This window comes from Lactuca virosa, chromosome 5, assembly GCF_052849685.1.
Source record: "Lactuca virosa cultivar CGN04683 chromosome 5, Lactuca_virosa_CGN04683_v6, whole genome shotgun sequence".
NCBI lineage: Eukaryota > Viridiplantae > Streptophyta > Magnoliopsida > Asterales > Asteraceae > Lactuca > Lactuca virosa.
The window spans coordinates 87,109,685-87,398,042 of record NC_136430.1 but is presented as its reverse complement, the minus strand read 5'-3'; positions in this window follow the sequence as shown (position 1 = coordinate 87,398,042).

The following is a 288,358-nucleotide window of genomic DNA, read 5'->3' as shown; positions in this document are numbered from 1 at the left end:
CAGAAAAATGGCGACTGGAACGCGCAGCAGGCCAAGAATCAAACCCACAAGGCCAAGAATCTGGATCCCAAGGGCAAGAAGGGAATGTCGGCCCAGAAGCCAATTTCAAGAGATGCTACAGCAAAACCAAGACCGGCTAGGTCAAAGTCATCTCAACGACCGACATCAAGATCAAAAGCAAGTACTGAGCCACCCATCAGATCGAACAAGAAATGGGTTAAACCCAACTACAAATGGGTTCCAAAGGCTCACTCTCCCAAATCTTCTAACGACTCTAATATTTCTACATCTTCTGTTTGTGATAAACAAGATATGTCATGGGAGAGAGTACCGTGCAAGGATGAAAAAGGCCAACCCAGTTTCAAAATGGACTGGGTTCCAAAGACCAACTAATCCCACTCTGTGTCGGAGCAGCTATGGAGGCATATCATCAGACTTCGGTTTGTTGGTAGTGGCTGTTCCAGGCACATGATAGGGGACATCTCTCAACTGTACAACATTCATAACTTTGTTTGGGAGTATGTGTTCTTTGCGGGAAGGGAAGAAAGGAAGAGATCACTCATGGGGTTAGTGCTTAATGACATGAAGAATTTTCGGATCTGTTCTGAGATTACGCGTGCTGTTCTCAGACCTTCTGGATGCGAATTCAATCGGTGACTTACGGTTTGAGTTTTCTTCTCTATACTCCTGAGTTTTTCTTAAGCTGATTCGCTTTAAAGAGTAATTTTTGTTTTAGGGTAGTTTAAATTTGCGCATTTACTTTTGTTTCTCTCCTATGCACAAATTTAGGGGGAGAAATAAAAACAAAACAAAAATTTTAAAATTTTAAAAAAAATCCAAAAAACATTAGAAAATCAGAAAATCCAAAAATATGTTGGTTATGGAATGTGCTTGAGGGAGATGTTTTGGGAAGTGATATAATCATGTGATAACAGACAATCTGAATCTGTGTAAGGGACTGAATCTGAATTGTCTAGGCTCTGTGTTCGATGCGCTGGTAGGCACGAAAGATTAAAATGGACTTGACTAGGCATTAATGAACTTAAGGAATCTAGAGACTTGAAAAATCTTGACCTAGATAGATCCATTTAGCCTGACAATACGACGCTCAGATAGGTTGAGCAGGGAGATATACATGATAATCCACCGGTCACATTAAAGTTATCTGTATCTAGAATTGTGGTTTAACTCTTCCTCGATGTACGGACTTTGTCCTTAATTCCGGTATTGATGGGGCGATTGGGGAATTCCGATAAAGTAGGTCTGTAGAAAACTATTTTCTTGCTTTCCTTCTGTTAGTCATATGTTGCCTCCTCTGCGTGATTGAAATACATCCGACCTGGACTGTAACATATGCAATTCTATTTCTATGCATCTTCTATCTATGCAATTCTTCCTGTCTGTTAGTCATATGCTGTCTCCTTTGCGTGATTGGAAGACATCCGACCTGGTACACAACATATGCACCATTCTACTTCTCAATCCCTCTAAATCTGGTTAGTCATATGTTTCACCCTCTGCGAGATTGGAAGAGATCCGACCTAGGTGTACAGCATATGCATTCTAAATCTGACTTCTCTCATAATAATTGTCTGCTCACCTAAAGTAAGGAGTACTTTGGAAGTTCCTGATTATTGGGGTATGTCAGGAAGCGGGAAACATGTTCTAGTACATTTAAAATTGAACAATCACTAGGTTGTCTGTAGATATCGCTGCTTAATTTAGGTGGACAACAATATCTTTGGTCGTCGTCAACTGAATGGTCCTTAAGGAATATTATATAGAAACATAGGATCACATTGTCTTGTCACTAATAGTATGTCCTAATTTTGTCACAATCTTTCGTGTTTAAGTCGACCACAATACCGGCGATTGACCAGATCTATTCATGAAGGGAGAAGTACTGATAAACGGATAAAGGCTGTTTAAAAACTTTGATCCCAAATCACTCTTAAAGTTAGATATCATATTTTATTTTTGTTAAATTTGTTCATAGTTTTCTTCTAATTTAAATATTATGGGAGAATTAAAAATTTTGAAAACTAAACAAAAATCAAAAAAATTAAAAAAAAAATTAAAAATATTTCTGTTTTATTTCTTTTAAAAAAAATGAAAAATCCAAAAATATTGTGTGCTAAATTTTCTTTTAGTTTTGTTTTGTCTTGAAAAGTGAATTCAGGTGAAGATGGAACTCATGGAGTTTGTGTCGAAGATTTCTGAGCCAAGGCTTCATCCGTGAGCATCGAAGAATTCTCATTCGAAGGATCAAGAAATGAAGATTATTCTTTCGACATTCAATCCTTCAACCCCAGAAGCAAGGTGAAGCTGCAATTGAAGATTATGTGACGGATTGCATTGAAGACTCCTCAATCAGTCTACTGCTATCTTGAACCTGCTGAAGTGATCCAGAAGATTTGTTCTCTCTGATGTTCTCTCTGAAGATTCTCAAACTGAAAGCGCTATCTTTCAAGAATCAGTACAAGAAGCCTCCTCACCCAATGTGCGTTCAATGTCAAATTATGAAGAAAAGCCCAACTGCTCAAGATGAAGCCATTCATTGAAGATTCATCAAGTTCATCTTGAAGTCGTGAAGAGTTTGAAGATTAATGTTGAAGCCAAGCTCTTGATGAAGATTGACAAGAAAGCCAGCTACTTTTTAGGGGGAGCTTGTTGGGTCATTTAAGAATATGGTTTATACTTTGCTTTTCTAGGCAATTGTATTTTTCTGTAATATTTTATGAGTTTACGGTCAGGTTTACGGCCAGGTAGGTGTTTACGGCCGTAAACAGGTTTACGGCCGTAAACCCTGTTTACGGCCCAATGGGTGTTTACGACCGTAAACCCATTTACGGCCGTAAACCCATTTACGGCCCATGTTTCTCATGTATATATATAGGGGTGAGGGGTGTGAGGAATAGATTGATGAACAGAGAAAAGGAGAGCTTAAGTGTGTGAAACCCAAGGTGTTCTAGAGAGAGAAAGAGAGAGAAAAGAGAGTGTGTGTGAATCTTGTATCCGGATCTTCATTCATATCAATATATACAAGATTCATCATATTCTTCTTCTCCTTCTCTTCTATTAGATCTGACATCATCCGTTTGATTGGGATTCCACACCATCAAACGGATCTGATTGATACACAAACAGATTGGGGACTTACAACCGCCAAGTTCAGGGAGAGGGCCTTACTGGTGCCTCAGTACGCGGGTGACGAGGAGATGAGGAAGATCCCGTACTACGATATGCTGAGAGATGACATCTGGAAACATGTCAGCTACTCAGCATGCCCGAATTTTGAGGACATGATAGCCATGGAGAGAGAGAGGCAGATTGATATAGAGCACATTCGGAAGAGGAAGGTGGAAGCGGGGCAGGTGACTGGGGTTTCGGGGAAGAAACCCAAGGGATCCGACACTAGGTTGAAGGGACAGCAGGGCTGGAGCCGCTATGGGAAGTGCGGCAAGACATGAGGTGGGTTTGTAGACTAGGGTCATCGGGCTGCTATAAGTGCGGCAAGCTTGGGCACGTTGGTACGGATTGTACTGCCCCTCCCCCACCCAACATACATTAGACCTGATTTGCTTTCATTGCAAGCAGAAGTACCATAAAAAGGCCAACTGCCCGAGATTAGTACCAGCAGCGCCGGTGGTGGTTCCAGCTCCAACAACCATGCAGATCACGAATGTCCTACAGGGCAAGACAAATGCTCCGGTAGTGAGGAGCCGAGCCTTCCAGCTGACTACCGATGAGGCGTGTGCCGCACCGGATGTGGTGACGAGTATATTTTCTTCTGCCAAACTCTTATTACATGTCGTTTATGATAATTTTGTGCCATCTATATGTGTTTTGTTTAGGATCATTCCATGTGAACGAGATCCTAGTTCAGGTGTTGTTTGACTTGGGGTTACCCGATCATTTGTCTCATTTGATCTTAGCAAGAGGTTTTCTGAGTCTTCAGGCATGTTAGATTGTCCTTTAGAGGTCGAGATTACTGTCGACAAATCTGTACGGGCATCAGATGTTTTCAGATATTGCGTTTTGAGGTTGTATGACGAGCGATACCTCATGGATTTGGTTCCCATTCTGTTGCGTGGGAACAAGGTCATCATCGACATGGACAGGCTGAGCCCTAATGGGGCGGTGATCGATTGTACGCAACAGTTGGTATGTATTAGGACCCCAAGTGGGGGAGAGTTGGTGGTTCAGGGAGAGAGACCATAGCGCGGACCAACTATGTGTTCGGCAGGGAGGGCTAGGCACTACCTTCAGCAGGGTTGCGTAGGGTATGTCGCCTACGTTATGGATACCCGGGAGGCTGGTAAGGAGACTGTGAGAGATGTGCCAGTGGTGCGAGAGTACTCGGACTTATTTCCAGAGGAGTTGCCTGGGATACCTCCAGAGAGACAAGTGGAGTTCAGGATCGACCTACTCCCCGGTGCGGCTCCGATAGCCAAGGCACCATATCGGTTGGCTCCTCCTGAGATGCAGGAGTTGTATACACATCTGCGGGAGCTGTTAGACAAGGGATTCATTAGGCCGAGCAGTTCGACTTGGGGAGCCTCGATCCTATTTGTGAAAAAGAAGGACGGGTCGCATCAGATGTGTATAGACTACCGAGAGCTGAACAAGGTAACGGTAAAGAACCGTTACCCACTCCCGAGGATTGATGATCTCTTCAACCAGCTACAGGGGGCATTTTGGTTTTCCAAGATAGATTTGCATTCAGGCTACCACCAGATGCATGTCAGAGATGAGGATATATAGAAGACTGCTTTTTGGACTCGCAATGGCCACTACGAGTTCGTGGTGATGCCTTTTGGGCTTACCAATGCCCCTGCAACGTTCATGGATCTCATGAACCACGTATGCAGACTGATGCTGGATCGGTCTATGATAGTCTTTATAGAGGACATCTTGGTTTACTCCAAGACACAACAACAACACGAGGAGCACTTGCGGGAGGTGTTGGATACCCTAAGGAAGGAGAGCTTGTATGCAAGGTTCTCGAAGTGCGAGTTCTGGTTACGCGAGGTGCAATTTCTGAGGCACCTTCTTAACCAGAACGAGATTTTGGTTGTCCCGGCCAAAGTGGAGGCCGTGATGAGATGGGAGGTTCTGAAGTCTCCAGCTGAGATTCGGAGTATCCTCGGGTTAGCAGGCTATTACAGGAGATTCATACAAAACTTCTCTAAAATAGCAGTACCTTTGACCTGGCTGCCGAAGAAGGTCGTTGTATTTCGTTGGGGGACTAAGCAGCAGGAAACGTTCGAGACGTTGAGACATAGGTTGTGCAAGGCGTTGATCTTAGCCCTGCCAGAGGGCATGGAGGATTTTGTAGTGTACTGTGATGCATCGATTTTGGGTTCGGGCATATTATTGATGCAGAGGGGGCACGTCGTCGTCTACGCCTCTAGGCAGCTGAAACCTCACGAGGCGAACTACCCGACACACGATCTAAAGTTAGGGGCGGTGGTTTTCAACCTCAAGATTTGGCGACATTACCTCTATGGGGTCCGTTGTACCATTTACAAGGACCACAAGAGCTTGAGGTACCTCATGGATCAACCTAATCTGAACATGAGGCATCGGCGGTGGCTAGATGTGGTGAAGGATTACGACTGTGAGATCCTCTACCACCCGGGGAAAGCCAATATTATGGCCGATACGGTTAGCCGCAAGGTATCCCCGATCAGCGACATTTGCTTTAGGATGACGGTGGTGACTCGACTTCTGGAGAAGATCCGGGAGGCCTAGCAGGAGGCTACGAAGGAGGAACACCAGAAGAGTGAGCGCATCGTGGGACAGATTTCCTACTTTGACTATGATAGCCGCAGACTGTTGACAGTACACCGTTGAATGTAGGTTCTGTACACAGGTGGTGTGCGTTACATCCTGATGGAGGAGGCACACAAGTCCATATTTTCCATCCATCCCCGGGCGACAAAGATGTATAAAGATCTTCGTCCAGACTATTGGTGGCCTTGCATGAAGGGGGATGTTGCCTGGTACGTTGAGAGATGCCTGAGCTGCAGGAAGGTCAAGACAGAGCACCAGAGGCCTCAAGGCAAGACGCAGTCATTGGATATCCCTGTGTGAAAGTGGGAGGATATTACTATGGATTTCATCACAAAACTTCCCAGGACCGCACGGGGAGTAGATTTGATTTTGGTCATTATGGATCGGTTGACCAAGGTGCTCATTTTATTTCGATCCAGGGGAGCATTTCGGCCGAGAAGCTGCCCGACATCTACATCAGGGAGGTAGTAGCTCAACACGGAGTGCCGGTCTCCGTGATTTCTGACAGAGATGTGCGGTTCACTTCCAGATTCTGGAAGAAGTTTCACGACGAGTTAGGTACTCGTCTGCACTTTTGCAATGCTTTTCACCTGCAGACGGATGGTCAGAGTGAGCAGACCATCCAGACTCTGGAGGATATGTTGCGGGCGTGCGTCCTGTACTTTGGTGGTAGCAAGGATACCTACCTTCCCTTGGCAGAATTTTCTTATAATAATAGCTACCACGCGAGTATCGACCGTACTTCCTTTGAGATGTTATATGGGAGGAAGTACAGAACCCCGATATGCTGGTGTGAGGTGGCGAAGAGGGTCATGGGGAGTACCTAAGTGGTACTCAAGATAACAGAGAGGATCCAGCAGGTCTGGAGCAGGCTTCAGACTGCTTAGAGTCGGCAGAAGAGCTACGCCGACAGACGCCGATTGGACCTGGAGTTCCAGGTCGGGGATATGGTTCTCCTGAAGGTGTCACCTAGGAAAGGTGTCATCCAGTTCAGGAAGCGGGGTAAGTTTGGCCCTACGTACATTGGTCCTTTCAGGGTTGTAGCCCGGGTGGTCAAGGTGGTGTATCGGCTGGATCTGCCAGCCGAGCTTAGTCAGATTCATAGTACCTTTCATGTCTCCCAGCTGCGGAAGTGCCTCGTAGATCACTCTGCGGTGGTACATCTAGAGGATATTCAGGTGGATGACAACCTGAACTACATCGAGCGGCCAGTAGCCGTCCTCTGCAGGAAGACGGAGGACTTGGGAGCCGGAATATGAGATGAGGGAGCACTACCCAGAGCTATTCCCAGATGCAGCAACCTTTAAGGACGAAGTCTAAAATAAGCGGGGGATATTTGTAACGCCCAGTTCCTGATATGTATTTTAATAAAAAAACTATTCATTTTGCAAAGGGACACGACGTATTGGAGGCCCCAAACTCTTCGAGTAGGAATGTGATTTTTTTTGGGACGCGGGACTTGAAGTCAACTCGACGAGTTGAGAAGCCTCAACTCGACGAGTAGAGCTGCCAGAGTGAAACTCTAATTTTAAGGGTTTGCACCCTATTTAAGCACCTTAACACTTCATTGTGGCCTCCCTCATCGACTCCTTAGTCCAACAAAACCCTAATTCGTGCTCTTGAGCCTTTTAAGTGTTTGTGAATGAAAAGAGAGTGATTCTTTGGTATTTCCTTGAAGGAGTGGAAGCTTGAAGTGCTTGGTTGAAGAAAGAAGCCTTGGATCCAGAGATTTCATTGTCAAAGCAACCTTATTGAGGTATAAAGTCTATGCCTTGTCCATTCATTTACTAGATCTCTTCATGGAGTAGTTTAGGGCTTTAAGGAGCCAATTTTGGGGCCATTCATGGATACAAGCACGTTTTGGAATCATGACTTCAGATCCAGAGCCTATGTGGGACTCCATGGCAAAAAGGTGCCAAGTTTATGGCAATGGGAGTCCCATGCAACTTGTGAACCAGATTTTATGGATTTTTTTAGCTAAATAACCCATGCATGGATGTAAAGATAGAAACTTTATGTGCTATATCGACCCTAGGGAATCAGATCTATGTTTTGGATGCATTAAGCCCAATTAGAAGCGACTGTATGGATTTAGACTATGGCGGACTCGACGAGTTGTTCATACAACTCGACGAGTTGGGTCGTGGTCCCCCAACCTTTTCTGTTACTGAGTAAACGCATTGAGTCTAGAAGATGACTCAGCGAGTTGGACATGTTTTGGGCATGAAGATTGAAGAACTCGACGAGTTCAAAGAGGAACTTGGCGAGTTATGAGCAAAATATCCAGACTCAGTATGAAGGAGAACTTGACGAGGCCAAGGAGGAACTCGGCGAGTTATGAGCGAAAGCTCCCGACTACGTTATGGAGATTGAGGAACTCGACGAGTTCAAGGAGGAACTCACCGAGTTGTGAGCGAAATGTCCCGATTCTGTATGAAGGGTAACTCGACGAGTTCATGAATAAACTCGACGAGTATGATCGAGATTTCAGGGTTTTATGGATCATGGGACTCGACGAGTTGATAGACCAACTCGGCGAGTTGAGTCAACTAGGATGTTGACTTTGACATCGACCTTTGACCAGAGTTGACCATTAAAGGAGTTATGAATATGAAAGGGTAACTAAAGGAGATTGTTATGTGTAGGAGTTTGAGGTGAGTTACCTTCCGGTAGAAGTGGGTCGAAGGCACCGATGCCGGCCCACTAGTAAGAGTTATAGTATAGATGATTGTCTTTGTGATAATTATCTGGTATGTCACTATCTGTTATCCATTATGTACAAGTATGCTATGATGTTATGTGATAGTGGTAGGAGGGGAACGATAGAACCTAGTACCGGTTGATAGGACAGAAGGGGTATGCCAGCACGCGTATAAGCTAGGAATTATATGACTTATATGTTTATGCACTAGGATGCTATGTGGTAGAAGTAGGGGGTGAAATAGTCCCCGGTACTGGTCGAAAGGACCGAAGTGGTAGGCCAGCACCCTGATATGCTAGGCAAGGTACCGGTCGTCAGGACCGAAGGGGTAGACCAACACGCTGATATGCTAGACAAGTTACCAGTCGACAGGGCCGAAGGGGTAGGCCAACACCTTGATATGCTAGGCAAGTTACTGGTTGAAAGAGACCGAAGGGGTAGCTAGTACCGGGATATGTTAGGCAGTATGTGATATGTATGGTATGTGGTATGATGGAGGAACTCACTAAGCTTTGTGCTTACGGTTTTTAGTTTTTGTTTCAGGTCCTTCTTCTTCGAAGGGAAAGGAGCCGACACGGTAGCAGTGCATCACGCACATGATTTTTTGCATATGAGATTCTTGGGATTAGTACTCTGACATTATTATTATCTCATGACATGCTTTTGAGACACATGGTTTATGTTTTTTATGATATGAGATAACTCGATGAAGTTTTCTATAATTTGTTTTATGAATTGTTAAATCAAAAATGAAATTTTTGGCCTCGAAATTTAGGAGGTTACAAGTTGGTATCAGAGCCTTGGTTTGAGGGATTCGGACACACCTTCGGGGGTGTCTGGACTCAAATCGAGGGTTTGAAGGATTTTTACAAGAGAATAGTTTTTCTAAAATTTAAAATAAAGAGTTTTTAGGAAGAACAAGGTGTGTGATGCGTGCAATCGGCCGAACACAAGTAAGTTTTCCCCAAGATACCCATACAAGTTTATTATGATATATGATATGATTATAAGGATTGCATGGTAGATTAGGGTTGAGGATCTAGAAAGGATGCCTTATATACCTATTGTATGAGTATGAGAACTGCATGTTAGATTAGGGATAAGGAACTAGGAAGATGACTTATATGCCTGGTACATGTGCTTATTGAATTACTTTCTAGAACTGATTAGTCAATAATATGATAGCTTGAATAGGATGTGCTTGCTTTGGGTTACTCAATGCTCGAATGCTTCTTGCTTTGTGCTTTTAGGATTTCTAGTTATCTTTAACTAACTAGTAAACGAATATGTTAAGTTACATATTGCGAGGACTAAATAATTTCAGAAGGTTAGGTCAAGCCCTATTTCGCAACTCTTGTTTGAGTCCAACCGTTGTAGGGCAGGACCTCTCATTCGAAGAATTATCTGGTCTTATTGATATGTAATGGTAGTCACGAGCTAGTTAAGTGAAGGTAGTAGGGATTTCTTATGCAGCTGATGGCGGAGAGTAGGCCGGAGGGTTACCCTAGGGTAAGCCTAGGATGAGATTAGTGCATCGAGCAGTAGTAGTAGAAGGGACTTGGTAAATTCAAGGCAATCCTTGAGGAATGTATGGGTAAATGTGGAAGGTAGTATGGGCCTATACTATTGAAAGCAGAGGATCCGTACTCGAGTCAAGGAGGGCTGTGATAGAAGTAGGGAACTTGTAGAGTGTGTGAGACCTCTCAAGGATATGTATGACCCTGACAATTATGTGTTTTGTTTCAGAATGGTGGTGACACATTACGGAGCAGGAGTTTCAAGGTCTGGGTCAGGATCAGATTCTGGTTCGGGTTCGGGTTGATGATTGGTTACGCAAGTTCCTCACATCATAGATTACGAGAGGCATCCTTGAGGCGACCCCGATGATTTTCGAGTCGATCAAGGAAGGGATCATCAAGCTGATGGAGGAGCGCCTCAGGGCGTTCAAGAGCGACATGGAATCTAGCCAGTCAGGGACACACACATACACTCATTCAAGGATTTTAGGGGATGTGGTGCGCCAGACTTCCATGGGGTGAAGGACCCCATTGTAGCCAGGAAGTGGATTGTAGACATCGAGTCTGCACAGTTGACGAGCTTCTGCCCTGAGGGGTCGAAGGGCCGGTATATTGCAGGTTGTTTGAGGGATAGAGCCAGAGACTGGTGGGAAGCAGTCAGTGATTCATTGGGAGCCCCAACCATTGAGTCTCTGACCTCGTTGGACTTTGTGACCAGGTTTAGGGCTGATTTTGCGCTAGCGGTGGAGATCCAGCAGCTGGCCATGGAGTTTCTTGATATGCGACAGACGACTGAGTCGGTGGCGGAGATTACCACCAAGTTCAGGGAGAGGGCCTTACTGGTGCCTTAGTACGCGGGTGACGAGGAGATTAGGAAGACCCCGTACTATGATATGTTGAGAGCTGACATCTGGAAACATGTCAGCTACTCAGTGTGCCCGACTTTGGAGGACATGATAGCCATGGCAAGAGAGAGGCAGATTGATATTGAGCACATTCGGAAGAGGAAGGTGGATGACGGGCAGGTGACTCGGGTTTCGGGGAAGATACCCAATGGATACAACACTAGGTCGAAGGGCCAGCAGGGCCGGAGCCGTTGTGAGAAGTGCGACAAGAGACATGAGGGGGTTTGTAGACTAAGGTCATCGGGCTGCTATAAGTGCGGCAAGCTTGGGCACTTTGGTAGGGAATGTACTGTCCCTACCCCCACCCTTCAGACATCAGACTTGATTTGCTTTCATTGCAATCAGAAGGGACATAAAAAGGCCAAATGCCCGAGATTAGTACCAGCAGTGTCAGTGGTGGTGCTAGTTCCAGCGACCCTGCGGATCACGGATGGCCGACAGGGCAAGACAGATGCTCCAGTAGTGAGGAGCCGAGCCTTCCAGCTGACTGCCGAGGAGGCGTGTGCCGCACCGAATGTGGTGACAGGTATGTTTTCTTCTCCCAAACTCTTATTACTTGTCGGTTATGATATTTATGTGCTATGTTTATGTGTTTTGTTTAGGATCGTTCCATGTGAACGGCATCACAGTTCAGGTGTTGTTTGACTCGGGGGCTACCCGATGATTTGTCTCTCTTTCTCTTAGCAAGAGGTTTTCTGAGTTTTCAGGCATGTGAGATTGTCCTTTAGAGGTCGAGATTGCTGACGATTGATCTGTACGGGCATCCGATGTTTTCAGAGATTGCGTTTTGAGGTTGTATGACGAGCGATACCTTGTGGATTTGGCTCCCATTCTGTTGCGTGGGAACAAGGTCATCATCTGCATGGACTGGCTGAGCCCTAATGGGGCAGTGATCGACTGTGCGCAACAATTGGTATATATCAGGACCCCAAGTGGGGGAGAGTTGGTTAGTTCAAGGCGAGAGACCATAGAGCGGACTAGCTATGTGTTCGGCAGCGAGGGCTAGGCGCTACCTTCAGCAGGGTTGCGTAGGGTATGTCGCCTAAGTTATGGATACCCGGGAGACGGGTAAGGAGACTGTTAGTGATGTTCCAGTGGTGCGAGTGTACTTTGACGTATTTCCAGAGGAGTTTCCTGGGATACCTCCGGAGAGACAAGTGGAGTTCAGGATCGACCTACTCCCCGGTGCGGCTCCGATAGCCAAGGCACCATATCGGTTGGCTCCTCCTGAGATGCAGGAGATGTATACACATCTGCAGGAGCTGTTAGACAAGGGATTCATTAGGCCGAGCAGTTCGACTTGGGGAGCTCCGATCCTATTTATGAAAAAGAAGGACGGGTCACATCGGATGTGTATAGACTACCGAGAGCTGAACAAGGTAACGGTAAAGAACCGTTACCCACTCCCGAGGATTGATGATCTCTTCGACCAACTATAGGGGGCATCTTGGGTTTCCAAGATAGATTTGCGTTCAGGCTACCACCAGATGCGAGTCAGAGATGAGGATATATAGAAGACTGATGTCCGGACTCGCAATGGCCAGTACGAGTTCGTGGTAATGCCCTTTGGTCTCACCAATTCCTCTGCCGCGTTCATGGATCTCAATAACCGCGTATGCAGACTGATGCTGGATTGGTCTGTGATAGTCTTTATAGAGGACATCTTGGTTTACTCCAAGACACAGGAGCAGCACGAGGAGTACTTGTGGGAGGTGTTGGATACCCTGAGGTGGGAGAGCTTGTACGTCAGGTTCTCCAAGTGCGAGTTCTGGTTGCGCGAGGTGCAATTTCTGAGGCACCTTGTCAACCAGAACGAGATTTTGGTCGACCCGGCCAAAGTAGAGGCCGTGTTGAGACGGGAGGTTCCGAAGTCTCCATTTGAGATTCGGAGTATCTGCGGGTTAGCAGGCTATTATCGGAGATTCATACAGAACTTCTCCAAGATAACAATACCCTTAACCTGGCTGACGAAGAAGGTCATTGTATTTCGTTGGGGGATTGAGCAGCAGGCAACGTTTGAGACCTTGAGACAGAGGTTGTGCGAGTCGCTGATCTTAGACCTGCCAGAGGGCGTGGAGGATTTTCTAGTGTACTGTGATGCGTCAATTTCGGGTTTGGGCACAATATTGATGCAGAGGAGGCACGTCGTCGCCTACGCCTCGAGGCAGCTGAAGCCTCACGAGGCGAACTACCCGACGCACGATCTGGAGTTGGGGGCGCTTGTTTGCGCCCTCAATATTTGGCGATATTACCCCTATGGGGTCTGTTGTACCATTCACACGAACCACAAGAGCTTGAGGTGCCTCATGGATCAACCAAATCTGAACATGAGGCAGCGGCGGTGGCTAGATGTGGTGAAGGATTTTTACAAGAGAATAGTTTTTCTAAAATTTAAAATAAAGAGTTTTTAGAAAGAACAAGGTGTGTGATGTGTGCAATCGGCCGAGCTCAAGTAAGTTTTCCCCAAGATACCCATACAAGTTTATTATGATATATGATAGGATTATAAGGATTGCATGGTAGATTAGGGTTGAGGATCTAGAAAGGATGCCTTATATGCCTATTGTATGAGTATGAGAACTGCATGTTAGATTAGGGATAAGGAACTATGAAGATGACTTATGTGCCTGGTACATGTGCTTATTGAATTACATTCTAGAACTGATTAGTTAATAATATGATAACTTGGATAGGATGTGCTTGCTTTGGGTTACTCAATGCTCGAATGCTTCTTGCTTTGTACTTTTAGGATTTCTAGTTATCTTTAACTAACTAGTAAACGAATATGTTAAGTTACATCTAAATAATTTCAGAAGGTTAGGTCAAGCCCTATTTCGCAACTCTTGTTTGAGTCTAACCGTTGTAGGGCAGGACCTCTCATTCGAAGAATTATCTGGTCTTATTGATATGTAATGGTAGTCATGAGCTAGTTAAGTGAAGGTAGTAGGGATTTCTTATGCAGCTGATGGCGGAGAGTAGGCCGGAGGGTTACCCCAGGGTAAGCCTAGGATGAGATTAGTGCATCAAGCAGTAGTAGTAGAAGGGACTTGGTAAAGTCAAGGCAATCCTTGAGGAATGTACGGGTAAATGTGGAAGGTAGTATGGGCCTGTACTATTGAAAGCATAGGATCCGTACTCGATTCAAGGAGGGCTGAGATAGAAGCAGGGAACTTGTAGAGTGTGTGAGACCTCTCAAGGATATGTATGACCCTGACAATTATGTGTTTTGTTTCAGAATGGTTGTGACACATCACGGAGCAGCAGTTTCAAGGTCTGGGTCAGGATCAGATTCTGGTTCGGGTGCGGGTTCCAAGCCGGTTGATGATAGGTTACGCAAGTTCCTCACATCATAGATTACGAGAGGCATCCTTGAGGCGACCCCGATGATTTTCGAGTCGATCAAGGAAGGGATCATCGAGCTGATGGAGGAGCGCCTCAGGGCGTTCAAGAGCGACATGGAATCTAGCCAGTCAGGGACACACGCACTCTCATTCAAGGATTTTAGGGGATGTGGTGCGCCAGACTTCCATGGGGCGAAGGACCCCATTGTAGCCAGGAGGTGGATTGTAGACAGCGAGTCTGCACAGTTGACGAGCTTCTGCTCTGAGGGGTCGAAGGGCCGGTATGTTGCAGGTTGTTTGAGGGATAGAGCCAGAGACTGGTGGGAAGCAGTCAGTGATTCGTTAGGAGCCCCAACCATTGAGTCTCTGACCTCGTTGAACTTTGTGACCAGGTTTAGGGCTGAGTTTGCGCCAGCAGTGGAGATCCAGCAGCTGGCCATGGAGTTTCTTGATATGCGACAGACGACTGAGTCGGTGGCAGAGATTACCGCCGAGTTCAGGGAGAGGGCCTTACTGGTGCCTTAGTACGCGGGTGACGAGGAGATTAGGAAGACCCCGTACTATGATATGTTGAGAGCTGACATCTGGAAACATGTCACCTACTCAGTGTGCCCGACTTTGGAGGACATGATAGCCATGGCGAGAGAGAGGCAGATTGATATAGAGCACATTCGGAAGAGGAAGGTGGAGGACGGGTAGGTGACTCGGGTTTCGGGGAAGATACCCAATGGATACAACACTAGGTCGAAGGGCCAGCAGGGCCGGAGCCGTTGTGGGAAGTGCGACAAGAGACATGAGGGGGTTTGTAGACTAAGGTCATCGGGCTGCTATAAGTGCTGCAAGCTTGGGCACTTTGGTAGGGACTATACTGTCCCTACCCCCACCCTTCAGACATCAGACCTGATTTGCTTTCATTGCAATCAGAAGGGACATAAAAAGGCCAACTGCCCGAGATTAGTACCAGCAGTGTCAGTGGTGGTGCTAGCTCCAGCGACCCTGCGGATCACGGATGGCCGACAGGGCAAGACAGATGCTCCAGTAGTGAGGAGTCGAGCCTTCCAGCTGACTACCGAGGAGGCGCGTGTCGTACCGAATGTGGTGACAGATATGTTTTCTTCTCCCAAACTCTTATTACTTGTCGGTTATGATATTTATGTGCTATGTTTATGTGTTTTATTTAGGATAGTTCCATGTGAACGGCATCACAGTTCAGGTGTTGTTTGACTCGGGGGCTACCCGATGATTTGTCTCTCTTTCTCTTAGCAAGAGGTTTTCTGAGTTTTTAGGCATGTGAGATTGTCCTTTAGAGGTCGAGATTGCTGACGACTGATCTGTACGGGCATCAGATGTTTTCAGATATTGTGTTTTGAGGTTGTATGACGAGCGATACCTTGTGGATTTGGTTCCCATTCTGTTGCGTGGGAACAAGGTCATCATCGGCATGGACTGGCTGAGCCCTAATGGGGCAGTGATCGACTGTGCGCAACAATTGGTATATATCAGGACCCCAAGTGGGGGAGAGTTGGTTAGTTCAAGGCGAGAGACCATAGCGCGGACTAGCTATGTGTTCGGCAGCGAGGGCTAGGCGCTACCTTCAGCAGGGTTGCGTAGGGTATGCCGCCTAAGTTATGGATACCCGGGAGAGGGGTAAGGAGACTGTGAGTGATGTTCCAGTGGTGCGAGTGTACTTTGACGTATTTCCAGAGGAGTTTCCTGGGATACCTCCGGAGAGACAAGTGGAGTTCAGGATCGACCTACTCCCCAATGCGGCTCCGATAGCCAAGGCACCATATCGGTTGGCTCCTCCCGAGATGCAGTAGTTGTCTACACAGCTGCAGGAGCTGTTAGACAAGGGGTTCATTCGGCCCGAGCAGTTCACCTTGGGGAGCCCTGATCCTGTTTATGAAGAAAAAGGATGGGTCGCATCGGATGTGTATAGACTAACGGGAGCTGAACAAGGTAACGGTAAAGAAGCATTACCCACTCCCGAGGATTGATGATCTCTTCGACCAACTACAGGGGGCATCTTGGGTTTCCAAGATAGATTTGCGTTCAGGCTACCACCAGATGCGAGTCAGAGATGAGGATATATAGAAGACTGTTGTCCGGACTCGCAATGGCCACTACGAGTTCGTGGTAATGCCCTTTGGTCTCACCAATTCCTCTGCCGCGTTCATGGATCTCATCAACCGCGTTCAGGGTATCCAATTCCTCTGTGATAGTCTTTATAGAGGACATCTTAGTTTACTCCAAGACATAGGAGCAGCACGAGGAGCACTTGTGGGAGGTGTTGGATACCCTGAGGTAGGAGAGCTTGTACGCAGGTTCTCCAAGTGCGAGTTCTGGTTGTGCAAGGTGCAATTTCTGAGGCACCTTGTCAACCAGAACGAGATTTTGGTCGACCCGGCCAAAGTGGAGGCCGTGTTGAGACGGGAGGTTCCAAAGTCTCCATTTGAGATTCTGAGTATCCTCGGGTTAGCAGGCTATTACCGGAGATTCATACAGAACTTCTCCAAGATAGCAGTACCCTTAACCTGGCTGACGAAGAAGGTCATTGTATTTCGTTGGGGTACTGAGCAGCATGCAACGTTTGAGACGTTGAGACAGAGGTTGTGCGAGTCGCTGATCTTAGACCTGCCAGAGGGCGTGGAGGATTTTGTAGTGTACTGTGATGCATCAATTTCGGGTTTGGGCACAATATTGATGCAGAGGAGGCATGTCGTCGCCTACGCCTCGAGGCAGCTGAAGCCTCACGAGGCGAACTACCCGACGTACGATCTGGAGTTCGGGGCGCTTGTTTGCGCCCTCAATATTTGGCGATATTACCCCTATGGGGTCCGTTGTACCATTTACACGAAACACAAGAGCTTGAGGTGCCTCATGGATCAACCAAATCTGAACATGAGGCAGCGGGGATGGCTTGATGTGGTGAAGTATTACGACTGTGAGATCCTCTACCACCCGGGGAAAGCCAATGTTGTGGCCGATGCGCTTAGCCGCAAGGTAGCCCGGATCAGCGACATTTGCTTGAGGATGACGGTGGTGACTCCACTTCTGGAGAAGATCTGGGAGGCCCAGCAGGAGGCTACGGAGGAGGAACACCAGAAGAGTGAGCGCATTGTGGGCCATATTTCCTCCTTCGACTATGATAGCCGCGGGCTGTTAACACTACACCGTTGAGTGTGGGTTACGTACGCAGGTGGCGTGTGCCAGATCCTGATGGAGGAGGTGCACAAGTCCAGATTTTCCATCCATCCCGGGGCGACGAAGATGTATAAAGATCTTCGTCCAGACTATTGGTGGCCTTGCATGAAGCGGGATGTAGCCTGGATCGGTTAACCAAGAGTGCTCATTTCATTCCGATCCAGGAGAGCATTTCGGCCGAGAAGCTAGCCGGCATCTACATTAGGGAGGTAGTAGCTCGAGACGTAGTGCCGGTCTCCATGATTTCTGATAGAGATGTGCGGTTCACTTCCAGATTCTAGAAGAAGTTTCACGACGAGTTGGGTACTCATATGCACTTATCAATGCTTTTCACCCGCAGACGGATGGTCAGAATGAGCGGACCATTCGGACTCTGGAGGATATGATGTGGGCATGCGTCCTGGACTTTGGTGGTAGCTAGGATTCCTACCTTCCCTTGGCAAAATTTTCCTACAGCTACCACGCGAGTATCGACCGTCCGCCCTTCAAGATGTTATATGGGAGGAAGTGCAGAACCCCGATATGCTGGTGTGAGGTGGTGAAGAGGGTCATGAGGAGTACCGAAGTGGTACTCAAGACGACAAAGAGGATCCATCAGGTCCGGAGCAGGCTTCAGATTGCTCAGAGTCGGCAGAAGAGCTACGCCGAAAGACGCCGATCGGACTAGGAGTTCCAGGTTTGGGATATAGTTCTCCTGAAGGTGTCACCTTGGAAAGGTGTCATACAGTTCAGGAAGCGGGGTAAGTTGGGCCCCAGGTACATTGGTCCTTTCAGGGTTGTAGCTCGGGTGGGCAAGGTGGCGTATCGGCTGGATCTGCCAGCCGAGCTTAGTCAGATTCACAATACTTTTCATGTCTCCCAGCTGCGGAAATGCCTGGTAGATGACTCTACGGTGTTACCTTGAGAGGATATTCAGGTGGATGACAGCCTGAACTACATCAAACGGCCAGTAGCCATCCTCGACAGGAAGACTAAGGATCTAAGGAACAAAAAGGTCGAGTTAATGATGGTGCAATGGCAGCGCCGCAAGGATTCAGAATGGACTTGGGAGCCGGAGGACGAGATGAGGGAGCACTACCCAGAGCTATTCCCAGATGCAGAAAACTTCGAGGACGAAGTCTAAAATAAGTGGGGGGGATTTGTAACGCCCGGTTCCTGGTATGTATTTTAATAAAAAATATTCATTTGGCAAAGGGAATCAACGAGCTGGAGGCCCCAAACTCGTTGAGTAGGAATGTGATTTTTTTTGGGATGCGGGACTTGATGTCTACTCAACGAGTTGAGAAGCCTCAACTCGACGAGTAGAGCTGACAGAGTGAAACCCTAATTTTAAGGGTTTACACCCTATTTAAGCACCTTAACACTTCATTGTGGCCTCCCTCATCGCCTCCCTCAGTCCAGCAAAACCCTAATCCATGATCTTGAGCCTTTTAAGTGTTTGTGAGTGAAAAGAGAGTGATTCTTTGGTATTTCCTTGAAAGAGTGGAAGCTTGAAGTGCTTGGTTGAAGGAAGAAGCCTTGGATCCAGAGATTTCGTTGTCAAAGCAGCCTTATTGAGGTATAAGTCTATACCATGTCCATTCATTTACTAGATCTCTTCATAGAGTAGTTAAGGGCTTTAAGGAGCCAATTTTGGGACCATTCATGGATTCAAGCACGTTTTGGAGTCATGACTTCAGATCCAGAGCCTATGAGGGACTCCATAGCATAAAGGTGCCAACTTTATGGCCATGGGAGTCTCATGCAAGTTGTGAACCACTTTTTAGGGCTTTTTTAGCTAAATAACCCATGCATGGATGTAAAGTTAGAAAGTTTACGTGCTATATCGACCCTAGGGAACCATATCTATGTTTTAGATGCATTAAGCCCGACTAGAAACGACTGTATGGATTTAAACTATAGGGGACTCAACGAGTTGGGTCGTGGTCCCCGAACCTTTTCTGTTACTGAGTAAACGCGTTGATTCTAGAAGATGACTCAGCGACTTGGACATGTTTTGGGCTTGAAGATTGAAGAACTCGACAAGTTCAAGGAGGAACTCGGCGAGTTATGGGAAAAATGTCTTGACTCGGTACGAAGGAGAACTTGACTAGTCCAAGGAGGAACTCGGCGAGTTGTGAGCGAAAGGTCCTGACTACTATACGGTGATTGAGGAACTCGACGAGTTCAAGGAGGAACTCGCCAGGTCCTGACTACTATACGGTGATTGAGGAACTCGACGAGTTCAAGGAGGAACTCGCCGAGTTGTGAACGAAATGCCCCGATTCTGTATGAAGGGGAACTCGACGAGTATGATCGAGATTTCGGGGTTTTATGGATCATGGGACTCGACGAGTTGATGGACCAACTCTGCGAGTTGAATCAACTAGGATGTTGACTTTGACCAGGATGTTGACTTTGACATTGACCTTTGACCAAAGTTGACCGTTAAACGGGTTATGAGTATGAAAGGGTAACTAAAGGAGATTGTTATGTGTAGGATTTTGAGAGGAGTTGATCCCAGAGTCGAGGACGGTTCAGCTACTATGCGGCATTCAGGTGAGTTACCTTCCGATACAAGTAGGTCGAAGGCACCAATGTCGGCCCACTATTAAGAGTTATAGTATAGATGATTGTCTTTGTGATAATTGTCTGGTATGTCACTATCTGTTATCCATTATGTGCAAGTATGCTATGATGTTATGTGATAGTGGTAGGAGGGGTACGATAGACCCAATACCGGTCGATAGGGCCGAAGGGATATGCCAGAACCCGGATAAGCTAGGCATTATATGACTTATATGTTTATGCACTAGGATGCTATGTGGTAGAAGTAGGGGGTGAAATAGTCACTGGTACAGGTCGAAAGAACCGAAGTGGTAGGCCATCACCCTGATATGCTAGGCGAGGTACTGGTCGACAGGACCGAAGGGGTAGGCTAGCACCCTTGTATGCTAGACAAGTTACCGGTCGACAGGGCTGAAGGTGTAGGCCAACACCCTGATATGCTAGGCAAGTTACCAGTTGAAAGAGACCGATGGGGTAGCTAGTACCGGGATATGTTAGGTAGTATGTGATATGTATGGTATGTGGTATGATGGGGGAACTCACTAAGCTTTGTTCTTACGTTTTTCAGTTTTTGTTTCAGGTCCTTCTTCTTCGAAGGGAAAGGAGCCGACACGGTAGCATCGCATCACGCACACGATTTTTCGCATATAAGATTCTTGGGATTTGTACTCTGACATTATTATTATCTGATGACATGCTTTTGAGACACATGGTTTATGGTTTTTATGAAATGATATAACTTGATGACGTTTTCTATAATTTGTTTTATGAATTGTTAAATCAAAAATGAAATTTTTGACCTCGAAATTTGGGATGTTACACTATGAGTTGCATCAAATGCAACATCCTATTATTGAAACCTTCTACAACTTATAACAAATTTCCCCTCATAATTTCTTCGAGTTTTTGTAACACATGGTCATACATCTTGCTCAAAAAGATATTCAGTACCGTGCAATACATATGAATGTATTTCTTCAAAAGATAATTGTGTTGTTTGTAATTTTATAATCAAACCTTTTTTAATAAATGTTTCTATATTCTTAACGAGAACAAGATGATAAGTTTGTAGTTACCTAAAACAACAAGAATTAAGTAGGTCTGACAATGGAAATGGTTTTGACCATGATCCGATCCAAACCCTTAAGAATTATATGGGTTTCAAACATAGTTTTTTATTCGTTTAGCCGTTAACGACCCGTACTTGCTAACCCTTTTAATAAAAGGGGTGGGCATGAAACATCATCGATCTGCTCTGTTTATAACTCACCCCGTATAAATTTTAAAATTATTCGTTTATATTTTATCCTGTCTAAAGTTTAATTTAATTTCAGTCAAAAGTCCAAAGGCAAAGGCCAAAGACAAAATTGTTTTACGTAAGAATCGAGGAGTCAACTTCCAGACTTACAATCTTCTGTCAAGAATCATGATGTCATTTTATTTATATTTCATGAAGAAATTACCAATTTCATTTATAAATCGATCAAGTCATTTATCAACCAGAAGAAAGTTTGCAATTGGTATTCTCTACAAAAAATCAATCGAAAGTTACTACAATGGTGATTTTATTTCCAATAAAAAGTCATTGAGTACGTAATGCGTTTTGTAAATCAATATTTGTTATATTTAAGAAATTGTATTTTAAAAATTAAGTAAAATGTGTTTGATTATTCAAAAAACATATGGGTTACGGGGCGGGTTTGGAAATGTGTTTGATTCGGTGGATAAGGATATGAGTTTCATTATGCAAAACAATGTAGGTTACCAAGCGTATTTGGATATGATTTTGAAATTTGTTAAAAGGATTTGGATCAAGTTCGATTCATTCCAAACTCACCCCATTGTGAGGTCTAGAATGAAGAGAAAACAACATAAGAGTAAATAAGTAAAATATTAAAGAGGACAACATCTCCATTCCACCCGACTTACATCACTCCTTCCTCTGTATTTATAGCATTTGAATGTTTGTGTAATTATGACATCTACAATTCTAGTTGGAGGGATTGCCATTTTTTTTTTGAAAAGTTTATCATTTTTTTGAAACCACAAATCTAAGATACTCCTTAAATCCATCTATGTCCATAATGAGACTTGAACAATCAATTTCAAGGAGGGAAGACAATATCAGATACTGCTGAACTAGAAACCTTTGATAGTTTATCTTTTCTCAATAGTAAAATATTCCACATTGATTAATTACATAAATAAAAGACTTACTTAATCAAATCTAATAATTTTATGTAGGAATAAATCAATGAGTTTATGGTTGTTAAGTTAGCAGTGGCGGAGCCAAGGTCAAAGTAAAAGGGTGTCCCAAACCGATGGGTTTGGTTTCTCGGTTTTCCAAACTCGGTTTCGGTTTTAAAACCAAACCCATTCGAGAGTTTAACTTTTCAAGTGTTGCTTATATAACAGATGTATAGGACCTATGTTTCATGTTATGGTGGATATGGGACAATTTTTGAAATTTAAAATCCAACTTGAAAAACTGATAAACAAAATATAGTACACCCATGTAAGGGCCAATATTCGAAATAAGGACTCAAAGTTAAAAGTTCAGCGCTTTACCACTTGGACAACTCAATATTTGTGTTTAATTTTCACAACATCATAATATAATAGGTATAATCTGTATAAAATTATAAAAAAGGAGTTGCGAAAATAAATGTTTGGAAGAAGATTTGAACTTGCAACCTACAAAAACACCCCTAACGACTTAACCATCTGAACCAAGTACAACTTGTTTTATTGTAACGCTCATTTCAGGTATCTTTTTCTTTTCAGAATTTTAGGGTTTTAGACTGGAACTCTACGAGTTGGGGAACTCCAACTTGTCGATTAGAGATCATTGTGGGACGTGGGATTTAGGACCTACTCGATGAGTTGGAAGGACCAAATCGACGAGGAGACGCTGTAAAGGAAAACCCTAAATTCTAGGGTTTGCACCCTATATAATCTCCTTAAAACCTTGAGGCTGACCTTTCATCAGCCTCCGAACCCTAAGAACGTCAATGATAAACCCTAATCTCCATTTCCTCTCATATTGTGAGCTAAAGTGACTTTTGGAGCTAAAGAAGAAGAAGATAGTGAGAAGGAGGTGGAGATCCAGCAAACAAAGCCTTCACTCTTAAGCTTGACCATCTTGTAAACTATTGTAGGCATTCAAGATTCTATTATTATCTTAGAATATGACTAGATCTTGAGTTTACTCTTCACTCCCCATCATTCTTGTTGATTACATGCATGGGGTTCATAAAGTTTGCAACTTTATGAATCTCCAGGGCAAAATGGTCCCATGGTGGGCTAAATCTAGGATTTGGTCAAGCATGGATGCCATGCATGGATTTTAGAGTATATTTTCCCTTTTTGGCCATTTTAACTTCAAGACATGCATTGGACATGCATGTCCATAAAGCCTCCATCTTTGGAACGTTTTAAGGATTAGAATCTCTTCTGGAAGGGAGGGATTCCTGATCCCTAGAGTCTTGAACCACATGGCTACGCTTTTGAGCTTTCCAACCTTTGTTAAGGGATTTAGAGGATTCGGAGTGGTTCTAGAGGATAAAGTTGGAAACTTTATCCCTCTAGACACCTTTAGGTTTCAGATCTAAGCCCTAGAGTCCCTACAATCGATGTATCATCAGAATAAGCAAACAGGTGGGGACTCGAAGAGTTGCCCTGACAACTCGAAGAGTTGGATTGGTTTCCCCCGTCTACTGGATTACGAGTGAACTCGTCGAGTTGAGGAGACAACTCGGCGAGTTGGCTGGGGTTTGTCCTGGTTTTCTGGACTCTGAAGGAACTCGACGAGTTGCTAGATGAACTCGACTAGTTGGGGTCAACATGGACTGTTGACCTTGACTGCTGACTTGGACTTTGACCATGGTTGACCAAGATTGAATTTGAGGGTATGTATGGTATTTTAGGATTTTGATAAGTTAATCACATCATGATTATAGGCAGTTGATTTGGAGCTGCGCGTTGGGAATTATCTGATCTTGTCTTATCAATTCAGCATTATTGAGAGGTGAGTCTCCTCATCATACGAATGGGTCGAAGGTACCAAGGCCGACCCATTTTATGATATGTGGTACACTAGTTGAAGTAGTGTTATGTGGCATGTTAGGTGGTTATGTGCTCGGAGGTGTGCTAGTTGTATATGTGTTATGCTTGTATGTAAGACCATGAGAGGGCCCATGGCACTTGGATGTAAGACCATGTGGAGAGACCATGGCTTTCCTATTAAAGACCATGGTAGAGCCCATGGCACTTGTATGTAAGACATTGTGGAGAGCCCATGGCTTTCCTATTAAATACCATGGGGGAGCCCATGACACTTAGGTGTAAGACCATGTGGGGAGCCCATGGCATCCTGGAGTAAGACCCTGGGGGGAGTCCACGACATCCCTATATGTTGTATGCATGGATTATGTGGTTTATGTAGCTTTTATAGTTAATATGGATTATGTGATTACGTAGATTGTGTGGGGTATGCTCTGGGAAACTCACTAAGGATTAGCTTACAGTTTGTTGATTTGTTTCCGATATTTCTGAGCCTAAGGGAAGGGCAAGGCTTGATGGTGCGGCATGCACTCTCCGGTATTTGATTTGATGGAACACTATGATATTTGAAATAAAATTGTTGATGTTATGAATTTGAAAACAATTGTTATTGCGATTTGTGGTTTATAGGAAATGCTTTGACTATCTAAAAATGAAAATTTTCTTTTCAAAATTTGGGTCGTTACAAGTTGGTATCAGAGCCTTGGTTTGAGGGATTCGGGCACACTCTCGGGTATGTCAGGACTCAAACTAAGGAGATGGTAAAATTGTTTTCAAAACATAAAAGTTAAAATTTTCTTAAACTGGAAAAGAGGAGAGTGTAATGCGCGTGATCGGCCGAGCCAAGTAAGTAGTTCTCCAATAGGTTAGCCATGTTATACTGATATTTGAGTTATGATAGTCGGATGGATTTTGCTATGTGTATGCTTCTAAAATTGTATCAGTTAGGAGCTTATAGCCTTAGAATGATTATTTTTCCTTATTTCCTGTTCCTTGTTTGGTTGTGGTCCTAGGGTAGAATCTATTATTTGAAAGTCTAGTTGATCCTTTTCCGTGTATAATTTTCATGCATAAAGAAAACATGTTATGATTGAGTTCTGGTTTGTTATGGATGAGGCAAATCTTAGGATAGCCTAGGATTTGAGCTATGGGGTAGCCTGCAAGATATGTTTTATTCTGGGACGAATTGGGGTTATCAGGTAGAGCCTTGGGGAAGGTACAGGTAGGTGTGGAAGGTAGTATTGGGCCCATACTACTGAAAGCAAAGGACCTATACCCGAACTAGTGCTAGACCTGGAAGCTCTAAAGAGGACCGGTATGGGAGGATTCCCTTTTTAGACATCCTGATCATTATGGTTTATGGTATTGCAGTTCATTTTGGCGGTGACATGATTTGGAGTAGAGGGATCAGGATCAGGATCCGGATCTGGGTCAGGCGACGGTACCGAGCCCATTGATGAGAGGCTGTGCGAGCTCATTGCAGCCGAGGTTATGATGGGCTTCCTTGACGCTACCCCAGTGATTTTTGGGACACTCAAGGAGGGGATGATAGATATTATGGAGGAGAGGCTCAGGGAATTCAAAGCCCAGATTGCTGCTGGTCAGGTCGGGGCCCGAACTCCCTCGTTCCGGGAGTTCAAGGCATGCAGGGCGCCAGAGTTCTTTGGGGTCAGGGACCCCATAGTTAGCCAACGCTGGGTGGCAGACATACAAAATGCCTAGTGCATGAGTTGTTGCCCTGATATGGCGAAGGTGGGTTTTGCTTCGTGTATGCTGAGAGATCAAGCCCGAGATTGGTGGGGAGAGTTGACTAGCCAGGTGGGAGCAGCCGGTGTGGCTGAGATGACGTGGGTAGAGTTTGTCAGGCGATTCGATTTGGAGTTTGCACCATGTAACGCTCGTGTTTCTAGGCTAGGCATTAATGGTGATGTAATAGTCTAGGTTAACCTTTGTAAACCGTTGTGAAATAATAAAAATGTATTATATTGAGTGTTATGTGTTTTATGCTTAATTTTGTAACTTAAATGAATTAAGAACAAGAATAAGAGTAATAATAAAATACTAGATAAACCATATATTTATGAAAGAATTCGTAGTGGTCGTGAGGAGGATTCCGGAAATATAAAGAATGCCGAAATCCGAGTTATAACGAAGAAGTTATGACCTGTCGAAGTTTTGCGACAGAACCGGTACGGCACAGTGTGACGTAAATTGTGAATTTACGATAGAGCAATATTTAGCCTTAGTGATCTAAACGAAAGTCATAGAATACGTTAAACCGAGAGCGTGCATAAAAAGAATGTCTAAATCTGACTTCGTATGAGGAAGTTATGATTTTTTGAAGTTTCGACTTAGCGGTATGCAGCCCAAAGTTCGAATATGAGATCGAGTGGTTTCTAGCCGAAAAAATCTAAACGAGAATCGAAGATCTCGTCGATAGTAGTCGAAAGTTAAAACGACGGACGAAAACGGGCGTCAGATGAAGGAGTTATGAATTTCTAACGGAGTTTTCCTGTCGCGGCCTACTAAAAATAATATAATAAAAAATAAAATCAAAATTAGCCGACGGAGTCTAAATAAAAGTTGTAGAGCATAATCTCACCTACGCGTGCATATAAAGAACGTCGAAAACGGAGCTCGTATGCGAAAGATATGAATTTCTGAACTTCAGGGCACAAACCCCGACACTGTGTCAGAGCTCACGACGTGAACACAGTGTTCACGACGTGAACAGGTGCTGGACGCCTTCCAGAGCAAGTGGACTAATGACGAACGTAATGACCTATGCCTGACCAAACTCACGACACTGTGTCAGAGCTCTTAGAGCCCTATAAATAGAAATCGAAGGGCAGCCGATTTTGGTTGCTACTTTCTTACTCTCTCACTCCCGATACCCTCTCTAGCTGTGTTGAAGTACACCCGAAGCCCCGGTATCATCCCAACACCCGAAGCGAGTCCCGAAGCACTAAAGATCCCGAGAAGAAAAGAGTTTTCGAGCCGAAGCTCTGCCCGCGAGAAGCCCGGTGTGTGAAGATATCCCGGTTTCACCGAAGAATACTGCTCTAAGAGCCGTAGTGCTGTCCGATAATCTTCTTATCAAGTGAGTGTGTAGTTTCTTTCTTCTAACACATAGATATGAATTAATCTCTACAAAATACGTGTTGTGTGTTTATATATTATTTGTTATCTGGAATGAGTATTGAAGGGATATATTATACAGGTTTTAAAGTTGTATATATATATATATATATATATATATATATATATATATATATATATATATATATATATATGTTATCTACAAAACTGTTGGGTATAACATGGGTAGATAGTTGATGTGTGATGAAAGAAAATGATGAGTGGCCTCGATGTTGTTGTTGATCTAGTCATCTAGCGGAGTATGGATGACGACCACGGACTCTTTCTAGACTGTCCAGTGCAACGCTGGCAGGTTCATAACATGTAGGTGTTGTGAATGATATGTTCACCGGTGTACTCTATCCCCCTCATGGTTGCCTTTAGGACATCTATTGTTGAGGAAACTCTTTTCAGTAATGTCCATCCCAATGAAAAATCCTAGACTAGGTCCCTTGTGATAGTTGTTGTTTTAGGGACGTAAAGTGAGGAAAACGGGAATTGGTAATCGAGTTATTGTTGGTTGGTGAAATTAAATAAAATTATTTATTGTGGGTTGAAAAACCCTATATGCTCACCAGGCTCCCAAGCCTGACCCACTCAGTTTTATTTGTATTACAGGTAGTGGCGCGAGAGCACAAGTTGGATGAATCATCAAGTTATTTTGTTTATAGGCCTGTAGTTGTATATAACTGTTGTAAGGCTTATAATGTGTCGTTTATGCTTTTGGTCTGTATCGGAACATGGCATCTCGAGTTTTGTTATATATGAAAATAACAAAAAATACATTTCTTTAAGAAATGATTTGATAAATTTTATTTTATCATATTTTTCTTTGGTAATAAATTTCGCAACTCTTTTAATCAAAGGATTACTCTAAAATTATTTTAAAAAGCATAAATTAAATCCGTCTTTTCTGGCCGTGATTTTTGGGATGTCACAGTTGGTATCAGAGCATTAGTTTAAGCGAACTAGGAATTTGTAGGATTCTAGACTTAAACTTAGAATGCTAAGTGAAGATTGTGGGGTGAGTATATGTTGTACTTTAGACACGAGCACTAGTTTATTTTAGGAAAGTTGCCTAAAATTCTTTTATGTGCTAAATGTTATATGTTTGCCATATATTATATTATTTGTTCGGATCTACGGTTTGTTGCAAACCGGATTTGAAAACGTTATGTGTTTAGGATTCTAAGCGTAGGATTACGGTATTAGAACTAGCATGTAAACGTTTCAGAGTGATTTGGATAATTTAATTATCTATTGTGAATAAGGATCTAAATTCACCTTATTCGGTGTATAGATCAACAATGGCAAGAACAAGAAGCGGAGTTGGAAACGTGAACGAAAACAGGAATCAACGACCTGTAATCAAGGAAATACCTGTTATAGCAGCAGCACCTGAGCCAATGACAATGGCTGGTGCACAATTGATGATTCAGACGATGTTGGATCGTCAGATGGAAGAAACTAGACGTCTGCTTCAGCAGAATCGTGAAGAACCTTCGATGCCGATTGTACATCCCGAATTAAGTGAAGGGCAGTCGGAAGGAGGAAACTTCAGTGGGATTATTAGTCAAGCCAACCCACCGTTGGTAAGACATACAACCAGGATGGAGGAAATGATGGACGATGATGCAAGTACAAAGATTTCATGGCATCCAAACCACCATGTCTATCCGGAAGCCCGACGCCGGTAGAAGTTGTAAACTGGATCTCCGAAATGGAGACAATGTTTGAAAGTTGCGAATGCAGCAACAGACAGAAGACTGCTCTTGCGATCCCTTTGTTGAAGTCTGGAGTATTGAGTTGGTGGAAGCTATTAGCCGACTCGATGCCCAAGGGAGAAGCTAGCAAGATGTCTTGGGAGGGCTTTGTGGAACAACTGAAACTGCAATACTGCTCAGAGCACGACCTTCTAGAAATCAGTAATGAGTTTTAGAATTTGAAGAAGGGAAAGATGAGCGTTACTGAATACGCTACAAGTTTCATAGAAAAGATGAAGCTTATCCCATACCTAGTTCCAACTGAACTCTCAAAGGTCAACAAGTTTGCCAGTGGATTACCAGCGCACTTTGGTCCAATGGTTAAGCAAGCAACTACATTGAAAGCTGCCATCTAGGCTGCTAAGAATGTTGAGACTCAGATCATGGAGAAGGGTCAGGAGAGGTCAGAGGTTGGTGAGAAGAGGAAGTTCGATGGACCTTCAGGGTCCAACAAGAAAAATAAGTTCTCAAAATCCGGTTCGAGAGGAGGTGGAGGAGGCGAAGCGAAATGGTGCGACAAATGCAAGAAGAATCATCATGGGAAATGTGACGGGGAAGCTACATGCTTCAAATGTGGAAATCCAGGGCACTATGCCAAAGAATGCACCCTTACCAAGAAAGTCTGCTATGGGTGTGGTGAGGAGGGGCACATCTCGAGGGATTGTCCGAAAAAGGAGGCAGCAAAACCCAACATGTCACACCCCGCTAAAGCGGAAACGCAAGGTATGACAGCGATAACGGTTTCATTGCAAAAGATAATGATACATCACCATAGCAGTATTTAAAAGTTTACAACCCATAGCTTCAAAAGAAACAAAATACAAGTTTTTCCAAAATAACATTGTTCAAAGAAAACTCCACAATTAACTTCAACACGATGCAGCATGCTCTATGATGATGAATCTTTATATCCACTTACTAATTATTTCCTGAAAAAGCATGTAAAACGAGCGTCAACTATGAAAATAGTTGGTGAGTTCACAAGTTTATAAAATCGAGCTTGGAATAAGGCTTTTCGTAAATACAAGTACATTGCTTTGATGATAAACAAAGTTGATTGCTATTAATGAATACAAGATTATTGCTATAACGAGAAACGAGTTTGTATGTGTATGAGCAAACAATGAGTCTCAACCAAACCTATGACTGAAGCCCTATCGAGATCTATGCTTATCGTTCCATAGATGAATATGGTATCATGCACTCCAGCGATTCGGGCGAGTGAGGAGTTGTCAATTCCTAATAGCGCTATCCATAATGACCATTGGCTCAAAGAGTTAATGGTTAGAGATAAGGGAAGGGCCTTAATACGATAAGTTCTCATGTTCCGTGTTGCATAGACATACATAGAGAGATATAGCAATAAAATAGCAATCATGTTTGATACAAATCAATTTAAATACAACGAACAAATAATAGTTTTTCGGGACATGCTTTTCCACCCCAAAACATAAAAACTGAAAATAGGGGAGTGCGTGAATACTCACAACGTTTCGAGTAGGTACAAGGGGTACTTCGGAATGCACCAACGTCTTACTACCGGGATCCTACGACATCAAACACACACTAGTGAGTTTCCATGTCGAAATCTAATGCTAATATACTAAATTCTACATATAGTGAAATGCCAATTTATGTTTTAGTATTTGATTTTATATTAATTGGTTACACTTTTTCTGAAATAATGAAATTCTACAAATCGTGCGATTAATTACAACATTGGAATATAAATTTTCCAAATTTTTAAGTCCTTATTACAACATAAATTCACGAAAATAGTATTCAAAGGATAAAAATTCTCAAACTTTTTATTTAACTGTTATTACACAATACTAAGCTGGGAAAATTATAAAAATGGATTTCCAAGCTGTTTAATTATATTTTATGATTTTTGAGCATTTATTCCAAATAAAATTGAAATAAATAGAAAACAGTTTCCAAAATTACTCAAACTTTTTAATTAACTGTTATTGTACATAAATAGGCTGGGAAAAATATAAAAGATATTTTTCAGTGGGTATTTCTATTTTTCCTTGTTTTATTCCTTTAAATAATCATTAATTGAAGAAATAATATTAAACAGTTAAAATAATTTACCAAAAATTTTTGTAACATCATTTACAGTATAAATAACCTGAGAAAAATGCCAAAAATGGTTTTTATATTGTATAATCCGGTTTTGGGTATTTATGTGAATTTAAGTGTAATTATCTTTAGAAATTAAGAGAAAAATAGTTTACAGTGGAGAAAAATCCTCAAAATTTTTATGTAACCTCCTACTGTACAACATGATGTTCTGGTAAATTTTCATGAATTTTGGATAATCATAACTATTTTTCCTATTTTTAAACCATTATAATTACCAAAAATTGGGAAAAATAGCAAGGCATGATGAAAAATGTTGAAATTATTTTTCTGAGTCAACCATCACAGGTAAGGTATGCGAAAATTGTTAGATAAAATTTTCACACTCTCTAAAGTGGTTTTGTGATTTATTATATCCTAACAAAAGAAAATCGGAAATCATACCAAACAGCAACAAAAATTAATGAAATTTAGTGAGGGGTCATTATCCATCATAAGGGTCATCCATGAATTTGTTCCGGATTTATTGACCTCTGGAAGTATTTTATGTGATTTATGCCCTTGGTTTCTAGCAATAATTTAAATAAATCAAAGAAATAATAAAAGCTTTTGGTATTTTACAGATTATCACATGCATGTGAGGACTTTCAAAAGGAAAAATGTTCAAAATTTAATCAGAAGGGAAATAGGGGTATTGAACCCAAACAAGATAAGAAATGTTGTATGCAATGGTGCATGAGATGTAAATGTGGCTGAAGTTCGTGAATTTATGAAGCACATTCTGTGGGGTTTTAAGCCACGAAATTTCAACCATCATTCACTGGATATGTTAAGTTTCTAAAGTATTTTCCCCAGATTTATGGTTGGGTTTAAGGCCATTGATCATGCAAGGCAAAAATGGTGATCATAGAAAAAGAGCTGTTTGCGCAACCATTTTGTAAAAATTGCCAAAAATCGGATATTTAATATTTTACAGTGAGACCAGTTGGGTTTGAAAGTTAACTCATGGAACTATCCAATACAAAAAGAATATCATGATTTGGTTAAGTAATGACCGAGATATGGTCGTTCAAAGCTGAATAAAGTAATCTGGCAGATTGCATGTTTGCTTTGAGTGCATCCTTTGGACATTTTCACAAGAACATCATGCATGCCTTTGATAAGGTCCGATTTCTAGCACATGCATGGAGTGAATGAGCATCCAAGATGTACTAGAAATGGTTTAAATGCTTTTGATCATGCAAGAACACAAAAGAAATGGAGAAGAAGATGTAATACTTGTTTTTGAAGTCACATGAACATATGTGCATCATTTTCACTCCTTGCATGGGTTTGATCCCGGATTTTCACCATTTCAAACACATGCATTGTGTTATGGTGAGAATCTACAAACCACAAGGGAAAAAATAAAGATTTCTAGCCATGGAAAGGCATAGAATCCGAAAAGAAGAGAAAACTAAGAAGAAAAGGAAGTAGAATCATGAAACTATGGAAGAAGATGTTGTTGTTTACCTTGGTTTTGATCTTGAGGGAAGTAAGAACACTTCAAGGTCTTCTAAATCTCGAAATTTGGCAGAGGAATGGGGAGAATTTCGTGAGTTAGAGAGGGAGAGGAAGAGAGTTTGTGTGTGTTAGGAGGGTGGAGTGTGAGAGAGTGAAGAGAGAATAGGTAGTGTGAAGGTTTAAGCTTAATGATTGAGTTTTGGGAAGAGAGAGGGCATGGGGAGGGGAGAATGGCCAGATTTTTGAGTGGATTAGGGCCTTCTCTCTCCTCAATTCAAATTTTATAAAAATCCCTCCTTAATTTTTATAAAAACCCTAATTTTTATAAAAGTGATTTTTTAAGCAATTTGATTTATTTAAAAATCTTGTTTTTAACTAATTAATTATGATTAATGCATGATAATTTATATTTCTATTTCATTGGTATAATCCATAATTTGATTAATAAAATTTGATATTTGGAAGTTTATAGCCAAATTTTATAAAGTTTTTAAGCTTTAAGATTTATAAATTTGGATTTTGGGCTCTTTAGGGTTTTTGGAATATTGTTTGATGTTCATCATCATAATGAAGTATAATTAGAATATTTTAATTTATTTTTAGGGTTTTATACCCTTTTTCAATTATAACAAAGCTTGAAAGTTTCATTCAAATTATAGCATTGGCATTTCCTATTGTAGTTAAGCAACTTACTAGAATCGTAAGTGTCAAGTATATTAGCCCTAGGTCTTAGATGGATCCTAGTTTATGCAAGATTTTGACCTAATTTATACTACTAGGCCATGGCATGATGTGCATGAATGGTTATTATAAAGATGCATGAGTCCGAGAATGACCTGAATTGACAGTTGTCACAGTATCCCCCACTTAAAAAGAATTTCGTCCCGAAATTCATTCTATGTCATTGCTTGTCATCGCATGGGAAAAGTTGTGGATACTTTTCCTTCATGAAGTCCTCACGCTCCCAGGTGTACTCCGGCCCGCGTTTTGAGTTCCATCGAACTTTCATAATCGGAATCTTACTCCGCTTGAGTCGTTTTACCTCCCTGTCAAGGATTTCTATCGGTTCCTCAACGAAGTTTAGCTTATCATTGATCTTAATTTCCTCCAGGGGTACTATCAATGTTTCGTCGGCTAGACATTTCTTAAGATTGGAGACGTGGAATGTGTCGTGAATGGCGCTTAACTCTTGGGGCAACTGGAGTTTATAAGCTACCGGACCAATCCTTTCAATGACTTCAAAAGGTCCAACATATCTCGGGCTTAGTTTTCCTTTCTTACCAAAACGCACAAGCCCTTTCCAAGGCGACACTTTTAAAAGTACCTTGTCTCCTACTTGGAATTCTAATGGTTTACGACGATTATCTGCATAACTTTTCTAACGATCTCTAGCAGCTTTAAGCCTATCCTTGATGATAGCAATCTTGTCAGATGTTTCCTGGATAAGTTCGAGTCTAGCCAACTGTCTGTCTCCGATTTCTGTCCAGCATAAGGGCGAACGACACTTACGTCCATACAATGCTTCATATGGAGCACATTGGATACTCGTGTGGTAACTGTTATTGTAGGAAAACTCAATTAGAGGCAAATGAGTATCCCAATTTCCTTTGAACTCAATGACACACGCTCGTAGCATGTCTTCCAATGTTTGTATTGTTCTCTCTGTTTGCCCATCTGTCTGAGGGTGGTAAGCTGTGCTCAAATCTATCTTGGTTCCTAGTGCCTTCTGTAACATCCACCAAAATCGAGATGTAAAGCGACTATCTCTATCAGAAATGATAGACAGGGGTACACCATGCAGAGAAACAATTTTGTCGATGTAGATTTGGGCCAATTTTTTTCCATCTTGAAATCTTCCCGAATGGGGAGAAAGTGAGCAGATTTCGTCAGTCGATCCACTATGACCCAAATTGAGTCGTGACCTTTAGAAGTTCTAGGAAGTTTGGTAACGAAATCCATAGATATTTGCTCCCATTTCCATTGGGGAATTTAAGGTACTTGTGAACCTTCACGCTTGATACTATGTTTAAACTTCTTCCTGGCTTCTCACCGTGTATGATAAGGGTTTTTCCATTAGGGAGAGGCACTCTAATGACTTTCTTGAAACAACCAATATCTGTTTTATTTTTGGATAACCAATCCATCCCTACTATCACATCAAAACTACCTAGCTCTATAGGAATTAGGTCAATGCTAAAGAGTTTATCAGCTAAATTCAGAGTACAACCAGGAATTATATCATCAGCCCTAATTTCATACCCATCAGCAAGTTCAATAGCATAAGCATTCCTCATCTTTCTCGATTTCAAGCCAATTAACAGTCTAAATGCTAAAGAAACAAAACTCCTATCTGCTCCCGCATCGAATATTACTGATGCAAAATGGTTGTTCAGGAGAAACGTACCTGTTATCACTTCAGGGTTCTGACGAGCTTGTTCTGCACCAATCACAAAGGCTACACCTCTTGGCCGTCCAACTTGATTTCCTTGGAAGTTTTGCCTGGCTTGGCCTTGTCCATTGTTACCAGGTCCATTGTTCAGTTTGGGACATGCTCTACGGAGATGATCAGTACTCCCGCACTCGTAACATGCCCTTTTTCCATCCTTATTCAGCTTACAATACTTCGGGTAATGGCCTGTCTGTTTACAGTTTTGGCACACTGGGCAAGCTCCCTTGTGATGGAAGTTACACTTATTGCACTTCGGGAGCGGTCCTGAGTACTGCTTTCTCTCCTGCACTTCCTGTTCTTGAGTTTTCACTGGTTCTTGCTCCTGGGCTCTTACCATAAAGTTTCTTGAGACTTTCTGCTTCCTCCCTGACTTGCCTCCATACTTCTTCTCTCCCTGATCTGTTGGCTTCCTCTTGCTACTAGAGTTTTCCTTTGTCGATGCTCCCATCCTTATCACATCATTGGTTAGTCGATTTGCTAGACTTACTGCACCCTGAATAGTAGTTGGATTTGCTGAAGTAACCATTCCCTGAATCTCTGGTGCCAGACCCCAGATGTAACGATCTACCCGTTTCTCCTCAGGAGTAACCATGTGAGGTACCAATTTTGCTAGTTCATGAAATCGGACTAAGTACTTCTCTATTTGTGTTCCAACCATTGAATGGTTCCAGAACTCAGATTCAAGCTTCTGAATTTCATCCTTGGGACAATACTCCTCTATCAGCAGCTTCTTTAGGTCTTCCCAAGTTAGTTGATATGCCGCTGCACGACCTCGGGTTTGCACTAAAGTATTCCACCAGGTCAATGCCCTATCCTGAAGTAGACAAGTTGCATACTCCACTTTGTTGCGTTCGAGACATTTGCTAATGTGAAGGACCGACTCCATACTGTCAATCCATTTCAGCAACCCGACCGCACCTTCCTTTCCGTGGAATTCCTTAGGTTTACAGGCCATAAAGGACTTGTAGTTGCATTCTCTTTCATTGTTTCCCCGGTTTCCTCCACTACTTCCTTGGTTAGCATTAAGTCCTGCAGTTACTTGAGTAACAATGTTTGGGATTGCTTCCATGAGTTGTTGTGCTACAATTTGAGCAACATCGGGTGTTTCGTTCTGTGGGCGCCCGCGATTAGGCCTTCCTGACATGGTTCTATTACACAGGAGAAGAAATACGTATAAATACATAAAATAATGTATAATATTTAGTTCACTACTATTTTGAAAACCGTAAGTGTTGTCAAATCATTGGTTTGCATTAATACTAGGCATATATATTTTTGAAAGAAAAGAAAAGAAAAATCTCTTTATTCGACCATTTACCAAATAAATTCTAGGGTTTGACCTCATAGTAAAAGTTTTCAAACATAAAATAAAATTCTTCATTACCATTTGACATCGTCTTTAAAAACCAAACCAATACATCAAATCCAAAATAAAGTTTCAAATGTTTTTCCCAAAAGACACCCAACATGGGTTTTCATTTCATGACAAAATAAATTAAAATACTGAAATCAGAACCAAACACTAATCGCTATCCCAACAAGAAACATCAACACCACAATCAGTAATAGCCCAACAAGCACATAATATGCGGTCATCGCACGACATGCCACTCGTCTAGCAGTACTAGCAGTGTCAGCAGTCTCCATCGAATGCTGAAACAAGATTTCCATTCCTGTCACGACTTCATCCAAAACTTCCCGATGTCCAGCTATCACAGCGAGACTATGACGTAGGCCCGCTGCTATCGACTGCAATCTCCGGGACTCCTCCGGGGTCATATCTGGCTGTCTGACAGGTATCCCTATGACTTGCTGTGGTGAGGGTGCTCTCGGTCCTACATCGCTGGGTCCTACCCCGCTAGGTCCTGTCGTGCCATGTCCTGCTGTGCTGGTGGGTATCCTTCCTGGAATGGGAACACTCTTCCTCGCCGTCCTCTGAATGCGAAGTCCATAAAGTGGTGGCTGTGGCAACACTGATGTAGGTGATGCCTCGCGTCGTTGACTCGGGGCGTTGTCATTGCTGATCTCCACCGAGTTTCCTGTATCTTCCGTATCCTACGATGGGTCTTCTTCTACCGAGGCGGGGGGGCGGGGGGGGGGGGGGGGGTTACGTCGAGGGATAATAGTGACGTAGTCGGACTCATCAGCTGAGGCGGTAGCGTGAGAAGATGACGATGTCGACATAGTGGACTGAGACATAGATTCAATGAGATATGAAATAAATGACAATGCATGCCTATAATATGCAATGCTTACACACACCAAAATTAACCTTTTTGAATTTTTGAAATAAAGTTTTCTCAAAAGGTTTGTTGAACATATTCCCATTATAATTAGCTCAAGCTTTGTATAAATCTTTCCTTAATTAAACATAGGTGATCAGGCTATGTTTAATCGAGGTCCAATAATACAACTCCCGACCTAATTATACTAGTAATATGTTTGATGTAAAAAGAATTTCTTTGTAAGTTTTAGTTATAGGTTGTGTTTTCTTAAAGAAAAACCGATGTTCTCTATAACTTTAGCTCTGATACCACTTCTGTCACACCCCGCTAAAGCGGAAACGCAAGGTATGACAGCGATAACGGTTTCATTACAAAAGATAATGATACATCACCATAGCAGTATTTAAAAGTTTACAACCCATAGCTTCAAAAGAAACAAAATACAAGTTTTTCCAAAATAACATTGTTCAAAGAAAACTCCACAATTAACTTCAACACGATGCAGCATGCTCTATGATGATGAATCTTTATATCCACTTACTAATTATTTCCTGAAAAAGCATGTAAAACGAGCGTCAACTATGAAAATAGTTGGTGAGTTCACAAGTTTATAAAATCGAGCTTGGAATAAGGCTTTTCGTAAATACAAGTACATTGCTTTGATGATAAACAAAGTTGATTGCTATTAATGAATACAAGATTATTGCTATAACGAGAAACGAGTTTGTATGTGTATGAGCAAACAATGAGTCTCAACCAAACCTATGACTGAAGCCCTATCGAGATGTATGCTTACCGTTCCATAGATGAATATGGTATCATGCACTCCAGCGATTCGGGCGAGTGAGGAGTTGTCAATTCCTAATAGCGCTATCCATAATGACCATTGGCTCAAAGAGTTAATGGTTAGAGATAAGGGAAGGGCCTTAATACGATAAGTTCTCATGTTCCGTGTTGCATAGACATACATAGAGAGATATAGCAATAAAATAGCAATCATGTTTGATACAAATCAATTTAAATACAACGAACAAATAATAGTTTTTCGGGACATGCTTTTCCACCCCAAAACATAAAAACTGAAAATAGGGGAGTGCGTGAATACTCACAACGTTTCGAGTAGGTACAAGGGGTACTTCGGAATGCACCAACGTCTTACTACCGGGATCCTACGACATCAAACACACACTAGTGAGTTTCCATGTCGAAATCTAATGCTAATATACTAAATTCTACATATAGTGAAATGCCAATTTATGTTTTAGTATTTGATTTTATATTAATTGGTTACACTTTTTCTGAAATAATGAAATTCTACAAATCGTGCGATTAATTACAACATTGGAATATAAATTTTCCAAATTTTTAAGTCCTTATTACAACATAAATTCACGAAAATAGTATTCAAAGGATAAAAATTCTCAAACTTTTTATTTAACTGTTATTACACAATACTAAGCTGGGAAAATTATAAAAATGGATTTCCAAGCTGTTTAATTATATTTTATGATTTTTGAGCATTTATTCCAATAAAATTGAAATAAATAGAAAACAGTTTCCAAAATTACCCAAACTTTTTAATTAACTGTTATTGTACATAAATAGGCTGGGAAAAATATAAAAGATATTTTGCAGTGGGTATTTCTATTTTTCCTTGTTTTATTCCTTTAAATAATCATTAATTGAAGAAATAATATTAAACAGTTAAAATAATTTACCAAAAATTTTTGTAACATCATTTACAGTATAAATAACCTGAGAAAAATGCCAAAAATGGTTTTTATATTGTATAATCCGGTTTTGGGTATTTATGTGAATTTAAGTGTAATTATCTTTAGAAATTAAGAGAAAAATAGTTTACAGTGGAGAAAAATCCTCAAAATTTTTATGTAACCTCCTACTGTACAACATGATGTTCTGGTAAAGTTTCATGAATTTTGGATAATCATAACTATTTTTCCTATTTTTAAACCATTATAATTACCAAAAATTGGGAAAAATAGCAAGGCATGATGAAAAATGTTGAAATTATTTTTCTGAGTCATCCATCACAGTTAAGGTATGCGAAAATTGTTAGATAAAATTTTCACACTCTCTAAAGTGGTTTTGTGATTTATTATATCCTAACAAAAGAAAATCGGAAATCATACCAAACAGCAACAAAAATTAATGAAATTTAGTGAGGGGTCATTATCCATCATAAGGGTCATCCATGAATTTGTTCCGGATTTATTGACCTCTGGAAGTATTTTATGTGATTTATGCCCTTGGTTTCTAGCAATAATTTAAATAAATCAAAGAAATAATAAAAGCTTTTGGTATTTTACAGATTATCACATGCATGTGAGGACTTTCAAAAGAAAAAATGTTCAAAATTTAATCAGAAGGGAAATAGGGGTATTGAACCCAAACAAGATAAGAAATGTTGCATGCAATGGTGCATGAGATGTAAATGCGGCTGAAGTTCATGAATTTATGAAGCACATTCTGTGGGGTTTTAAGCCACGAAATTTCAACCATCATTCACTGGATATGTTAAGTTTCTAAAGTATTTTTCCCCAGATTTATGGTTGGGTTTAAGGCCATTGATCATGCAAGGCAAAAATGGTGATCATAGAAAAAGAGCTGTTTGCGCAACCATTTTGTAAAAATTGCCAAAAATCGGATATTTAATATTTTACAGTGAGACCAGTTGGGTTTGAAAGTTAACTCATGGAACTATCCAATACAAAAAGAATATCATTATTTGGTTAAGTAATGACCGAGATATGGTCGTTCAAAGCTGAATAAAGTAATCTGGCAGATTGCATGTTTGCTTTGATTGCATCCTTAGGACATTTTGGCAAGAACATCATGCATGCCTTTGATAAGGTCCGATTTCTAGCACATGCATGGAGTGAATGAGCATCCAAGATGTACTAGAAATGGTTTAAATGCTTTTGATCATGCAAGAACACAAAAGAAATGGAGAAGAAGATGTAATACTTGTTTTTGAAGTCACATGAACATATGTGCATCATTTTCACTCCTTGCATGGGTTTGATCCCGGATTTTCACCATTTCAAACACATGCATTGTGTTATGGTGAGAATCTACAAACCACAAGGGAAAAAATAAAGATTTCTAGCCATGGAAAGGCATAGAATCCGAAAAGAAGAGAAAACTAAGAAGAAAAGGAAGTAGAATCATGAAACTATGGAAGAAGATGTTGTTGTTTACCTTGGTTTTGATCTTGAGGGAAGTAAGAACACTTCAAGGTCTTCTAAATCTCGAAATTTGGCAGAGGAATGGGGAGAATTTCGTGAGTTAGAGAGAGAGAGGAAGAGAGTTTGTGTGTGTTAGGAGGGTGGAGTGTGAGAGAGTGAAGAGAGAAGAGGTAGTGTGAAGGTTTAAGCTTAATGATTGAGTTTTGGGAAGAGAGAGGGCATGGGGAGGGGAGAATGGCCAGATTTTTGAGTGGATTAGGGCCTTCTCTCTCCTCAATTCAAATTTTATAAAAATCCCTCCTTAATTTTTATAAAAACCCTAATTTTTATAAAAGTGATTTTTTAAGCAATTTGATTTATTTAAAAATCTTGTTTTTAACTAATTAATTATGATTAATGCATGATAATTTATATTTCTATTTCATTGGTATAATCCATAATTTGATTAATAAAATTTGATATTTGGAAGTTTATAGCCAAATTTTATAAAGTTTTTAAGCTTTAAGATTTATAAATTTGGATTTTGGGCTCTTTAGGGTTTTTGGAATATTGTTTGATGTTCATCATCATAATGAAGTATAATTAGAATATTTTAATTTATTTTTAGGGTTTTATACCCTTTTTCAATTATAACAAAGCTTGAAAGTTTCATTCAAATTATAGCATTGGCATTTCCTATTGTAGTTAAGCAACTTACTAGAATCGTAAGTGTCAAGTATATTAGCCCTAGGTCTTAGATGGATCCTAGTTTATGCAAGATTTTGACCTAATTTATACTACTAGGCCATGGCATGATGTGCATGAATGGTTATTATAAAGATGCATGAGTCCGAGAATGACCTGAATTGACAGTTGTCACACAACATTCCACCAAAGCCGAAGGCGAGAGCCTTTCAGATAACACTGGAAGCTGCTAAAGAAGAAGCTGATGTCGCTTCCGGTACCTTTCTCGTAAACGAATTGCCTGACCAAATTTTTTTTGACTCTGGAGCCAACTACTCCTTTATTTCGCATGAATTTGGTAGAAAACTAGCTTTGCCTATTGATAAACTAGATAATGCTTTATTAGTCGAAGTTGCTAGTGGCAAGTTTATACCTGTTAGCCATCGTATGAAAAACATCTTAATTGATTTGAATGGGCATAAGTTCCACGAGGAATTATTGCCTATTGAGTTAAATGGTTTCGACATCGTGCTGGGAATGGATTGGCTTAGCGCCAATGCTGTCGAAATACTATGCAAGAAGAAGATTGTAAAAATAAACCCGCCAGGGAAAGAGTCATTTATGATGTATGGGGACAAACGCAGAGTGAATTCTAGGATTATTTCTCTAGTGAAAGCCAGAAAGTGTTTGGCCAAAGGATGTACATCATTTTTAGCATTTGTGATTGATGCAAAGAAGGAGAGAAAGGAAATGCAGAGCATTCATGTCGTGTGTGATTATCCGGAAGTATTTCCCAAGGAGCTTCCTGGATTACCGCCTGATCGACAAGTAGAATTTCGTATTGACTTGTTACCAGGAATGACGCCAATAGCAAAAGCACCTTACCGACTAGCGCCAACGGAGATGAAGGAGCTGATGATGCAACTTTAGGAGTTATTGGACAAAGGTTTCATTAGACCTTGTTCATCACCCTGGGGAGCTCCGGTGTTATTCGTAAAGAAAAAGGAGGAGAGTATGAGGATGTGCATTAATTACAGAGAGCTGAATAAGGCAACGATAAAGAATAGATATCCATTGCCAAGGATTGATGACCTGTTCGATCAGCTACAAGGTTCAAGCTATTTCTCAAAGATCGATCTTAGGTCAAGATATCATTAGCTGAAGGTGAGAGAGCAGGATATCGAGAAGACTGCATTCAGAACACGATATGAACACTACGAGTTCTTGGTTATGTCTTTTGGACTAACCAATGCTCCAGCAGCATTCATGGATTTAATGAACATGGTTTGTAGTCCGTTCATTGATAAATCTGTGATAGTGTTCATAGATGACATTCTGATTTACTCAAAAAGCCAAGAGGAGCATGGCAGACACTTGCGAGAAGTGTTAGAAGTCTTGAAGAAGGAGAAGGTGTATGCAAAGTTCTGCAAATGTGATTTTTGGATTCGAGAAGTCCAATTCTTGGGTCACGTGGTCAACCAAGAAGGGATAATGGTTGATCCAGCAAAGATTGAAGTTTTGAAGAAGTGGGAACAACCGAAAAGTCCCACGGAGATCCGAAGCTTTTTGGGATTAGCTAGATATTACCGAAGGTTTATCCATGGCTTTTCTTCGATCGCTACTCCATTACAACTTTGACTCACAAATGAGCTACTTATGCTTGGAGTGATAAGCACAAAGAAGCATTCAAGTTGCTAAAGAAGAAGCTATGTGAAGCACCGATTCTTTCTCTACCCGATGGAGTTGAAGACTTTGCTGTCTATAGCGATGCATCTGGTGTTGGATTGGGTTGTGTCTTGACCTAAAGAGAAAAGGTGATAGCATATGCATCTCGACAGCTGAAAGAGCATGAAAATAACTACCCCACTCATGATTTGAGTTGGCAGCGGTAGTTGTTTCTCTAAAGATATGGAGGCATTACCTCTATGGCACGAGGTGCAAACTTTTCACTAATCATAAGAGTCTTCAATATCTCTTTAATTAGAAAGAATTGAATATGAGGCAAAGACGCTGGCTAGAGTTACTTAAGGACTACGACTGTGAGATACTTTACCACCCCGGTAAAGCAAATGTTGTTGCTGATTCTCTTAGTCGGAAATTCAATCTTGAAAGAAAAAGGCCAAGAGTGTTGAGAATAGAAGTTGTCTCGACAATTGTGGAGAGTATAAAGAAAGCTCAAGAAGAAGCTTCAGAGAGGAATGGCCGAAAGGAGGAACGTTTGGGCAAAACACTAATGTTCGGTATAAACAGTCACGGACTGAAGGTATTCCAAGATCGGATTTGGATACCTAAGTCAGGAGGAGTAAGTGATCTCCTGATGGAAGAAGCTCACAAAACCATGAACTTAATTCATCCTAGCAGCACTAAAATGTATAGGGACCTCAAACCCTATTACTGATGGCCGATGATGAAGCTCGATATTGCAAAGTATGTAGCCGAGTGTGTGACATGTGCGAGAGTTAAGGCACAACATCAGAAACCATATGGGAGTTTAGAACCTCTACCCGTACCGATGGGTAAGAGGGAAGACATTGCCATGAATTTTGTCACTAAACTGCCCAGAACAAAGAATGGTCACGACATGATTTGGGTGGTCGTTGATCACTTCACTAAGAGTGTGCACTTCATAGCAGCCAATGAGAAGTGGTCTATGGATAAGCTTGCGAATTCTTACGTGAAAGAAATTATGAGGCTTCACGGTGTTCCGTTAACGATTGTATCGGATCGTGACAGCCGTTTCACCTCATGGTTTTGGAAAAGTCTACAATAGGAATTGGGTACCAAGTTGTGTTTGAGTACAGCTTCCCATCCACAGACTGATGGGCAGAGTAATCGAACGATACAAACTATTGAAGATATGCTGAGAGCATGTACCCTGGAATTCCAAGGCAACTGGGATGAACATTTACTTTTGGTAGAATTTTCCTACAATAATAGTCTCCACTCGAGCATAAAGATGGCACCTTATCAAGCTTTGTACGGAAAAAAATGTCGTACGCCCTCTTGTTGGCTTAAGGCTGGGGAAAAGCAGTTTATGGGACCTGAGATAGTCCATCAAACTGCTGAAAAGTTGAAAATAATTAGGGAGGGAATGTTAGCAGCTCAGGATCGTCAAAAGAGCTATGCTGACAACAAGCAAAGACCGATGACTTTTGAAGTTGAAGACCGATGACTTTTGAAGGGACTTATAAGGTTTGGAAAAAGGGGAAAGTTAAGTCTAAGGTTTATCGGACCGTTTAAAGTTCTTTAGAAGATTGGGAACCACGCTTACAAGCTCGAATTACACGAAGAACTGAATGGATATCATAACACTTTCCATGTGTCTTATTTGAGAAAGTTCACAGGAGAAGTTCCCGATATAATTCCAATTTCTGAGTTAAGAATTGATGAGAACAAAATGTTAATTGAAGAACCAGAGGCAATCGTTGACCGAAAGACTAAGAAGTTACGATGTAAGATGGTCGAATTAGTTCTTGTCCTTTGGAAACATACGAATGGGCCAAATCTCACCTGGGAGACGGAGAGTGACATGATGAGTCGCTATCCGCATTTGTTTGTTGATGTGTGATTCCGGGGACGGAATCATCCTAAGGGGGAGAGAATTGTAACGCCCGTGATCTAAACGAAAGTCATCGAATACGTTAAACGGAGTTCGTTTGCGAAAGATATTAATTTCTGAATGCTGGGCACGAACCCCGACACTGTGTCCTAGCTCACGACGTGAACACAGTGTTCACAACGTGAACAGGTGCTGAACGCCTTCCAGAGCAAGTGGACTAATGACGAACGCAATGACCAATGCCTGACCAAACTCACGACGTGAATTTTTGAGATTCACGACGTGAATCCAGAAAATCAGCCCTATAAATAGAAATCGAAGGGCAGCCGATTTTCGTTGCTACTTTCTTACTCTCTCACTCCCGATACCCTCTCTAGCTGTCTTGAAGTTCCCCCGAAGCCCCGGTATCATCCCGGTGTGTGAAGATATCCCGGTTTCACCGAAGAATACTGCTCTAAGAGCCGTAGTGTTGTCCGATAATCTTCTTATCAAGTGAGTGTGTAGTTGCTTTCTTCTAACACATAGATATGAATTAATCTCTACAAAATACGTGCTATGTGTTTATATATGAATATATTATCTGTTATCTGGAATGAGTATTGAAGGGATATATTATACAGGTTTTAAAGTTGTATAAGTATATATATATATATATATATATATATATATATATATATATATATATATATATATATATGTTATCTACAAAACTGTTGGGTATAACATGGGTAGATAGTTGATGTGTGATGAAATAAAATGATGAGAGGCCTCAATGTTGTTGTTGATCTAGTCATCTAGCGGAGTATGGATGACGACCACAGACTCTTTCTAGACTGTCTAGTGGAACGCTGGCAGGTTCATAACCTGTAGGTGTTGTGAACGATGTGTTCACCGGTGTACTCTATCCTCCTCATGGTTGCCTTTAGGACATCTACTGTTGAGGAAACCCCTTTGCAGTAATGTCCATCCCGATGAAAAATCCTAGACCAGGTCCCTTGTGATAGTTGTTGTTTTAGGGATGTAAAGTGAGGATATCAGGAATGGGTAATCGGGTTATTGTTGGTTGGTGAAATTAAATAAAATTATTTATTGTGGGTTGAAAAACCCTATATGCTCACCAGGCTCCCAAGCCTGACCCACTCCATTTTATTTGTATTACAGATAGTGGCGCGAGAGCATAAGTTGGATGAATCATCAAGTTATTTTGTTTATAGGCATGTAGTTGTATATAACTGTTGTAAGGCTTATAATGTGCCGTTTATGCTTTTGGTATGTATCGGAACATGACATCCCGAGTTTTGTTATATATGAAAATACATTTCTTTAAGAAATGCTTTGATAAATTTTATTTTATCATATTTTGTTTTGGGAACAAATTCCGCAACTCTTTTAATCAAAGGATTACTCTGAAATTATTTTAAAAAGCATAAATTAAATAGGTCTTTTCTGTCCGTGATTTTTGGGGATGTCACACACCACCTATTGAGGTGCAACTACTAGTGAGGGATTTTCATGACCTCCGGCAGACCAGCGAGACTGTGGCGGGGATCACCGCCAAGTTTTGGGAAGTAACACTGTTAATCCCATAGTAAGCTATAGGCGAGGATATGTGGAGGACGAGGTATCATTCCATGCTGAGGGATGATATCCGAGAGTTTGTGAGCTTTACATGGTGCAAAACACTGAATGAGATGGTGGAGAAGGCCAGTGAGCGGGAGATGGAGTTGTACTTTCGCACAACGGAAGCCTTAGCAAGCACAGACAGCAGTAGGTTACACTAAAAAGCCTAAGACCTCGAATTCTTCCAGTTGGGCCATGGCCGGTGTGCCAAGTGCGGTAAACCGCATAGTGGAGCTTGTTGGACGACAGGCTCGGGATGCTACGCATGTGGCCAGTCGGGCCACGTGATCAGGGATTGCCCTAAGAAGGGCTTGATTTGTTTTGACTGCAACCAAACCGGCCAAAAATGGGCCGATTGTCTGAGGTTGCAGGGAGGGGGAGGAGAAGTGGCGGTGCTTGCGCCCGCCACAATGAGGATCACAGATGGCCGCCCTGCTAAGGCGGATGCTCCAGCGGTGAAGGGTCGCGCATATCAGTTGACTACCGAGGAAGCTCGGACAGCGCCAGACGTCGTGGCTGGTACGTGTTATATCCTTTCTGCTTGATATTGATTTGTATTTCTTATGTGTATATATGTGCTCATGTATAGGGTTCTTGTTGGTCAATGGTATGTCGGCCGACATTTTATTTGATTCGGGTGCTACCCGATCGTTTGTATATCTTGCTCTTAGCAAGAAGTTTCGGGATGCGCCGGGGACTTTATAGTCCCCGCATGAGGTTGAGATTGCGGATGACCGCACTGTGAGTGTTGCGAGAGTGTATCGGGACTGTGTCTTGAATGTGCGTGGGGAGAGGTTTCGTGTTGATCTAGTCCGGATACCGTTGCGAGGGTTGAAGGTGATCGTCGGGATGGACTGGTTGGGGTGCCAATGGGGCCATGATCGATTCCGAGCACCAGCTGGTGAGGGTTCGAACCCCAAGTGGGGGAGAACTAGTTATCCATGGAGAGAGGGCCTCACATGGGCCAACCCTCTGTTCAGCTGCGAGGGCTAGGAGACTTCTTCAGCAGGGTTTTTCGGGATTTCTGGCATATATCTCGGATACGAGAGTTGAGACCATGACAGATTTGGGCAGTGTAACGGTTGTACATGAGTTCCTAGATGTCTTTCTAGAGGAGTTACTTAGAGTGCCTTCGGTGAGGCAGGTGGAGTTTCACATTGATTTAGTGTCGGGTGCCGCTCCGATACCCTAGGCACCGTACCAGCTAGCTCCGCCCGAGATGTAGGAGCTATCTGTGCAGCTTCAGAAGCTGCTAAACCGAGGGTTTATCCGTCCGAGCAGTTCCCCGTAGGGAGCACCGATCATGTTCGTGAAAAAGAAGGATGGGTCACACAGGATGTGTATTGATTATCGAGAGCTGAAAATACTAACAATGAAAAACCGTTATCCGCTACCGAGGATCGATGATTTGCCCGATCAGCTGTAGGGTGCATCTTGGTTTTCCAAGATTGATCTTCAGTCGGGGTACCGTCAGATGAGGATTCGGGATGAGGATATACCGAAGACAACTTTCAGTACTCGGTATGGGCACTATGAGTTTGTGGTGATGCCATTTGTGCTCACCAATACTCCAGCAGCGTTCATGGATCTCATGAACAGGGTGTGTAGACTGATGCTGGATCGGTCGGTGATCATTTTTATTGATGATATCCTGGTCTATTCGAAGACCAAGAAGCAGCATGAGCAGCATCTGAGGGAGGTATTGGAGACACTGAGAACGGAAAGGATTTATGCCAAGTTCTCAAAGTGTGATTTCTGGGTGCAAAAGGTACAATTTTTGGGGCACATCATCAACCAGGAGGGTAATTCGGTGGATCCAGCCAAGGTTGAGGCAGTGATGAGGTGGGAAGTACGGAACAACGCATCTGAGATTCATAGCTTCTTGGGTTTCGCGGCTATTATCGGAGATTCATCTAGGATTTCTCCAAGATAGTCGTGCCTTTGACCCGCTTGACCAAGAAGAATGTGACATTTCGATGGGGCTCGGATCAACAGTTGGCTTTCGAGACTTTGAGACAAAAGCTATGTGAGTCCCTGATTCTAGTGCTACCGGAGGGGCTGGATGAGCTGGTAGTATATTGTGATGCATCGATCTCAGTGTTAGGGGCGGTACTGATGCAGAGGGGGCATGTGATTGCTTACACCTCAAGGCAGTTGGAGCCTCATGAGATGAATTACCCTACTCACAACCTAGAATTAGGGGCAGTGGTTTTTACCCACAAGATTTGGAGACACTACTTGTATGGAGTACGCTGCACTATTTATACTGATCATAAGAGTTTGAAGTATTTGACGGATCATCAGAACCTCAACATGTAGCAGAGGAGGTGGTTGGATGTGCTGAAAGACTATGACTGTGAGATCTTATACCATCCAGGGAAGGCCAACGTGGTGGCTAATGCTTTGAGCCGCAAGAAGGCAGGCTCTCCGATCAGGAACGTTTGTCTGAGGATGACGGTGGTCTCTCCACTACTAGATATGATCAAGAAGGCTCAAGTGGAGGGTTTAAAGAAAGAGAACTTGAAGATAAAGCGGATTCGGGGGAAGTTTCCCTTATTTGTACGGGGTGGTTGGGGGCTCTTGACATAGTGTGGCCGGGTGTGGGTACTGGTGACTGGGGGAGTGAGACAGAAGATATTGGAGGAGGCACACAAGTCCAAGTTCTCTATACATCTGGGGGCTACAAAAATGTATAGAGATCTGAGACTGAGCTATTGGTGGCCCTTCATGAAGCGGGAGATCGCTTGGTTCGTGGAGCGGTGCTTGACCTGCAGGAAGGTCAAGGCCGAGCATCAGCGACCTCATGGCAAGGTTCCGCCGCTACCCATTCCCATGTGGAAATGGGAAGAGATCACCATGGACTTCATCACGAAGTTACCGAGGACAGTGATGGGTGTGGATGCCATATGGGTTATTATGGATAGGCTGACGAAGAGTGCCCACCTTATTCCGATCTCTGAGAGCATCTCCGCTGAGAAATTAGCGGATGAGCATCTCCTCTGAGAAATTGGCGGATATTGACATGCGAGAGGTGGTGGCTAGGCATGGGGTGCCGGTGTCAGTGGTCTCTGACCGGGATGTCCGATTTACATCTAGATTCTGGAAGAAGTTCCATGGGGAACTGGGCACTCAGTTATATTTCAGCACATCGTACCACCCCCAGACAGACAGCCAGAGTGAGAGGACGATCCAAACACTTGAGGATATGCTTCGGGCATACGTGTTGGACTTTGGAGGGAGTTGGGATACATACCTCCCACTAGCATAGTTTTCATACAACAATAGTTATCATGCCAGTATCGACCGTATTAGGTCATAAATTGTGGTTTATACTTTGCTTTTCATAAGCTATTAGAGTTCTCGGTTTAGGACCGAAAACACCATGTTTTGGTGTTGTTTGGACCGAAAATACATGTGATTTTGGTTAGGCTTTATATTGTGTTGTTTGGGTTTTGGGCTTGGGCTTGGTTATTAGGTCTAGGTATAAATAGTGTCATTTGAGCCTTGTAAAGTGTGAGGGACATTTTTGGGGGTTGCGATAAGCAAGGAACGTGTCTTGGAGAGAAACAAGAGAGAACCACATGTAATCAAGAATCTTATGTACCCGAATATTCAATAATAGTGTGCAATGAAGATTAATCGTCTTGTTCTTATTCTATATTTCGTCTTGTCTAATTCACTTTATTGGGATTCCACACCATCAAGTGAATCCGATTGATGCATAATAGCATTTTAGGTTTCACAATTGGTATCAGAGTAAGAACAAGTATCAATCGTATTCAAGGACTTTGGAATCGTTTTTGACTGTTTTTGGGAGCATTGCTTTAGTCGAAAAAAAACAAAAAAAAAAGATCTTCAGTGATTATTCTTCCTGTTATCTTCGTAAAACCATTCTTAGTGTTCTTCGTGTTCATCGGAATTTTTGGGCATATTCTTCAGATTTATCGGAATTGAATTTGGATTATTATCAACTAATTCACGAAATTTAAGGGATTGTGGTATTCTATTTAAATAAAAATTCAAGGTTTTCGGTTGCATCATTCTAAAGGGTTTACGGTGTGTAATTGGTCAAAGCCTGAGTTTTCGGTCAACGCTTACACCGAAATCTGTTCGAGAAATTTAATCTTTTCGGTGTTGATTCTTGACCGAAATCATCCGTTTTCGGTCAATAATTCTTTGAGTTTTCGGTCAACTCATTTGTTGATTTTTCTAGTTTTCGGTTAAACCTTGAATTTCTTTTGACATTTTCGGTTCCTCTTTAATTAAAATGAAATACACCAGTTCAATGCATCAAGAGTTGAACTCTATTATGGGTACTACCACTCGTATTCCTCAACTTTTGTCAGCTGATGGATTTCCAGAATGGAAATTCAGAATTGAGAAATACATTAAAATGAAGGATACCAGAATATGGAGGAGCATTCTTAATGGTCCAGTCAGAATTACCACTGCCTTGAGTGATGAAGATCCGACTGTTATTGATAAGAAGATAGAAATCTACACGGATGAGGATTTTGAAAAGGTTGAAGAACATGATAGAGCTCTTGCCACTCTTACAATGGACCTATCTCCTGAAATTGCCCAAGGCTATAGGCAATATGAGTCTGCAAAGGATCTATGGGAAGCCTTAATTGAGGTTTATGAAGGGAATGAGGACATGATCCAAAGTAGACAGGTGCTGCTCCGATAGAAGTTCAACATGTTTAATCATGTTTTAGGGAGTCTCTTGAAGCTCAACTGCAAATATTTGTTACTCTCACCACAGAGATGAGCACGACTGGGATAAGTCTACCATGCACTGAGATCAACAAGAAGTTGCTGAACTCTCTTCCACGCAACTAGGACATGAATGTGGCCGCAATCAAGAAGACTATGGATCTGAGCAAGCTTAGCCTGGCTGAAGTAATGCCCATAATCAAGGCATGTGACATGGATGATAAGCAGCGTGAAATCAACCATGTGACTTCTTACACTATTTCCAATCTAGGAATCTCATCAAACAATGCCTTCTATGCTCAACAAACATATTCTGCTCATCCCGTTGTGCCTCATCAACATCTGGTACCCTCAAGTTTTTCTGGCTCAACCTCTAAAACATAACAACAACTCAGCCTTCATCAATTCCAAAAGAAGCTGAAGAAAACATGGCCCTGATGGCTGGGTTTATGAACTGTTATAACACACTACTGGCAGGAGACTTGGCCCCTCCAATCATGGTTGGAGAACTAGATCAGATTCAACCTGAGGACGTCGAAGAGATGGACATCACGTGGCAAATTGCCATGGCTGTATTCAGAGCAAAGAAGTTTACCCATCACACAGGGAAGAGCAATTAAGGAATGAACATGGAAAAGAATGTAGGGTTCAACAAGAGCAAGCTACGGTGCTTCAACTGTCACGAGCCAGGTTATTTTTCTCGTGAATTTACCAAGACAGACATTAGGAACAATCCGGATAGGACGCTGGTGACTGCAGGAAACAACAGAGGAGTTGCAGCCAACAATGAAACAACTAACTTTGCAATGGTGGCACAAAGCTTCAGCTGGGAGGATCAAATGCAGGCATTGAATATGACAGGACATGAAGCAACAAACTTAGCACAGATCAGTGAGAATTCTAAGGTGGAAGAAGTTGAAGAAGAGAGGATGGAACTGCAATTCACTTTCATGGTCTCTACTACACCTGCCACAAAATAGGTTAGTGAAATTCCATGTTCTCAAGCCTATAGTGATAGAATTAAACATTATCGTGATCAAAATGAACTATTAATTAGGGAAATTGAGGACCTTAAATATGAAGGGTATACTCTCAGAAAGGCCCAAAAACCTTTAAAAGAAAAATTAGAGGCCAAAATGAAGGATTTTAGATAACTTCAAGAAGAATATAGCACTAAATGTGAACACTACGATTATGCTCAAGAAAAGATTGCTAGTCTAACTGCCGAGCTCGACACATTGAAATATAAGTTTGAAAATGCAAATTTTAATTTTAAAAAATTTGATGTGTCAAGTAAGAAAGTTTAAATGGCAAGGTAAAAAGAATGTAGGTCTTGGCTATGATAGTGTTCCTCCACCATTCAATGACAACTACACTTTTAGTCCTCTGACTGAGGAAGAAATAGCAAGAGAAGCACATCTGTAGTATGGGAAATCTACTGTAGTTGTGCCAGTAAATAATGATAGGGAGAACGATACTAACGTTTCTACCTCACATGCATATTAACCCCTAGTGCAAGAGAGGAAAGGGGATGGAGAAAGTGTTTTTATTTTGAAAAATGACACTACTTTTTAAAATAATGCTTTGAAAGTTGATACTACTATTTTAGTTAATTCGGTTGATTGTTCAAACAATATTGCTTTAAAAATCGATACTTCTTTTGTTTCAAATGTTTGTGATGATGTTGTTATGAATTCTAATAATAATGGACCTGCTGTTAGTAAATATAGTCCGCCAAAACAAATCAAACAGACTGCAACTGCTCGTGTACTTGAGGACACAATCTGGACATGAAACCAGGAACAAACAGCAACAACTTATTCATGAAGAAAATTCATATGTTCATCTTGAAGTTGTGAAGAAATCGAAGATTAGAGCTGAAAGCCAAAGATCAAGGAAGACTGAAAAGAAGAGAAAGCAATAAATCAAGGAGGAGATTGTTAGGACTAAATTATGGTTTATTCTAAGTGAAAAGAAAGCTGTAAACCAGGGGGAGATTGTTAGGTCATAAATTGTGGTTTATACTTTGCTTTTCATAAGCTATTAGAGTTCTCGGTTTAGGATCGAAAACAACATGTTTTGTTGTTGTTTGGACCAAAATCACATGTGATTTCGGTTAGGCTTTATATTTTTTTGTTTGGGTTTTGGACTTGGGCTTGGTTATTAGGTCTATGTATAAATAGTTTCATTTGAGCCTTGTAAAGTGTGAGGGGCGTTTTTGTTGGGATACTATAACACTCCTATGGTTCACATACAACGCTAATTCTTTGGATCTATGTTTTCTCTAGTTATACATGCAATAAAAATTATCCAAAGCATGAAGCCTATAACTAGCATACAATTGATATTTGAATCATAAAAAATAGTTAGAATATTACCTCTTCTTGTATCTTGTTGAATTTGGCCTTTCAAGAGCTTAGTACCTCAAGTGTGATGCCTCAAACGGTTCACAATACACCATGAACAATTGGATGAATATGAGAGAGAAGTTTTGAGACACAAAATCGGTTAGCTCTTCCTTTTAACACATAAGGTCTGATTTTAGGCTTAGGGAAATACATATATAGTGTAGAATTTCAAGAGTCATATGAAAACCCTAATTCTTACACTTAGGCTTATGATCCAATAACTCATATGGACTAACTCTTCAAGGAAACTTACATAAACTTAGTCCATCATGGATCAATTGCCCAAACCATATGTATTACTGATTTACATAATCAGTCCCCATTAATTTAATTAGTGTCTTTTGATCACTAAATTAATTCCAAACTAATTCTTGATCAATACTAATTAAATAACATGATTTCTCAATTAATATATTATACTTATAATATATTAATAAATCACAAATAACCTCTTTCTCAAATATCCATTCTATCAAATTGCCATGGTGAATGCAACCCAAAATGGACCATTCTACTCTCGGGTCAATCTCCCACTTTGATAAGTCTAATAACTATAACTGTAGGTACGACTTAAAACCGACTAGCAATCGTAGCTCTTAAAAGCCGTTGTCGAACTCTGACACGTCTATTAGATAAAGGATCACATATTCCTCCATTGTAGATATCGTATGGACTGAGACATGGATTATAATCATTCACTTTTTCCGTATGCTGTTTCCCGATTTCCGATTTATGACGATCGACTAATTAAAGAAATCAAATCAGTCCAGGCTTGGCCAAGCGCTTACGGTTGTCATCACTAAATCATCTAAGGGCCCACAGATATCGCTTTTATCCTCTTAGGATAAAAGGAACGGATAAACTTCGAATCATATGCTTGCTCTATCTACTCATCAAATCACACACAATCATATGTTTTATAACACCAAGTTACTAGTGTGTTTACACATCATCAATGTGCAACCGACTTGTAAACTACTAATATATGTCTCCGTTTCAAGAATATAAGATATTATCGTCTCACCAATCACTCGTGAAAAAATCCATGAAGTGATTCACGTGAGCGTGGGTTTAATCTAATACTCAAATCTTATTACAGGACTACTCATGAACACTGAAGCAAACTTGTGCTATGTCTAAAACACTTAGACAATCTACAGTCGGATTCATGACAGTCTTGCCTCAATACCTACTTCAAAAGTATGATCGACTGTGGATAGTTTAAATAATCTTATTATTCGGGAAGTCAAAACATGCAAAGTGAAACAGAAGAATAATCAAATGCTATATGGTATCAAAACTTTTTAATATAAATAAAACACCTTTTATTTAATCACCATATTGATTACACATTATTCATTGTATAATGTTTCGATTAATCAACTTAATACTTGAATTAAAACAATAGTTATCCCATGCTCCAAGCATGCACACTATATTTACCTATGGTCCTTTCTTTGTGAAATATATCAATTGAATAAGATTTCCAATGAAGCTCATTTCACAATTCCAAATCTTTATCACAAGTGTAAGAATTCCAAAGTCTTGCCACTATAAGAATGTGTTAGATTCTAAACTATCATGCAATGTACCTTTTGTAATGTCATGGTACCAAAGTCACAGAGACTTTGCCAACGATATTACAAAACTTTCAACTAGAGATTGATAACAAAAAAATTCCAAGGAGGCGAAGTCTCAAATTAAAGTACATTCCTTTGAACATCCTTCTTGCATAAAAGTTTCTAAATTTCACATAGATTATTAATAACCATCTCCCACTATGGAAACATTTTGATATTTGCCATATGATAAGATACTCTTAATAGAGTCCTATCTATTCATAATTATTTCAATATGGTCCATCTAATACTATACTTCCAACTGTCCATAAGCGACCAATCTTTGGCGAACCTTAGATTGTCCTTGACAGTTGTTTAACTACTTTAGTCATATCCGGTTCTAGTCCTTTTTCCCTCTTAATGCCCTAGGCATTTGTAAAATTAGAACACGTGAATATTATAACATATGCAATCGATCCTATACCCAAAGCATATGGGATACAATTCATAATGTCTTACATAAAGACATGATACTTGACCAGTCCCTTGCTATAATATTTCCATATATATAATTTCCAATATTGAAATATTTCAACATGGTATTCATATATATCCATGACTAAGTTTAATTAATATCTCAATCTAAGCTTTTACATTCGAAATAAAGTATAAGTATCCTCTCCCTTACTATAGCGAAACAACTTTTCAAACTTTGGAACTTTGCAAATTTGTAACATTTGTTTCCTATAACTTGTATTGCCAACGTGCAACACTTACCATTATGATTATGTTCCAACTATCATAATAATTATTACCTTACTAGCATAACACTTATGCTCCCACTAGATTTGACATGTACCCAAAAATCAGCTGGACTTCTAGAAAACAATACTTATTGACTTTCTTTCCAAAGTTTAGATTTCTGATACGAGATACTTTGATAAGCCTTTATCCATGTTCATACACCATTTATTAGAAAGCTCATATGTGTGTCTAAACTATTTCAGAACTTACAACAATAAGTTCCGAATGTTCAAACTTAAATGCCATTTCTCATAATTCGAACTATGAAGAGGGATGTCGTACTCATAATCGAATTTGAGAACGAAATTAACACAACTGCTATCTTCTCAAAATCTACTTAGTGGAAACGTTTCCTCACAATCATTTCCATGAATTGGAGAGAAACCTTATGTCACTTAGTTTTATGGTGTATGTGTTCCTATCCATGTGAATTTGTCATTTCCAACCATTACCTTAAGATAAGGTCTCCGACAAACTCAAACTCATATGGACTGAACTTGTTCAATCTTAATTTCTTGTCACTTGGCAGCACAAGGGCCTACCATGTCTTCTAAGTTGTTGAGCAGATCACTCTTACCGATCAATGAACTTTCACTGATCAAGGTGCTTTGCCTTATACAAACAATTGAGAACACATAGAACTCACATCCATATTTAACTTTAATTGGAATGGGTACAGAAACAAGCATATGTCAACACGATAAGTTACAAGCCTCAAGTCGTGTGCTAGTGTTAAACAATAGATTTTTCTTGATTAGTTCTTGACACTTTTCTAGGTCTTTAAGACTCCCACTGACCTCTTGACATATATGATTCTCTGTCAAGAAACATTCCTTGACAAACATCACAAATTACCAATTCCAAATGTGCAAGAGTAAGAGATAATTCTATTCCACATCTCATGAGGTGTTATAAACCTACTTAGGATATATCACTCAAGGCACAATCTTGACTCTAACAGTCGATTTTGGAACGAAGTATGACTTATCTTCTCGATTTAACCATTTCAATAATTCCCGATTCCTCTTCTTAGCCATTCAAGTGAACTAAGGTGTCCTTAGAGGATCAATTGTGATATGGTTTTCATAATCATTAACATAATCATAAAACATGATACTAAAGTACTCTCCTTTCCTTTCTGATTGGAGAAACTTTTATCTTTCTGCCTAATTTGATTCTACTTATTCGTTCTGCTATACACTGAAGCTTTTCAATGATTCAGAATTACACTTAATCTTGTAAGCATAATCATATTCACTATTCTTTTAGTAAATCATGACGAATAGTCTTATCGATATTTGTGGTGGACCTGACCAATGCACAACAATGTGTACTAGAGCCCCTAGTCCTTCACTTGACTCACATATACATGTGAACAAGGAATTAGTCTTAATTTCCCAAAGACGAAAGTTCTCATTCATAATACAATACAAGTTGCATAATTCTCAGTTTTTATCCAATTGAAACTTGGGTAATGAGAATCTTTCCTTATTTGGTAAATTTTCGACACTACCATAAACGAAAGAATCAAATCCATTTTTCAATATTGCTAATAGTAGAAACATACAAACATCAATTTTCAATAATGCCATTGTAAGGAAATATAAAATAAGATAAAATCAAAATTTTCTTTATTTATAACAATTACGGAAAACCTTGTCCTTAGAATGCAAATATATATGAAAACTATGTTACTAAATATTTCTAAAAAATCTATCATAATTCTTAAGTAGCAGTTCAAAATCTGATCATCGAACCATCCGATCAAAATCCATCTCTTCGCGATCAGACTCAGCTCACTCTTCCATTAAGCTTCCTTCGATTCTACAAAACAATTAAATGTAATCTTATCACATCATGTATTAAGAATCTACAAATAGGAACTTAATAGAGTTAGATAGTGGACTTACCTGAAGTAGAATCATACAATTTGATTTTATCCTCTCTTAGATCTTTTAGGTAGTCAGGGCAGCTTCGCTTCCAATGTCCTTTCAAATGGCAATAGAAACAAGTGGACTCTTTGGCATTTTTACATGGAACTATCTCAGAATTGGCTTTTCTCTTATGGTCAAATCTTTTGACCATAGCCAATTCCCTTTCCATAGGAGAAGGGATCATTCTGAAGTATCTATATCATTGTCTATGTCCATGGCAGCTTGGGAAGTAGATCTTCTAATCAAATTTGCTTGACCAGTGCGCCAAATCATCGTTGATTCAGCAGCAATTAGCAAATAGGTAAGATCGATAAGGGTCACGTCGTTATCTGTCATATAGTAGTCTTTAACAAACTGACTATACGAATCGGGAAGTGACTGAAGAACCTAGTCAATAGCCAACTTCTTGGAAAAAACGACACCCAACATTCCCAGCCTATCAATGTGTGACTTCATATCCTAGACTGTTGGCTTTTGAGCATTATAACACTCCTATGGTGTGCATGCAACCCTATAAACCTTGGATCTATGTTTCCTCTATTATACATGCAAACTTTCTTTTTTCCAAGGTTTCATCCTAACTAGCATATCATGGGGTATATGTAATACAAAATTCTAGTAGAATGACATAACTTTCTTGTAGCTTTGATTCCTTAATACTTTGTGAGCCTAGCACCCCAAATGTGATTCCTCAAATGCTTCACACAACACCACCAACAATTGGAATAACTTGAGAGAAGATTATATTGCACCAAAATCGGCTAGCCCTCACTTGTGTATCCTTAATTGCCGATTTTGCTAGTATGATGCTTCTTTATATAGTGTGCACAGTAGGGTTACACCATGTAACTCATGCCTTTCCACATTCCTCATGATCCATGGGTTTTAACCTCCATGGAGTATCCATGGGTCACCACATGGGTTTAGCCCATCATGAAGAACTATGGATCATAAGCCCACTATATAAGAATGAATGATTTACCAAATCAATCCCCATTTATTTAATTAGTCTCTTTTGATCACAAAATTAATTCCAAACTAATTCTTGATCAATACTAATTAAATAATATGATTTCATATTAATATATCAGAACTTATAATATATTAATAAATCATAAATATCCTCTTCACAAAAGTCTATCCAAATTGCTCCGATGCCATGCAACCCAAATGGGCCATGCTAAATCGGGTCAAGTACCTTATCCAACAAAGACATGTGCACACACAAACCTTCCATCTTGATGTTGGCTAGCCAATAGGGCTAGAGTGACTTTGAACTTTTCAAGTCGACGAACATGTGAGTCAGGGAGAATTGTTGGAGGAGGTGGAGGAAGTGAAGTATGATATTGTGGAATATCATCTTCATGTGGAAAGCTTTTTCCAAAAGATTCGGGAAGAACATAGTTGTCAGAACTAGACATCTACAAGGGAGAAATTCAATTTAGTTGATTTAAGTCCTTAATATAACACCCAAATGAAATATTAAAGCTAGGGCCCAACACAATATTCTACAATTCGGAAGAGGGATGCCGTAATCCAATTGCAAAATATTTGAAGGTAGGTAAATGACGATTTACCAATTTCCACCATGAAAAATGAAAATGAATATTAGGTTTTAAATGAATTGAAATTCCTAGATTCTTTTGAGATTCGTTGAACTTTTCAATGACATGTTTAATCTCGATTATGCCCTTCAAGTTTATGACTGGGATACGGAGCATCACAAACAAGGTGTGAATAACCATGCAAATTAGCTTGGTACTCTCGATGTCATTAATCACCTAATCAATGTGTCGGTTAACCACACACACTCCATTGATCAATGATAATTTACGAGAAACCCATTGCCATCCTTCATTAGTCCATATTAGTGTGTCAGTTAACCACACACGCTCCATTAACTGACGAATAAGGTGCAATGTGCAATTTCATGGGTTAGCATCAAATTCACATTTTTTCTAAAGTAACTAAGATTGGGAATTTATAAACTGTTTAGTTACATTGTATTTCATTATACTTTTAATGAGGATTTAAGTGTCTTATCAAACCCGTTCGACTAACGACCCTCCACTGGTCAAGGGTGCGATGGGTAAGAGTGGATACCCAATGACGGTCATTTTACAGGCCGCTTCCTTAAACACCCCTTATAGACCAGCTTCGTGAATGAGGCCTACTAACGGTATGACTAAACTTTTACTTATACACATCTAATATATTAAAGTTTTAATTTTATATAGTATAAGGATGTATTTTAAACTATTAAAATACTTTGTGGTTGAATCTATCAATTAAACTATACTTGTAATTTAATTAAACTTGAACCATGTGATTATGGATTTATTAATCTCTTTTAATTAAACGCTTTAATTAATTAAATGAAATCGATAAAGGTGTAATTTGAACTATTCAAAGCATCAAGGTTCTAAATATAAAAATTCAAAATTAAAACTATTTAATTAATTTTTAAGTTATGAACCTAAGAGTTGCATCTTTTAAAACCTTTCAATTACAATAGTTAATGTTTTCATGAATGAGACTTCTCATATTCCATAACTTGAGGGCAAGTTATGAAACTCTTGAAAAATTTGGGTTCCATAACTTATGGACTTAATTATGTAACTCCTTAAAAACTTTTGAGTTCCAAAACTTGATGACAAGTTCTGTAACTCTTCAAAACATTTAGATCAAATTTAAAACAAATAAAAATAATCATATATTCTTTATTTTTTTACCAATTTGACCTAATGCAACTCTTATAGCAAGAGACTTTCAAACTAATAATTATCTTAAAAATTTGACAACTATCTTTTAATCGGATGAGGATAGCCATTACCATATCGGAAAAAACAGATTTTATGATAAAAAACAGTTTAAGGTAATGATCCAAATCCAACTCTGGCCAAAAACCTCGAAAAACTGCAAACAGACTACCCGACTCGTCTAGTCAGATTATGGACTCGTCGAGTACCTCTTTGAGAGTGCAGTTTTTCGACTTTTTCTAGCTTTGAACATATAAGAAATGCATCTATATAATATAAAACACACATGGCTCTGATACCACTGTTGGGTTTTATGTACTATAACACTCCTTAGGGAAATACATATATAGTGTAGAATTCCAAGAGTCATATGAAACCCTAATTCTTACACTTAGGCTTTTGATCCAATAACTCATATGGACTAACTCTTCATGGAAACTTACATAAACTTAGTCCATCATGGATCAATAGCCCAAACCATATGTATTACTGATTTACATAATCAGTCCCCGTTAATTTAATTAGTCTCTTTTGATCAATAAATTAATTCCAAACTAATTCTTGATCAATACTAATTAAATAATATGATTTCTCAATTAATATATTATACTTATAATATATTAATAAATCACAAATAACCTCTTTCTCAAATATCCATCCTATCAAATTGCCCTGGTGAATGCAACCCGAAATGGACCATGCTACTCTCGGGTCAAGTACATACCAATTATAGTTATGGGCTTAGACACCTAATCCAACAGTTTTTGGGGGTTGCCAAAAGCAAGGAACGTGTTTTGGAGAGAACCAAGAGAGAACCAAGTGTAATCAAGAATCTTATGTACCCGACTATTCAATAATAGTGTGCATTGAAGATTAATCCTCTTGTTCTTATTCTATATTTCGTCTTGTCTAATTCACTTAATTCGGATTCCACACCATCAAGTGAATCTGATTGATACATAGTAGCATTTTGGCTTATACAGACCGACCACCGTTTGAGATGTTGTTGTTGGATTAGATGTATAAGCCCATAATTATTATTGGTATGTACTTGACCCGAGAGTAGCATGGTCCATTTAGGTTGCATATCATCAGGACAATTTGTTAGCATAGACTCTTGAGAGAAGGTTATGCATGATTGATTAATATATTGTAAGTTCTAATATATTAATATGAAATCATATGAATTAATTAGTATTGATCAAGAATTAGTTTGGAATTAATTTAGTGATCAAAAGAGACTAATTAAATCTATGGGGACTAATTATGGTAATTGGTTATATTTATATGTGTTGGGCTTATGATCCATATTGGACTAAGTTTATGTATGGATACATAAAGAGTTGGGCCACATGAACCATGGATCATAAAACCCATGGGTATGGATTTGGGTTATACCCATGACTCTTTGAATCCTACATATAAATATAAGCTACATAACCTAAAAACACATACTTCTAGTTCTTGGAGTTCATGGAGGTGTTTTTGGTGCATGGAAATTCTCTCTCAAGAGTCACCTCTGTCCTACGTGACTTGTGATTCCATTTAAGGTGCAACACTTGGGGCACTAAGTTCTTAAAGGCCAAAGTCTTCCTAGGAACATCAACAACATCAAGATGTATGTCTAAAACATGTTTTAATATATATATATATATATATATATATATATATATATATATATATATATATATATATATGTTATTTGTATGCTAGTTGTATGCTTAAAGCTTTGGAAACCATATGCATGTATAATTAGAGAAAACATAGATCCAAAGCTTTTAGGGTTATATGTGCACCATAGGATGTTGTAGTACACTAAAACCCAACAGTGGTATCAGAGACATGGGTTGTTCTCTATCATACTTGATGGTACTTGTTTTCAAAGCTTGAAAAAAATTGCTTTTTTGGATTCTACATGTTCACCACGAGGTGGTAAAAATTACCACGAGGTGGTGACGGGTCTGGCAGTTTTTTGGATTTCTAGGCTTAATTTGGATTTGGATAAGATAATTGTCATAGTTTCAAGATTTTATTAGTTTATTTTCTTGTAAAATAGTGGATATGAATTATCTTGTTATTATGAGTTTAATCAAAATCATGGAAATTTTATTTTATTATTGTGTTAATTGGAATATTTGATCTTAATGGTTTTTATGAACTCCATAAATTGTCCTCAAGTTATGGAAAATGAAGAGTTTTTCTTTTAAAAGTTCATTAAGATTAATAGGTTATCAAAAAAAATGAAAGGTCTTATTTTAATGTCATCATAAAATAGTTTTATGTCTTCCATAACTTGTCCTCAAGTTATGGAACTTGAAACGTTTTCCATAAAAACCATATTAAACTCATAAGTTATGAAAATCCAAGACTTTTGAAAAGCTTCAAAACTTTCCCTCAAGTTTTGGAATTTGTAAAGTTTCCCCCCATGAATACTTTAATTCCAAATTAAACCCTAGAATTTTAAAAGTTTAAAATTCAACCCTTATACTATTATAATATTATAGGTTATATATATATATATATATATATATATATATATATATGTGTGTGTGTGTGTGTGTGTAAGAGTAAGTCACTCTTACCGTTAGTAGGCCTCATTCATGAAGTCGGTCTATAAGGGGGTATAAGGTTACTGGCTATAAAATGGCAGTTTAATGGGTGTCCACTCTCACCCACCGCATCCTTGATTGGTGGAGGATCGTTAGCAGAACGGGTATGACAGGACATTAATTCTCCCTTTATTAAAAGTATAATGATAAATATAAAGTAACTAAACATTATTAAATTCCCAATCTTAGTTACTTTAGGAAAATGTAAATTTGGTGCTAACCCATGAAATTGCACTTTGCACCTTGTTAAGTCATTAGTGGAGCGTGTGTGGTTAACCGGCACACTAATCTGGGACTGACAATGTGTGGCAAAGGGTAGCTTGATGTTAATCATAGATCAATGGAGCGTGTGTGGTTAACCGACAGATTGATTAGGTGGTTGTAACATTATGTGTACCAAGTTAATTTGCATGGTTATTCACTCCTTATTTGTGATCCTCGGCATCCCAATCACAAACTTGAAGGGCACAATCGACATTTAAACATGCCATTGAGTAGTTCAATGAATCTCATAAGATCTAGGAGTTTCAATTCATTTAAAACCTAATGTTAAATTTCGTTTTTCATGGTGGAAATTGGTAAATCGTCATTTACCTACCTTCAAATATTTTGTAGCTTGGATTACGACATCCCTCTTCCAAGTTATAAAATATTGTGTTGGGTCCTAGCCTTAATATTTCATATTTGGTGTTATATTAAGGACTTAAATCAACTAACTTGAATTTCTCCCATTGTAGATGTCTGGTTCAGAAAACTATGATTTTCCCAAATCCCTTGAAGAATGCTTTCGTAATGAAGATGATGTCCTATGATTGGATCATGGAAAACATACTTCTCTTCTTCCACCTCCCCCGATTATTCTCCATAACCCACAAGTTCTTGAAAAGTTTAAAGTCACTCAATCCCTATTGGCAAACAAAGTCTATGTGTGCTTACATCTTGGAGATGAAGTCACATATTGACAAGCTGGGAGAGTTGGGTGTCGAAGTCTCTAAGAAGTTGGTTGTTGACTGGGTTCTTTAGTCACTTCCTGATGATAGATCACGACATGATCCTTATTAATCTTACCTATTTGCTTGTTGCTGTTGAATCAACAATGATTTGGAGCACTGGTAAAGCAAATCTGATTGAAAGATCTACTTCCCAAACTTCCATGGACATTGACAATGGAAACATTGGAAGTTCAGAAAAGTCTTCTCTTCCCAATGGAAAGGGATCGGCCATAGTCAGCTCGATTGACCAAATGGTAAAAAGAAAGGCTAAGTCTGAGATAGTCTCGTGTACCATTCCCAAAGAGTCCATATGTTTCTATTGCCAAAGGAAGGGACATTGGTTGCGAAGCTTCCCTCTACTTCAGGTAAGTCCACTATCTAACTCTGTTAAGTTCCTATTTGGAGATTCTTATTACATGATGTGACTAGGTCTCATTTTGATGTTTTGTAGAATCGAAGAAATGAAAGGGAACTTAAAAGAAGAGTAAGCTAATTCTGATCGTGAATAGATGGATTTCGATCGCATGGTTCGATGATCATAATTTTGAGCTACTACTTAAGAGTTATGACAGATTGGTTAGGAAGGCATAATAACATAATTTTCATTTATATTTGCATTGTAAGGATAAGTTTTCTGCAATTTTAAAATATAAGGAAAATTTTTGATTTTATTTATTTTAAATTTCCTTACAATGGCATTTGTAAAAAATTGTTGTTTATATGATTGCATTGATACCAATATTGGAAAATGGATTTGATTCTTTCGTTTGTGGTAGTGTCATAATTTACCGAATAAGGAAAGATTCTCATCACCCAAGTTCCAGTTGGATAGAAACTTGGAATCATGCAACTGGTATTGTATTATGAATGATAATTTTCATCTTTGGGAAATTAAAACTAATTCCTTATTCACATGTATATGTGAGTCAAGTGAAGGACTAGGAGATTGGGTACACTTGGTTGTGTACTGGTCAGGTCCACCACAAAGATGGATAAGACTATTCGTCATGATTTACTAAAGTTTAATAAATATGGTTATGCTTACAAGTTTAAGTGTAATTCTGAAACATTGGAAAAGTTTCAATGTAAGTCAGAACGGATGAGAAGAATCAAATTTGGCAGAAAGATAAAAGCTTCTCCAATCTGAAAAGATGGGAGAGTACTTGAGTATCTTGTTTTATGATTATCTTAGTGATTATGATACCATATCACAATTGATTCTCTAAGGACATCTTAGTGCATTTGTTTGGCTAAGAAGAGGAATTGTGGATTGTTGAAATGGTTAAAATCAAAAAGATGAATCATACTTCATTCCAAAACAAGTCTTAGAGTCATACTCCAAGGTTGTAACTTGAGTGACATAATCCTTAGAAGGTTTATAACACTTGTCAAAGGTAGAGTAAAATGTTTTTTACTCTTGTACATTTGAAATGGGTAAGTTGTGATGTTTTTGGATAAAACAAAGACCATCTACGACCAATTGAGTGAAGTGTTTATCTTGATAAGAATCCACACTAACTCTTCAATATTTGTTTTGTCGGGGAATGGTTCTTGACAAGAGAATCTTATATGTCAAGAGGTCAGTGGGAGTCTTAAAGGTCTTGAAAAGTTTCAAGAACAAATCAAGAATAAAACTATTATTTATCACTAGCACACGACTTGAGGTTTGTAACCTATCGTGTTGACATATTCTTGTTTCTGTGCCCATTCCAGTTAAAAGTTGACTATGCATGTGAGTTCTATGAGTTCTCAATTGTTTGCATAACTACTTGGAAGCAATGGAAGGCCCTTGTGCTGCCAGGTGGCAAGAAGTCAAGATTAAACAAGTTCAGTCCATATGAGTTTGGATTTGTCACTAACCTCCTATTGTGGTTATGTTTTTGACAAATTCATATGGACAGGAACACATACACCATAAAATCTAAGTGTCATAAGGTGTCTCTTCGATTCATGAAAATGATGGTGAGGAAACACTTTCACTAAGTAGATTTTAAGGAGATAGAAATTGTGATATTTGCATTTTCAAATTCAATTATGATTACGGAATCCCTTTTCATAATTCGAATTGTGAGCAATGACAAAGGTCTAAACATTTGAGACTATCATTACGGCATCCCTTTTCATAGTTCTAAAATTGTTTAGACACACATGTGAGCTATCTAAGGAAAGGTGTATGATTTTAGGAAGCTTAGATAAAGTCTTATCGAAGCATCCCGTATCAAAAACCTGAACTTTGGTAATCAAAGTTAATATTGATTTCTAGAAGTCCAGTTGATTTCTGGATACATGTCAAAGCTAGTGGGGGCATATGTGTTATGCTTATAAGAAGATAATTATCATGTTAGTGGGAACATGATTATTATGTTAAGTGTTGCAAGTTAGCAATGTTAATTATAGAAAACAAAAGTTTCAATTTGCAAAGTTGCAGGGTTTGAAAAGTTGTTTTGCTATAATTAAGGGAGAGGAAATTATACTTCATTCCAATTCTAAAAGCTTAAATTGAGATTTTAATCGAATTTAGTCAAGTATGTATATGCATGTTATGTTGGAATGGTTCAACATAAGGGAATTCGATATATGGAAATATTAATTGTGTTCCCAATATTCGATTATGATTACGGCATCCCTCTTCATAGTCTGAATTTTGAGAACATGGCTAATAGAAAAAAATTATAGCAAAAGACTGGTCTGGGATCATGTATTTATGTGAGACATTATGAATCGTATCCCATATGCTTCGGGTATAGGATCGATTGCATATGCTATAATATTTCTATGTGTTCTGAATTTTCCAAATGCCTAGGATATTAAAAGGGAAAAAGGACCAGAACTGTATATGACTAAAATCATTAAGCAATTGTCGAGGACAATCTGAGGCTTACCAAAGATTGGTTGCTCATGGATAGCTGGAAGTATAGTGTTAATTTTGGAAGGACCATATTCACATATTCTGAAAAGAGGCAACTCTTGTTCAGAAGTGATAGTCAAAATGCGAATATGGAAATGTTTCCATAAGTGGAAATTATTCTTTAAATCTGTGTAAGATTGGAAAACTTAATGCAAGAAGGATGTTCAAAGGAATGTACTTTGAATGTGAGACTTCGTTTCCATGGAATTGCTCGCCATTGGAATACTTTGTAATGTATGTTGCCAAGTCTTTGTGACTTTTGTGCATAGTCATTACAAGAGGATCATTGCATATAAGTTTAGAATCTAACAGATTGGCAAAGAATCTTGTATTCTTACACTTGTCATAAGGATTTGGAATTGTGGAATGAGCATCATTGAAATGTTTTCAATTGATCTATTCCAAAAAGAAAGGACCATAGGTAAACATAGTGTGCATGCTTGTAGCATGGGACAACTATTGTTTTAGTTCAAGATTAAGTTGATTATTTGAAACATTATACAATGAATAATGAGTAATTAATATGACTCAAAAGTTTTTGGGGCCATATAGGATTAGTATTATTCTTGTGTTTTACTTTGCATGTTTGGACTTCCCGAATAACTAGGTTATTCAAACCATCCACATTCGATCATACTTTGGAAGTAGGTATTAAGGCAAGACTGTCATGAATGGGTATGTAGTATGTCTAGATCTTTTAGACATAGCTGCAGTATTCATGAGTACTCCTGGAATAAGATTCGAGTATTGGATTAAACTCACGCTTATTTGAATCACTTCATGGATTTTATCATGAGTGATCATGAGACGATAATATCTTATATTCTTCAAACGGAGACGTGTGAGTTGTAGTTGCGAGTCGGTTGCACATTGACATAAAACGCACCAGTAACTTGGATGTTATAAAACATATTGTTGTATCTAATTTGATGAGTGCGTACAAGCGAGTATTTGGGTCGAAGTTTATACGTTCCTTTTACCCCATGTGGAAAAAAGCGATATCTGTGGGCCCCTCGATGATTTAATGATGACAACCCTAAATGCTCGGCCGGGCCTGGAGTGATTTGATTTGTTCAATTAGTCGGTCTTCATAAATTAGAAATCGATAAACAACATATGGATAGAGAGAATGATTATAATCCATGTCTCAGTCCATATGATATTTAGAATGGAGGAATATACGATCCCTTATCTAATGGACACGTCATTGACTAGGTCAGAGTTCGATAGCGGCTTTCAAGAGCTACGATTCATAGTCAGGATTTTGGAGTCGTATTCGCAATAATAGTTTTAGACTTATCCAAGTGGGAGATTGTTGGATTAGATGTCTACGCCTATAACTATTATTGTTATGTACTTAACCCGAGAGTAGCATGGTCCATTTGGGTTGCATATCATCAGGACAATTTGTTAGGATAGACTCTTGAGAGAAGGTTATGTATGATTTATTAATATATTATAAGTTCTAATATATTAATATGAAATCATATGATTTAATTAGTATTGATCAAGAATTAGTTTGGAATTAATTTAGTGATCAAAAGAGACTAATTAAATCTATGGGGACTAATTATGGTAATTGGTTATATTTATATGTGTTGGGCTTATGATCCATATCGGACTAAGTTTATGTATGGATACATAAAGACTTGGACCACATGAACCATGGATCATAAAACCCATGGGTATGGATTTGGGTTATACCCATGACTCTTGGAATCCTACATATTAATATAAGCTCCATAACCTAAAAACACATACTTCTAGTTCTTGGAGTTCATGGAGGTTTTTTTGGTGCATGGAAATTCTCTCTCAAGAGTCACCTTTGTCCTAGGTGAGTTGTGATTCCATTTGAGGTGCAACACTTGGGGCACTAAGTTCTTAAAGGCCAAAGTCTTCCTAGAAATATCAACAACATCAAGAGGTATGTCTAAAACTTTTCTTATTATATATATGTTATTTGTATGCTAGTTGTAGGGTTAAAGCTTTGGACACCATATGCATGTATACTTAGAGAAAACATAGATCCATAGCTTTTAGGGTTGTATGTGCACCATAGGATGTTGTAGTATAATAAAACCCAATAGTTGTATGGTCGGAGGTGTAGGACCCCTGTTTGTTGGGGTGAGGTAGGGCACCGGGTCATGGGGAGCATCGAGGTGGTGCTCAGGACAACTGAGATGATTCAGCAGGTGCGTGATAGGCTACGAGTCGTACATACCCGTCAGAAAAGCTCTGCTGACCGGCGCCGATTGAATCTTGAGTTTTAGGTGGGGGGGTTTCGTCTTGCTGAAAGTGTCACTATGGAAGGGTGTCATTAGGTTCCGGAAGAGGGGCAAGCTAGGGCCCCGGTATATCGGCCCGTTCAGGATTTCTGCCCGGGTGGGCAAGGTGGCCTATCGCTTGGATCTGTCAGACGAGCTTAGCCAGATACACAACAGCTTCCACGTCTCCCAGTTTCGGAAGTGTGTCACAGACGAGGCCACGGTTGTTTCGTTGGACAACATTCAGGTGGACGAGCGCCTGAACTACATTGAGAGGCCTGTTGCGATTTTAGATAGGAAGACTAAGGTTCTTTGGAACATGGAGGTAAAGTTAGTTAAGGTGCAAAGGCAGCACCGAAGAGGCTCCAAATGGACATGGGAGCCGGAGGATGAGATGCGAGAGCACTACCCAGATTTGTTCGCATCGACAGACTTCGAGGACGTAGTCTAGTTCAAGTGGGAGAGATTTGTAATGCTCATTTCAGGTATCTTTTTCTTTTCAAAATTTTAGGGTTTTAGACTAGAACTCGACGAGTTGGGGAGCTCCAACTCGGCGAGTAGAGATCATTGTGGGACGCGGGATTTAGGACCTCCTCGACGAGTTGGAAGGCCCAACTCGACGAGTAGGCGTTGTAAAGGAAAACCCTAAATTCTAGGGTTTGCACCCTATATAATCTCCTTAAAACCTTGAGGCTGACCTTTCATCAGCCTCCAAACCCTAAGAACGTCAGTGCTTAACCCTAATCCCCATTTCCCAGCAAACAAATCCTTCACTCTTGAGCTTGACCATCTTGTGGACTATTGTAAGCATTCAAGATTCGATTTTTATCCTAGAATATGACTAGATCTTGAGTTTACTCTTCAATCCCCATCATTCTTGTTGATTGCATGCATGGGGTTCATAAAGTTTGCAACTTTATAAATCTCCAGGGCAAAATGGTCCCATGGTCGGCTAGATCTAGCTTTTGGTCAAGCATGGATGCCATGCATGGATTTCAGAGTATATTTTCTGTTTTTGGCCATTTTGACTTCAATACATGCGTTGGACATGCATGTCCATAAAGCCTCCATCTTTGGAACATTTTGAGGATTAGAACCTCTTCTAGAAAGGAGGGATTCCAGATCCCTAGAGTCTTGAACCACATGGCTAAGCTTTTGAGCTTTCAAACCATTGTTAAGAGCTTTAGAGCATTTGAAGTGGTTCTAAAGGATAAAGTTGGAAACTTTATCCCTCTAGACACCTTTAGGTTTCAGATCTAAGCCCTACAGTCTTTACAATCGACGAATCATCAGAATAAGCAAACAGGGGGGGGACTCGACGAGTTGCCCTGGTAACTCGATGAGTTGGATCGGGTTCCCACGTCTACTGGATATCGAGTGAACTTGTGGAGTTGATGAGACAACTCGGAGAGTTGGCTAGGGTTTTTCCCGGTTTTCTGGACTTTGAAGGAACTCGACGAGTTGCTAGATACACTCGACGAGTTGGGGTCAACGTGGACTGTTGACCTTGACTGTTGACTTGGACTTTGACCAGGGTTGGCCAAGTTTGACTTTGAGGATATTTATGGTATTTCGGGATTTTGACAAGTTAATCACATGATGATTATAGGAATTTGATTTGGAGCTACGTGTTGGGACTTATCTGATCTTGTCTTATCAGTTCAACATTCTTGAGAGGTGAGTCTCCTCACCATACCAATGGGTCGAAGGCACCAACGTCGACCCATTTTATGATATGTGATACACTAGTTGAAGTAGTGTTATGTGGCATGTTAGGTGGTTATGTGCTAGGAGCTGTGCTAGTTGTATATATGTTATGCTTGTATGGAAGACCATAGGAGAGCCCATGATACTTGGATGTAAGACCATGCGGAGAGCCCATGGCTTTCCTATTAAAGACCATGGGAGAGCCCATGACACTTAGATGTAAGACTATGTGGAGAGCCCATGGCTTTCCTATTAAATACCATGGGGGAGCCCATGGCACTTAGGTGTAAGACCATGTGGGGAGCCCATGGCATCTTGGAGTAAGACCCTGGGGAAGCCCACGGCATCCATATATGTTGTATGCATGGCTTATGTGGTTTATGTAGCTTTTATAGCTAATATGGATTACGTGATTACGTGGATTGTGCGGGGTATGCTCTGGGGAACTCACTAAGCATTAGCTTACAGTTTGTTGATTTATTTCAGGTACTTCTGAGCTTAAGCGCATGGGAAAGACTTGATGGCACGGCATGCACTCTCCGACATTTGATTTGATGGGACACTCTGATATTTGAAATAAAATTGTTGATGTTATGAATTTGAAAACAATTGTTATTGTGATTTGTGGTTTATGGGAAATGCTTTGACTATCTAAAAATGAAAATTTTCTTTTCAAAATTTGGTTCGTTACAAGTTGGTATTAGAGCCTTGGTTTGAGGGATTCAGGCACACTCTTGGGTGTGTCAGGACTCAAACTAAGGAGATGGTAAAATTGTTTTCAAAACATAAAAGTTAAAAACTTCTTAAACATATATATATATATATATATATATATATATATATATATATATATATATATATATTACATAAAACAAATTTTTTCGAAAAAAAATTACAGTACAAAATTTTTTTAGGGGCATCCTGGGATACCTCGGGATCTATTGTGGATCCGCCCCTATAAGTTAGCACGTTACAAAATGCTAGAAAATTTGTCAACTACTTAATAAATCTTAATGTTGTTTTTCGACTTCAAATGTCCATTTGATCGAGGTAGTAAATTTTTAGCACACTATGGCTAAATTTATTGATGTGTTATAGTTCTAATCTGTATTTGAGCTCATGGTTTGTCACGAGTTTTATTTGAGCTCATGGTTTGTCACGAGTTTTATTTGTTTTTCTTGCGTATTAGGAATGAAAATTGAATAAATCAGTATAACATATCACAATTTCTTACATTGTCATACGCATTAAATAATTAGAAAAGATACTTAATAAAATATCAACTTTGAATTTAAACAACTTAATTTTGGTTAATTTGTATTTTTGCTGGAATTTAATTAAAAGAAATTATGTAAATGTAATTACATTTAAATATGAGATTGACTTTAAAAGTTTATTAGAAAGTAGTTAAACGTATAAATGTCTAATTAAATTATTCAAATATATTTACCATTAAATAGTTAGAGAAAAATAAACCATAAGAAATTGATGCATGAAACAGTAACAAAAATGGTATTTATCTATATTTAAAAAAGCAAAAGAAAAAAACAATTAAAGAAAACATCAGACCAATGTATACATATTTACCAACTACTAAAATGCAATATTTATCTTTGGTCTAATGCAATAAAAACTCTCAAGTTTGCATGAAATTGTCGGATTTATCCAAAGTTCAAATTTTTGTCCGTTTTTGCGTCAAACTTGCATTAAATTATTTGTTTTGCCTATTCACTATTTCCCTTTAATCAACCGGTTACCAATTGCTTAGCTGGAAGATACGTGACATTTATCATTTAATTACCGATTCAAACACATGTCCATCTCCATTTGATCGCTTCGACCCCCACAGTTAGTCACATAGTTTCCTCCTTCTCCAACGGTAAAATGACAACTTCATCTTCAAGATCAAGCTTTAATAGTGGTCCAAGAAGGAGGCACAAGAAGGTAATAAGGTGTGACTGTGGTGATGTTTATGGTGTATCAATCTCACAAACACCTGATAACCTAGGACAAAAATTTTGGGGATACCTTAATTATCAGGTAAAAATCTCTATATTTTAGTAGGGCTAATGCCATAAAATTTTTGGGTTGCTCTAATTTTCCAAAGAGGAACGTATGTAATAGAACCCTAATTTTATGTGTTGTGGGTGGAAGGAGGCAACTACGGTTTTCTCAAATGGGTGGATGAAGAACTAGGTCAAGAAATGGAGATGTCTTATACAGAACAAATCTAGCCATTGTTAGAAGTGATAATAGGGTTGTTAGTGGTTATATTGTTGATGCTAGCAATAGTGGTTATTAAGATGCAGTTTTGTTGGTTTTTCCTTTATTACTAATATATTAAGGGTAATCAAGAATTGTTACATCTTGTAATATATTATTTGAACGGTTGAATGTTACATCTTTATAATGTATTAATGATAATGGTATTAATGGTAGTTAATTTCTATTTCATGTATATGTTGCACTTGCTTTCTTGATTTACTTTTTAATGGTATGGTATTAAAGGTAAAGTACACTTGGCTACATTCACAATGAAAGTAGACTTTGCAGGAATGGAATGTAAGGATAACTTGCATAAAAGGAATTGCACTAATGAAAGTACATCTTTAATTCTTATAAAGTAATGAAATGTAAGGGTAAATTGGTCTCATTTATAACAACAACATACCTACCAAAAAGCCTTAACATCCACAAGAAAATAAAATAAAAACACCATGGTTACCATAATTGGGGGCATCCATTATAAACCTTAATAAAAATCATCCATTACATAAGTTTTACTAGCATGTAGCAGCCATCGATTTTGTATACCAAAACATGTACCCAAAAGCCTGAAAATATCCAAAAAAAGGCAAGACATAATGTAACACTAAACAAATGGATGTATGCTGCATTTAGTGGGTGTATGCCAAAACATGTACCAAAAAGGGCTACCTATATAATCGCCTAACTATACCATCCCCACTTTTTCCCACATATACCAAGCTAACTACTCCAAATATATTGGATAGCTAGATGTGGAACCCTTTCCATCTTTGTAAAAACAAGGCTTCTTCAGCTTTTGTAGGATGATCCTTTCTGAGGGATTTCTTTTCCTTTTTGAGTTTTACATGCCCTTCATCATCAACATCATTTCCCTCTATATCTGCTCCATCATCCTCACCATCACCCTTACCTTCATCCTCAACAGCTCCATCACCCTCACCGTCACCCTTATTTGCCTTCACACCATCATTTATAGGACCATCACTCTCATTTCCTTCCATCACACCATCAACATATGGAATATCCTTAACTTCATTTACATCCTGTAAATCAAAAATTTGAAAATACTTATTAATAAAGGATATAGACCTTTTTATACTAATGATTAAAACTTAGAAAATGATGAAGTCAAACTAACCATCTAAATTGGTATCATATCATCCAATTCAAGTTGTACCCCTCTCATGCTCTTTATTTCAGTCGTGCTATATCTTGCCCCAAGTAGGTCTGCTACACTTTCTAAATACAGATTCACCATCTCTAGGAGAACATCACTTGCATTTCCTTCAGTGAATTCAGGTTCATGATTACCCTCATTCTCAGATTGATTTTTTTTCATCAGTACCTTTAAGAATAGCATCCATTGCATCTCCAACCTTATCAAGTGTTTTTGTCAGGTCATGTTCAACATCCTCAGCACCTTTGTCATCATTACCTTTAAGAATAGCATCCATTTCATGTTGGAATTCATCACTTTTCTCATCATTATCCTTTGGTTGTCTAATAACAGCTTCATAAATGCACATCATATCAACCACACTATCATCATTAATATCTTCTTTGTCAAACAAATCTTTCATTTGCCTCAAAGCCCTACTTTCAACATGACCATCTATACCAACATGCTCATCAACTAGAAATCTACCTTCCACAATACCACCACCTCTTTTTATACCCAAATTCTTTTTTTCTTTTTAACAAATTTAGAACCTGATGCTTGATTTGGGTTAGATTGGACCTTTTTCATTAGCCTTTCTTTTCTTCTTTGGTGGCATAGGAATTGGTTCCTACCTCTCAGACCTATCAAATGATGCTTGACTGGGTTCATATTGTTCCTTCCTTGGCCTTCCTTTCTTCTTTATTGGCATAGGAACAGGTTCCCTGCCTGCATTATTGCATCCCTTCTGGTTATGGTCATACTCAAAGCACTTACCACACCTTACAGTTCTTGGGGTGTGTACTCTGCCATCGTTTTCACTTACATGTCTTCTTCTATTGACCTTTGGCCTACCAGACATTCTCTTTCACATTGGTGGTAAGGACTTTATGAAGTCTATTTGAGGCCATAGATTTGAACCATTCACTGGATTAATGTTAGTAGAGTAACACTTAAGGAATTTATCCTTGGAAAACATGTCATCATTATACTCATCAAGTGTTTCATGGATATAGTTGATGGTTGTAATGGCATGAACACATGGGATCCCAGCCAGATCCAATAACTTGCAGGTACAGTGCCTTCCATCCAAATCCACCATGTAGCTATCACATCCTCTCCCTGCTTCGAACACTTGTTGTTTACTATGAATTATTAACAAAAACCTACATCCACAAGTTTAGTGTTAGTATGTTCAAGTGTTATCTAATTAAATTGAACATAAAGTAACATTTTAGAGTGTTACCTCATGTTCTTCCCAATAGATTCATCTTCTTTAACACTGCTGGACAGATACGGGTATTCCATTTAATTCTTTCGTCACTCTTATGAGTAAACATATCCATGATGTACATACTTATTTCTTTAAGAATTGTGATCAGTGATGTTTTCCTAGCATCCAAAATGATGGAGTTGAAGCACTCTGATATACCATTCTCCACTGCCTCACATGTATACCCTCTACTCATCTAAGCTCCACATCATGTTTGGGGTTCTTTGGACATTAAATGCTCACATGCACCAGGATTGATCTTTTTAATTATGTCTTCATGTCTCTTGAAATCACTTTCCGCACAACTCATAGTTGCAACCTAAAACAACTTCTTGAACTCCAACCCAGTGTAATGTCACAGACTTAAAATCGGCACTGTTCCTTTCCTATGTTGGCCCGGAGGTTTACGCTAGAACTACGAGACCAGCCTACCCAGATACACATGCTAAACGGTTTCACCTTGCTATAGGCTCATCAAGGAGGCGACATTAGCCCCCGACCAGTTGTGTCTAACCTATAATGGTCCCCTTCACAGTTAAACCCTCTAGCATTAACGACTAGGCCAGACCGAAGCGACTAGAGTAACAACGCCCTAATAGACTAACACCCCCCCCCCCACAGATTCCAATAGCAAAGTAAATACAGTCATGGGATTGTATATTAGGGATGAAGTTGTGTCACCACATTTTGCTTCATTTTATCAAGTGACCAGAAGAGGTTTTCTACACAGTGAGTAAGATTTAGCATTTTGGCAACAAATTGCCAATAGGACTTATGAGACCAAATCTGCTCAAGAAAGTTATATCATATCTTCGATCCAACGATTTATTCACTGAATCCTCACAATTAGCATCAACCACAAGCAACATGGAGATAATGTTATGAGAAAGAATCTTTTCTATTTACGGAGTATTATTACACCGATCATTTTTTTGTGACACACCTTATATTTGGCCTGTTTTCTTGGAGAAAATGCGATTATTTCGCATCCGGTAAGTCCAATTACCGGGGGCATTGTGTTACTTGTTTAGAAAAATATTATGGCGTGTTAACCCCAGACATTTTTGTATCGTTGATATGTGTTCAGGCAAAGGATCTTACCATTAGTTTTTAGGAAAACATGCGAGTAGTGGAGATGATGAGAGGTGAGTATGTTATTCCGATAGATGACCCGATATTGCTCATTGTGCAAGCGAAGGGGCCAAGGCAAAGGGGGCAACAAAATGTTCGACGACGAGAGGAACAACCTCAACAACCACTGCACGATGTACCTACGGGAGAAATTTTAGATGACCAGTTTCAAAACCGCGTTGGTAACTACTTAGTCAACATTTGTGGGGTGTGAGTTACATAGAACAATTTATAGATGGGATATATTCTCATTTTAACATTGAGCTCTTACCTCAATTGTTACAACAGAAGCGTTATATTCTAACTTGGCAAGAGTTATGAGCGGCTGATAGTGATGGAGTTGGGACAAGCGAAGCTCGAGATGAAGATGATGAGTGATTTTATCCTTTTATTTTTATGTTTATGTTTGGTGTGTTTTGTTTGTTTTAAGACCTTTTATTTGTTTGGTTTGGTGTGTTTTATTTTATTTAGGAATGTAATCGAATTATTGTAATATTTTCTGATTTTATCTAGGAAGTTTGTTTTATTTTTTTGTTGTGCATGATAGAGGGTGAGTTTTTAGAGAAAAATAAGGTCATGCCAGTTGAAACGTATAATCGAGAGCCACAACTTTTCATAAGTGTGGGGTACGTGTCGAGAATTTTATGAGAGTCTTGGAGATTAAGAGGCTTACGGTTTTTAAATCGCATGAGTGAAGTGATTTGAAACATTCCCAGAAGTATATTTCGACAGAAGTTGTTTTTGCTGAACTTCCAAACACCACGACGTGGCGTTCCTATTATTAGCGATCAGGACGATTTTTCATACTCGAAACCACGACGTGGCATTTGCTTTCCCACCTCGTGGCTGGACTACAATGCATAATTTTGGAGTTTTTTTTCACCATATTTTCAAAGGCATGGTTCTTGGTTTCATTTTTCTAATACATTCACGAGCTGCGGAGGATCCAGTTTCCAGATATTGTTGAGACATTCAAGCTTTCCCACAAACATTCGAATTCGATCTCGCCACTACTACCCCATGGGAGTCTGTTTCTTTTCCCCCTTTTATTTATTTTATGTTCTTTAATTGAGTAAAGAATGCAATGGGCACATTGCATGAATTAGGTGTGGGGCAGGGGGTCGAATATAAGAATACAAGCATACTGAGAATAATTAATTGAAAATGACTATGATTTAAAAAAAATAGTATATAAAGACTTGAAATAATGGTCTAAAATTGAATCTAGTTAAAAAATTGCCATATGGTTGTGTTGAGACTTAGGTTGTTAGTGTTGTGAGGGACGATCTGATGCGAGTTTGATGTTAATTTGAGCCAATATATGTTCTAGTGTATTTGTGGCTTCCCTATCCTAGTGAAATCATGGGACAAAAACATAACCTTGTTTAGTTTGAGAGACATAATATGTTTAGCATCGCGTACCATAAATGTATCCAGGAGAGCTTATGTAGTCATTACACTTTAGACTAATACCTTTAACCAATAAGTGTTGAAGTTAAGTTCCCTTGCTTAAACATATGTTTTTATTTTTAGGATTTTTAGCTTTTGAATGAAAAAAAAAGCGAGTTAAAAAAAATAGAAAAAAGTAAATAATAATAATAATAATAATAATAATAATAATAATAATAATAATAATAATAATAATAATAATAATAGATAAGAAAAAAAAAAGTTGCAAAGTTTGAGTGAATAAGAGTTTACAAAGCTATGAATATCAAATATTAAGAAGAAAAATTCAAGAATTCCAAAAATTAAAGTCTCAAGAATAAGGCTATTTGCCAAGTTATTATATATTGTAATTTTCCTTTCTAGGTTATTTTACCATATGTATGCTTGGGGGCTTAACCAAAAACTACCTTGAGGTTAAGAAAGATTTCTGATGATATATTCGGAGGAATGCATAAAATGAATGTTGTTCAAAATAACTGGAAAGTGTTTATGAGGATTGTGAGTATTTAGGATTGGGGAAGTTCTTGGAATATTAGACACAAATATATGAATTACGATCCTGATGTAATATATGAGCTCAAAATGGATTGTCTTGTGCGATGTTGATGGCTAGGGTTTTGATGTGATGATATAATGAAAATAAGATTAGTTTTGCTTAGGGGCAAGCAAAAGGCTAGTGTGGGGTATTTTTATATTGACATATTTATACATATTTTTAGGCATTATTTTAATACGTTTAAGCTATATTTTTGGTAAAATTTTAACACTCTATATTTTCAAACAACGTATTTCATTTTTAAAACCACAAAAGACACAATCTCACATTTTCCAAAAACCAAATGTATAAGTTTTTCAAAACACAAGACAACCAAATGGTTGATAATATCCCAGAATCCTCAAAACAACATAATCTCAAGCTGGTGTGTACAATCAAGAAGACGCCTTCCCGCGATCCTGAGAGGTACCTGAAACACATTTCACACAACACTGTAAGCATGAAGCTTAGTGAGTTCCCTAAAATACCACACATAAATTATTAGCCTCTCATGGCTATATCTCAATAAGGACCCCCCGGTCATGTGTCTCAGTGAAGACCCTCTGGTTTCACAGCTTGGATCAGACCCTCCAGTCTGATATCTCAGTGAAGACCCTTCGGTCTCATAACTCAGTTTGGACCCTCCGGTCCTAACTCAATAAGGCACAGAATAATATACACCATAAATCACAAAGACAAAATGCATTATATCAAATAACTCAGAATAAGCACATAAGACCCTCCAGTCAGTAACTCAAATAAGACCCTCCGTTCAATAACTCAAATAAGACCCTCCGGTCACACAATATTACCACTCAGGTAAGTATAGTGAGAAGACTCACCTCGTACATAAGCAAGTAGTTCTCGTACTCAACAATCGATCTAGACTCCGCCTACATAACATAATCATCTCTAATTAACACTTTATAACAACAACTCTAAAGATGTCAAGCTAACTCCTTTTCTAACTCTTGGAAAGGGTGAAGACCATTTTACCCCTCCATGGTCTCCATAATCCATAACTTGACCAAACCCTAAAAGTCAATGAAAGTAAACACTCGAGTCAACAGCCCATGTTGACCCAACTCGTCGAGTGCATCTATGCGACTCGTCGAGTTCCTTCGTTTCTCTGAAATATCGGGAAAATCCAACTCAACTCGTAGGGTTGTCTCACCAACTCGTTGATTTTGTAACGCGTACAGACTATCGGGGAAAACCCTAACCAACTTGTCGAGATGGCTCACCAACTCGGCGAGTCCCTTCAGCCCATTTTCTCATTCAAACGTTTTTAAGTAGAACTAAGGCCCCATACTCTAGATCCAGCCTCCCAAGGCTGAAATAACACAAAAAACTACAAGCTTTACGTTCAAGCGTGGCATCTAGGGCTAAGTTGCCAAACCAAAGCTCAACAAGGTTTTAATGCATGAAAGTTGGTCAAAGATTGATAAAGCTTGAATCTTTAGGCCTAAGGGACCTCATATTGTCCAGATCTGAAGTCCCATCTTCAAGGCATGCTCAAACAACCAAGGGACTCAAAGAGAAGATGGAAATGGCCATAAACTCCCTAGTGAAGAGATCTAACAAACAAATGGTCAAGGTGATAGCTTTTTACCTCCAAATGGCACCTAACACTGAAAGAATACTAGATCTAAGGGCTCCTACTCGTTCCAAGCCTTTTGATCCTCAAACTCCTTCAAATAATGCACCAAATCACATACTTTTAGCCTCTGTCTCAATCTCTCTCTCTCTCTCTCTCTCTCTCTCTCTTTCTCTCTCTCTCACACAGGTGATACCAGCTCATTTAGGGTTGCTCTCAAGGTGCTAAAGTGATCAGGGAGGCGGAATGAAAGGCTTAAGGTTCTTTAAATAGGGTTCAAACCAAGAAAATTAGGGTTTTCACACTCAGCTTCTACTCGTCGAGTTGGGGTCCTCCAACTCGTCGAGTAGACTCTAAAAATCATGCGGCTATCTCCATCTCCACTCGACGAGTTGGAGCCTCCAACTCGTCGAGTTGCCCAGACAAAATGAATATAATTTAATTAAATATTATACCTAGGAGACGGGATGTTAAAATTCTCCCCACTAGAATCAGACTTTGCCCTCGAAGTGATCTTCTGGAAACAACTCTGGGTACTGATCACGCATCTCGGACTACGGCTCCAAAGTCCACTTAGATCTCTTCTGATGCTACCACTGAACCTAAACCAAGGGCACCTTTTTATTCCTCAAGACCTTCACCTTATCATCCAAAATTGCCATCGGCTTCTCAATGTAGTTCAGGCGACCATCGACCTGAATGTCCTCTAAAGGGACCACTGTCGTCTTGTCAACTACATACTTCCTCAGCTGGGACACATGGAAGGTATTATGGATCTGGCTCAACTCTGGAGGCAGCTCTAACCGATAAGCCACCTTACCCACTCGAGCGATCACTCTAAAAGGCCCAATGTATCTACGGCCCAGCTTGCCTCGCTTCCTGAATCGGATCACCCCTTTCCATGGGGATACCTTCAGGAGGACAAAATCTCCGACATGGAACTCTAGCTCGGATCATCTTCAGTCTGCGTAACTCTTCTGACAACTCTTGGCCGTCAGTAACCTCTGTATGACATGCTGGATCTGCTCTGTCGTCTTGAGCACTATCTCAATGCTCCCCATCACTCTCTTCCCTACCTCTCCCCAACGGATGGGAGTCTGGCACCTCCTCCCATAGAAAAGCTCAAAGGGAGGCATACCGATACTGGAGTGATGGTTGTTGTTGTATGAAAACTCAGCCAAGGGTAATTAAGTGTCCCAACTTCCACCGAAGTCCATAACACATGCGTGTAGCATGTCCTCGAGTGTCTAAATTATCCGTTCGCTCTGTTCGTTTGACTGTGCGTGGTCAGCGGTGCTGAAATGCAATCGGGTACCCAACTCCTCATGAAATTTCTTCCAGCACCTGCAAGTAAAACGCACATCCCAATCTGACACTATCGATGTTGGCACCCCATGTCATGCCACCACCTCTCGAACGTAGATCTCGGCCAATTTCTCCACAGAAGAGCTCTCGCTTATAGCCAGGAAGTGAGCACTCTTCGTCAACCGATCTACAATCACACATATCGCATCGACACCTTGCACAGTCCTTGGTAACTTTGTAATAAAATCCTTGGAGATGTGTCCCCACTTCCACAGGGGAATCTCCAAAGGCTGCAACTGGCGATGGGGACGCTGGTGCTCTGCCTTGACCTGACGACAGGTCAAGCATCTCTCGACTACCCATGCCACATCTCTCTTCATACTGGGCCACCAATAATCCCTTTTCAAGTCCAAATACATCTTAGTGGCCCCCAGATGGATCAAGAATCTTGACATATGGGCCTCCTCCATCAAAATACGTCGAGCTCTACCCGTATATGACACACATATCCGCCCACGGAAGGTCATAAGCCCCCGACTATCAGTCTCAAACTCAGAAATCTGCCCAATCACGTGCTCTCTTTTACGGTTCTCTGGTCCCATGGCCACCGCTTGGGCCTCTCGGATGGTATCTAAGACCGGAGTCATCACCATCATCCTCATCCACACGTCTCGGATCAGAGCACTCACTGCTCTACGGCTCAGGGCATCGGGTACCACGTTAGCCTTGCCAGGGTGATACAAAATCTCACAGTCATAGTCTTTCAGTACATCCAATCACCTCCTCTGTCTCATATTCAGGTTGGGCTTATCCATAAGGTACTTCAGGCTCTTATGGTCCATGTATATGGTACATCGGACACCATAAAGATAGTGGCGCCAAATCTTGATGTCGAACACCACCGCCCCCAACTCCAAATCGTGGGTGGGATACCTGGTCTCGTGAGGCTTCAGCTTCCTCGACGCCTATGCTGTCACGTGCCCCCTCTGCATCAACACGACACCCATCCCCGATATAGATGCATCGTAGTAGACTATGGAGTCCTCCACTCCCTCCGGAAAGGCTAACACTGGAGCTTCGCACAATCTCTGGAGAAGAGTCTCGAGTGATGCCTGCTGATCAGACCCCCAAGCAAAACTAACACCCTTCGTGGTCAATCTGGTGAGAGGAACAATAATCTTGGAGAAATCTCTGATAAACCTCCGATAGTAACCTGCCAGACCCAGAAAACTCCTGATCTCGGATGGGGATCTCAGCACCTCCCATCACATAACTGCCTCAATCTTGGCCGGGTCGACCAAAATCCCATTTTGGTTAACGCGGTGTCCAAAGAACTAGACCTCTCGTAACCAGAAATCATACTTGGAGAATTTGGCATAAAGCCTCTCCATCCTCAATACTCCAAGAATCTCCCGAAGATGCTCCCCATGTTGTTCCCTAGACCTCGAGTACACCAAAATGTCATCGATGAACACGATCACCGACATATCCAACATGGGCCTGCACACCCGATTCATGAGGTTCATGAACATTGTCGGTGCATTGGTGAGCCCGAAAGGCATCACCACAAACTCGTAGTGCCCATAACGCGTTCGGAAGGCCGTCTTCTGAATATCCTCCTCGCAGACTCTCATCTGATGATACCCAGATCTTAAATCAATCAATGTAGTCTTAATAGACTCGAACATCTCTGGTATGGCCTCCCTGATAGCTGCAGCCACCTCCTTAGCAATGATCTTGCGGATCTCCTCGTCACTAGTACCACTGCTCCTGGGGTTGTTGTGGGTAATCACCATAGTGTCTCTGAAACACAAACACGAAAATCATCAGAGACTAGCTCAAGCACACACGTCATTACCCACCCTAGATGCTCCTTAGTATCCTAAGGTTCTTACTTGGGTCGCATACAGATCTGGTGCTTTCAGTAGTACGGGACCAATACTACCTTCCACACCAACCTGTAGTCGCCCCAAGTCCTACTCCTAGGATCCTAATTCACAAGTACTCTATCCCTCACAGATATCAAACTACTATCTTAGTAGATTTCTCAATGCACATCTAGGTATCTCTCCTAGATTACTCCTTGACTCAAAGCTCTATCTCTCTAAAAGATTCCTATTAGGTACTCCTACTCAGCACATACACAGAGAAAATAACATATAATATCAATCAATAGCATCCCCTATGCTAAGGCATCATGAATCAGACAACTCTAACTCTAAATTCCTGAAGTACCTAGCCTATCCTCTAGCATGCAGCTCTAATATCTCATAAGTATTTCATAATATAAACAAGTAATGGTATTTTGGGAAATCACCGTTCAGGCTCTAGCTGATTGTACACACCGCTTCATCTCGTTTTCTCTTAAAAGCTCTTACTCATTTTACAAAAATCATTTCTTTTTAGAAAAATTTCTCAAATCCTCAGTTTGAGTCCAGACATACCCGAGAGTACATCAAAATCCCTCAAACCAAGGTTCTGATACCAACTTGTAACACTCTAAATTGTCAATCAATTTATTTCATTTTTAAAACCACATAAGACACAATCTCACATTTCCCAAAACCCAAATGTATAAGTTGTTCAAAACACAAGACACCAAAATGTTTGATAATATCCCACAATCCTCAAAACAACATAATCGCAAGCTGTTGTGTACAATCAAGCCGACGTCTTCCCGCGATCCTGAAAAGTACCTGAAACACATTTCACATAACACTGTAAGCACGAAGCTTAGTGAGTTCCCCAAAATACCACACACAAATAATTAGCCTCTCATGGCTATATCTCAATAAGGACCATCCGGTCGTGTGTCTCAGTGAAGACCCTCCGGTCTCACAGATCGAGTTGGACCCTCCAGTCCGGTATCTCAGTGAAGACCTTCCGGTCTCACAACTTGGTTTGGACCCTCCGGTCCTAACTCAATAAGGCACAGAATAATATACATCATAAATCACAAAGACAAAATGCATGATATCAAATAACTCAAAATAATCACATAAGACCCTCCGGTCAGTAACTCAAATAAGACCCTCCGGTCACACAGTATTACCACTCACGTAAGTATAGTGAGAAGACTCACCTCGTACTTAAGCAAGTAGGTCTCGTACTCAACAATCGGACTAGACTCCGCCTACATAACATAATCATCTCTAATTAACACTTTATAACAACAGCGCTAAAGATGTTAAGCTAACGCCTTTTCTAACTCTCGAAAAGGGTGAAAGACCATTTTACCCCTTCATGGTCTCCATAATCCATAACTTGACCAAACCCTAAAAGTCAACGGATGTCAACACTTGAGTCAACAGTCCATGTTGACCCAACTCGTCGAATGCATCTATGCGACTCGTCGAGTTCCTTCGTTTCTTTGAAATATTGGGAAAATCCAACTCAACTCATCGAGTTGTCTCACCAACTCGCCGATTTTGTAATGCGTCCAGACTATCGGGGAAAACCCTAACCAACTCGTTGAGTCCCATTAGTCCATTTTCTCATTTAGACGTTTTTAAGCATAACTAAGGCCCCATACTCTAGATCTAGCCTCCCAAGGCTGAAATAACACGCAAAACTGCAAGCTTTACATTCATGCATGACATCTAGGGCTAAGTTGCCAAACCAAAGCTCTATAAGGTTTTAATGCATGAAAGATGGCCAAAGCTTGATAAAGCTTGAATCTTTAGGCCTAAGGGACCTCATACTATCTAGATCTGAAGTCTCATCTTCAAGGCATGCTCAAACAACTAAGTGACTCAAAGAGAAGATGGGAATGGCCATAAACTTCCTAGTGAAGAGATCTAACAAACAAATGGTCTAGGTGATTGCTTTTTACCTCCAAATGGTAGCTAACACTGAAAGAAAACTGGATCCAAGGGCTCCTTCTCGTTCCAAGCCTTTTGCTCCTCAAACACCTTCAAAGAATGCACCAAATCACACACTTTTAACCTCCCTTTCTCTCTCACATAGGTGATACCAGCTCGTTTAGGGTTTCTCTCAGGGTGCTAAAGTGATCAGGGAGGCAGAATGAAGGGTTAAGGTTCTTTAAATAGGGTGAAAACCCTGAAAATTTGTGTTTTCACACTCACCTCCTACTCGTCGAGTTGGGGTCCTCCAACTCGTCGAGTAGACTCTAAAAATCACACGGCTATCTCCATCTCTACTCAACGAGTTGGGGCCTCCAACTTGTCGAGTTGCCCTGAGAAAATGAATATAGTTTAATTAAATATTACACCAGGGAATCGAGATGTTACAAAAATACAAAGATATTTGGTACTTATAATGTTATATTCTATTTTGCAGCCAGAAACTGAACATTTTCAAGACTTGGGCATACGCATTTTAAGTATTGACCATAAAGTGGCACATATTCCCCACGTCGTGGAAACGATATTTTTGGTATCTAGATAAATCGGACATTAGGTCGAATTTATTTGGTTGGCTTGAGCATTAAGATAACGATTACGAGCAAAAACCCTTAGAAAACCCTTAGAAGTGAAGATTTCGTTTAACACTCAAGCTTTGAAGACAATTAAAGGAAGATCATCATTGAAACATTCAGTTTGCTAGATTTTACGATGTCTTTTCTAGTTAAATTTGATTTCATGTTTGTTCTTGCTTTAGTTATGAGCTAATCACCCCATACTTCTGTTTGGTGAAGATGAAGCTGAATCTTATGTGTTTATTTCGAAATCATGGATATTTATTATGATTTTACTTGTTTTTGATAATCAAAATCCTAGCATGTTGAAGTTTTAGCTTTCGTTTATTATTAAACAAGTTATGTGTAATAGATGACCATTCTAGTTGCATGAGTTGGTCACCTAATTGTTTACAATCATTAAATACATAAAGCTAGTGACTGACCAAATCGTAGGGTTAAGTAAATAAAAGTTAATAACTTTAATTGTGTTAGAGATCATAATGATCAATAATTTGTGCTTGAATTTCTTGTCTTGATCTGGGATAGGTAATTTATCGATTTATCATTTTATATTCCAATTGGTGCTTATATCAGTTTGATGTTTAACTTGTGCTTGATCGTTGCATGGTAATTCATAAATTGGTACATCTAGGTATCTGATCATGATAAATAGTAACTTAATAAATTGGTAATCTATATAATTTATCGAATAGAAATCAACCATATGAGAGGGGAATTCGGAACTAAACGGAAGTACTCCTTCATCTTGAAGTATAAAAAAAACGTTTTCTTTGATTGCTTAGTTTTAACAGTTGTTAAATTGGTAATGGTTTGAATTAAGTTACTAAACTTGCAAAATCATTGAAACCCCATTTAACGTTTGTTTCTTAATTTAATTAATAGTAGTTATTTTCTAAATTGAAATTTCATTCCCTGTGTTCGACACCCGACTTACTTAAGCTATTCTATAATCCAAAAAAGTACATTGCCTATAGGTGCATAAATTGGTTAAATTAGTTAGGTTTACAAATTTAAAAGTTGATAGATATAATTTTTCACATCATGTTGTATGTGATATTTTGGGGGAAACTCACTAAGCTTTAGCTTACAGTAGTGGATTAAATGCTTTTCAGGTACCAGTGGTGATCGCAGGAAGGCGAATGTGTGATTCTACACATTCATCAGCAGCCATGGAGATTCCGCGTTTATTATATTGCTATAATTTTTAAACAAATGTATTTTGGAACAAATGATTTTCTTAACTTGGATTCTATAAATGTGAAGTTTTACCTTAATTAAAAATGAAAAGTTTTGTTGTGAAAATAGGACATTATAATTTGGTATTAGAGCCCTGGTTTGACAGATGTGGATGAACACTCTCTTGATTCCAGACTCAAACTAAGGATCCGAGAATGTTTCATAAAAATTTTCAGAAAGGATTAATTCTTTAAGAAGGAAAAGGAAGATGTGATGTGTACAGCCAGCTAAAGCTTGAGAAAAGTGATTTCCCAGAATATCGATACTTGTTTATTATGTTGTGACTGAGTTGCTGTTATCTGAGCTTTTAGAGATACGTGCTAGTGAGTACGCTAAGGATTCTTTCGGGAACTATGTGATAGTATTGCCTAATTTATGTAATGCGTTATAGCCTAGGGAATTACTTCTTATATGCTATTTGATTATGTGAATTGCTAAGTGTATAGTGTATAGTTGTATACGGTTACGATTATATAGCCTTAGAATAAGTGGCTTAGCCTTATTCCATGTTCCCTGTTTGGTTGTGAGCTTAGGGTAGAGTTATTTATTCGACAATCTATACGATCATGTATTATGTACAACTAGCATGCACAAGGCAATCGGTGGTGTCGATAGAGATTCTTACAGTGCGGAAACATGATTGAGGAGAATCCTAAGAAAAGAGCATATGGATTTACTTGTGGATATTAGGAGCACGAAGGTGTCAATACACCTAGGGGTGGTCTAGTGTAGTGACTTAGGACCTAGAGGTGAATTCTGATTCAATTACAGATAGGTTTGGAAGGTAGTATGGGCCCGTACTACTGAAAGCACATGATCCGTGTAATATTCAAAAGCAATCTTAAGGCTAATAAAAAACTAATAGGTGAAGGCATAGTGTGTTTGAGCACTATTTCACGATGCTTGACCTATCTATTGTGTGTTTTGGTATGGTGTCTATCAGAGGATCGGGATCAGGCTCTAGCTACCCAGAGAGGATATGTCTGAGTGATGAGGAGATCTGCAGGATCATTACTGATGAGGTAAATGTGGCGATCAGAGAGGCAATTGTGAAATCCCCTATTTGTACGGCCAGAAAAGACCGATTTCGTTTCTGCTTTTTAATAAAAATCAGAGTAACTTCTTAAGAAAAGTGTTGCGGAATTTGTACCGAAAACAAAATATGATAAAAATTTATCTAAGCATTTTTTAAAGAAATGTATTTTCATTACATTACGAAAACTCGGGATGTCAATCATCAATACATATCATAAGCATAAACCAAAAACATCATAGGCCGCAAAACACAATCTGGCCTCAAATCCATAATCCCTCGTCAAGTCATCCAACTATGCTTTTGCCACTACCTGTAATACAAGAAACTGAGTGGGTCAAGCTGGGGAGCCTGGTGAGCATATAGGATTTTCAACCCACCATAAATAAGTTTATTGTTTTCAACAATCATTAAACCCGATTACTCGTTCCCGTTATCCGCACCTTACATCCCTAAAGCATCTCTCATAAGGGACCTATCCTAAGGAATTTCATCGGTATGGACACTACTGCTAAGGGGATTCCTCAGCCATATGTGTTCGTAAGGCAGCCATGGGGGGATGGAGTACACCGGTGAACACATCGTTCACAAACACCTACAGGTTGCGAGCCTGCTAGCGTTCCACTGGACATCCTAGAAAAGTCTGTGGTCGTCATCCATACTCCGATAGATGATTGTATCAACGTCAACATCGAGGTCTCTCATCATTTTATTTCACCACACACCAACTATTTCATCTACCCATGCTTTACCCAACATATTTGTAGATATAAAATACATATACAGTTCAGATCTGGAGAAACAAAGTTTAAATCTTTCATACAACATAGATCTCAATGTATAAAACACACATATACATTTTCGATATAAAAAGTTTAGATATGAAGTAAAAAAGTATAGATCTGAAGGAAAAGGGTTCAGATCTGGAAGAAAAGTTTAGATCTAAAAGAAAAAGTTCAGATCTGAGAAGAAAGAGGTTCAGATCTTTCATACAGCATAGATCCCAAGTAAACAGATAATGTATATACACATAGCACGTAATTTATATAAAATACTTCATATCTATGTGTAAGATGAAAGTGACTGTACACTCACCTGATAAGGAGTGATTCGGATAGCACTTCGCTTCTCAAAATAATCTTTTTTGACGAAACTGGAAAGTTTGCTTGAAAACCGGGCTCCGCGGGGGCAGAGTTTCAAACCGAAAAAACTCTTTTTCTCAGAGCCTTCGGGCGCTCCAAGGCTTTCTTCTAATGTTAGGGAGGTTTCCTAGGCTTCGGGGTGGATTAGGGTGGCTAGAGTGAGAGTAGAGTGAGAAAGAGAAGGTGAATTTGTGAAGAAAAGAGGCTGCCCTCGGTCCCCTTTTATAAGCCGAGAGGCCTCGCTACGCTGGGCGTAGTTCCAAAGTACGCTGGGCGTACTCGCGAAGCTGTACCACACACATCCGAAGATGGATGGGTCATCATGGCTCAATGTGGACCAAGGAAAAAGTCAATCCGCGGGGTGTCCTTCGGTACGCACGGCGTCCGAAGGTACGCTGGGCGTACCCATCACACCAGGTTCGAGATTTCCCACTCCGACTTCAATAATTCGTAACTTTCGGATACGAGCTCTGTTTTTTACGTTATATATATCCACGCGTAGGCGGGTCCGTATTCTTTGATTTTCGTTTAGACTTCATCGGCTAATTCTCGACCGATTTTAAGTTTATATTCTTTAACAGACCGGGACAATAAAGCATGTTAAAATTTCATAACTTCTTCATCTCACGTCCGTTTTCGTCTGTCTTTTTACCGTTGCGCTACTATTAATGAGACCTTCGCTTCTTGTTTAGGTTGTGTTGGCTAAACACCGCTCGATCTAATATTCGAACTTTGGGTTGTGCACTGTTGATCCGAAACTTAGAAAAATCATAACTTCCTCATACGAAGTGAGAGTTGGCATTCTTTATATCTCCGGAATCCTTGTCACGACCACTACAACTTTCTTCATCAATATCAGGCTTATCTAACATTGTATTTATGACGCTTATTTTTATCCTTTATTTACTATATTATTATAAACAAGTAATAAGCACACAAAAGCACATAATTCACATAATATTCAAGTAATTCATATTTATTACTTTAAAATGGGTTACAATGGTTGACCTAGACTAATACATCATCATTAGTGCTTAGCCCAGAAACATAGGGGTCACAATTCTCTCCCCCTTAGGATGATTCCGTCCTCGGAAACATGCATCTGCAAACAAATGCGGATAGCGACTCATCATGTCACTCTCGGTTTCCCAGGTGAGACTTGGCCCATTCGAATGTTTCCATCGCACAAGCACTAAGTCGACCATCTTGCATCGCAACTTCTTCGTCTTACGGTCAACAATCGCCTCGGGCTCTTCTATTAGCCTCTTATTCTCATCCATCCTTAACTCTGAAATTGGAATTATGTCGGGAACTTCTCTCGTGAACTTCCTCAAATAACACACATTGAATGTGTTATGAATACCCTCTAGTTCTTCTGGTAGTTCTAGCTTGTAAGGTTGGTTCCCAATCCTCTGAAAAACTTTAAATGGTCCAATGAATCTTGGACTCAACTTTCCTCTTTTCCCAAATCTTATAAGTCCCTTTCACGGTGATACTTTAAGCAAAACCGAATCCCCAACTTCGAATGTCACCGGTCGTCTCTTCTTGTCAGCATAGCACTTTTGACGATCCTGAGCTGCTAACATCCTTTCCCTAATCACCTTCAAATTTTCAGCAGTCTGATGGACTATCTCGGGGCCCATAAACTGATTTTCTCCGGCTTCAAGCCAACAAGACGGCGTACGACACTTTTGTCCATACAAAGCTTGAGAAGGTGCCATCTTGATGCTCGAATCGTAACTATTGTTGTAGGAAAATTCTACCAGAGGTAAATGTTCATCCCAGTTACCTTGAAATTCCCAGGTACATGCTTTCAGCATATCCTCCAACGTTTGAATGGTTCTTTCACTCTGATCATCGGTCTGCGGATGGTAGGTTGTACTTAAACACAACTTTGTACCCAATTCCTCTTGTAGACTCCTCCAAAACCTTGACATGAAACGACTATCACGATCTGATACAATTGTTAAAGGAACATCGTGAAGTCTTACTACTTCCTTCACATAAGCATTGGCGAGCTTATCCATAGACCATCTTTCATTGGCTGCTATGAAGTGTGCACTCTTAGTGAACCGATTAACGACCACCCAAATCATGTCGTGACCGTCCTTTGTTCAGGGCAGTTTAGTGACAAAGTCCATGGTGATGTCTTCCCATTTACCCATGGGTACAGGTAAAGGTTCTAAACTCCCATATGGTTTCTGATGTTGCGCCTTAACTCTTGCACAGGTTACACACTCGGCCACATACTTCGCAACATCAAGCTTCATCGTTGGCCACCAGTAGTAGGGTTTCAGATCCCTCTACACTTTTGTGCTACCGAGATGAATCGAGTACATGGTCTTTTGAGCTTCTTCCATCAGAAGATATCTCATTCCTCCCGTTTTAGGTACCCAAATCCTATCTTGGAATACCTTTAATCCTTGATTATTCGTACCAAACACCAACGTTTTGCCCAAATGCTCTTCCTTTCGGTCATTTTTCTCTAACGCTTCTTCCTGAGCTTTCTTGATGATTTCCACAATCGTTGAGACAACTTCAATTTTTAACACTCTAGGTCTTTTCCTTTCAAGGCTCACTTTTCGTCTTAAAGCATCGGCTACGACATTTGCTTTACCAGGGTGGTAAAATATCTCACAATCATAATCCTTAAGCAACTCTAGCCAGCGTCGTTGTCTCATATTCAATTCCTTCTGATTAAAGAGATACTGAATACTTTTATGATCAGTGAAAAGCTTGCACTTCGTACGTAAAGATAATGCCTCCATATCTTTAGTGAAAATATTACCGCCGCCAACTCCAGATCATGAGTGGGGTAGTTCTTTTCATGTTCTTTCAATTTTCTCGATGCATATGTTATAACCTTATCCCTTTGGGTCATAACGCAACCTAACTCAACTCCAGATGCATCGCTATAGACTGCGAAGTCTTCAACTCCCTCGGGCAGAGAAAGAATCGGTAATTCACATAACTTCTTCTTTAGTTTCTCGAATGCTTCTTCATGTTTCTCACTCCAAGTATAAGTGTCTCCTTTATGGGTCAAAGCTGTCAATGGAGCAGCTATTGAGGAAAAGCCTTGGATAAACCTTCGGTAATATCCGACTAATCCCAGGAAGCTTCGAATCTCGGTGGGACTTTTTAGTCATTCCCAGTTCATCACGGTTTCAATCTTTGCTGGATCAACCATTATTCCTTCTTGGTTGACCACATGAACCAAGAATTGGACTTCCCAAATCCAAAAATCGCATTTGGAGAACTTTGCGTACAACTTCTCCTTCTTCAGAACTTTTAACACTTCTCGCAGGTGCTTGCCATGCTCCTGCTGGCTCTTTGAGTAAACCAGAATGTCATCTATGAACACTATTACGGATTTATCGAGGAATGGTTTACAAACCCTGTTCTTCAAATCCATGAATGTTTCTGGAGCATTGGTTAGTCCAAACTACATAACCAAGAAATCATAGTGTCCATATCTTGTTTTGAATGCGGTTTTCTCAATATCCTTTTCTCGCACCTTCAGCTGATGATATCCTGACCAAAGATCGATCTTCGAGAAATAGTTCGAACCTTGCAGCTGATCAAACAGGTTATCAATCCTCGACAATGGGTACTTGCTCTTCACCGTTGCCTTGTTCAGCTCTCTGTAATCTATACACATACTCATGCTTCCATCTTTCTTCTTTACGTATAACACTGGAGCTCCCCAGGGTGATGAATTAGGTCTAATGAAACCATTTTCCAACAACTCCTGAAGTTGCGTCATAAGCTCTTTCATCTCCGCCGGTGCTAATCGATATGGTGATTTTGCTATTGGTGTCGTTCCTAGTAACAAGTCTATTCGAAACTCTACTTGTCTATCAGGGGGTAATCCACGAAGATCTTCGGGAAAGACTTCCAGATATTCACACACCACTGGTATATTTTGCATCTCCTTCTTCTCTTTCTTAGCATCGATCACAAATGCCAAGTACGATGTGCATCCTTTAGACAAACATTTTCTGGTTTTCATTAGGGAAATGATTCCAGAATTCACTCTATGTTTGTCCCCGTAGACCACAAATGACTCTTTCCCAGGCGGGTTCACTCTTAATATCTTCTTCTTGCACAGTATCTCGGCATCATTGGCGCCAAGCCAATCCATTTCCACTACGATGTCGAAACCATTCAGCTCAACAGGTAACAGCTCCTCGTGGAATTTGTTTCCGTTCATGTCGATGACGATATTCCTAATGCAATCGCTAACAGGTATGAATTTTCCACTGGCAACTTCTACAACTAGAGCATTATCAAGTTTTTCTATAGGCAATACAAGTCTTCCACCAAATTTATGTTATATAAAGGAGTAATTTGCTCCATAATCAAACAATATATTGGCACGCAATCCATTTACAAGAAAGGTACCTGAAACAACGTCCGCAGCTTGCTTCACGGCTTTGAGTGTCATCTGGAAACATCTGGCTTTTGGCTTCGGTGGGACATTAGGCCTTGCTGCATCCTTCTTCTTCGGGCAGTCCCTCAAAAGTTTCCCTACCTCATTAAAACCATAACAAACTTTCTTGTTGAACGTGCACTCATTGGCTTAGTGCCCAGGCTTCCCACATTTAAAACAAGTGACCTCCCCGTCACATTTCCCATGATGCTTCCTTTTACACTTTTCGCACCATTTCGCTTCGCCTCCTCCTCCTCTCGAACTAGACTTCGAGGATTTACTTTTCTTGTTGGATCTCGAAGATCCCTCAAACTTCCTCTTCTCACCCACCTCAGTTCTCTCCAGACCCCTTTCTTTTAACTGGGTCACAACATTCTTGGCTGCTCTAACGGCTGCCTTTAACGTGCTTTCCATTTTGACTGTTGGTCCAAAGTCTGATGACAATCCATTAGAAAATTTCTCTATCTTGGTGATTTCAGTCGGCACCATGTATGGAAATAGCTTCATCTTCTCTGTAAACGCAGTTGCATAGTCATCAATGCTCATTTTCCCCTTCTTCAAGTTCTGGAACTCATTGTTTAGATCGATCAGATCTATCTCAAAGCAGTATTACATCTTCAACTATTCCATGAACGCTTCCCAAGACATCTTCAAAGCTTCTCCTCGTGGCATCGTATCCCCCAACAATTTCCACCAGCTCAAGACTCTGATCTTTAGTTGTCGAACCGCAAAGACGGTTTTCTGCTTATCACTACAGTTGCAGCTTTCAAATACCATCTCCATTTCGGAGATCCAGTCCATAATCTCCACAGGCTTTGGGTTTCCGGAAAGACTTGGTGGTGTGACACCCAAGAAGTTCTTTACATACGTCCATCTCGGTCGATTTCCCTCTCCAGGTCATTCCTTCTCACGACCGAGGGTTCAACTTGACTGACAGTGCGGCTGTAGTTCCCTTCCTCTGACTGTCTGTCATTTAGTTCTGATTGTTTAACAGGCATCGAAGGTTCATTTCTGTTATTCAGCAACAGTTTTCTCATTTCTTCCCTCTGTTCAGCCATCATAGCCTGAATCATGGCTTGTACTCCAACCATTGTGACTGGCTCAGGTGCAGCTTCTACTATCGGCACCTGCTCAATCACTTGAGGTTGAGGTCGCTGATTCCTATTTCCATTTGCGTCTCCAGCTCCACTTCGGGTTCTTGCCATTTCCATCTATTAACCAAATTAGGTGAATTTAGATCTTTATTCACGATAGACGTTTAAATTCTCATTATCACTCCAAAACGTTACAAGTTAGTTCTAATATCGTATTCGAACACTTAGAATCCTAAACACATAAGGTTTCTAGATCTGGTCGGCAACAGACCATAGATCCGAAGAAATAATAGCACACATGGCAAACATAAGGCATTTAGCACATAAAAGCACTTTAGGCATCTTTCCAAAAATAAACTAGTGCTCGTGTCTAAATTATGGAAGACACTCATCTTACTATCATCGCTTAGCATTCTAAGTTTAAGTCTAGAAATCCTACAAATTCCTAGTTCGCTTAAACTACTACTCTGATACCAACTATGACATCCCATATTTTAACGGCCAGAAAAGACCGATTTTGTTTATGCTTTTTAATAAAAATCAGAGTAACTTCTTAAGAAAAGTGTTGCAGAATTTGTTCCCAAAACAAAATATGATAAAAATTTATCATAGCATTTCTTAAAGAAATGTATTTTCATTACATTACAAAAACTCGGGATGTCAATCATCGATATAGATCATAAGCATAAACCAAAAACATCATAGGCCGCAAAACACAATCTGGCCTCAAAACAACATAGGCCTTAAAATATTCCATTTATTTTCTACTGGCCTAAAATCCATAATCTCTCGTCAAGTCATCCAACTATGCTTTTCACACTACCTGTAATACAAGAAACTGAGTGGCTCGGGCTGGGGAGCCTGGTGAGCATATAGGATTTTTCAACGCATAATAAATAAGTTTATTATTTTCAACAATCGTTAAACACGATTACCCGTTCCCGTTATCCTCACCTTACGTCCCTAAAGCATCTCTCATAAGGGACCTATCCTAAGGAATTTCATCAGAATGGACACTACTGCTAAGGGGATTCCTCAGCCATATGTCTCCATAAGGCAACCATGGGGGGGTAGAGTACACCGGTGAATACATCGTTCACAAACACCTACAGGTTGCGAACCTGCTAACGTTCCACTGGACATCATAGAAAAGTCTGTGGTCGTCATCCATACTCCGCTAGATGATTGTATCAACGTCAACATCGAGGGCTCTCATCATTTTATTTCACCACACACCAACTATTTCATCTACCCATGTTTTACCCAACATATTTTGTAGATATAAAATACATATACAGTTCAGATCTGGAGAAACAAAGTTTAAATCGTTCATACAACATAGATCTCAAAGTATAAAACATACATATACAGTTTAGATTTGAAAAGTTTAGATCTGAAGTGAGAAAGTCTAGATCTGAAGGAAAAAGGTTCAGATCTGGAAGAAAAGTTTAAATCTAAAAGAAAAAGTTCAGATCTGAGAAGAAAGAGGTTCAGATCTTTCATCCAACATAGATCCCAAGTAAACAGATAATGTATATACACATAGCATGTAATTTATATAAAATATTTCATATCTATGTGTAAGATGAAAGTGACTATACACTCACCTGATAAAGAGTGATTCGGACAGCACTTCGCTTCTTAAAATAATCTTCTTTGACGAAACCGGGAAGTTTGCTTGAAAACCAGGCTACACGCGGGCAGAGTTTCAAACCGATAAACTCTTTTTCTCGGAGCCTTCGGGCGCTCTAGGGGTTTCTTCTAATGCTAGGGAGGTTTCCTAGGCTTCGGGGTGGATTAGGGTGGCTAGAGTGAGAGTAGAGTGAGAAAGAGAAGGTGAATTTGTGAAGAAAAGAGGTTGCCCTCGGTCCCCTTTTGTTGGCCGAGAGTCCTCGCTACGCTGGGCGTAGTTTCAAAGTACGCTGGGCGTACTCGCGAAGCCGTACAACACGCGTCCGAAGATGGCTGGGTCATCGTGGCTCAATGTGGACCGAGAAAAAAGTCAATCCACGGGGCGTACCTCCTTCGTACGCGTGGCGTACATCGGTACGCAGGGCGTCCGAATGTACGTTGGTCGTACCCCTCGCACCAGGTATGAGATTTCCCACTCCGACTTCAAAAAATCGTAACTTTCGCATACGAGTTCCGTTTTCGACGTTATTTATATCCACGTGTAGGTGGCACCGTACTCTACGATTTTGATTTAGACTTCATCGGCTAATTCTTGACCGATTGTAAATTTATATTCTTTAACAGGTCGGGACAATAAAGTCTGTTAAAATTTCATAGCGTCTTCATCCGGCGTCCGTTTTTTTCTGTCTTTTTACCGTTGCACTACTATTAACGAGACCTTCGATTCTCGTTTAGGTTGTGTCGGCTAAAAACCGCTCGATCTAATATTTGAACATCGGGTTGTGCATTGTTGATCCGAAACTTAGAAAAATCATAACTTCCTCATATGAAGTCAGATTTGGGCGTTCTTTGTGTCTCTGGAATCCTTGTCAAGACCACTACAACTTTCTTCATCGATATCAGGCTTATCTAACATTTTATTTTTTACGCTTATTTTTATCCTTTATTTATTATATTATTATAAACAAGTAATAAGCACACAAAAGCACATAATTCACATAATATTCAAGTAATTCATCTTTATTACTTTAAAATGGGTTACAATGGTTGACCTAGACTATTACATCATCATTAGTGCTTAGCCCAGAAACACGGGCGTTACAGTAATTCCTGAGTTGTTTGGATTGGTTAAGACCGCGCTGATTGAGGAGTTTGACGAGCCTTATACCATCTTCATGGAGGTTTCCACTGTCGCAGCCATGACAGTCGTTGCCACTTCAGGACTTCAAAGAGAGGGGACGATGCAGTACTGGGAGTTCAGTAACAAGAAGCCTCTGGAGTTCAGAGGCAAAAAGGACCCGATTATCACTTTGGGATAGATATTTGATGTAGAGGGATTTTTCTACACATGTTCGTATCCCCATGACCAGAAAGTGAGATTGCGCTGAATCTTCTTCGCTTGGAAGCAAACGACTGGTGGGAGTTTGTGACCCATACTTTTTCGCATGTAGAGTGAGCCGTAGTGACTTGGGAGCAGTTTCTAGAGATGTTCCGAGCGGAGTATGTTCCACTTGTAGAGAAAGAGCGGCTGGCATAGGAATACCTATCGCACAAGCAAACAACTGAGTCGGTGATGGTGATCGCCAAGATGTTTTCAAAGAGAGCCCTTTTCTACCCGGAGTATGCTGTTTTAAAGCAGGCACAAATGTCGCGATACCTGAGTATGCTCAGGACTGAGATCAGAGAGTTCATGGCGAACACCTAATATTGGACCTTAGATGAGTTGTAGTTGAATGCTCGGAGGAGAGAGAGATGGAGTTAGAGATCCAGAGAAAGGAGGAGAGGCCAGTTTCAATGCAGTTGCATCCGGCGGCTAAGCGGTTCAAGTCTGCCGACTTGAGATTAGTACCAGTAGAAAAGAGGAGTTTCGGATGTTTTAAGTGCGGGATATTCCATGATTGACGGTGTCAATCTTTTGCATGTTGCGGATGTGGAAAGGAGGTGTATTTCAGCAGGGATTGTGGGCAAGGAGTACAAGTGTGTTTCCATTGTGACCAGGACGGCCACATCAGAGCCTATTGTCCTGCTTTCAGTGAAGTGCAGAATTCCACCCCTTTAGCATGGCAAATTCCAGATGAACGCCAGGAGAGGGCTGATGTGCCTAGGATTGAAAGAAGATCCTACCAGTTTGTTGCATAGGATTCAGGCGCGACGACATCATAAACGGTTGGTATGTTTCCAATTTATTATAATTTTTACTTTATGTATAAAGTTTTGCTTCTAAAAGGTATCCTTTAAGTTAATTGTTATCTTGCATAAGAATTTTCATTTGACATTGTATTAACTGCCCAGTAGATCGTGTTAGATGCATTCAGATGAGTCGTATATTCCAAGTGGGGGAGGGTGGAGTTTTCATAGCAAAAAGAATTCGTTCCAGAACGTAGTTTTTAACCAGATTGCTCAAGTTCAATACTTTCACGCAATTTCTTAATCTTCTGAATTCCGTGTCGAGGTCATTGCCAGTTGTTGAATTTCTTCTGAATAGTCTTAGTTGTAGTTGTGTTAGTATTATGTAGGGAGTGATTGTGCTTTAGGATCCTAAGGTGTTAGGAGCTCAAGTTGAGGCATGTGAGGAGGACTTAGTTGTTTGTTCTTTTTTAATTGGGACCTGGAAGTCCGAGTCACGACCCAAAGGCCTGATAGAGTTAGTTAAGTCTTGCAGGTTTGGTGGGTGCCTATGTTAGGATGGGAGAGCTGTTAGCGGTTAGCGGACCGGGGGTAGGCCCGAGAGATGTTAGTTGTTAGTGGACTAGGGGTAGGCCCGATACGTGTTTGAGTTTGGTAGGTCGGGGGTAAGCCTAAGTGTTCCCAGTGAATATCAGATCAAGGTTGTTAGAGCCGAGTGAATATATGGTCCAATTTAGTATGTGCTCGCCTAGTTTTTGTTCAAGTTCGTTGGTATATTTATATATATGTGAGGTTATCGATGATGACGGTTAGTCGTCAGTTCCATATTCGGCTTAACAGTAACATGGCACGTGGCCAGAAAGATCTCGGATCGAATCAAATCTGCAGATTTTGGTCTGCTTGGTAAATGTATGGGTTAGTGTAGTCTTTGTTTGCTGGGCTTCCTTTAGGGTTTTTATGGTATGTCGATGTGCGAGATTGCCAACAATGGTGTTGGTTGTAGATTCCTTCTTCGGTTATTCGATTGACGGTGCAAGGTCCGGATGTCTTGGTCGGATCAAGTATGTGAGCTTTTGGTCAACATGGGTCAACATGGATGTTATATATGACTTCGGGATCTACAAGTTATATAAATGTGAGTTGGTTCTACTCATTCTGGGTTACTGATGTTATGTTGGAGTTTTTTCTTCGTTAGGTCGCTTATTTCTCGCTAAAAATGGTGTTGGGATATGTTTCAGATAGTGGTCGACTGCTTAAAAGATGATGCATTAGAGGTAATTTAGATATTTAGGGTCTCTGCTCGACTGGATTATTAGCCTGGTTTTGCAACCCTTGTTGTCAATGGTTGCAGATATTGGCATTCAAGTGATCCCAACTCGTGTTGAACGAGTCGGGTTTAGAGAACCCAGAACAGGGTTCGAAGGGTATTACGAGAGTGAAATATGAGAACAAATTTCAAGGACGAAATCTAATTTAAGTGGAGGAGAGTTGTAACACCCTTTTTCCCATAATGTTCAGTAGATGATATAAAGGATTCGAACACGTGGTTTTGAAGGAAGACCATATGCCACAACTTGATGCATAGAGTGTCACGACATGGAATGTAAGTTGAAGAACGCATATCTTTGGCGGCCTCTATGATGTGGCACAAGGATGGCTACGACGTGGCTACCGCTGCAACCCAAGCCCATGATTTTTAGGGTTTTCTCCATATTTAAGCACCTCAACTTCAAGTTAGGGCATCCTTTTCAACCTCCAACCTCTCCATTTTGAAAATCCTATCTCCTTTGAGTGTTATTTGTGTTTTGGGCATTTGAAGGCTTATTTCTCATATTTTGGTGTGGAGCTTGAAGACCAAGTTTTTTGCAAAGTGTTTTAATTAAGAACTCAAGTGTAGATCTAGCAAAGGGACTTCATTTCTGGACCATTGTATGTAAAACGCTTCCATCTTGACCTTTAGTTTTCTAGATCTTGTAGTTTGATCATTTATGTCCCTTTTGGTTCTTGTGAGCTTGTTATTTGGAGTTGAGTGAACTCCAACACCTCTTGAAATTATTTTATCACCTCATAATTTTGTTGGACTAGGAAAGTTTGCATCTTGATCTTGTTCTTGAATCCATGCATGTTTTGGGAAGGTTTTATGCTATTATGGACTTAAGGTTTAGCATCTTGGCTTGTGGTGAGGTCGTAATGGATAAAGTTAGAAACTTTATCCATTAAGTTGTTGTAAAAAAGTGGATTTGATGTTTTGGGCCTTGATCTATATGGATTAAGTTCTTAATGGATTTTTGGAGCAAACTGCCAGCTCCTACGACATGGCCAAGGAGGGCCCACAATGTGGCATTTAAGGATACCACGATTGTTTTGCTTGGATGTTTCCACGACATGGCCAAGAGTCATCCACGTCGTGGTGATGGTTTGACCATTGACCATTGACTTTTTGACCACTTTGACTTTGGGTCAAACTTGAAGTAATTGGGTTATTGATTAAGGTCCCACCTTTGTTTGGTGCTAGTCAGTTTACGGGAGTGACCAGGGCAGGGAGTGGGCGTGTTGCTGTGTTTCTTTAGGTCTTTGATTCATGTGAGTTTTTTCTCACTATATTACCTATGTCATAGTAGGGTGCATACTAGACTAGCTGAGTCTTGGTATCTGATGGTTGTTATGAGTATTTACCGAGTTGTTGATAACTCCAGTACTGCTGGTAGTCCTCATGACTGCTGATAGTCCTAGGGTTGTTGATCACTCATAACTACTTATATTGACATAGGGATAGTGGTACATTAATTATAGTACCAGGAGGTTAGTGATCGCCTAGTTGAATGGCTTAGGGTTGTATACAGTTATGTAGGATTTCCTGAGAAGTCTTGATCTAGGATTTCCTGCTTGTTCCTTGTTCGGATGAGGCTCTAGGGTGGGATAATCTATTTGATGTCTATCGACCTCTGATTACATATAACTATTAGTCCAGTAGACTAGTGTAGGTGTTGTCTGTGTTTATATTCTTACTTGTTGATTGTTTTTATGTGTTACTGACATGTTGATAGCTCCAGGGAATGTTGTTATCCCCTTGGGACTGCTAATAGTCCCCAAAGTTGTTGAAAACTACATGGAGTGATGTTAGCCCATTCGGACTGCTGATAGTACCCAGGGTTTCTAATAACCCACAGGGTGTGTTGTTAGCCTATTGTGACTTATGATAGTCCCAAGGGTTGCTGATAACCCACAAGCCGTGTTGTTAGCCCACAGGACGTGTTGTTAGCCCATAGGGCATGGTGTTATCTCATCGGGATTGTTGAGAGTCCCGAAGGTTGCTGATAACCCATAATTGTTTATTATGTTGTGTTGTATGTGATATTTTGGGGGAAACTCACTAAGCTTTGGCTTACAGTTGTGGATTAAATGCTTTTAGGTACCAATGGTGATCGTGGGAAGGCGAAGGTGTGACTGTAGACATTCATTAGCAACCATGGAGATTCCACGTTTATTATATTACTCTAATTTTTAAACAAATAATTTTCTTAACTCAGATTCCATAAATGTGAAGTTTTACCTTAATTAAAAATGAAACGTTTTATTGAGAAAATGGGACATTACAATTTGGTATCAGAGCCTTAGTTTAAGGGATGTGGATGAACACTCGCGTGATTGCAGACTCAAAATAAGGATCAGAGAATGTTTCGTAAAAACTTTTCGTAAAGGATTAATTCTTTAAGAATGAAAAGGAAGATGCAATGTCTACAGCCAACCGAAGCTCAAGAAAAGTGATTTTCCAAAATATCCACACTTGTTTATTATGTTGTGATTGACTTGCAGTTCTATATGAGCTTTTAGAGATGCATACTAGTGGGTAGGCTAAGGATTCTTTAGGGAACTATGTCATAGTATTGAGTAATTTTTTTGATGCCTTATAGCCTAGGGAATCGCTTGTTATGTTCTATTTGATTATGTGAATTGCTAAATGTATGTTGTATATTTGCATACGGTTATGATTATATAGCCTTAGAATAAGTGTCTTAGCCTTATTCCATTTTCCTTGTTTGGTCATGGGCTTAGGGTAGAGTTATTTATTCGACAGTCTATCTAATCATGTATTGTGTACAACTAGCATGCACAAGGAAACCAGTAGTATCGGTAGAGATTCTTACAGTGTGGAAACGTGATTGGGGAGAATCCTATGAGGAGTGCATAAGGAGTAAGTCGTGTCTCTTATGAGCATGGAGGTGTTAGTACACCTACGGTGGTTAGGGGTGTGCAAAAAACCAAAAAACCGAGCCGAAACGGCCGATCCGAAACCAAAACAGAAAAAAACCGAAACCAAAAAAAATGGATATCAACGGGTCGATTTTGGTTTGGATACTTAGGTATCCGCGGATAACCAAACTAAACCGCTTGCTATATATATATATATATATATATATATATATATATATATATATATATATATATATATATATATATATATATATTAAAAAAATATTATTCATTTCCATTAAACTGTTAGCCATATCCCAAACAAAAATCATTATTGCCAATTCTAGTTTTGCACTTCTACATTATGTTTTCTGGTATTTTTATTTTTATATATAGGGAAAATGATTTATAAGCCCAACGAAGTTTTCAAACCGTTCAAAAAAACCAATTATGTTTTGTCTGTTTAAGAAAACCCAACGAACTTAACCTTTTGTCTGAAAAAGTCCAACTAACTTGCACTTTCGTTCACTTCTCATTTAGGGTCAACCGGCTAATGAAAGTCAACGAATGACATGGCTTATAACGTGTAATTGAATATCGTAAAATGACTTGTAAGACCAACGAAGTTTCAAAACCGTTCAAAAAACCTCAATCATGTTTTGTTTGTCAAAAACCCCAACGAACTTACGCTTTTGTTCAATTCTCATTAGAGGCAACCATATTCATTAGGTATACAAGTAGTTGGCAAATGACACGGCATTATATTTAATGACATTGAATAAACATATTAGAATTGTCCTTTATATATCGATTTAGGGCTTGGAGAAGATTAAAACGAACGGCGTATGTGTTCGATCTCTTGTAATGGCTACTTCTTATTCTTCCTCTCAACCGTTGATGTACAACTTAAGATATACAAAGAAGATATTTGATGATGAAAACCCTTGTGGATATGGACGCCCTTCTTGGATTTGGACATCTAGAATGGCGGATCATCCAGAGAAAAAAGTTAAGGGCTTGTTCTTACTAATTTGAACTTCATTATGTTTTTATAACTTTCGGACTTACTAATTTTCAGAAACAAATCGTTGGAACAGAGTTTGTAGTTTTGATTGTATATGATTTTTTATATTTAGAGGGTACCCTTGAACTGAACCGTGTTTACCCGCCTTTATACGGTTCGGTTCGGTTCGGTTTTTTTGTCAATTCGGTTTGGTTTCGGTTAGTGCACATGAGGTACCCGCCCCGTGCTGACGGTTCACAATTTTATTACTATCCGCACCGAACCGCCCCGTTAACACCCCTACGGGTGGTTTAGTGTAGTGACTAAGGACCTTGAGGTGAATTCTAAGTCAACTACGGATAGGTGTGGAAGGTAGTATGGGGCCATACTAATGAAAGCACAGGATCTGTATAAGAATCAGAAGGATTCTCAAGGCTAATAAGGAACTAATAGGTTAAAGCATAGTGTGTTTGAGCACTATGTCATTATGCTTGACCTAGTTTCAATGAGAGGATCGGGATCAGGCACTGGGTACCTAGAGAGGACGGGTCCGAGTGATGAGGATATTCGCATGATCATTGTTGATGAGGTGACGTGGCGATCAGAGAGGAGATTTTGGAGTAGTTTGGGTCGGTTAATACCGCACTGATTGAAGAGTTTGGCGGACTCTATACCGCCATCTCGCATGTTGCCGCACCGCAACCAATGTCGTCGTTGCCGCTTCAGGACTTCAAAGAAGGGCGACGATACAATACCGGAAGTATTTTGGAACAAATGATTTTATTAACTTGGATTCTATAAATGTGAAGCTACCTTATTTAAAAATGAAAATTTTGTTGTGAAAATGGGACGTTACATCATCGCTCGATCCTAGTCTCTATGGATCACTAGTGTTTCAACTTAAACCTATGGCTATCATCATACCGAAAACATACAAAGGAGATGGTCAAAATCAAGTCGTAATGCCCATACACACTATACATTCACCTAATAGTTCCTCGGTAGCCTTGGGACTCTTTATGATTCTCATACGGATCATGTGCTTTCTTTAGTACGGACCTAAACTCTATACTTAGCTTACTCGAATTTACTCCCAAGGTCCTAAGTCACTATACTAAACCACTCTAAGTGTACTGGCACACACCTGTAGGCGCAAAAGATCCACAAGCTATACTTCCTAGATACTCCTCCTAGGGTACTCCTCGATCACGCTTCCGTAATTCCAAAAACCTCCACCAACACCATTGGTCTCTTCATGTCGGCAAGTCGTACATGATGCAAGATCAAATAGACGGTAAAATAAATGATTCTACCCTATGTCCACAACCAAACAACGAACAAGAAATAAGGCAAAATCAAACATTCTAATGCTATAAAATCCTGATCATGTACAACTATGGAACATACACTTAGTACCTAACATCATTAATCTAAGATGTAATTAGTACATAACAAACAACTCCCTAGGCTATAAGGCATCACAAAATTAGGCAATCTAACATGCGTTTCTAATCGTTAAAATATAAGCAAACATATATAATAATATGGATATGTTGGGGGCCACTTCCCTGTTCGAGTTCCGGCTGACTGTACACAACACAACTTCTCTGTTAAAACTATGTTCGCATCAGAGGATCGTGTTCGGTGTCTTGATCCAACAATCAAACAAGAACATGACAAGAGACCTTGTTCATGTCTCTAACCAAACTGATTTCTTAAAATTATTTATTTATTTATTTTGAAAATGTTTGTGAAAATTCTCGGATCCCAGTTTGAGTTTGGATTCACATAAATATTTATCAAAATCCTTCAAACCATCTCTTTGATACCAACTATGTATGTATGGTATATGGTATTTTGGGGAACTTACTAAGCTTTCTGCTTACGGTTTATATTTAAAATGTTTATTCAGGTACTTCTGGTTTCAAAAGGAAGGACCCAACTTGATCGCACTGCATCCTCTGGAGTTCATTCTGCATTGATTGTTTATGATTTTACAATGATGTTTGAGAATACTTTGACTCTGATCGTCTTTTGGAACGATTAATGTATGGTTTTGACTTATTTAAAAATGAAATGTCTCTAACCAAACTGATTTCTTAAAATTATTTATTTATTTATTTTCAAAATGTTTGTGAAAATTTTCGGATCCCAGTTTGAGTTTGGATTCACATAAATGTTTATCAAAATCCCTCAAACCATCTCTTTGATACCAACTATGTATGTATGGTATAGGGTATTTTGGGGAACTTACTAAGCTTTCTGTTTATGGTTTATATTTAAAATGTTTATTCAGGTACTTGTGGTTTCAAAAGGAAGGACCTGACTTGATCGCATTGCATCCTCTGGAGTTCATTCCACATTGATTGTTTATGATTTTACTCTGATGTTTGAGAATACTTTGACTCTAATCGTCTTTTGGAACAATTAATGAATGGTTTTGACTTATTTAAAAATGAAATTTTAACTCAGTATTTTAGGGACGTTACATTCTCTAAAAGTAATATTTTCCATAATAATTTCCTTAACAAAATAATATTTTTGGCCAACCTGTTAACCGGGCCGCTACCCCTAAAACCTCACAATGGGGGCACAACCCCTCTTAACCCCTGTCATTTTTTTGAACCGACATCAACCTAGTTTTTTACATATAGCATATAGGCATATTAGCAAGATTCACAAAGACAACAAACACATAACAAATGGGTCTATTTCACCCCCGAGTCTATTTCACCCCACATACATAGTGCATACAGTCATATCAACAAGAGTCACACATACAACTAGAATCATACACATATAATCTAGTAGGGCGACACTTGTGCCTTCGACCAACGAATACAGTGAAGAGATTCAACTGAACTACTCAACAAAATCCCAACAGCTACCTCAACAACAGAACAGCCAACCCAAGCTTCCTAAAGCCAGACCGAGACCAGTCCTTAATCAAATACTCAAATATACCCAAGTTTGACCAAAAGTCAAAGGTCAAATTCAACGGTCAAAAGTCAATGGTAAACCTCAGTCAACCAATGCCCCGTGTAGCATGCAATCTATACACCGCGTAGAGCATCAGGTTGTAAAACGGGAAAATCGAGACTACGCCCCGTGTAGCGCCTGATGTCCAAAATTTACATTAATCTCTTAATATAGAAAATCAATCATTCAAACTTTCAAATATGGACCTCTATAATGTCTTAATGTATAAAGTTTCCAACTTTACCCATTAAGGAACTCCCATCAAGCAAGATCTAAAATTTATGTACGAAAATGACCAAAAATGTTAACACCACATCCATGGCTTAAAGAACAAGCATCAAAACATATCTTTCCAGGTCCAACAAGTCCCAAGAGTGTTCCATATAGCTCAAATGGTGCTGGAGTTGCCTCAACTCCCAAAACATAAGCTCAAGGGACCAAAAAGTGACAAATATGACAATTAACAAAATCCATGAAATCAATGAGCAAGATAAAAGCTTTTTATTCACAATGCTCTACAAATGAAGTAACCTTTTTGGATCTATACTTGAACCCTTATTCTATACACTTTGCTACCACCTTGTTCTTCAAGATTCAACCTTCCAGTGGAGAAATAAGCTTATAAATGATCCCAAGGCTCAAAACAAATAAGAGGAGGCTAGGTTTTCTCAAGTAATAATCTTAGGTGACGGAGGCTGGTCATGACAGGATTTCCTAGAAGTTAGAGCCCTTAAATAGGGCTCAAAACCTAAGAATTAGGGTTTTGGTCTACCGTGGTTACACCTTGTGCAGCATAACCTATGTCATGCGTAGGTTATTAAACTTGTGTCCATATTTTAGAATCTACACCCTGAGTAAGCTGCCTACGTCCTGCGTAACTTTCCTACGCCCTGCGTAGAACAAAACCACCAAATTCCAATACAACTTCAAGCAGTCATAACTTCTTCGTTTCAACTCCGTTTTCGACGTTCTCTATATCCACCAAAAGGTATTGAAGAGCCCCACAATTCTATCTAGTTAACTTTAGCTTAAAACATACCGAACTAAACTCATTAATTCTTGCATGATGTCCAAAACATCACTTTTCCCATTTTCCCCTTTGACTCTAACTCACAAACCAAGGGCTTAGATACATAACTAATATTATCAACATCCAATATGGTGTAAACCCTATTCCCTTGAAGACCAAGGCCTTTACTTGATCCAAGGTTGTAGAAGTCGTTACTCGGTACCTGTTCGGCCGACTACCGAGTAGCGAGTACTCGGGGAGTACTCGGATTCGGTAATTGATGTAGAAATATTTTTAAGGAAATTATATATGTCAAAATCATAAGTTGATTGAAATATATAACAAAATTAGTTACATGTGAATACAAAAAAAACTGAAAACACATAATGGTCTCACTTCGTGAATAATTACAGAAAGTATAATACATATATGTAGTAATAATCAAATATATGTGTTAAATAATAAATCATTAAGTATGTTATATATATTAATCACCGAGTTGACCGATTTTTACAACAATTCTCAATTTAGTAAGAGGCTGATCGGGGAGTACTCGAGATTCTGTAACTCGCCAGGGTAAGGGGCTGAGTAGCGAGTACTCAGAGGAGTAATCAGCCCACTCAGCGAGTTTTACAACACTGACTTGATCCATTTATTATCCACAATCGTGAAATAAGAAACTTCTAGAAAAATGATGTTACAGATAATATTTCCTAATAACTGCCTTGAAACCGTCATTTTTTATTTATGATATAAAATCAACATTTAATATTTATTCGTGTTTCTCTTTGGTAATCTATGGAATTCAAATTCAATAAACAAAACCTTAGTCTATGGTCTCATACTAGTGCCTTGATACGAGATTGTTCTAAGAAAGAATCATTCCATAATGATAATTTTGATTTCATGTAACCCATGCATAGTATCGAAATATCATATTCAAAAAATGATGATATGATCTTTCAAGAAGATCCAAGTTACTAATCAATTTCATAAACCTTTTTCTCCTCCCAACCCTAACACTTTTTGTCATAAAATCACAAATTTACGAATTTTTTTCTCTAAAGTAAGAATTTTATAATCCATTTATAAACATCATAGTTTTTTATTGCTTCGTTATTTCACATCATATTTGTTAGACATGCTATAATATATATATATATATATATATATATATATATATATATAGGATGGTTCCCCTGAGATAAAAAAAAGTAGAGATTGTGTGATTAATACTCAGCCAATATATTCTAACTTTAACTTCTGTTAAGTGTTAAATGATGTAGGGGTACAACAGTAAATTTCACTTTTATGTTTAGAAATCGCACACCTTTCTCTGAAATGTGATTACGAAACAAAAAATCTTCTTATCGCTAAATCTTCGATTCTTAGTATCAATCCTCTAATCCTATCATCCAACTTTCGTAGTTCATTCAATCTTATCTTCAAGTTCCTATTTTTACTGAACTTTTTATCAAATTAATGAGCATGTTCAAATCGAAGAAAACGATCGAAACAGAGCATCGGTTCATATTTTCAAAATATGCTATATAATCCTCAAATTGATGAAGCTAGTGCATCGAATTAATCATCTAAATCCAAGACAACGTTAGAGCATTTGAATATTGAATCAAAATCAATTTCATACATGATGTCGTATTCAAAAGAAATTGACGAGTCGATCGCAAGTGATACTATCGTAGCTGAAATCAATTCATCTCGTAATAACGAACAAATCGATTTAATATCTTCAACTTATGAAAATCAACATGAAGACATTCAAAATACAATTGGCATTCAAGGTAAAAATAATTCGTTTTAATATTACATATTGAATTTGAATTTAGAAAGTTCATTATGATTTTTTATACTCAGTCGTAAACAAAATACATAATTGATCATGTGTTAATCATATGCTACAATGCATAATCATATACGATTATACATCATTATTTATGATTGATTATATATTACAAATGTACAAACAAATATGACTAATTATATTTCTTTACAAATTGTAAATATGAATAATCATATATGATTATGCAGTCTAATATATGATTAATCATATATGACAATGTATAAATACATATGATTAATCATACATGAATATATAGTATGAAATATGATTAATTACATATTACAATGTATAATCCTATACGATTATACAATATAATATGTGATTAGTAATATATGACAATGTACAAAACACATATGATTTACATATGTGTTCATACATTTAAATATATGAATATATTAAATTGTATAATCATGTATGATTATACATCCTACTATATGAATAATCATAAATGACAATGTTTAATAAAAATAACTAAGTATACATGATTATACAGTATCAAATATGATAACTTATATATTACAACATGTAATCATATATGATTATACAATATAATATATGATTAATAATATATGACAATGTACAAACACATATGATTTATCATATGTGTTTGTACATTGAAATATACGATTAATCATACAACTAAATTGTATAATCATATATGCTTTAATAATATATGACAATGTACAAACACATATGATTTATCATATGTGTTTGTACATTGAAATATACGATTAATCATACAACTAAATTGTATAATCATATATGCTTATACATCCTAATATATGATTAATCATATACTGCATCGTATAAATAAATATGATTAATCATATATGATTAAACAATATAAAATATGATTACTTATATATTACAACATATAATCATATATTATTATAATGTATAATATATGATTAATCATATATGAGAATGTACAAACAAATATGATAAATCATATGTGTTTGTATATTGAAATATATAATTAAAATCTATAATCATAGATGATTATACATACTAATATATGATTAATCATATATATTACTGTGTATAAATGCACATCATTAATCATATATGATTATTACAACATGAAATTTTATAATAACATAATTATTGTTACATTTTTTATCAGGTGAAAGTTCCACTTCAAAAAATGAATCATATTGCAGTAACATAATTGTAGAATCTAATTATAAGCCAGATGTCCGTGTAGAATTTGTACCGGTTGTAAAGAACATTTTTAAATTACTAAATTTGGCAGTAAAAAAGTATATTGGTTATGCATAAATGGCTGGTTTTCATACAAGAATGAGTAGCCAATCAAAATACAATAGCCAAATAATAAAAAAGAAATATGTTATAAGCAATAGGGGTGGAAAGGATAAACCAAAACCTTGTGATACGTTGGCTACAGGTCTGTCAAGAGGAAGCCAAATTTAAACAAGATAACTACTGGGTGTACGACAAAGATTATATTTGAATCTGTTTGTAGAACAACAAATTACAAAGTTAAGGAATGCTTTGAATTGCACAACCACCCAGTGGAAAGTATTGAGGATATATCTTATATAAAAAGGCAAGAAAGATGTCATATTCTGAAAAAAGAGTTTGTAGTGTGCGCATCAATAGCTAAAATAGGGCCAACGACGGCTCACAAAATGCGAGCAGTTTTGAAAGGTGGATATAGCATTAATAATAAATAGATGTATAATCATATATGATTCAAATATATCATATAAGTTAACTTTTTAAAAAGATATAGCCTTAATAATAAATAGATGTATAATCATACAAAAACTACAAAAAACATATATATCATATAAGTTAACTTTTTTAAAAGATATAGCCTTAATAATATATATATGTATAATCATATATGATTAATGATATATTACATTGTATAAGTACATATGAATAATCATATATGATTAGACTGTATAATTATATATTATTATTCATATATACTTATACAATGTAATGTATCATTAATCATATATTGGACTGTATAATCGTATATGATTATAAATTCTAATATATTATTAAAAATAAAAACAAATATATATATATATATATATATATATATATATATATATATATATATATATATATATATTACAATTGCAAAAATATATTTAATATTAAAAACTAGTTCACATACCATAAGATATGTTTTTGGTCCATAAAAGAAAGATGATTCTCTATCTGGGTTGTAAACCTTCTTCGTCCTTATCAAACAATCGACAATAAAATCGCACCAGACAATCAAACATAAATCAATACCTCTTCTTATTACATACAATCAATTCAAAATACATTTTCCCATGCTTGTAGACTTACAATATGTATTAATAAATAGAACCAAAAAATTGATTCTAAATTTATAATCTGTTGCACTTGTCCAAACAAGTTCATTCTTTAGCTACATCAATCTCAATTTATCAATATTTTCGTACTGTTTCTTCCACTCAAACATGGAGCTCTCTTCATCATGTTCCAAAATGTAATTCATGCTTGAAAGTAATGTACCACCAAATGGAAATACTAACATCACATGAACAGACATGCTATTAACACTCATTTGACAATTCTCAAACTCCACCTTCAAACTTTTAAAATTAAAATGATCAAGAACATAATAAACAATCTTCAACGGTACATCAATCATCTTCATCCGTAGAAAACTCCCAAATCCCATAGACCTAACACACTCCTTCTGTTCTCTACTTAAACCCTGAATAACTCCCAATAATGACCCTAGTGAGAATCTGTTCTTCATTGAAGGAAATTCTTTTATAACATCAACTTTTTTCTCTTTCTTTACGAATTTAGCTTCTCTTTTTGGTTTCTTTGAAGATCCTGGACACCTCTTAAAAATCAGAATCATCTTCATCAGATAGTTCACATTTCTTACTTAAGGTTTTGACCTTCTCCAAAATTAATTTATTTCCCTTAACTGTCAGTTTCTCACTTGGCTATTCAATATTTGGTTTTTTAGATTTTTTTGATCGTGTTTCAAATGGTTCCCTAGCCTTTTTTTTAAATGATATTGTCTTCCTTGAGCTTTCTATTGATACATTCTTTGTAATATTATCTTTTTTAACTACAAATACTTTTACATACACAATGTTAGTAAAAAAGAAAACAAAATGCATATAGTCAGTTACAAATGAAATCCTTCAAGATTTTTTTGATCGGGTTTCAACTGGTTCCCTAGCCTATAACCCCACTTTTGACACCTTCAAGTTTTTTTTTTTTTGAAATTTTTATGAGCTTTTTTTTTAAATCCTTATCTGTAATCCTATAAATAACTACTTATAAAAAAATCACTACAAACAAACATAATATAAACAGATAAATTGTAAACAAAAAAATCATCGAAATCAAGTAAAAAATGACGAAAAAACTATTAAATCAAAACAAAAATCGTCATTATGAACAAAAAAACTAGAGTTGACTACTTAAAACAAACATGCATCATTAAAATTAGAAAAGAATCGCATTCTAACGTTTCATTTCAATTAATGAAAATGTGATTTCGATAAGATATTCTTCTGAAGACATTATTGATTTTTTTATTTAATTTGGACAAATAACAACGGAAATCTAGAGCTTAATGTGATATAGAAACAAAAAAAGGGTTTTCGTAGGAGTTTTCACGAGTGAAATTTTGAAAGAGAATATACGTAGGCGGGTTTTACAGTATAATCGTAACCTTCATCATCATATCTGTGTAAACGATTTAATATGTTGTCTAAAATGACAATAATAGCCCTAACGAGCCTACTAACGTCGTTAACTTTAACAAATCAACTATAATTATAATTATGCCACCGCTTAAATTTGTCCAGTTAAGATCAGATAATCAAATGGCTATAAGACTATCTCAGCATCTCTAATTTTTTTTTATCTCAAGGAAACTAATATATATATATATATATATATATATATATATATATATATATATATATATATATCTTTTTTGCCACATGTCATTTTATGGTTTTTCCATTTTATTAAACTTCACATAGTATTTTTGGAAAATATCATATACATTAAAACTATTACCATATTACATAATTAACTATTTCTGTATTAATTTTATTTTTTTAACTCATACAATATAAGAGTCGGCCCATGGGGAGTTCAAACAGTTCCCTTGAATAGCACCTAATAAATTATAGGGCCTCAAAATCATGTAAACTAGCATGTATTTGGTTTTAGACCCAAATCAAATTTGGTTAACAATCGCATGTATGCAAGACGCGTGAGCACAGTGAGCGGGAAATCTGAAACTTTGGGTAAAGAAAAAAGACTCTTCGATTTCTCTTACGCATGGGGAACAAATTAATGATGCCTACTGAATCCTCTCCAATCCTTAACAACAACTGTCTTATTGTTTGTTTAATATCAGATGATTTCAGAAGTAAATCAAATCAGCAGCTTTCAGTTCTTACAATCCTATTGTTTCTTGTTTCTACTCGAAAATCAGAAGCATCAATTCTATTTTATTCTCGAAAATCCGCTTTGAGTGCTTTATTCTTATAATCTCTGGAAAAAAAATCCAGAATGTTAGAATCTTTCTTGTTATTCTCGAAAATCAAATTTTAGAAGCTCCAAAATCAATCATGGTTGAGGTTTTGAAATCAAAAGGCAAGAAATTTCTGATTTTTTGTTTTTTCTTGTTCGATTTTTATACAGGTTCCTTTTTTAACTTTAATTTCTGGTTTGTTTTATTAAAGGTACAAGCAAATCGATTTCGAAAATCAAAAGACACAAAGAAATCAGTTTCAAAAATCATAAGGAAGAAGGAAATGAATTTCTTATTTTTGAAGGTACAACTATACAAGCAAATTAAAATCTGTTTTTTCCCTTTAAGTTCGTTTTTTTGTTAAGTGTTTCATCAATAAGTAAGTCTGTTTTTTTCTTTCGTTTCTTTATGTCCTATTTTCCTGAGTTTAGACTTTTAGAAGCAATAATATGATGAATGTCAATCAAGCATTTAGGTTTAGAAATTTTTAATTTCATATAAATTTGAAGTGTAGATAATCATAACGTAATTTTCTGATTTTTGATTTTTTTATTAGAAGCAAGTCTTGAGTTTATTTTTTCATGGTAGTGTAACTTGTTGATTTCATTTCTGATTTTTCTTATAGTTTTATTTTAAGCAAATCAATGTTTTTTTTTTTTGAATCGATAGCCAAGAAGTCAGTTACAAATTTGCATGCATATTGAAGACCTATGATCTACTATGACACAAGAACAATTTAATGGATTGGTTTTGATGAAGTTCGAGAGAAATCTTTTAGATAAAGCTATTCATAAAGAGACTATTAAATACCAAGAGAAACCTATTAGAAAGATAACAATTTTCAAATTGAAGCAAATTTTGTTTTTTTGTGTATTATTTGAATGAACTTTTATTTTATGTATTTTGTAACAGAGCATGGGAAAAAATTTTGCATAAATTTTTAGGTCTTTTAAGTTTTAGGGCCTTTTTTTTATTAAAGTGAACGGGGCCTTCGAAATCTCGTGGCCGGCCCTATACCACATATTATATATTGTCACACCCCCAAACCAAGGATGGCGGAAACGTCCGGGGGTGGAGGACTTCATGTATAGTATCACAACAACGAGTATAATAGTGCTCAAAGTAAATACAATCATCATAAATATAATTGAAAAGGTTACCCCATAGTATATGTTTACATGTTTCAAAATCAATTACATTATGATGACAAAATGAACTGTTTGACGATTTAACGTCCCATCCTCAAAATGCTGTTGATTTCCTGTTTCACTGATTTCCTGAGAATACAAGTAGTTTTGAAAAAGTGTCAACAATTAAGTTGGTGAGTTCATAAGAGTTTTGTTTGAGGAAGAAATCGTTTTCCTTGTAAAAGCGACAGAGTATGATTCTAGAAAATCCAATATTTTGTTTATTAGGTGTGAAATGAATGCTCCTATGTTATGCGATAATGAACCCTAGAAAGACCCGTAGATTCCTTCTATAATCACCCAGTGTATATAAGTTATATAAAATTTAAGTTAAATAAACCGTCGAATATAATGGGTCTGCCCTAGGTCCACAACCAAACAAGGAACAGGAAGTAAGGCAGGCCCACCAATTCTAAGTCGATTGTGACTCGATTCTTATATAACTCTAGCATATACACTTAGCAATTATAGCCGAAGTCTAACAATTCTAGATGAAATGTAGTTTTAATAGAAATATGTTTCCCAGGAAAATCCAATATTTTCCTTATAAAAGTCATGTAGTCTTAAATGTCAAGACCGAAATGTACAAGTATTTTTCCATACTTAAAGTAATTCATGCAAGTTTAAATCGACATAAACTCGTTTAATTTAGAAGTAAAACTCCTTTTCAAAGTAGAATTTTCCCTGTAAACATGAAAGATTGTTAACTCCCTATGTGAGTCGCTATAACCATACTATGACGAGAAATAACCTGCAACAACGTTTTTCAGACGTTAAGATCCTATAACTCTTGTCACCCGCAGACCTGCCGGTCCGGCTGTAGCTAGCAGCGAGGTATGGGGTGTCAATCCCAATATAGATCTATACACAATTATCACGCTCTCCCTACAAGAGACTCTGGTTATAACTTACAGGAATTGGAATCCCGTACTCGAACGTACGGGGAGAGAATTGTCTCACAACTTACGTTAACTAGTTTACACATAGTTTGATTATAAAACCTCTTCCGTGGTGGAAGTAAAATCACCTTTTATGAATAAATTAGTGATATGAAATCCTTAAACTATTACTATTATAGTTTATCATGTAGTATATGAAAAACTCATTTCTCTTGAGAGTAAAACCTCTTGGATGTAGTAAAAATCCATAAACTATGCTTATTGTAGTTTATTATATGTGTTCGAAATAAATGAAGAAACCTTATCATGAATGACTAAATTTCAGTTTATGATGATAAACTAACAAGAAAATACATTCAATATTTAGAACTTATTGTTATACACTTTGCTCAACATACTACAAAGTGTTATGAAAGTTGTAAGCTGTTAACTAGTTTTTAACCTTTCTACACTGTATTAGAAAAATCATATAAAAATCATACCAAGTCGAAAACTGAATCCGTAAATTCTGAGAGTTCATAAATTGTGTCTAGTTTATTCATATTTTTTATTATGATTTTTAGAAGTCTTTAACTTGTGTTAAAATGTTCATATTCACAGACTGGTCCGAATTCGTTTCGGAAATGATCGGCAGTTTTGTAAAAATCATCATAAATCATAGAAAAATCGTATGGAGATGTGCAAGTAGTCATTTTAAAGGTATAAACCTGAAATATTTGTATCTAATACAGTTTTGAAAACTAAAAAGTTTAAGATGTTCAAAATAGTCCGTGAATGGAACTCAACTTTTCTGATGAAAGTTGTTGTTTGAGTTTAGTTAAGTTTTTGGTGTTTTAACTTGTATTCCCCCCCTAAAACCTAACGAAAACATGAAAATGTAGGGGTATGAACTCACCTCGAGTGATTTCAGTAGACGGATGATGGAGAAAAGAAGTGTTCAACTCAAGAACACTTAGATGATGCTTGAAGATTCGAAGATCTAACAACAAATATGACGATATTTGTGTAAGGAACTCATGATTTGAGTGAAGAAGTGTAAGGAAATCAAGTGTGGGAAGAGATTTACTTACCAAGGTGTGTGGAGAGCTCAAGATCAGCCTTGAATCTCAAATTCTTGGTGAGAGGAAGTAAGAGAGAATGTGTTTTGCTTTTTGGTGAAAAGTGAGTGAAATGGGAGGAGAGAGGAGATTTTCAGCTTTTGATGAACCTTTACAGCTGAAGGAGGGGTGTCAAAGGACAAATAGTTGACTAGGTAGGGGGGATAGTGACTGAGGGTTGTACTATGAAGATATGGGGGAGGTTGTTTGTGTCATACTCTAGATAAAGTCAACACTCTACCCCAAAATCTAACTTAATAGATTCTATTCTTGGACAAGGATTTCCCCCAAAAATATGATTAAAAATGAATATTTAGGGTCTCTTATATTAAATTACGAGGTTTGGTGAAAATCACGCGTTAAAATCACGAAAAACGGGCTTAAAACGAAGATTGGGTCAAAAACCGGGAAGAAAATGCTAATTTCCGACGTCAGGAGGCGAGGTTCGGTCTTAGGAGCTGAACAGCCGAAGGTAAGCTCGGTCCGAGAAGGGTTCGGTTGCTGCATTAGAACCGAGAGTGAGAGGTTCGGTCCGAGCCTCGCAGGCGAAGCCGTTAGAAGGGACCGAAGGCGAAGGGTAGTTCGGTTCTTGAGGAGGTCTCGGTTCTTAAGTTGGTTTCGGTTCTAATAAGAGGTTCGGCTCCTTAAGAGGGTTCGGCTCCTTAAGAGGTTTCGGCTCCTTAAGAGGGTTCGGCTCCTCAAGAGGTTTCGGCTCCTTAAAGCTGTTTTTCGCGTAAACTTCCGTTTTCGAGTGGTTTTCGACTAAATTAAGGGTCGGGATGCCCCGAGTGATTATAAAAAGTTGAGAGAGATTTTGAGAGAGATTTGGGAGAGATTTCACATACTTGGAGAGATTTCTCATACAGAGAGAGGTTTAGGAGAGATTTTAAATAGAGAGAGATAGAGTGAAAGAGATTGAGAGAGATTTCGTTTGCGACCTTTTTGAGTGTTTGGCTTCGTAACGCAAGGTTTGTACATCCCGTTAAGTCTCGTTATGATTGTTATATGCCCCCGAGGGTTAAGGAATAATGTTTTATCGAATAGTTTCATCACTTGCCCTGATTAGGGTTTAGAATTTCCTAACACGTGAAAACCCTAAGTGATACTTTGTATTAAGATTGCGAGTTGTACAATAAGAAACGTAATGGAAACCCTAACATACAAGGGTTAGATGAGTTGACCGGTTTGACTTGTTGACTTTAGTTGACTTTGACTTGACCAAAAATTGACGGTTGTCACATATATATACATTCCATATTTATCTAATAAACAATTGTAGTTTGATTTTTTTAATTTTAAACATGTGTACTACACGAGTCTTTAACCTATATATATATATATATATATATATATATATATATATATATATATATATATATATATATATATATATATATATATATATATATATATATATATATGAGGGTCCGTGCGAAAATTCAAATAATTTGTGAAAACACGAAAACAATGAAAACCTATGAGAATGTGCTAGCTCAACCTTATATTTTGGTCAAGAATTAATCCAAACTTTGAATTACATGATGATAATAGATGATACATGAGAAATTGTTTCATATTAGCAAAACATGTTTTTTGACATTTTTATTATGAAAACTTGAATTTAAAAGTGGTTAAGGATGTGAAGAAAAAAAGAGAAACGGTTGTTAAAACCACTTTTAAATCTATATTACCATAACACCCTCCAATGTAAACTTATTGTATATAATTTGTTGCTAATAAATTTAATTTCTAAAGTAAATGTGTTTGATTTTTATAAGATAAAATTTGTTTTTCATTTTCGCAAAATATTTATGTTTTCGCATAAATTTACTTGTATATATATATATATATATATATATATATATATATATATATGTGTGTGTGTGTGTGTGTGTGTGTGTGTGTTGGTTCCGTTGAGATTAATAAAAAATAGAGATCTTGAGATTCAACCTTAGCCACATATTTTACATTTGTCGCCCTAACACTCCGGCGTATCGGCGCGACAGATCTGTTATAATCATAAATAATTATGTAACGCTGCTCGTTCCTTCTCCCCTGCCACCGTCCCTACCACAACAACCACCACCGCCACCACCACTACCATCCCCTCTGACACCAGCCGACCCCACCACTATTACATCCGTCACTTATACCACCGCCACCTCTGCCACCACCACCTCTTATGCCACCAATTGTTATAATCATATATGATTACTCAATCTGTGAACAAACATATATGTATAATCATTTATGATTAGGCGTATACGTATAAATATATATAATCATATATGATTATACCTCTCTGCCATGTAATCATTTATGATTATGCATACCTCGTTGTTGCCGGTACGCTTGAGTGTTAGAGCAGCAAATGAGAAAATGACGAAAATAATAATTAAAAAAAGAATTTTCGGATTTTTCCTTTTATTTTGCATTTTAAAATTATTTTTAGATTGTGTTTCACGATCTCACAAAATTAACATGGTCTCCAATGAACCTCTCTCCCTCTCTCTCTCCCCCCCTCTCTCTCTCTCTCTATATATATATATATATATATATATATATATATATATGTACACTTAGGTTATTCTATTCAAAGTAATTATTGTGTTATTGTATGCATAAATGTGAGTCGATCAAATTTACTTATTTTAAAAAAGTGATTAATACATATTATTGAATTAAATATAATTGAAAAATATCATCTAACTTAATTACAATGGTATTTTAGTCAATTAATATACATTTAATAAAGGAAAATTGCATATTTTAAGGGATCATAGATTCTATTAATTTTAAACATCCGATTTTACGAATTAAAATTCTTTTAATTCGGACATTCTGACAGAATATGTTTATGAGTATATTCAAAATTAAAAATATTCTTGAACCATAAATAATAAAATATTCTTGAACCTATTTCTTGATCATGACTTTAAAAACTTCTTGTAGAATAACAAATTCTTGAACAATCAATTGAAGAATAAAAATAAAAAATACATTATTTCTTATAGAATACAGGTAACAATTGTTAAGAATTACATTTATTGTTCAAGAATAAAACTAAAAAAACTTTCAAAACGAGAAAGAAAACATCAAAATCTAACAACGACACTAATACATTCTAAAAGAATAATGTTGCTTAGAATCACTTTCAATTTTGTGGTCCGTTCCTCAAACATCAACTTCTGTGAAAACAAAACCAAATTGTAGTTTAGATTCCAATAATGCATTAGCAAATGAAAAATAAAAAACTAAATTCCTTTGGAAAAATATGTGGACTTGTGAATTGCACCAAAACCAATAACCAAGAATTGTAGAACATGCATAGATCAGTGAGAAAATATCCATACACCATTCCAACAGAATTAGAATTCATGATTCCATCCCAACAGAATTGGAATTCGTGATTCCATTCCAAAAGAATTGGAATCGCACCAATATCATCCATTGAATCATCTACAGAAACAAATTCATTTTTATCATATAAGAAGAAGTAAATTTGATATGAAAATAGTGACAAACTACCTTCACTTTGTACTTTACATATAAGAAGAATGTCATTGACACAACCTCTTTTACACTATACCTATTTGCAACTACAGTTACTGTTTAATAAGTAAAATTAGTAAAACCTAGGTAGCTGAAGTCAGTCTTTTTCTCTACTATGTTTAAGTAATCAAACCTCACATATACAATTCAATAGAAAAACAATAGCCAATGCAAATCCAAATGAATTGAATCTGACCGGGATATGTTCTACAATCACAATTCAATTATTTCAGTCTTGTATGATTAAATTAAAAACTCCTCTCAAAGCAACATAAATAGTTCATAAAAACTCAAAATTCACTCTATATTTAAACCTACCAGATATGAAAAGCAGATGGTAAATTAGTTTGCTGAAAGAAAATCGAGTCCAGGCGTGGCGACTTGAAAACATAAACCTTAATTTTTGACAGAAAAAAGAAGATTGAAGGCGTGGAGACGAATGTTCATTGTGCTGGTGATTTTAGAGAAAAGGGGGAGGAAGAAATGGCGGATATGATGAAGAAGTGGAGGCGGACACGAGCAGGAAGGCAGTCAAGGTTTCGACTGATCGATTAAAGAAAAAAAATGAAAAGGAAAAAAAACTTACCGATTGATTTGAGATGGATATTCATCACCTGGTCATGGGTTTTGAATGTTGACAATCGATTGTAGAAGAAGAAGAATCCGTAGATTTGAGACGATGTTGACTTTGATTTACATCTTGATAATCGATTGAATGTTCAATTTAGGATCAGACGGTGGATCAGGAACGATACTGGCTTCAATTTAGGGTTTTGAATCTTGATGCTGATTGAATGTTATAAATATATTTGTGCTTCTTGCGATTTACTAGGAATACAGCTAATATCCAATTATATATCTATTTTACCATAATTAACTAATACTAAGATTACTATAATACCCTTATATTATTTATTAAATGATTTGATTTATCTAAAATCTGATTGGTACATACAATAACACAATAATTACTTTAAATACATGAACCTGGCTATATCTATACCATCTTATAAAGAGTATATAATTGAGGGTCCCACCATTTTTAAGACAATGTCTTAAAAAACAAGGAGAAGAATTAATAACCTTTGATTAGGTCTTAAAGTAATCTAGACCATTGAATTCATTTAAAACTATTCATCCAAATGTTCAATCTTTGTCAACCAAAATCCACCAATCAAAACAAAGTGCTTGAAAGTATATATATATATACATACAATCTATTAAGGACTTTTTATGGATCATTCGTCCTCTCACACACATGATATAATCTTATTTAAGAGACTCTTCTTTATCCCTCTTTACAAGATATATTCTCCCTCTCAAGAATTCTACATCTATACAAGCTTCATTACCGCTTCTATCACAATACTAATGATTCTACCATTGTACATGAGCCATGTCACCATTGCCACAGCAGCTATCGCACTAAGTCTGCAAACGCTAAAACCACTAGATGAACGACTGCACCAACGCCGACATTACCACCACTACTTCTGCACTATTCATTCTTCTTATCAGATCTTACAACAGAAAAACATTCGCTTCAAATATGTAGGATCAAAGTAGTATGATCAAGGGTTTCTTTTAGGAAGTTAAATATAGATCTCATTTGTGTAAATAAAATCTAGATTTGTAGTACTCATGTTGATCACCACACAAATGCCAGTTCAGTAATCCATGTATATGTTGTAACTGTACATATTTAGATTTTTTTAGCAGAAAAAGATGATACACTCTTTTAATTTTTTGTATTGTCGAAAAAAAAGTCAAGAAAAATATTTGAACCAATCTCAACGATCTGAGGCGGAAGTGAAACTAGATCAAGATCTAGATCGTCATACCATATTCACCAAATAATGTAGAGAATAAAAATGCATCATGTTCTAATATGTATCAACTATGGGTTTGCATCGGTTGTCTATTTGATATGTAAAGAAGAATATCAAAATTTGGGGGGTTTGGGAATCAAAATCAGAACAAAAAAATTTGAACTTAAACTAAACACAATAAAATTTACATGAGAACGTAAATCAAAAAGCCTGTTATTGTTTCTGCATAAAAGCGATTATTTTTCTTCTATAAAAGAATAAAAAAACCAGATAAAGTAGAACTTTGTAGATAAAGAAAGGAAAATACTCATTGTTGACAGGTTTGAGTAAAGATTGAGATGGTCAAGAAACTTCATTTTATTGATTTTGTTTTCTTTCTTTGTAACAACATTACCCATTAAAAAAAGTCAGACCACCATAACCATGTCACCACCAAACCACTAACAGCCATCGAACCACTGATAGCCATAGACCAATCCACAAACGACAGTTGAAAACTCGAACATCTAGAAAACTCGAACCACTAACGGCTACAAATCAATCCATCACCACCGAACCGCTAGCATACACGAACGTCGACTGCATACCTTCTTCGACCATGTACAACACCCCCATAACCATTGCCGACCACCTCAGCCCTTACGACATCACCAATTTCGAACCAGATCTGACATTGGCATCATCCCACCACCAGATGCAAATTAGCAAAAAACTTTGAGCCATCAACTACCGTGAACAAAGAAGGATGTCTTGCGGCTGAAAGAAAATAAATAATTAGGGCACAAGTTTAAGAAAACTAACTCCATTTGTGGGCTTAGTTTTTGATGGGCTTACGTGTTTTTTTTTCTAATCACAACACAAAAAAAACATATAATAACTCAGTCTTTATTAATTATTTTTTTAATATTACATATCAAAAAATATTTATTTTTTAGTATCTGTTTATATTTCCTATTCTAACAAAAAACATATAATATTTATTTTAAATTTCTCAAAATATACATGATCAATATATTATTAAATTTATACGAAAACATACATATTTAAAACAAAATCCATATTATATTGTTACTTTTTTAGTAATATGACCATTACCTAAATTCAAATTATTAACTTCGTACCGATAATATACTAGTTTTAATTTTTTGGTTTTGCATGGATTAGCTTTAATTTAAAAATGACATGGGCAAAGTAAATAAAAAAGCTGCAAGAAAAAAGTATAAACATGTATGGTCTTTGTTAGCTGTAAAAATAAAAAAGACTATAATTTTTTCTCATTTATCCATAGGTCCACTCCCTTAATGATTTATCAATGTTTATATTATATCAAACTTAAGTTGTAGATATGAAATTCTTAATAATTTTATAAGTTTCGAGAATTGTAATATGGATTATAATATTTTTCATGTTAATCTAATGTCTGAAGAAGGTTAAATATGTTAGAAAAACGACGATAGTAACTAATATTTATCTGATGATGCTTTTGTCTCTCTGTAATTCTTTTTCTTCGAAAATATAAAATATATAAAATAATATTCTGATGATGCTTTTTTCTTTTTTCGTCGAAAATATTAAATATATTAAATAATATTATGATGATGTCCTTGTCTTTCAATAATTTTTTTTGTCGAAAATATTAAATATATACAATAATATAGTGATTCGTTAGAAGATAAAAATATACAATATTTAATATGACTAATTTAAAAGATAAGAACAATCAAAATAAAAAAAATTAATATGATATAACTTACAAAATTATTATAAAATATTAAAATTTATTCACGACCGATATTCATATGATCACAACAATATTTTTATCTTCTATAAAAAGTTTACACTATAAATAGCCTAAAATCCATAAAAAGACGTATATATTTTTCAGACACAGAAACATAGAAGGCATCTTATTTCGAAAGAAAAAACTTGCTAATTTTTGTTTTAAATTAACGAATTTCCTCAAAATCACTAAAAATTTATTTTAAACAAAAACCAAAATAATTTGCTTTTTAACCCAAATAATAATGAAATTTTATGTTTAATGCCAAATAGCTCGTCAGAAGGAAACAAATCGTTGTTTTAACGCCAAATAGGCCATCACTAAAAACTAATCGTTCGAAAACTAATCTCCAGAATCCAACAAATCGCCGCCACCACATTTTTAACCAAAGAGATACAAACTCTTATTTTTAACCAAAAAAAAATTCAAAAAACAGTACAAATATACGTTTTTATTACAAAAATATTTTTAATCGTATATGTTTTCAAAATTAAGCATATCACCACATAATAAAATGAGTATACAATCAAACTTTTTTTTTTCCAAAAACTATCTTAAAATGCCATAAAAATATTTTTTTTACAAACTACACTACTATGTAATGCAACATACCAAAGACTTTGATCGATAGGAGTTTTACCAAAATTAAAACATAATTTTCTTTTTATCTAAATTCACTATATATTTTTCTTTTTAACTTGAAATACCATGTCTAAAGAAAAACTGAAAAATATTCTTAGAAATAAAATAATTAACATGCAGAACCTATTCTCCGCATACCGCATTACGCATCTACACACCAACCTAGAATATGAAATGGACCATCTCAGAGAAAACAGTTCGACAAAAGGCCAAAAGGAACTATCCAGTACCAAAAAGGAAGTACTAGCCACATGGAAATTATTCGCCGAAAAAAACTATTCGGCGTCGCCGCAACGTGAGGATACCCTGCTAGAAAGAAATTATTCGTTAAATGAAACCAATCGCCGTCCGTTGCCAGATAAAGAGTAATAGAATGAAATTACTATTTGTTGGCCGTCTAGAGACAGCTGATCGCCGAAAAAAACAAACCGTTAGAATGAAAAAAATCGAAATGAAACGATTTGACGACCGCCGAAATGACACTAACTTTCGTTCAGAAACTAATCGCCGGAATGAAACAAATCGTCGCCGCCGCATTGCGCGGGTACGCTACTAGTATATATATATATATATATATATATATATATATATATATATATATATATATATATATATATATATATATATATATATATATATATATATATATATATATATATATATATATATATATATATATATATTAACGAATAACGTCTTTGCATAAACTTAAAATATGGTTAGTGTATAAATAGAATCTATTTTTTAATTCAAATAAGGGATATTAAAGATTTCATAGGAATCGTTGAGGAATAAACGGTTGGTCCACCTTTAGAAACACAAGGCGACACCACTTTCATGAGTCGACCACTATGTATCGAGTCTAATAGGAATAAAGGTCGAACCCAACAGACGGAATCCTACTTTTCGAAACACAACTTCTTTTCACTCATTACCTCTTGGAATTAAATTTTAATAAATAATACAAGAGATATGAGATGGAGATTTTTTTTAAACGATGAGAGTAGCTTAACAAACTAGCGGAGTTTAGTAAAACGGATGAGAGTAGCTTAACATGATCATTGAGGTAAATGTCCCAGGATTATAACTTTGATGTAGTGCTATAACTAAATAAATGATACTCACTCCGTCCCAAAATTATTGTTTACAGATAAAAACCACACAGATTAAGCAAACATTAATTACCACTAACTTTATACAATAAAATGACAGTTTTATCCTTACTTTGCATTTATTGTTCGATTAAAAACTTAGTTGGTTAAGTAATAATGAAAGGGTATTTTGGTAAAAATATTATTTTATTTGAGATTGGACTTTGGACAAACCAAAAATGAAAGATGAACTATAATTTTGGAACGGGGTGAGTAGATCTAGAAATGGGCACAAATGGTAGATTGTTCTCTAGTTAAAAAAAATGGTTGATGGTATTTGAAAGCAATCTGATTACGTTCTCACATGGTGGGTACCAATAGTGCATCGATGACCTAGGTGATCGAGGACCGTCTGACTCTTGGTTTGGGTTATGGTTTGATATTTTTATATAAGCGAGGAGTTAGAAAAAATCAAATTTACATAGGTAATAAAAATGTTAATGTATTCTATATGGATGTGATACAGTCATATATATATATATATATATATATATATATATATATATATATATATATATATATATATATATGTTGGAGTCTCTCTGTTTTTTTGCTCTCTCTCTACATGAGCTCTTTTGAAAAGATAATTTTGAACTTCGTATGTATCTTACATAGTATTAGAGACGGCGTCTGCATCCCATGTACTAAATACTTTTTGTAACCATTACTTGATGTTTATATTTTATAATTATTAATAAGGAATATACAATAATTACACAAATAACTTATTTTGCTTTTAGTACGATAAAGATGCGTTAATCCTGGTATTAAGGAACAAAATGAAAGTGTTTCCACTAATAAATATATTTTTAAAGGTTTTTCAAGTGTGGGTTGTATTGTATCGTATTAACGTTATGAATACATTTACTTTAAGAGACATGTTGAGACCACCATCATTATTGGAATTCCATTAATACTCCCAAGGTCCCTCTTGCCTCCTCAAGTACTAACGAATTTAGGTTATCGTTGTTCACATTTCATATCGGGAATTGACGGATTATGATGGGGGACAATTGTTACGTTTTTCTTAGAATTTGTATGTTATCTTTGTTGAACATGTATTAATCATGTGATTGTTTTCATATCCTTAAAAATTTTCTCCTGTGACCACCAACAATAGTGACAACCATAAACAATCGTCGAAGATATTTGTTTAACGAAAATAAAGGGCAAACAGATACAAGACTGAACTACTTTTTATTAAATATCATCAATTTTTGCGAAATAAAATGGCTTATTACATTGGTAGAGTAACTTTGCAAACAATCTCCGCAACTTAACCCAAAATATGTTAGGATAAAGAAATCGATAAACAAACACACATGAAAATTAAAGATGCGAAGAAACTATAGATCACTTATTTGAGATATTCCTTTGGTGACCCGATTGGAGAAATGATGGGCATCGGTGGAATATTCCTGCCCGTTTTTTTAACTCTTGCTAAGTAGTGAAATTGTTGGAGATACTATTTGAGGCTTAATGCAATATAAAAGAAAGGGCTTGATATAGTTATCCTTACTGTTATTTGGTTGATTTAGTTATGAAATGACATTTTGTTTCGGCCTAAGAATCTGCAGAATGAACTTCTCATCAATAATATTATTTTGCATTCTGATTTCTTTGTGTAGAGTAGATTTCATAAAAAACACATTCAATGGTTTATTGTTTAAAAAACTCATACATGGTTTATGATTAATTTTAATTTTTCCTTACATTGTTTTGGTTTAATTTAGCCGTTCTTAAAAAATAAACTATAAGGATAAGATAAAGGGTAATGACACAAAACCACTAACTTTTTTTTTTCAAGTTTGACACTATGTTTTTTTTTTCCTATTTACAGTTAGGTCATTATGTTTTCAATATGTTGTAATTCTGACTAGTCGACCGGTTTGCTTCAGGTCATCCGGTTGCTACTGTTGACGTGACATTATGGTGTGGCAGAAGCGAAAAAATGGCACAAAAGTCACTATGTTTTCACTTTTTTGTGATTTTTACACGAAGTTTTCAATCATTTTCCAATTTTAACACTCAGTATTCGATGTTCTCCAATTTACAACATAAATGAAATAAACATATCCAATTTCCACCCTATTAATGAAAATCTTTGGTTGTACATAGTTTTTTTTAATCCAATATTTGTAAATAAGATTTTAATATAAAACCTTAATTTGTCACATCATATACCGTTTCGGTTTCATTATTCATTGATGCAATACTTTTATTGACTTTTTTGTTCCCCTTCACTCATTTCTCTGACCTTACCTTCTGTATGTAAATAACTTATTGTCATAACTCAAAATTGAATTATATATGCCTTTAATTTGATCAAAAAACAGAAAGATAAAATCATGGATCGAATTAGGTGAAGACCCTTTTGAGCTAGTTGGAAGGCAAAGGCTTTGTCGATGCCTTCGGTTTCTCCAATGATGATAACCCATGAACCATAGTTTTTGAGGTTCTTTAGTGGTCAGAAGAAAGTGACGAAAACTCATTTGATGAGAGTGGTAAAGAGTTTTAAAAGAGAAAGAAAACCAAGTTAAAAAATGGAGCAATTATGTATTTGCATATGTTTATTTCATTTATATTCTTTTTTTTAATCTGTTGTACATATATTTTATTAAATTATAGGGTAAATGGAGCAATTATGTTTTTACATATGTTTATTTCAGTTATGTTGCAAATTAGAGAAAATCGAAAACTTAGTGTCAAAATTGGAAGAGATTGAAAATTTAGTGTCATAATTGAAAAAAATGAAAACATAATGCCTTTTGCACCACTTTTTTTTCGCTTCTAACACGTCATCATGTTACGTCAACAGTGAGAACCGAATGACCTGAAGCAAACCGGTCAACCGGTCAGAATTGCAACAAATTGAAAACAAAGTGACTTATTTGTAACAAAAAAAACGTGGTGTCAAAATCGAAAGAAAAAGAAAAGTTAGTGACTTTTATTCTATTTACCCTAAGATAAAAGATAAAAGTTCAAAGTTTTAACAATTGTTAATAATCTTTGTTGTACGTTACTAATTCCATTATAATATTATTAAGAGAATATATAGATTTATATAATCAAGTTAAACTTTTTCCAAAACTTGGGGTAGATGGTGTGTATGTAGGGAGAGTGAGAGAAAATAAGAACCACACTCGGGAACATAACATTCTAGGTGTGGTTTAGGTTGTACGGTTTAGGGGTGAATGGTATCCTCCCCATCCTCTTCATCGTCTCTTGATTAGTTGGAGCCTTTTAATTGTAATTTCCATTTTTTTTCTTTTATTAATTATTATTAAATTATATGTACACAAGTTATAAAAATATATGTTAAAATTTATGGTTTTTAATTCCCTACAAAAAATATATATATAATATATAAAAATATATTATTTTTAAAAATTAAAAAAAATAATAAAAAAAGGTGATTATATTCCTCACTTTTGGTGAGTGAAAAATGAGTTGGCGGAAAATTAACATGACATAGAAAAAATAAGTAGTCAAAGATAAATACATCCTCCCGTCTTAATAAAAACTAGAAATTTATCCATACCGATCATAAATTTCGTTGGTGAATGGTGGAAATGGGTAATGGACCACAAAATTGGTGAATAGACTAAAAAATGGTCAATGAGCTATACAATTGTCACTCTATATAACACATAATTTTTGGTAAAATGACTCAGGAGGGTAACTAACTGTTGAATTTTTTCATATTTGGTCTCATTTCTTTTTTTGTACCCAATATACCATTGGACTTGTTGTTTATGTCACCATAACCCTTTTGACCTGCTATCACATGTGATAGCCGGTCAAAAGGGTTATGATGAACACAAGCAACAAGTTTGATGATATATTGGGTATAAAAAAGGAAAGGGACCAAATGTGAACAAACTCAATAATTAGTTACTCCCATGAGTCATTTTCCTCAAAAAGTTAAATGAAATTAAAGCTGCAAAAGTATCAAAGACTACAGCCTTCTTAGGCCATAACGTACATGAAGAGCGCTTCAAAGGGGAAGCTTGGCCAAAACATGGTATATGCTACGCTTATTGTGGTTAGTTGTCAACAACTCTCTGCAAAAGGATATGACAGTATATGTGAGGTATCTTTATCAACATAAACGTTTAACTCATGGTATATTATGGTGATGTGTCTACAAAAGCTGCATGATCCTGTACATATTGAAGTTGTATCTCATGCCATGAATTTGATCTTAAAACCAAGTAAACTTAAAAATCACAAAAATTACGATTCCACTTGTTTGTAGATATAGCATCTCGAAATAAGCTACATTTTATCATTTCTTGAATCTTTATCAAAAGTGTCACATTTTGTCCCTCATAGAAAAAGGCTTTAAAAAGTGGTTATACGTGGAGCGTACATATGAGTATGCGCAGTGTACTCATGCAGCATGCATGGACGTGAAGGGTCAACTAGTACGTTGGGCGTAGTAGCTCAGATGTAAAACCCTAATTTTAAGGGTTGCCCCTATTTAAAGAACATCATGACTTCATTTCTGGCCACCTTTATCAGCCTCCAACCCTCCCATAAACCCTAATCTCGTGTGAGTGGCTTGTGTGTGTGTTATTGTAGGTTTTGAGTTTTCCTGGATCTTGAAGTAGAAGAAGTAGGTTAAAGAAGAAGAATAAGGTGCTAGTAAGCTTGAAGATCCAGAAACTTCCCACCTTTGTGCATCATTTTCAGGTATGAAGTTTATACCTTGACAAGTGTTCTTCTAGATCTCTTTGGTTTAAGATTTATGAGCTAAAAGTCCCTAGGTTTGGACCTTCATGAGTTTGGGACTCTCTAGAGGGTTTAAGTTGTCCTTTCATGCATATTAGGACATTTAGATTCATAAAAATGCTTGCTTGATCTTCCCCTTTAGCTCATGCATGAATAAAGTAGGTTAGAATAGATGAAGTGATGCTTTGAGCCTTTCCTTGCTATGCAATGTCTTAAAACCCACGACTTAGTGATTAAGATGTCTTAAATTAGTCAGATCTGTGGTTGGGTTGGTTGTCTTAAAGGATTAAGACACAAACTTAATGGAATTAGAGGCCGATGGAGTACGTTGGGCGTACGCGTAGCCTAATCCTTCCCCGATGAGTGCTGACCCTGTTGTATACCCATCGTAAGGAGTTGTACGCTTAGTGTACCCGCTAAGTGTTGACTTTCTTTGACTTTGACCCATGGTCAAATTTTAGGCTTTTGGACCATGAGATGGGAAAAATGGTCATTTTGTCCTTAGAAGGTTTAGTCGTGGGATTTGGACTCGTAAGTGAGGTTTTGACCTTAATTATTAATTAGGGTTAATTATTTTGTTGACTAGGCGGAGTCTAGATCCGACAGTTCGGGTGCTAGGTTTTCGTGTCGTTAGTATTAGGTGAGTCTCCTCACTTACTCTTACCTGTATGGTAGGATAGTTGTATTTATGATGACCAACTGGGTCTAGCTTTATGTATATTTTATGCTATTTATATGTGACTGGGGCTGGTGATAGCCAACCAGGGTTGTTGATAACACACTAGGCGTGCTGTTAGCTTATCGGGACTGCTAATAGTCTTCATGGTTGCTGATAATATAGAGTTGTTTTTTGTGTATTGTGTTGTATGTGGTATCTTGGGGAACTCACTAAGATTCGTGTTGACAATTGTTGATTTATATGTGGCAGATACTTCTCAGGACCGCGGGTAGGAGAATGTATGATTGTACACACATGCATTGGGGGATTTACTAATAGGACATGTTTATGAACTCTGATAATTATGGCACTGGTTGTTTTGGGATAATTATGTATTTGATACCTTGGTTGTGAAACCCTGAATTTTGTAATTTAAAAATGAAAAATTTGGTCTAAAAGTATAAGGTGTTATAATTTGGTATCAGAGCCCTGGTTTGAGGGATTTGGATTTACTTCTGGGTAATTCCAAACTCAAACTAAGGATCTGAAAGGATTTTAAGAACTTAACAAGAAATGAAGACTTTTACAGGAGAAAAACCAGAGAAGCAGTGTGTACAATAGACCAGCACTCGAGTGGTAGTTTCCCAAAATACCTCAATTTCTATTTTGAGTAGTGCAGAGCAAATGTTTACATTTTGAGCTGATAGGATTTCATGCTAGCTAGAGGTAGGCTAAGGAATCTTATAGAGTTAATGTGAAATGTTGCATGATTTGTGATGCCTTAGCCTAGGAGTTCATTCTTATGAGGTTGAATCTGTCCTTACTATTTGCTTAGTGTATGCTACATAGTTTTACATAGTTAGGATTTTATAGCCTTAGAATGCCTGATTTGGCCTTTCTTCCTGTTCATTGTTTGGTTGTGGATTTGAGGTAGGATCATTTATTCGAATGTCTATTGAGTCTCGTACTATGTACAATTGGAATAAGCGAAGCAAATAACAAGGGCAGCGAAGATATCGTGAGGCAGAGCAGTGCTAGGAGCGGTCTACAGTTAGTGTCGAGACGCATGGTTGTGGTTCTAAGGAACTAGTATGGAGAGTTCATAGATGATATGAGGAGGTAGAGTTCTTGGGGTCTCGAGGGTACGACTCGAGAAAAATACGGGCTTGTGTGGAAGGTAGTATTGGGCCCGTACTACTGGAAGCACCTAATCCATACGCGGCTCAAGGAATAACCTCGAGGGGCTATGGAGCTTATAGGGGTGTGAGTGTCAGTATATGCATTTTAGTCTATTTGCTGATAATTTTCTTATGTGTTTACGTATGGTGGTTACCCGAGGTTCAGGCTCCAGCGACTCCGAGAGGCCGAGTGCCAGTGATGATGAGATCTGCAGGATTGATGCCCCGAAGATGGCTGAAACAATCCAAGAGGCTATCCCGGATATGTTTGGGTCTGTCAAGACCACACTGATTGAGACTTTTGATGAGCGTTATACCACTATCACTGAGGCTGCTGCTACCGCGGCCACCGCAACTCTTGCTGCTGCAAGACCGCAAGGAGGTGATTCATTGTAGTATCGGGAGTTCACCAACACGAAGTCACCCGAGTTTGATGAGACCCAGGATCCGATTGACACTATGAGATAGATCTCTGATAATGAGGTATGTCTCTATACCTGTTCCTATCCAGAGAATTTGAGGGTTCGATTCGCATTGAACCTACTTCTCTTGGGAGCGAAGGACTGGTGGAAATTTGTGACAGCTGACTAATCTATTGTAGAGCATACTGTGATGACCTGGGAGAGGTTTACTGAGATGTTTAGGTATGAGTTTGTACCCGTGGTTGAGCGGGAAAGGTTGGCCTAGGAGTTCCTGTCTCTAAAGCAGAAGACCGAGACCGTGACTGAGATCACCAGGATGTTTCATGAGAGGGCTTTGTTCTGCCCTAAGCAGGTATCCACGAAGCAGTCCTGTGTGACTCAATATTTGAGTATTCTAAGGAGGGATATCCGGGAGTTCGTGGAGAACACCACATATAAGACATTGGCTAAGCTGCAGACCAATGCCAGGATGAGAGATATCGAGCTAGAGACTCAGGATAAGGAGTGGAGGGAGGCCCAGGGGAGAGATAGGAGACCAGTGCAATTGCAACCAACGACTAAGCAGGCCAAGACCACTGATTAGAGATCTAGAGGCCAGAAGGGCTGCACTTGCGGGAAGTGCGGCAAGGGACACAAGGGACCCTGTCGGTCCGGGTCAGCTTGTTGCCTGTGTGGCAAGGAGGGGCATATGGCTAGTGATTGACCTAAGAGATTTCAGGTTTGTTTCAGCTGCAACTAGACGGGCCACGTGAAGGCAAATTGTCCTCAACTTGCATCTAGGGTGGTTCAGACTCCAGCCCCAGTGACCCTGCGTATCACGGATGTCCGGTAGGGGAAGGCCGAGGCACCAAGGGCTCGAGGGAGAGCATTTCAGTTGATAGCAGAGGAGGCCCGTACAGCTCCAGACGTCGTGGCTGGTATGTGTTCCTTATATTTATGTTGATTTATTTATGCTGCTTATATTATCGATTGTGTAGGTACTTTTCTTATGAATTCTATGTATGCGCTTGTGCTATTTGACTCGGGTGCGAGTCGATCATTTGTGTCATCATCATTTTGTTGCGGTTTTAATATTCTATGAGAGATCTTGATGCCCTTGAGAGTCTCGATACCTGATGAGTGTCCAGTCTCCGCTACTGATGTCTACCGGGGTTGTGTACTAGAGATCTTCGAGGTTTGATATCCGATAGATCTCATCCCTATCGCGATGAGATATGTTTTTGTGATCTTGGGTATGGATTAGTTCAGCTGGTTTTGGAGCTATAATTGACGGTGAGCGTTAGCTGCTGACAATTTGAGACCCTAGTGGGGGAATGATGGCTATCTATGGCGAGGGTACTAGGTCGGGATCAACTTTCTATTCTATCGTCAGGGCAAGGCAGAGTTTGCAGCATGGGTGTATGGGTTATTTGGCATATGTAGTGGATACTCGAGTTGAGAAGAAGGGGTTAATCTCTGTATCTGATCTTCCGGTGGTGTGTGATTTTCCTGATGTTTTTCTTGAGGAGTTATTGGGAGTGCCTCCTGCGAAGCAACTGGAGTTTCAGATCGATCTGATTTCGGGTGCCGTGTCGATCGCCAAGGCGTCGTACCGTTTTGCACCTCCTGATATGTAGGAGTTATTGTTGGGTTTTGAGCACTATAAGACTCCTATGGTGCACATGCAACTCCAAAATGCTTTGGATCTATGTTTTCTCTATTATGCATGCATATTTACAATTTTTCCGAAGCATTGTCCTAACTAGCATACAAATTGCCAATTGAATAAAACATCTAGATAAATGACATACCTTTTGAAGGACTTTTAGTTCTTGACCCTTGAAATCTTGAGTACCTCACGTGTGATGCCTCTAATGGTTCACAAACACCAATATGCAAGAGGATGATTTAAGAGAATAATCTATTTATCTCCAAGAGAAGAGGCAACCGATTTTGGTCTATGGAGGGTTCTATTTATAGTGTTGGACATGCTAGGGTTACACTTGGTAAACCCTAATAATCCATGACTTTCCACATTCTCATGCTCCATGGGTTTAACCTCCATGGATTAGTTTAGCCCATAATCATGGATCATTAGCCCACACTACAAGAATGATTTATTTACATAATCAATCCCCATATATTTAATTAGTCTCTTTTGATCACAAAATTAATAAATTAATTCTTAATCAATACTAATTAAACAATTCCGTATTAATATATTATACTTGTAATATATTAATAAACCATAAATAACCTTATTCTCAAAATCCATCCTATCAAATTGCACTGGTGAAGGCAACCCAAAAGGACCATGCTACAATCGGGTCAAGTACATATCAGTTATAGTTATGGGCTTAGACACCAAATCCAACAATTATCCTCTCAGCTGCAGGAGCTGTTAGGAAAGGTGTTTATTCGGCCGAGCAGTTCTCCTTGGGGAGCCCTGATCCTTTTTAAGGAAGAATGATGGTTCACACCGGATGTGCATTGATTATCGGGAACTAAACAAGCTCGCAATGAAAAACCGTTACCCATTGACGAGGATTGATGATCTTTTTGACCAGCTTCATGGGGCATCTTGGTTTTCCAAAATTGATTTGAGGTCCAGCTATCATCAGATGAGGGTAAGGGAGGAGGATATTCTGAAGACGACCTTTCGAACTTGATGTGAGCATTACGAGTTTGTGGTGATGCCTTTTTGGGCTCACTAACGAACCGATAACGTTCATGGACCTCATGAACCGAGTGTGTAGGCACATGTTGGATCGATCAGTGATCATTTTCATCGATGACATTCTGATATATTCAAAGACTAGGGAACAACATGAGGAGCTTATTTTGACATCCCCAATTTCACGGCCAGAAAAGACCGATTTAATTTATGCTTTTAAAATAATTTCAGAGTAATCATTTGATTAGAAGTGTTGCGGAATTTGTTCCCAGAAAAACATGATAAATATGTTATCAAATCATTTCCGAAGAAATGTATTTTATTCACTTAAACCATTGGGATGTCATTGTCAATACAAAAACATAAGCATAAACAAAACTTACATTCATTTACACTAGTGATCTACTTCTCTCTTAATTTCTCAGTGTAAAGCAACTTCGTATCGATACCTGTGATACAATTAAACTGAGTGGGTCAGGCTTGGAAGCCTGGTGAGCATATAGGGTTTTCAACCCACAATAAATAATAAACTTATTAAGTTCTCAATCAACAATAAATTTATTAATTTCATCAACCAAAATAACCCTAATTACCCATTCCCATTATCCTCACTTTACGTCCCTAAAACAACAGTCACAAGGGACCTAGCCTAAGGATTATCACTAGGGGTGACAACATTGCTTTCCTCAGCAATTTATGTCAAACAAGACATCCTAACATAAAACAACCAACAAGGTGACAACATTGCTTCCCTCTACAATATATGTCAAATAAGACAAACATCGGGGTGACAACATTGCTTTCCTTCAACAATTTATGTCAAATAGGCACGAAGTCACATCGTCGCCATGTGCTAAGTCCATAGCTCTTATTCATCGACGATATTTCCCACGGGAGTCCCCCCCCCCCCCGCAATACATGTCAATGGGTTTTCCATATGCTAAGTCCATAGCTCTTATTCATCGACGGTATTTCCCATGGGAGTTCCCCCCGCAATACATGTCAATGGGTTTTCCATATGCTAAGTCCATAGCTCTTATTCATCGACGGTATTTCCCACGGGAGTTCCCCCTCGCAATACATGTCAATGGGTTTTTAGAGTACAGTTGATGAACATATAGTTCATCCACTTACAGGTTGCAAGCCTGCTAGTGTTCCACAGACCGTCTAGAATAGTCCATGGTTGTCATCCATACTCTGCTGAATGACGGGGGCCAACGTTTGGGTAAGGGCTTTTCTCATATTGCACCACTCACGCCAACGTTTGGGTAAGGCTTTTCTCATATTTCACCACTCACTCTCAACTCATGATCTATATCACTGATCATCTCATCTATCCAACTCACCTTTCATCACACACCCACTATTTAACTCATGATCTATATCACTGACTCATGAAGCTCGTCCGATCACTTCATAAAAGAAACAAAGACTCCAAAGCTCTTCAAAATAAAAGTATAGGGAAAATACTAATAAATTACTCCCGTACGCTCCCGTACCCCGACAAGTAATAGTGTCAAAAAGAAGAACTAACGGATGAACACATAGTTCAAAAACACCTAATGAACATATAGTTCGAGAACACCTTATGAACATATAGTTCAAACATAACTACCGATTACAAGTCTGCTAACGTTCCACTGGACTATCTAAAATAGTCTGTGGCCGTTGTCTATACTCTGCTAGATGACTAGATCATCTTAAACATCGATATCTCTCAGCTGTGGTTCCTTTGGAGGACATTCAGGTCGATGATCGCCTGAATTATGTGGTGAAGCCTGTAGCAATTTTGGACAGGAAAGTGAAAACCTTGAGGAACAAGGTTGTGAACTTGGTCAAATTTCAGTGGCAGCACTGTAGAGGTTTATACTGGACGTGGGAACTTGAGTCCGAGATACGTGAGCAATACCCTGAGCTGTTTTCGGAGGATGACTTCAAGGGCGAAGTCTGATTTTAGTGGGGGAGAATTGTAACATCCCGAAATAAGGTACATTTTATCATTTCTTGAATCTTTATCAAAAGTGTCACATTTGGTCCCTCATAGAAAAAGGCTTGCAAAAGTGGTGGTATGCGGGGCGTAAATATGAGTACGTGCAGCGTACTCATACAACATGCATGGACGCGGAGGGACATCTAGTACACTGGGCGTACATGTGGTACGTTGGGCGTACTAGCTAAGATGTAAAACCCTAATTTTAAGGGTTGCCCCTATTTAAAGAACATCAAGGTTTCATTTCTGGCCACCCTTATCAGCCTCCAACCCTCCCATAAACCCTAATCTCGTGTGAGTGGCTTGTGTGTGTGTTATTACAAGTTTTGAGTGTTCTTGGATCTTGTAGTAGAAGAAGGAGGTTTGAGTATGAGAAGAAGGTGCTAGCAAGCTTGAAGATCCAGAAACTTCCCACCTTTGTGCATCATTTTCAGGTATAAAGTTTATACCTTAACAAGTGTTCTTCTAGATGTCTTTGGTTTAAGATTTATGAGCTAAAAGTCCCCAAGTTTGGACCTTTATGAGTTTGGGACTCTCCAGATGGTTTAAGCTGTCCTTTCATGCATATTAGGACATTTAGATTCATAAAAATGCTTGCTTCATCTTCCCCTTTGGCTCATACATGAGTAAAGTAGGTTAGAATGGATGAAGTGATGCTTTGAGCCTTTCCTTTCCATGCAATGCCTTAAAGCCCAAAAATTTATGGATTAAGAGGTGTTAAATTAGTCAGATCTGTGGTTGGGGTGGTTGTCTTAAAGGATTAAGACACCAAGTTAGTGGAATTATAAGCTAATGAAGTACGTCGTGCGTACTCCTGGCTATGCGCAGTTTAGCCTGATCCCTCCCCGATGAGTGTTGACCCTGTTATATGCCCAACGTAAGGCATTGTTCGCTCAACGTACGCGCTGTTGAATTTTGTTGACTTTGACCCTTTGTCAAGTTTTAGGGTTTTGGACCATGAGAAAGGTAAAATGGTCCTTTGTCCCTTAGAAGGTTTAGTCGTGGGATTTGGACTCACAAGTGAGGTTTTGACCTTAATTATTAATTAGGGTTAATTATTTTGTTGACTAGGAGGAGTCTAGATCCAGCAGTTCGGGTGCTAGGTTTTCGTGTCGTCAGTATCAGGTGAGTCTCTTCACTTACTGTTACATGTATGGTAGGATATCCGTATTTATGATGTCCATCAAGGTCTAGTTGTTATGACTATGTTATTCCATTTATATGTGACTGCGGTTGCTGATAGCCAACCAGGGTTGCTGATAATCCATTGGGCGTGCTGTTAGCTCGTCGGGACTGTTGATAATTGTGATAACCCAAAATTTCTATCTTGAATAGTGTTCAAACCAATCAAGGTTGGACTCATTTTGCTATCTTCTAGCATTGTTTAGAGTCAATTAGAGCGTTTTAAGCCTAGTACATCCAAGAAAGGAGTGTTAGAAAGTATCTGCTTGAGTCCATTGTGCACCAAGCAAGCCATAAGTTTACGGCCGTAAACTCAAGGTGGCCGTAAAATCATGTTATAAACATGATATTCTATCATTTCTTCCTCATTATTCACCATTCCAACCTCAAGAACTTGATTTCTCTCTCAAGTATCATAAGGATCTTCATTTTTCTTCCAAAAATGTAAGTGTTTCATCCCTTGAATCATTGATACAACTCATTTTCTAGTATCACCCCCTTGATTTCTTCCATTAACTTCATCTTTTGGGTTTGATCTTCAAGAGTTCTTCATTTTCACCAAGAACACCAAGAACACCTACTAAGTTCTTGGACTTCAAACACTCCTAAAGGCTTCTAAACTCATAAGTACCTTCCTATTATGCTACTTGAAATCATCCAATATCCAAGATCAAAGAGAGTTTACAGCCAGGAGCATCTCCCTTGGCCGTCAACCCTTGTTAAGCCTTCTAGTTGGACATAAACTCTTCCTTAAGGCTTGGATCGGGTCTAGAACACTTACATGATGTTTGTATGACCTTAAATCACCTCTTTATCACAAGACTTCATGAGTTTACGGTCGTAAACTCATAGGGCCGTAAACCTTATGGCCGCAAACTCATAGGGCCGTAAACCCTATGGCCACAAACTCAAAGGGCCGTGAACACATGACCGTAAACACCATTAGGTGGCCTTACACCCCTTATATGTAATCCTTAGTACTTCTAGAACGTCGATGCAAGTGTTTCCTAAGTCCTAAGGTGGCTTTCCTTACATGATTAGTATTTTAAACACTAATTATATACATATATGTGTCATTATATTCTTATTAGGATCCGTAGTTCTCAAGGATTCACTTGGCACTTAGCATCCTTCAAATCGATCTTTCATTCGTATCACTCACTACAGGTGAGTTCATACCCCTTTAACTTACCTTTTAAATGATTTTAAATGCTTTTATGGGGGGAATACAAGTAGAACTATTATAGTTATTATACCAATCACATGTGATTAATAACTATCAAACCAGTGGATTTCTTATATTTCAAACTGTGTTATCAAACAAACTGTTTCAAATCGTTTTATAAACTCTTTTACATGATATATACTTTCTATTAAACTCTTTTAAACTTATACTTTGTCAAAATCTTGTCTATATAGATATAGTTATATAAGTAGGATTGAAAGGACTTAGGACTGATAACTCGCCTTATTTCATGTTCCTTGTTTGGTTGTGGACTTAGGGTATCGGTTATTTGTCCGAGGGCGTTTGAATCTTAGTTATATATTATGTGTATGTATATAGATATTACAGTTCTTCATTCAGTTCAATACCTTTGGGTAGCAAAGGTGTCCAAACATGTTCATTCATACAAACAACATTGCTAGTAAACTATAATAGGTATAGTTTAGGAAGTCACTATTACTATTTCTAGAACAATGAAACATACAAGAGTCAGTTCATACATGAGTCAGTACATACTATAACGAGAAACAATACTCACTATAAAGAGAAACAGAGAGAGATCATACTATAACGAGAATCAATACATACTACACTATACACTAGAGAACATACTACATACTAGACAGAGAGAAAATACACTACACTAGTACATACTATACAAATACAAGAATACTATAACATTAATGTGAGATACTACTTCATGGCTCGGCAAGATACTGCTGCTTCATGTTTTGTACCCAGAGTCTCCTGGAGGGAGAGCGTGAATTTGTGTATAGATCTATACGGGACTGACCCTCCTACACCTTGTTGCTAGCTACAGTGGGACCTGCAGGTCTACGGGTGACGAATGTCATATCATTTTCGATGTCTAGAACGTCGTGTTTTACTGGTCGATCTAGTATGGTTACAATCATATCATATTTTACCTTAATTAACTAACAAGTTTAAAGGTAGTTAGTACATTAGTAGTTACGTAGATAAAGCTACAGTACATCTTTATTTTTCCCATTTCATTCACAATGTGATCTTCTCACATAAACGGTAATGAGAAACTATATTTTTGGTAATGATAGTCATACTTTGGGAAAACTCACACTTTTACAAAAGAACAAACATAGAGAACAGTTGACTCTTGGTAGAAGACTACTTTAGTAGAAAATATAGGATTTTCTTGGAAGTTTACAAACATCTACATCAAATACTTACAAACTTTTACATCAAACATTTAGAAGTACATTCTTCAAACTTATACAAACAATGACACTAAAATACTAATGAACTCACCAGCTTTAATGCTGATCTACGCTTTCAAAATAACTTGTATTCTCAGGTCACCAGTAGACAGGTACCGATGACCAGGTTTTGAGAAGATGGAGCACGTTCAAGACTCATCTCTTATTTTGATTTACATTTTTGGTGTCTTATAAACTTCAGAACACACTTGTATTAAAATTATTACTATTAATGCAATGGATGATGTTGTTGCTTGTTACTATTATACATTGTTGTGATACTGTACATGACGTCCTCCGCCCCTGAACGTTTCCGCCGTTCCGGTTTTAGGGTGTGACAGATTGGTATCAGAGCATTGTTTATAGTGAATTGAGTATATCAACCCATAAAAGATATACAACTATAAACACAACGGGATTAAAATACTCTAACCAAGAGTTTATACTTTTAAATAATAAAATATTTAACCAAAAGTATGCATACCTGCATTCATACTAAAATCAGTGTCACTAGGACAGAACAAACGTATTACGATTGTTGGACAGCACAAGTAGGCTTGGGAACATATGATCAGATTTGGGAGTGATATAGCCTAATCAACTATATCTTTCTGAGAAGTGATTAGCATGTGCCCAGGAATGGTTGTGGTGTTGTAGCAAGTCTAAAAACATACCAACACTACTATAATGAAAACATTAGAACATAACATAAATTTAAAATACTATAGGAGTATTTTGTGTTACTAAAATTACTTATGTGCAAACTAAAAAGGTCTTTATTAGTATGTCAATAGTTGCGGAGTGGATACGTTAAGGTTATATGTGACTAGGGTGTTATAGACTTAGAATCTGTGATCTTTGCTTTACTTCCTGTTCCTTGTTTGGTTGTGGGCTTAGAGTTAGGGTCACCTATTCGAAGGTTTATCATGTTTTGGTCACATATGACTGGTATGTGCTACGCAAATGTTGGAGTAACTGGTAAGGATCATCTTATAATTATCTTAATTAGTGCGTCTATTAATTATTTCTTTTACCCTTATTCTCGCATAGATAACATGGTTGGATTCCATATCCCCGGAGATCCGTACTATCCAAACCAAAGCAACGGAGGATGGCTCGATGTAGAGCCAGAAGAGAATCATCCAATCCCTTTGGATGATGACTTCGCAGAGAACTTCCTGGAGGATTCTGACTCCGAGCCAGAAGTCAACGATCTACCTCTGTAAGCTCCAATCCCCAATCCTAACCCTCGTCTGGCTTTTCAAGGCCCGACGCCTCTGTAGGCGGAATACTTGGATGGATGGAGTCAAGAACAGGGTCAACCAATGCCATACAATGCGGACCGAAGCTTTTACAACCTGAGTGAGGGAGGCTCAGCGGACAGGATCCTGCCTATTCTAGTCCATAGGGTTGGTCGTAATGAAGAGCAGGGTAGGGCGGCCATCAACCGGGTCATGCAGATTGATGCAAATGTGGGACTCAATACTGTCCATATTCGTCGACTGGAGGATGCTCGTGAGAGAACTGCGAGAGACAATGAGTCTCTACTGCAGGAACTGGCTGCAACTCGGGCTGAAGTCATAGAGCTCCGAGTACGCCAAAGGGCTTACGAACGACACCTCCTCGATGTAGAGCGTCAGCTGGCTGACTTGAGGGTTCACCCAAGGGGTTCCCGTCGCCAGTAGGAGATGCTCTGCTCATCCTTTCTTTTGGTTTAAGGAATTGCCTTCATAGCTATGCTCTAAGTAGCACTTTTCCCTGTAAATTCTTGTTTATCTAAAGACCTTGAACTTTCGGTCAATAGGTCTTTATTCTGTCAAAATTTTCTTATCTTGGTGTGATGTAAGACCTACTCCTAGGTCATTTTTCCCGAACTTGTTACATCTATAATTCCAGTATTATTGGCAGATATCTAATCTAATGGGAAATCTTTAATTCAATCATACTTTCATCTGTTTTGTTGGGCTGTGGAGAATTAGTCCATGTTTCACTCTCATCATTCTCTCTATTTAAATACTTACCTATATCTTCATCTTTTAAACTTATAGCTACTAAATGCCTCCACGTCGATCAGCGAGGCGCAATCCTCCGATAACTCTAAATCAAACTCCACCTCCTCCTCCTCAATACAATCCAACAGCGATTCAAGCTGCTGTGAATGCGGCTGTTACGGAAGCTCTAGCGCAATTCACCTCGACCGGTACTAGTGGGAGTGGGAATAATGTGCCTCCCACTATAGTTGAAGCTCCAATGCACTCTAGAGAGTGCTCGTATAAGGAGTTCACCAACTGCAAGCCCAGGTCCTTCAATGGGACTGGCAGAATCATTGCCCTCTCGTAATGGTTCGAGAAGACGGAATCGATCTTTGAGATCTGTTCCTGTACGGAAGGAAGCAATGTAAAATTTGCTGCTTGCACCTTCGCGGACCGAGCCCTGACGTGGTGGAATAGCCATGTCAAGTCACTATCCCTTATAGTGAAAAATGCCATGGGCTGGGAAGCTCTCAAGGAGCTTATGATCGAGGAATACTGCCCGAGGGGCGAAGTTCAAAAGTTGGAGCAAGAGCTCTGGAGCCTAACCATGAAGGGCTCCGACATAGTCTCCTATACTGCCAGATTCAACGATCTGGTGGCACTATGTCCATCCATGGGCCCCACTGAGGGGAAGAAAATAGAGAGGTATATATGGGGGCCGGTGCCTCCGTTTCAAGGGAACGTACTAGCTTCTCACCCCACTACCTTCGACAGTGCCAAGCGATTGGCACAGCGGCTCATTGATCATGGAGTCCGTATCCCGTCAACTACAACAACCCTAGCCATGCCAGAACCCTCCAAAGCCGCTGATAACAAGCGGAAGTTCTGGGATGACAAGAAAAAGCAGAAGTTTGCCAAAAAGCAGTAGGTCGTGGCGGTTCATACTGTGATAGCACCTGCCGCTGCTGCACCGGTAAAGCAGTACGCAGGAAGCTTGCCAAAGTGCAACAAATGCAGCTTCCACCACAATGGACCCTGCCAAGAAATGCAGTGCTCTAACTGCAACAAGTAGGGGCACACTGCCCGTTTCTGCAAGGCTCCGGCAAGGCCAATCACCCAAGTCCCCAGCGCTGGTGTAGGCCATGCTTGCTACGGTTGTGGCGAGGTGGGCCACTACAAAAGGAACTTCCCTAAGGCAGGGAATGCCGGCGGAGTGGGAAGAGTTTTGGCTATAGGCCACGAGGAAGCGATTGTCGAACCCACAGTGGTCACTGGTACGTTTCTCCTCGATAACTCTTATGCATGCATACTGTTTGATAGTGGAGCGGAGAGGAGTTTCGTGAACCAGAAATTTGCTCACTTGCTTAAGCAAAAATCACGTGCACTTAAAGAACCGTTCACTGTAGAAATGGATAACGGAAAGACAGAGAGCACTAGCTGCATATTCATAGGTTGTACACTAACACTAGATAGCCATTCATTTCCAATCGACCTCATTCCAGTCTCAATTAAAAGTTTCGACGTCATAATCCGCATGGATTGGTTGAGTTCTCATCGTGCCGACATCATGTGTTACCAAAAGGTTGTTCGCCTTAATATGCCGTCTAGCGAAACTCTAGTAATTTACGGCGACAAACCTGACATGAACCTTTGTATCATTTCGAGCATACAAGCCCAGAAGTATTTGCGAAAGGAATGTCGCTCATTCCTTGCTGATGTTGTCGATGTGAGCCAAGAGACGAAGGACATAAAGAACATCCTAGTGGTAAGGGACTTTCCCGACATCTTTCCAGAAGAACTCCCAGGATTACCTCCGCAACGTCAAGTCGAATTCAGAATCGACTTAGTCCCAGGGGCTACCCCAGTAGCCAAATCGCCCTATCGTCTAGCACCAGCTGAGATGCAGGAGCTATTCGGTCAACTTAACAAATTTCTGAGTAAGGGCTTTATTAGACCAAGCTTCTCACCCTGGGGAGCACCGGTCTTTTTCGTCAAGAAGAAAGACGGATCGTTCCGTATGTGCATCGACTACAGAGAACTAAACAAGCTAACCGTCAAAAATCGTTACCCTCTGCCTCGTATAGATGATTTGTTCGACCAACTGCAAGGGGCGAATTTCTTTTCAAAGATTGACCTGAGATCCAGGTATCACCAGTTACGAGTGCTAGGGGAGGATGTCCCGAAGACAGCCTTCCGAACTCGTTATGGACACTACGAGTTTGTAGTAATGCCGTTCGGATTGACCAATGCACCCGCAGTATTCATGGATTTAATGAATAGGGTTTGCCATCCTTACTTGGATCAGTTCGTCATTGTCTTCATCGATGACATACTTATCTACTCTCGTAGTATGGAGGAGCATAGTCAACATCTACGACAGGTCTTAGAAACACTGCGATCAGAGAAGCTCTATGCGAAGTTCTCGAAATGTGAATTTTGGATCCGAAGAGTTGAATTCTTGGGGCACGTGGTTAGCGAAGAGGGAATTCACGTGGACCCTTCCAAAATCAAAGCCATTGAGAACTGGTCAGCGCCGAAGACGCCTATAGAAATTTGTCAATTTCTAGGCCTCGCTGGCTACTATCGCAGGTTTATTCAGAACTTCTCTCGAATTGCGAAACCGATTACAACATTGACCTAGAAGGGCGTGGCCTTTGACTGGGAAGAGAAGCAAGAGAAAGCGTTCCAAACGCTGAAACGAGCCTTATGCACCGCACCGATACTATCCCTCCCCGAAGGGATAGAAGACTTCGTGGTTTATTGCGATGCATCCAACCAGGGGCTCGACTGTGTTCTGATGCAACGAGGTAAGGTCATCGTCTATGCCTCAAGACAGCTGAAGACACACGAGGTCAACTACACCAGACACGATCTTGAGTTAGGAGCAGTAGTGTTTGCTCTGAAGATCTGGAGACACTACCTGTACGGTACGAAAAGCACTATCTTCACAGACCACAAAAGCCTTCAACACATATTCGACCAGAAGGAGCTCAACATGAGACAACGACGGTGGGTCGAGCTACTCAGTGATTACGAATGAGAAATTCGTTATCATCCCGGCAAGGCCAACGTAGTAGCTGACGCCCTAAGTCGAAAGGAATACGCTGGTCGTAGAGTCAAATCTCTGACTATGACTATCCATTCACACTTGTCCACACAAATTAAGGAGGCTCAGCTCGAAGCTTTGAAACCTGAAAATGTGACGAGTGAATCCCTAAGAGGGATGGATAAGAACTTGGAAGTCAAGGGTGGCGGAGCCTTATATCTCATGGATTGGATTTAGACACCGAAACACGGTGGTTTCAGAGACTTGGTCATGACCGAAGCTTACAACACTCCATATTCCGTCCACCCAGGTGCAGATAAGATGTATATGGATCTTAAAAAGTTATACTGGTGGCCTAACATGAAAGCAGAGATTGCTACCTTCATGAGTAAATGCCTTACTTGCGCAAAGGTTAAGGTCAAATACGAGAAACCCTCAGGTTTACTTCAACAACCGAAGATACCTGAATGGAAGTGGGAGCGGATCACAATGGACTTCATAACCAAGTTGCCCAAGACAACTGGTGGTCTCGATACCATGTGGGTGATCGTAGACAGGTTAACAAAGTCCGCACACTTCCTGCCTATCAAAGAGACTGACAAGATGGAGAAACTCACTAGAACATAGATTAGAGAAATCGTACGACTGCATGGTGTTCCCATATCCATTATCTCAGATAGAGATAGTAGATTCACTTCGAGGTTCTGGCAGTCGCTACAAAGTTCCCTAGGAACTAGGCTGGACATGAGTACAGCCTACCATCCGCAAACCGACGGACAAAGTGAGAGGACTATTCAAACCTTGGAAGACATGTTGCGAGCCTGCGTGATAGACTTTGTGAAGGCATGGGATACTCACTTACCCCTTGTCGAGTTTTCCTACAACAATAGTTATCACACGAGCATAAAGGCTGCTCCATTTGAAGCCCTCTATGGCCGTAAGTGCAGATCCCCTTTGTGCTGGGCTGAGGTTGGCGACACTCAGTTAGCTAAAGGACGAGATCCTGACAGCACTCTCACAGGTCTGGAGATCATTCGGGAAACGACAGAGAAGATCGTTCAAATTCGTGAACGATTGAAAGCCTCTAGAGACCAACAGAAAAGCTACGCAGACAAGAGAAGGAAACCGTTGGAATTCCAGGTGGGCGACCGTGTTCTATTGAAGGTCTCACCCTGGAAGGGCTTGATACGCTTCAGAAAGCGTGGAAAGCTAAATCCAAGATACGTAGGCCCTTTCGAGATTATCGCTAGAATCGGCCCTATAGCTTACAAACTCAAACTACCTCGCGAACTTAGTAATGTACATTGTACTTTCCACGTCTCGAACTTGAAAAAGTGTCTGTCCGACGAGACTCTTGTAATCCCACTCGACGAGATCGATATCAATGAGAGCCTCAACTTCGTGGAAGAACCTGTAGAGATCATGGACTGACAGGTCAAGCAAACGAAGCAAAGTCGTATCCCGATAGTGAAGGTTCGCTGGAATGCCAAGCGAGGACCAGAATTCACTTGGGAGCGCGAGGATCAAATGAAACTAAAATATCCTCATCTTTTCGTTTAGTTATTTGTAATAGCTTAATTGTTAAACTCTAATTTCGGGACGAAATTCTCTCTAACGGGGGGATGATGTGACAACCCGAAATTTCTATCTTGAATAGTGTTCAAATCAATCAAGGTTGGACTCATTTTGCTATCTTCTAGCATTGTTTAGAGTCAATAAGAGCGTTTTAAGCCAAGTACATCCAAGAAAGGAGTGTTAGGAAGTATCTGCTTTAGTCCATTGTACACCAAGCAAGCCATAAACTTCATCATGTGGAGTTTACGACCACACCATATGAGTTTCGGCCGTAAACTCAAGGTGGCCGTAAACTCATGTTATAAACATGATATTCTATCATTTCTTCCTCATTATTCACCATTCCAACCTCAAGAACTTGATTTCTGTCTCAAGTATCATAAGGATCTTCATTTTTCTTCCAAAAATGTAAGTGTTTCATCCCTTGAATCATTGATACATCTCATTTTCTAGTATCACCCCTTGATTTCTTCCATTAACTTCATCTTTTGGGTTTGATCTTCAAGAGTTCTTCATTTTCACCAAGAACACCTACTAAGTTCTTGGACTTCAAACACTCCTAAAGGCTTCTAAACTCGGAAGTACCTTCCTATTATGCTACTTGAAATCATCCAATATCCAAGATCAAAGAGAGTTTACAGCCAGGAGCATCTCCCTTGGCCGTCAACCCTTGTTAAGCCTTCTAGTTGGACATAAACTCTTTCTTAAGGCTTGGATCGGGTCTAGAACACTTCCATGATGTTTGTATGCCCTTAAATCACCTATTTATCACAAGACTTCATGAGTTTACGGTCGTAAACTCATAGGGCCGTAAACCCTATGGCCGCAAACTCATAGGGCCGTAAACCCTATGGCCACAAACTCAAAGGGCCGTGAACACATGGCCGTAAACACCATTAGGTGGCCATACACCCCTTATATGCAATCCTTAGTACTTCTAGCACTTCAATGCAAGTGTTTCCTAAGTCCTAAGGTGGCTTTCCTTACATGATTAGTATTTTAAACACTAATTATATACATATATGTGTCATTATATGCTTATTAGGATCCGTTGTGCTCAAGGATTCACTTGGCACTTAGCATCCTTCAAATCGATCTTTCATTCGTATCACTCACTACAGGTGAGTTCATACCCCTTTAACTTACCTTTTAAATGATTTTAAATGCTTTTATGGGGGGGGGGGAATACAAGTAGAACTATTATGGCTATTATACCAATCACATGTGATTAATAACTATCAAACAAGTGGATTTCTTCTATTTCAAACTGTGTTATCAAACAAACTGTTTCAAATCGTTTGATAAACTCTTTTAAATGATAAATACTTTCTATTAAACTCTTTTAAACTTATACTTTGTCAAAATCATGTGTATATAAATATAGTTATATAAGTAGGATTGAAAGGACTTAGGACTGATAACTCGCCTTATTTCATGTTCCTTGTTTGGTTGTGGACTTAGGGTATCGGTTATTTGTCCGAAGGCGTTTGAATCTTAGTTATATATTATGTGTATGTATATAGATATTAAAGTTCTTCATTCAGTTCAATACCTTTGGGTAGCAAAGGTGTCCAAACATGTTCATTCATACAAACAACATTGCTAGTAAACTATAATAGGTATAGTTTAGGAAGTCACTATTACTATTTCTAGAACAATGAAACATACAAGAGTCAGTTCATACATGAGTCAATACATACTATAACGAGAAACAATACTCACTATAAAGAGAAACAGAGAGAGAGAGAGAGCATACTATAACGAGAATCAATACATACTACACTATACACTAGAGAACATACTACATACTAGACAGAGAGAACATACACTATACTAGTACATACTATACAAATACAAGAATACTATAACATTAATGTGAGATACTACTTCATGGCTCGACAAGATACTGCTGCGTCACGTTTTGTACCCAGAGTCTCCTGGAGGGAGAGCGTGAATTTGTGTATAGATCTATACGGGACTGACCCTCCTACACCTTGCTGCTAGCTACAGTGGGACCTGCAGGTCTACGGGTGACGAATGTCATATCATTTTCGATGTCTAGAACGTCGTGTTTTACTGGTCGATCAAGTATGGTTACAATCATATCACATTTTACCTTAATTAACTAACAAGTTTAAAGTTAGTTGGTACATTAGTAGTTACGTAGATAAAGCTACAGTACATCTTTATTTTTCCCATTTCATTCACAATGTGATCTTCTCACATAAACGGTAATGAGAAACTATATTTTTGGTAATGATAGTCATACTTTGGGAAAACTCACACTTTTACAAAAGAACAAACATAGAGAACAGTTGAGTCTTGGTAGAAGACTACTTTAGTAGAAAATATAGGATTTTCTAGGAAGTTTACAAACATTTACATCAAATACTTACAAACTTTTACATCAAACATTTACAAGTGCATTCTTCAAACTTATACAAACAATGACAATAAAATACTTATGAACTCACCAGCTTTAATGCTGATCTACGCTTTCAAAATAACTTGTATTCTCAGGTCACCAGTAGACAGGTACCGATGACTAGGTTTTGAGAAGATGGAGCACGTTCAAGACTCATCTCTTATTTTGATTTACATTTTTGGTGTCTTATAAACTTCAGAACACACTTGTATTAAAATTATTACTATTAATGCAATGGATGAAGTTGTTGCTTGTTACTATTATGCATTGTTGTGATACTGTACATGACGTCCTCCCCCCCCCCCCCGAACGTTTCCGCCGTTCCGGTTTTGGGGTGTGACAATAATCCTCAGGGTTGTTGATAATCCATAGTTGTTTTTGTCTGTTGTGTTGTATGTGGTATCTTGTGGAACTCACTAAGCTTTGTTCTTACAATTGTTGATTTATATGTCGTAGGTACTTCTCAGGACCGCAGGAAGGCGAAGGTCTGATTGTACACACACGCACTGGGGGATTTACTACTGGGACATGTTTATGAACTCTAATAATTATGATACTTGTTTTTTTTGGGATAATTATGTATATGATAACTTCGTTGTGAAACCCTGATTTTGGTAATTTAAAAATGAAAAATTTGCTCTAAAAATATGAGGTGTTATAGTAGACTTGTCCAGAATCCATGATAAGATAAATCATTTGAATGGAAATGTAAATGTATCCATGAAATGCACCTGCTCAATCAAGATTCCCCTAATAAATATTCAAGTGCATAACAAAGTTGTACGTGTATGAATAATGTAATGGGTTTTAGGTAAAACAAATAAACCAGAAAACAATTCCTAAGTTCACATGCAACCTACTTTGGATCTATGTTTTAACTATTGAACATACAACTTTGAATTGCAAAACAAGAACCCTAGAGGAGGAGGCTATTTTCGAAAATAGTAAACTAGGGTTTAGGAGTTACATACCTTTCAATTGTTATAGCAAACAATTGATAATTCCCTTGATCTTGATCTTGATCTTCTTGGAAGCTTAGCACCACAAGTGTAATGCCTCTAATGGAATCACACCCAAGAACTAGCAAGAAGGAAACTTGGAGGAGAGAGGGTAGAGAGAGTATGCAATTTCGGCCTAGGGTTTCTTCCCAGAAGTGGTGACCGATTTTGAGAGCTGTGAGGCTCCTTATATAGCTGAGGGATCTAGGGTTTTGGGAAAACCCTAATGCTCCTTTGCTTAGGGCCTAAGCAAACCCAAGGGCCTTATCCAAAGCCCCCTTGGACGAAATCCTTAGGGTTTCCCCTATAGATTTCGTCCACCTCCTTCCAAGGAGGTTCTGGAGCCTTCCAGTCAACTATCTGATAATTGCAAACTAGTCCCTGCACTTTATAATTAATACTTTCAACCCCAAAATTAATTCTGATTAATTTCTGGCTAACTATTAATTAAACATAATGATTTCTAATTAATATATTAATCTTTTAACATATAAATAAATCATTTATATTAATTTATTAATCTTATAAATTAATATCTCTCCTTTCATAATTTCCTTGTCCAGTTGCTAGGTTGAGGGCAACCGAAAAGGACTGTGCTGCTATCAATTCAAGTACATACCAATTATATTTATGGGCTTAGACACCTAATCCAACAGTCTCCCACTTGGATAAGTCTGTAACTATAATTGCTAGTATGCCTTCTAAATTTGACCAGCAAATTGTAGCTTCGAAAAGTTGTTGCCGAACTCTGACCCAGTCAGTTACGTGTCCTAAGATAAGTGATCATATAATCCTTCGTTCTGCTAAATATCCCTAGACATAAGACATGGAATGTAATCAATCTCTTTGTCCAGAATCTATGTTTCTCGATTTCTGATTTGTGATGATGTAGGACTTCTAATTGAACACATCAATTTAGTCCTGGCTGGGCCCAGCACATAAGTCAACACCAAATCATCGAGGAGCCCACAGATATCGCTTTTCCGGTTAGGGCAAAAGGAACGAATAAACGTTGACTCATATGCTTTACTCATCAAATTATACATGGCAATACGTTTTATAACACCAGGTTACTGATGCGGTTTCGTATCACCAATGTATAACCGACTTTGTAAATTACAACTCATATATCTTCGTTTCAAGATTATAAGATATTATCGTCTCAGTATTACTCGTGATGAATTCCATGAAGTGATACTCTGAGCGAGGGTTTATCCAATACTCAAATCTCAATTTCTGAGTACTCATGAACATTGCAGCAATTCTATTGCCATGTCTATCCTCAGACAATCTACAATCTAGTTCATGACAGTCTTAATTCACTACTTACTTCCAAAAGTACGAGCGACTGTGGAGTTTGAATAATTAAATTATTCGGGAAGTAAAACATGCAAAATATGAAACACAATAACAACCAATCGACAAAAGGCAGTAACCAAACTTATAAATAATACTTTATTATTTAATCACCAAAAGTCAATTACATTTACTTTGTTACAAGTTTCAGAACAAAACTAATCTAACTACTAAAACTAATATCATCTTTCAGTCCTATGCTCCGAGCATGCTGAATATGCTTAGCCCTACTCAAACCCTTTGTGAGGGGATCTGTTGGGTTATGTTCAGATGACACCCTCTTTACTATAAGATGGCCTTCTTCTACTCTATGTCTGATGAAATGGTACTTTCTGTCAATATGTCTGGTTTTACCATGATCTCCCGGTTCCTTTGTCAAGGCAACCGCTCCTTCATTATCGCAGAACAGTTCCATAGGCTCCTGGATGGTTGGAACAACTCCGAGATCTCCGATGAAGTTCCTCAACCAAGCTGCTTCTTTCGACGCTTCACTCGCTGCTATGTACTCTGATTCACAAGTAGAATCAGCCACCGTATCTTGCTTGGAACTCTTCCAAGTAACTGCTCCTCCATTCAGTAAAAATACCCAACCTGACTGAGAACGGAAGTTATCTCTATCCGTCTGAAAGTTGGCGTCACTGTAACCATCTACTCTCAAAGTATCATTGCCACCAAGAACAAGGACCCAGTCCTTTGTCCTTCGCAAATACTTGAGTATATTCTTAACCGCTATCCAATGAGCTCTACCTGGGTTTCCCTGATAACGACTGACCATTCTCAAAGCAAATGCCACATCAGGGCGAGTACATGTCATAGCGTACATGATCGATCCGACAGCGGAAGCATAAGGTACACGACTCATGTCATCTATTTCCTCATCTGTACTCGGGCATTGAGTCTTACTCAATTTGGTATTGCTCTGGATAGGTAGCTCTCCCTTCTTGGAATTTTCCATACTAAACCTCTTTAGTACCTTATCCAAGTATGTGCTCTGACTAAGTCTAATTATTTTCTTCTTTCTATCTCTCAATAATCTAATCCCAAGAATATAGGCAGCTTCTCCAAGGTCTTTCATGGCAAAACACTTTCCAAGCCAAGACTTAACTTCTTTCAAGGTCGGAACGTCGTTACCAATGAGTAATATGTCATCGACATATAACACCAGAAAAGTTACTATACTCCCACTAGCGTTGATATACAAACAAAACTCATCTTCACTTCTAGAGAAACCAAACTCTTTGACTTTCTCATGGAAGCAAAGATTCCAGCTGCGAGATGCTTGTTTCAATCCATAAATGGATTTCTCAAGCTTGCACACCCTATTGGGAAACTTTGCATCAACAAAACCCCCTGGCTGATTCATGTAAACATCCTCAGCCAACTTCCCGTTAAGGAAAGCAGTCTTGACATCCATCTGCCAGATTTCATAGTCATGAAAGGCAGCTATGGCGAGCAATATCCTAATAGATTTAATCTTAGCTACTGGCAAAAAGGTCTCATCATAGTCAACCCCTGGGGTTTGATAGGAAACCTTTTGCAACCAGTCGAGCCTTGAATGTATGCACATTCCCATCCATGTCTGTCTTCTTCTTGAAGATCCATTTGCACCCAACTATCTTACGACCTGGTGCACTATCAACCAAATTCCAAACTTGGTTGTCATACATGGACTTAATCTCGCTGTCCATTGCCTCTTTCCACTTGGAAGCCTCTGGGCCTGCCATTGCTTCCTTATAAGTGACTGGTTCATCTAAGTTAACCAGTATTCTGTCACTTATGAATGTGTCACCATCTGAAGTAATATGAAAACCATACAACTCAGGTGGCACACTCGCCCTAGTGGAGCTTCGAAGAGGTAATGAGTTATCAACTGGTTCAATAGGAATTGTTTCCTCTGGTTGAGTGCTAGTGTCATCTAAGGTTCCTTCATTGGCTAACTCTTGAATTTCTTCAAGTTCAATGGTGCTCCCACTGTCCTCTTTGAATATGAGCTCCCTTTCTAGAAAGACTCCTCTTCGTGCTATAAAGACCACGTTTTCACTAGGCCTGTAGAACAAATATTCAAAAGACTGCTTTGGGTAACCAATGAAAACACATTTCTCACTTCTAGCTGCTAGCTTGTCGTGAGTCTCTCGTCTTACGAAAGCTTCACAACCCCAGACTTTAATATGTGCCAACGAGGGAACTTTCCCCGTCTACATTTCGTGGGTGTTTTGGCAACCTTCTTTGTAGGGACAAGATTGAGGATGTGGGCGGCTGTCTCTAAGGCATACCCCCATAAGTGAATAGGAAGCGAAGCACGACTCATCATAGAACGAACCATGTCTAACAAGGTTCGATTACGCCTCTCAACTACACCATTTAACTGAGGTGTCCTAGGAGGAGTCAATTGTGAGACTATCCCACATTCTTTTAGATAGTCGTTGAACTCGATACTAAGATACTCCCCGCCTCTATCGGATCTAAGTATCTTTATCTTCCTGCCCAATTGATTTTCGACCTCATGCTTAAACTCTTTGAACTTTTCAAAGGTTTCTGACTTATGCTTGATCAAGTAGATATAACCATATCTGCTATAATCGTCAGTGAAAGTCACATAGAATCGATTAGCATCTCTTGTAGTTGATCTGAAGGGCCCACACACATCTGTGTGTATGAGATCCAACAGACCTTCACCTCTTTCACAAGACCCTGTGAATGGTGATTTTGTCATCTTTCCCAAAAGACAAGATTCACACATATCATCTGATTTTAGGTCAAATGATTCCAACACTCCATCCTTTTGGAGTTGGGCTATGCGTTTCTTGTTAATGTGTCCAAGACGACAATGCCACAAGCATGCCTTGTCTACACTATTAGACAAGTCAATATTAAGTACACTATTTCCTAAGCTATCAACACAAGTCACTGTTTCATACACACCATCACAAGGTAAAGCTTCAAACATAAAAACACCATTCTTATAAACAGAAATTGAACCATTCAAATCATTAAAAGAATATTTAAAACCTTGTCTGAACAATGCATGAAATGAAATAATGTTTCTCGTCATCTCAGACGAATAGCAACAATTTATCAAATCTAATCTAACATCATTACTAAGCAAAAGCTGATAAACTCCGATCTTGGTTACTGGTGAAGACTTTCTGTTTCCCATGATCAAGTTTATCCTTCCTCACTCTATCTCCTCACTTTCCTTTAGTCCCTGCATATCAGAACAGATATGAAAACCACATCTTGTATCAAGGACCCATGAACGAGAAGATAATGAGTTATTAGCAGAAATAGTGTAAATACATGCCGAAGATGGCTTCACTTTGCCATCCTTGATATCTTGCAGATATTGTGGGCAAGATCTCTTCCAGTGCCCCTTTTGATTGCAGTAAAAGCAAACGGCCTCTTTTGGATCAGAAACATGGGGAGTGGAAGCATTGGGCTTAGCCTTTGGGCCATTGCTAGATGACCCAGCTTGAGCCTTGCTCTTCCAGTTTTGCTTGGGAGGACCTTTCCTCTTTTTCCCCTTTCCCTGTCCAATTGCCAAGACAGGGGCACTTGCAGGTGTGGAGGGTATACTTTTACCCTTCATCCCTGCTTCAGCTGTCTGCAACAAGTTGTGCAATTGGGCCAGAGTCTGCTCAGTATTGTTCAAATGGTAAGTTAGAATAAACTGACCATAACAATCAGGTAGTGAGTTCAAGACCATGTCAATGGCCAATTCCTCATCAAAGTGAATGTTGAGCTTGACCAAACGCTCTATGTAGCGTTGCATTCTTTGCACATGTGACACAACCGATTCCCCTTCTTTCATCTTGCAAGCCATGAGTGACTTGACTACTTCAAACTTTTCTTGACGAGCTCGCTTATGGTACTTTTCCATAAGGTCCTTGTTCATCTCGAAAGGCCAGTAGTCCTCATAGTACCTCTGTAGTTCTGGGGACATAGTTGCTACCATGATGCATGCCACTTTGGTAGCATCATCGTAATGTTTCTTGTAGGCAGCAAGTTCTTCAGGAGTAGCTTCAGACTCATCAAGTTCTTTGAGCTCCTTTTCAAGAACATATTCTTTGTTCTCAAAACGAAGAGCCATCTTGATGTTGCACATCCAATCGTTATAGTTAGAGCCATCCATAACGACTTTGGAGCAGATATTGAGCAAAGAGAAGTTTTGGTTGGAGGAGGATGAAGCAGAAGTGTTTCCAGGAGTAGACATCTGAAAAGAAGGAAAGTTTTAGTTAGATTTCAAGATACCTTAATAAAATAACCCAAAGATATAATATCAAGGTTAGGATCCAACTATGAAGATTCACAACTTAGAAATGGGATGCCGAGATCCAAGAGTAAATTTCATAAAGGTAGGTGAATGACGATTCACCAATTCCACCATTAGACGAAACAAACGAAGTGAAATTCCTAATTCTTTTGAGATACATTGAAACTATTCAATGGCATGTTTTAATCTCAGATTATGCTCTTCTATTTGTGACTGGGATGCCGAGGATCACAAACAAGATGTGAATAACCATGCAAATGTGCTTGGTAACCTCATTGTCTTTATCATTAACTATTGATGTGCTGGTAAACCACACACGCTCCATCAAAATGACAATTATGAGATACTCATTACTACTCTTTATTAGTGCCTTTTAGTGTGCTGGTTAACCACACACGCTCCACTAACGACTAATAAAGCATAATGTGCAATTTCATGGATTAGCATACTTTTCACATTTTTCCTAAAGTAACTAGAGTTGGGATTTTGAAAAATAATGTTCTAGTACTTTCTTTAATAGCATTATACTTTTAATGAGAAGTAGTTGTCCTATCAAATCCGTTCTGCTAACGACCCTCCACTAATCAAGGGAGCGGTGGGTGAGAGTGGACACTCATTCAACTACCATTTTATAGGCAGTTTCCTTATACCTCCCTTATAGACTAGCTTCGTGAATGAGGCATACTAGCGATTTGACTGACCATATTCTTATACATATATAATATTAAACATTTAATCATAGTACATATATAAGGTGTGTTTTAAAACTTTTTAAAACTTCAAGGTTTATATAAATTTCGAAATTCAAACTATTAAATTTAAATTTAAATAAACCAATTAATTAGATTTAATATTTATCTATTAATTAACTTTTAATCAATTTATTAAATCTTGTAAGGATTATCAAATCAAATTAATCAATTAATTTAATCCTAATCCTTATCCCTCTAAATTTCGAAAATTAGGGTAAGGATAATTATCCAATTAATCTAATCAAGTAACAATTATCCAAAACAAGAAACCCTAAAACTTCTAGCATATTTCGAAATTTACAAGGGAGGAGGCTAGGGTTTTCAAAACCCTAACCGTAATTTCGATTAGGGTTCTTTGGAGGCTAGGGTTTTCGAAAACCCTTTCATCCAAAACCCTAAAACGAAAATTTGGCCTTTAGGGTTTAATAGCTATAAACCCTAATTTGCAATTCAACAATTATAGCAATTCAATTTAAAACAAAACAATGGCTCTGATACCACTAATGGGTTTTAGGTAAAACAAATAAACCAGAAAACAATTCCTAAGTTCACATGCAACCTACTTTGGATCTATGTTTTAACTATTGAACATACAACTTTGAATTGCAAAACAAGAACCCTAGAGGAGGAGGCTATTTTCGAAAATAGTAAACTAGGGTTTAGGAGTTACATACCTTTCAATTGTTATAGCAAACAATTGATAATTCCCTTGATCTTGATCTTGATCTTCTTGGAAGCTTAGCACCACAAGTGTAATGCCTCTAATGGAATCACACCCAAGAACTAGCAAGAAGGAAACTTGGAGGAGAGAGGGTAGAGAGAGTATGCAATTTCGGCCTAGGGTTTCTTCCCAGAAGTGGTGACCGATTTTGAGAGCTGGGAGGCTCCTTATATAGCTGAGGGATCTAGGGTTTTGGGAAAACCCTAATGCTCCTTTGCTTAGGGCCTAAGCAAACCCAAGGGCCTTATCCAAAGCCCCCTTGGACGAAATCCTTAGGGTTTCCCCTATAGATTTCGTCCACCTCCTTCCAAGGAGGTTCTGGAGCCTTCCAGTCAACTATCTGATAATTGCAAACTAGTCCCTGCACTTTATAATTAATATTTTTAACCCCAAAATTAATTCTGATTAATTTCTGGCTAACTATTAATTAAACATAATGATTTCTAATTAATATATTAATCTTTTAGCATATCAATAAATCATTTATATTAATTTATTAATCTTATAAATTAATATCTCTCCTTTCATAATTTCCTTGTCTAGTTGCTAGGTTGAGGGCAACCCAAAAGGACTGTGCTGCTATCAATTCAAGTACATACCAATTATAGTTATGGGCTTAGACACCTAATCCAACATAATGTTCTTTCGTAGGTTATGTTTTGAAGAGAAGCGAGAGTGGATCTCATAAAGTCATTAATATGAGCAGAAGATGACGTGAGATTTTCTGTAAATGAGTAAAGGAAAAATGACTCAGGATGGTAACCAATTGTTGAGTTTGTTCATATTTGGTCCCTTTCCTTTTTTTGACAAACGGCAAAAATGGTCCTTGTGCTTTCTCATTTTATGTGGTTAAGGTCCAAACCATTGAAAAGTTGTAGATTTGGTGCTTTTCAACAAATTTTGTTCTGGTTTTGGTTATTTTCCGTTAACTTTAACAGGTTGGTTCTTAACTTTGTTAAAATGACTATTTCACCCAGAGGGACCATTTCTGCAACCAAACTACAATGACCATTTCTACATATGTTCTTTTTATTTTTATTGAATAATTATATATTAAAAATTGTTATTTTTAATATATATTATTTATATATTAATAAATATTGTTTTAGTAGATTATTAATTTCTTTTAATTAATTTTTTTAATTTCGTTGATATCGGATATTTTAACTAGATAATTATATATGAATAAATATTATTTTTATATTAATAAATATTATTATATTGGATTATTAATTAATTTTAGTTATTTTTTATTGGATTAATTCTTTTTTATTACAGAAAATTTTTTATTGGATTATATTATATTAATAAATATTATTTATAATTTACAATATTTATATCCTAATAAATATTACATTATCAGATTATTAAATTGTTTTAGTTAATTTTTTTAATTCATTTTTTTGGATTAATTCTTTTTTTTATTACATTTAATTTATTATTTTTTTATATAATAAATATTATTTTGTTGGATTATTAGTTTATTAGTATATTTTTAATTTATACTATTAATTCTTTTTAATTTTATTAGTTCCACTACAAAGTCGCTAGAATACGCAAAAGCGTTGCCTCTCATCATCCGAAATCGTCACGATCATCACAAAACATCTTCATCAGAGGTCGGACAGAAACTCACCAACATTTTCCAGCCAATGATGATGGTAGTCACCTGTGATAACACCACTACCACCACCACTTTTATTGTTTATAGGAGTTGGTCGCGCATTGTGTGAGATATGAAGGATTTCATTGGATTGTGAAGAGGTTGTCGTAGGTGGCTACTAGGGATGTCGGGTGGAAAAATTTAGTAGGGTTTATGTCGGAGCTCCGTTGAAGGTTTTGGTCGGTGATCCCGACGATTTTTGTTGATGAGCAGGCGACGATTTTGCGTATTCCGACAATTTTGTGCTGGAACTAATAAAATTAAAAAAAATTATATTATACAACAAAATAAATTAACAATATAATAAATAATATTTATTATATAAAAAAATTAAATTAAAAGTAATATTCCAATAAAAATAATCAATCGAAAAAAAGGAATTAAAAAAATTAACTTAAAAAATTAATAATCTGATAATGTAATATCTATTAGAATATAAATGTTATAAATTAAAAATAATATTTATTAATATATAAAAAAGAATTATTCCGACAAAAAAATAACTAAATAATTTATTAATCAAATATAATAATATTTATTAATATGTAACTATAGTATATTAAGAATAATATTTATTATTATCGAATTAAAATATCCGATAGCAAAGAAATTAAAACAAATTAATTAAAAGAAATTAATATTCTATTAAAATATTTATTAATATACGAGCAGTATATATTAAAAATAACATTTATTGATATATAATAATTCAGTAAAAATAAAAAGAAGATATGTATAAGTGGTCCTTCTAGTTTGGTTGCAGAAACGGTCATTGAGGGCTGGAATTGGTACGTACCAATTTAAATTTTCATCAAAACCGTGTATCATATCAATTATAATTGGTACAAAAAATTTTCTACAATTACTGTACCAATTATGGTTGGTACCAATTTGTTTTGACTACCAATAGGCTTGGATGGTGCATTTTGGTAATGGTATATACCAACATGTATAATAGTTTATAAATGATGATTTTCGTGTTCTTCACCATTATGAAATTTCAATGTGGGTTTTGTAAATAAGAGTTTTCTAATAGTTGAGACTGAAAATTCATTCAAAAATGATTTTATTATTTTCTATCATCAGTTTAAAAGTTAAAGTGGTAGATGAATATTGAGCACGCAAATATAAGTTTAAGACTTTAAACTTTACTAATTTAGTAAATGCTAATATCAAAGTTCGTAAATCATAAGCACCAAACATACTAAAATTATATATATATATATATATATATATATATATATATATATATATATATATATATAATCGGTTGGTATAAAAACTTTATATCGCTATCGTACCATGATTTCGCATTTGGTATGGTACTACCAAAAGCATATTGGTTACCGATATTATTGGTTCGGTTGGTAACATGTTGGTTGTTATTCCGCGGTACAAATTTGTCAGCTCTAATTTTCACACCATATAAAGCTCTACTTTTCTCATGTAAATAGTGTTTTTTAGATTTCTACACAACATAACTTCAAAAAAAATGACTTTTAAAAAAAGACAAAACCGCAAATTTGGTCCTTGTGGTTTGCAAAAATCTTTGGATGGGGTCCAAAAAGTTTCCAACTTGCATGGAATGTCCAAAATCCAAAGTTTTCTGTGGTTTTGGTCCTAAAAATGTTGAAAGGACAATTTTGCCCTTTTCTTTTTCTTTTTTGCATTTTTTAACACATTATTACTTTAGTTATTAAAAAACGGGTCTACCCCGCCCCCTTTTTTTTTCTCCCTCTCTTTCTCTCTCCCACCTTCTTCTTCTACCTGAATCTTCTTCTTCCTCTACCTGCAAATCAGAGGAGACAATCACCAGATATATTCGTCTGAGAGCCATCACCTTTACACCACCCATTATCCACCCTACTGTCACCCTCCCTTGCTCTCTCACACGCTACCTCTCTCATCACATACATCTAACTGAAGATCACATATCCCACTCTTCTACCAGTTGATTTTCCTCTATATCATTCCTGAAATCAATCCCCAAAATCGTTTTTCATCCAAATATTATATCTTCTTAGCAAAATCTAACAAAATTGTGCTGCAAAAATTCGATTCAAGCATCATTATCCACCGAAACTCAGACAACACTTGGTTCAATCCCATCTTCAAATCAAATCTAAAATTATCCCATCACCATCCATTTAAAACTATCTATCCCCATCGACGAACATATCCAGTTCATCTAAATTGAAATCAGATTATTCCAAAATCGATATAACCACAAAGATTGACAACAAATTTTAGGATGATTAACTTGGATTAAATCGAAGATAAGATTAAAATTAAGAATCAAACACACCAAATCGTGAATGAAGAACACAGATAGGAAAATCCCAAAGTGTCGATAGTTAACTCATACAACCACAGGACACAAATCGCTTCATGACAATAAGATTGTTAGCTTAATCGATTGGGCTGGTGAGATTAATTTTTCAATCTCAACACAGAAAAGATTAACACAAGGAAGGATGAAGAACAAAAACCCTAAAATCGCCAAAAATGAATAGCTTCTTCCTTAACACATAAATTGATTAATAATAATGAAGATTTTTAGTTCAATCGATTATAACCAAAGTAGAGAATATCTAAATTCTCTATGATGAATAAATTGAGTTAAACAGATCAAAAAGGGAGCATGATCTTGCGTATGCTTGAGTATGTATGAGAGAGAGAGACAGATGGGTGGGACATCATAATTTTTTTCCATTAATATTAACAAAATAAAAAATATGAAAGAATGCAAAAAAGAAATTTAAAGGGCAAAACAGTCAATTCAAGTGCTCCATGGACTAAAATTACAGAAATTTCTTAATTTTTGGACCAAAATCACGGAAAAACCTTGATTTTGGACCTTCCATGCAAGTTGAAAACTTTTTGGACCCTATCCAAAGTTTTTTGAATACCACAGGGACCAAATTTGCAGTTTTGTCTAAAAAAAACATAATTGTTGCATGTGAATTGGAATTTCGTGGGTTTGAAATGGTAAATTAGTATTAACCTACGAACTTATGTTTTAATTTTTCAAACCAAATTTTTTTTACTGTGTAAAAGGTATTACCAAAGTTCTAAAAAGCTCGTCATGGCTCCACCATGGCGCGTCATGGCTACAAGGCTTGTACCTGTCGTCAAGTTTCATCAAAACATCGCCTTAACTCATATGTGTATATAAAAATGAAGAATATTTGAAAATACATATAAAAATATTAACTATATACAAAATTGTTGTTTTATCTCACGCCTTATAAACGACGTGACTCGCCAAGGCTCAGAAAAGCTTGAGGCTTGACATTACTGACAAGTCACGTCTTACGTTATTTAGAACCTTGGGTATTACTACAAAAAACTTTTCCGAACAATTTTTGCAAAATAATGAAAAAAAAACCTATGATTTTCTCACGTAACCTACGAATTCTTTTTATATATATTTTCCCAAATTAAACCTTTAAACTTTTTATTATTTTATATAAAACAATCTTATTATTAAACATTTTGTAGGTCCAATTTTGTAGATAGAGCTACAAAGTTAGTAATCTACCTAAATTTTATAAAAAGGTTACGAAGATATGTTAGGTTTGTTTTTTCTCTTTTATTAAGTATGCTAAAATTGCCGTGTTATCTAAAAAAGTTTGTGTGATTTTGGTACGTATAATAGATTTTTTTTTTTTTTTTTGGTTTTGATTCAAATCCAACCTGAAATGACAAAAATGTATTTAAATAATTTCTTTTTAATTTTTTTAATTAGTTTTTATTAATCTAAAAAAGTTTGTGTGATTTTGGTATGTATAATAGATATTTTTTTGTGGTTTTGATTCAAATCCAATCTGAAATGACAAAAATGTATTTAAATAATTTCTTTTTAATTTTTTTAATTAGTTTTTATTATTTCAGTAAAAAAACAGAAAAAACATCACCCAACCTACAATACCACTCCCCACCCTTCCCCCCCCCCCCCCCTCTCTCTCTCTCTCTACATTGATGATATTTATTTTTCTCATTTTCATAAAAAGGGAACACCATAATAGCCACTGCCGGTGAACCTTAGAAGTCACCGACGTTTTCCCTAGACACGTCGTCATTCTCCCCGAACCTTCCGAAATTCGACTCTCATGTGACGTATCAGATTTGGACATCACTATGACCATTCTCGTCGGACACGCCACCATTCTTACCGGTGCTTTTGAAGATTTCTAGATCCCGTTTGTAGATCTGGCCTCCACCACCACCATCTGAAAAACCTTAATTATAGCACCGTCTGGAAACCTTTCCCTAACACAGATCTGAAAAATGCTCTGATCTGAAACCCCCAAACCAGAAGACATTTTCCGGTGAAGGCAACAAAGGAGGAAGTGTTAGAACTCCGGAGAAGGTGAAGGCAAGGAGTTAGTCTGGAGGTTTCTAGTGGAGTTACATTTCAGATGGGGCCGGTTTTCCGATTAATCTTGGAAACGATGGTGGTTTTCCGGACCCTAGTTGGATCTATGTGACATCCCCAAATTCATTGCCTGAAAAAGACCGATTTGTTTATGCTAGATTTTAAAAACCAGAGTATCTTTTAAAGAAATATGTTGCGGAATTTGTTCCTAGAAAAACATGATAAATATGTTATCAAATTATTTCCGAGGAAATGTATTTTTATTCATTTTAAAACTTTGGGATGTCATCGTCAATACAGAAACATAAGCATAAACAGAACTTACATTCATTTACACTAGTGATTTTACATCTCCTTTAATCTCTCAGTGTAACGTAGCTTCGTATCGACACCTGTGATACAAATCACTTGAGTGGGCCAGGTTCGGAAACCTGGTGAGTACATAGGGTTTTCAACCCACAATAACAAAGTTATTTTGTTTTATCATCAAACAATTAACCCAAATACCCATCCCCATTATCTTCTTTATTTCTTAAGGATTTACCCTAACAATCATCTATCACTCATTCCTAAGGATTCATCCTAAGGAATAGGCAGGAAGTACATCGTCGCCAGGGTTTATACAACAGGCACTAAATTCGTAGTTGTCAGGGTTCATCCAACATGTGCTAAGTCCATAGCTCTCATTTATCGACAAAATTCGTAGTTGTCAGTCATCCAACATGTGCTAAGTCCATAACTCTCATTTATCGACAATATTATTTGCGGGAGTCCACCTACAATACATGTCAATGAGTTTTTAGAGTACCTCTGATGAACATATTGTTCACAACACCTACAGGTTGCGAGCCTGCTAGTCTTCCACTGTCACACCCCCGAACCAGACGGCGGAAACGTCCGAGGGCTCGTGTGACTATCAATTGAAATATCATCACAATGAATATACATGAAACATAACACATTCATCACCAAACATTACATATTACAGCTGATATTGTTCACATGAAGTACATTGTCATAGGTTACATAAATCCAAAGTATTAATAGTACGATGAGTGACGTTACACAAAATAAATCCATACACACTTGAAAGTTCTTCTGCTTAACGATTACCTGAGAATGCAAGTTATTTTGAAAACGGTCAACATATATAGGAATGCAGTTTAAATTTTCTTTGTATTCTTTCTGTTGTAAGTAAGTGGTGTTTGAATAATAATATTTCCCCAAAAACTCCGATATTTTATGATTTATAAAAATGTCACGCTCTTTGCACTGTAGAATGTTTTGTATCATTATGACTTACGAGTTTTTAATATTCCGTAATGTCCTAATGGAAATGGATCTCTATATGAGTCGTTATAATCATACATGATAATGACTGATTTGTCTGTCTTGACATTTTTCCAAATGCTGGATTTTCGATCAAGGTTTTGTCACCCTCGACTGGCTTAGTCTAACTGTAGCGAACAACTCAGGTGTGGGGGAGTCACCCCCGTATAGATCTATACACAAACTCTCGCTCTCCCTCCAGGAGACTCTGATTGTAACTACAAGCTACAACCATACACTCAATGATGCCAATCGGCACGTCTCACTAGATCACATTTGTTTTCACATGAATTTGTATAATGTTATATGTATTTAGAAGTTCGAACACTAGATGATGCATGAAATGAAAAAGTAAAGCTCAACAAACATGAAGAAAAGGAAATTATGGCTCATTAGACGTGTAAGTTATTTCCAGGCTAAATTAGCATTTAAATGGGCCACTAAGGCCCAATAACATGTAAACGCTAAATTAGGCCCATTTAGCATGTAAGTGGGTCACTGAAGCCCAATAGACATGTGATGAATACATTGGGCCCAATAAATATGTAAATGGATCACGAAGGCCCAATAAACATGTATAGGAAGTATTAGGCCCAATATTTGTACCGTTATTGTATTTTGTTTATTCGTTATAGGATTTGTTCACTTCGTCGGAGAATTTATCCATAATGTTATGAAAACCTAGTATTTTGTTATAACGGTATTTTTAGTTTGTTACGTCAAAATTCTATAATTTGAACTCGTGTTTAACAAAATTACACTTTAGGCCCCTTAAGAACTAAATTAACATTTAGAGGCTTATTTTTACATAAAATGTCATTTTTGGTCTATTTTAATTAAAAATAATATTTTAGTCCATAAATTTATAAAAATTTGTATTTTCGCCCCAAATGTTTAGTAATTTACGGTTTTGGTCCAAAAATACATATTTTGACATTTTCGGCTCATCTTTGCAGAAAATTACATTTTCAGCCCCTTATTTGCATAAAATGACATTTTCAGCCCAATTTTTATAAAATTAACATTTTTGGTCCAAATCTTGAGATAGTGTCATTTTCAGCCCCTAATCTCGTTTATTCTCATTTTTGGCTCAAGTTTTGATTAAATGACATTTTAATCCCCAAAAATTGATATTTTTGCAATTTGGGCCCAATAGGCCGTGAGGCCCACCTTAAGGCCCAAAATGCCAAATTTTACACTTTTGACCCTTAGAAAAATATGGTTGTTATAAAAACTCATTTTTAAGCTAATAATACCTTTTTAACCCCTATAAAACCGTAGGTGTCACTCTTGACCCCAAACTTTTGTTTATTTGCCAAAAATGATCCTTATACAAGATTTTGTTTAGTTTTTTTTTCACAACTTAGGCATCTATAACACTTTTAACTTTGTAGTAGGGTGTCTAGAGTGTTTTTAGTTTATGAATCTCACATATTTTTTTTGAAGTTTCGTGGATCCATCGAGTTTATCACACAATCACAATATAACCTAAGAAAATCACACATAACATGCACATATACATAGATCTACACATAAACACTTGTATTCTCCCCCAAAAACAAGTAAAAGCCGAAAACAAGGGGCTATGAACTCACCTTTGCTTGTTGTTCTCGGTTTTGAAGAAGAAATGGAAGAGGTTTTGGCTCTAGCAAGCCTTCCTTGGATAAATATTGAACTTAGGGGGTTTTCTAAGAGTATGATCACAAAAAAAAATGTTTAAAAGGAGTGATCTAGCACAATAATGAAGTTACTTAGCTTGGATGTGTGATGACTTACCTAAGATTGATGATCTTTGGCGAAGATCTTCTTGAAACACTTAGAAATCTTGAAAATTTGGATGGAAGGAAGGAGGATGTTCTTGAGTGTTTGAGAGAGTTTTTGAGAGAAAAATGAAGATGATGGGGGTGTTGTGATCTTCAGCCGAGGGTAGAAGAAGAAGAGAGAAGAGAGAGGGAGTGAGGGGATGTGCATGGAGATCCACCATGCAATAAAGAGGTGACTAACTCTCATTAATCTTCCTAATTTCCTTTTATTTTTCTTTTCTTTTACTCATTGGGCCGAGAATGGGCCTAGAGAGATGAAGAAAATGGTGTTGGGCCTAAACTCTTGGCTTGATCGAATTTTTATAAACCCGATATTATTTTTCGGCCCATTAGGCTCATTAAATTCACGCCCCAAATGACATGTAAGAATGGGTTTTATGGTTCATTAGGGTTAATTGGATCAATTATGGCCCAATAAGGCCCATTAGGGTTAGAATGAATCATTCTAGGCCCAAATGGTCCAAAATGTTATAGATTTATGAATTGGGTCCATTTAGAATTTAAATAGGGTTTCTAAGCCCAATATAGTTGAATTGAGTGCTTATTGGTCCATTAGGCCCAATAAGGAAATCCTAGTCCATCATGAACTTGAACCTGGATCTCTAGGGTTTTCAACTCCCTAATTGACTATTTGGATGCTTTGAGTAGAGTTTTGAACTTCACTTGTGAATTTTGATTAAGTTTGTTGTCATAGAATGAACATAGTGCATGGTATCAAGTTAGGGTTACCAGTATTATCATAGATGATGTTTACATGATTACAGAACTTCCTGGCTAAAAATGCCAGTTGTGACATCCACGGACCGTGTAGAATAGTCCATGGTTATCATCCATACTCTGCTGGATGAAAGGGTCAACGTTTGGGTAAGGGCTTCTCTCATTTTTCACCCCTCACCCTCACCTCATGTTCTATATCACTGATCATCTCATTTATCCAACTCATCTTTCATCACATACCAACTATTTCATCTACCCATGTTTTACCCAACATTTTTGTAGATATAAAATACATATACAGTTTAAATCATTTAAAACTTGTATAAATCATTCATTCAACATCCATCTCAAATAAACAAACAATATATATTCACATAGCATGTATTTTATATAAAATATTTCATATCTATGTGTAAGATGAAAGTGACTATACACTCACATGATAAGATGGTGATTGGACAGCACTTCGTCTCTTAAAACAATCTTTTTTGATGAAACCGATATGTTTTCTAAAAAATCGCGCTTGACGCGGGCAGAGTTTCGACTTGAAAATTTATTTTCTCGGGGACTTCGGGGCTTCGGGACTTGCTTCGGGTGTTAGGGTGGTTCCCTAGGCTTTGGGGGTGTTAGGATAGCTTAGAAGAAATGAGAGGGTGTAAAAGTGTAAAATTTTCCAAACAAATATGGGAGGTCTCACACCCCTTTTACAGTGGCCGAAGCCTTAGGTTACGCTGGGCATAAATTTAGAGTACGCGGGGCGTAGTGCCTTGAGAAGTTCTTCGTTGGGCATACTCACATAAGCTGGGCGTAGGAGTGGATTACTTCGGACGTGTTCATCCACGTGTCAAGCATGCGAAGGGTGTGTCGTGGCCTCTTCTGGACGGAGCAAAATGCGAGTACGCTGGGCGTACGAACCTCATACGCTGGGCATAGTGGCTACGTGCCTTCTGTTCGGTTTCCGGACTTCAGACATGTAAAGGCTACTAACACAAATCGAAGCTAGTCCGAGTACACTGGGCGTACTCCTTTGTACGCTGGGCGTACTTCTTCGAGAAACTATTTTTTCAAAATTCAAAATTTTATAAGTTTCGCATACAAGCTCCGTTTTTGACATTCTTTATATCCACGCGTAGGTCAGACCGAGGTCTACAACTTTCATTTTGACTCCGTCGGCTAATTTTGACTTTATTTTTAAAGTTATATTTTTGACAGGTCTGGACAGGAAAAGTCCGTTAAAAATTCATAACTTATTCATCCGACGTCCGTTTTCATCTGTCTTTTTACCATTAAACTATTATCGACGAGATCTTCGATTCTCGTTTAGGTTGTGTAGGCTAAAAATTGCTCGATCTATAATTCGAGTTCCGGGCTGCATAATTCAATGCCAAATCTTAGAAAATTCGTAACACTCTCATATGAAGTCAGATTTGGACATTCTTTTTATGCACGCTTTCGGTTTAACATATACTACAACTTTCGTTTAGATTGCTAAGGCTAAAAAGGACTTTATCGTAAATTCACTTTTTACGTCACACAGCGTCGTGCGGGTTCTGTCGCGAAACTTCGATAGGTCATAACTTCTTCGTTATAACTCGGATTTCAGTATTCTTTAAGTCTTCGGAATTGTTGTTTCGACCACTACAACCTTCTTTATAGATATCCGCTTTATCTAACATTTTACTTTCGACGCTTATTTTTATCCTTAATTTATTATATCATCATAATTAAATATAAGGCACATAAATTCACATAATTCATTATTATTACTTCAAAACACGTTACAATAGTTGACCTAGACTATTACATCGTCTTTATTAATGCCTAGCCTAGAAACACGGGTGTTACAGTTCTCTTCCGTTAGGATGATTCCGTCCCCAGAATCATACATCAGCAAACAAATGTGGATAGCGACTCATCATGTCACTCTCCGTTTGCCAGGTGAGATTTGGCCCATTCGTATATTTCCATCGCACAAGCACTAAATTGACCATCTTGCGTCGCATCTTCTTAGTCTTACGGTCAACGATTGCCTCCGGTTCTTCAATTAACCTCTTGCTTTCATCCAACCTTAATTCAGAAATTGGAATTATGTCTGGAACTTCTCCCGTGAACTTCCTCAAATAAAACACGTGGAAACTGTGATGAATACCATGTAGTTCTTATGGTAGTTCTAGCTTGTAAGCTTGGTTCCCAATTATCTGAAGAACTTTAAATGGTCCAATAAACCTTAGACTAAACTTTCCTCTTTTACCAAGTCTTATAAGTCTCTTCCACGGCAAGACTTGAAGTAAAACCGAATATCCAACTTCGAATGTCATCGGTTGTCTTTTCTTGTCAGCACAGCTCTTTTGATGATTCTGAGCGGCTAACATCATTTCCCTAATTACTTTCCGCTTTTCAGCAGTCTGATGGACTATCTCGGGTCCTATAAACTGTTTTTCTCCAGCTTCAAGCCAACATGATGGCGTTTGACACTTTTGTCCATACAAATCTTGATAAGGTCCCATCTTGATGCTTGAGTGGAAGCTATTATTGTAGGAAAAATTCTACCAAAGGTAAATGTTCCTCCCAATTACCTTGGAATTCCAGGGTACATGCTCGTAGCATATCCTTTAATGTTTGAATCGTTCGTTCGCTCTGACCATCGGTTTGTGGATGGTAGGTTGTACTTAGACACAACTTCGTAGCCAATTCCTCTTGTATACTTCTCCAAAACCTTGACGTGAAACGACTATCACGATCTGATACAATCGTTAAAGGAACACCGTGAAGTCTTACTATCTCCTCCACGTAAACATTTCAAGTTTATCCATAGACCATTTTTCATTGGCTGCTATGAAGTGTGCACTTTTAGTAAACCGATCAACGACCATCCAAATCATGTCGTGACCGCTCTTCGTTGTAGGCAATTTAGTAACAAAATCCATGGTGATGTCTTCCCATTTATCCATGGGTACATGTAAAGGTTCTAAACTCCCATACGGTTTCTGATGTTGTGCCTTAACTCTTGCACATGTTACACACTCGACCACATACTTTGCAACATCGAGCTTCATCGTCGGCCGCCAGTAGTAAGGATTTAGATCCCTATACATTTTCATGCTGCTGGGATGAATCGAGTACATGGTCTTGTGAGCTTCTTCCATCAAAAGATCTCTTATTCCTCCCGTCTTAGGTATCCAAATCCTATCTTGGATTACCTTCAGTCCTTGACCGTTTGTATCGAACACTGACGTTTTGCCCAAACGTTCTTCCTTTCGGTCATTTTTCTCTAACCCTTCTTCTTGAGATTTCTTGATGCTTTCCACAATTGTTGAGACAACTTCAATTCTTAATGCTCTTGGCCTTATCCTTTCAAGGCTCACTTTTCGGCTTAAAGCATCAGCTACAATATTTGCTTTACCAGGGTGGTAAAGGATTTCACAATCGTAATCCTTAAGCAACTCTAGCCAGCGTCGTTGTCTCATGTTCAATTCCTTCTGATTAAAGAGATATTGAAGACTCTTATGATCAGTGAAAAGTTTGCACTTCGTGCCGTAAAGATAATACCTCCATATCTTTAGTGCATATACTACCGCTGCCATCTCCAAATCATGAGTGGGGTAGTTCTTTTCATGTTCTTTTAATTGCCTCGATGCATATGCTATCACCTTATCCCTTTAGGTTAGAACACAAACCACCCCAGCTTCAGATGCGTCGCTACAGACTACGAAGTCTTCAACTCCGTTCTCGGAAGTACTAACAAGACATGGATTGTATAATGACTCCATACGTTATCTATTCATCCTAGGTAATAGTCGTAAATATTATGTTTCCTTCGAATGAGTATCTACTTTTGGAATTCTTGTATGCACCGGTGCTCGATCTTGCTCCTGCTCCCTATCCCATGTTGAACTTTCAATTGTGACCTTCAAGTCATGATCTCGATTTTTATTGGAGACTCCTCCTTCTTTTTAACAAACTTAAGATAAGTTATTTCCTTTGATTACCATAGTAGACTGATGGATCATGTTCTAATGATCTCTCATTGTATAATTTACTACTTAGACTCAAGTCTTTTAGAGTCGAGTTTCTGAACGTAATATACCTTCCTTCGTGTTCCAATGTGATCACATTCTAGCATGTAGTACTTCTAGCTACAAGCCTCTTACTTTAATAATGATTGGGATACTTCAATCTTCCAGTTTGAGTGGGATACTACATCGGACTTGGTTCTCTGAACCACATGACTAACTCATCTTGGTCGGACTCGATTCGATATAACCTCTTGGGTCGGAATAACAATCATCTTTCTTAGTCATTACCGAAACGATGGTAATGATAGACTAGAACAAAACGGAATCAATTACTAGCTTCTTGGTAACCTCGTGACTTTCCCCGATCCAAGTGCGAGTCCTGTGCTTCCGGTAGTATAGGCCTCTACTACCATTCACACCTACTCATACTCGTCCCAAGTATTGTCTCGCAGTTCTCCAAGTCACCATACAAGAATTTCACATAGTCATTCATTACATCAGATAACAAAACCAGGGTTTATATTATTTCTTGAAACGATTACACAGAGGTTCAAGTTTACCCTATACTATGCCTCTAATAGGCTACACCACATGTTACTATTCACATTACTACTTCATAACTTGATCTTCGAATATCAAGTCTTTACTTCTAATTCCTAGCATTGTTATTTGCTTCATCGAGGATATTCTAAAATTCCCTTGGCGTTGGGGGTGCGCTTGGCCTTGCTACTTCATTTTTCTTTTGGCAGTCCTTAGAAATATGCCCTTCTTCCCTACATCCGTAACACACCCTCTTGGGAAGCGTACACTCATCGGCATAATGCCCAGTCTCTCCACACTTGAAACAATTCACCTTCCTTCCATAATTTCCAGAGTGTTTATTTTTGCACTTCCCGCACCATTTTCTTTTACCTCCTCTTTTGCCAGACTTTGAAAACATGTTGCTCTTGTTGGACCTTAAAGACCCCTCAAATTTCCTCTTCTTGCCAATTTCAACCTTGTTGGTGGTCCTGTCGTTGATCATTTCTTGAATAGACTTAGCAACCCAGATAGTTGCCTCAAGAGCAGATGCCTGACGTACTGGCACAATAAGTTCGTCCTTACTTTGTTGAAGTAAATGTTTTGTCTCTTCCATCTGTTGATCCAACATCATCCGCACCATTTCCTGTACCCCTGCCATCGTGATTGCCTCGGGCTGCGGGTTATCGTTTCCTAATCCACTTTGTGTTCTTGTCATTTCGATCTATACACCAAAGTAGGTGAATTTAGATCTTTATTTTTGATAGACGTTTAAATCTTCGTTATCACTCCGAAACATTTACATGTTAGTTCTAATATCGTAGTCATACGCTTAGAATCCTGAACACATAAGGTTTCCAGATCTGGTCGGCAACAGACCATAGATCCGAATATCATATATGGCAAATATATAACATTTAGCACATAAAAGCATTTTAGGCATCTTTACTAAAATATACTAGTGCTCGTGTCTAAAATAAAGTAGACACTCTTCTCACAATCATTGCTTAGCATTCTAAGTTTAAGTATAGAAATCCTACAAATTTCCTAGTTCGCTTAAACTAATGCTCTGATTTCAACTGTGACATCCCCAATTTCACGGCCCGAAAAGACCGATTTGTTTATGCTTGATTTTAAAAATCAGAGTATCTTTTCAAGAAATACGTTGTGAAATTTGTTCTCAGAAAAACATGATAAATATGTTATCAAATTATTTATGAGGAAATGTATTTTATTCATTTTAAAACTTTGGGATGTCATCGTCAATATAGAAACATAAGCATAAACAGAACTGACATTCATTTACACTAATCTCTCAGTGTAACGTAGCTTCGTATCGACACCTGTGATACAAATCACTTGAGTGGGTCAGGTTCGGAAACCTGGTTAGTACATAGGGTTTTCAACCCACAATAATAAAGTTATTGTGTTTTATCATCAAACAATTAACCCAAATACCCATCCCCATTATCTTCTTTATTTCTTAAGGATTTACCCTAAGAATCATCTATCACTCATTCCTAAGGATTCATCCTAAGGAATAGGCAGGACGTACATCGTCGCCAGGGTTTATACAACATGCACTATATTCATAGTTGCCAGGGTTCATCCAACATGTGCTAAGTCCATAGCTCTCATTTATCGATAGTATTATTTGCGGGAGTCCACCTACAATACATGTCAATGGGTTTTTAGAGTACATCTGATGAACATATTGTTCACAACACCTATACGTTGCGGGCCTGCTAGTGTTCCACGGACCGTCTAGAATAGGCTATGGTTGTCATCCATACTCTGCTGGATGACGGGGCCAACGTTTGGGTAAGGGCTTCTCTCATTTTCACCCCTCACCCTCATCTCATGATCTATATCACCGATCATCTCATTTATACAACTCATCTTTCATCACATACCAACTATTTCATCTACCCATGTTTTACCCAACATTTTTGTAGATATAAAATAGATATACAGTTTAAATCATTTAAAACCTGTTTAAATCATTCATTCAACATCCATGTCAAATAAACAAACAATATATATTAACATAGCATGTATTTTATATAAAATATTTCATATCTATGTGTAAGATGAAAGTGACTATACACTCACCTGATAAGATGGTGATTGGACAACACTTCGTATCTTAAAAGAATCTTTTTCGATGAAACCGGGATGTTTTTCTCAAAAACTGGGCTTCACGCAGGCAGAGTTTCGACTTGAAAAAATTATTTTCTCGGGGACTTCAGGGCTTCGGGTGTTAGGGTGGTTCCCTAGACTTTGGGGGGGGGGGGGGGGGGGTGTTAGGATAGCTTAGAAGAAATGAGAGGGTGTAAAAGTGTAAAATTTTCTAAACAAATCCGGGAGGTCTCTCACCCCTTTTATAGTGGCCAAAGCCTCAGGTTACGCTGGGCGTAAATTTAGAGTACGTGGGGCGTACTGCCTTGAGAAGTTCTTCGCTGGGCGTACTGACGTACGCTGGGTGTAGGAGTGGATTACTTCGGACGTGTTCATCCACGTGTCAAGCATGCGGAGGGTGTGTCGTGGCGTCTTCTAGACCTAGCAAAATACGAGTACGCTGGGCGTACGAACCTCGTACGCTGGGCGTAGTGGCTACGTGCCTTCTGCTCCGTTTCCGGACTTCGGACTTGTCAAGGCTACTAACACAAATCGAAGCTAGTCCGAGTACGCAGGGCGTACTCCTTTGTACACTGGGCGTACTCCTTCGAGAAACTATTTTTTCAAACTTAAAAAATTTATAACTTTCGCATACGAGCTTCGTTTTTGACGTTCTTTATATCCATGCGTAGGTGAGACCGTGCTCTACAACTTTCATTTAGACTCCGTCGGCTAATTTTGACTTTATTTTTAAAGTTCTATTTTTAACAGGCGGGAAAGGAAAAAGTCTGTTAAAAATTCATAACTTTTTCATCCGACGTCCGTTTTCGTCTGTCTTTTTACCGTTAAACTACTATCGACGAGATCTTCGATTCTCGTTTAGGTTGTGTCGGCTAAAAATTGCTCGTTCTAAAATTCGAGTTTCGGGTTGCATACTGTTATGCCAAATCTTAAAAAATTCATAACTTCCTCATACGAAGTCAGATTTGGACATTCTTTTTATGCACGTTCTCGGTTTAACGTATACTACGACTTTCATTTAGATCGCTTAGGCTAAAAAGCACTTTATCATAAATTCACTTTTTACGTCACACAGCGTCGTGCCGGTTCTGTCCCGAAACTTCGACATGTCATAACTTCTTCGTTATAACTCGGATTTCGGTATTCTTTATATCTCCGGAATCGTTGTTTCGACCACTACAACTTTCTTCATAGATATCGGCTTTATCTAACATTTTACTTTCGACGCTTATTTTTATCCTTAATTTATTATATCATCATAATTAAATATAAGACACATAAATTCACATAATTCATTATTGTTACTTCAAAACACGTTACAATAGTTGACCTAGAATATTACATCGTCTTTATTAATGTCTAACCTAGAAACACAGGCGTTACAATCTACCTACCTGTCCAGATCTACCATTCGTCTTCTCCGATGATCGTACCAGGCTACCAGCAGAAAAGGGAGATAAAGAGACGGAGAAAATTTTGGCATCGCCTTCGTCGGAGTTCGACGAACTCCAGATATAGGGTGTAGCGTTCTCGGTCTAGATAGGAGTTGAGTTTCATCAGGTTAAGGAATGAAAGATGTAGGGTGAGGGTGGAAGAGATGGATGTGGTTGACACCATATGATGGTGGCAGCGAACGGTGATGGCAGGTGGAGATGGAGGTGTTCTTTGATAGTATATATATATATATATATATATATATATATATATATATATATGTTCAGGAAAAGACATAGAAAGAAAAGGTAGCAGGCGGTGCGTGTGTGTATGTGTGTGTGTGAGAGAGAGAGAGAGAGTATGTGTGTGCCTCTCTTTTATTTTTAATTGATTAAAAACATTAATATAAATACAAAAAATAGGAAAAAAGAAATCATAAGGGCATAAAAGTCATTTTAAGTCTATAAAGACCAAATTCTAAAAAATATCCGGATTATTTATGCATCACCAAATCTTTTTAGATCAAAATCATAAAATCTTGCCAACTATAAAGACAAATTTTACAATTTTGTGTTAATCATATGTATATGTGTTAAACATAGCTGAATTATGTATATAAGTAAAATATATTATGTAGTTATTAGTTAATAAATAAAATAATAATCAAATTTTAGAGTAAATGATTATGAAGCCGGAATATTCCAAATGCATTTTCTTCTTTATAATTTTCTTAAAAATGGAACTGTTGTGATGCACGTTTTGTTTAATCATCGCTCTCAAATCCATAACCATAATCATCACGATTATTTAGTTAAGACTTTTTTCGTTTTAAATTATATAAAAAATTACATTAAATAATTATCTATTATACCTGCGATATTTTCATAAAGAATTTTAAAAAAAAATTTGTGATCTCTAAGTATTTTTTTTTATACATTTTTATGATTTTTAGGTATTTTTATTTTCCAAATAACCATTCCATATATATATATATATATATATATATATATATATATATATATATATATATATATATATATATATATATATATATTCGAGGTTTTTTAGGTTGTTATATTTAACAAATAAGAAAAAGTTTATATGCTATTTTTTTAAAAAACTAATCAGACTAACGTTTTAATGAACTTATTGAGATTTTCTAAAATTCTTCTGAATACACTACTTGTTAATAATAAATATGATTATCGACTTTTTTTATTATTATCATGGAAGTCTCAAAATTTTCCCTATTCCGCCATAAGCTCTAATCGTGTTAAAAAGACCATTGAAATCACAAATTTGCATCCATTGAACCTTATATTATCCTCAACAGTTACCTGATTTCCTTGCGGCATCGAACCTATGTGGGCTAAAACGACGCTGTCTTTTGCTTGGAAGGTTCATGACATTCCCTTACTCGCTAGTAAATGCATCTCCCTTAAATTAGTGTGTTTTTTCCCTCTACTCCGCACCCGGAACTAAGTCGATCATGAACTCAACCTGCATCTTAGGAGGCACTCCCGACAAATCCTAGGGAAACACATCTAGAAAATCTTGGCAAATCAACAATAATCTTCTTCTTCTCGACCATAGTATCCATAACATAAGCCAGAAATCCAATACACTCGTGTTGCAAGTATATCCTAGCCCTCATAACTGAACACATGATTCGGCCTCCTCGTGCGCCTTCTCCATGAATAACCGGTTCTCCCCAAATCGGGGTTCGAATCCACACCAGCTGACGCTTGCAGTCGATTATATCCCGAAAACGACTCATCCAATCCATACCTATAATAACACACATCGTTCTCAGAAGAATAGGAACAAGATCAATTCAAAACTTCACCGCGAACATCTCCAAGATAGGGTCTTGATAAACCCTCAATGCTCTAACAGTACAAAATCCGTTCCCGACTGTCTTTATATTGATGTACTTGTATCTACGAGATCTTCAACTCTCATTTAGATTGTTTTGGCTAACAATCAACCGATTCTTAATTTCTATTTCTGAGTCGCGCACTACTATACTAAAACTTTGAAAAATCATTACTTCCTTATACGGACTCAGATTTGGATGTTCTCTATATGCACGTTCTTGCTTTTACGATCACTGTGACTTTTGTTTAGATTATTTTTCCTAAATAATCTTCTATCAAAACATCTATTTATTGTCGTGACGAATAAATATCCTATTATTTTTTAATCATTTAGCCCTGTCTTGCGGGCGTTACAATTATCTCCCCCTTAGGATGATTACGTCCAAAAATCGTCAGCCAAACAAGGTTGAGTGATGATCTCGCACGTCACCTTCCCATCCAAGGTAACAACCATAACTCTTATGTCCTGCCAAACGAGTATTAAAATATTAGACTTCTTTACTGCTGGCGGTGCTCAACCTCCCATCTGCTCTTTATTCTTTGTTGCACCTTTAGTCCTAACCTTCAAGTTACAAACTCGATCTTCATCGGACACTCCTGCTCCTTCTAGAACAGACTTAACCTAAGATAAGGTCTTTACTTTGGCTACCATAACAAACTGAATGGTCTTATCCTAATGAACTTCCTTCGCATGATGTAATGGCTAGACCCAAGTCTCTTTAGGTTAGACTCTAGCATGGAGGATACCTTCCTTCATGTTCTAATGTGGTATAACAACATCATTGTAGGTAGCATTTCTAGCTACTATCTGCTTAGTCTTAATGATGATTGCATACTTTTGTCGATCGCTTCGATTGTCTTTCCCTTCAATATCTTGACTAAAGTCGGATACTATATCAAACTTGGTTCCTTGAATCGATTAAATCACTTTGTAGTTTTTATCTTAGTCAGACTCGATTATGACCATTATGGTCGGAATAACATTCATCTTATTAGTCATTACCGAAACGATGGTAACGACAGACATGAACAAAAAGAATTCAACTACAAGTGCCTTAGTAACCTTGTAACTCATACCGATTCAAGTAAAAATTCTAGTAGTACGAGACCATACTACCTTCCACACCTATTCATACTCATCCCAAGAATTGTCTCGCAGTCCCCAAGTTACTACTTCTTAAAATCACAAAAGCAACTTAACACATATGGATGTGTCCAAGTAATCATATACTACAAATTTCCTAGACTCCAATAGGATTTCTTCCACGCGTATCTTCAACAAAAATTCCACTTCCCGTGTAACACCCATAAAATTCAAGCCAACTTAAAACTTTTTAAATCATTTAAAAGCATTCAGTTATTACAATTTGTTTTCAAAATAATTTAAACATCAGAGTTCCCAGAAATCATAATCACCAATCGAGGAAGTGTACGGTCACGCCTTCGCCTTCCCGCGGTCATCCGCTGAACCTGAAACAAATAATTGAAGATGTAAGCTCGAAGGCTTAGTGAGTTACCCCCAAAATACCAACCTCAATAATACTATAACCATTTTTCTTATAACAAACACAGAACAACCATGCATCTCGAGTCTACAGTACGACTGGTCCGCCCTCACCGGGCCTTCAGTCCACCTGGTCCACCCTCTGAGTGTACAGTCTGACTGGATCGCCCTCGCCGGGCCTACAATCTATCTGGACCACTCTCCGAGCCTCGGCACGTCTGGACTGCCCTCTCAGGGCCTTCAGCCTATCCGGACCGCTCGCCGGGTCTTCGGCTTGACTAGATTTGCCCGGCCCGGGCCTACAGTCTACCCGGTCCGCCCAGGGTGTCTTGGCCTACTGCACACAGCAGGACCCGCCTCAACCCAACCCCCATACCAACAACATGTGCACATAAACAGATAATCACATAACAATCCATAAATAGCCAAACCGATCTAACAGATCATATAGCATAACAACATCCTAACCAGGATACCGACCTAACCAGTCACTAACATAACATCATCCTATATACCAGGATACCGACCTAACCAAGTCACTAACATAATACCATCGTAACTACCAGGACGCAAATCTAACAGGTCAAAAGCATATCAAACAAATACCAGTACACAATCCGAGAAAGGGCCGGCCTTGATGCCGCAGACCCTGTTGATAAAGTGAGGATAACTCACCTCGAAATGCCGAACTGTAGAGATAAGATCAAATCCCCGAGTTACAGCCCCGAACTCCACCACCTATAACCACCATAGGACCAAATCCATAAATTCACGAATTACCAAAATACCCTCAGGAGACAAACTGGACAATTCTTGGTCAAAGTCAAAGTCAACTGCCAAGGTCAACAGTCCATGTTGACTTTAACTCGTCGAGTACCCTCAACTACTCGCCGAGTTCTTGCATAACTTGTCAACTCGCCGAGTCACTCAACTGACTCGCCGAGTCCAAGGCAATCTTCATTGGACTCACCGAGTCACCATGCCACTCGCCGAGTCCCTTCAGACCTTCTTCCATACAGATGCTTTTTAAGCCATGAAGAGGCTCCATATTGCAGATCCAACTTCCCAAGGCATGCTTATCACGTAAAGTTGCAAACTTTACGTGCATGCAACGCTCTAAAGCCTTAAAATGACAAAACTAAGCTTGCAAAGAAGTCTAACACTTGAGGGGAGGTTCATACTTGTCAAAGCTGGCTACTTTATGAACTTAGAGGCCAAGGAGAGTCCAGATCTGAAGTTACAACTTCAGATCCTGCCCTATACTCAAGAATGGCTTCTTATTATGCTAGAAAAGCCCTAAAATCCACCCAAAAGAGATCTAGAATGAAATGGGGTTGAGATAACAGCTTAATACCTTCCAAAAGATGCCAACTAAAGTAGATCTTGATTCCCACGAGTTCCATGCTTCAGTCCCCTTGTTTTCCCCAAGTTTTCCTCACCAAGATCATTCTTCCAAGCTTAAACACACCAATGAAGTACACACACGATCTAGGGTTTTGGATCATCAAGAGGCTGTAAAGGGGAGGCTGGGGAGGCCAATGATCCTTTAAATAGGGTGAAAAACCCCAGAATTAGGGTTTTTCCTCCACCAGCTCCTACTCGTCGAGTCCCTTCCTGGACTCGGCGAGTAGGTCACTTAAACACGTGGCCAACCCGCTGCTACTCGGCGAGTCAGGAAACCAACTCGTCGAGTAGACCTCGAAATCATGAGAATTTATAACCATAAATTAATACTCGGGAAATTGGGGTGTTACAATTCTCCCCCACTTGAACTAGACTTCGTCCTCGAAGTCTGCTGTCGTGAACATCCTCGGATAGTGCTCCCCCATCTCTACCTCCGTCTCCCACGTCCACACGGACCCTCTATGCTGCTCCCACCGTACCTATACCAAAGGTACTTCCTTGTTCCGCAGAACCTTCACCCTTATTTCCGGTATGGTCACAGGCCTCTCAACAGAATCCAGGCGTTCACCGACCTGAATGTCATCCAACGACACTATCGCCTCTATATCCATGATACACTTTCGCAACTGCGAACTATGAAAGGTGATGTAAATCCCAATCGAATCTTTCCATAAGGTCTATCCTTTCTGCCATTTTTTCCATCTTGACAAAATCCTGATGATCCAAAGTATCGAAAACCCATCTTTTCCTCTTCCTGGGCGAACCCTTTGTGCTGACAGGACATTAGTCCCACAATATCATACAAAATTAGTCCACTAAAATACGTGTACTCATGTCTGGCCCAATCAGCCTCGGGCTGGAATACCAAGCATGCCTAGGACGGGCTGTAACACTCGTGTTTCTAGCCTAGGCATTAATCTTGATATGTTAGTCTAGGTTAACCTTTGTAACTCATTTTGAAGAAATGAAAAAGGAATTATGTGAATTCTATGTGTTTTATGTGTTTTATGCTTAATTACTAGGAGTTAATTAATTAAGAATAAAAAAATGAGCGTCGAAAATAAATATTAGATAAAGCCGATATCTATTAAGAAAGTTGTAGTGGTCGTGACAAGGATTACGGATATATAAAGAACGCCGACGAAGAAGTTATGACCTGTCGAAGTTTCGCGACAAAATCGGCACGGTGCCGAATGACGTAAAAAGTGAGTTTTTGATTTACTACTTTTTAGCCTTAGTGATCTAAACGAAAGTCGCAGTGTTCGTTAAACTGAGAGTATGTATAAAAAGAACGCCTAAATCTGACTTCGTATGAGGAAGTTATGATTTTTCTAAGTTTCAGCTTAGCAGTAGACAGCTAAAAACTCGAATTTTTGATCGAGTGATTTTTATCCGACACGACCTGAACGAGAATCGAAGGTCTCGTAAATAGTAGCACAACGGTAAAACGTCTAACGAAAACGGACGTCAGATGAAGAAGTTATGAATTTTTAACGGATTTCCTGTCCCGGTCTGTTAAAAATAATAATATAAAAATTAAAGTCAAAATTAGCCGACGAAGTCTAAAGGAAAGTTGTAGAGCGTAATTTTACCTACGCGCGCATATAAAGAACGTCAAAAACGGAGCCCGTATGCGAAAGTTATGGATTTTAGAAGTTTTTACACAAAAACCGAGAAAAAGCACAAAATCCGAGGAATTTCGCATGGCCTAACTTCGGCCACGTCACCCTCGCCTCGCTGCTGACCCGTGTCCAATGCTGATGACGAGTCCGAAGCGTGGCCCAGTCAAAGACCGACGCGTGTCGCATAGGTGGCCTGTCCGAAGCGAGCCACGTCTCGCCTACAAGCGTCTGACGAGCCCTTCGCATCCGAGCCACCTCCAAGCCTCGCAGCTGCTGCGTGGAGGCTTCTCAGCCATTCAAACTTCGGTATCGCACCCTATAAATAGGGGGGTTGCGAGATCTCCCGGCTAGATTTGGAAAATGGCCACTTTTCACCCCTTAAACAATATTTTTATCATTTTGACTTTCCCCGAAGCCCCGGTATCATTTTCAACACCCGAAACACGTCCCGAAGTGCCCGAAGACCCGAAAAATTTTATCTTTTCGGTTTCGAAGCCCGACCTTCGCAGAGCCCGGTTTCTAAATAAAACTCCCGGTTTTATTAGATACGATCGTTTTAGGAAACGAATTCCTGCCCGATTATCATCAAATCATGTGAGTGTGTAGTTACTTTCAATTTACACATAGATATGAAGTATTTACCTTAAAATACGTGTTATGTGTAAATATATTAATTGTTTATTTGAGGTGATTGTTGAATTGATGTTTTATACAACTTTTAAACTGTATATGTATTTTATCTACAAATATGTTGGGTAGAACATGGGTAGACAAAATAGTCGGTGGGTGTTAAAATGATGAGAGGCCTCAGTGTCGGTGTTGTTGTTGTTGTTATTGGTGAAGTCGTCTAATGGAGTATAGATGACGACCACAGACCTTTCTAGACAGTCCAGTGGTACACTAGCAGGTTCGCAACTTGTAGGTGTTGATGAACTAAATGTTCATTGGTGTACTCCAATCCCCCTCATGGTTGCCTTTAGGACACGTATGGCTGAGGAGTCCCCTTAGCAGTAGTGTCCAACCCGATGATATTCCTTAGGCTAAGTCCCTTGTGTTAGGTGTTTAGGGACGTAAAGTGAGGACAACGGGAATGGGTAATCAGGGTTATTGTTAATTGGTGAACTTAATAAGTTATTATTATTGTGGGTTGAAAACCCTATATGCTCACCAGGCTTCCAAGCCTGACCCACTCAGTTTCATGTATTACAGGTAGTGGCGCTCGAGCATAGATGTGATGTTTTGGATGAGGGACTACGGATATAGGCCTGTAGATATGAAATAGTGTAGTAAGGCTTATATTGTACTGTTTATGCTTTTGATCTGTATCGAACATGACATTCCGAGTCTTTTAATGAAATACATTTCCTTGGAAATGCTTTTGATAAATCTTTATCATATTTTGTTTTGGGACAAGTTCCGCAACACTTTTATTTAAAATGTTACTCTGATTTTCCAACAAGCATAAACAAAATCGGTTTTTTCTGGCCGTGAAAATGGGGATGTCACAGTTGGTATCAGAGCATTAGTTTAAGCGCACTAAGAAATATCCTACGATTTCTAGACTTGAATTTAGAATGCTAAGTGATGATTGTGAGATGAGTGTCTACCATATTTTAGACACGAGCACTAGTTTATTTTAGGAAAGATGCCTAAAATGCCCTTATGTGCTAAATGTTATATGTTTGCCATATATGCCATTATTTGTTCGGATCTATGGTCTGTTGCCGACCGGATCTGGAAACCTTATGTGTGTAGGATTCTAAGCGTATGATTACGAGATTAGAACTAACATGTAAACGTTTCGGAGTGATAATGGAATTGAAATATCTAACAAGGATAAAGACCTAAATTCGCCTTATTCGGTATATAGATTGTAATGGCAAGAACTCGAAGTGGAGCGGGAAATGCAAACAGAAACCAAAAACCTCAACCCCAAGTGGTGGAACAGGTGCCGATAGTAGGAGCTGCACCCGAACCCATCACCATGGCTGGAGTACGAACTATGATTCAGACCATGATGGCTGGACAAAAGGAGGAGTTGAGGCAAATGTTGCTGAACAACAGGGATGAACCTTCAGTTCCTATTGAACAACGTGAACTAAATGATGATCAATCTGAAGAAGGGAACAACAACAAATCGGTTGGTCATAGTGAACTGCTTGTGGTTGGGAGGAATAACCATGAGGGTAGAGTGGAGAGAAATGGGTGCAAGTATAAGGACTTTATGACTTGCAAGCCATCGACCTTCACTGGAAAAGAAGATCCTGTCGGAGTAATGGACTGGATCTCGGAAATGGATTTGGCTTTCATGACTTGTGATTGCCAAGGCAAGTTACAAACCACCTTTGTAGTGCGTCAGTTCAGGGGTAGTGATGCTCGTTGGTGGAACACATTAGGGAAAACCCTAAGCCCTAATGAGCCACTACAAATGAATTGGGCAGAGTCCTTGGTGCACTTTAAGCGCAAGTACTGCTCGGCCCAAAACGTACTTGAGTTAGAAAACCAATTTCTAACGTTGAAGAAGGAGAGTATGACCGTTGACGAGTATACGAATAACTTCACAGACAAAATGGAGTCTGCTTTGCGTATTGTCCCAGATGAGCTGGCGAAAATTGACAGGTACGCAAAGGGACTTCCATGGGAGTATACGGTGCCAGTATGTCAGGCACTTACTTTGGAGCCAGCTATCTGGGCTGCCAAGTCTGTTGAAGATATGATCAAGGGGAGAGCCGCCAGCAAAGTTGAAGTTGGCGAAAAGAGAAAGTTTGAAGGAACGTCAGGTTCCAATAAAAAGAACAAATTCTCGAAGTCTGGTTCGAGAAAATTCGGAGGAGGAGCAAAAGCCAAATGGTGTGACAAGTGCAAGAAGAAACATGCTGGGAAGTGCAGCGTGGAACTCACTTGTTACAAGTGTGGAAAGCTAGGGCATTATGCCAATAATTGCACCTTCACTAATAGCGTCTGTCATGGGTGCCATGAAGAAGGGCATATTTTGAGGGATTGCCCAAAGAAGAAAGACGCAGCGAAACCCAATCTGCCACCAAAGCCGAAGGCGAGAGCCTTTCAGATGACACTCGAAGCTGCGAAAGAAGAAGCCGATATCGCTTCAGGTACCTTTCTCGTAAACAAATTGCCTGCCCAAATTTTGTTTGATTCTGGAGCCAGTTACTCCTTTATTTCGCATAAATTTGGTAGAAAACTAGCTTTGCCTGTTGATAGACTAATTAATACTTTATTAGTCGAAATTACTAGTGGCAAGTTTGTACCTGTTAGCCATCGTATGAAAAACATCGTCATTGACTTGGATGGGAATAAGTTCCACGAGGAATTATTGCCTATCGAGTTAAATGGATTCGACATAGTTTTAGGAATGGATTGGCTTAGCGCCAATGATGCCGAAATATTGTGTAGGAAGAAGATAGTAAAAGTAAACCCGCCAGGGAAAGAGTCGTTTATGGTGTATGGAGACAAACGCAGAGTAAATTCTGGAATCATTTCCCTAATGAAAGCCAGAAAGTGTTTGGCCAAGGCGTGTACATCATATTTAGCGTTCGTGATCAATGCTAAGAAGGAAAAGAAGGAGATGCAGAACATTCCGGTGGTGTTGTTGAGAGAAAAACTTAGAGACACACTTGAACAAACGTTAGAACAAGTATATTGCAGAATAGTTAATCTCGAAGGATCTAAAAGCTCAACAATAATATTAATAAGTTAGAGTTAGATAGTTAGAGAGTTAGTTGCGGAAAAGTAAAGAAATAGAAATGACAACAATTGTTATATCAAGAATACACGTAAGTTGATTCATAACAAGGAATGCATTCAATCCAAGTTAATAAGGAAGATCAAACTTAGTGATTAAGTCACAGAAGACTTGCTCCGAAGAGAGGTTATAATCAGTTGTATTCTAGTAAGATTTGAGAGTAAGAGGTGATGCGTAATTAGATATAGAGATAGAAAAGATAACTTCAGAGAAGTGTATTCAGAATAGATAGATGCGTGTAAGTGTGTTGAATACAAAGAGAATGAGCTCTATTTATAGAGACTCACGATGTACACTAGAGTACCTCTCTAAGAGTAGCCATGCAAGGCATACTGGACAATAGAGGGTGTTACAATAAAAGACAAGTAAATTAATCTAGTAAATAAACTACGGTAGGTAGAGACTGCGGTTGCTGATGGAGAAGCTTGACTGCGGTAGCTTGCTGGCTGCGGTAGCTGAAGTTCAAGAGGGTCACTTTTTATGATTCAACAATTTCCCCATAAGTGACCTCTTTAACTTCTGATCAGCTATCAAGTTTAAGAAACTTGATTAGGATCTACCAAAATTTCCTGATGTTTTCCAACCAGATGATTCTTCTTAAGATCTTGAACTTGACCTCTGCAGTAGTGTGCTTCGATTTTTCAATTGCGGTTCGGCAGATGTCAAGTTGCTTCCTGGTGAGGCGATGCATGGCATTCATAGGAATAAAGTATTTGACATTGTCGATCTTCCTTTTGAAAATGACTCCAAGTTCAGGAAAGTTGGTTGCACCTAAGGATCTTTCTTGATAGCCTTCGGTAGGCATCGGTGCAGGGTCGAGTGGTGGCAGATCAAATTTCTTGGCAATTGTGGGGTAGATGTCTGCGTCAATTTTGGCAAAATCACAGACAGTTTCCTTCAAAAAGGTATTAGCCCTTTCAATCGCAATCTTCATCTTTGGGTGCTTCTCTGACTTGTTCTGGAACACCTTTGCAATGAGAAAGACTTCTTCTGGATTCATACAGGGGAAGTCTGCTTGGGTGCGGACATAGTCATGTTCCCTTCTAGTGAGGGTGTACTGAATGAAGTCAGCCTTCATGAATTTCCGGGTTTTGAAGTTCTTGACTGCGGATGGTCTATCATTAGACCAAATTTTTTTCAATGGGAGAGGCATGCTTAGCATAAAAATGACTAAGTCTCTCAAATTCCATTGGCAGTCTTTTGTGGTCTGGAAGGCTGCGGTCGAATGGCTCAAACATTGTGAAATATTTGACGTTTGGGGAGATTGGAACATCCCAGTAGCCATCCGAAGGGGGTTCAGCGTATGTGAGGTGAGGTCTGTAATCATCATCTAGCAGTCTGCGGTGAGGATTGATCCAAGAGTTGATCAAGGATTCGTCCATGACCGTGTCAAAACCGCATTCTCTCCATGTTAGCTCAGCAAGTTTGGCTGCCTTCCAATCTTTTTTCCTTTGGGTGGTGGCAGGAGAGTCAGTTGAGCTTGGAGAGGACATGTGTTCCACCAAATTTTTGAAGTGAGGAGGGGTCTCTGGCTTCTCAGGAGTGTTCTCCTTTTGTGGTGAAGTATGAGGAGGTGGAGTATGATGAGATGGTTGCGGTGTAGGAATTTTTTCTGTGATGATGGGGGGACTCTGATGCTGTGAGATGGAGTGATTGGAGTTATGAACTTCTTCTTCACTTCAATGGCTTCGTCTTCACTTCCCCCTCTTGAGGAATGCAACCCTGGAGCTTCCTCAAGCCATTTTCGAAGGCCATCAACCTTGGCAAAAACTTCTTCAAATTGGGCTTTCAGAGCGTCTGCCAACTGTTGATTATTGGGAATAGTGGGGTTGAAGAGCAGTTTGTGAATGTCCTTGGTGAGCTGAAGAATTTCGGGACCATGGAAGTTGGAGGACAGGGATCGTTGCAGTCTGTTGATTGTGGCTTGAAGAACTGAGATAGTGGACTCATACGCAGTGTGAGTCTCAGCTATCAGTTTTTGAGACTGTGTGGCTTGATCCGCAATGGCTGCTTGGAGATCCTTTTTGATTGCAGACACCTCAGAGATGAGGCGTTCCGTAGCAGCCATGAAGTTCTTGTGATCGGCCTATCGATTGTTGTCAAGGGACCGGATTCCCATTTCGACTTTGAGAGAAATTCTCTCAGCAGCCAATCGCTCACGTGTTTCCAGGCGTTCTATGCGTTCGATCAATGACTGCGGTCCGGGGGTGTCTTCTGATTGCGGTTGAGTTGGCTTGACCGCAGCTAGGATTTGATAGACCTTGGCTTGTAAGCTCAGAAATTCTTTCCTTGTGACTGCATTCTTCTTCTTTTTCTTCTTCTCTTTGGGTTTTGAAGTTGAATGGTGAGAGCCACTGGATTCCTCTTCTTCGTCGAACATCATGAGGTCATCATCAGAGGGAGAGGGCTTGTTTACCTCCTGAATGTCATCATCATCAAGACCGAAGGTGGGAGCAGAACTGACTTCTATTACAGTTCCTTCGTCTTGTGATTCATGTACTGTTGGAGTTGGAATCAGATTTGGAGTTGGAGTTGGAGGTATTCTGTAGGGGCCTGCACCTTCACCTGTTGCTTGAGCTTGGAGAATTGTTTCAGCCATCTCGGTCATCCAGTCTTGAACCTTTAGAATGGTGGCTACGGTATTGGCATTATTGATTGCGTCTGCCCAATACTTCGCCACTGACTGGATTTCTTGCTCCTTTTGTTGTTGTTGCTTGATATGTTGTTCCTTGCGGGCTTGAAATGCCCTTCTGAAAGCGGCATATTTCTTGATTTCTGACTCAGTTACTGGAGTGTAGCATAACCATGAGTCATTTGATTCATCTCCGTCAAATCCTTGGAAACGCACCGAAGTGTCCTTCGGGTCCACGGATCCTTGCACGTTTGTGCTCACTGTGCCTAAACCACCTGCTGCGGATGTAAGCAGAGTAGGATTTCCTGAGCTTCCTTGGTCTCCTTGACCCGTAGTCAAGTTTGGCCTCGGCTCAGTTCTGGCTAGGGCGGAAGAAGTGCCCTGCGGTTGGGGAGGTGTTTGAAGTGTTTGGGTGACATTCAAAAGGATGGAGCACAACTCCTCAGGTGAAAAGAAATGGAGTCGGGAAGCCCTGGAGACCTTAGGGCGAGTACCAGTGTCATCCTCGTGGGAGTGAACTGGGGGGGGGGGGAGTCTCCACGATGTGGTGAATCAGACTCACTTTCTGAGTCTGATTGGAAAATGATAGTGGTGTTGAATGGGTCTGCGGCCACCCCAAGGACTACCGGAGCCTTTTGAGAGGCTGAGGTATCAGTCCGGTCACGCATATGGCCAGTAGGATTGGTCTTTCTTTTCTTAAGGATAACAATTGGTTGCCTATCCTCATCAGAATCACTATCAGGTGTGGTTGCGGTTGGTTTGATTTTACGTTTCTTGGTGGGTGCGGTTCGTTTGGGAGCATCCTTCTTGGGTGTTCTTTGTTTCTTCTTGGTAGCCAATTTCTTTCTTCTTTGAGAAAAATTGGAGAGAGTAGTGGAAGAAGGGACTGCGATACCTTCAGGGTTAATGATTGCGGATGGGTTCTGAAGAGGCGGGGTAGGAAGGTATGGGGCAATACCTTCCGTAGCCTCAATATGGTCTGAGACATCAGCAGTCTCAAGACCAAGTGTGGAAAGAATATGGGTAGGGAGTCTTCGAATTGGTCCAAAATTAGATTGATCAGAGGAGGGATTGTACCTTTTAAGATCCTTGGTGACAAAGAAATTGATGTCACTGCCCATGTCGATTCCTGCATCCGCATGAAGGTCTGAAATGCAGAGTGACCAGAACCTTGCAAAGGTGAGCTCGGTTGGGTTCTCCTTTGGGTTCTCCTTGGGAATGTGTGACAACCTGAAATTTACTCCGTCACTGTAACCCGTTTCCGTTAATAAAAGTTAGTTTTATTAAAATTTTCTGTTAACTTATATTTATCTAAATAATTCATTTTTGAATTATTATTATAATATATTTATTGACGGGATAAAAACAACTAAGTCGGGTTACGGTTAGTTTACCCGGTAAAAACATTTAGCTCCGTTTAAACGACAGTATAGGGTGGGTTCCCACTTGGCAGCCAACCCAAGTACTATAAAAAGGTGGAGTGACCACCTTTAGAGCCTTTTCCCACCTTGCAGCTTTCTCTCTCTACTCTCTCTCTCTAAAATCGGGTTTGGCCAAAAGATCACCTCATTCAAGCTCAAAAATCAAAGGTAATCTTCCTAACTTGTTGTTTAACTTAGTATCCATGCCATCTCAAGTTTGAATCATCCAAATGCCTCAACATGCATGTGTTTACGGTTTGGGGAGCCTCCCAAAACCGTGAACTCCCAAAAAGGGGGATTTAGAAGCCCCAAAAACACTTCCAAACCTCCCCTAATGCTTAGATATGGCTTAGATACTTGCATGCATGGACTAAGGACCCCAAGATCATGTCTTTTTGACCATAAACATGAGTTTACGGTTCTTGAACATTCAAGAACCGTAAACCCAAAACCGTAAACACCTCAAATGGTGTTTTGGTGCCCCTAACCCCTTCCTTAGCTTGTTTGATGAACTAGAAACTAGTGTAAATGAGCTTAGGACCTTGAAACATGAAATGGTTGAAGTGGTCAAGGGTTTACGGCCGTAAACCCTAGAGTTTACGACCGTAAACTCCCAAGGAGTGGTCCAAGGACCGTAAACTCCAAGGGAGTACCCATTTGAACCCTAATCACTTCCCAAGCCTTTGAATTGATCCTAGAAGCCTTCCTTGTGATGCATGAGACCTTTAGACACCCAAACTCACCATTTCCATGAGTTTACGGCCGTAAACTCATGGGGGAAATGGTCTCCCAACCGTAAACACACTTAAGGGTGGCCATTTGAAGTGTAAACTCCATAGTGAGGCTATACACTCCTTAGATGCAACCTTTAGCACTCCTAACACTTGAAACAAAGTGTTTTCATCCATTAAAGTGCCTTTACTCACTTAATTAGTGATTACACAACTAATTAGATACTTTATACATCACTACATGTTACATAGGATCCGTAGGTGTGTTCAAGTCCTCACTTGACGCCTAGCAGCCTACCCGGCGTTTCCATCCACTTCACTCACTACAGGTGAGTTCATACCCCTAAATTGACCTTTTAAATGTTTTTAACTGTTTTATGGGGGGGGGGGGGGGATACAAGTTGAACAAAATAAGTTATAGTAACAATCGCATGTGAATTATAACTTGCAACCAAAAGGATTTTTCTACACTGTTAACTGTTTTACCACCAAAAAGGGGCTTTCTATATTTTCAACTATATTGCCAATTAAACTGTTTTCAAATGATTACCAAATTCATTTTCATGTTAAATCATTATAATAACTATTTCCAAAACTCTTTTAAACTATTTTTATTCCCAAACCATATCTACACCAATATATTTATATAAGTAAGACTTGAAGGACTTAGGACTAATAACTCACCTTACTTCCTGTTCTTGTTTGATTGTGGGCTTAGGATATTTTGTTATTAGTCCGACTCTCGTTGAATTCTTAGTTATATATCTTATATATTTGTGTCAGATATAAAAGTTTTCATATCAGTTCAATGCCTTTGGATATCAAAGACATGCAACCAACAATACTATTTAACTATAATAGGTATAGTTAAGGGATACTACTCAATACTACTATTGCCATGACAACTACCAGAGTCAGTTCAGTTGTGAGTCAATATATGCTATGTACTATACAAGAGAACACTATATACTATACAAGGAGAACATTATATACTATACAAAGAGAACACTACATACTATACAAGAGAACTTACTAAAATAGAATGTGACATACTATTTCTCGATACGACACGTCTCAGTGCTATCACCGCGTAACCAGAGTCTCCTGGAGGGAGAGCGGGCATTATGTGTATAGATCTATACGGGACAGACACTCCCACATCCCGACTGCTAGCTACAGTCCGAGCCGCCTAGGCCTAGGGGTGACAAAATGTCACATCACTACATATGACTTGGAGGGTTAAAGGGATTCGATCGTCAATCAGCATGGTTACGTACGAGTTCACATTCAAACCTTTAATTAATACCTTAAAAGTTAAAGGCAAACAGACTCCCTAAGGTGTAATGTACATTTAATACTACCTGGAGCCTGCATTTCATTACATATGGCCGACAGTGATACTGTTGGGGTAAAACGTTTTTCTCATTACTATACAAGAATAAAGTCTGAAAACTATATTTTCATACTAATAACTACTAGGAAAATTTGTACATTTTTGAAGGAACAAACAAACCATCGGGTCTTGGTAAAGACTACTTTTCTGGAAAACATAGGGTTTTCTAGGGTTCATACTATTTTCAAACACCGAAACTTTCTTTTACAATGTATAAATGTGAATATTTTTATACAGGAAATGACACTAAATACTTATGAACTCACCAACTTTATGCTGATAAACGTTTTTCAAAATAACTTGTATTCTCAGGTCATCAGTAGACAGGTACGGATGCAGCTTTTGAGAAGACGGAGCACACATAAGACTCCACTTTATTTTGATTGTATTTTTGGTATCTAACATTTGTACTGAACACGTTTGTATTACAATTATTATCTTAATGCAATGGATGTTGTTGCTTGTCTTTACTATTATGCTTTGTTATGATACTGTACATGACGTCCTCCACCCCAGAACGTATTCCGCCGTTCTCGGTTTTGGGGTGTGACAGATTGGTATCAGAGCACTGTTTATAGTGAATCAAGTATATCAACTCATAAAAGATGTACGAACTATAAACACATCGGGACTAAAACACTCTAAACAAGAATATATACTTTTAAATAATAAAATATTTAACTAAGTATATATATACATTCATTCATACAAAGGGTCAGTATCATACTAGAACAGAACAAAAGTATTAAGATTGTTGAACAACACAGTTAGGCTTAGAGACATATGGCCAAAACTAGGTGGATGTAGCCTGATCAACTACATTTTCCTAGGAGTGGCTAGCATGTGCCTAAGAATGGTTGCGGTGTTGCAACAAGTCTAAAACTTACCAATACTACTACAAGAACATCAGAACAAGAATACTATAGGAGTATTCTGCATTCTAGTTACAACTTATGTGAGAACTAAAAAGGTCGTTACTAGTAGGGCAATAGTTGCTAAGTGGATACACCACGGTTACATGTGACTAAGGCATTATAGACTTAGAATCTGTGACCTTTGCTTCATTTCCTGTTCTTGTTTGATTGTGGGCTTGAAGTTAGGGCCACTTATTCGAAGGTCTATTCTGCTTCGGTTACATGTAATTGGTATGCACTATGCAAGTATTGGGTCGACTAATAACGATCATCTTATAAGTATCATAGATTAGCGCGCCTATCAACTTTTCTTTCCCCATTCTCGCGTAGACAGCATAACTGCATCCTGAGCGGAAGTCTAGGAACTCCGAGCGCGTCAGAGGACGCACGAGCGACATCTTCAGGGAGTTGTGCGCCAACTGGCTAATCTTAGGGTTTGCCCAAAGGATACCCGTCGCCAGTAAGAGATGCCAACTCATCCTTCCCTTTTGATTAAGGAATAGCCTTCTTTTCTATAGTCAATAGAGTACATGCCTGTAAACATTCCTAACTTTGGAAGTACTCTAGCTAGACTACTAAACTGCCAACATTTTCCTTGATGGTTTGATGTAAGACCTCCTGCTAGGTCATTTTATTTTCCCGAACTCATTATACATCGGTAATACCAGTAATATTGGCAGTATCTAATCGATGGGGAAGTTGTGCTTTTGGGTGTCCCTAACCTAGTAGTACATTCCCCTTTTGTTTGTTGGACTATAGAGATTTAGTCCAATAAACACTCTTATCCTGTTTACAAACCAATTCTTACTATTGTCATCGTTTTCGTAATCTTTCAGTACAGGATGCCGCCTCGCAAGCGTCCAGCCAGGAAAACCCCCACAACTCAAGCTCCACCACCACCACCTCCTCCGCCACCGGTCCCTCCACAGTTCGACCCCGTGTTGTTTCAGACGGCTGTGACTGCAGCCGTGACCGCTGCACTGGCACAAGTCAATTTTGGTGGTGCCAGTGGAGGTGGACTGGGCACTAACTCTAGCCAGGGCGAAACCCACCCCCGTGCACGGGAATGCACCTACAAAGACTTCATCAGTTGCAAGCCTACCTACTTCAATGGGACCGGGGGAATCCTCGCCCTAACCCAATGGTTCGAACGAACCGAAGCGGTGTTCGAAATGTGCTCCTGCCCCGAAGGGAGCAAGATAAAGTTTCCTACTTGCACCCTCACCCAAAGGGCCCTAACATGGTGGAGTGGCCATGTCAAAGCCCTCTCCCTGGTAACAGCTAACGCCATGGGTTGGGATACACTGAAAGACCTGATGATGACAGAGTACTGCCCAAAGGGAGAAATTCAGAAACTGGAGGAAGAACTTTGGAATCTCAAAATGCAGGGTTCCGATATAGTAGCTTACACCACCCGGTATTGCGAGCTGGTAGCCCTATGCCCTAGCATGATTCCCTCGGAAGCCAAGAAGATTGAACGATACATCGGGGGCCTAGTGCCTCCGTATCGTGGGAACGTTCTATCATCAAGACCAACGACCTTTGAAAGTGCCAAGGAGTTGACCCAAATGCTTATCGATCATGAAGTTCCCCGTGCTCCATCAGCAACTACAACCATCACTACTGCCCCAACTCACGCCTCCGACAACAAGAGAAAGCGGGGGGATCGAAAGAAGGGTAAATCAGTCATATCCTCTTCCAGTAACCAGCAAATGGTGGCTGTCCATGCTGCCACTACTCCTAGTGCCCCTGTGCCCGCCAAAACATATGCGGGGAATCTACCCAAGTGCGATAAGTGCGCCTTCCATCATAACGGCCCCTGCCGTGAAATGCACTGCACCAATTGCGACCGGAAGGGCCACACCATTCGGTTTTGCAGATCACCTCCCAAACCCATTTCCCAAATTCCCAGTTCGGGAGCGAGCCAGGCCTGCTATGGCTGTGGCGAAGTCGGACATTTCAAAAGAAATTGTCCAAAGGCTGGCAACGCGGGAGGAGCAGGTAGACTACTTGCTATCGGCCATAATGAGGCTGTAGCAGACCCCACCGTAGTCACGGGTACGTTCCTTCTTGATAACTCTTATGCTTGTATTCTATTCGATAGTGGAGCAGAAAGAAGTTTCGTAAATCAAAACTTTAAACACTTACTCAAACAATCACCACAATCACTGAAAGAAACCTTCGTCGTAGAAATGGCTAACGGCAAGACAGAAAGTTCTACCGAAATCTACATAGGTTGTACCCTCACGCTAGATAATCATTCGTTTCCTATTGATCTCATACCAGTAGCGATCAAGAGCTTTGATGTCATCATAGGCATGGACTGGTTGAGTCTCCATCATACCGACATCCTGTGTTTCGACAAAGCCATCCGTCTGAACCTGCCCAACAATGAAACATTGATGATCTACGGAGACAAACCCAGTACGAGCCTTCGCATCATCTCGAGCATTCAAGCTCAGAAATACTTGCGCAAGGAATATCGCGCATTCCTTGCACACGTTGTCGACACGAGCCGGAAAACGAAGGAACTAAAAGATTTCCCCATCGTGTGCGACTTCCCTGACATCTTTCCAAAGGAACTCCTAGGTTTACCTCCTAAACGTCAAGTCGAGTTCCGAATCGACTTAATCCCAGGAGCAACCCCCGTAGCAAAGGCGCCCTATCGTCTAGCGCCTGCTGAGATGCAAGAACTATCCGGCCAACTTAACGAACTGCTCAACAAGGGCTTTGTAAGACCAAGCTTCTCACCCTGGGGATCACCAGTCTTGTTCGTAAAGAAGAAAGACGGATCGTTCCGCATGTGCATCGACTACAGAGAACTTAACAAGCTGACAATCAAGAACCATTATCCCCTTCCTCGCATAGACGATTTATTTGATCAACTGCAAGGGGCGAGTTATTTTTCCAAGATCGATCTAAGGTCCGGGTATCACCAATTGCGAGTGCTCGAGGAAGATGTTCCGAAAACAGCCTTCCGGACTCGTTACGGACACTACGAGTTCGTAGTGATGCCGTTCGGACTAACCAATGCGCCCGCAGTCTTCATGGACTTGATGAATAGAGTATGCCATCCTTACTTGGATCAGTTCGTCATCGTCTTCATTGATGATATACTTATCTACTCTAGAAGTGAGGAAGAGCATAACGATCATCTGCGACAAGTCCTGGAAACCCTACGATCAGAGAAGCTTTACGCAAAGTTCTCAAAGTGCGAATTTTGGATCCGAAGAGTCGAGTTCTTAGGACATGTGGTTAGCAAAGAAGGGATCCACGTGGACCCATCCAAGATTAAAGCTATCGAGAACTGGTCAGCACCGAAGACGCCTACAGAAATTCGCCAATTTCTAGGCCTCGCTGGCTACTACCGAAGGTTCATTCAGAATTTCCCTCGGATTGCGAAGCCTCTTACGGCATTGACCCAGAAAGGCGTGGCCTTTGACTGGGAAGAGAAACAAGAGAGGGCATTCAAAACCCTAAAGCGAGCCTTGTGCACCGCACCGATACTGTCCCTCCCCGAAGGGATAGAAGACTTCGTAGTATATTGCGATGCATCCAATCAAGGGCTCAGCTGTGTTCTGATGCAATGAGGTAAGGTCATCGCCTACGCCTCAAGACAGCTGAAGACACACGAGGTCAACTACACCACGCACGGCCTCGAATTAGGAGCGGTTGTATTCGCCCTAAAGATATGGAGACACTATCTGTATGGTACAAAGAGCACCATCTATACCGACCATAAAAGTCTCCAACACATCTTCAACCAGAAGGAGCTCAACATGAGACAACGACGGTGGGTCGAGCTACTCAATGACTACGAATGTGAAATTCGTTATCACCCGGGTAAAGCCAACGTAGTAGCAGACGCCCTAAGTCGGAAAGAATATTCTGAGCGAAGAGTTAAGTCCCTAACCATGACTATCCATTCGCACCTATCCGCTCAAATTAAGGAGGCCCAGCTCGAAGCTTTGAAACCGGAAAATGTGACGGGAGAGTCCCTGCGAGGAATGGATAAGAATCTGGTAGTCAAGGGTGACAGAGCTTATTACCTCATGGATCGGATCTAGACACCGCGACACGGTGGCTTCAGAGACTTGGTCATGAAAGAAGCGCACAACACTCGATATTCCATTCACCCAGGTTCAGATAAGATGTATCTGGATCTCAAGAAATCATACTGGTGGCCTAACATGAAAGCAGAAATCGCTACCTTCGTGAATAAGTGCCTTACTTGCGCTAAGGTCAAGGTCGAATACCAGAAACCCTCAGGTCTCCTTCAACAGCCAGAGATACCTGAATGGAAGTGGGAGAGGATTGCTATGGATTTCATTACCAAATTGCCCAAATCCCCGAGTGGGTACGACACCATTTGGGTAATTGTCGACCGACTAACCAAATCCGCTCACTTCCTTCCTATCAGGGAAAACTTCAAAATGGAGAGACTCACGCGAATCTACGTCCAAGAGGTAGTCCGACTGCACGGTGTACCTGTGTCCATTATTTCTGATCGGGATATCAGGTTCACTTCGAGGTTCTGGCAGTCGCTACAAAAGGCTCTTGGAACTAAGCTGGATATGAGCACAGCTTACCATCCCCAGACCGATGGACAAAGTGAGAGAACCATTCAAACCTTGGAGGATATGCTGCGAGCCTGTGTAATCGACTTTGGTAAGGCATGGGATACCCACTTACCCCTTGTCGAATTTTCCTACAACAACAGTTATCACACAAGCATCAAGGCTGCACCATTCGAAGCCCTATACGGCCGGAAGTGCAGATCCCCTCTATGCTGGGCCGAGGTAGGCGACACTCAATTAGCTAAGGGACGAGTTCCTGACAGCCCTCTTACTGGTCCAGAAATCATCCGCGAAACCACCGAAAAGATCGTACAAATCCGAGCGCGACTTAAAGCCTCAAGAGACCGACAGAAAAGCTACGCAGACAAACGGAGGAAACCTTTGGAATTCCAGGTGGGAGACCGAGTCCTTTTGAAAGTCTCGCCGTGGAAGGGCTTGATACACTTCGGAAAGCATGGAAAGCTGAATCCAAGATACATAGGGCCTTTTGAGATTCTCGCTAGAATCGGCCCCGTAGCTTACAAACTCAATCTACCCCGCGAACTTAGTAATGTGCATCCTACCTTCCACGTCTCGAACTTCAAAAAGTGCCTAACCGATGAGACTCTTGTAATTCCACTCGAAGAGATCGAGATCAACGAGAGCCTCAACTTCGTGGAAGAACCTGTGGAGATCATGGACCGAGAGGTCAAGCGAACGAAGCAAAGCCGCATCCCAATTGTGAAGGTTCGTTGGAACGCCAAGCGAGGATCGGAGTTCACTTAGGAGCGCGAGGATCAAATGAAACTCAAATACCCTCATCTCTTTGCTTAGTTGGGTAGTATCTACTAGCTACTTAAATTCTAATTTTCGGGACGAAATTCCCTCTAACGGGGGGATGATGTGACAACCTGAAATTTACTCCGTCACTGTAACCCGTTTCCGTTAATAAAAGTTAGTTTTATTAAAATTTTCTGTTAACTTATATTTATCTAAATAATTCATTTTTGAATTATTATTATAATATATTTATTGACGGGATAAAAACAACTAAGTCGGGTTACGGTTAGTTTACCCGGTAAAAACATTTAGCTCCGTTTAAACGACAGTATAGGGTGGGTTCCCACTTGGCAGCCAACCCAAGTACTATAAAAAGGTGGAGTGACCACCTTTAGAGCCTTATCCCACCTTGGAGCTTTCTCTCTCTACACTCTCTCTCTAAAATCGGGTTTGGCTAAAAGATCACCTCATTCAAGCTCAAAAATCAAAGGTAATCTTCCTAACTTGTTGTTTAACTTAGTATCCATGCTATCTCAAGTTTGAATCATCCAAATGCCTCAACATGCATGTGTTTACGGTTTGGGGAGCCTCCCAAAACCGTGAACTCCCAAAAAGGGGGATTTAGAAGCCCCAAAAACACTTCCAAACCTCCCCTAATGCTTAGATATGGCTTAGATACTTGCATGCATGGACTAAGGACCCCAAGATCATGTCTTTTTGACCATACACATGAGTTTACGGTTCTTGAACATTCAAGAACCGTAAACCCAAAACCGTAAACACCTCAAATGGTGTTTTGGTGCCCCTAACCCCTTCCTTAGCTTGTTTGATGAACTAGAAACTAGTGTAAATGAGCTTAGGACCTTGAAACATGAAATGGTTGAAGTGGTCAAGGGTTTACGGCCGTAAACCCTAGAGTTTACGACCGTAAACTCCCAAGGAGTGGTCCAAGGACCGTAAAATCCAAGGGAGTACCCATTTGAACCCTAATCACTTCCCAAGCCTTTGAATTGATCCTAGAAGCATTCCTTGTGATGCATGAGACCTTTAGACACCCAAACTCACCATTTCCATGAGTTTACGGCCGTAAACTCATGGGGGAAATGGTCTCCCAACCGTAAACACACTTAAGGGTGGCCATTTGAAATGTAAACTCCATAGTGAGGCTATACACTCCTTAGATGCAACCTATAGCACTCCTAACACTTGAAACAAAGTGTTTTCATCCATTAAAGTGCCTTTACTCACTTAATTAGTGATTACACAACTAATTAGATACTTTATACATCACTACATGTTACATAGGATCCGTAGCTGTGTTCAAGTCCTCACTTGACGCCTAGCATCCTACCCGGCGTTTCCATCCACTTCACTCACTACAGGTGAGTTCATACCCCTAAATTGACCTTTTAAATGATTTTAACTGTTTTATGGGGGGGGATACAAGTTGAACAAAATAAGTTATAGTAACAATCGCATGTGAATTATAACTTGCAACCAAAAGGATTTTTCTACACTGTTAACTTTTTTACCACCAAAAAGGGGCTTTCTATATTTTCAACTATATTGCCAATTAAACTGTTTTCAAATGATTACCAAATTCATTTTCATGTTAAATCATTATAATAACTATTTCCAAAACTCTTTTAAACTATTTTTATTCCCAAACCATATCTACACCAATATATTTATATAAGTAAGACTTGAAGGACTTAGGACTAATAACTCACCTTACTTCCTGTTCTTGTTTGATTGTGGGCTTAGGGTATTTTGTTATTAGTCCGACTCTCGTTGAATTCTTAGTTATATATCTTATATATTTGTGTCAGATATAAAAGTTTTCATATCAGTTCAATGCCTTTGGATATCAAAGACATGCAACCAACAATACTATTTAACTATAATAGGTATAGTTAAGGGATACTACTCAATACTACTATTGCCATGACAACTACCAGAGTCAGTTCAGTTGTGAGTCAATATATGCTATGTACTATACAAGAGAACACTATATACTATACAAGGAGAACATTATATACTATACAAAGAGAACACTACATACTATACAAGAGAACTTACTAAAATAGAATGTGACATACTATTTCTCGATACGACACGTCTTAGTGCTATCACCGCGTAACCAGAGTCTCCTGGAGGGAGAGCGGGCATTATGTGTATAGATCTATACGGGACAGCCACTCCCACATCCCGACTGCTAGCTACAGTCTGAGCCGCCTAGGCCCAGGGGTGACAAAATGTCACATCACTACATATGACTTGGAGGGTCAAAGGGATTCGATCGTCAATCAGCATGGTTACGTACGAGTTCACATTCAAACCTTTAATTAATACCTTAAAAGTTAAAGGCAAACAGACTCCCTGAGGTGTAATGTACATTTAATACTACCTGGAGCGTGCATTTCATTACATATGGTCGACAGTGATACTGTTGGGGTAAAACGTTTTTCTCATTACTATACAAGAATAAAGTCTGAAAACTATATTTTCATACTAATAACTACTAGGAAAATTTGTACATTTTTGAAGGAACAAACAAACCATCGGGTCTTGGTAAAAACTACTTTTCTGGAAAACATAGGGTTTTCTAGGGTTCATACTATTTTCAAACACCGAAACTTTCTTTTACAATGTATAAATGTGAATATTTTTATACAGGAAATGACACTAAATACTTTTGAACTCATTAGCTTTATGCTGATAAACGTTTTTCAAAATAACTTGTATTCTCAGGTCATCAGTAGACAGGTACAGATGCAGCTTTTGAGAAGACGGAGCACACATAAGACTCCACTTTATTTTGATTGTATTTTTGGTATCTAACATTTGTACTGAACACGTTTGTATTACAATTATTATCTTAATGCACTGGATGTTGTTGCTTGTCTTTACTATTATGCTTTGTTATGATACTGTACATGACGTCCTCCACTCCAGAACGTATTCCGCCGTTCTCGGTTTTGGGGTGTGACAGAATGTATTGAAGAAAGTCGTCCCATAAGATCTGCCTGTAGTTTACATCGTGTCCTGTGAATATACTCCATACCAGCTCCAGAAGCTTGAGTCCCATATTATCCGTGCCTCCGGTTCTGCCGGATAGACTGCGGATGATGAAGTGGCAAACAAATTGCCAGACCGCAGGCAATTGGTTTTTCTTGAATTCGCCAATTCCTTTAATCTTTTTCTGATATCCCATTTGGTAAAGGGCAGAGGTAACGTCCGCCATGGATGGAGAGAAAATCTTGATGGAGGGATGAACAAGGAGGTTTATGGCAGAAAGAAACTTTTCCTTGGACAGAATGACCAAAGAATCATTAACCAGGTTAAGATGAACTTCTTGAGGGTTTTCGATTGGGCGATAAGCGGAGAATGCACATTTGAAAAGGGTTGAGATTGGGACAACATCTGTGAAAGCATCAAAGGGGCCAAACAGGGGATGATTCTTCAGAAACTTAATTATCAGCTTGGTTGGAGCATTGTAAGATGGATGATCTTCGAACACTGCTCTGAAGTTGCTTGATGCAATCGTAGGAGAGGCTGAATCAGTAGGGTTCACTGATCCTGAAGCCTTGGATTGTTTCTTGGATGCACCGGATTTCACCATTGTAGGATCTTGAGAGAAAGAGTAGAAAAACAGAGTTCTTGAAGGATTTGAGAGGGAAGGTTCAATGTTCAGAAAGCGTAAAGTGATTTTGGGGAAGAAGAAGGGTTTATGAAGGGATGAAATTTTTACCCTAGGTAAAAAGAAAGGATAAGGTAAAAAGTCGTTTGGGGGGAATCTTTTGAATCGGAGATTAAATCTCAGCCACATAAAATGAAACAGTTTAAAAAGATTTTTGAGATTTGCCAAAAGGAGGTTTGCATTTAATGAAAAGTCAGATGTACATCATCACGTCAGGTGATCGTGGGGTGAGGGGAAATGAAGTTGTAACGGATGGGACATTCTGGGTAAGCGAAAAAGACAAATTAAGGATGTGATTATGGAAAACGTTCTTTTTGTCATCATACCTAAAAATAGGTCTGACACAAGGTTTATTCAGAAAGAGAATGAGACAGTTTCTCAAGGGAATGTTTTTTTTGTTATTTAATGTTTATTTTAATGAAGGATCATTAAATAGCACACAAAGATTCAAGGGTTGATGAAACAGTTGAGAAATTATCAACGTGATTGTGGATGGAAACTTCATTGCGGATGACCAGGTGTCATTGCGGATGAACAAATGACATTGCGAATTGGACAGATGAATGTCTATAGTATAGGAACTGAGGAGAGCAATTGTACACAAAGTTAGTAATAACAAACAATAAGGACCCTTCAAAGATAAGTATGATATATGGTTGCGGTACATAGACTGCGGTACCAAAACCATCTAACATAAGTAACTTTCAGTTAGAACCGCAACGGAGACCAAGGATGGTCTGCAGTATCTATCAATTCAAAAAGAATTGCGGGTCGGATTCATCATTCCTAACATTTGCAGGAAGGTGTTAAGTTTTGTGGAGTCAAGTGCTTTTGTGAACACATCAGCAATCTCTTCATGAGTATGAACAAAGATGAGTTCAATGTTACCTTTCAAGATGTGGTCTTTGATGAAATGATACCGTAGTTCAATATGCTTAGTCTTGGAGTGCTGAATAGGATTATGAGAAATAGCAATAGCACTTTCAGAGTCACAATATATCGGTATCCGCAACATTCGGTATCCGTAGTCCATAAGTTGTGTCTTCATCCATAGGACTTGTGAACAACAGCTGGCTGCGGCCACATATTCAGCTTCTGCGGTAGACAGAGATACGCAACTTTGTTTCCTTGATGACCAGCTGACGAGTCTTCCACCCAAAAATTGACATCCTCCTGAGGTACTTTTGCGGTCTAATCTGCATCCGGCGTGATCCGCATCTATGAAAGCTTGCAGGCTGAAGTCATTGCCTGCGGGGTACCATAGACCAAGAGATTTGCTTCATTTCAGGTACCGTAGTATCTGTTTGGCTGCGGTCATATGTGACACTTTTGGGTCAGCCTGATACCTTGCACATACACCAGTTGCAAAGACAATGTCTGGTCGGCTTGCGGTGAGATACATTAGGGAGCCAATGATACCTCTATAAGTTTTGTGATCCACAGGTTCTCCCGAGGGATCAGCAGAGATCTTATAACCAAAAGCCATGAGGACCTTAGCCGAAGAACAATTGTCCATAGAATATTTCTTTAACAGTTCGGTGGTGTATTTCTCTTGATGAATGAATATCCCTTGCGGAACTTGTTTCACTTGAAGTCCTAGAAAGAAGTTAATCTCTCTATTCATGCTCATTTGGAATTTATTGGTCATGAGCTTAGCAAATTCATTCACCATTTCTTGATCAGTTGATCCGAAGATGATGTCGTCCACATATATTTGAACGAGCATAAGGTGGTTACCATTTGCTTTTCTAAATAACGTGGGGTCAATCACTCCACTCTTGTACCCGGATGAGACAAGGAATTCAGAAAGAGTCTCATACCATGCTCTTGGGGCTTGCTTCAGACCGTAGACTGCTTTTTCAAGCTTGTAGAAGTGGTCTGGGAATTCAATACTTTCAAAACCTGGAGGTTGCTGAAGATAAACCTCTTTTTTTAGTTCCCCATTGAGAAATGCACTCTTAACGTCCATTTGGTGTACCTTGACGTTCTTGTGGGCTGCGTATGCTGGGAAGATCCGGATAGCTTCCATGCGTGCTACCGGAGCATACGTTTCATCGTAGTCAATGCCTTCAAGTTGACTATACCCCATTGCAACTAGCCTTGCCTTGTTTCTGACTACCGCACCAGATTCATCCAGCTTGTTTTTGAACACCCATCTAGTGCCAACAATGGTGTGACCACGTGGCATCGGAACGAGCTGCCAAACTTTGTTTCTTTGAAATTCTTCTACCGAGGACATAAATGCTGCGTAGTAGCAGTGATCAGATAGGTCCTTGGAAGATCGAGTCTGGATACATGCGGATAGGTTGCCAATGATTTGACCTGGTGGGTGGTCCTTCGTCCATACGTGTAGACGGGGCTGCAGATGATCAACAGCTGAGGTAGAGGGAATATCTTCAATATCAGAAGATTCTTCGGTTGGAGATGGCAGTTCCCCCTGGACTTGAGAACATCTTGCGGAATCATCTTGGTTTGTTGGAACGAGAATGGAATTTTCTTGAGCAGTTGGAAGAGGTTCCCCCTGGATTGCGGATGGGAGTTCCTCTGGAACCTGAGAAAGTTCCCCCTGGACTGCGGATGGGAGAGTGATGATCCTAGGGTCTGTTCTTGTGTCAATGTTCTCTATGTGTTCATCATCCGAATCCGAAGATACGTTTGATGGTAATGACTCTCTGCGGATGGGAACTTGAGCAACATCAAGTACTTGTACCTCAACGGTTGTTGCTTGATACGGAGTAGAGATTTCCCCCTCAACCGGAAAGGTGGAAGTAGTGAGAGATACTACTTCGGATAGTGAAGGACCAGATACATCAGCGTGCTGTTGTTGAGCTTCTTCAGACACAAGAACTTCGGATAACTTGGTTGTTTCTACAGGATCGAAGAGATCGTCATAATTGACTTCAACAAGATTTAATGGACCTGAAGAGGCAAGAATATCGCTTTCCATGATTGCAGTTGTTTCAGTGGATGGAGGGGCGTTGTGGATGTGAGAATCATCAAATTTCACATCAAAGCTTTCAATGATTAGCCTTGTACGTCTGATGAGGACCCTGTAGGCAACTTTGTTAGTGGAATAGCCAAGGAAAATGCCTTCATCAGACTTCGGTGCAAACTTGTTAAGCTGATCTCTGTTGTTGATCACGAAACATCTACACCCAAAGATATGAAAGAAGCGAACATTTGGCTTGCTGTTGTTAAGGCCGTTATATGGTGTTTTGTTGAGACGTTTGCAAATAATGCTTCGTTTTGAACAAAGCATGCGGTGGCTACAGCTTCAACCCAGAAGTAGAGAGGAAGGTGTGCGAAGTTAAGCATAGATCTGGCTGCTTCTACTAGAGTGCGGTTCCTTCTCTCTAGTACCCCATTTTGTTGCGGTGTGTAGGGAGCTGAGAAGTTGTGAGAGATGCCCTTGGACACCATGAAACTGTTGAGGAGATGATTAGTAAACTCGGTTCCATTATCACTGCGGATCCTTCTTACTGGAAGCTTGATCTGAAGTTCGATCTCTTTGATGAAGTTGATGAAAATCTGCGGTGTTTCTGACTTGACTCTGAGGAAGAAGACCCATGTGAAGCGTGTAAAGTCATCTACAATAACCAATATGTATTTTTTATGATGGAAATTGGCTACGGTAGATGGACCGCAGAGATCAATGTGCAATAGCTCCAGTGGTTCAGAAATTGAAGAGTCCATTACCAGAGGGTGACTTGCTTTGGACTTTTTACCACATTCACAAGCCGGACAAAGAGTATCGTTGCTGAATTTGAGAATAAGGAGACCTCTGACTAGTTCTCCTGTGACCAAGTTGTTGATAGACTTGAAGTTGAGATGAGCTAGCTTGCGGTGCCATAGCCAACTGACTTCGGATACAGCTCTGGACAGGAAACACAACTGCGGTCTGCTAATGATCAGAGAAACATCCAAAGGATACATGGTACCTTCGGATCTGGATTTGATCAGACAGGTGTTTCTGTCACTAGTCATTACATAGCTGAACTGATCATCAAATTCAACTCGATGTCCTGCCTTACATAGTTGGCCAACACTGATGAGATTGTGTGTAAGGCTTTCTACGTAGGCAACCTTCTGAATAGAGAAATTCCCCGTAGTGAGAACACCGTAACCTCGGATGACCCCATTCGCATTGTTGCCGAATGTGACATTTCCACCATTGCATATAGGCCTGAAATCCCGAAGGTATTCTAACCTTCCGGTCATGTGCAAGGAGCAGGCACTGTCAATTAACCATTCTTCTTCTTGTTCCTCCTTGCACAAAGCCTGAGAATTACACGGTTAGTTTAGGCATCCAAATTGGTTTGGAGCCTAGGGCAATTGGTGAATTATAGAATGATGCATGGACCGAGGTTGCAGGGACGGGTCTCTTGTCAACTTTTAATCCTATTCCTGGTTGTTTGTGCAGAATTGGTGTGTTGTGAGTTTTTGAAAAAGTACGAGGTTTCTGACTCCGACTAGATTTGACATAGGATGAATCCTTTTGACAACTACACTGACATTTACAAAAAGATATTTTGTCATTTGATCTGACACTATGCTTGGTCAGCGGTCTATAGGATGAATTGGACTTGTTACCGGTCCGAGGTTGGTGATCCCTGACATGAAAGTTGTTGGATTTTGAAAAAGTTTGTTTTTGAAAAGGTTTAGCACGTGCAAATCTTTGAGTCCTTTTTGGTGGATTTGGAAGAATACCCTTCCATTTGTTGAAATTTTGACGTGACTTTGAAAGTGTTGGAGTGGGTAAAATCCCTTTCCATTTAGGATCATTTGAGGAATAGACCTGAAAACCATTGTTTCGAAAAGACTGAACACCCTTTTGGGTTGTGTCAGAAGAAGTAGGAATGACTTTTGAAGCTGGACTTTCCTTTTTGTTTGTTTTCATGGTGGGAGAGTTTTTTGAGAAGTAGTGTGAGAAAACAAATTTTTCTGGACTCTTGGACTTTGGAAATCTGACATGCTTCTTATTTTTTGAAAAAGTTTGTCTATTTGTGCCTCGAGATCTAATTTCCTCTTTGAAGGCCTTTTTGGCCAAGGATTTTGGTGAACCGCAGTCATTGTTGTTCAACTGCGGTTTCCTGGAATTCTTAGAATGATTTTGAAAACGTGGGCTTGAGTCATCCGAACTTGAAGATTCTGGGGTCAGTGAGCATTGAATCACTTCAAAGTTCTCTATAGGTAATTCATGATGAATAGCCTCAAGGGTCACGGTTCCTTTTACTGAGGACTGTGGTAGTGAAGATTTGACTACTGCAGAGTAAGTCTTAGTTGGGACTTCAGTGGGACTCTTGAGGGACTTTTGACTATAGTGTGAGACACTGCGGTCTGAGGGCAGAGATGGAAAGTCTTTTGAGACTTCGGGGCCCTCAATGACAATTTCTTCATCAACTACGCATGAGGTGTGAGAATTTGGGTAAATGGTGCCACAGATAGGAATTTGATCACTTGTGTGACCCGAAACCTCAGGCACAATTTCCTCAATGAAACAATTATTGCTTAGATTATGGAGTCTACCGAAGTGAGTTTTGATGTCTTCGGGGAAGGTCTTGTCATTGACTGGGAAATGAAATTCTCGGTCTGGAGGGACATACAGCCTGTCTTTGTTGAACCGAGGTGAGGAATCCATTGCGGTAGGATATCCATTTGACCAACCCCAATTGTATGTATTGTCCACGGTGCCATTATTTACCAAATTTTCAATAGCTTCACTTTCATTGAACAATTTTTCGATTAGAAGATTTAAGCGTACAATTTCACTCTGAGCTAAATCTCTCTGGTTCAAAGCTATCTCTAATTGTATTTCACTCAACATTCTTGCATCTTTCTCTAACTCTAAGTCTTTTTCTAACATAGCCATTTTGAGTCTTTTGTTATCCAGGCGTCCTCTCACATGGAACATTTCTTGGGACACAATGTTCTTCTCATCTAAGGCTTTGTTATAGTCTGTAAGGACGGCAACACAAGTGTCATTAAGATCATCTATGTATGGTTGACAGTCATGCATGCTATATTTTAGAGTTTGGATCATGAGTTTTACCTGTTCGAAAATGCTTAGAGTTCCATCCTTTGCCATGTAGCAGTAGTTCTTTTCCATCTTTGTAGACCCATCATCATCCGCAGTTGCCAGCATGCATATTTTCCCCTTTCCTTTGACACTGCTGATGGCTTCATCTTCGTCTCCGGATGACCAAACTTGATGGTCTCTTTTGACATGGGCTACGTATGCCCTTGCCTTTTCCTTATCTTCCAACTCTTGAGCCATTCTAAGGTAGAATGCTCTATCTTTTACTACATTGGTCTTACAATCTCTTGCAAAGTGATTCTCTTTGTTGCATTTGTGAGAAATCACGACATCAGTCTTGTCTTCAGAGGTAGTACCGGAGTCAGTGGTTGGGGTAGACTGCGGTGCCTCCTTTGGTTGATTATTTTGAGATTGCGGTGGTGGATGAGAACTTTTGGGATATCGAGGATGGTTGTTCTGGGAACTGAAGTTACGGTTGAATGGAGGTTTGTTGAACTGTTGATTATTGGGAATAGTAGGGTTGAAGAGCAGTTTGTGAATGTCCTTGGTGAGCTGAAGAATTTCGGGACCATGGAAGTTGGAGGACAGGGATCGTTGCAGTCTGTTGATTGTGGCTTGAAGAACTGAGATAGTGGACTCATACGCAGTGTGATACCAATTGTTGAGAAAAAAACTTAGAGACACACTTGAACAAACGTTAGAACAAATATATTGCAGAATAGTTAATCTCGAAGGATCTAAAAGCTCAACAATAATATTAATAAGTTAGAGTTAGATAGTTAGAGAGTTAGTTGCGAAAAAGTAAAGAAACAGAAATGACAACAATTGTTATATCAAGAATACACGTAAGTTAATTCATAACAAGGAATGCATTCAATCCAAGTTAATAAGGAAGATCAAACTTAGTGATTAAGTCACAGAAGACTTGCTCCGAAGAGAGGTTATAATCAGTTGTATTCTAGTAAGATTTGAGAGTAAGAGGTGATGCGTAATTAGATAGAGAGATAGAAAAGATAACTTCAGAGAAGTGTATTCAGAATAGATAGATGCATGTAAGTGTGTTGAATACAAAGAGAATGAGCTCTATTTATAGAGACTCACGATGTACACTAGATTACCTCTCTAAGAGTAGCCATGCAAGGCATACTGGACAATAGAGAGTGTTACAATAAAAGAAAAGTAAATTAATCTAGTAAACAAACTGCGGTAGGTAGACACTGTGGTTGCTGATGGAGAAGCTTGACTGCGGTAGCTTGCTGGCTGCGTTAGCTGAAGTTCAAGAGGGTCACTTTTTATGATTCAACAGGTGTGTGATTATCCGGAAGTCTTTCCCGAAGATCTTCCCGGATTACCCCCTGATCGACAAGTGGAGTTCCGTATCGACTTGCTACCAGGAACGACGCCAATAGCAAAACACCATATCGATTAGCACCAACTGAGATGAAAGAACTTATGACACAACTTCAGGAGTTATTAGACAAAGGTTTCATTCGACCTAGTTCATCACCCTGGGGAGCCCCTGTGTTATTTGTAAAGAAGAAAGACGGGAGCATGAGAATGTGCATCGATTACAAAGATCTGAATAAAGCGACCATAAAGAACAAGTACCCGTTGCCGAGGATCGATGACCTGTTCAACCAGTTGCAAGGTTCGAGCTATTTATCGAAGATCGATCTTAGGTCAGGATACCATCAACTAAAGGTGAGGGAGCAGGATATCGAAAAGACTACGTTCAGAACAAGATATGGACACTATGAATTTTTGGTTATGTCGTTCGGATTAACCAATGCCCCAGCAGCTTTCATGGATTTGATGAACAGGGTTTGTAAACCATACCTTGATAAATCCGTGATAGTATTCATAGACGATATCTTGATCTATTCGAAAAGCAAGCAGGAGCATGAAAAGCATCTGCGTGAAGTGCTAGAAGTTCTGAAAAAGGAGAAGTTGTATGTAAAGTTCTCCAAATGTGAATTTTGGATTGAAGAAGTCCAATTTTTAGGTCATGTGGTTAACCAAGATGGAATAATGGTTGACCCAGCAAAGATTGAAGCTGTAATGAAGTGGGAACAACCAAAAAGCCCCACGGAGATTTGAAGCTTTTTAGGCTTAGCCGGATATTATCGCCGATTTATCCAAGGCTTTTCTTCGATCGCTACTCCATTAACAGCTTTGACCCACAAAGGAGCTACTTATGCTTGGAATGAAAAGCATAAGGAGGCCTTTGAAAAGTTAAAGAAGAGACTGTGTGAAGCACCGATTCTTTCGTTACCTGAAGGAGTTGATGACTTCGCAGTCTATAGTGATGCCTCTGGAGTTGGGTTAGGATGTGTCCTGACCCAAAGGGATAAAGTGATAGCGTATGCATCGAGGCAGTTGAAAGAGCATGAAAAGAACTACCCACCTCATGATCTGGAGTTGGCAGCGGTAGTATTCGCCTTAAAGATATGGAGGCATTATCTTTATGGTACTAAGTGTAAACTTTTCACTGATCATAAGAGTCTTCAATATCTCTTTAATCAGAAGGAATTGAACATGAGGCAACGACGCTGGCTGGAATTACTCAAGGACTACGACTGTGAGATACTTTACCACCCTGGTAAAGCAAATGTTGTTGCTGATGCTCTCAGTCGGAAGGTGAATCTTGAAAAGAAAAGGCCAAGAGCGTTCAGGATTGAAGTTGTCTCTACAATTGTGGAAAGTATAAAGAAAGCTCAGGAGGAAGCTTTGGAGAAAAATGACCGGAAGGAGGAACGTTTGGGAAAAACGTTGGTGTTTGATACAAACGGTCAAGGATTGAAGGTATTCAAAGATAGGATTTGGGTACCTAGGACGGGAGGAGTAAGAGGTCTTCTGATGGAAGAAGCTCACAAAACCATGTACTCGATTTATCCCGGCAGTACAAAAATGTATAGGGATCTAAAACCTTATTACTGGTGGCCGACGATGAAGCTCGATGTTGCTAAGTATGTGGCTGAGTGTGTAACTTGTGCTAGGGTTAAGGCACAACATCAGAAACCGTATGGGAGTTTAGAACCTTTACCTATACCCATGGGTAAATGGGAGGACATTACCATGGATTTTGAGACTAAACTACCCAAAACAAGGAACGGTCACGACATGATTTGGGTGGTCGTTGATCGCTTCACTAAGAGTGCACATTTCATAGCCGCCAACAAGAAATGGTCTATGGATAAACTTGCGAATTCTTATGTGAAGGAAATTGTGAGGCTTCACGGTGTTCCATTAACGATTGTATCTGATCGTGACAGCCGTTTTACCTCAAGGTTTTGGAGAAGTATACAAGAGGAATTGGGTACCAAGTTGTGTTTGAGTACAGCTTACCATCCGCAAACTGATGGTCAAAGCGAACGAACGATTCAAACATTGGAGGATATGCTGAGAGCATGTACCCTATAATTCCAAGGTAACTGGGATGAACACTTACCTCTAGTAGAATTCTCCTATAATAATAGTTTCCATTCAAGCATCAAGATGGCACCTTATCACTCTTTATATGGAGAAAAGTATCGAACGCCATCATGTTGGCTGGAAGCTGGGGAAAAGCAGTTTATGGGACCTGAAATAGTCCATCAGACTGCTCAAAAGTTGAAAATAATTAGGGAGAGGATGTTAGCTGCTCAAGATCGACAAAAGAGCTATGCTGACAAGAAAAGACAACCGATATCCTTCGAAGTTGGAGATTTGGTTTTACTTAAAGTCTCGCCATGGAAGGGACTTATAAGATTTGGTAAAAGGGGATAGTTGAGTCCAAGGTTTATTGGACCATTTAAAGTTCTTCAGAGGATCGGGAATCAAGCTTACAAGCTAGAATTACCGGAAGAACTGGAGGGTATTCATAACACATTTCATGTGTGTTATTTGAGGAAGTTCACGGGAGATGTGCCTGCCATAATTCCGATTTTTGAGTTAAGATTGGATGAAAACAAGAGGTTGATTGAAGAACCTAAGGCAATCGTTGACCGTAAGACTATGAAGTTGCGACGCAAGATGGTTGATTTAGTGCTTGTGCGCTGTAAACATACGAATGGGCCAAATCTCACTTGGGAAACGGAGAGTGACATGATGAGTCGCTACCCGCAGTTGTTTGGTGATATGTGATTCCGGGGACGGAATCATCCTAAGGGGGAGAGAATTGTAATACTCGTGTTTCAAGCCTAGGCATTAATCTTTATATGATAGTCTAGGTTAACCTTTGTAACTCATTTTGAAGAAATGAAAAAGGAATTATGTGAATTCTATGTGTTTTATGTGTTTTATGCTTAATTACTAGGAGTTAATTAATTAAGAATAAAAAAATGAGCGTCGAAAATAAATATTAGATAAAGCCGATATCTATTAAGAAAGTTGTAGTGGTCGTGACAAGGATTACGGATATATAAAGAACGCCGAAATCCGAGTTATAACGAAGAAGTTATGACCTGTCGAAGTTTCGCGACAAAACCGGCACGGTGCCGAATGACGTAAAAAGTGAGTTTTTGATAAACTACTTTTTAGCCTTAGTGATCTAAACGAAAGTCGCAGTGTTCGTTAAACTGAGAGTATGTATAAAAAGAACGCCTAAATCTGACTTCGTATGAGGAAGTTATGATTTTTCTAAGTTTCAGCTTAGCAGTAGACAGCTGAAAACTCGAATTTTAGATCGAGTGATTTTTATCCGACACGACCTGAACGAGAATCGAAGGTCTCGTAAATAGTAGCACAACGGTAAAACGTCTAACGAAAACGGACGTCGGATGAAGAAGTTATGAATTTTTAACGGATTTCCTGTCCCGGTCTGTTAAAAATAATAATATAAAAATTAAATTCAAAATTAGCCGACGAAGTCTAAAGGAAAGTTGTAGAGCGTAATTTTACCTACGCGTGCATATAAAGAACGTCAAAAACGGAGCCCATATGCGAAAGTTATGGATTTTAGAACTTTTTGCACAAAAACCGAGAAAAAGCAAAAAATCCGAGGAATTTCGCATGGCCCAACTTCGGCCACGTCACCCTCGCCTCGCTGCTGACCCGTGTCCAATGCTGATGACGAGTCCGAAGCGTGGCCCAGTCAAAGACCGACGCGTGTCGCATAGGTGGCCTGTCCGAAGCGAGCCACGTCTCGCCTACAAGCTTCCGACGAGCCCTTCACATCCGAGCCACCTCCGAGCCTCGCAGCTGCTGCGTGGAGCCTTCTCAGCCATTCAAACTTCGGTCTCGCACCCTATAAATAGGGGGGTTACGAGATCTCCCGACTAGATTTGGAAAATTGCCACTTTTAACCCCTTAAACAATATTTTTATCATTTTGACTTTCCCCGAAGCCCCGATATCATTTTCAACACCCGAAACATGTCTCGAAGTGCCCGAAGACCCGGAAAATTTTATCATTTCGGTTTCGAAGCCCGACCTTCGCAGAGACCGGTTTGTAAATAAAACTCCCGGTTTTATTAGAAACGATCGTTTTAGGAAACGAATTGCTGCCCGATTATCATCAAATCATGTGAGTGTGTAGTTACTTTCAATTTACACATAGATATGAAGTATTTACCTTAAAATACGTGTTATGTGTAAATATATTAATTATTTATTTGAGGTGACTGTTGAATTAATGTTTTATACAAGTTTTAAACTATATATGTATTTTATCTACAAATATGTTGGGTAGAACATGGGTAGACAAAATAGTCGGTGGGTGTTAAAATGATGAGAGGCCTCGGTGTCGGTGTTGTTGTGGTTGTTATTGGTGAAGTCGTCTAATGAAGTATAGGTGACGACCACAGACCTTTCTAGACAGTCCAGTGGTACACTAGCAGGTTCGCAACTTGTAGGTGTTGATGAACTAAATGTTCATTGGTGTACTCCAATCCCCCTCATGGTTGGCTTTAGGACACGTATGGCTGAGGAGTCCCCTTAGCAGTAGTGTCCAACCCGATGATATTCCTTAGGCTAAGTCCCTTGTGTTAGGTGTTTAGGGACGTAAAGTGAGGACAACGGGAATGGGTAATCAGGGTTATTGTTGATTGGTGAACTTAATAAGTTATTATTATTGTGGGTTGAAAACCCTATATGCTCACCAGGCTCCCAAGCCCGACCCACTCAGTTTCATGTATTACACGTAGTGGCGCTCGAGCATAGATGTGATGTTTTGGATGAGGGATTACGGATATAGGCCTGTAGATATGAAATAATGTAGTAAGGCTTATATTGTACTGTTTAAGCTTTTGATCTGTATCGAACATGACATTCCGAGTCTTTTAATGAAATACATTTCCTTGGAAATGCTTTTGATAAATCTTTATCATATTTTGTTTTGGGACAAGTTCCGCAACACTTTTATTTAAAATCTTACTCTGATTTTCAAATAAGCATAAACAAAATCGGTCTTTTCTGGCTGTGAAAATGGGGATGTCACACGGGCCCAGTCATCCCTAGGATGGAATACCCCCACATCCTACACACGAATCCCAAGTCTCACACTGAATTCAACTCTTCCTGCTACAATATGGTGTTTCCCAGACGAAGTCGAAACCTCTCTGGTCCGAACTTGTCTGCCCACTACCCGAAACATCGGACACCTCACCGATGGCTAAACCAAAATACACACACAAACAGTAGTCCCACACGTCTCCCGAAAAGAACCGACTGACTGGACTTGCTTCCACGCCTTGCCATCAACTTCTTCCATCATAGTAAACGTTAAATGACTCACGTCAGCCTCACAGCCTACCTGGTCTTCAGTGACCCATCTTCTCCTTACTTCAGACACACTATGGCTCTTTCACAGATGAAACCAACCCAAGACACATCACAATAACTCAAACCATCATCAACATACCTACCACTATCGGCCAACCAGAACGGCACTCATATCTAACCCATATCACCCCCCCGGGTTAGAATACCAACATGTCTAATCAATTCAATTATTGAGTTGAAATTCTCAGGGTTTGTTGGCCTACCGCCTCAACCCTACCGCTCCCCTTGAGTCTCCGTGCCTACGACTTTCAGTCGGCCCGCACCGGGTATCTTGGCCTACCGCATAAAGCAGGACCGCCTCAACCCTATCCAAATGCTATACATGATCATGAGAAAGATATAACCCGGTTCCCAGAACCTGAATGATAGGATATTCTAATCCCAAGCCTTCCTAAGGAGGACGAATACCCAAACTGATCTACTTCCCAGCCCCCAACTGGAGTATTAGCCGATCCAAGAAGATTAATCCTTTGAGGCACCCCGAACTAATGAGATCACCAAGATCCTCTGTACTCCATCCAATCTCTAATAACAACTTCCGATCAAACCCAAAATACACCGAAATCCTCAGCCTACTCCATACACATGTTTACTACCTGGGGGCAGACCTGCTGATTGTTGTAGCATAGCAACATACTCAATACCCGCACCTGGATCTACAAACACATACAGAGTCTTCAGCATGACTGGACCGCCTCACCAGGCCTTCAGTCTATCTGGACCACTCTCAGAACCTTCAGCATGCCTGGACCGCCTCTCCTGGCCTTCAGCCTGTCTGGACCGTTTCCGAGCCTTCAGCCTGACTGGTACGCCCCACCGGCCTTCAGTCTATCCGGACTGCTCTAAACTTTTAAGTATCTCCCTGGACCATCCCTCCTGGTGATCCTTCCCATGCAGACTGTTCTCACCCACTTGGGGCTCCGAACTCCTGATCCATTCGGTGGACTCAAACCCCGACCTAACCCTAGGCCTCATGTCGATCGTCCACCCTCTCAGAAATCTGTGGTCTGCCCCCTGGCCCGCGTGTCTACCACATATGCTGAATAACCTGTACACCCGTGTTGAATGCACTTCCGAGCCCTGGCGGCTAACGAAATCCTCAATCTATCAATCCAAAAAAAAACCTCAGAGTCGAGCACACCCTCGACCGAATACTCGAACTGAACTCAATTCCTGACTAGAACTCCACCCTGGTTCCCCAACTTCTGCTATCAAGCACCAAGAAGACGTGATTCACATGCTGGGGAGTTTTACCGAACTCCCAACTCACACACACTTAAACTAAACAGCCACTTGGCTGCCTTCCTCCCTTACGGAGATGCGAAACTTATCCCAGTTTCGAAACCGCTCCTACCTCTCAATCCCAGGATAATCCTTCCACACTTAGATTTGACTAAGTCTTCACAACACATGAAAAATTGTAGAATTCCCAATTCTTCTCATTTTCCAATGCGCAATCCGATGACAACCAACTCTTTCCAACTAGTGCTCCATTACTGGCCAATCACAAGTGATCACACACTTCTAAGAACTAGATGAACACTTCCTGAATCCCAGAAGTGCAATAGGCCACACAATCAATCCTTACCGCCTAATACAAGAGATCGAAGGCAAACCGACCTCACAAAATACTTATGCCACATCGACCCACCTACGCTTTCCGCGCGCTGAAATAATATCGCCAATCCCTGCAACCAACTGAACCGAGCTGGAATACAGTCTGATCCCGGGGTCACAAGCCTGCTCACTCCTTTGAACTCGAAAAACTGAAAGGGCACATCCCTTGCCATAGATGATAAAATTCTAATCAATCAATCTACAATCCTTTGATAATAAATTTCTCCTGACACCTCCAATGGCCTAACAACTCATGAAACTCCGCAACACATAGATCAGACAGAACATGCAACTAACCTGAAATTACTGCTTATCCATATTCAACAATATTCCAAGACAAAACAAATACCGATCACGGATGATTTGACCACAATATTATTATAGAATGGGGGTTTTCCAATTACATACCAGAGACTTCTTGCGGCTCGACCTTGACCTCATGAGTAACGATGACCGCTGGAATCTGAATTCCTTTCGTCCCCAACGCATGACAGCTGGACCTGAAATGACCTGGCTGGTGACAGTGAAAGCATATATGATCCTTCTTGAAATCCCGTTGCACATGCCCTCTCTCCCCACACTTGTAGCACCTGAATTTGTGACAAGCAAATCTGTGGGTTCCCCACACTTGCCACACACCTCTTGACTTCCAGTACTTAGGTTAACTGTCTCCAACTCTTCGTCCTCTGCTGAAAAGTCCCTCCTCCTCTTTCTTAGTTGTGACCCCACCACCGGCACTCCCCCATAAGTCATCCCAGTAGCAACATCTCTCACAGATTGCAACGCTGCAACCTACTCCTCGAACATGGCGATCACCCTGGCGGTGACCTGGTCCACGATACCGAACAATTCTTCTCGCAAAATCTAAGAAACCTCCACGGAAATCATCTCCCGTATCTGATCGACAGACAATACCGGCCTATCCTGGCCACTCGCTCCCGATCCTGATTTGGATCCCGCCTCAAATCGATTCGCCATCACCATACTGAACATATGCCAGGAAGATATCAGATAATCCGCTTACACGACGGGGAACCTACTCCCAACCAAACCCTAGGGGTTGTGACTTCCTTGATACGCGTATGGGTCCTGTGCTTTCAGTAGTACGGGCCCATACTACCTTCCACACCTACCCATATTTGTCTCAAGTATCACCACAACACCCTACAATATACATATACATAGTGAGCGATACATCCTCACACCTAGAGGAATGGTAAATATCTCATAATTGGCCTCCCAGCCTCTCACTACCCTCCCATCCACCAACTGCCACATGACCCTCTATTGGTGCCAGTTAACTATTGCATGAATACAATCACATACCGCACAGGATAAACAATCTTAGACTAAAAGATTTAATCCCACAACGGTTGGAATCAGACAAGAGCTACGCAGCAGGACCAAATCCCTTACCTTAAGACCATTTATCCCATGTAGCATGTGAGTTAGAGTATTCACCCAATAGTTAGTTCACACGCGAAAGAGTTACAAAAAATCAATTGAGGTACAATACATAAGATAAGGCATCAAAGATCAGGAAATTCTATCATACGACACCTGAGGATCCCTATCTTATTACTAGCATGCTGTTCTAACATATCACATAATATCAAATAACTTGTATGGTATTTTGGGGTATACTTACTGGCTCCGGCTGGTCGTACACTTCGCATCCTCTTTTACTTATTTTGAAAACCATTTAAAAAAAATCATTTTGAAAATCTTTCCTTGATTTGAGACTGGATTCACACGAGTGTTCCACCAATTCACTCAAACCAAGGCTCTGATACCAACTTGTAACACCCATAAAATTCAAGCCAATTTAATACTTTTTAAATCATTTAAAAGCATTCAGTTATTACAATTTGTTTTCAAAATAGTTTAAACATCAGAGTTCCCAGAAATCATAATCACCAATCGAGGAAGTGTACGGTCACACCTTCGCCTTCCCGCGGTCATCCGCTGAACCTGAAACAAATAACTGAATATGTAAGCTCGAAGGCTTAGCGAGTTACCACCAAAATACCAACCTCAATAATACTATAACCATATCATATAACAAACACAGAACAGCCATGCATCTCGAGTCTACAGTACGAATGGTCCTCCCTCACCGGGCCTTCAGTCCACCTGGTGCACCCTCTGAGTGTACAGTCTGACTGGACCACCCTCGCCGGGCCTACCATCTATCTGGACCACTCTCCGAGCCTCGGCACGTCTGGACTGCCATCTCGGGGCCTAAGGCATGTTATAACTTAATTTTTATTAGCACATATTATTAGTTAAGGCTTATAACCTAAAATATTCTAGTGCTTGTGTCTTTATTATTAATTTATGTGTATTACCTAAAATATTCTAGACACAACTTTCACCATTCTCACTTACACTCTAAGTTTATGTCTAGAAATCCTCACAATTGCTAGTTCGCTTAAACTAATGTTGTAATACCAATCGTGACATCTACTAATTTTCAGAACCAAAAAGAACTTTCTTTACGATTTTAAAATTATGATACTTCGTTTGTGGAAAATCCCAATATATAAAAATCTTTTGAGAACAAGATTGCCTCAAATAAAATCCTAAGGATGTCATAATCAATACAGATACATAAGTTACAGCGTAAAGCCCTAATGGTTCTGAACACCATTGCAACCATTCTATTAATCACTCAACATCTTAATCAAGTTCCAGTAGTTTAAATCTTAATACTTGTGATGCATACAAACTGAGTGGGTCAGGTTGGGAAATCTGGTGAGATACATTGAGATTTTAAGTCCCTAATGTTTTAATAAATATATGTTAAAACCTATACAACCAACTTTGATCATCAACACATGTATATCTCATATAACAAATCTACCCCGTCCCATCGATCAACACATATTGATCCTATACAATGACTTTACAACATTTAACTAGAAGGACTAATGTGAACAACAGTTTGACTACGATGCTTTGGGTATTCCTTAACAGTAGAAGAGGATCAATAAAGACAACATAAAAAAGAATGGAATACTTGAATTATTATACCTAATCCATACTCCTAGATCAGTGATGAATGACTATACCTAAACCATACTCTCGGATCAGGAATGAATGACTATACCTAATCTATACTCTCAGATCAGGAATGAATGACCATACCTAATCCATACTCTCGGATCGGTGATTAATGACTATACCTAATCCATACTCTCGGATCAGGAATGAATGACTATATGTAATCCATAATCTTGGATTAGTGATGAATAACTATACCTAATCCATACTCTCGGATCATGAATGAATGAATATCCGATTGGAGTTATGGATTGGATTTATGATATTTAGCTAAAATTCATAACATATGGTTGCAAGGTCAAGTTGCAGATCACTTATGATGTACGTCAATTTAGGGGTGGGACTGTTCGTTGGTGGAACACGTTAGGAAAGACCATAAGCCCTAAAGAACCACTGTAACTGACATGGGAATAATTCTTGGTGTACTTAAAACACAAGTTATGCTTGGCTCAAAACATGCTAGAGCAGGAGAACAAGTTTCTGACGTTGAATAATGACAACATGTCTATTGAGGAATACAACAATGTCTTTACAGACAAGATGGAGTTTTCCTTACGTGGTGTACAAGATGAGCTAGCAAAAGTTGATACGTATGTGTAACACCCACATTTATCGCTAGGAATTTATAAGATATGTAATTGACATTGGTTAACAGTTGTAATATTTTTATGAATAAATGAAATAAAAGTTGTTTGAATATATGTGATTTATGTGTAAATATTATGTGTATACAATATTAGGTGAAAACTTAATAATCAGGGCTAAAAAACATTAAAAATAAAACATTAAAATAAATAGCCTTGACGAAAGTTGAAGTAGTCGTGATGATGATCTCGGGGATATAAGAAACGCTTGAATCTAACTTCGTATGAAGAAGTTATGTTTCACGTTCAACCAAATACAACAGAGTGCATCGTAAATAGCGACTTAGAAATAAGTTTTTATTAGTGTGAGTAATCTAACTGAAAGTCGTAGTAATTGTAAAACTGAGAGAGTGCATATAATTAATGTATTAGAAATGACATATAATTTTTCGGAGTAATAAGGAGAATTATGTGTCTAAACGTAAATAAAACCTTCTATAATAAATTGGTGTCACGGTACATTGAACGACTGCTTTGGTGTATAGAACGTCATGGTGAGAATTCGAAGCGGACTATGAAATGGTAATAGAAATCGACAGCCTAAAGCTCGTGTGATCGAGCGTGGGCCGGAGGTCTTACTAGTACCTGAACTATCATGATGACATGAGTCCAAACAATGATTTGGGGCATGTTAGCTGAACAAAGGGAGGAGATGAGACAATTACTTTGGAATAATAGGGAAGAACCTGTTGTGCAACAAAAAATGAGTTAAAATCAGTCAAAATAAGGAAAATATAGCCAGACAGTTAGTCAAGATAAACCACAAGTAATCAGGAGGAACAACCTGGATGGAGGAATTGGAAGGAATGAATGCGAGTATAAAGGCATCTTCGCATCCAAACCACCGAGTCTTTCTGTAATCCCAACACCAGTGGAAGTCATAGAGTGAATCTCTAAAATTGAGATGGAATTCGAGAGCTGGTGGAAACTGTTGGCTAATTCAATTACAAAGGGAAAATCAACAATGATGTCATGGGATAACTTCATTGAACAACTAAAATGGCAGTACTACTCTGAGCAAGATCTTCTGGAGATCAAAAATGAATTCCAGAATATGAAGAAGGGAAAGATGAGTGTCAGTGAGTATGCTGCAAGTTTTACCAAGAAGATGAAGCTAGTTCCTTACTTGGTTCCCATTGAACTCTCCAAGGTAAACAAGTTTGCTAGTGGACTACCAACAGATTTTGGTCCAACAGTGAAACTAGAAACCACTCTTAAAGCAACCTTCTGAACAACTAAGAATGTTGAGAACCAGATAAGGGAAAAGGGCCTGGAAAGAGTTGAGATAGGAGAAAAAAAGGAAATTCGAAGGATCTTCAAGATCCAAAAAGAAAAGCAGATTTTCTTAAAGACTGGCGCTAATGACAAGAAGTTTGGGGTAAAAAAGAAGCAAAATAGTGCGAGAAGTGAAAGAAGAATCACTTTCGGAGATGTAGCGAAGAAATGACCCCGTTACATATATGGAAGGACTGGTCATTACCCCCAACGAGTTCAAATCCAACAAGAGAGAGGATTATGGCTATAGAGAGGATGGGCATATTCAGAAGGACCACCCGAAGAAGAAGGAAGCTGCCATGCTAAATATGCAGCCAAAGCTAAAGGCGAGAGCATTCCAGTTGAATCTAGAAGCATTAAAGGACGAAGCAGATGTCGCTTCAGGTATATTTCTAGTAAATGAATTGCCTGTCAATATATTTTTTGATTTGGGAGCAAACTAATCCTTTATTTCTTGCAAATTTTGTAGAAGACTAGCATTTCCTATAGATAGACTAGATGGTGCCTTAATAGTTGAGGTTGCTAGTGGCAAGTTTTTACTTGTTAGTGATTGGATGAAGAACATCTTCATTGACCTGAATGTGAATAAGTTACATGAGGAATTACTGCCCATTGAGTTAAATGGATTCGACATAGTATTAGGAATGGATTGGCTTAGTATGAAAAATGCTGAGATACTGTGTAGAAAGAAGATGGTGAGAGAAAGCCCTCCTGGACGAGAACAATTTATGGTTTGCGGGGAAAACGCCGAGTGAATTCTAGAATCATCTCCACGATGAAAGCCAGAAAGTGTTTGGTCAAAGGATGTACATCATATCTGTAATTTGTGATCGATGCAAAGAAGGATAAAAAGGTGATGCGGAGGATACTAGTGGTGTGTAACTTTCCGGAAGTATTTCCCGAAGATCTTCCTGGATTGCCTCCTGATAGACAAGTAGAGTTTCATATAAATTTGTTGCCAGAAACAGCACCAATAGTGAAAGCACCATACCGATTCGCACCGACGGGGATGGAGGAGCTTATGATGATTTTCATGAGTTGTTGGATAAAGGTTTCATAAGAACTAGTTCTTCACCCTGGGGAGCTCCGATGTTATTCGTGAAAAAGAAAGATGGAATCATGGGAATATGTATAGATTACAGATAGCTGAATAAAGTAATGGTAAAGAATAAATACCCATTACTTAGGATTGATGACATGTTCGATTAGTTGTAAGGCACAAGCTAATTTTTGAAGATTGATCTCAGGTTAGGGTATCATCAATTGAAGGTAAGAGAACAAGACATTGAGAAAACATCATTCATAATGAGATATGGACACCACGGGTTTTTGGCTATCTCGTTCGGGCTGAACAATGCTCCAACAACATTTATGGAGCTAATAAATAGGGTTTGTAAACCTTTCCTTGTTAGATAAGTAATAGTGTTCATCGATGACATTCGGATTTTCTCGAAGAGCCAACAAGAGCATGGAAAGCACTTGCGAGAAGTATTGGAAGTTCTGAAGAAGGAGAAACCATATGTAAAGTTCTCCAAATGTGATTTTTGGATCTGAGAGGTGCAATTCTTGGGTCATGTGGTTAACCAAGAAGGTATAATGGTTGATCCATTAAAGATTGAAGCTGTGATGAAGTAGGAACAACCAAAAAGTCCCACTGAGATTCGTAGTTTTTCTGGGATTAGTTGGATATTACCGAAGGTCTATCCAAGACTTTTCTTCAATAACTACTCCATTAACAACCTTGTCCCACAAAGGAGCCACCTACACATGGAGTGAGAAACATGAAGAAGATTTTGAGAAGCTAAAGAAGAGATTGTGTGAACCACCAACCATTGCTTTACCCGATGGAGTTGAAGACTTTGCAGTTTATAATGATGCATCTATAGTTGGGTTAGGTTGTGTTTTAACCCAAATGGATAAAGTGATAGCATATGCGTCCAGAAAACTAAAAATCCATGAACAAAATTACCATACTCATGATTTGGAGTTGGCAGCAGTAGTTTTTGAGCTATAGATATGGAGACGTTATCTTTATGGAAAGAAGTGAAAACTTTCACCGATCATAAGAGTCTTCAGTATCTATTTGATCAGAAGGAGTTGAACATGAGACAAAGATGTTAGCTAGAGTTACTCAAGGATTATGATTTTGAGATACTTTACCTCACTGGTAAAGCGAATGTCTTAGCAGACGATTTGAGTAGAAAAATAAATCTGGAAAGGAAATGACCAAGAGCGTTAAGAATTGAAATTATCTCAAAAATTTTGGAAAGTATCAAGAAATCTCAGAATGATGATTTGGAAGGAGATAATAAAAAAGAAGAAGGTCTAGGCAAGACGTTACTGTTTGGAAGGAACAACCAAGGGTTAAAGTTATTCCAAAATAGAATTTGGGTGCCAAAGATGGGACGTATAAGGGATATTCTCTTGAAGAATCTCAGAAGACCATGTACTCTATTCACCCAGGAAGCACCAATATGTATATGGATTTGAAACTACATTACTGGTGGCCAATGATGAAACTCGACGTTGCTAAGTATGTGTCGGAGTGTGTGACATGCGCAAGAGTTAAGACACAACATCAAAAATTGTATGGAAATTCGGAAACTTTACCAGTACCCATGGGTAAGTGGGAGGAATTTACCATGAACTTTGTAACCAAATTTACTAAAATGAAGGGAGGTCATGATATGATTTGGGTAATCATAGACTAATTGAAAAAACGTGCACATTTCATAGCAGCCAATGAAAGATGGTGAATGGAGAAGCTTGCAAAAGTTTACATGAAAGAGATAGTGAAAGCTTACAGTATTACCTTGAAAATTGTGTCATACCGTGACATTCATTTGACTTCTAAATTTTGGAGAAGTTTACACAGATGGATGGATACGAAACTGTGTTTGAGTACATCTTACCATCCACAGACTGCTGGTCAAAGTGAGAGAATGATTCAAACACTATAATATATGTTAAGAGCTTGTACGTTGGACTTTATGTGGGATGAACATCTACCATTGGTTGAATTTTCTTACAACAATAGTTACCATTCGAGCATTAACATGGCACCATATCAAGCACTGTACGGATAAAAGTGTCGTACGCCATCTTTTTGGATTGAAGGTGGAGAGAAGCAATTTATGGGTCTTGATATTGTTCGTCAGACTGTCGTGAACTTGAAAGTGACCAGAGAAAGGATGCTAGCAACTCAAAACCATCAAAAGAGTTATGCATATAAGAAGTGACAACCTATTATTTCTGAAATCGGAGAGCAAGTGTTGCTTAAAGTCTCTCCATGGAAGGGACTTATTACATTTGGAAAATCGAGGGAAGTTGAGTCCAAGGTTCATTGGACCGTTCAAGGTTCTTCAGAGAACTGGAAACCAAGCTTGCAAGCTAGAGTTTCCGAAGGGACTAGATGGTATTCATAACACCTTTTATGTTTGTTACCTAAGGAAGTTCATGGGAGAAGTTCCCGATATGATTTCACTTTCAAAGTTAAGAATCGATGAGAGCAAGAGGTTGATTGAATAACACAAAACCATTATTAACCGTAAGACAACTAAGTTACAACGTAAGATGGTTGAATTAGTTCGTGTGCGATAGAAGTATATGTCTAGGTTAAACCTCACCTGGGATACAGAAAGTGACATGATGAGTCGTTATCCACATCTGTTTGCTGATGCATGATTCCGGGATGGAATCATCCTAAGGGAGAGATAATTGTATCAGAATTATTTAATGAATTTAATATATTAATTAATAATCATTTGCGATCAACATAAGTCAATATTGGACTTAATGGATTAAGTCCTTAATGGGTTAAGTAGGAAAACTTAACCCTAATAATCATTTCATGCAAGAAACCCTAATTTTAAATTGGGCCTTGAGTTAGGCCTTTCCATTGGGCTTTGGTAATTGGATTATTAATGGGCCATCCAAGAATAATCATATGGACTAGAATATGTTGATGGGCTTTAGGGTAAGGGCCATATGAGGGGTTGGGTGGGCCATAATTGGGCCTTCATGATTATGAGATGTTGGGCCATTAGAAATGCCAAATGTTTGGACTGGACTAAATGCTTGGGCCTTTGATTTAGACTATGTAAGTGTTTGGGCCCAATTTGGAAAATTGGGCCATATGTTGGGCCTTGATTCACAGATTGACCTTTGGGCATTTGGAGTGGGCCTTGACCTTGAATGAAGCTAAGATGGGGGTAAAGTAGTCTTTTACCCCAACCATGGACTTATGATTTTTGTGTTGGGACCCAATTATTAATTGGGTGATGTTTGATATTGACAGTTCGAGAATCTGTCAACCAGCAGCTGGGATTGTGTCTACGGGACTTCAGCAATGTGAGGTGAGTTACCTTGCAGTAGAGGTGGGTCTATGGCCACAATGCCGGCCCACCATTAGGAGTTGTATGTTAGATGATTGTCTTTGTGATATGTAAGGTCCTAAAATGGATCTTTACCAATGATCAAGCAATCAAACAATCACAAGTAATCAGAATATGAGTAGAAGAAGAAGAGAAACCGAGCTTGCACACGCTTATAGCTGAAAAATGTCTGGTACAACTCGATATAACTTGACCGTGAACTCTGTGGAATCAACAACTAACAATGACCTAGACAACCTCTATATATAGGAGACTTAGACCGTAAATAGGGTTTACGGCCGTAAACTCACCACATGGCTGTAAACAGCTAAACAACTCACAAAAACATAATAAAGACTCAAAAGTACTATTACAATGAAAGCCTAGACCAAACCACTAACTGGACCCTTCAATCTCCCCCTTGGTTTGGTGCTAGCTTGGACTTAGTTTTTATTAAAAAATGAAAGAAAGTTGTTTGAATATATGTGATTTATGTGTATATAATATTAGGTGAACACTTAATAATTAGGGCTTAAATAAACGTTAAAAATAAAATTTTAAAATAAATAGCCTTGATGAAAGTTGAAGTAGTCGTGATAATGATCTCGAGGATATAAGGAATGCTTGAATCTGACTTCGTATGAAGAAGTTATGTTTCATTGAAGTTTTGCGTTCAACCCTATATGACAGAGTGCGTTGTAAATAGCGAATTAGAGATAGGTTGCTTATTAGTGTGAGTAATCTAAACGAAAGTCATAGTAATCATAAAACCGAGAGTGTGCATATAGAGAAAGCCTAAATATGACTTCGTATGAGGAAGTTATTATTTTTCGAAGTTTCAGCACAACTGTGTTAACACGAAATCGAAATTCTAATCGTTTGATTGTTAGCCGAAACAATCTAAATGAGATTTGAAGATCTATTCAATAGGATTCTGTCGAAATAAAGACAATAGAGAACATATGTTGTATGAAAGAGTTATGCTTTTTACGCGGACTTTAACAATCTAAGCCTGTTAAAAATATAACTTCAATAATAAAGTAAAAATTAGCCGACAGAGTGTAAATGAAAGTTGACCATCTAATCGATAGCTACGCGTGGATATAAAGAAAGTTAAAATGAAACTCATATGAAGAAGATATGAACTTTTGAAAATATGAAAATCACATGCGCGCGCAAGAGGCGTAGTGCGCTTCATAGGACCAGTAGAAGCATGACAAGTGTCACAAGGCGGGAGGATCGACGTGGCTAAAGTGCATGGTGTGCACCTATAAAGGCACAACACGCATATGCAAAATTCAGCCTATATATGGATCACCCTCTCCCCCGCACATTCACTCTCCATACCTTCCAATCTCTCTCTCTCTCTCTCTCTCTCTCTCTCTCTCTCTCTCTCTCTGTCTGTCTCATTTATACACATTTGGTCTCAATGTTTTCTAGTATATAGGATATTTCAGTTACCTAGGAGATCCTTAGGAGCCCGAAAATTAGAAGCACTCGATTCGGAGTTCTGCTAGTGCTATTTCCGACTTTTCGCTAGAAAATCTCTGTAATTTAAGCTACGCTTATATTGCTTTTAGTGTAACTTATATTTATATTCATAGTCGTTTTTATGAATTTATAAATAATATGTATCTGTAATTCCAAGTCATTATATTGATTTATCTACTTACGGGGATGATGTCTAGGCTAGATTTAGTGAGGTGTTTAAAGTGAGATTTCCAATCAGTATACTTTGTATACCAAACGGACCCTACCTCCGATACGATCTTACCTGCTTGATACTTACTTGATAGATCTTGATGTAGACATTGGGATTGTTGAGGAATCTAGACTATCATTAGTCTTCAGTAATATTAAACAAGGGCTTAGTAATATGAACTGTTGGGTTTAAAGGGTTTCGCCATTGGGCCTTAGTAGTTCGGTCCATTATGTACTCTCGGTTTGGGCCTGTCCAACCGTGCTTATCTTTCTAGGGTTTAGTATATAAGGTGCATGCATGCATCCTTGTCATTAACGCTTCCATTATTATTTGTATTCATTGTACTGTAAACCGTAGCACACCTCTACAGAGGTAGTTCATAATCGAGCTCTTCTGAGGTGTGACTATATTTTAATCATTCGACATACGGATTGATTCATCGAGTGTTCCAGTATTTGTTGTTCTTATTGTTTAACCTGTTGATGATCTAATCGATCTAAAGAGTTCTCGACTCATCAATTGGTATCAGAGCAGGAGACTGTGTAATCCATACATTCTCTTCTGTTGAAGAAGGTTTTAGGGTTTTCTACTCTTATAGTTTTCTGCTAGAACTGTCATTCTTCATTGATGTTGTTCTTATACTTCGATCATACCCTAACTTTGTTTACTAGTCTGATATTGAACAGGTTTCAAAACAAAATAATCATGTCGCTTGACGATTCACAAACGAACCCAATCAACATATCCAATAGTATCGGATCAACCACCAGGATTCCTATCCTGTATACTCAAGACTATGAAGTCTGGACGCATCACTTTGAAGACTATGTGATTGGTTCGGAAGATAATGGATACTTAATCTGGGAAGCGATTACTATAGGTCCGTTTGTTCACTCTGGCACAAACAGAATAATTAAGACGCAAAAGGAGTACAGCCAACTCATGGTTGATGTAAAGGATGTTCCTCAAGACGAGAAGGAAAAGCTTGTGAGCAACATTAAAGCACTAAGAATGATCAGATTCGCCCTGTAATCTGACACATTCCGGCTGGTCAGTTCATGCTCGACGACACACGAGATATGGGTTAGATTGAAGGAGTTATATTCCACAGATGAAGATCTTGAGCATTCTATCCAAACTTTACTGCTTTCAGAGTTTGGAGACTTCAAGCAAAAACCAGAAGAGAAGCTCATTCAAGCCTTTGATCGGTTCAATCATCTTCTAAGCAAAATGATAAAGCATTGCATAGAAAGGAAGGTAATTGAGCAAAAGGTCACATTCATGAATGGCTTAAGAACCAAATGGAAGGCGGTGGTGTCAACAGTGAAAGCTCATGAACAGTTCAAAAATTACTCCTTGGCGAAGCTAGTGGGGATTCTAAAATCACACGAAAGTACATTGACCAAAGAAACGAATGTGGTTTCAAGCATGGGATATTTAGCTCTCATATCAAAAGGAAAGAACGTGGCTGAAGAAGAAGAGGATTTAGATCTGTGAGAATTTGATCTAACAAATGAAGAATACGCTTTGATGATCTCCAATCCAAAGAAGTTCGTGCGTAGAAAGTTTCCTAACTCAAAGAACCGAAACTGGCAAGGAAGCTACAGTTCGGATAAAGCAAAGGAGGAACCGAAGAACTCTCCTCAGCATGAAGAACCGAAGAAGGAAAGTAAGCTTGTTGGTGACTCTGGATTTGATTGTCACTTCTGCAAAGGCAAAAATCACTTTGCCAATGATTGTGTCTTGAGAAAGATGTCAGAAAAGAACGAGAATGAAGACGATGAAGCCTACTACATGCGAAAGCTAGAAGAAATAAAGAAGAAGAAAGCTGCTGCTAACAACACTATGAATGCTTTACTTGTGCAGGAAAATCTCGTGGACGATGAGTTTGGTGGTGTGGAAGTCTGGTCTACAGACTCTGAGGATGAAGAAGTCCGTAAACCCACACATGGCAGGGCTTTCATTGCAAAAGAAGCTGAAACCGAAAGTGCAGGGAAGTGCTTGATGGTGACTACTGGAGTGTCACAGATGAGAGGCTATACTACTGACGGAGGTTGTGATGAAGCAAGGGAGCGAGAAGACAGATGCTTCGTTGCCAAACCTGTTGGCGAGTAGATCAACGAATACGACCAGTTGATCAAGAAGGTATAATCAATTCCCGAATCATTTAAAGTCCCTGTCACTAACTATGAAAAAAACTGAACGAATTAAAATATAATTTTTCTAGTTTAAGTGGTAGTTTAACACATAATCTCTTAACAAACTCTAAACTAACTGATCAACTCAGCAGGGTGTCTTCGAAGAGTGAGGAGAGACGGATCTGGATAGAGCAAAAGGAGATCGAGTTAGTTAAGATTAAGGATGAAACAATTTATTTGCAAAGGGATAATTTAAAGATTTTTAAACAGAGAAATGTTTTTTGTTTAATTGCTAATCGTTTATACTCAAATATTACCCAACTGCATTTGAATTGTGAAATAGGCAAGAAAATTCATCGTATGATTCTGCCCTTCCTTGAATTTAAGGAGGATGAAATTGATGTTGATGCATATAACTGTGAAGCTGTCGTATCTTCCGATTATATTTCACCAGCATACAGAATTGGTCTTCACAAAGTCGAGTCCTTCATCAAGTCCAAAAAACCATAAGGACATGCTTAAGAACCTTTTGGACGAAAATGACAAATTGAAAATTAAAACTGAAACCATGCAGAAGTTTGACTCATTGAATACCAAGTTAAATTCGGAAAACAAAATTGATGTTGAAAATACTTCTGAATTTAATGAGGATGATGATATGAGTGAAATATCTGTAGAGGATGAGGTGGACTGTTCTGAATTTGTCAAAAGCAAACCCGAACCTGTCAAAAATCTTATTTCTGAAAATTCTATTGAGTTCGCTCGTTTATCCCAACATAAATCCAAAATTCTGAAAGAAAAGGCTGTGGTATATCAAAAGGTTCAAACCACACCAAATCAGGTTTATGCAGTTACGGGAGTCACATAGCAGCAAACAACCGAGCTGACCGATATAGTAAATGAGGACAATGCTGACGGCTGTTAGGAGCATTTCTGGTCAGCCCCAATCAACAATGCTGATCAAACGATTGGTATGTCTGAGAAAACATCATGGAGGGTGAAAGGCAGATATGTGGCAGAACCACTAAACAAGCCTACACATTTTGATGTACCAAGCACAAGTGGAACCAAAGAGATTCCAAGAGAGCCAGTCAAGACGACAAGCGAAACCTCCTCGCTAAAGAACGAAACTCGTGATGAAAAACCGAGACCCAAGGCTAATATCCATAAAATAGGAGATATAAGAAGAATCTATCTAGCAGTGGTCAGAGAAGAAACATCAACAAAATAGGAGATATAAGAAGAATCTATCTGAAAGGAAGCAGTTTTGGAAGTCCCAAAACCCTAATTATGTTCACTCATACAAATCTTCGCTCCTTACCGATGAGGCAAAATCAAAGCGAAACTCTACTCCTTGCACTCAATGCCATTCCTGCAGTCAAGCGAACCGAAAGAGTAGTTTCGGCTCCCAAAATGAAAGCAAACGAAACCAAAAGAGTACTTTCGGTTCTCCATCTTCAGACGGAAAGAACATAAAACCAGGTTTCACTCCTAAAACTCATCCCTCTCACTCGAAGCAAAATCCAAAAGTGGATATAAAGGGAAAAGGGAAGCTAGTCTCGTAAGATGAAGTGAAGACAAAGAAAACGAATGCTAACTCTAGGGAACAGAACCAAAAGTTTGTGAACAAAAAGAACACAATTCCAAAGTCTGAAGCCAAAGAAAGAAAAACTAACAAAATCAAAGTTTTCACAATCAAAAGAAAAGATGAAACCACCTTAATAAAACAAACTTTTTTGGTTGATTCTTCTGTTACAATTCCTTGTTCAGTAAAAGGCTCACAAGGACCCAAGAAACTTTGGGTTCCTAAATCTGCTTAATTTTTGCAGGTTATTCGTGACGAGCAGTTCGACGATGAATGGTATATAGACAGTGGCTGCTCACGTCACATGACAGGGAGAAGGGAAGAGCTGAGGGAGTTTCGGGCTCTGAAGGATGGTGGATGTATCAAGTATGGGAACAATTCTTTTGGCACAATAAAACGCTATGGAATGATCACAAATGGAGATTTATCGATCAGAAAAGTGGCATATGTAGAAGGCTTACAACACAATCTCATCAGTGTCTCGCAACTGGTGATGGGAACCGGACTGAAGGTTTCGTTCGATGATGAAGGGTCGGAAATAATAGAAAAGAAGACCAAGAATGTTCTGCTGAAATCTCAAAGAAAAGGCGAAATGTATCCATTGAACCTTAATCCAAGACGAGGGAAGCCATCTGTATGCCTACTAACGAAAGCTCATTCTAACGATAGTTGGCTGTGGCACCGAAGGCTCTCGCACCTCAACTTCAAAGACATCAACAAGCTAGTTCTTGGTGATCATGTGCGGGGACTTCCACTTCTGAAGTTTGACAAGGAACATTTGTGTGCTGCATGTGAAATGGGAAAGCAAAGCAGGAAAAGTCATCCAACTCGTGTTAACACAAAGATCATCGAACGGCTTGAGCTCCTACATATTGATCTGTGTGGACCTTCGGCTATTGAAAGCATCAGTGGTAACAAATATATACTTGTCATAGTTGATGATTTTTCTCGTTTCACCTAGGTTTTCTTTCTTAAACAGAAATCTGATGCAACGCCTAAGCTAAAAGTCTTCATAAAGCAAGTAGAGCTGCAACTGCGAAAGGTGGTTAGAAATATTCGTAGCGATAATGGGTTGGAATTCAAAAACTAATTGTTTGAAGAATTTCTTGCTGAAAAGGGAGTGTCTTACAACTTCTCTGCTCCCTATACTCCACAACAAAATGGGGTCGTTGAAAGGCGAAACCGCTCATTGTGTGAAGCAGCCCGAACCATGCTCAGCTTTGCCTCGTTGCCCTTGTATTTCTGGGCTGATGCTATTGCCGCTGCTTGCTACACCCATAACCGGTCTTTACTCAACAAGCATTTCACAATAACTCCTTATGAAATTCTAAACAACCGAAAGCCTAACGTCAAGTTTTTCCATGTGTTTGGTTCAAGATGCTTTATCTTCAATTCTAAAGAGAACCGAAACAAATTTGATGTAAAGGCAGACGAAGGAATCTTTCTTGGGTATTCGCTTACTTCAAAAGCATACAGGGTTGTGAATAAACGATCAAAGAAAATCGAAGAAACATATTACGTGTCGTTTGATGATTACTACGTGAAGAAACTCGCATCACGCAAAGAACCAACGAATGAAATCTTTCCTCAAACTGGTCAAGTCTCGGAACAAGTTGGATGAACCAGAGACCGCTATTCTCTCCGAAGCGACAACAGCTGACAACGAAGTCGATCATCTGAAGAAGGTGATTGATGAAGCTGCTAAAGTCATGGAAAGCGAACCTTCCAATTCCAGTGGATCTCAAGAATCGGAAAAATCTCAAAAGCCGAGTGAATCTTCCCATTCTACTATCCAGGGGAGAATCCATCAACCACTATACCCACTGAACGTCCAATCGAGGGGGAGAATTCGGAGCCTGAAGCCGAAACTGGTTCATCATTCGAGGGGGAGAATGTTAATACAAATAATGAAGATGATGATACACAGTTAGACTTCGAAGAAGAAGTAAATGCTGAACTGGATCCCTCCTATGATCTGAATTGCCCTCCTCTCACCAAATGGACAAAAGATCATGCAGAAACTCAAATCATTGGTGAATCATCGGAAAGAGTTCTCACCCGTTCTCAACTGAAAGCGAAACAAACTGCATTATTCTCCAAAGTGGAATTTTGTATGTTTAATTCGTTTGTCTCCAAAGTTGAACCAAAAACGGTTTCTACTGCACTCGATCACTCCGATTGGGTACAGGCAATGCAAGACGAACTCCACGAGTTTGAGCGAAATCGTGTCTGGAGACTGATTCCCACACTAAAGGATGCATCTGTGGTTAGGTTAAAATGGGTATTTAGGAACAAGTTGGATAAAGAGGGAAATGTTATTCGCAACAAGGCGAGGCTGGTGGTCAAGGGATATTGTCAGGAAGAAGGGATAGATTACGAAGAAACCTTCGCTCCTGTAACAAGGCTAGAATCAGTTCGGATCTTTCTGGCATACGCTGCTCACAAAAACTTTGAAGTTTTCCAAATGGATGTCAAGTGTGCATTCTTAAATGGAGAATTAGAAGAGACGGTGTACGTAGAGCAACCACCTGGTTTCGTGAACGAAAAATTTCTAGATCATTGCTATATTCTGGACAAGGCTGTTTATGGTCTGAAGCAAGCTCCTAGGGCATGGTATGAAACACTTACTCGATTTCGAAAAATGTCTAAGTTAAAAAAACGTTCGGTTGACCCAACCTTCTTTCGTAAGAAAGAAGGTGACCACCTTATGATCGTCCAAATTTATGTCGATGATATCATCTTCGGTTCCACGAATCCTAGCCTCACAGCTAAATTCAGGAAGTTGATGGAGACTAAGTTTGAGATGAGCTCAATGGGTCCTATTAACGTTTTCCTTGGCTTGAATATAAGACAGGGACCCGAAGGCATTTTTATTAGTCAAGAGGCTTACACCAAGACCTTACTAGCTAAGTTTGGAATGATGGGAGAATCAAAAGTGAAGGTTCCTATGGTGTTTGGCACGAAGTTAACACCTTCTCTGGAAAAACCAGCTGTTGATATGACCCTCTATCGTCAAATGATAGGGTCCTTAATGTATGTATCTGACAACTAGTCGACCGGACATAATGTTTTCTGTCTGTTATTGTGTCAGGTTTCAAGCTAATCCACGCGAACCCCACATGATGGCTGTGAAGAATATTTTTCGATATCTTAAGCGAACCTCATCTCTCGGTTTATGGTATCCGGTGAATTTAGGATTCTTCGTACAAGCGTTTTCGGATGTCGATCTAGGTGGATGTGGACTGGACCGAAAGAGCACTACTGGCGGATTTCAGTTTCTTGACGGCAAACTCGTTAGCTGGCAATCTAAGAAGCAAACATGTGTGTCTCTTTCCACAGCCGAAGCCGAATACATAGCCACAACGTCTTGTACCTCACATGTCATATGGATACAAGGTCAACTGAGAGCTATGGCCTAAACATGAAGAAAATCCCTTTGTATTGTGACTCTGAAAGCACGGTAAGGATATGTCACAATCCAGTGCAACACTCAAAAACGAAACATATCGCACTGAGGTATCATTTCATCAAGGATCACGTGGAGGATGGTAATGTCGAAATCCATTTTGTTAGAACCACTTATTAACTGGCTGACATCTTTACAAAAGCCTTACCGGAATTAAGCTTTAACAAAATTTTACAAGGCTTAGGAATGATGGAAGCTGAGTCAGTACCGAAATCGCTTTCGCCTTATTAAAATTTATCCAAGCGAAATAGAGCAAACGCTCGGTCTATTTCGGCTACTGAATTTTTGGGAACCGAAATGAACCGAACGCAAAATAGAGCGAACGCTCGGTCTATTTCGGCTCCTGAATTTTTGAGAACCGAAATGAACCGAACGCGAGATAGAGCGAACGCTCGGTCTATTTCGGCTCCTGGATTTTTGGGAACCGAAATGAACCGAACGCGAAATAGAGGGAACGTTCGGTCTATTTCGGCTCCTGAATTTTTGGGAACCAAAATGAATCGAACGCTCGGTCTATTTCGCTTCACTACTTTTGGTGACGTTTTCGATTGTATAGTTTGTACATTGTGTATGTCGTTTCTATCTTCGTGTCTATTCATAAAATTCAACAATATTTTCCTTTCTTTTGTTTTGTTTATGTTACTTATCATTAAAGTTCAAAATTCCAAAATATCACTGAAAGGTATCTTCGATCATTTAAATAATGGAGCTGGGACAGGTATACATTTCTTTCTCTAAGTACTAGCTAAGTGTCCCTAGAAGCATGCTGTTGTATATCGACCAAAGCCTCAACGATTTCATGTGTAGACTTACTGATTTGATATACACAACTTAAATCTTCCCAATCAGGCTGATAAAATTACTTATGTCATGAGCCACCTTACTCGTCTCATTTTGAGTTAAGAGTTGTCTGCTCGGTCCTCACTCTATAGCAGAGGTGCTTTCGGTTCTTTAACCCCCTTACCATTTTTCTCCATTTACGTTCGGTTCATCAACGTAACCCTTGAGACTCTCAGATATTACCATTGAGGTTTATGGTTACACAACATCTGTGTTCATGATCTTAGTTTCTTTCTACCACGAGCTGAGTGAAACCTAAAATCCAACACCACTAATGAATTGACGGTGAACAATCAAACGTTCTAGCTGTCACCCATGATTTAACGAGACCACTCTTGTGGAATGTCACCTGAAATCCCTTTTTCTTTTTGAGAGATCCTTATGAAAACATCTATTACCAAGGCTTTTCTTCCCAACGGATCCATTTTAATTTTTTTTTTGGGTTTTCTAAAAACAACTATCAACAAGTCACTGAAAAATGAACAAACCTACTTGTTTAACAGGCTACACCGGTCTCACAAGTACTTCGTCCACTTTCGGTCTTATATCAAGAACCAAAGCATGGATTGAAGCTCAACCACCATCAATAGCCTTATAATAAAAAGATGCATTTCAATGCTTCTTAACAAGTATTTGATCGTATTTTCACGGGGAACCACACAAGCACTTCGAAGTCTCTCTTGACTTTGAAGGAAGAGATTCGTGCCCGTGATCAACTGCTTCATGTCTTGATTCACATCACTAATATCCCACATAAATTTTGCTTTATTTCTTTATCTTTCACACTATCTTGCACGAAAATCTGTACGATTTTTCCAAACTCTTGTTCGGTTGCTAATAAGCTATTTTCAGACATATAGCTTCGGTTCTTTATGGTGGCGTTGATTTATTTAAAAAGATAAGGGTTAGTCAGCATGAATTTGAAACGGTTCAAAATTTGAACAGGAGATAAGGATGGAAAGGCGCGTGAATTTGAAACGACACCTAATATCACGACTGATGACGTCTTCCTAGGGAAACCCAGCTGTCAAATCACGCTTTTTCAGGCGTCGATTCAGAAGATAGTCGAATCATTACTGTGGATTTTTCTCTCTCATGGCGATGGTATATAAGGTTTTCTCACACCTCTTGGGTTACTTTACCAATTCTCTGCTCTCTCAAGATCAAATCGGCGATTTTCTACTATTCATCTTCTTCTTCACACCTGCAACAATGGCTAAATCTTCCTCTGTTTATGAATAAACCGCTCAGTCATCTCTTCTGACCATCAAACCCAATCAGAATCTTATCATCAAACTGAACCCATTCTTCTATGATTCGTACATGCTTCATGTGGTCGAATGTCTCAAGTATTCACCGTTGGTGGTTGCTCTTACACAGGTTGAATGCGTTCCAATGTCGCTGCTCTCTCAAGTCTACTCAACCGCTCTCTACGATAAAGCTAAGGAGCGTATCTTCTTTGATATCGTCAATCAAAAGACGTCAATTTCAAAAGCTAGGTTTTGTTTATTGCTACACCTTGCTGTCGCCGATTCCATGATTAACCCTGATTCCATTACCACCACTCAACTGTTCTCGATGTTCTATGTTTTGGGGTACACTGAGATTCTCACCACTGTCACCAAGTTCAAGAAATCTTGTCTTCCTCCTCAGTGGAACAGACTATTTACCCTCCTCTCTAAGGGTTTATCATAGAGGGTTGCAGGTTCTGATGGAACTAGCAGAGCGTTCATGACCCTTCTTTATGGTCTGTACCATGGGGTTAACATCGATTTTGGATCAATCCTCTGGTCTCAACTTGTTCAGAGTATAAGCTTTTCTTCAAGGTACTCTGAAATTTCATGTGATAGGTTTTGGACTTTAGTCACTAATTGGGCGATGGAAAAGTTTCATGTTGCAAAAATGGCAGATTCATTGATGTCATCTATTGCTACGTTTCACACGACGAGGATCCTTGTCTCAGATCCCTCCAAATTTCTCTTCATTGGTTCGGTTCCGGAATCTATGTACAGATGTGTTTCCAATGAAAGCAAAGTCATCACTGAGTACAAGAAGCTAACCCATATAGGGCCACGACAGCTTACTACAGAAATGCAATGCTCGCTAGACGCTGCAGATAAACCAGTGAAAAGAGGGAAGAAGCCTGATCGAAAAGGGGAAAAGGACGGTCAATCCTCCAAAGTTTCTACTCCCAAGAAACGCAAGTCTAAACACGCAGCGCCTACTGCTCCAAAGAAACGAAAGATCAAAGTGAAAGCTCACAGGCCGAAGTCTCCTTCTCCATCTTCTAATGACTCTGAGTATGTTCCATCTGACGCACAGCCAGACCCCGAGTCGACTGATGATAACGTTTCTCAAACTGAAACTCCGCCTAGAGGTAATTCACCTCCACTCTCACCAACTAATGACAGTAACCGAAACTCACCTCCTCATTCTCCTACACACTCGGTTCGTATTACTATTGCTCCCTTTCCTCCACCCATCTCATCTACCCCTACTACCTCGATTCCAATTCCAACCCCTTTGTTCACTATAGTTACTACCACTACTACTTCTCAAACCGAACCTACTGTTCGTGTCAACGTATCTGATACGGGAGCATCTACTTTCGGTTCTGATCCCCCAATTACCTTAGCACCTCTATCCCCACCTCCTTCACATGAATCTGAACCTGTTCTTGGCGGAGAAGACATGGAATTCGACTCTGTGTACTTTAGTCCTTATCGGGTACAGAGTGATGATGATGATGAGGCTCCTGTTACGAAGAAGCATCTTAAGGCCATGAATGACAAACTTGACCAACTGCTCTCTTCCTCTTCCGATAGTGCATATTCAGAAGCAGCAATCAAGGCTCTGTTGGAAACCTTTGTCAAAGAGCATGACACTTCCAACTCTAATGTTGTTAAAGCCATTGAAGCCTCAACCTCCACATGTCAGAAAGCTTCCCTTGCAGACGAAGCCTCCACCAAGGATTGCAAGCAAACGACCGCAAATGTCGAATAACTAGTTTCTGATGTACAAATATTTCTTGATTCTCTCCAAGCTGCCGCTCAGAAGAATGCTCAAACAGTGAACGCTTCGGTTGATAATCTTACGCGTTCACTAGAGGCTGAAAAGAAGCATTTTGAGGAAGCTCGCCAAGCAATTCAGGCCGCTAACACTGAGCTTCACACTTCAGTTGATGCATGTCTCACTCAATTTGAAGCTGAACTTGCTGTCGAAAACAAGATTATGGATGAGCTGGATAAGCGAACTTCTCAGCTTAAAATTCAGAATCTAAAGCTCAAGGCTGCAACCAAGGAGATTAAAGAGTTAAAATCTGAGCGTGAAGTGGTTAGAAGTTCGGTTGGTGATGTGCATTCCATTCTTATACACCTTCTGGAAGCCCATGACTCGATCCTCACCATCTCAATTCGACGCCACTTGGCTGAGAAGTTAAGACCTGCTCTGGATGTTTTAAGCAGGATTGAGGGTGTTCCGGAGCCCGTTGTTCCTCCGAAACAAGGGGAGAAAATGTTACTCACGGCAAGGGTCAAACTCAACCACCACCAAAAAGTAAACCTTTCACCCAACCGAAAGCCACTACTGAGCCGAAGGGTAATGAAGCTTCGGGCAGTATGAAGGACAAACAAAAGAAGATGATTGGTGATGATGATGAGGATGAAATCGACGATGAAACTGATACAGAAGGAAAATCTTCTAAAACCGAAAGTTTTAAAGTCAAGCCTACTGATCGAGAGATTGAGGAATAGGTTCGAAAAGAGCAGGAAATTCTTGATAAGGAGAGAAGAGCAAACGAAGTGCTAGAACAGAAGAAGTATATGTTTCCTCTGTGGTCTATGGAAACGCTTCAGAGGGAAGTAATCGATGCACCAAGCACTCATTGGCTCGAACCGGTCCTTTCTTTTTGGCTTGAGAATTCCAAAGACTCACAATTTGATATGCCAATCACCCAAAAGGCATTCATTTTTCATTGTTTTGAGTCAATGGCTGGCATTCCTTCCCCAGACCCGAAGGTTGATCGGGATCTGCTTGAGTACTATCTGGAGTTTGCTCAGCCGCAATACCTGACTTGGAGTAATCAGAAAATCACAACAGTCAAGGTGTTGAAACCCACTTCAGCAGGGAAGTTTTTCAACATCTAGTTCAAAGTGACCCGAGGCTCTAATAGTTCGGTTCATATGATTTCCCTGGCTGATCTGCCGAATCTCAATCCTCATGATTGGATTCTCCTGAACAACATTTTGCTGACTAATCAAAAGGAGTATGAGCCTATTATAGATCACATCAAGCGAATGTTGGTGTGCTATGTTCATGAAATCGCAAAGATGGATCAGGAAATCGCCCCTGCCATACATAAGAAGCCCACTATGAAGCAAATTGGGAGGGCAAGCGATATCAATGTGATGATTAAGGGTAAAATCGACCCTAAGTTTCATACGGTCATGTTCATTAGGGACGACTGACAAAAATGCCTGTTCGCTCTTATTGACAAACACCTGTTCTCCACTGCCTTCTTGGAGCATATTCTCGATATTATTCATGGGTGTAATCAGAACATCGAAGCCGACAAAAAGACGTTTACTGATATGCTTCGGTGGTATATTCTTTTCCGTCAAACTCTTCTTTTCATCATCCCCAAGCTGTTCAAGGTTGTGAAGAAAACTACAGTTACTCAACCGAAGTAGTCTCTCGCCTCAATTGGCGCAAAAGGGGAGATTGTTGGGTTTAAAGGGTTGCGCCATCGGGCCTTAGTAGTTCGGTCCATTATGTACTCTCGGTTTGGGCCTGTCCAACCGTGCTTATCTTTCTAGGGTTTAGTATATAAGGTACATGCATGCATCCTTGTCATTAACGCTTCCATTATTCTTCGTATTCATTGTACTGTAACCCTAGCACACCTCTATAGAGGAAGTTCTTAATCGAGCTCTTCTGAGCTGTGACTATATTTTAATCATTCGACATACGGATTGATTCATCGAGTGTTCCAGTATTTGTTGTTCTTATTGTTTAACATGTTGATGATCTAATCGATCTAAAGAGTTCTCGACTCATCATGAACCAAGGTTACATCAAATGAAAAGTTAAGCGCCAAGGTGAAGCGCTGCCCAAATTTGCAGTCATCTACTTTAACAAGTGATTGCATAGTTACTTTCATCTCACACATAAATATAAAGTATCTAGATGATTGAATGTTATATGTGTCTATTATATGTATATCTTGATATGTGTGTTAGATGAAGTATATGATTTTTACTTGATTTAATTGATTATGTATTTTCATATATAAAATATATTGGGTAGTGACGGGTGATGAAAGATGAAATGATGATGAGAGGACTTGACTATTATAGTACTAGTGTACTGATGAACCAATCATCTAGCAGAGTATAGATGGCGACCACAGACTATTCTAGACAGTCCAATCGAACGCTGGCAGACTCGCAACCTGTAAGTGTTAATAATTATGGAAGTAATGACCAAGCGAAATGGTGTGAAAAAATGCAGAAGACAACATTTTAGGCAATGCAAAAAAGAAATGACTTGCTACAAGTATGGAAGGCATGGTCACTATTCCGATGAATGCAGGTACAGTGGGAGGGTATGTTATGAATGTAGAGAAGAAGGGCACATAATGAAGGACTACCCACTAAAGAAAGAAGCGGAAAAGCCAAATGTGCCACCAAAACCAAAGGCACGGGCATTCCAGATGACCGTGGAAGCAGCAAAAGATGAAGCAGACTTTAGGAGAAGCTATTTATTCGGAGTCTCAAGATATAAAATAGCCATATAAGTATTATTATATTGTGTAGCCTAATGTATGAGCTATGGAGTATGGAGAACATGAAAAAAATTATTGTAATCGTTTTCAAGAAGTTATAAAAATCCCTAATAATGTTATATTATTCAATGTGTTAAGTTGTTGTGTGATTCTATTTCTCGTATGGTGACTTGGAGACCATGAGGAAAATCTTGGGACGAATATGAGTAGCTATGAAAGGTAGTAAACGCCTATACTACCGGAAGCACAAGACTTCCACTTGGATCATGAAAAGTCACAAGGTTACTGAGGCACTAGTAGTTAAATTTGTTTTGTTCATTTCCGTCATAACCTTTGTTTTGGTGATGACTACGAAGATGATTTTGATTCTAACCCTAGTGGTCAAACGAATCGAGTCCGATTAAAATTAACCTATGAAGTAAGTTACCCGGTTTAGAGAACCATTGTGACATCCTGAAATTCAAGGAAAAAATTTTCATTTTTATTTATTTAAAATATACGTCTTAAAACATTACAAAACATCATTACATGATTAATTATAAACTAGTTTTCAACGTAAGTCTTATAAAACTTTTTTTGATGCTTCGATGCATATGTAGTCTTGCGCGAGCCTTTCCATGGTCAGATGAACAACTTGTAAAGTATTTATTCAACAACTGTAAATGGAGGCTTAGTGAATTCCCTCAAAATATTCTATATCACAACATATATAAAATTCATACACATAATGGCCTTCAACATATAGTTGGTCCGCCCTTGGCCTTCATTATATAGCTAGTCCGCCCCATTTTGCCTACAACATATAGATGGTCCGCATCTTGGTGTTTAGCATAACACTAGTCTGCCCGAGTCTATTGGCCTTCAGCACGAAGCTGGACCGCCCTCAACTCCCATATAATATATTAACACCTAAAGCAAGCAATATTCCAACATTACAGCCAACTATCTAGCCTAATTACTTAAGTGTATACTACATGCATCTATATCCTAACATATAGTGGATACATACTGGAATATACAATATAGTAAGATGAACTCACCTGGATAGTTTCTCAAGGGATAAACAGTTAACTGGACACTTCTACTAATGAGCAACACTCCAACGAGGATCTACCTATATTACTATAGTTTATTAGTTCCTATTGGAATCTGTAATGTAGGCTAGTCCTAACATTAACCCCAATAAATACTGATAGTTCTATCAAATAAGGATTAGCTAGGCCAGACAGTTAGGAGGCAAGACCATTTCAGCGTATAGCCTTTTTAAAATCCAACAACTCTGGGCACTTCTCCCATAAGTAGATAGATCAGTATTTAGACTTTGAATTACTGATAAATCTTATTTATAGATCCATTATAATGACTTATGGCTATTAATACAAGTTACACTGAAATCAATATATTGCAGCTCAACTGACAGAGGTTTTAGCAAAAAACCGGGAAAAACACGCGGACATAATCCCGACTCGACCACTTCTATTTTCTGAGCATTCCAGGACCTTAGAACGTCACTAAAATATCCTAAAAGTTAGGAGAAAGTTGGACTCGAAGGTGGGAATGATTTTGAGAGAGATTTATTGAATTTAGGGTGAGGAAATGTGATTTTCGGAGGGACTATTTCTAGAAGGATGGAGGTGTTGGGTTTTTTTCAAAAACTAGTTTCAAAAACAAGAGATTTAGACAATGGAAGACTTATAAATTTTGAATAACATAAACAAGTTAAACCCACAAATGATCATCTTGCAAAGTTTGGAAAGAAAACAAGCACCAAAGAGAAAGATGGAGAAAATTACAACCTTCGTAGTTCTTTAGATCCTATTGGGAGGCTTGGAAGTTGATGAAAAATGATGAACTTTAGAGACACCAACAAGAAACCAACTTGATGTAGATACTAGTCTAAAACTCATAACTCTTACGCTTAAAGTTCATAACTAATATGAACTTCAAGAGAGTATAAATTAAGCAAGTGTATTTCAAGAAAAGATGAAACAAATGGAGAGAGTAATATGCCAATGCATGTTACGGTTTTGTGTAGGTTAAGACGAAAGAATGAAAGCCTCACTCTCATGTATATAACACATACAATACTCATAGGCTTTTAACCATTAAGAGCCAATTCACATACTAGCTATATGATTACCCATGTTTGTCATTACTTTACATTAAATAAGTATAAGACCATGCTCTTCTTTTGAGTAAACTAGTCAAAAGACCACTCCATCTTTTGTCTCTTAATTTTTGAAAAAAAGAAAGGCAAAAGAAGACAAAAGCTCTTATAAATTATAAACTTTAACTTTTTGGTAAAAAAAAAAAGAATTCATCTAGTCCAAAATGTTGTGCATGACATATTAATTGATACCATATGTCATAGCATACATGATAGATCCAACAGCGGAAGCGTATGGAACTCTACTCATTTTTGCTATTTCTGCATCAGTACTCGGACTCTAAGTCTACTCTGGATAGGCGGTTCTCCTTTCTTGGAATTCTCTATATTAAAACGTTTTAGCACTTTTTCTAAGTATGTATATTGAGTAAGTCCAATTAGTCTTTTAATCCTGTCTCTCAAATATTCTTATCCCTAGAATATAAGTAGCCTCTCCCAGATCCTTCATATAAAAACACTTTCCCAGCCAAGACTAAACCTCTTGCAAAGTTGGAACATTGTTTACTATAAGCAGTATGTCATCAATATACAACACTAGGAAGGTTTACTATACTCCCACTAGCTTTGACAGATACACGGGACCCATCTTCACTTCTAGAGAAGCCAAACTCCTTGACCTTCTCGTCAAAGCAAAGATTCCATCTGTGAGATGCTTATTTCAATCCATAGATTGATTTCTCAAGCTTACACACTCTATTTTGATACTTTGCATCTATAAAACCCTCTGGATGACTCATGAAAACATCATCAACCAACTTCCCATTAAGGAAAGCGGTTTTGACATCCATCTGCCAAATTTCATAGTCATGAAATGCAGCTATGGAGAGCATTATCCTAATAGATTTTATGTTAGCCACTGGTGAGAAGGTCTCATCATAGTCAACCCCTGGGGTTTGAGTAAATCCCTTCACAACCAATCGAGCCTTGAAAGTGTGTGCCTTTCCATCGATGTCGATTTTCTTTCTGAAGATCCATTTGCACCGAACTATCTTACGACCTGGTACATCATCAACCAAATTCCAAAATTGGTTGTCATACGTGGAATTGATCTTACTGTCCACTGCCTCTTGCCATTTGGCTGCCTCAGGGCAAACCATTGCTTCCTTGTAGTTAGCCAGTTCATCCGAATTTACCAGTGTACTATCACTGATAAACGTATCACCATCTGTAGTAATATGGAAACCATAAAGCGTAGGTGGCATGCTAGCTCTATTGGAACGATGAAGAGGTAATGAATCCTCAACTCGTTCAACTGGAATCTCTTCCTCTAGTTGAAACCTTGCGTCTTCAGAGGTTCCTTCATCGTTTGACTCTTGAATCTCTTCAAGATTAATGGTACTCCCTCTGTCCTCTTTGCATATGAGCTCTCTCTCTCGCGAAGACTCCTCTTCGTGCTACAAAGACCACGTTCTCACTAGGTCTGTAGAAAAAATATCCAAAGGAATTCTATGGGTAGCCGATGAAAATACATCTCTCACTTTGAGGTTCAAGCTTGTCATGAGTCTCTCATCTAATGAAAGCTTCACAACCCCAAACCTTGACATGTGCTAACGAGGTAACCTTCACTTTCCACATATATTCAGGTGTTTTGGCAACCTTCTTAGTTGGGACAAGATTAATAATGTGGGTGGGGGTCTCTAAGGCATACTCCCATAACAAAATTAGAAGAGAAGTTCGACTCATCACGGAACGAACCATGTCCAACAAGGTTCAATTGCGCCTCTCAACCACACCATTAAGTTGTGGTGTCCTAGGAGGTGTCAGTTGTGAAACTATTCCACATTCCTTGAGGTAGTCGTGGAAGTCGGTACTAAGATACTTTCTGCCTCTATCTGATCAGAGCATCTTCATCTTCCCGCCTAATTGATTCTCGACTTCATGTTTAAACTCTTTTAACTTTTCAAAGGTTTATGCCTTATGCTTGATTAAGTATACATAACCATATCTATTATAATCATCAATAAAAGTCACATAGAATCAATTAGCATCCTTTGTGGATAATCTGAAGGGCCCACACACATCTGTGTGTATGAGATCTAACAAACCTTCACCTCTTTCACAAGATGCAGTGGAAGGTGATTTTGTCATCTTACCCAAAATACAAGATTCACATGTATCATCTAACCTTAGATCAAATGATTCCAACACTCCATCCTTTTGGAGTTGGGCGATGCATTTCTTGTTAACGCGTGCGAGACGAGAATGCCACAAGCATGCTTTATCTATAGCATTAGACTAATCAATTTGAAATACACTATTGCCTAATTTTTCTATAGATAGCATAGTTTCATTCACACATCACAAGGTAAATCTTCAAAATAAAAATACCATTTTTATAAGCAGAAATAGAACCATTCTCATCATTAAAAGAATATCTAAAACATTGTTTGAACAATGCATGAAAAGAAATAATGTTTTGTGTCATTTCTGACGAGTAGCAACAATTCAGCAAATCTAAACTAACACCATCACTAAGTACTACTGTTGGGTCTATAAATATGGTTTATACTTTGCTTTTCTAAACATTTATTGTATTTATTATTTGGGCCGAAAATAGTATTAGATTATTTGTAGCTTGGACCGAAAGCCCATGTGTTTTCGGTCTAGCATTGGGTTTGGGCCTTGAGTTTGTAACCCATATATATATATATATATATATATATATATATATATATATATATATATATATATATATATATATATATATATATATATATATATATATATATATATATATATATATATATATATATATATATAGAAGTAAGGGGTGAGGAGCGGGTGTGGCCTAGAGGAGAGTTATTGGAGAGGAGCATATTGTAGAGAGAGAAACAAGAGAGAAGAAGAGTGGGTGTGAGAGAATCTAAAGTGCATGGAGTATCACTCATATCTTTGAATACATCATAGATTCAAGTTATTCTTCTTCTCCTTCTTCTTTATTGTGATCTGGCATCATCCGTTTGATTGGGATTCCGCACCATCAAACGGATCTGATTGATACACAAGCAGATTGGGGACTTACAATTGATATCAGAGCTTGGATTGTATCAATCAATTTTGTCAGATCTGGAGATTATTTGATCTTATTTTGAAAAGATTTTTGCGTTTTTGGATAGATCTCTGAAAATCAGGGGGGTTTGTTCTTCGCGTTTTTCATAAAAACGAGTTCTGGATCGAGTTTTGGAGCAAAAAAGATGAAAAACGTTGTTTTTTTTGCGATCTGATTGAAGGTGTGCGGCCAGTTGAAGGTGTACGGCCGCGGAGTGTGCAGTCCTCGGTGTGCGGCTCGGAGTGTGTGGCCCCGGTGTGCGGCCTCGGTGTGCGGTCACGGTGTGCGGCTAGGAGTGTGCGGCTCGGTGTGCGACTAGCAGCCTCGTCCTCGGTCTTGCATCTCATTCAGCAAGCTTCGCAGCAGTCTTCGCACTCAGCAACCTCGCACGCGCTTCAGAAAAAAATAGGAATAGATTTTGGGAGTGTCGGTGATCGAACCCGGGTCTCCTCCCAACTCAGCCACACGCCTTACCAACTCCTCTAGTATCCTTAGTGTTCCATTACTCCCGGATTTAATTCATAAAGACTTACTTTCGCACCTTATTTCGCATTTTTTACACTTTCAGCCCAAAAATTCAATTTTTTTTTAATTTTAAATTCTATTTTCTTCCAAAAATTTTAGCTTTTATTTTTTAAATTTCTAAATTGATTTTTTACTTAAAATTTTGACTTTGACTTTCAAGTTTGACCTTTGACTTTAAACTTTGACTTTCTCATTTAACTTTTAAATTTTCAAAATTTAGCTTTTCGGTTTGAGTTTTAAGTTTGACTTTTCAATTTTGACTTTTGAGTTTGACTTTTTAAATTTGACTTTTAGGGTTGACTTTTGAGGTTTATAGTCAAAGGGTTTGACTTTTGAGTTTTTAGTCAAAGAATTCATCAAAAAAAAAAAAAAAAACAGAGTTCCGAATCCATTCTGGTAAATGAAGTTTCATGTACTCCAGCTTGTGAAACTATGATTAAATTTCTTCCGGAACAAATTGATTTATTAAAAAGAGAAGTTGAGGACCTGAGATATGAAGGATATCAACTCATGAAAGGACAGAAACCCCTAAAGGCCCAGTTAGAAACAAAAATGAAGGACTTTAAGAGAATTCAGGAAGAATACAGTGAAAAATGTGAAAATTATGATTATATCAAGAGACAGAATGATGAGTTAATTACTGAGCTTGATACATTAAAGAGACAATTTGAAACTACGAAATTTGATTTTAAAAGGTTTGATGTATCAAGCGAGGTAGTTGCCAACATGATTGACCATTGCCTGCAGTTCAAACGAAACCAACAAAAGGGTTTAGGATACAATAATGTACTTCCTCATTTTAATCATACATATCAGTATCAACCTTTGTCTAAAGAGGAGATTGCCAACGAACCTTCAATGGTGTATGGCAAGCCATCTGGTTTTGTTTCAGGAGGATTTATTAATGTTGAAAGTACTATCGTTTCTACTTCCCCTGCAGATCAATCCTTAGATCAGTCAAAACACGAAGTTGAAGGATCTGTTTCCGATAACAAAACTGAGTTTGAACTTGCTGTTTCTGTTTCGAATGAAAACTCTATTGTTTCTGATGTTAAAATTGATGATACATCTTGTGATGCTTCTGCATCGGATCATGTTGAGTTAATTTTTTTTGACATATTTGATGATTTGTTTGAAAATACTGATGTTCCTGTTTCTAGCACATCTACTTCATGTGTAGGTAAAGTAGCAGAGGATGAGAACAAGGAGAACACCATTGAACAAACCAACATCTCCTTGAACTCTGAATCTGTTGCTTCGAACTCAGCTGCTTCTGATCAACCTGTTGTTGAGAAATACAGGCCACCAATTCCAGTAAAACAGAGTGCCTGTTGTAATTGTGCTTGTGGGAACAATAAGAGACAAGGAAAAGATACGCCACCAGGGGCAGGAAGAAACAACTTCACAATTTTCACTGTGGAACACCTGGACACATTGCCCAAAACTGTCCAAATCGCGCATACGTTCCTTACTACGCACGCGGTTGGCAGAACGCGCCAAGAGGGAGATACTCCAAAAGAAACCCCTCAAGGTCACGTTCAGACAATGGCGATTGGAATGCCCAGAAGGCTAAGAATCAAATCCACAAGGCCAAGAATCAAAATCCCAAGGGCAAGAAGGAAATACCAGCCAAGAAGTGCAATCCAAGAGATGCTCCAGCGAAATTAAGACCGGTTAGGTCAAAGTCATCTCGGAAGCCGACTTCAAGTTCAAAAGCAAGTACTGAGCCACCCATCAGATCGGAAAAGAAATGGGTTAAACCCAACTACAAATGGGTTCCGAAAGCTCAATCTCCCAAATCAAGTAATGACTCTAATATTTTTACATCTTTTGTTTGTGATAAACAGGACATGTCGTGGGAGAATGTATCTTGCTTAGATGACAAAGGTCGACCCAGTTTCAAAATGGACTGGATTCCAAACACCAACTAATCCTGCTCTGTTCGGAACAGCTATGGAGGCTTATCATCAGACTTCGGTTTGTTGGTAGTGGCTGTTCCAGGCACATGATAGGGGACATCTCTCAACTGTACAACATTCATAACTTTGTTTGGGAGTATGTGTCCTTTGCGGGAAAGGAAGAAAGGAAGGGATCACAAATGGGGTTAGTGCTTAATGACATGAAGAATTTTCGGATCTGTTATGAGATTATGCATGTTGTTCTCAGACCTTCTGGATGCAAATTCAATCGGTGAATTCTGGTTTGCATTTTCTTCTCTATACTCCTGAGTTTATCTTACTCTGATTCGTTTTAAAGACAATTTTTCATTTTCTAATAGTTTTTCATTAGTAGGTATTGTTTGGGAAGTGATATGAAGTCTAGTGCTAAAGGGCAATATGCAATTCGTGTAATGCACTAAAGCCGAATTGTCTAGACTCTATATTCAATGTGCTGGTAGGCACAAAGGATTCAAATGGACTACACATTGATTGACCATGAAAGGACTAGACAATATAGACTTAGATAGTTTCATTTAGACTTACCATATGACGCTTGGGTATATTGAGCAGTGAGATAAACATGGGAACCTGCTAGATACACTAAAAGTTAATTATCTAGAACTGTGGTTCAAAATTTCCTTGATGTATGGACTCATGTCCTTAATTCCGGTATTGATAGGGCTACTGGGGGTTCTGATAAAGTAGTTCTGTAGGAAATTATTTTCTTTCTTTCTATCTGTCAGTCATATGTTGCTTCCTTTGCGTGATTGGAACCTATCCAACCTGGATTGTAACATATGCAACTCTAATTCTACACACCTCCTTATCTATGAAATTCTTTCTATCTGTTAGCCATATGTTGTCCCCTCTGCGTGATCGGAAGATCCGACCTGGGACACAGCATATGCAACATTCTACCTCTCAATCCCTCTATCTATGTTAGTCATATGTTGTTCCCTCTGTGTGATTGGAAGACATCCGACCTGGGATACAACATATACACTTCTATATCTGACTTCTTTTTTAATGATTGAATACTCACCTAAAGTAAGGAGTTCTTTGGGAGTTCTTGATTACCAGGGTATATCAGGAAGTGGGAAACATGTTCTAGTACATCTAAAATTGAACCATTTAATAGGTTGTCTGTAGATCTTGCTGCTTAATTTAAGTGGACAACAATATCCTTGGTCGTCGTCAGCTAAATGTCCATTTAGGAATATATATATCACAATGACTTGTCACCTATAATATGTCCAAATTGTCAACATCCTTTGTGTTTAAGTGGACCACAATACTGGTGATTGACCAGATCAAGACATGCAGGCGTGTGTTGATAAACGATATTGGATTGCTTGACAACTTTGATCCCAAATATTTTTGTTTTTGTTAAATTTGTTCATAGTTTTCCACTATGCACAAATTTAGGGGGAGAATTAAAAAAAATTCAAAAATCAAACAAAAATCAGAAAATTCAAAAATCAAACAAAAATCAGAAAATTAAAAACCAAAAAATAGTGTTATTTCTGTTTTAATTTTTTTTCAGAAAATCAAAAATCCAAAAATATTTTTGTTTCTGTTTTATTTTTTCAGAAAATATAACAAATTTAAAAATATGGTGTGCTAAGTTTTCTTTTAGTTTTGTTTTGTCTTAAAAGTGAATTCAGATGTAGATGAGACTCATGGAGACTGAATCAAAAATTTCTGAGCCAAGGCGTCATCCGTGAGCATCGAAGAATTCTCATTCGAAGGAGCAAGAAATGAAGATTATGTAACAAATTGCATTGAAGCCTCATCAATCAATTTGCTGCTATTCTTGAACCTGCTGAAGTGATCCAGAAGTTTCTTTCTCTATTCTCTCTGAAGATTCTCAAGCTGAAAGCGCCATCTTTCAGGAATCTTTTCAAGAAGCCTCCTCACCCAATGTGCGTTCAATGTCAAATTTTGAAGATAAGCCCAACCGCTCAAGATGAAGTCATTCATGGAAAATTCATATGTTCATCTTGATGCTGTGAAGAAATTTGACGATTAACACTAAAGCCAAGCTCCAAATGAAGATCGACAAGAAGAGCCAACTACATTTTAGGGGAAGTTTGTTGGGTCAATTAGAAAAGAAAGCTATAAACCAAGGGGGAGATTGTTGGGTCTATAAATATGGTTTATACTTTGCTTTTCTAAGCATTTATTGTATTTATTATTTGGGCCGAAAATAGTATTAGATTATTTGTAGCTTGGACCAAAAACCCATGTGTTTTCGGTCTAGCATTGGGTTTGGGCCTTGAGTTTGTAACCCATATATATATAGAAGTAAGGGGTGAGGAGGGGGTGTGGCCTAGAGGAAAGTTATTGGAGAGGAGCATATTGTAGAGAGAGAAACAAGAGAGAAAAAGAGTGTGTGTGAGAGAATCTAATGTGTATGGAGTATCACTCATATCTTTGAATACAACATAGATTCAAGTTATTATTCTTCTCCTTCTTCTTTGTTGTGATCTGGCATCATCCGTTTGATTGGGATTCCGCACCATCAAATGGATCTGATTGATACACAAGCAGATTGGGGACTTACAACTACACAATAAACTCAAATTATGGTGACAGGTGAAGATCGACTATTCCTCGTGATCATGTTTATTCTACCGTGCTCCACCTCCTCACTTCTTCTTAACCCCTGTAAATTAGAACACATGTGAAATCCACATCATGTAACAAGGATACAAGAATGAGAAGATGATGAGTTATTAGATAATATAATGTATATACCTGTAGAATTCAGATTCACCTTGCCATCTTTAATATCTTGTAGATACTTTCGGCAGCTTCGTTTCCAATGCCATTTGTCGTTGCAATAAAAGCAACTCTTGGTGATCAGAGATAGGAAGAGCATCAGAACTGGACTTACCTTTGGGTCCATTGCTTGACGACCCAACTTGAGACTTTCCCTTCCAGTTCTGTTTTGTAGGACCTTTACTCTTCTTCCCCTTCCCTTGACCAATGAACAGAACAGGAGCACTAGCAAGAGTGGAGGCAATACTCTTTCCCTTCATCCCTGCTTCAAGCGTTTGCATGAGGTTGTGCAATTAAGCCAAAGTCATCTCATTGTTGTTTAGATGATAGGTGAAGATGAACTGATCATAACAGCTAGGTAAGGATTTCAAGACTATGTCAATAGCCAACTCATCATTAAAATTCACATTTAGCCTAACAAGGCGATCCACGTATCGTTGCATCCTTCACGCATGGCTGCTAATAAACTCTCCCTCTTTCATTTTGCTTGCTATGAGGGACTTTACCACCTCGTACGTTTCTTTACGAGCTCGCTTATGGTACTTTTCCATAAGGTCCTTATTCATCTCGTACGTCCAATAATTCTCATAGAATATTTGTAGCTCAGGAGTCATGGTGGCTACCATGATGCAAGCAAATTTTATCGCATCATTGTAGTGCTTCTTGTAGGCGGCTAGTTCTTCAGGAGTGGACTCCTCTTCATCAATTTCATTCAGTTATTTCTCAAGGACATACTCCTTGTCCTTGAAACGAAGAGCCATCTTAATGTTGTGCATCCAATCATTATAGTTGGTGCCATCCAATGTCACCTTGGAGCAGATGTTCAAAAACAAAAAATTATGGGAGGAGGAGGAGGAGGAACCAGAAGCATCATTTGAGTTTGACATCTGTAAAAGAAAGGTAGTTTTAGTTAGATAAGAACAATCCTTAATATAACCATCCAAAAATTAAATATTAAGGCTAAGATCCAACTAAAAATTCACAACATAGAAAAGGGATGTCGTAATCTAATTGCAAATTTTATAAAGGTAGGTAAATGACGATTTACCAATTCCACCATTAGAGAACGAAATTTGAAAGAAATTAAGTTAAGTGAAATTCCTAGATCTTAAGAGACTCATTGAATCTACTCAAAGGCATGTTTAATCTTAGATTATGCTTTTCCATTTGTGACTGGGATACCTAGGATCACAAACAAGATGTGAATAACCATGCAAATTAGCTTGGCACTCTCGATGTGATTTATCATCTCATTTTAATGTACCGGTTAACCACACGTGCTCCATTAATCAATGATAATTTTCGAGATGCCCATTATTATTCTTTATAGTCACTATTAGTGTGTCGGTTAACCGCACGTGCTCCAGTAACTACTATAAAGTATAATGTGCAATTTCATGGGTTAACATACAAATTCACATTTTCCTAAATTAACTAAGATTGAGATTTTAAATAAAATGGTTTAGTTACTTTTAATAGCATTATACTTTATTAATGAGAATTAATTGTCATATCAAACCCGTTTGGCTAACGACCCTCCACTAATCAAGGAAGCGGTGGGTGAGAGTGGACATCCATTCAAGAACAATTTTATAGGCAGTTTCCTTATACCCCCTTATAGACTAGCTTCGTGAATCAGGCGTACTAGCAGTTCGACTGACTTAGTCTTATACATATAGTAATAATTAAACCTTTAATTTTACATATATTATAAGGTGTATTATAAAACCTTTTCAAAATACTAGGTTTATATTTAAATTTTGAAAAGTAAATAATTAATTTAAATTTAAAAATAAACAAAATGAGTTAATATTTATCTTTTAATTAACATTCAATTAAATATATTAAATCAAATAAGAATTAACTAATTAAATTAAATAATTAATTTAATCAAAATCCTTACCCTCAAATTTTCGAAAATAGGGTATATGATTTATTCCAAATTTAAATTATCTCCTTTAGGCAAGTAAAATGATAATTACCATAAATTTGAAAAACCCTAATAGCCTACCAAAAGTTCGAAAACTTGGGGAGGAAGGTAGTGGTTTCAAACACTTACCTAAAAACGAATTTCTTGGGAAGGAGGGTTAGGGTTTCAAAACCCTAACCCTAATTTGGAAACTTAGGGGGCAAGAAACCCTAATATCAATTTCGAAATTATAGGCCCTTTAGGGTTTAATTTCCATAAACTCTAATTTGATAAAGTTCACCAATTATATCCAATTCAATTGAAAACAACCCTAACGCTCTGATACCAGCGATGGGTTTTAGACATTACAAAACAAACTTAAAATCTTAAGTGTGCATGGAACCTAAAAAAAATCTATGTTTTCATTATTAAACCTATAACTATGAACATCAAAATAAGAACCCTAAAAAACCCTAGGTTATTTCTGAAAATCACATAAAGGGGTTTGGTATTACATACCTTGTAGTTATTATAGAAAATTACAATGATCCTTGTGTTGTTGAAACTTTGGAAGCAAGCACCACAAGCATCGTGCTTGTAATGGTTCACACCCAAGCTAGCAAGAAGGATATTGAGGAGATAGGAGGGAGGAGGTAAGAATTTCGGCCGACCCGTGGGGAAAAAATGAGTGCCAAAAACCAAAGGCCCAGGGGCCTTTATATATTGCAACAAGGAAGCCTTGGATAACCATAATCTAAATATAATAATAATAGTTCAAATTGGTAAATATCCAACTCCATATTTATCCACATGAGATATTCTAGAAACCATAGAATATCCCCTAGAAACCGTCCTTGCCTTTACCAGGAAGGTTCCGGAGCCTACTGTTCGACTATAGAACAATTTCAGTTTAGACCCTAGACTTTTAATTAATTCTTTTAATCCCAAAATTAATTCCAATTAAATCCTGATTAATTATTAATTAAATAATAATATTTCTAATTAATATATTATTTTCATAATATATTAATAAACTACTTATTTCAATTTATTAATCAAATAATAAATCAATCCCTCTCTCAAAATATCACCTTGTCAAATTGCTAGCTTTGAGGGCAACCCAAAAGGACTATGCTACTATCGATTCAATTTTATACCAATTATAGTTATGGGCTTAGACACCTAATCCAACAACAAGATGATAAGGTGCCTTCGCTACAGGTTCTGCACCAAGAATTAGGTCGATCCTAAATTCTACTTGACGCTATGGAGGCACACCACGCAGTTCCTCGGGAAACAGATCGGGGAACTCACAAACTATTGGCGCTTCTGCCAAGGTTCCCTTCTTCTCCTCTCAGGTTTCGATTACATAGGACAAGAATCGCTCGCATCCATGTTGTATGTATTTTCTAGACTTCGTGGCAGAACAAAACACTGACTTACTTGCAATACTCTCGCCTCAGATAGTAAGTTCTCCATCACTTGGCGGCCGAACTCGAACTATCATCTGCCTACAATCGATCAGAACCTCAAACTCGTTCAAGTAATACATACCTACTATTACGATCATCTCTCGCATAATATTGGGAATAAGTTTTATTGGGAAACTGTCGTTACCGATTTCTAAGGTACAACTACGGTAAAGTTTTGATGCATTATGTAACAGTTGGTAAAAATTGATCAGAGTTTGGCGGTCAAACCATTGTGAACCGTAATATATTAATGACCAATCATGTGTAATTTATGTTTATAATGTATATTAAAGATATTATATTCATAATCACTTTCAAAACATCTCAAAATGCTCAACAAACTATCTATCGTTGCGAATCGAATCGGAAATCACCAAGAATTAATTCTATTTGTGACGTTAAAAATAAATTTTTGCATTAAGTATATTTGGGAGTTATGGATAAGAAATTTGAATAGATTACATTTGTAACACCCCGACTCCCAGGTACAAATTTAAAGCTTTATACTCATACTTCTGAATCTACTCGACGAGTTAGTTGCCCCAACTCGTCGTGTAGAAGTCAAGCCAGCCCGCATAATTTATTGAACCTACTCGACGAGTTGGAGGACCCCAACTCGACGAGTAGGAGATGGAAAATGAAACCCTAATCTTGCCTCCCTTTTCATCATTACAACCAGAGGAAACCCTAGATCTAGTCCTAAACCCCCATTGTGGGTTGAGAGCTTGAAAGGTGTTATTTGTTGATCTTGAAAGGGAAAATTGAAGAGTGAGGAGCTTGGATTGAAAAGGAGGAAGGGGATCTGTCATCTACTTCGTTTTGGAAACTAACCTGAGGTAAAAAGCTAATACCTTGACCCTTTCATACTTAGATCTCTTCTATCGACATTTATGGTTATTTTTGGGGTTTAGTGGAGCCACCCTTGGGTTTGAGCTTGTCACAAGGACATGGTGTCAGATCTGGACTCCTCTAGGTCCCAAATTCATAGAGCTATCAACTTTACCTTGTATTGACCTCTCACCATGCCCTAAACCTCATTCTAGACTTGGTTTTGTTGTTTTAGACCTTTAAGACCATGCATGCATGTAAAGTTTCCAACTTTACGTGGAATTTGTGCCTTAGGAAGCTAGATCTAAAATTTGGAGCTTTGGGATAGCTTAAAAACATCTGAATGAGAAATGGACTGAAGGGACTCGACAAGTTGCAAGGTCAACTCGACGAGTCCAATGAAGATTGGCCGTTGTTGGTTTCTGCATGGACTCGGCGAGTCAGTGAGATGACTCGACGAGTCAGTTAGGGGTTTCCCAACATTTGGACATGCATGGACTCGATGAGTTGTCTGGAAACTCGGCGAGTCAAGTAGGGTTTTCACGAGTTCTCGAGTTCTGGAAGGACTCGACGAGTCAGTGAACTGCACTCGACGAGTCAGTGAACTGCACTCGACGAGTCAGTGAACTGCACTCGACCGTTGACTTTGACTTTGACCAAGGGTTGAGCAGTTTGACTTCTGGGGGTATTTTAGTAGCTTGGGAATTTATGGAAGTGGATCATTGGTGGATGTAGGTGTTGGAGTTGGAGCTGTATTTGGAGGAGTTTGACTTTGTCACTACGAGCTACTTGTGAGGTGAGTTCTTCGCACTATATCAACAGGGTCTAAGGCACCAATTCCAGGCCTTTTTGGATTTGTATCCGGGTTTATTGCATGATATGCTTTTTGATTTTCATCCTATTAGTTAGGATGGTGATATGCTTAGTGACTTGTTAGGTCGGTATCCTGGTTATAGGATGTTGCTATGATTAGTGATATGTTAGATCGGTTTGACTGTTATATATGCTAGAGTATGATATTTATGTGCACGTGTTTGTTTGATTTGGGGGTTGGGTTGAGGCAGACCTACTCTGTGCGGAAGGCCAACATACCATGGGGAGACCGGATAGACTGCATACCCGGGAGGCCATACTAGTCAGGCCGAAGGCATGGCGAGCGGCCTGGATAGGCTGAATGCTCTAAGAGGCGGTCCAGACATGCCGATAGCTCGGAGAGTGGTCCAGATGGACTGATGGCCTTGCGAGGTGGTACAGTCAGGCTGATAGCTCATTATGCATGCTGTTTGTTTATATGATATGATTATGATTGTATGGGATTGGTATTTTGGGGGAACTCACTAAGCTTCGGGCTCACAGTTGTTGATTTTGTTTCAGGTACTTCTGATGATCGTGCGAAGGCAAAGGCGTGATCGTACACGTCCTGATGTTTTCATGATTTGATTCTGGGATACTCTGACACTATACTATTTTAAAAACAAGTTTTGTAATAATTATTGGTTTTGAAATGTTTTAAAAAGTTTAAATTTGGCTTGATTTTTATGGATGTTACAAGTTGGTATCAGAGCCTTGGGTTGAGTGAATTGGAGGAAACACTCGTGTGTCTCCTGTCTCAAACTAAAGATTATTTGATTTTGTGATATGTTAGAACAACATGCTAGTACTAGGTTAGGGATCTTTAGGAATTGCATGATAGAATTGCCTGATTTTATGATGTGTAATAGCCTAGGGTTTTTCCTTATATGAAATTGACATCATTACTGTAGTTGCTTAGTGTATGCATCACGGCCGTACATAATTAAGAACTTATAGCCTAAGAATGTTTGGTTTGACGTTATTTCATGTTCTTGTTTGATGAAGGGCTTAGGGTAGGATCATGTATTCGAAAGTCTATTGGGTCCAGCGTTATGTATGGCTAGCATACACGAGTGCTGCAGGGTTGGTGGAAGTTTCATGGGTGGGTTGTGCAAGGTCGGTAGACCAGTATGAGATATTAGCATTCCTCTAGGAGTGAGGATTGAGCACTCGGTATGTTTATGTATATTATTAGGGCGTTGTGATGATACTTAAGAAAAATATGGGTAGGTGTGGAAGGTAGTATGGGCCCGTACTACTGAAAGCACAGGACCCATATGCATAGCAAGAAAGTCACAAGCCCTAGGGTTTAGTTGGAAATTGGTTCCCCCTTATTGATATGGATTATCTTATATTTTCCTGGTGTATTTTCAATATGGTGGTTACGAGACGCTTTGTGACTGGATCTGGATCATGATCAGGAGATGGCGGTTAGGAGGGACCGGCAGTGCCCGTGGTTGTTTGTCAGATGAGATCGGCTGACCTGGACGCCAGGATTCAAGAGATCCTGCATGATGAGGTTGCTACTCTGTTTTGGGCATAGCTACCAGAGATGTTCGGGTCTATTAAGACCGACATGGTTGAGTATTTCGACGACCGCTATGCAGTCCTTGCTGAGACGGCTGCTGCAACTGCTACATCAGCTATAACAGCAGTAGGGGAGGAGCTAGTCAGGCTTTTCGGTATCGGGACTTCGATAACACGAAGCCGCCGAATTTTGATGGGATATAGGACCTGATTGTAGCCATGAGGTGCTGTCCGACATGGAGGGATGTTTCTTCACATGCTTATGTCCTGCTGACCAGAAGGTCAGATGTGCCCTGAACCTGCTGAGGTCCGAGGCAAAGGACTGGTGGAGGTTGATGACTGTGTCTTATACTGATGATCAAAGAGTTGCGTTTACTTGGGAGCAGTTCAAGGATATGTTTCGCTCTCGCTACATTCCGCGAGTAGGGCGGGAGCGATTAGCTCAGGAGTTTCTGGATTTGTGACATGGCACGAAAACGGTGACGGAAATCACCCGTATGTTCACGAAGAGGGCGATGTTCTGCCCGGAGTTTACTAAGCAGGCTCAGATGACACGTTATCTAAGCATGCTCAAGACTGACATTCGTCAGTTTGTTGCGACCCATCGATGTGATACTTTGCTGGAGTTACAGGAGGCCGCTAGGCGGCAGGAGCATGAGATTGAGTTACAGCTGAGAGAGCAGAGGCAGGCCCTGGTGCAGTCACAGCTGGCGCTAAAGCGGTCTAAGACCGCTGATTCGAGGACGGGAGGTCAGCAAGGCTTCACTTGTGGGAAGTGCGGTAAGGGTCACTCGGGGGGTTTGTAGATCTAGCAGTGCATGCCGCAAATGCGGCAATGAGGGGCATTTTTTGAGGGACTGTTGCGAGACAGCCCCGGTTCAAGATATGAGGATTCGTTACCACTACCATCAGGTAGGTCACGTGAAGACCAACTGTCAACAGCTCGCTACCAGGCCAGAACAGGCTCCAGCTTCGGCTAACCTGAGGATTTTTGATGGGAGTCAGATTAGAGTAGCGTCCCCGAGGGCTCAGGGACGCGCTTTCCAGCTTACAACAAAGGAGGCCAGGGCAGCACCAGACGTGGTTGCTGGTATAATCTATCCCTTATCTTACTGATTATATCTGTTTTATGCTTATATGTTTGTACCTGTGATTAGGTATGTTTTTAGTGAACTCCTTACCTGCCTTGGTATTATTTGACTCGGGGGCGATTCGGTCGTTTGTCTCTCAGACATTTAGTAGGGAGTTCGGTTTTCCAGTAGGAGAGCTAGAGTGTCTATCGCCAATGAATACGGGGTTTCCTCTTCTTCAGTCTATCGAGGTTGCGTGTTGGAGATCTTCGGGGTATCTTTCCCGATAGACTTGATTCTGATTCCCATGGGGGATGTGTGTGTGATCATGGGTATGGATTGGCTTAGTCACTTCAGTGCCATGATCGACTGCGAGGGTCTGCGAGTGGTAGTTCGAACCCCAAGTGGGGGAGAACTGATTGTTTACGGCGAAGGCACTAGATTAGGATCAGGGTTTTGTTTAGCTGCCAGGGCTCAGCAGTACATTCAACACGGGTGTGCGGGTTATCTAGCGTATGTGGTGGATACGCGGAACAGGGATCAAATTTCAGTTTCATAGGTTCCAGTAGTCAGTGAGTTTACTGACGTGTTCCCGGAGGAGCTACCCGGAGTGCCTCCAGAGAGGCAGGTCGAGTTTAGGATCGACCTAGTGCCAGGTGCGACCCCTATTTCCAAGGCGACGTATCGTTTGGTACCACCAGAGATGTAGGAGCTGTCATTACAGCTACAGGAACTGCTGGACAAGCAGTTCATTCTTCCGAGCAGTTCTCCGTGGGGAGCATCGATTCTATTCGTCAGGAAGAAGTATGGTTCACACAGGATGTGCATCTGCTACCGGGAGTTGAACAAGCTGACGGTGAAGAACCGTTATCCACTCCCGAGGATAGATGATCTTTTCGATCAATTCGAGGGGGCATCTTGGTTCTCCAAGATAGACCTGAGGTTCGGGTACCATCAGGTTAGGGTTAGGGAAGAGGACGTGGAGAAGACCACGTTCTGGACTCGTTATGGACATTACGAGTTCTTAGTGATGTCGTTTGGGCTCACCAACGTGCCAGCAGTGTTTCTGGACCTGATGAATCGGGTCTTCAGACCGATGCTCGATCGCTCGGTCATTGTGTTCATAGATGATATCTTGGTGTACTCCAAGACCCGAGAGCAGCATGAGGAGCATCTTCGAGAGCTATTTAGAGTTTTGAGGCGAGAATGGCTATATGCCAAGTTCTTGAAGAGCGAGTTTTGGTTACGAGAGGTTCAGTTCCTTGGACACCTCATTAACCAGAAGGGGATTTTGGTCGATCCGGCCAAAATCGAAACGGTTATGTAGTGGGAGGTTCCGAAGTCTCCCTCGAATATGAGGAGCTTCTTGGGATCGACAGGGTACTACCGGAGATTCATACAGGATTTTCCAAGATTGCAATACCCCTCACTCGTCTGACGAGGGAGGGGGTGGATTTCCGGTGAGGCCCTGAGCAGCAGAGGACATTTGAGACCCTCAGACAGCGACTATGCAAGGCTCCAGTCTTGACTCTCCCGGAAGGAGTTGAGTATTTTCTAGTATTTTCTGATGCATCCATCATGAGACTTGGAGCGGTCCTCATGCAGAGAGGATGGGTGATAGCCTATGCGTCGCGGAAGTTGAGGTCGCGCGTGACGAGATACCCTACTCATGATCTGGAGTTCGGATTGGTGGTATTCACTCTCAAGATTTGGAGACATTACCTCTATGGGGTCCGCTGAATATACACAGACCACAAGAGTTTGAGACACATCATGGATTAGCCGAACTTGAACATGAGACAACGTAGGTGGATGGATGGAGTCAAGGACTATGACTGTGAGATCCTTCATCACCCAGGTAAAGCAAAGGTGGTTGCGGATGCTCTGAGCTGCAAATCAGCTGGATCTTCTACTCCAGTGACATGTATAAGGATATCAGTGGATTCTCCACTTTTGAGCTTGATCAGGGAAGCTCGGGCTGAGGGTATGCGTTAGGAGAATTTGAAGCTTGAGAAGATTAGGGGTGAGAACACCTAGTTTGTGCAGGATAGCCAGAGATTATTGACCCGTTATGGTCGAGTCTAGGTTCCAATGTCTGGTAGGGTCAGACAGATTGTTCTCGAGGAGGCTCATAAGTCTCCCTTCTTTATTCACCCGAGGACCACCAAGATGTACCAGGATTTGCGATTGAGCTACTGGTAGCCATGCATGAAGAGGGATATTGCATGGTATGTTGAGATGTGCTTAACCTGCCGGATGGTCAAGGCTGAGCATCAGAGGTCGCATGGTCAGCTGCAGCCTTTGGAGATTCCCATATGGAAATAGGAGCAGATCACGATGGACTTTATCACCAAGCTGCCGAGGACGGCGAAGGGCTTCGATGCTATTTGGGTCATCGTGGATCGATTGACCAAGAGCGCCCACTTCTTAGTGATACGGGAGAGTTCATCGGCCTAGAAGCTGGCCGACTTGTACATTCGTGAGATCTTTGTTCGCCATGGGTTGCCGGTCTCTATTGTCTCAGACCGAGATGTTCGGTTCACCTCCCGTTTCTGGCAGAAGTTCCACAAGGAATTGGGCACGGGGTTGCACTTCAGTACATCATATCATCCACAGACAGATGGCCAGAGTGAGCTGACCATACAGACTTTCGAGGATATGCTGAGAACCTGCGTTATTGACTTTGGTGGGAGCTGGGACTCCTACCTACCCCTTGTAGAGTTCTCTTACAACAAAAACTTTCATTCCAGTATTGGTGCACCACCATATGAGTTGTTGTATGGACGGAGATGTCGCACCCCAGTCTGTTGGGGTGAGATCGGTCACAGGGTGATGGAGTTCTGCAGATTACCAAGAGGATTCAGCAGACCAGACAGTGGTTACAGACCGCTCAGAGTTGGCAGAAGAGTTACGCTAACAGACGCTGATATGAGCTGGAGTTCCAGGTGGGTAACATGGTACTCCTAAAGGTCTCACCCTGGAAGGGTGTGAATCGCTTCAGGAAGAGGGGGAAATTGGGTCCCTGATACATAAGGCCATTCAGGATCATTGCTAGGGTTGGCAAGGTGGCGTATAGACTGGACCTCCTATAGGAGCTCAGTCAGATTCATAACACTTTTCACGTTTCAAAGTTGCGAAAGTGTATACCGGGTGAGGAGGCGGTAGTGTCATTAGATGATATTCAGGTCGATGAGCGCCTGAATTACGTGGAGAGGCCAGTGGTCATTCTTGAGAGGAAGGTAAAGGTTCTACAGAACTAGGAAGTACCTTTAGTAAAGGTACGGTGGCAGCACCGGAGGGGATCCTAGTGGAAGTAGGAGCCGGAGGCAAAGATGCGGGAGCATTATCCCGAGTTGTTTACCGCAGCAGACTTCGAGGACGAAGTCTAGTTGAAGTGGGGGAGAATTGTAACACCCCGACTCCCAGGTATAAATTCAAAGCTTTATACTCATACTTCTGAATCTACTCAACAAGTTGGTTGCCCCAACTCGTCGTGTAGAAGTCAAGCCAGCCCGCGTAATTTATTAAACCTACTCGACGAATTGGAGGACCCCGACTCGACGAGTAGGAACTGGAAAATGAAACTCTAATTTTTAGGGTTTGCACCCCTATATAAAGATCTTATGGGCCCTTTATAGCCTCCCTTATCGTCATTACAACCAGACGCAACCCTAGATCGAGTCCTAAACCCCCATTGTGTGTGTTGAGCGCTTGACAGGTGTTATTTGTTGATCTTGAAGAGTGAGGAGCTTGGATCGAAAAGGAGGAATTGGATCTGTCATCTACTTCGTTTTGGCAACTAACCTAAGGTAAAAAGCTAATACCTTGACGCTTTCATACTTAGATCTCTTCTATGGACATTTATGGTCATTTTTGGGATTTAATGGAGCCACCCTTGGGTTTGAGCTTGTCACAAGGACATGATCTCGGATCTGGACTCCTCTAGGTCCCAAATTCATAAATCTATCAACTTTACCTTGTATTGACCTCTCACCATGCCCTAAACCTCATTCTAGACTTGGTTTTGTTGTTCTAAGCCTTTAAGACCTTGCATGCACGTAAAGTTTGCAACTTTTGGTGGAATATGTGCCATAGAAGCTAGATCTACAATTTGGAGCTATGGGGTAGCTTAAAAACGTTTGAATGAGGAATGGACTGAAGGGACTCGATGAGTTGCATGGTCAACTCGACGAGTCTGATGAAGATTGGTCGTTGTTGGTTTCTGCATGGACTCGGCGAGTCAGTGAGAGGACTCGACGAGTCAGTTAGGGTTTTCTCGGCATTTGGACACGCATGGACTCGACGAGCTATCTGGAAAATCGGCGACTCAACTAGAGTTTTCACGATTTTTCGAGTTCTGGAAGGACTCGACGAGTCAGTGAACTGCACTCGACGAGTTTGGTCAACATGGACTGTTGACCTTGACCGTTGGCTTTGACTTTGACCAAGGGTTGACCAGTTTGACTTCCGGGGGTATTTTAGTAGTTTGGGAATTTATGGAAGTGGATTATTGGTGGATGTAGGTGTTGCAGTTAGAGCTGTATTTCGAGGAGTTTGACTTTATCACTACGAGCTACTTGTGAGGTGAGTTCTTCTCACTATATCAACGGGGTTTAAGGCACTAATGTCGGCCCTTTTCGGATTTGTATCCGGGTTTATTGCATGATATGCTTATTGATTTGCATCCTGGTAGTTAGGATGGTAATATGCTTAGTGACATGGTAGGTCGGTATCGTCGTATACAGGACAATTCTATGTTAGTGACCGGTTAGGTCGGTATCCTGGTTATAGGATGTTGCTATGATTAGTGATATGTTAGATCGGTTTGACGATTATATATGCTAGCGTATGATATTTATTTGCACATGTTTGTTTGATTTGGGGGTTGGGTTGAGGCGGACCTGCTTTATGCGGAACGCCAACATACACTGGGTGGGCCGGATAGACTGCAGACCCGAGAGGGCACACTAGTAAAGTCAAAGGCCCGGCGAGCGGTCCGGATAGACTGAAGGCCCTGAGAGACGGTCCAGACGTGCCGATGGCTCGGAGAGCGGTCCAGATAGACTGATGGCCTTGCGAGGCAGCCCAGTCAGGCTGATGGCTCCTTGTGCATGCCGTTTGTTTATATGATATGATTATGATTGCATGGCGTTGGTATTTTGGGGGAACTCACTAAGCTTCAGGCTTACAGTTTTTTATTTTGTTTCAGGTACTTCTGAAGATAGCGGTAAGGCGAAGGCGTGATCGTACACCTCTTTATGTTTTCATTATTTGATTTTGGGATACTCTGACACTATACTATTTTGAAAACAAGTTCTGTAATAATTATTGGTTTCGAAATGTTTTAAAAAGTTTAAATTTGGCATGATTTTTATGGATGTTAGAACGTTCTCTTGATGTCGTAGATATATAGAACGTCCAAAACGAAGATCATATGAAGAGGTTATGTCTCATTTAAGTTGTAAAAATCAGTATTTATCTGATTTTCCTTATACGAACTATGCATTGCTTTGTATGGAATAGTTACGAACCTCATAAACTACTTTTGAGCACGTTTTTGAACTCATGCTCTGTTTTATTATTTTATTTCATTTTTATCACATTTTTAATCTCGACCAAAATCAGATTCGTAAATTCTGTCGAATCCGAAGCAATTTATTGCGAAACTTTAAAAGTTGATTCCCTGAGTTTGGTATATCGGAATTGAATTTCATTTGCTTTTTTGGAATCATATCGACTGGGAATTTGAGCAGGCAATTTACAAAAACTTTCATGAAACGGTATGAGGACACGGAATTAGGAAATAAGACTTACAACACAAATATACATTATACATATTTTTAAACCCAAATAAATCTTTAAAAAGTCAAATGAGACTATTTTTTATGTCAGCCAAGCTTCAAAATGAAGTTACCATTTTCTTCATTCTACATCTCGACCCTCTCTATATGCTCCAAAAAATCTATTTCCCTCTCCCACTCTTAAGCTCTCTTATCCTCTCCTTCCTCACATTACCGACGAAGAGAACATTAATCGGTAACCTTCACCGGTGATTGCAATCCACCTTCCAACAGCCGAACACCCCCTTGAGTTTGCAACTTTGCTGCTTGTCCTTCCTTTCGATCTGTGGCTGACGACGACTAGACAAGAGAACAAATGGTGTCACCGGAAATCAGTGGCAGACCCCACCTCCGCCTTCTTCTTCGTCTATCCCAACTGCCAAATACCCCCTTCCCTTTTGATGTTGCTAGTCCCTTTGCCCCTTCGATACAACTGTTTCCCCTTTCTTTTCATGTTCATTACCGGCGTCAGAAAGAAGAAACAACATGGGAGTTGTCGGAACGACCGTCTTCACCGCCACAATCAACAACGACAGCCACTGGAACCCCCTTCCCTTTAGTTTAAAATATTACAAAATTAGTTTCAGGATTTGTTTTAGATAAAGAAGGTGTTGATTTTGGTTTCTCACACGAATAAACCAACTCCAGTCAAATCGAACTCACGCTTCAAGGGTGAGTTTCTATAGCCCCTTTTTATGGTTTTCATCTTTGGGGATGAATACATGTTTGTCTATTAAACTTTTGATGATTTTCAAGTTTTATATACAAAATAACATCATACTTTATTATTGGTCGAAAGTTTATGAAAAAGCAATCTAAAAATGTGATAAATCACCAATAAATTTATTAAGTTAAAGTAGATTGTTAAAAGAGAATATATTTATGCTTTATGTGAAATATGAATATAATTATTAAGAAAAATCACAAGATTATAAGTAAATTGTTATAATAACACAAGTTGATATTATAAGTCACAAAAATGATGATTTCATATGTATAAGTTAAAGTGTCTCATGGAAACATGAATAGAAATGAAAATGACCAAAACTATTATTCGTGTATAAAATTAAAGGATATTGTTATATTTGGTGGAAAAGTCAAATTTAAGAATTCGTATAATTAATAGGTAAGGTTACTGAAAGTTAACGTTTAATATATATAAGTAATGTAAAAATAAATATAAAATTTATTAATATATTGTTATATTAATTATAAAAATATAACTCATTTTTACTAAGTTATCGGTTTCTATTCCAATAAATAACATGATCGACTTAAAGACTTAAGAGCCGTTATTTGCGAAATATTGTACTGTATTGATCATGTGAATTATAAATATCATGAAAATTATTGGTTTCATGTTGGTTGAAACCTGAAAAATATTATAAAAGCATTCGTTATGCTGCCCAAATTTCTTCACAATAGACAGTAAAATTTGGAAATCCTTTAAGTCTCATGAATCTCAAATACTAAAAGACTTCAATCAAATATTATTCCTGAAGAACAAAATTATAAGTATTCAACAATCTTATAACGAGAAGTTTAGGACTAGGATGCCCAGACACATTGTTAGGATCCAACACTCCAGGGTCTCCCTATAGGTGTCACGTTGTTTCTAAAGCAATATTAGTTTCCTTTCCTAAGCCATTTGGGATATGTTGTTGGGTATACTAAGACTTTGTGTCTTGGTGAAAACCCTCTATTTTTATAACCGTTAATACATGAGGAATGAAGAACGACATGTATAAGATTAATATTATTGGACTTATATGGTTCGGCCGCCCGCCTGGAGTTGCTAGCTACAACCATCGTCTGATGAGATGAAATAGGCACTGACGTTCAATATTTATTTATTCCACTACGTATTAAAACGTTGAGGATGACTATTAGTACAATCGATTATGGATCCAATGTTGTAGTGTAGTGTCATAGTTTGGTTATGGGCTGACGTTCAGTCTTTATTTTTTTCACTACGTATTAAAACGTTGAGAATGACTATCAGTACACTCAATTTTGGGAGCTAGTGCTATAGTGTAGTGTCGTAGTTCGGTTATGAGCTCATTATAGATCCTAGATTTGTTTTATTATTGTATAGAATCGACATTTGGTTTATATGGTGCTTTTCCCCACTTATTCTAGTTGAAAGAGACAGTATGTAGTTGGGATAGTTTGGGACTCAAAATGATAAGTGTCAATACTAGAAATTAAGTCATATAACACTTAACTAATAGCATGACATGACTGATTAATGTTTAATCACTTATAGTTAAATAGTTATTTATATAAACCCTTTGTTTTTATACGAGAAAACAATATTTACGTGGGAGGATTTTTCCCCATTGGTTAAGTATCAGTTCCCAAATTAAGTAAGATAACACTTAATTAATACCACGACACGATTTTACAAAGTTTATAAATTCAAAACTTACGAGTTTTACATATAAACTATACAAATGCTTGTACAATGTTTTAAGAGTAAAGTTGACCAATTTATGTTTTCACAAAGTGTGATATGACTTTATTTTATGTAAATTGCTATTCAAAATTATTATATAAAAAGCATTTTGGTCATGGGAACCATAAAATTTGATATAGGTCAGATTTACTTATGTGTATTTTTAAAAAATGTGTGCTTTTGGATTTGAGCAAAAGATATTTATAAATGAGTCAAAATACATTTTTATAACTCAATTATATTATACTTTTGATAGAAACATACCGTATTGATAAAAGTTGGTCAATAAGATAAATTTTATAAAACATTTTTGGTTATAAAAGTACCTTATGTCAAAACCTGTAGAGCTCACCAACAATTTTGTTGACTTATCTTAATGCATGTATTCTCAGGTTATCTAGTAGGTTGAAAGAGTTCTCATATAAGACTTCCCGTTAATATAGTATTTCATTGTAAACGACAATTTGTTAGGCATGTGCCGCGATTTAACAATAGCTATTTCCAATGTAAATTCTATTTCGGTAATAATAGAAGATTATATTTGTACTGTTCAATGTATGTTCAATAACCGTGATCACTGATTTACGTTACACACCTTGGCGTTTCCGTCGGTGGCCGAGGGTGTGGCACATTAATCGGTCGATCGTCAGTTATTGCTACTCTTAAGGGATTATCTAAACTTCCTATGGTGTGATTAAATTTTATGCTAAACCTAAGCAATACAAAGGAATGAATTGCTACACAATCAAATAATACTAGTCCAGGCATGGAGTTGACCAGAAATGTATCGGCTACGACGTCAAGTGCTTCTTTGGTGCAACACACCAAAAATTCAGATAAATTTTTTTCATTTTTAAATAAGGCTTACAACCATATGTTTGATACTAAAAATTCATCACATAAAAACCATCATACAAAATCATCAAAGTATCCCTATCATTAAATACGGAAAATAGTGGGGAGTGCATTGTGCGCCATTAAGTCGGACCCTTCCCCTTGGAACCAGATGCACCTGAAATCACAATAAAACTGTAAGCAAATGCTTAGTGAGTTTTCCCAAAATAACACATGCAATACATACAAATGGACGAAGCACTGTGGTTCAATCCAAACCCAAAACAAGTATGGGCCCCCGCCCTGGGGTATATTTCAACCCAAACAGATCATAGTGGGCCCCGCCCTGGGGTATATTTCAACCCGTCATGTCATACTAGGCCCTCGCCATGGTGTATATTTCAACCCAATCACAACATAAAACATAAAACAACTAACATGCAACATAATGAATATTAGGCCGGCCTTAGTGCCTTAGACCCGAAGTTATGGTGAGAAGACCCACCTTAGTCTGCTGAAACAATAGCTGCTCGGCTACCGATAAAAAAATCTCACACTGAATAAATATACAAATTACCCTAATTAGGATTATGACACAACTTAGCCAAAGGCCCAAAATCTGAAATCCAATATCCTCTACTAATGCCCATATAACTTACTTTCAAAATGGGCTCGCATTCAAGGTCCAAAACAATAATGGGCCATAAAGCCCAATAGGCCCAACCTTGATTCCCATGGCCTAAAAATAATGTCCAAAGCCCAATTACCCTAATCGATCCAGACCCAAATGGCTCAAAAGCCCACCGAAAGCTCAACACCCACTGAAGGTGTACGCCCAACGTATAGGCTTAATACACTTAGCGTACTTGGTTCTGAGTTGGTACGCGCATCATACACGGTAGTAGGCCCAACGTACAAGCAACTTATGTACCAAGAGCCATTAAGTACTTAATACGTGGAAACTCAACGTCCAAAACCAGATCTGAGTCTATTAAGAAGTCCTAGGAGATAAAGTTGGCAACTTTATGCCTTTGCATGCCACATGGGAACCCAACAACTCTTTTAACCTATTAAGACCCCTTTTAAAACCCTAAATTCATGAATGGGGTCTTAATAATCATCAAGGTAGCATTTTTATGCTTTCAACATGACTAAAGAGCTTGGATCTAACATTTCAACCTTCTGGAGTAGCCCAATCTCGCAAAAGAGCGTTTATGGACCAAGAAAGGACTTAAAACCAAACCCTAACTTAAAATAGCAAGAACAATAGCAAGGCTTGAGATTTTTACCTCTACAAGCTCCAAAGGTACTCTAGAATCAGGATCCAAAAGCTCTTCCCACGTTCAAGGCTTGCTCACCACTTCCTTCTCCTTGCTAGAACACCAAAAGGGGAGGGGGTATTTTAGGCACTTGAAGCTGAAGAATCACTCACAAAAGATTTAGGGTTTTAGAGACGTTTGAAATTTTTGGAGGTTGGTAAGGAAAGGAGTTAAAATAGGGCACAAGTCCGATCATTAGGGTTTTAGAACTCGGCCTCGTACGCCCCACGTCCAAGCTTGTACTGTGAGAACCCGAAATTTCTATCTTGTAAGTCAAACAAATCCATCAAAAGTTCAGATTTGTTTCTACTATCTTCTAGCTGTGTTAAGGGTTATACATAAGCTTTTAAGCTTTGTACACTTAAGGTTTGAGTGTTATGAAGTGTTAGCTCGAGATCAGAAGGCTGCACCCAAACCAGAAATCCCAACATATGAGGTTCACGGCCGCAAACCTTGTTAATGGCCGTGAGCACTCTTCTGGCCGTAATCTCTCCCATATATATATATATATATATATATATATATATATATATATATATATATATATATATATATATATATATATATATATATATATATATATATATATATATATATATATATATATATATATATATATATATATATGAAATTGCTTCATTTTTTCTTCATTTCTCCAAGCTCCAGCCGTGAACTACCCATTCTCTCTCAAGTATCATCGAGTGAAGGCTCACTTTTCACTCCAAAACGTAAGCATCTCATCCATATTCTTATTTATGCTTGAAACCTCCTTTGACTACACCATTGATTCATCACTTTCATCATCATCTTCAAGATTTTCTAGGGTTCACGGCCGTGAACCCTTCATAAGGGCCGTAAAACATTCATAGGATCTTGGGCCGTGAACCCTCCTAAGGTCGTGAACTCCTAGTGTTTGGCCGTGAACACCTTTCAACCAATCATTTATGATTCTAACACTTCATTGAAAGTGTTTCCTAGTTCCTAAGGTGTTTTCCCTTACATGTTAGTTGTTATAAACACTAATTGTATGCCTGTATATGTGATTATATGCCTAATAGGATCGATTTGTGCTTCGAGACTTCATTTGTGATCTCAAGCATCCTATATCAACCTTTCATAGAAATCACTCACGAATAGGTGAGTTCATACCCCTAAATTTACATTTTTATGATTTTAAATTCTTTTATGGGGGGGTGGGGGTGGGAATACAAGTAGAAAACGATATAGTTTTTTAATCAATCGCATGTGGTCTATAACTATAAAACCAAGAGATTTCCTTATACTTCGAAATTGTGTTACCAAACAAACTATTTCAAATCCTTTTACAAACTGATATCAAGTCATCAATAATCATTCAAATGGCTAAAAATCTTTTTATATGTTAAACTCTTTAAATGTTTTACAAAACTCTTTTAAACTTATATATTGTCAAAATCATGTCTATATAGATATAGTTATATGAATAAGGTTTAGAGGGCTTAGGACTGATAATTCGCTTTATTTCAGTTTCCTTGTTTGGATGTGGACTTAGAGTATCAGTTGTTTGTCCGAATCTCGTTTAAATCTTAGTTATATAGCATGTATATGTATGTAGATATAAAAGTATTTTCAATCAGTTCAATACCTTTGGGTAGCAAAGTTGTACAAACATGATCAGTCATTCAATTATAGAGCTTACTTTTAAACTATAATAGGTATAGTTTAGAAAGTTACTACTTACTATTTCTAGAACAATGAAACTTACATGAGCCAGTTAAAACTTACTATAACTAGAACAGAAAGGAACATACTATAACTAGAACAGAAAGGAACATACTATAACTAGAACAGAAAGGAACTTCCTATAACTAGAACAGAAAGGAACATACTATAACTAGAACAGAAAGGAACATATTATAACTAGAACAGAAAGGAACATACTATAGGAAGAACAGAAAGGAAAATACATCCTTTTACAAGAACAAGATAACACTAATGCGAAACCACTGCTTCACGGCATAGCAATATACTTGTTATGTCGCGTTTTGTAACCAGAATCTCCTAGAGGGAGAGCGGGCATTGTGTGTATAGATCTATACGGGACTGACAAACCCACACCCCCGACTGTTAGCTACAGTCCCAGCCAACAAGGCCAAGGGGTGACAAATGTCACATATTCAGTTTCGATGCCAGAAGGTCGTCATGTTCATTCTTTTCGGTTAGCATGGTTACAACCTTATCACATTATAACCCTAATTAAACCAACTTAATTACAGGTTTGTCATTATACCTGTAGCGTATGCTTAAAACTACTTTGTATTAACCATGTCCCACCATAAGCTTAACGGTTATATGGGACTTAACACTACTTTTAACAGACGAAACAGAAAATCCACCTCATCACTTTATGGAGAGTTAAAAAAAATTTCTAAATATTTTATAAGTACAATAACCCTTAATCAAAACAGTTATATGGAGTAAATCTACTTTTTCAGTTGTAAATTTGAAAATATAGGACTTTCTGGAACAAACTCAGTCATTTTCTTAAACTAAACAACCATAACTAAATACTTATGAACTCACCAACATTATATGCTGACCCTATCTGTCAAAATAACATGTATTCTCAGGAATGCAGTAGACAGGTACACTCCAGAAGGTTTTGAAGTCTGCTTAGTACCGCGCTGCATCTTTAGTCTTTTACTATGTCTACTTTTATGTTGAATATTAACCGTTTGAACACTTATGTAAAAACCTATACATTACTAATGCAATGGTTATTGTACTTTGACATGACGTCCTCCGCCCTCAAATGTTTCCGCCAATTTGGTTTGGGTGTGTAACATTTTGATATCAGAACATTGTTTATAGTGAACTTAGTATATCAATTCATAAAAGATATACAACTATAAATACATTGGGATAAAAACACTCTGACCAAGAGTTATACTTTAAAATATAACAATATTTTAAGAAAGTATAAGTACGTGTAGCATATATATATATATATATATATATATATATATATATATATATATATATATATACTAGAACGAGTATCACAATAAGAACAAAACAAAAGTATTTAGACGTTGGACATTACGGTTAAACCTAGACAGTTATGTGATCATATTTGGGATCAATATAGCCTGATCAACTATATTTATTAGAGATATGACCAACATGTGTTTGGGAGTGATTGTAGTGTTGCAACAAGTATAAAACTTACCTAAATACCAGAAGAATTCTAGAATCAAACATAAAGTTTAAAATACTATAGGAGTATTTTAGGATACTATAGCAACAACGCCGAAAACTTATCAACTTCATATATTTAGAAGTTCAAGAATCAAACATATAATTAAAATACTATAGAAGTATTTTAGGTGCCATGAATAACTTAATGGGATTGTTAAAAGGACCTTTTGTGGTCGATCTATAATTACTAAGTGTATACTTTAAGGTTATATATAGTTGAGATTTTATAGACTTAGAATAGGTGATTTTCACTCTACTTCATGTTCCTTGTTTGGTTGTGGTTTTAGAGTATAATCACTTATTCGAAGGTCTGTTCGGTCTGGATTATATATAATATGTACACACTTCGTGATTATAGAAAGACCAGAAAGGATCATCCTTGTAAAGATTTAAGTTTTATTAATCGCATAGATTCTTTAGGACATTCCCATTCTCGTATAAACCACTTAGATAGTTGTAGCCACTCCAACAACCAATAGAAGAGTCAACGAGAATTCAACGGAGTTTCATTAGAGGAATTCTGAGGAAGAAAAACAGATGAGGAGCAAAGAGACTATAGAAACCACAAAATGCCTTTACCTTAATAATGGCACCGAAGAGAAGTTCGCATGAACTTCCGGGATTCTAACTCTCCATTATGAAGTAATGGGGATCAGTGTATGAATCGGAAGTAAGACGGCACAGGAACTCAATATACCTACAGAGGAGAAGGACATCATGTAGATACCAGGAGAGAACAAACCATTACCGCCCAGATTAGAACAGAAAACATAGGAAAACCACGCATGTTTCATAAGAGGTGTTTGAGTGCCTTTTTGTCATAGTAATAACTAATAAACTAATGCAACCTATTGAGTTAGTGAATACATAACTCGCATTAGATTTTAAGCTTATCATCCTTTTTCTGTCATGGCTAATAACAATAAATCGAATCATTAAATCTCAATTAAGAGTGGTTATTTCTCAAATTCATATGTCTATTTTATGTAGACTTTATTATGAACTACTTTCAAATATTTTTGAAAGTTGGAACATAATATCCACCAATCAAAGATAACTTAGTTCGGATGACACCCGCCTTGTGACCATTCTAGAAACTTACTTCTACTCCTTACCAGGACTGCATCACAGGGATGTAGGTCGAATCATCAAAAATAGTATAACAAAATGAAAAAGCTACATTCACATAAATGATTAGAATACATCTAGAGCCAACCATAATCGCTCACGAGCTCGTCTTCTCATCTTATAACGGAATCATGCCTCCGAAGGAACGGAATCAACCCTCCGATAAAACACCAATCCTTCAGATAGATTTGGCTACGTTTCAAGCTGCGGTCACAGCAGCCGTAGTAGCTGTTATGGCTCACCAAAATGCTAACAACGCAAATGTTAGTGGAAATGTAATCATCAATCCCGATCATGGTGATAACCAATTTCAGCAGCAAGTGCCTACTTGTAAAGACACTCTGGACCTCAAACCTAATATCCGGAAACGAAAGTTCGAGAACGAAAAAGGGGACTATTCAACTCAAGGACCTACTGAAGGGCAACAAGTTGGGGCAGTTAATACCCCCATTAGCCCTGCTATCCCAACACTGACCACACCGTACTTACGAAACCTCCCACACTGCAACAAGTGCAACTACCATCATCATAGAGTGTGCCGCGTGCTGCATTGCAATAGATGCAACACGAAGAGGCACACCGCCCGCTTGTGTAGGACTCTGGTCGAGTTCATCACTTCAACTACCAATGTTGAAACCAGTCCAATATGTCATCTTTGTGGTGAAATAGGACATTACAAGAGAGACTGTCCAACAGAGAAGAACGACGGTGGAGCAGGAGGAGTTTGACCCCAGAGCATGGGGAAGCATCAGAGAACCCTGCTATAATTTTGGTACACTTCCAAACCCCAATAAATAAACTATAATTACGATTACTCCCTCATTCAAACCAAATCACATTACTCATATAAAAACTGAGAACCCTAGCAGGTAAGCTATGATGGTTTAGTGTATACATTAAGGTCATTTATAATTAAGATTTGTAGATTTAGAGTGAGTGATCCCGCCTCATTTCATGTTCCTTGTTTGGTTGTGGATTTAGGGCTGGGTGGCTCAGTCAACTGTCTTACCAATCTTAATTATACATGAATTGTGTACACCAAGTGATTATAGAGAGACCTAGTAGGGATCATTCCATGAAGGTTCATTATTTCAAATTATCAGAACCCTCGTATTGTTAGTACCCGCCAATTTCGAATCAAAAGGGGGTTCGTAGAAATAATAACAGGGTAAAACCGGAAGCACTGAAAACTTATGTGCATAAGATTGTTCATCATCTTAGTAATCATCTCTTCCAGAATGATTTAATATCAAATTTGCCGAGAAGTTCCGACATCTTCATCCGACATGGTTTGGCCTGGTCCTTACCATGCAAAATTCTTATGTTGTGTAAAAAGAACTCTTCCCTTAATCAACCGTCAGATGAAATTCTTCCGATCCATAATGCAAACCCTTATATCATCTCTCACTTCGGAACCTCAGAAGTACCCATGCGAGGGGTACCGCGCCCTTTCTAGCCTAACCAGAAGTTAATAGCCTTGAAGCGAAAAACACCAAAGAAGTCTCATAAGTCAGTAATCGCCCGAAGTATACCCAATAGATCTCCGAGAAAAACCACTCGTACCACATGTCAAGTTCAAGAATAAAGAGCAAGAACTCATTAGGTTAATCAATCGCTGCTAATTGTATACGCAAGAGTGGTATATAATTTAGACTCAACAAGATTTAGGATGTGTGATTCCACCCTATCTCCTATTCCTAGTCTGGTTGTGGACTTGGGGCAGAGCCACCCATTCAAATATTTTGTTAACCTAAATTAAGTATGACTTGTATATACGAGGTGATGGTGGATGACCTAAGTATGAGTCTTATCATGAACTTCAGAGCAAAAGCCCGCAGGCTTACTACAAACAACCGTAGATACCTGAGTGGAAGTCGTAGCGGATTACAAAGAGCTTCATAATCAAGTTAAACAAGGCAACAGGTGGAGTTGATACCATTTTGGGTGATCGTCGTCAGATTAGCCAAATCTACACCCTTCCTACAATTTTAAGGAATCAGGGAAAATAGAGAAGATAACTAGAACGTGTGTCCTAGAAGTTAGTTCGACTGCACGGTGTTCCAATATCTCTTAAATTCGTTTGAGATAGTAGAATTATCTCCCAGTTCAGGCAGTCACTCCAAAAATTTTTGGGAACTAGGCGAGTCATGATGCATAGCCTACCATCCTTAGACCAACAGACAGGATGAGAGAACGATTCCATCATTAGAAGTTGTGCGGCAAGCATATAGGATAGACTTTGGTATAACAAGAATACCCACTTATCAACTAGTCGAGTCCTTGATCATGCTAGCATTTAAAGTTGCTCCATTCGAAACCCTCTTTGGTCGCAAGTGCAGAGCCTCTCTACACTGGACTAAAGTAGGCGACACACAACTAGCTAGAAGTCCAAATTCGAGACGGCACCTTTGCTGGTCCGGAATTCATCCGAGAAACTACCGAGAAGAGATTACAAATCCAGGAGCGACGTGAAGGTCCCAGGGTCAGGCAGAAAAGCTAACACCTTCGATAAGAGAAAACCCTTCGAAATTCCAGGTTGGTGACCTCGTCAGGTGAAGGTCTCACCCGGAAGGGCAGAATATGCTTCGAAAAGCGTGGAATACTAAATCCAAGGTACGTAAGATCATTTGAGATTCTTACTAGAGTTGTTCGAGTAGCTTATAGACCCCGACTACCTCGGAAATCCAATAACATACACCCTACTTTCCACGTCTTTAACTTGAAAAACTGGTCGTCCAACGAGACTTTGGTTATCCCACTCGATTAGATCGAGATAATCGAGAGCCTCAATTTTGTGAAGGAATCGGTAGAAATCCCATTCAGTGAACGAAAACTGTGGAAACCTTAGGCAGTGAAGTCCGGAGACCGAAAAACGAAACTGTACCCCGTTAGTGAAGGCCCGCTAAAATGCATAGCGAGGACCTGATTCACTTGAGAACGGGAGGATCAGATGGAACATGAGTATCCGTACCTTTAACCTTCGTTAATGTATATTCCTTAGACTTAATTTCGGGACGAAATTCCCTTTAACGGGGGGATGAGGTGACAACCCGAAATTTCTATCTTGTAAGTCAACCAAATCCATCAAAAGTTCAGCTTTGTTTCTGCTATCTTCTAGCTGTGTTAAGGGTCATACATAGGCTTTTAAGCCTTGTACACTTAAGGATTGAGTGTTATGAAGTGTTAGCTCGAGATCAGAAGGCTGCACCCAAACCAAAAATCCCAACAAATGAGTTTCACGACCGCAAACCCTGTTCACGGCCGTGAACACTCTTCTGGCCGTGATCTCTCCCATATATATATATATATATGAAATTGCTTCTTTTTTTCTTCATTTCTCCAAGCTCCAGCCTTGAACTACCCATTCTCTCTCATGTATCATCAAGTGAAGGCTCACTTTTCATTCCAAAACGTAAGCATCTCATCCCTATTCTTGTTTATGTGTCACACCCCAAAACCAGAATGGCGGAAACGTTCGGGGGCGGAGGACGTCATGTTTAGTATCACAAGTCATGCATCATAGTAAGCAAAGTAATAAACAACCATTTCATTAGAAAGAAAGTTTTTACAAAGTATGTGATTCACATAATATATAATACATAGCAAATAACAAAAAGACATGAAGCTATACTGCTCCATCTTTTGAATCCAGTGCGCGTACCTGTCTACTGGTCTCCTGAGAATACAAGTTATTTTGAAAGAGTAGATCAGCATTTAAGCAGGTGAGTTCATAAGATTTTAGTGATGTAATGTAAGTTGTAAGAAAGTTGTAGTAAGTTTTAAGTTTTTTTTAAAAAGTTCGCCTGTCCTCCAGAAAATCCTATATTTCCTGCTTCGATGAAAGTTAAGTAACAATGACTCTACAATCCTTTGTATGAGTACTAAATGGATACAAGTTATATAAAACCCAGAGTAAACAAACAATCGGTTATGTGTATCTGCCCTAAGCCCACAACCAAACAAAGAACAAGAAATGAGGCGGAAGGTACACATCCCATTGTTTGTTATATCATCGTTGTATATAACTCTGGTGTATTCACTTGGTACTAATGGAGTTAACTGTAATAGTTCCTTTATATTTGATGAAAAGATCCTTTAAAAAACCCTTATTTCTTTTAGTAAAAATGGTAACCACAATAGTTCCTTCTATAATCACTTAGTTCATACAAGCTATATATAATCTTATATCGAACAGATAGTTAATTGTGTGAATCTGCCCTAAGCCCACAACCAAACAAGGAACAGGAAGTAAGGCGGAAAGAACACATCCAACTACCTATCGGATATTAGTTATATATACCCCTGATGTATAAACTAAGGTATTATGGAATTAACCACTTAAGGTCCTTTAAGTTATACTGGTTTAATAAAATGGATTAAACCTTTACTGGTATGTTTCTAGTTTTGACTACCAAATGTTCTATTTGAAAAGTATGTTTTGTACTAGAAAATGGTGCATTGAATTAGTGTCCTATGACCTGACCCATACATGGTACTCCTTATGATTACTTGGTGTATACGGAATATATACATAGCTAAGATCGGATAGATAGTAGGTTTGGTGAATCTGCTCTAAGCCCACAACCAAACAAGGAACAGGAAATGAAGCGGAAAGCACACATCCTACTACCTGTCGGATCCGCTTAATATATATCCCTGATGTATAAACTAAGGAATCATAAATTTAGCATTATAGGTCCCTTTCTACTGAATCTACTAGACCCGACTGTTTTGTTTGTCGCTTGAAAAGATGTAACTTTTCCCTAGTTTATAACTATCTTAAATCGAAAATAGTTTGCATTAACTTTCAAGTGGAACTGTCACAATATGAAAGTAATGGGAAAATGAAAGTATGCAGTTGTCTTTTGAATTGACATACTGAAGTACTTGTTCATGTTACTAGTATGCTATGAGTTTTGTATATATTTATGTGTTTTATTTACTAATTTCCGGTACTTTGCAGATGTACCCCTTTATAAATAAATCCGGTACTTTGTAAGTGTACCCCATATATATATAAATCATGGCATATTGTAGATTCCCCATATATATATATATATATATATATATATATATATATATATATATATATATCCATTATACTACTTTTATTATCACCTTTTGTTTAGAACAACGAGTTAGTGATACGTTCCCTTCCTAGGTTAATGGGAATCATTAGTATAATTATGTTAATCATGATTTGTTCTTCTGTTATAGTATCTTAGTATGTTCTCTTTGTATAGTGTATAATATGTCTCTCTGATGTATTGTATATACCTCCCTGTTTCTCTTTATAGTATGATCTCTATGTTATCGTGTATTGTTTCTACCTCCCTGTTTCTTTTTATAGTATGCTCTAGTATCTAGTATGAATTGAACCTCTAAACTATACCCCTTATAGTTTACTAGTGTTTTACTTGAACTGTTACTAAAAAGACTCATTTTTCTACTAAGTTATGATTGTACTTTAAAAACGGAGTTTTATAAACTATAAAGTAACAAAACTTAAAAGAGTTTTTGAAATGTTTTGATCACATATAAAAGACATAAGCAACCTTTTAAAAGATGTTTATAACAAACATTTACACAATTATCATTGTGTTCAACTTGTATTCCCCCCCCCCCTTTAAAAGCATTTAAAACAGTTTAAAAGATTCATTATAGGGGTATGAACTCACCTTATGTGGGTGATTCAAACGAATATGCGCATATGGATGAGAAGTTCCACGAATGAAGTCCCGAAACACAAATGAGTCCTAAATGACATATATGGCATGTATTTACATGAATATAGTGTTTATAAGCAACTAATATGCAAGGAAACACCCTTTGGGACTAGGAAACACTTGGACCAAGTGTTAGAATCACATGTGATTCATCAAAGGGGTGTTTATGGCCACCAATTGGTGTTTACGGCCATGGAGTTTACGGCGGTAAACTCATGGTAAAATGTGCACAAGTGGGTGTTTTAAATTCCTATCTATCGTCCATTAGGGGTTCAAGGTCTAATGCTTGGATATGAGAAGGGTTTGCGGCTAACATGTGACCAAAACATGGGTGTACGGCCAACGGATTCCATGGCCATAAACTCTTGATGTTTATGCTAAGGTGGTTGTTTCAAGACTATGATCTAGTATTTAACATGGCTAACTAGATGCTAGATGGAATACTCACACTTTTGAGGGCCTTTGAGGAGTTTTCGGCCACCAAGATCAAGTGTGTGTTCTTGGTGTTCTTGGTGAAGGTTGATGATATTGAAGATCTAACCACAAGAGATGATTTTATGGATGAAATCATAGGGGTGTACTAGGTTAAGAAGAATAACAACTCAAAGATGAAATGCTTGATGATACTTGAGAGAGAATGGAAGTTTCTTGAGTTGAAAGTGTAAGAATGAAAGAAACGTAAAGGGAATGAGACTTATGGGGGGAGTTTACGGCCAACTTTGAGTTTACGGCCGTAAACTCATGTGTAATGGCCGTGAACTCCTTTTGGTGGTGTTTAAGGCTTGAATGTTGTACAGTGACTCTAGCAGGTACTTCCTAACACTCATTCCTTGAATGTACTAGGCTTAGAACACTCAAACAGAATCTAAACAGTGCTAAAAGATAGCAGGAGCGAGTCTGACTTAAGGTTGATTGTACTGACTTTACAAGGCAAAAAAAAATTCGGGTTGTCATATTATGCTAGAAACCTCCTTTGACTATACCATTGATTCATCACTTTCTCATCATCTTCAAGATCTTCAAGGGTTCACGCCCGTGAACCCTTCATAAGGGCCATAAACCCTTCATAGGATCTTGGGTCGTGAACCCTCCTATCGCCGTGAACTCCTAGAGTTTGGCCGTGAACACGTTTCAACCAATCATTTACGATTCTAACACTTCATTGAAAGTGTTTCCTAGTTCCTAAGGTGTTTTTCCTTACATGTTAGTTGTTATAAACACTAATTGTATGCCTATATATATGTGATTATATGCCTAATATGATGGATTTGTGCTTCGGGACTTCATCTATGATCTTAAGCATCCTATATCAACCTTTTATAGAAATCACTCACTAACAGGTGAGTTCATACCCCTAAATTTACCTTTTAATGATTTTAAATGCTTTTATGGGGGGGGAGGGGGGAATACAAGTAGAAAACAATATAGTTGTTTAATCAATCGCATGTAGTTTATAACTATAAAACCAAGAGATCTCCTTATACTTCAAAACTGTGTTACCAAACAAACTGTTTCAAATCCTTTTACAAACTGACATCAAGTCATCAATAATCATTCAAATGGATAAAACTCTTTTTATATGTTCAACTCTTTAAAGGTTTTACAAAACTTTTTTAAACTTATATATTGTCAAAATCATGTCTATATAGATATAGTTATATAAATAAGGTTTAAAGGGCTTAGGACTGATAATTCGCTTTATTTCCTTTTCCTTGTTTAGAGTATCGGTTGTTTGTCCGAATGTCATTTAAATCTTAGTTATATATCAAGTATATGCATGTAGATATAAAAGTACTTTCAACCAGTTCAATACCTTTGGGTAGCAAAGGTGTACAAACATGATCATTCATTCAATTACAGAGCTTAGTAGTAAACTATAATAGGTATAGTTTAGAAAGTTACTACTTACTATTTCTAGAACAATGAAACTTACATGAGTCAGTTCAAACTTACTATAACTAGAACAGAAAGGAACATACTATAACTAGAACAGAAAGGAACATACTATAACTAGAACAGAAAGGAACTTACTATAACTAGAAAAGAAAGGAACATAATATAACTAGAACAGAAAGGAACATACTATAACTAGAACATAAAGTAACATACTATAACTATTACAGAAAGGATCATACTATAACTAGAACAGAAAGGAAAATACATCCTTTTTATAAGAAGAAGATAACACTAATGTGAAACCACTACTTCACGGCATAGCAATATACTTGTTATGTCGCGTTTGGTAACCAGAATCTCCTGGAGGGAGAGCGGGCATTGTGTGTATAGATCTATATGGGACTGACAATCCCACACCCCTGACTGATAGCTACAGTCCCAGCCGGCAAGGGCAAGGGGTGACAAATATCACATATTCAGTTTCGACGCAAGAAGGTCGTCGTGTTCATTCTTGCCGGTTAGCATGGTTACAACCTTATCACATTATAACCCTAATTAAACCAACTTAATTATAGGGTTGTCATTATACCAGTAGCGTATGCTTAAAACTACTTTGTATTAACCATGTCCTACCATAAGCTAAACGGTTATATGGGACTTAAAACTACTTTTAACATACGAAACGGAAAACATCCACCTCATCACTTTATGGAGAGTTAAAAATTTGTCTAAATATGTTATAAGTACAATAACACTTAATCAGAATGGTTCTATGGAGTAAAACTATTTTTTCAGTGTAAATTTGAAAATATACGACTTTCTGGAACAAACTCGGTCATTTTCATAAACTAAACAACCATAAATAAATACTTATGAACTCACTAGAATTATATGCAGATCCTCTCTTTCAAAATAACTTGTATTCTCAGGAATCCAGTAAACAGGTACACTCCAGGAGCTTTTGAAGTCAGCTTAGTACCGCGCTGCGTCTTTTGTCTTTTACAATGTCTACTTTGATGTTGAATATTAACCGTTTGAAGACTTATGTAAAAGCCTATACATTACTAATGCAATGATTGTTCTACTTTGATTTCTATCATGCTTGTGTTGTGATAGTTGACATGACTTCCTCTGCCCCCGAATGTTTCCGCCAATTTGGTTTAGGGGTGTGACATGTACGCCCCGCGTATGAGCCAAAGCCATCCGATGCAATCCGCTTGTGTACGCTAAGCGTACACACATGTAGGCCCAGCATACAGAGGGTCCTCAAATGCCAAATCTAAATACTTTAAGGGTTAAATGAAATACCTGAATCTTTTAATGTTACATTTGGCTTCCTCTATCGTGAGCTGAAGGGATTGTGCTTTAGTCGTTGGGGCTTCAACTCTACCCTATCGTCTATCACTTATCCTTAGGGTTGTAAGTGTTGGTGCTTGAATTGAACCTATATGCTTCAGGAGAGGACATTCCGCCTTGAAGTGTCCTAATTGGTTGAAATTAAAATAGATGCCCATGTTGTATTTGCAGTCCCTGGCATAATGCTCTTATTTGCCACAATTGTGGCATCCTGGTCGTGCTCTACAAGGACCATAATGGAACTATCCACACTTATTGCAAGTGCATCCCTTCTAACTTCGGAAACCTGAACCATTAAATTTGAACTTTTTGGCTACCGGTTGTGATGGATCCGAAGTTTTCCTATTCTCCTTTGTCCGGGTCCCCAACTCTATTTCTCTCTTCCTAGCATGATCAAGCATCTCCGCTAAGGTCTAGTAGCGATTTTTTGCAACAAACTCTCTAATGTAGTCTTGAGTATACTCATAACTTAGATATCTTCGCTTATTACGAGGATACATACTTGGGGAAAAACAACGCTTTCTACGTGAACATCTTGGTGATCTCCATCACCATTTCAGTTGTTTCCTTAAGTGAAAAAAACTCCTGAGCTAGTCGCTCACTTTACACTAGGGGTACATACTCCTCCCTAAACTTTCTAAAAACTGTTCCTAGGTCACCGCATCCTTTTCATTCGGTGACTAATCATTTGTGACAAAGTTTCACCAATCCTTCAACACATTACGAAGGAGATTTTGCGCATACCTAAACTTTAGGTTAGCCGGGAAAGCGCAAGTGTAGAAGCATCCTTCTACATATGAGATCTATCTCATTGAAAAAATTAGGTCTCTAACACCATCAAGCTCTGGGGGATTAGTGTTATTGAACTCCCGGTAATATCCAGGTGAAGCTGCAACAGCAACGACAGTAGTGGCGTTAGCGACAGCTGTACTAGCAATAACATCATACCGCTCGTCGAACAGAATGATTAGTTTGGTTTTGATATTTCCAAACAATTATGGGATCATCTCTCTTACAGCTGTTGCTACCGTTGTCTCTATCCACTCACATATGTCGCTCTTAGTTGGTCATGCCCCTTCCGATCCAGAACTAGAACCGCTTGCTCTAGTAATCATCACCATGTTGACATATGAAGGTGAACTAGATCAATACGAATTTATCATGTTATCTCTAAATAACATTCCATCCTCCCCAATTCCTTAGTAACCATGTGAGTTTTCCCAATTCATGTATGGATCATGTGCTTCCAATATTACGGGCACATAATACCTTCCACACCTAGCCATACTAGACGCAAGAGTTTTCTTAGGGTTCCTAAGTCACCACACTCTTATCTCAATATGCCTTTTCAAATACCTAGTACTACAAGGACCTAATCACTAATTTTCCTAGATTCTTCTTCTACGATTCCTACTATTCGAGTTATTGTGTAACATCCATAAAATACAGTCTAAAATTTTCGTTTTAATTTAATAATAAAACCATAGTCATCGGACATCATATAAAAATCATAAACAGTGTATCTCAAAATATCATAACAACTGTCAAAATATCAGAGTATAAACATCCCAGGCTGAACAAATGGTGTGTGCACTGCAATCATCCCGAGCTCCTCTTTTGAAAGCAGAAGTACCTGAAACCAAAACTGAAAATCGTAACCACGAAGCTTAGAGAGTCTCCCCAAACTACCACATACCATACACATCATCATGCTACTGAGAGATACGGGCCCCGCCCACACTCCGCTGACTAGGAGATACGGGCCCCGCCCACACATCGATGACTAGGAGATACGGGCCCCACCCACACTCCGCTGACTAGGAGATACAAGCCCCGCCCATACTCCGCTGAGTAGGAGATACGGGCCCCGTCCACACTCCATTGACTAGGAGATACGGGCCCCGCACACACTCCGCTGACTAGGAGATACGAGCCCCGCCCACACTCTGCTGACTAGGAGATATGGGCCCCGCCTACACTCCGCTAGTCATAAAAATATATACAAGTACTAAATAAACAACAAGTATCACTAAGCATATAAATTTGTACCATATCAGCTATCTATGAGATACGGGTCCCGTCCACACTCAGCTACTATGAGATACGGGCCCTGCCCACACTCTATGAGATATGGGCCCCGCCCACACTCACATTCGTAGCAACACATACAGGTATCACACAGACAACAAATATATCAATCCAATAATCTGGCTGATATCTATACTCAGATAGTAATGAGATATGGGCCCCGCCCACGCTCAACTACTAACATATCACATATACGGGCCCCGCCCACACTCACATTCGTAACAACACATACAGGTATCACACAGACAACAAATATATCAATCCAATAATCTGACTGATATCTATACTCAGATAATAATGAGATACGGGCCCCGCCCACGCTCAACTACTAACATATCACATATACGGGCCGACCTTGGTGCCATAGACCTGGCTGCTAGCTGACAGATCCCTAGACTGTAAACATCAAAATAAAACCCAATTAACCATTTGGGTTTCCAATGCATAACTCTAAAATACACACTTGGGGTAAAATGACCATTTACCCCTAACATAGCTTGGTCCAAGACCAAGGCCCAACTCATACTGTGAAGGCCCAAAATAACAATAGTCAACCAAGGCCTAACTATGGCCCAATTTTCCAAATTGGCCCAAACCTCTACATGGTCTTGCTGTTGGATTAATGTCTAAGTCCATAACTATATTTGGTATGTACTTGACCCGACCCGGCATGGTCCATTTGGGTTGCACTTCACCGGCACAATTTATATGGATAGTCTTTTGAGAATAGTATATTTATGATTTATATTAATATATTATAAGTTCTAATATATTAATATGGAATCATATTATTTAATTAGTATTGATCAAGAATTAATTTAGAATTAATTAAGTGATCAAAAAGAACTAATTAAATATGGACTCTTATATATATGGAATGGGCCAAGTTCATTTAGGTTCGGCTAAGCTTTCATGGATGGTCCATGGAGCTTTTAACCCATAGATCCTACGTAAATGAAAGGTCATGGGTATTAGGGTTTACATGGATGTAACCCTAATCCTCCATAATATATAAAGGGGTCATTGGCTCACAAAATTGGCACAAGTGTGTGAAAATAAGAGTGGGCCGATTTTAGTGTGCATACATATTCTCTCAAGTTCTTCGAAGGTGTTTTGGTGATTTGTGATTCCATTTGAGGCTTCCACACTATTGGGGCTAAGCTCTTAAAGCTTGAACACATCAAGCTACATCAAAAGGTATGTCATCTAACTAGAACTTTGTAGTATAGGTGCTTCATAATATGCTAGTTAGGATGAAACCTTGGAATAGTTAATATTTGCATGTATAATAGAGAAAACATATATCCAAGGTTTATAGGGTTGCATGTACACCATAGGAGTGTTAGAATGCTCAAAACCCAACAGTGGTATCAGAGCCATGGGTTGTTTTCTGTTATATTGATGCTAATGTTTTATTTTCAAGTTGAAAAAAAAGGAAAAAAAAAACATGACGTTTGTCAAATTTTAAGATAATTACTTGTTTTGTGAAAAACGAATTATTTGTAAAATTTGAATCATTTGTTATATGAATTGAATTAGGTAAAATTTAGTAAAAGATAAAATGATATGATTATTTTATTAGTTTTAAAAGTTTGATCTAAATGTTTTAAGAAGTTACATATTTTGTCATAAAATTTTGGAGCTCAAAAGTTTTTTTTAAAGTTGTGATCTTAAGGGTTTTTGAAACTTTCATAAGTTATGGATATGAATGTTTTTTAAAAAAAAAAAAATTTGATTCAAAGTTTTTATGGAGTGACAAAATTTGGTGTTAATGTTTTAGAGAATTCCATAACTTGTTCTTAATTTATGGAACATGGAAAGTTTCATCATAAAACACCATTAATTCCATAAGTTATGGAATCCAAAGATTTTCAAGAATTACAAAA